Source organism: Tenrec ecaudatus, chromosome 11, assembly GCF_050624435.1.
Source record: "Tenrec ecaudatus isolate mTenEca1 chromosome 11, mTenEca1.hap1, whole genome shotgun sequence".
Taxonomy (NCBI): Eukaryota; Metazoa; Chordata; class Mammalia; order Afrosoricida; family Tenrecidae; genus Tenrec; species Tenrec ecaudatus.
In genome coordinates, this window is record NC_134540.1 from 4,191,202 (window position 1) to 4,440,252 (window position 249,051).

General features: G+C 52.0%; 4 protein-coding genes, 3 non-coding genes and 1 pseudogene across 8 annotated transcripts; 6 read left to right on the forward strand and 2 right to left on the reverse strand.

Annotated features, from left to right (window-relative positions):
• Positions 1 to 33,844: 33,844 nt before the first annotated feature.
• RPL21 (ribosomal protein L21) lies at positions 33,845 to 37,784 on the forward strand. Of its 2 annotated transcripts, none has more exons than XM_075562791.1 (6): positions 33,845 to 33,919; positions 36,132 to 36,210; positions 36,512 to 36,573; positions 36,882 to 36,994; positions 37,353 to 37,503; positions 37,670 to 37,784. In XM_075562791.1, exons 2-6 carry the CDS (start codon positions 36,144 to 36,146, stop codon positions 37,757 to 37,759), a joined length of 483 nt encoding a protein of 160 aa, XP_075418906.1. In that variant the 5' UTR covers positions 33,845 to 33,919; positions 36,132 to 36,143; the 3' UTR covers positions 37,760 to 37,784. The 2 variants fall into 2 exon arrangements, with proteins under 2 accessions (XP_075418906.1, XP_075418907.1); XM_075562792.1 differs by lacking the exon at positions 33,845 to 33,919 and adding an exon at positions 33,944 to 34,012.
• On the forward strand, positions 36,713 to 36,784 carry LOC142461982 (small nucleolar RNA SNORD102). Its single transcript, XR_012787137.1, has one exon. It is a non-coding gene; the product is annotated as a small nucleolar RNA SNORD102 (small nucleolar RNA).
• LOC142462054 (small nucleolar RNA SNORA27) lies at positions 37,033 to 37,159 on the forward strand. The gene has a single exon (XR_012787199.1). It is a non-coding gene; the product is annotated as a small nucleolar RNA SNORA27 (small nucleolar RNA).
• Positions 37,785 to 49,252: 11,468 nt separating the features above from the next.
• LOC142461668 (huntingtin-interacting protein K pseudogene) lies at positions 49,253 to 49,602 on the forward strand (annotated as a pseudogene).
• A 5,619-nt stretch (positions 49,603 to 55,221) lies between these two features.
• Positions 55,222 to 58,512, forward strand: RASL11A (RAS like family 11 member A). The gene is made up of 4 exons (XM_075563579.1): positions 55,222 to 55,433; positions 55,626 to 55,682; positions 56,851 to 56,930; positions 57,852 to 58,512. The coding sequence occupies exons 1-4, from the start codon at positions 55,310 to 55,312 to the stop codon at positions 58,323 to 58,325; spliced, it is 735 nt and encodes a 244-aa protein (XP_075419694.1). The 5' UTR covers positions 55,222 to 55,309; the 3' UTR covers positions 58,326 to 58,512.
• A 2,384-nt stretch (positions 58,513 to 60,896) lies between these two features.
• On the forward strand, positions 60,897 to 197,301 carry GTF3A (general transcription factor IIIA). Its single transcript, XM_075563557.1, has 10 exons — positions 60,897 to 60,999; positions 184,404 to 184,753; positions 188,537 to 188,637; positions 190,734 to 190,830; positions 191,432 to 191,520; positions 193,593 to 193,666; positions 195,139 to 195,219; positions 195,748 to 195,977; positions 196,762 to 196,821; positions 197,055 to 197,301. The coding sequence occupies exons 1-10, from the start codon at positions 60,897 to 60,899 to the stop codon at positions 197,220 to 197,222; spliced, it is 1,353 nt and encodes a 450-aa protein (XP_075419672.1). The 3' UTR covers positions 197,223 to 197,301.
• Positions 196,872 to 204,169, reverse strand: MTIF3 (mitochondrial translational initiation factor 3). The gene is made up of 4 exons (XM_075562793.1): positions 203,930 to 204,169; positions 201,089 to 201,552; positions 198,539 to 198,696; positions 196,872 to 197,505 (listed from the first exon to the last, which is right to left on the reverse strand). Coding segments are annotated over exons 1-4 (795 nt in total). The 5' UTR covers positions 203,932 to 204,169; the 3' UTR covers positions 196,872 to 197,334.
• A 20,043-nt stretch (positions 204,170 to 224,212) lies between these two features.
• Positions 224,213 to 224,319, reverse strand: LOC142461886 (U6 spliceosomal RNA). Its single transcript, XR_012787056.1, has one exon. It is a non-coding gene; the product is annotated as a U6 spliceosomal RNA (small nuclear RNA).
• Between the last annotated feature and the right edge of the window lie 24,732 nt (positions 224,320 to 249,051).

Sequence of the window (249,051 nt, forward strand, 5' to 3'; positions counted from 1 at the left end):
GAGCCCTAATTACTGGGACGGAGAAAGACAGTCAACTCAATGGAAATGAAAGTGACAAAGAAGAAATGATCCTTCTTTGAGCTAAGTTAAAGAGGGGGGAGGGCCTGCCTCTCTGCAGCCCGTTGGCCTTGAATTTAGAATATGTTTATAAATAAAGTGTCTAAATATATTTGTTCTAGACAGCAGGAAGTGGCAAAAAAGGAAAAGATCCCAGCCCAGCAGCAAGCAATGATGCAGTTAAGTCCAGCAAGTTGGGGGTGGGGGGGGTGGTGGAAGGACGTCCTGTGAGAAAAGTGTTAGGAGGGGTATTTCCTTTTTTCTATTTTTACAAAGGTGACACATTTGCACCCTGTCCTTCATGGCCAAGGAGCGCTGGTAGCTGCTAACCTCTAGGTCAGCAGTTCAAACCCACAAGCCGCTCTCAGGGAGAAAGATGAGGCTGTCTGCTCTAGCAAAGGTTTCTCAAAACAACAACAAAAAAACCTCATTGCCATGTAGTCGGTTGTGACTTATATCGACCTATCTATACGACAGGATAGAACTGCTCCTGGGAGTTTCCAAGACTAGACAAAGTCCCTTTATCTCCCTGGAGGCAGGTGGTGGTTTCCAACCTTGGTCCTTGGGGTTTGTAGCCCAGCACCCTGGAAACGCACTGAAGCAGTCCTACCCAATGGCAGTGGTCCTGAGGGTCTTCATTTCCTCCTGTTTGAGAATGGAGTGCAAGTGAGCAGAACAGCTCCGTTCTATGAGGAAGCTGGTGATGCTCTTCGGGTTGGTGAGCTGCAGGATAGGGGGTGCTTTCCTCAGGGGTTCCCCATTGCAGTGGGACACTCCCAACCCCAGCCTGAATTGAGACTCGGCTCTAAAATCCTGACGTCACAGGTTCTACGTCTTCAAAAAGCAAATAAAGCATTCAAACAACATTTAGGTGGAAAATACATATATTTGTGCCACAAATGTGGTTTCCATAGTGATCTCCACACTACGCTTGTGTGTGTGTGTGGGGGGGGGGGGATTACGTTCCCCCTAGAATCGAGTCAAGTTCCGCAGTAACGGGCCTGCCTCTCCAGAGGCCTGCTTGCAGGGAAGCCAGGACCTCCCTCTGTCCTGCCACCCGGTGCCTGGGACACCAGCTCTTGTCCCCATGCCCACCTGAATCCTCTGGGAACTGGGCCCCGCCCCATGGCCATACAAGAACTTCTGCATCTTAGACCCCAAGGTCTCCTCTGAGCAGCACCATGCCACTGGCCCCTGATGTCTTCCCCATCTTGATAAAGAACCAAAGGTCAGCCTGCCTTGCCCACTTTTTGAGGGGGGAGGAAGGGGGCTTGCTCAGGGCAACCTAGGTCTGTTGGTGTAGAATTGCAGACACCGGGTTTTAATGGCTCAGCCTTCAAAGTAGATGACTGAGCCTTTCTTCTAAGGTACCTGCAAACCCCTGCCTCAAGCCCATTCGGGCTCAGAAGGTCTACAGAGCCGAGTACAGCTTCCCCCACCCCGCCCCCCAGGGCTTCCAAGAGCATCCTCTTTGTCAGGGGCAGACAGTTCCTCTTTCTCTCAAGGAGCAGCTGGTAGGTGCCAGCCAGCCACCTTTGGGTTAGCCCCTGGTCGCTCACTTAACTAGCTGCTGCACCACGGGAGCTCCTGAAGATATCTCTAACAATTGAAAAATAATAATAACCCTCTGCCATCGAGTCAATTCAGATGCACAGGGATCCTGTAGGACAGGTATGGTAATTACATAATCTGCTGTCAATTTGAGAGCATTAAGAGTGAAGGGGTGGAGTTCAGCCTGTCAATCAGGTTGCAGCTTGATGACTTCATCTGGAGGCGCTAACTGAGGAGATAAAATAGCTCACTGGAAGCAGGGCACAGGATGACTCCTTGGGAGACATAGCAGCTGACAAGACACATGGAGCTTTTCTAGAGTCCTGGAGCTGGAGGAGCCACATGGAGACCCCTGCCAGTGCTGAGATACTTCTACCACCACTGGATCCATAAGCCTTCCCACCCACTGGCCTGTGATCTTCCTGCATTTGGCATTATTGCATGTGTTTCATGAGTCTGAAGAGGAATTTATAGATTGGTATTGGACATACCAGCTAATACCGGACTTACAGACTTGATCTGGACTGGGCTAGGATGTTTTCTCAATATTCAATTGCTCTTGTACACAAAGCTCTTTCTTATATGTCTCCCTAGATTTGTTTCTCTAGTCTACCCAGACTGACACAACAGGGTGAAACGACGTCTATGGATTTCTGAGGCTGTAACACTTTACAGGAGCAGAGAACGTCATCCCTTTCCCAAGTAACAGCTGATGGTTTCAAACTGCTGACCTTAAGGTTAGTTGTGCAATGCATAACTCACTATGCCACCAAAAACAGCCCAAACTCACGGCCACAGAGTCATTGCTAATGCATAGAATCCTACAGGACAAGGTAGAGCTGCCCTGTGAGTTTCCAAGACTGTAACTCCTGAAGGGAGTAGAAAGCTCTGTCTTTCTCCCTTGGAGTGGCTGGTGGTTTCAAACTGCTGACCTCCCAGTAAGCCCAATGTGTAACCATGACACCACCAGGGCTCCCTAATTCTGAATCACAGCAACCTCATACAGGGTTTCTGAGACTGTACAGCTTTATATGAGCCGACAGCTTCATTTTTCTCCCCAGGACCACCTGATGGGTTTGAACCACCAACTTTGAGGTCAGCAGTCCAACAGCCCAGCCCACGGCACCACTGGGGTGCCTCTAAACTCAAACTAAACACTGCCATTGAGTCGATGCTGACTCATAGTGACCATATAAGGACAGTGTAGAACTGCCCCCTTTGAGTTTCTGACACTGTAACCGTGGGAGTAGAAAGCCCTATCTTTCTCCTTCGGAGCCCCTGGTGGTCTTGAACTGCTGACCTTGAGGATCACATCCTGACACAACCACTACACCACCGGGGCTCCTCACAGGGGGTCTCTAGGTAAGTTCAAGGCAGCAGCCAAGCCCGAGAACAGTGTCCACCATCCTGGAAGCTCCAGAGAGTGGGGTGAGCCATCTTTGCCAGCCACCAGCACACTTCATCGTCCGTGGACCCTAAACTGTGACAAGTGACAAGAAGGAGGCTTCCTGGGTCCGACTTCCCACACCTGTGGATTGGAGGACCAGCCCCAATGTAGCCCACTCCTGTTGAGTAGACTCAGACCCATACATAGCAACCCTGCAGGGCAGGGCCGAGCCAGTCCAGCAGGCCAGCAAGGCTGTCCATAGTCCAGGAGCAGATGGCCTCATCTTTCTCCCACCTTTGGTGACAGCCGAGTGCTTTGGCATGGTGCCACTGGGGATGCTGTCTCAGCACGGGTCTCGTAAAGTGGATGCCAGGTGGACTGGTAGATGGGGTGGCATCTGTTTAAAGCAGCAGCGGCTCTGTGGGAGAAAGGAGAGGCTTGTCTTTCTCCAGCTGTGGCATGCACGGGCAGTTCTACCCTATCCTGTAGGGTCTCTGTGGCCCTTACATCATTTCATGCCAACTTAAAGATGCATGAGTGTAGGGCTGGAATCTAGCCTGTCAGACAGGCTACAGCCCGATGGTGCCTTCTGGTGGACATAGCCTTCTCATAAGGAGGATCCTGGGATAGCTCTCTCTCTCCCTCCTTCACCTTTCTGCTGGCAAACCATTCAAAGACCTCTCAGGGACCTGCCAGAGCCCCAGAGGTACATCCATCGCCATTGGATCCACACGACTTGCACCCACCAGCCTGTGATCTCCCTGCCTTCTACATCATTGTTTGTGGCTGCGTGAGTCTGGAGAGGGACTTGTGGACCAGTATTGGACTTAGAGACTTGATCTGGACTGGGCTGGGCGTTTTCCTGATATATAGAGCTTTTTTATCTAAAGCTCTCTCTTAGACCTATATGAGTGTCATTGGATTTGCCTGTCTAGTCAACCCCGCCTAACACAGTCCCCGTGAGTCAGCATCAGTTCTATGGCTGTGGGTCTAGTGGCTGAGTGGCTCGGTGGTGGAGGATGAGATGTGGCTGGAATTCCGCACTTTGTACTCAAAGCCTGGTGCAGGGGTGGGGCTGGGGAGCTGGGGTGAGTGTGTGTCAGGGTGGAGGTAGTGGTGAAGTGGCATCAGGTCCAATCCAATTCATAATAACTCCACGTAGCAGACTAGAACTGCTCCGTAGGATTTCCTGAGAAATCTGTCCCCATCCAGGGGGTTTTCAATGGCTAAATTTTCTTTCCCCCCCAGAAGTAGAAGACCCATGCCTTCCACTGTCACCTGTCTCAGTCTGGAAGCCCCATGGCAGCCTGGTCACTGGGTGACCAATACAAATTTGGAATTCCAGCAGCACAATGGCAGGGGGCAGTGGACTCACACAGGATGGCGTGGCAGGTGGGAGCCACAGGGGCTCAAGCATGACTGCGGTGAGGGTGGCACAGACCGGGCAGGTCCTCCTGCTGTGCGTGGGATGGCTGTGAGTCGGGACCGACTTGGCAGCACTGAGCCGTGGCAGCCACCTTCCAGGGAGCAGGTCACCTGGTGTTTCTCCCAAGGAGCCACTGGGCGACTTCACACCACCAACCTTTCGTTAAGCAGCCAGGTGCATAATCATCTGCCTGTGCTGCCAATCACTGCCATCGAGTGGATGGCAGCTCCTAGCCACCCTGTGATTTCCCACCCTGTGATTTCTGAGTCTGTCGATGTATTTTTTAGAAGCAGGCAGCCTCAACTTTTGTCCCACAGAGCAGCTAGTGGATTTGAACTACCAACCTTGTGGTTATCCACCGATGCCTAGCCCACAGATCCATGGTCTTACCTGTACATGAAGCATCCTTGATGCCTCATAACAACCCTAGGAGATAGGCATCATCATCATGCCTGGGTTAGAGATGACATGCCCGAACCAGCATTCTCAAGGTTGCACGGTTGGGTAGTATGCGATGGGATTGGACTCAAACCTGGCTCCAGAGGCTGTACTTGTACCCCTTCACTTGGGAAAGACCTTTGTTTGAACTCCAACAGGGTGTGTGGCTGTTACATCATCTCCTGTCAACTTGCGAAAGGGTGGAGTCCAGCCTGTCAATCAGGCTATAGCTAGTGAGGTGTCTGTGTGGGCATGGCCTTCTGAAGATTCTGGGAACTCCTCGCTTCTTCCCTGGAGGCAGGACACACAGACTTTCTCTGCTTGACTCCCTGAGAGACATGCCTGTTGACAAGCCACATGAAGCTACGCTGATAGAGCCAGAGCCCTGGAGCTGGAGGAGTCATGTGGAGACACACGCCAGTGCTGAGATGCTTCCACCACCACTGGATCCACAAGACTTTTCGACCCACTGGCCTGTGATCTTCCTACATTCAGCATCATTGCATGTGTTCTGTGAGTTTAAAGAGGAATTTACAGACTGGAATTGGACATGTGGGCTAAATATCGACTTATGGACTTGATCTGAACTGGGATGGGATGTTTTCTTAATATATAATTGCTCTTTTATGTAAAACCCTCTTACACACGAGTGTCTCCCTGGATTTGTTTCTCTAGTCTACTGGAACTAACACAGGGTGCATTGAAGGAACCCGGGGTGCAGTGGTGAAGGTAAAGGCTGCTCACCAGAAGGTGGTTGGTTTGAACCCATTCAAAGGCTTCAGGGGATGAAGACCTTACAATCCATCTCCCATCAAGACCGCGCACCGGAAGCAAAGCGCTGTGGTTGGTATTTTTGAAACAAATAAATACATATGTATATCTATAAATGATATACACATGATATACATACATGCATACATACATAGTGTATATCATTTGAATTTTTGTTATATTTATCCGTGCTATCAACTTTGAAAAATTAATCCACCTGCACCGTGTTGAGTTTGTACTGTACAGAAACTACCTGTCATACTGTATTTGCTCGCTCTCTCATCACGCTAATGGATTGATCGCGCCCCCTAGAGGACAGGGTGGAACTGCCCCTGTGGGTTTCCGACACTGTAACTCTTTATGGGAGTAGAAAGCCCTGTCTTTCTCCAGAGGAGCAGCTGGAGGTTTGGGACTGCAGACCTTGTGGATAGCAGCCCAGCGTGCAGCCACTAGCTACCAGCGTGCCTTCCATATTGGTCTAGAAATGTGTAACTTAATTTTTCCCCATGTGCACAGGGGTAACATGATGTATTAAACAAATAAGATCTTCTCAACATGGACTTGATGACAGAAACTAATAAAGTATTCTCTAAATAACAACGACAACAAAAGGCTTTCACAGTCAAGAGCTAGTTGAGCAGTTTTCCAGATTGTTGTTGTTGCGATTGTTAGGTGCCATCGAGTTCTGACCCTCAGCGACCCCGTGCACAGCAGAGCACGACACTGCCCAGCCCTGCGCCGTCCTAGCCAGCACTGCCCATTTGAGCCCGTGGCTGCAGCCACCGTGTCAGCCCATCACCCCGAAGGTCTTCCTCTTCTCTGCTGCCCTTCCACTTGACCAAGCAGGGGGAGCCTATTACCGGAGATCCAGTTTTCCTATGGGAAGTTGTTCGTATCCTAAACCAGCTGGCTTGGCATTGTCCCCGCTTATAGTGACTGCCCCCCACCCCCCTGAGTGACAGAGCGGGACTGTGCTCTGTGACACTCCGGGGGTTCGAGTTTGTGTTTAGTCTCTGTCCCTTCCTCCCCCCACTGCAGGAGCCCTGGTGCCATAGGGGTGACCAGTTGGGCTGCTACCCACAAGGTCAGCAGTTTGAACTCAGCAGCCGTTCCCAGGGAGAAAGCTGAGGCCATCTGTCCTCACCAAGTGTGGCACAGCCTTAGAACCCCGTGGGAACAGTTCTAACCTGTCCTGTCGATAAGGGTCCCAGTGAGTCGAGATCAGCGTAACGGCAGTGAGTTTGGCTTGAGGAGGTTCCCCCCACTCTGGGGTGGAAAGATGGCCTGGCTGCTCCCGTGAAGATTTACAGAAACATATGAGATGGAGCGAACCCACGCCGAGGGGTTAGGTCTGGTTGTTTGCTTTGGTTTCCCAGTGCAGAAACCATCAAAGGAGGGTTTCTTTCGGTGTGAAAGCCTTTCCTGACATTGTTTTTGTTTTGACTCTGTACACCAGTGATCTCACACAGGACCTGTCCCCTGGCTCCCCGTGCTCGGAGATGCTCTGCAGGTGCTGGTCTTTCATCAGCGGGCATCGTCTTCCGTTGTGCGTGTCTGTCCATTGCAGTTTGTTTATCCCTTCTCCACAGGTGGACGGGTGAGGCGAGGAAAATAAGGAGCGGGAGAGAAACAAACAAGCAGCAAAAAGAGAAACAAAAATGTTAAGGAAGCAGATGACAACAAGCAAACAGCAACGGGGGAGGGGAGAACCTTAATCACTAAAAGAAAATAAAGACGCGGGGAGAAAACGGCAGAGGGGACAGAAAATGGAAAGCCCACCATCATCCAAACGGGAGGTTGGGAAGGAAGTAAAGAGAACAGTAAAGCAGTGGGGAAGGAGGGAGGGAGGGAGGGAGGGAGGGAGGGAGGGAGGGAGGGGGGGAAATGAGCAGCAGATATCAAGGGCTCAAGTAGAAGGCAAATGTTTTGAGAATGATGATGGCAACGAATGTACATACGTTCTTGACACAATGGATGGATGTATAGATTGTGATAAGAATTATATGAGCCCCCAATAAAATGAATAAATAGAAAATTTTAAAAAAAAGAAACAACTGAAAGGGAAGAAAGAAAGAGATGGAAGGGAGAGCAGAACAGAAGGAAAGGGGGAAAACAGAGAAAGAGGGGGTGGGGGTGGGATAGCAAGGGACAGGCAGACCGAGCAGAGACAGAGGCAGCACATAGGACGGGGGTGGGCCGGTACTCAGCGGAGCCCTGCAGTGCAGGTCTTTCACCAACAGGCTGGAGGCAGAGTGCGGGCCCCTTCTTCTCAGGCACTCTGGGTGGACTTGAACCACCAACCTTCCAGTTCACTGTTGAGCTGGCTCACTGTTCTCATGGGCGGTTGGAACCCCACAACCGCTCCCAGGGAGAAACAGGAGGCAGCCTGCCTCTCTAAGGACAGGCAGCCTGCGAAGCCGGTTCCACTCTGTCCCACAGCGTCGCCCTGCGTCAGAATCTATCCAGCGACCGTGGGCTTGGGGGGACCCAGGTAAGAAGGAGCCTCCGGGATGCAGTGGAGGAAGCCCCGGGCTGCTAACCCAAAGGTCATCGGTTCAATCTCACCAGCTAGCTACTCTTTGAAAGAATGGCAGGCTTTCTGCTCCCATAGAGACTTACAGCCTGGGAAACCCCCAGGGGCAGTATGACGCTGTCCTTCAGAGAGTCTAGAGCTGGACGCCACTGGACAGCTGTGGGTTTGGGGTTTGGGTTTTTCAGTCTGACACACGCAGGTGCCCTGGTGGTGCGGTGGGCCCGGCCCTCCTCTGCTTACCACGATACCGCGTGCCGGCACTCATCTTGGATGGGAACAAAACACCTGGTGACCGCTTCTCCCAAAGACGACAGCCTGGGACAGCAGGGGGCATGGGGGTGGGGGTGGGGGCAGGCAGTTCTGCTGTGTCACACGGGGTGCTGTGACACAGAACCAAGTCCCTGGCCCCCAGCAGCAGCAACACAAGCCAGCGCTTTCGACAAACAGGAAAGAGCGTATGTCTTAGCTGAGGAAGGCGGTCAGTGGGCAGTCCCACAGCACTGGATGGGACACAAGGTCCCTCAGGGCCCACTGCCTTTCCTCCTGCTACACCCCGTCCCCTGTCCCAGCTCCTGAGCAAGCTCCCAGGGTCCTGGAAAGGTGTCCTGACCCCAGAGGAAAGACGGAGAGAAGAAAACACTGGCCCTACCACATTACCCTTTAAGAATTGGGAAGGGAGACTCTGGATAGGGCAAGATATGACAAAATAACAATGTGTAAATTACCAAGGGCACATGAGGGAGGGGGGAGTGGGGAGGGAGGGGGAAAAAAAGAGGACCTGATGCAAAGGGCTTAAGTGGAGAGCAAATGCTTTGAGAATGATTGGGGCAGGGAATGTGCGGATGTGCTTTATACAATTAATGTATGTATATGTATGGATTGTGATAAGAGTTGTATGAGCCCCTAATAAAATGTAAAAAAAGAAAAGGAAAAAAAAAGAAAATGATTAGGCCAAAGAATGTACAGATGTGCTTTATACAATTGATGTATGTATATGTATGGATTGTGATAAGAGTTGTTTGAGCCCCTAATAAAATGTTTTTTAAAAAAGAAGAATAGTTAGTAGTGGTGTTTTGCTGCCTGACATTGACCTGCTTCAGGGCGGCCCCAAGTTCAGGGAGAAAAATGCTGCCTGTCGCAGCCATCCGTGCAGCCCCATAGCCTTTTCACTGGTGGACTTTCAGAAGCGGGCCACCAGGACTTTCTTCCTGGTCTCACTATGTACAAGGAGTTCTCAGAAATTGCATTCCACTATCATCTCATTGGCCATTGCTTGGTCTTTGCGGTCACATCGCCACAAAAGTGGTTGGGGAGGGGGGTGGCGTGCACAGTCTTACTTCTGAGTGGCCATGTACATGCCCAACGAATCCATTCTCACCTTCCATCTGGGAGACCGGGGTTTGAGTCCCGGACCGTGCGTCATCCCCAGGGCAGGCTTGTGGGTTTGCTAAGATGACGTATGAGAGTCCAGCAGGGCATCCAGATGACAATGGACGAGGAAGAAAGGCCTGGCCATTGGCTTCTGATAATCAGTCAAGGAGAGCCCTGGGGACGCTCCCCCGATGGGGGTGGCGCCGGACTGGGCAGGGCTTTATTTCTCTGTGCCGGGGTGTCTGACGTGATGTGATAGCAGCTCCCCGTGACCACCGCAGAACAGACAAGGGAAGGGTGACCTCGGCTGGGTGAAGAACAGGGCCCTGTCCCGCCGAGGTGAGCGAGAACCGTCTCGGGGAGAGGACAGAAAGGACCTGGGTCAGCTGTAACTCCGAGCAGATGTGAGCCCCACTGCAAGAGGCACTGGTATCCGTCCCTGGCGGTCGGGCCGCAGTGCGCATGCGGTGGCCCGTTCCTGGCATTTTGTGCTTCAAGCCTCTGCATCGTCGACATTGTTAAGGGGGTCCTGTCCCAGCCTCCTGGAGCTGCTGGGCCGTGTGGCTTTCCGTCCTGAGCCATCGAGAAGCAGGTGACGTTCCTGGAGAGGCCTGTACAGAAAAGCTGGCCACCACAGTGAGTAATGAGGACCCCCAGGGGGCTGTTGGGGGAGAGGAGGGGAATGAGTCAGCCTGGGAAGAAAGGACCGACCAGGGGGCGCATGAAAATCATGACACCCTGCCATAGAAAGCACTGGGCACAGGAGGAGAAGGGCCAGGAGGCTGGCCAGCTGCTGTCTCCTCCCCACCCTCCGCGGGAACTGGACATAAAACAAAAGTGAAACCTGCTGCCACTGAGTTAACGCTGGCTCTGAGTTAACATCCCTACAGGACAGAGTGGGACTTGCCTGTGGGCTTCCAAGACTGCCCATCTTTAAGGGGGGCCCAGAACATCCTCTTCGGAGCAGCTGGTGGGTTCGAACTGTCGGCCTGGCAGTTAGCCTCCCGGCGTGTGACCCACGGGCACTGCCAGGGCTCCCTCTCAGGACCGAGGAGAAGGACAAGGACACGGGATGGTGGAGTGTGAGGATACGTGTGCTGGGAGGACAGATGCTCAGGGGCTGTTTGTGGAGGTCATCCGTCTGGGAGACCCATGGGGACAGTTGGACCTGAGCTTGGAGATATTGGAATGCAGAATCCCTGAAGGAAGAAGCTGGGGGGTCGAAGGAACAGAGGGAGGGGGGACGATTCAAGCACCTATGGGTTCCTGTCTGGGCTTCAGGTCCCTCCTGGGAGGGAGAAGGATGTTTGGGAACCTGGGAAAGAGGTGTGGGGAAACCCCTATGGAGATACAGTTCCACACTGCAACCCCTGGGGCTCCATCTGCCACTTGGTTCAAAGGCAACTGGGTTTGTTGTTGTTTGTATGTTCATAAAAATGATACAATGATGCAGATTGTATCTAACAGATAGCTATTGTTGTTAGTTACCATCGTCTGGAGGGCGGGGGTGCCCAGGAGAGCTGCACCATGGGGTTTCCAGATCTTTTTCGGAAACAGATCACCGGGGCCTCTCGACTGGCAGTTGAACCCACCAAGAGGCATTCACTTCCCATATTTAAAGCATCTTTCTTATTAAATACTGCAGTGCCCTCTAGCCAAGGTGACCCAGGAAGATCCATTCTTCTTGCTGCAAACACCGAGCAAAACTCCATCCTCACTGCCATAAAGTCGACTACACCTCAAAGTGACTCAGTGGGACAGAGAAGACCTGCCCCTGTGGGTTTCCGAGACTATAACTCTATAGGAGTAGAAAGCCTCCTCTCCTCAAAACGCTCAGCAATGCAGGATACAAATTGACAAAACCCAAAAGCAAACTTGTTGCCATCAGGTTGATTCTGGCTCCTAGCGCCCCCGTGTGTTATATAGGAGAACTGCTCCGGAGGGTTTTCTTGGCCTTGGTGGTGTCTGGATTACAGGTCAGGCTGCTTACCACAAGGTGAGCAGTTCGAACCCACCAGGCCCTGTGGAGGAGAAAGTTGAGGTTTCTGCTCCTGTCAAGAGTTAGCGCTTTGGAACTCCACCAGCACAGAGAGTGTCACTCTGTCCTGTGGGGTGGATAGGCAGTGAGTTTGAGGTTTTGATTTTGAGGCTTTATAGAAAAGCATCTAGGTGGTTCTGTGGGGTTACCTGATGGGCTGCTAACCTTAAGGTTGATGATTCGAGGCCACCAGGCACTTTAAGGACAAGAGACGAGGCTGTCTGCTGTAAAGATCAACAGCCTCAGAAACCCTATCGAGTGGTGTTATAATTGACTCCACAGCAGTGGGTTTGTTGGCATGCTGATGCCATAAGCAATGGTCCAACTGGCTATCATTATTTCCTGCTCAAGAATAGAAGTGTCCGTTACAACCCACAGCTGAACCCCGACCCCAACACCACGAGAAAGGATTGGGGGGAACTGGGTACACAGCGGGGTCTTGAAATGATGGCCAGGTGCCGTTCCTGGACAAGACATTTCAGAAGTCAGTGGGAGATGGGAGCAGGCGGGATGGAACCAGTGAGCACCACACAGCACAAAGCAGGCCCCACGCTGGACTCGGCAGCTGCTTGTCCACACATAGAGTCAGCAGGTTGGAAGATGTCACTGATGATGAGCCACGGATGATGGTGGGTCCTTAAGGTGCTCAGCAGCCCTCACTTACCCAGCTGAAGTGCTGTGAGCCCCTCCCCAGCAAAGGAAGTGTAACTCCGGGGAGATCCTGGGGCTGAGGACTGGGGGCTCTGGGCAAAGTGGAGCAAACCCTGGGGGGCAGTCAGGCTCTCCTGAGTAGGCCGAAGGTAAGGTGCCTGCCCCGCAGTGGAATCCCTATGCTGGCTATTCTGTGTGCCTAGGAGGTACAAGTCGTTTGCCATTGGCTGCTAGCCTCAAGATTTGCAGTTCAAGCCCAACCAACAGCCCCCGGTGATCAGCCTCTGTAAAGATTTAAACAAATAGCCAAAAAACAACAACAAAAACCCAAACAAACTGCTGTCTAGTGGATTCTGACTCACAGTGACCTCATGAGACAGAGCAGAACTACCCCAGGGTCCCAAGGCTGTCACATTTATGGGAGCAGACTGCCATGTCTTCCTCCCTCAGAGCGGTATGTGGGTTTGAACCATGACCTTTCCGGTGGCAACCCAATCCTTAACCCACTGAGACAGCCCTGTTCTACTCTGCAACATCTATAGGCCCTGCCAGTCAGAGCTGACTTGACAGTAACTGCCTTAGTCTGGGTTTTCTAGGGAAGCAACACCAGGGTATCTATCTATCTATCTATCTATCTATCTATCTATCTATCTATCTATCTATCTATCATCTCTGCATCTAAGAAGATGGCTCACATAGTTGAAGAAGCAGACAAGTTCCAGATTCACGGAACAGATGTAAGTCTGGAGACCACTCCTCACTCGAGTACCTTCAGGGGCTGATGAACCCAAGATCTTCAGGAAGACAGCAGGCTTCCGACTGGAGAAGCCACAGACTCCAAGGATGGCAGGTCAGATGGCAGGCTGCTGAAGACTCCCAGAACCAGCTGGCAAGGCAGCAGGCTGCTGGTTCAAGTCCAAAGCCCTGCAGGATGAAAAGCCGCGTGCAAGATCCACACCCAGCAAAGAGCAAACAAGTTTTCCCACAGCATCCCCGTATGTTGGAAGCGGGCCACTCTCAAGATCTTACCATGGGAGGTTATGAGGTGCTAACTGCCAAACCACTGAGAACCCTACCAGGTTGACACAAAATCTTAACCATCATAGCAGTTAACAAACCCCTCTTGGCCCATGCTCTGAAAAGAAGCCTGTCTGTGGGAGGTCACCCCACTCACTTAGTTGGTTCTTCTTCACCTGTTCTGTGGGGTGAGGCATGAGGGTGGGGTGTCAGAGAGGTCTTCTGGTCAATCCTCGATCCTGACTCCAAGCGACCTAGAGGAAGGAATACAGTAGAACTGCTCTTCTGGTCTCCAAGACTAAGTCTTCCCAGGGATGGACAGCCTCATCTTTCATCCACAGAGTGGCTTGGGGGTTTGAACATCCACCTCTGGTTAGCAGTCCGACGCTGATCCACTGTACCACCAGGGCTCCTTGTTCTTGAAGGAGACTCGTGCAAGTTGTGGGTAAGGCTCAATGTCGTCATTCACAGCACACCAAGCAAAGATCTCCGGACATCTGAAATACATTGCTTCTGCGAAAGACCAGTTTGAACAGAGAGGACGTGTAATTTTCAAGAGTGGGAGACAAGTAAAGTAAGAAAGAGAACACGGGGTGTTGGCTATGTAGCAGACCTAGAAGACTGTCAGCGCGAATGTGGAATAAGAATCCTTTTAAGGGGAAAATGGATGGCATCACACACATTGACTGGTTAAGAGCCAGATTTCACTCGAAGGCATTTCAATAACTGCATGCAAATACAGAGAGAGAGGTTGGAAAAGGAAAGGGTAATTTAAAACATTACGGAAAATAAATGACGTGTAAAAATGCAGTGGTCAAGTAAACTAAACATGGAACCCTGGTGGTGTAGTGGTTACAGGCTGGGCTGCTAACCACTGGGTGGGCAGTTCCGATCCACAGGGTCTCTACTCCTGTAAAGAGTTAGTTAGTACTGGAAACCCAGAGCGACAGTTCTACCCTGTCCTGCAGGGTCCCTGTGAGTCAGAATGGGCTGGGCTCGATGGCAGTGAGTTTGGGAACCTGGACATGGTTTTATATGTGTTACAATGTATCTCTTTGGAACCCCGGAAGCCCAGTAGTTACAAACGTTGGGCTGCTGAAGGGCAAGGCCATCGGTTCAAACTCACCAGGAGCCCCTCAGGAGAGAGAAGGAGCTTTCTGTTCCTGTAACCGTCTTAACTTTCCAGGTTAGCAGGCTTCTCCAGTGAGCGCTCCGTGTCTTAACCAAGCACTTGTTCCTTACCCAGAGCTCAGAGAAGTTGTCTCCTATTCTACAGGTTTAAACCTTATCTTTTACATTTGGGGAGTTTAAGCCTTCTGGGATTAAGTGTCATAAACCCTCTCTCCAGGGCCCACATGGAAGAGAAACGTAAGCACACACAAAACCACAGATCTGCTGCCACTGAAGGGTAGGACAGACCTGCTCCACAGGGCTTCCGAGACCGAAGGTCTTTACCAAGGCAGACGGTCTCCTTGTGTTAGACAGGGTTCTCTAGAGAAACACAACCAGGACACTTATGATTCTGTAGATAGCTAGATAGCTAGATAGATAGAGATAGAGATATATACAACATATAACAGCTAGTATAACAGCTAATGTATAGCTGTAAAAATTAATTAGTCCACACAGCAGTTCAGAGGGCTCAGTTCAACTCACTTCCATGGAACAGGTAATATACTAGAAGTCCTTCAACTCATGAGGGCCGCTGGATCCAAGGTCAAGGAAGCAGACAACTGAGTCTTCTCAGTTAAGTAGATAATGCAGGCAGTCCGGCCACAGGCAGCAAACAGCAGGGCAGGTCACCAACAGTCAGCAAGACAACAAGGTCCGACAGTTCCAAGCTCGAGCAATGTATACATCAGCAGCGTGGTGAAGCAGGTCTTGAAGGAACCTCAAGTTCTAGTGACACGATACACAGGTCGGGTGTCTCACGGGTAGTGTAGCTCACAAGTTAAGGCAGAAAACTAGCAGCTTCACACTGGTCCGATCACTGGAGAGCAAGAGAGAAGAGGCGGGGCTCACCGAGCCATTTATCTCTTTGCCCTCCAATCAAACTGCAACCTAATGAATCCCACATGTTCTTATTGGTTAGGTTGGCACAATAAACCTACCTGTCACAGATGAGCCTGATGGAGCTACGCTGGTGGAGCCAGAGGTCTAGAGCCAGAGGAGTCATGAGGAGACCCGTGTCAGTGCGGAGATGCTTCCACTGCCACTGGATCCACAAGACTTTCTACCCACCGCGCTGTGATCTTGCTGCATTCGGCATCATTACATGTGTTTCATGAGTCTTAAGAGGAATTTATGGACTGGTATTAGACATATGAGCTAATACCTGACTTATGGACTGGGCTAGGATGTTTTTTTCAGTATTCAATTGCTCTTTTATATAAAACTCTTTCTTACACGTGTGAGTGTCTCTGGATTTCTCTAGTCAACTCAGACTAACACAACCTCTTATGAAATAAAAAGGTAAAGATGTGAAGCTACTGTTTCCTGCCATATCCTGCATCTCGGTCCACAGCTGAAGGCCACGCTTCCATCTCGCTACCCCTCCATGAAGAATGCTAGGCTTTTCTATTTGCACTATCTCAAGGCTTGTTTGGGTGTCCACGACAGGCCCACGTCTTGTCCCCTTGCAGTGCTCTTTGAGTTTAGGGAACAAAAAGATGTCTGGGCTGGAGGGTAGACGGAGTCAGGCTTCCCAAGGAAATTCTCCAAGGACGGCCCTGGCTGCCTGGGATGAATGAGCAGGTCTGCTGTCATGATGGGGGGAGGGGGGGGAGGAACGTCCTCAGCACAGCGTTCCTGGTCTTTTTCTCACCAACCCAGTTTTCAGATTTCCTAAAACTTCCTTGTCATGAGCCTCCGTGATTGTCTTGTGTTCGTTGAGAAAACCTATCCAGACAGCCCCTTGGAAGCACACAAAACCGCCAGCACCCTCAGAGCCCACCTCTTGGCCTCTGTGCAGATCCCCTGGGAGATCAGTGTTTTCCTTGAACCCCGGCCCCTGTTTCCCTTTGAACGGACTCCAAGGGAAGACAGGGCTCTGCTCCCGCCCAGAGTTACAGTCTGAGCCTATCAAAATTGACCCGATGATGGTGAGTTTTGAGTCTTGAGGAGCCCTGGTGGCATAGGAGGCTACATATTGAGCTGCTAACTGCAAGGTGAGTGGTTTGAATCCACCAGTCACTCCGTGGGGGAAAATTGAGGCTGTCTGCCTCCGTTAAGCTTTAAAATCTCAGAAACCCAGAGGGGCAGTTCTACTGGGTCACTATGAGGCTGAGCTGACTGGGTGGCAGTGAGCTGGCACTGAGAGAATGAGACTAAGGCAAGCGAGGGAGCCTGTCTGCAGTCATGCATGGATCAGCGACATATGCTGAGGCAGATTTTGTTTGGAACAAACCCACGCATACACGGCCTGGAACGCAAGTAGCAATGTTTTTTTACTTACCTTCCTGTTCTCTCTCTCTCTCTCTCTCTCTCTCTCTCTCTCTCTCTCTCTCTCTCTCTCTCTCTCTCTCTCTCTCTTTCTCTCTCTCTCTCTCTCTCTCTCTCTCTCCAAGGCTTCCAACTACTGTAAACAAGGAGTGGCGGAAACTCGGGGTAACAGTTCTACCCTGTCCGGTAGGGTCCTGTGAGTCAGCGTGGACTCAACCGCCATGAGTTTTGAGTTCTGAGATTTCTTACAGTGTTGCAAAGCAAAGACATCACTTTGAGGACGAATGTACCCTTAACCGAATTCATAGTATTTTCAATCACTTCATGAGCATGCACACTCTAGACCATGGATAAGGAAGTCAGCCAAAGGATCGATGGACGGCCAGAAGAACAAACAAATCTGTCGTGGAGAAGCAGAGCGAGAATGCTCCACAGAAGGGAGAATGGCAATACTCCGTCTCATGGCCTCTGGACGTGTCGTCAGGAGGGACCCGTCCCTGGAGAAGGACATTATGGTTGCTAAAGTAGAGGGGCGGCAGAGGACAGGAAGACTGTCAAACACGGGGTCAGATCTGGCAGGGGTTGTACGATGCTACAGACCGTGTTTCCTTCTGTTGTTGTGGGTTGCTAGGAGCGGGGGCCAACTGGACGGCGGCTAGCAACCACATCGATAATTCCATGTTTAGTCTTTTGAGAAACTGCCAAGCAATTTCACATAATTGTGGTTCGCCTTGTCATCAGCAGTGCTGGAGGCCCCCCGCCCTGCCCTCTGCATTAGAGCTTACATTCTAAACACTCCAGCTGTGGAGGCCAGTGACCGTCCACAACTCCATTGGCAGAATCTCTGGGTGAATCAAGCCCCATGGAATTCTTCCTGAGCTTCCGTACGGGGCTCAGTTCAATGGGCTGAGTAGGCACAAGGCACGCCCTATCCGTCTCATTCTGACTGCCTTGTAAGCCCTTCTGTTTCACAAGGTCTGTGTCCCAAACACAGTGCCCTTTCTGCTTGAGAGTCCCACGTGTCACTGTGATGTCTTGATGTGCCCTTGATCGTGAATGGGTGACAGCTCCCTTTGTGCCATGCTCTGTGTTTCTGGTTCCCCAATCCTGAACCCTGGGGCACTATTCTGACCTCGTGCTAACGGCCTTCTTCCTCCGGATGACGTGACTGTGTCTCCCCCCCCCCCACACCCCACACACACACCTCCTTTGGATATATTTTTTAATCATTTTATTGGGGACTCATACAACTCTTAATCACAATCCATACATACATCAATTGTATAAAGCACATTTGTACATTCGTTACTCTCATTATTCTCAAAACATTTGCTTTCCACGTAAGCCCCTGGCATCAGCTCCTCATTTTCCCCCCTCCCTCCCTGCTCCACCCTCCTTCATGAACCCTTGATAATTTATAAATTGTTATTTTGTCATATCTTACACTGTCCGACGTCTCCCTTCACCCACTTTTCTGTTGTCCGTCTCCAGGGAGGAGGTTATATGTAGATCTTTGTAATCAGTTCCCCCTCTCTACCCCACCCTCTTTCAGGACTGAATAAAGTCCTCCTTCAATTATATTTGGGATTGGGGAGCTTTTGTCCCCAAACACCAACCACCGTCATCCTCTGTCCTCTTAGTTGTTTAAGGCCACGGTGACCCGATGCCACAGGGAGTCGGAATTCAGGCTGCGGTTCAGACGCAACGCCTTCTAGCTTCTGAAACCCAGAACTGCAGCGTCCATTCTGACGCCGAGCAACTCTGTGGGGCAGTCGAACGGCCCCTCCGGGCATCTGAGGCTGCACGCCTTTATGGGATCGCACAGCCTCATCTTCCTCCGGGGGAGCAGCTGGTGAGTTTAAGCTGCTGACCTTCCGATGAGCAGGAGCTGGCCAGCGCTCAACCCTCTGCACCACCAGCACTCCATCCATCTCATTCCTCAGTCTTTCTCTCCACGCTGTGTCAGCTCTCTTCACAACTCCCACGTTCAGGGTGTGAGTCCGGGTTGACTAGAGAAACAAATCCAGAGATACTCATATGTGTGTAACAGAGAACTTTATCTCAAAGAGCAATTGTATATTTTGAAAACATCCCAGCCCAGTCCAGATCAAGTCCATAAGTCCAATATTAGCCCATATGTCCAACACCAGTCTGTGAATTCTTTTTTAGACAAACAAAACATGCAATGATGCCGAATGCAGGAAGATCACAGGCCAGTGGGTGGAAAGTCTTGTGGATCCAGTGACAGTGGAAGCATCTCAGTGCTGGCAGGGGTCTCCACGTTCTTCCCCAGCTCCAGGGCTCTGGCTCCATCAGGGTAGCCCCATGTGTCTTGTCAACAGGAATGTGTAGCAGAGAGTGTAAGTCTGGCCGACAGTGAGCTATTTGTCTCAGCACCTCCAGATGAGGCCATCAAGCTGTAACCTGGTTGACAGGCTAAACCCTACCCCTCCACTCTGAATAGTCTCAAGTTGACCTCAGATTATGTACCTACCACATTTAAGATTCACCCCAGCTCTGGTGTGACCCAATCAACATGGAAAAGAAAACCCCTGTCCGAAAACAGAGTCTGATTGACAGGCATAAAAAACTCAAACCTTCTGCCCTCTAATCGATTCCAATTCAGTGACCCCCACAAGACTGCCAAGATTCCAAGACTTCACAACTTCATGGAGTAGCCAGCCTCACCTTTCTTCCTGGGAAGTGCGACATAGCTTTATCCTCATTGTCATCGAGTCGATGCCAATTCACAGCGACTGACCCTGTGGAGCAGGGTAGACCGGTCCCTGTGAATGCCCGAGACCGTGACTCTGGCAGTAAAAAGCTCCCTCGGAGTGGCTGGTGGTTAGTTAGCAGCCTGATGTATGAGCTCCCCGCCACCAGGCTCCACGCTCCTCCTGACCTCATGCCGGCACTGAGTCATTGCCGACTCATGGCCGTAGAGTGAGCGGGACTGTCTCACATGCTGGTTGTGATCACTGGACTCTTCTTTCTCTTTTGTCAGTCTAGCTAGGTGTTTGTTAGTCTTATTGGTCCTGACTTTTTGGCTTCGTTGATTTTTGCCTTTATTGTTTTGCACCTTTCTATTTCAATGATTTCTGCTCTAATCTTTTTTTTGGATCATTTTATCGGGCGCTCTTACAACTCTTGTTACAATCCATACACCAATTGCATCAGACATATTTGTACATACATTGCCATCGTTCTTTTCTAGACATTTACTTGCTGCTGAGCCCTGGGGATCAGTTCTCCCCCCGCCCCGATAGACTAGAGATTGTTATTATTTTCATACCTCATGCTGACCACTGTCTCCCTCCCCTCTGGTTTCTGTTGTTCTTCCCCCCTGGAGGGGTGTGTGTGGTTAGGTGCCATTCATGGTGATCAATTCCCCCTTCTTCCCCTTGTCTTCCCTCCCTTCCCCCTACCCTTTTGCTCTCCCTATTCCCATTCCTGTTGCTTGGTTCTTGTGTCATGAGCTTTATCTCTTGCTTATACCTACGTACATGCTCCCGTCCAGTCCAGAGTGGGGAGCAGCACTGGGGTCACGACAGTGGGGGGTGAGGAGGCCTCTAGGGATCCGAGGTATATTGGTGCTCCACTACACCCTGATTGACTCATCCCCTCCCTGATACCTCTCTGTTGGGGGATGTTCCATTGCCCACAGATGGGCTTTGGGTCTCTGCTCCAACCCACCCCCCATTCTCACCAATGCAATTTCTCCTCTAATCTTTATTATTTCCTTGCTTCTGCTTGCTTTAGGTTTTTGTTTGCTCATCTTTTTTCTAGTTCTTTAAGATCTTGAGTGAGGCTCCTGATTGGAAGCCTTTGTTCCTTTCTAAGATAAGAACTGACACTGCACGTTTCCCTAGAGGCATTGCCTTCACTGGATTCCATAAATTTGCCATTGGCATTTTAATTTTCATTCATCTCAAAGATTTGCCAGTTCTTACTGTAGCTCCCCTTTGACTCACTAGTAACTTACAGTGAGTTAATTTCTACCTAGTCACAATTTTCCAAACCATTCCTTATGCCGCGCAATCTATTGTGCTATGGAGCCTGCTTTGCATGAGTTCAGTCCGCTCCACGGAGAATGCACCAGGTCTCTTGAGAAGAAGATTAATCTGGGTGTTTTGCTTGTTGGTTTGTTATAAATCATTTTACTGGGGGCTCTTACAGCTCCTGTAACAATCCATACATCAATTGTAACAAGCACATTTGTACATATGTTGCATCATCATTTTCAAAACATTTTCTTTCTATTTGAGTCCTTGGTATCAGCTCCTCTTTTCCCCCCTCCCTTCCCCATCCTCCCACCCTTGTAAACCCTTGAAAAAAAATTTTTCATATCTTAGACTGTCCACTGTCTCCCTTCACTGACATTTCTGTTGTTCCTGTGTGTGTGTGTGTGTGTGTGTGTATGTTATACGTCGATCCTTGTGATTGGTTCCCCCTTTCTGCCCCTTCTCTCCCCAACTACCTCCTACCCTATGGTATCGCTACTCCCATTACTGTTCCTGAGGGGTTTATCTGTCATAGATTCTGTGTATCACAAGCCCTTATCTGTACCATGTACATGCTCTTGTCTAGCCGGGTTTCTAAGGTAGAACTGGGGTCATGATAGTGTGTGTGTGGTGGGGGGGGGTGCATTAAAGACCTAGAATAGTGGTTCTCAACCTTCCTACTGCCACAACCCTTTAATACAGTTCTTCATGTTGTGGTGACCCCTCAACCATAAAATTATTTTCATTGCTACTTCATCACTGTAATTTTTCCACTGTTATGAATCAGGCAACCCTGGGAAAGGGTCATTTGAACCCCAAAGGGGTCGCAACCCACAGATTGAGAACCATTGACCTAGAGGAACATTGTGTTTTATCAGTGCTATACTGCACCCTGGCAGATTTGTCCCTTCCTTGTGACCCTTCTGTGAGGGGATGTCCAATTGTCTACAGATGGACTTTGGATCTCTACTCCAACACCTCCCATTTGCATCAATATGATTCTTTTGGGTCTTCTGATGTCTGATACTTGGTCCTGTCGACATCTCATGATCACACGGGTTGGTGTGCTTCTCCCATGTGGTCTTTGTTGCTTCCCTGCTAGATGGCTGTTTGTTTAACTTCAAGCTTTTAAGACCCCCAGATGCTATATCTTGGAATAGCCAGGCACCATCGGTTTCTTCACCACATTTGCTCATGTCTTCAGCAATCCTGTCAGGAAGGTAAGCATCACAGAACCCAGGTTATTAGAACAAAGTGATCTTGCATTGAGGGAAGGCTTGAGTAGAGGCCCAATATCTGTCTGCTACCTTAATACTTAACATATAAATGTATGTACATAGACCTATATCCTTATTGTTATATATATATTTACATATACACATACCTATATGTATACCTCTATAAATGTCTTTTGCCACCTAGTTTTTTCCTCTGTTTCCTTTTACTTTCCTCCTGTCCTACTATCATGCTCGACTTCATTTGGCTTTCAGTAATTCCTCTCGGATACATTGCCCTTGATCAAATCCCACCAGGCATTCTACACCCTCCTGGCCATTGCTTTTAGATCTCTTGTTGTTCCCTTGACCCTGGGTTTGTTGGCTCCCCCCTCCCTTTCCCCCACCGCCTCCTCTCCCTTGTCCTCCCGAAACCATCGGTCCTGTTGTTTTCTCCTCAGGATTGTAAACAATCCTGCCTATCTAACATAGATAGAAATGGGGGGAAAAAGCCTATAAATAGTTCCAGGTCTGTCTGCTGACCCTTATGAATGCTTTCTGATCGAGTCTGATGAGGTGCCAAGTCCTTCCCCAACCCCTCAATTAGAAGCCTGTTTGGGGGATTCTTTGGGGACTTCAATGCTTTGGTCTCCTTGCTGCTCTGCTGTCTTGTGTTTCACCGTGTGTGTGTGTGTGTGTGTGTGTGTGTGTGTGTGTGTGTGTGTGTGTCGGGGGAGGTTCAGACGGGGCACAATTCCCACACTGTGTCTCCAGTGCTGTCCCCCATAGCACTGTGGGTCGGTGAGGGGATGGTGTGTCTCATGGTGGGGACAGTCTATGGTTCTCTCTGTGCACTGGCTGCTCCGAGCTGTCATCCTTGAGGCGAGGAAGCAGTCCACTCTCTTTCCTCTAAGTTTGCTGCCATGTGGTCTCAGCAGACCCACCACTCTCCCTGGGCTATATATTCTCATCTGCTTTTTGTTTTTTACTGAGGTGGGGGCGGGGCAGGGCATAGCTATCCATTAAGTCTACATGATTGGTGGTGTTGTATGATTCTTCTGTGTCCTTGCTAAACTTTTGTCTGAGGAGTTCTCTTCATTACTGTGGGTAAGTATGCAAATTCCCAACGATGGTGGTTGAGTTGTTTTTTTTTTCTTTTTCCTTTCAGCTAACTTCCACAGAAATAAGTTGGGTCGCATCATTCTTCTGTTCCAAACCTGCCTTCCTACCTCAGTGAGTGTAAAAACCAAAGTACCTTTACCACCCAGGGGCACAAAAAAGTAGGCCCCATTACCGCTGAACTCATTCCATGCTCTCTCTCACTCATCTCTCCCCGAAGGTCTTATGCATCAGCGTCATCCCACCGTACACCCTGGTCCTTTTGCTTGAAGGGTCCTTCCCTGTGTTTCTCCCTTATCTCAAGGTCTTCCCCATGATCTCGTCTTTGGGCACTATCCTCCTCCCCCTTCCTCCTTTCCTACGCCCTACCACCAGCCCAATAACACTTGCATTGTCTGCCACAAGGCCTATGCTGGGAATTCATTACCAGTCGTCTCCCAGTGGGATGGAAGCCTTGGGAGCAGAAGGGTTGTTGTCTGTCTTATTCTCCTGTGTCATCAGTGCCAGTGTCTGCCACACGGGAATGACTCACTGCCATCAAGTCAACTTTCGGCTCATCGCGATCCTGTGGGTCAGGGTAGAACTGCCCCTGTGGGTTTCCAAAACTGCACTTCTCTATGGGAGTAGCAAGCCTCATCTTTCTTGTGCGGAGTGGCTGGTGATTTTGGACCTTGAGGTAGCAGCCCAACTCAGAACGACTATGCCACCAGGGCCGTTTGTTCCATAGGAGGCACTGCACAGATTCTCGATCCTTGACTAGGGGAATGCCCTGAGCACTGCTTGAGGAAACCGGTCGACTCACTGGAGTGCAGACTAAGCCACACTCACTGTCTACAGTGGTCCTACCCACTCATTTTCCTGTCACTATGCTGCTGTGGTTAGGTGCCAGCATCCAGTCAGCTCTGAGCCACAGTGTCCCTATGAAAGACAGAATGAAGCCCTGCCCAGTCCTACACCATCCTCCCCATTGTTTCTACATTTGAGCCCATTGTTTCAGCCACTGTGTCAATCCACCTCTACTTTACCAAGCATGCGGTCCTTCTCCAGGGACTGGTCTTTCCTGACAACATGTCCAGAGTATGTGAGGTGAAGTCTCACCCTCCTTGCCTCTCAGGAGCCTAAGAGGTGATGGGAAATACCATGGCTGTCATTATAAGGCTCTGCACCGAGGGTCTGTCTCTCAAATTACATCCTTGCTATTAAGACTGTTCTTTACGGTGAGATGATCCAACTGGGCCACCTTGTTCCTCCTCCGAGCGCCGCCTTTCCCCTTTCTCTTTCCAAATACTTTCTCTGACTTTGCTGTTTGTTAAGCATTTGCTTCAAGGAGCCTCCATAGCATCATGGGTTATGAACTGGGTTCCTTACTGCAGGGTCAGCACTTGGTAGGCACTAGCTGCTCGGCAAGAGAAAGACGGGGCTTTCTACTCCTGTAAGGATTTGCAGTCTGGGAAACTCACAGGGGCAGTTCTCGGTCCTGTACAGATGCTTGGACTCAGTGGCAGTGGGTTGCAGGCTTTCGGTCTTTGCAATTAACGGTGGCTCTTCTTATCTTAAAAAGGCTACAGGACTTGTTCTCGCTGAACAGGGACCGGTGGCGGCATCTGGATTGGGGATTGCATTCTTTCTGTAGACCTGGTTATAATAGTGCCATTTGCATCAGGCATGTCTTTTCGTCCGTGAGCCTGGTAGGCACTTCGACTTACTCGGGTCTCTTGGTCTCTTGTAGTGGCGTGTTTTGAGTTCTTTTGTGTGCAGGTCTTTCGATCTATGGTTACGTTTATTTCTACATGCTTCATCTTTTGGGTGGTAATTGTACATGTCCTTTCCCCACCACCCGATATTGCTTTTCAGAGTTCTCTTTGTAAGTGTAGACAATGTGGATGTTTTTGTGTGTTGATCGTGTGCCTTGTCACTTAGTGGTCCTTCTGTTACTTTCAGTTTTCTTGTTGAGCGTCTAGGATTTTCAAGCCCAGGATCGAATCCTCTGCAGACAGAGGCAGTTTTACTTCTTCAGCTCTTACTAGGATACCTTTTACTCCCTTTTCTTTCCTTATTGCTCTGGCTAGGGCTTCTAATAAATATTGATGAGGAGTGGTGAGGAAGGTGACAGATCCTTGTCTAGTTCCCATTCACAAGGGGAATACTTTCAGTCCCCTCCATTGAGAATGTGTGTTGGCCATTATAAAAAACGGGGGTTGGGTTTTGTCCAATGCCTTTCCTGCATCAGTAGATATGCTTGTGGGTTCATTTCCATAGTTTATTTATGTAATGAAACACATTTATTCTATTTATAATGTTGCACCGCCAACCTTGCATACCTGTCATGAATGTCACTTGGTCATGATGTTTTGTTTTAATGCTATTTGGTGCAAATGGCTACGATTTTCTTAAGGATTTTGGTGTCAATATTCATGAAGGATATCGATCTATAATTTTCATCCTTTGTGTAAGAATTTGATTGTGTAGAATCAGGACTAACTGTTTGAATGTCTGGTAGAATTTGCTGGTTAAAACCATCTAGGCCAGGACTTTTGTTCTCGTTAAGAGTTTTTAAGTGATGTTTGATATTTGCTTTTGTTATGGGTCTGTCCAGGATTCAGGTTGTGTTAGCCTCGGTAAGTAGTGTGTTGTTAGGTTTTCATATTTGTTGGAGTTCAGTTCTTTGTGGTATGCTGGTATTGCCCTTTTCATTTCAGTCGGATGTGTTGGGACATCAGTCATTTTAATTTTTAACTACATCGTTTGCAATTTCTCCTGGCTTTCCTTTGTTAAATTTGCCATTGGCTTGTTAATTTTGTTAATCTTTTCAGAGAATTGGCTTCTTGTTTTATTGATACTGTTTACTATCTTTTTCTGTTTAAATCTTTTCTTTCTTCTGCTGACTAGGCGTCCTTTCCTGTCTCTTAGCTAACTGTTTGAAATGTTGGGCTGTGGTGTTAATTTTGGTTCTTTATGTTTTGGATGTGTTTATGCTATGAATTGTTCTCTTGGCACTGCTTTTGCTGTGCCCCAAAGAACTTGGTGTGTTGTTTCCATTCTCATTTGATTCTAGGATTTAAAATTTTTTTCACTTTTTAACTCCTCTTATTGCCCACTAGTTTTAAAGCAAGGTCTTATTCTATTTTCATGTGTTTAATTCTGCACACACCCCCACCCCAATCTTCCTACTGCTTTCTAATTTAGTACCGTGGTGATCTGAGAAGTTGCCTTGCAGTTTTGAAGGTTTCAAAATATATAGATGTGTACTTTGTGGCCTAATGTATGCTCGATTCTAGGTCATGTTCTGTGCGTCCTGGGGACGCTGAATGGGGAGTTCTGTATACCTCTAAGAGATTTATTTGGTTGACTGCGTTGTTTAGTTCTTCTGTATCTTTGGTGAGTTTCTTTCTAGTTGTTTTGCCCCCACAGGGCTTTCAGGGCTATAATCTTTATGGGAACAGACCTCCCCATCTTTCTCCTAAAGAGCGGATGGTGGATTAGAACTGCCAATCCCCTAGCCAGGGCTCCACTCTCCTGCAAAGAAGGTAAGGATTTTATGTCAATGGTTTTCAATTATTCATAGTATTTCTGTTCCTTGTTACTTTAGCTATCTGCCATTAGGGTGACATTTTCTGGGTGGCAAGAATTCTCATGATATACTTTAGACACTGGAAACTCCAAATCAATTCTCATTTGATACTGTTCTGCTATCAGTCTAAGAAGAGAGAAGACAAATCATCTATGAGAGGCAAGAGACGCCCTGGAGCCAACTGCAGCCTCCGGACTGGACCACACCTCCTGTCGCAGTGAAAGCTGCCCTCCGGCCATGAAGTTGCTAGTAGCTTCAGAAAAGCAAAATGGAACAAAAACATAGCCTTCCTTCAAATCCCTTCACGGGAGGAAACACAGAAATAGAAATATGGAGACGTGAGTCTAGATACTGATCAAGACTTGTGGGTTTTGCTTGCTTTGACTTGAGCTGCAGAATCAACAGACTTCACTCTAGCCAGGCAGGTTCACTGGCGGGTCTTCTTTCAGAAACTTACTGGGTGGCTTTCTTTCTTGGTGTTTGCCCTGCTCTCCATCCCTGGGCCTTTCCAGAAGCTGTGCCTTCTGCCTCAAACCCCTGGCTCTTTGTCCTCCATTCAAAGGGCTCCTCTTTCATCAGGCTAAGGCTCCGGTGGGAGGCTTCCTCTTTGGCTTCTTTCTCCTTCTCCCCTTTCTCTGATCAAGGTGGATCCTCCAAACGCTCCTCCTGTCCCTGCACTGTTCCCTCCAAAATGTAATGATGGCCAGATCGAGGCACAAGTCTTGTTTATGGTGATTCTGGAGCAGGGAGAGGGTACGGCTGGTCTCTGATTTGGAAACAAGTGACAACTGCCTTCCGGAGAAGAGTACACACCTAGGACAAAAATGTAAATACCATGGTGATGACAGAGTGGTTTCTTAAATCTACTTCTCTGTAACTTAGCTTTCGCAAACAAAGTTATTTTCTCACAGTGCAGGAAGCTTAAAGTCTAAATTCAGGACACAGGCTCTCTGGGCCGAGAGAGAAGGTCCTTGTCTGTCTTCAGTTTCTGCTTCTTGCTTCCTTAGCGAGTTTCATGTGCAGGGCATTTCGCTGCTCCATCTCAGCTAGCTTTTCTGTATCTAATTCCTCATTTTACGCCAGTCATTCAAAAAGGATTGCTACCAGGGCTCCTGGTCATTCATACGTGGGTAACTCCCGAGCACAACGTGTGTCAACATGTCTCTGTGATCCATGGGTGCCTGCAGACAAGTTCTCTCAGCCATACATTTCTCTTCATTGCCTTCAAACAAAACAAAACAAATTCAGGGCCATGGAGTTGATTCTGACTCATAGTGATCCTGTAGGATAAGGCAGAACTGTTCCCGTGGGTTTACAAGACTGTAATTCTTTGTGGGAGTAGAAAGCCTCATCTTCCTCTCAAGGAGCAGCTGGGGGGTTCGAAATGCTAACCTTACCGTTAGCAACGCAACACATAACCATTATGCCACCAGCGCTCCTTTTAATCTCTTTGCCTTTAAAAAAAAATTTAAGGTCCACTGAAAACACTGGATTCCAAGTGGATCTGCTGGTCCAGTTCCATTGAAGGCAGAGACAGAAGCCCAGGTAATGGTGACAGTGTTTTAGGATTTCAAAGCGGTCATCTCAATAGATTTTTCTCAGAGGGCTCAGAATCATCACAGGGCTTATTAGGAAGAAGTGCCCCCCAGTGCTGATTTAAAAAAAATTATTATTCATGATTTAATTGTAAGCTTTTACCGATGTCATAACTTTCCATAATTCAAATAGATCAAGCGTAATTGTACAATTGCTACTACAATCAGTTTCAAAACATGTTCTTTCTTTTTGAACTCTTTGATATCAGCTCCCCTTTATCCCCTCCCTTCCTTCCCAGGGACCTCTGTTGTTATTGTTATATATTATTATTATTGTTCTATTATTGCATATACACACACACAAACACAGGAGTATCTCAAAGAAATTGGAATTGTTTTTTCAAAGCTAAATATCTTTTTTTTTTTTTTACAAAACAACTTTAGCATCTTCAAAGTACTCTCCATTCCACTTAATACATTTGTCAAATCTGTGATTCCATTCTTGGAAACATTTTTCAAATTCATCTGTTTGGATGGTTGACAGCACCTCCCTCAGTTTTTTCTTCACCTCTTCTACTTTGTCAAATCGCTGTCCTTTCATGTCCCTCTCCATTCGTGGAAACAAAAAGAAGTTGCACAGAGTGAGGTCAGGTGAGTAAGGTTCATGGGTCAGAGAGACATGCTGGTTTTGGCCAAAAATTGGCGCACTGAGATGCTGCATGAGCGGGTGCACTGTCCTGGTGGCAAAATCAGTCCCCCATCTGCCACAAAATGGCCTTTTGTTTTGTTGCACACTGTTACACAATCTTTTCACAACCTCCAAATAGAAAGCTTAACAGTCAGACCTGTTCATCCAAATGACCTGTTAACTTGGAATGAACTCCAGATGCATTATGCCACTCACATCAGAAAAACAAATGAGCATTGTCTCGATCTTTGATTTCACTTAACAAGCTCTTTTTTGGGTGAGGTGACGAATGGCTTCTCCCACTGCCTTGATTGATGTTTGCTTTTGGGGTCAGAAGAATTGCACCATGTCTTGCCACCAGTAATGACCTTGGAAAAAAAAGGTCTGGGTTTCTTTGGAGCTGTTCTTACAAAGCATGGCATGTTTCCACTCGACACTCTTGTTCCGGGTCGGTCAGAACCTGAGGCACAAGCTTCGCAGCGACCCTCTCATTCTCAAATCTTCCGTTAGAATTCGCTGAACCGAGCTAGTCCAGACAGCTTTCCCATCTCTTCACTGGTTTGTCGTTGTCAGTCTTTGAGCACAAGTGCATGAACTTTGTTGACATTTTTGTCTGTTCAGGAAGTTGACGGATGTCCAGAATGAGGTTTGTCATCAATTGATATTTCACCTTTTTTGAAAGAAGAAAACCACCCCTACACTTGAGTTTTTCCCATAGTGCTGTCCTTGTGAGCTGTGTTCAACATCCTAGCAGTTTCTGTGGCATTTTTCCTTAGCAGAAAATAAAATTTCACGGCCACATGCTGTTCTCTTAAATCGAGCATCATGAAAAATGAGGTTCGAGTGAAACGGCTTTCATGAAAAACTTCACTGTGACCACAGAGAACCCTCTCAGGCTGCGCCACCGGGCACACTCACTCAGAGGACATTGCTGGATGCTCACCTAGTGGGGAAAATGCATACTACCAAAGCCCCACCCAGTGGAGCTTTCCATTTGGGGAGAGGGGTACCCCCTTGTATATATATTTTACCAGTATCTTGACCCCATCAAATATATCCATTCACCTCAATTCTGTTATTCGCTGCCCTCGTGTGGGGTTATACAGCCATCGTTGCTATCAGTTCTCCCCACCCACCCCCCATTTTTCTGTATCCACAGGAAATCATTTCTCCCTTTGCTGTTCCGGAGGGGTCATTTATCCTGGCATTCCTGCATCAAATGATCTTAACTATACACATGAACATATGCATATGTTCTAACAGTATTAATGTGATGAAACATACATTTTAATAGTAAGGGGAGGAAATAGTAAAGAACCAGAGGATAGTTATGTATTTCATCAGCGCTATACTACACCCTGAATTCCTCACAAACACCCCATGCAGACCCTCTGTGAGGACCTGTCCAATCATCTTGCTGGTGGGTTTGGGGTCTCCACTTTGTCCATGCTCTTTCACATCAATCTGATTGCTTGCTTTTGAACCTATTCCCATCGACACCTCCTGATCACACAGGCTGATGTGCTTCTTCCATGTGGGCTTTGTTGCTTCTCTGCTCAATGGCCGCTTTTTTTGACAATGAGCCTTTAAGATCCCAGACAGTATATTTTATTAATTTATTATTAATCATTTTATTAGGAGCCTTACAGATAGTACAACAATCCATAATTCAGTTAGATCCAGCATAATTTTACAATTGCTACAACCATCAGTTTCAACACAATTTCTTTCTTCTTGAACTCTTTGTATCAGCTCCCCTTTCTCCCCTCCCTCTCCCACCTTACCCTGCAGGAACACTTATTGTTAGATTATATATTATTAATATTATTTTGCCATATCTTTTACCATCCAATGTATCCATTCGCCTGCAAATCTGTTATTCAGTCCCCTAGAGTGGGGTTATACAGCCATCATTGCTATCAGCTCCCCCTTCCCCCGTTCCTCTCTCTCTCTTCCCGTACCCTCAGGGAATCATTACTCCGGTTACTGTTTCTGAAGGGTTTTCTTGGCTTTCGCGTGTCAAACACTCTTAGTTAAACAAATGAACATACACAGGTCTAAGGTGATTAGGTAGGTAAAACAAAGACCTTAATAGTAAGGAGAGGAAATATTAAGGAGCTAGAGGATAGTTATGTGTTTCATCGGTGCTATGCCCCACCCTAGATTCATCATCCCTTCCATGTGGTCCTTTTGTGAGGGACTGTACACTTATCCTACAGGTGGGTTTTGGGTCTCCACTTTGTCCATGCTCCTTCACATCAATTTGATTGCTTGTTTTGAACTTCTGATACCTATCCACATCGACCCCTCAGGGTCACCCAGGCTGGTGTCCTTCTTCCACGTGGGCTTTGTGGCTTCCCTGCTAGATGGCCACTTAACTTCAAGCCTTTCATCTTTAAGCCAGATGCTACATCTTTAAATAGCTGGGCACCATCGGCTTTCTTCACCACATTTACTTATGCACCCGTTTGTCTTCAGCGATCATGTCAGAACAGTGAGTATCATACAGTGCCACATTATTAGAATAAACTGTTCTTGTTCTTAAGTGTGGTTTTAGTAGAGACTCAAAGTCCACCGGCTTTTAGGAAGAAGTTTGAAGAAACTGAAAGCTGCATTTCCACCACTACACTGTTCCTGCTCATTCCGTGAGGACAGCAAGGGTGGTCCCATAAGAATTCTGTTGGGAAACCTCACCTCGCTGATGATAAAGTCTTAATGTCTTGCCCCTGCAGACTTCTTTTTGTTCCCCAAACTCAAGGGCCATTGAAAAAGAACACGACTTGAATTTCTTGTGGGTGCCCAAACGGCCATTTTGACTTGGTGTAACGTACAAAGCATAGAATTCTTCAGGGAAGAAACTTCAAGCTTTTGTGAGGCAAACACAAAGCAACAGCAACATTTTGAAGGTGGAAAGTAGATAGATAGAGACACATATGGCACATTTTGTTGGCTTGCATGTTGCTATCAAGTTGGAAGCTATGTCACCAGTTTTAAACATAACAGCAAGATCATCCAGGGTGGGCAGGTTCCAGTGGACCTTCCAGACTAAGACAGGCAAGGAAGCAAAGGTTTGGCAACCTGCTCCTGAAAACTAACCCGTGAAAGTCCTATGGATCACAATAGGACATTCTTAGCTCATTGACTTTGGAGGGGCATGGGGGCGTCCATCCCAGGGGGTGACATCGTGTCTGGTCAAGTTGAGAGGGGCAGCAAAGGTAAGGGAGCCACCTCAGTTAGATGGACTGGCATGCCGGCAGTAATAATACCTGCTAAGGATCAAGAAGAGGTTGGATATGGCAGGACCAGGCAGCATTTACTTCTGTTGTGGATGGAGTTGCCTTGGGCATCAATGGACTCAACTGGCAACTGACGATGACACATTAACAAAAGCAACAGCTCACTGCTATCCCACCCATTCCAAGTCATAGTAACCCTATAGGACAGGGTATAACTGCCTCTGTGGCTTAAAGACCGATCTCTATGGGAGTTGACAACCTTACCTGTCACCTGAGGAGTGACTGGTGGCTTCAAACTCCTGACTTTGTGATTAGTAGGCCAACATGTAACCCACTCTGCCACCATGGTTCCTGGATAATTATGTCTTTTTTTAAGTCTCATCATGATGCCTTTGAACTTGATCTTGTTTTACTGTATAAATTTCCAAATTAATCTTGATTCACAAGGTGGTGCTGTTAGGTAAGCTGTAGGCTGCTAAGAGCAAGGGTGGTAGTAAATTTAATCACTGCGAGTCAGATTCCACTGGATGGCAGTGTTTGTTGTTCTTTTTAACCGACATTTCTAAATGTTTGATGGTGCAGTTTCTATGCCCACCACTGTTCCCAAGTGAGTTTCTCTAGGGCATACGTTTGGACGTGGAATGCGGGGCCTTAAAGCAGCGCTTCTCCACCTTCCTCATGCAGCGACCCTTTCATACAGTTCCACGGGTTGTGGTGGCCCCCAACCATAACATTACTTTTGTTGCTACTTCATAGTTGTAAGTTTGCTGCTGTTATGAATCATCATGTAAAATATCTGATATGCAGGATGTATTTTCATTGTTATAAGTTGAACATCATTAAAGCCTAGTGATGAATCGCAAAAGCAAGATGTAATTATATATTATGAAATATTTACTTCTAATTACAAATAAATGAAATTTTGTCTTGAAGCATGGTGTAGCATGGGTACTCCACTGTGGGCGTTTATCTGCATGTGGGCGGACCTCCCTGGAGAACATAGAGCCTGTCTTGGTTCCTAAGACCATCAGAAATATGTTTTCCGATGGTCTTAGGCGACCCCTGTGAAAGGGTCCTTTGACACCCCTTTCCAAAGGGTCGCAACCCACTGGTTGAGAACCGCTGTCTTAAAGGATCCCTGGGGTGTAGTAGTGGCTCCGAGTTGGGCTGCAAGCTGCAAGGTCTGCAGTTCGAAACCACCAGTCTCTCCTCAGGGGACAGAGGGAGCTTTTCCGCACAGAGTGAGTCTGGGAAACCCAGAGGGGCAGTTCCACCCTGTCCTATAGGGTCGCGGTGAGTTAGTATTATGCAATGGCAGTGAGTTTGGAGTTTTGGTTTGCTAGGGCATAACATTTGAAACTTTCAATTATACCAGATTTTTCCAGATTGCTCGCAGCAATTTACGCACCTAAACTACGTGTGGACCCTCCGAGAAACAGAAAACTCTTGCGAAGACAAACGGGGTGATACCCTCGCCTCACTACGGCTGAAAGTTAGCACACACGTTCCCGTGAACCAAAGAGCCCGCGCCCGCGGACGCGCACGCACGCCAACTTCCGGTTTCGGCTCTGACGCCGCGCCTGACGGCATGACGCTCGGCGTAGCGTCCTGATGCTGCCTTGGAAGGCCCCCTCTCCGGGCTGCCTGGAAATATCCGAGGGTCAGCAGTTGTAGTTTGGTCAGCTCTCTCGCAACAGAGGGCACTGGCTTCACAGACCCGGGCCCTTGCTCTCGGGAGCGACTCCTCCCCGGGGCTAAGCCGCGGCTTTCGGCCGCTGGTTCCTTCAGGCGGCGCCGCGGACAGCCCGCAGGTCCTTGAAAGTCGTGCGCAGCGGCCCGCCCCCTTCTTTTCGGCCGGAACCGCCATCTTGCAGGTAGGGCGTGCGCGTGGCTCCCGGCGCCTGGGGTTTTGCAGGCGCGAGCCCGGGCCCAGGAACCCCGAAAGCGAAGCAGCACGACCCCGAAGGGCAGTCGGTCTCACCTGGGGTCTGCGGGCGGGCGGAGCCGGGGACGGAGGGCCGGGCTGCGGTGCTGCAGGCCCCGCCGGGGGACAGGTCGCTGCGATGGGACGAGACCGAGCGTCGTCTGGGAGGCCGCCGGCCCCACCTTCCCACTGCCTCAGCCCCGGGCCTGGTGTCTCGGGCGGTCGCCGGGGCCTTCCTTGCGGCGGGAGGGCTTGTGGCCATTGTGGGACGCGAGCGTGACGGGGTGGCGGGAACGGCGCTGGGGACCCCGTTTCGGTGGCATCCTGGGCCCGCACCGCGCCCTCCAACCTCCCTGAGCACGTCCTGACTTCCGAACGCTTTCCCACGTAGAGCCCGGATCGTAAGCACCTCCGTGTGCGCCCAGAGGAGGTGTTGTCTGATTCTAGGACTTGCACGTGTTTGGTATTTTGGGGTGTCCTGGATAGGAGGGGCAGGGAAAAAGGCACCTGACTCAGCCTTCATTTTTTCATGTGTGGGTTAACCTCTAGCTTCAGAAGCCTTAGGCAGCATCGGAATGGAATCTGGTATTGGCTCCCAGTAAGATCGGTATCCTCTAGTCTTATCTATGGAAGGCTTTGTCTCCCGGGCTACGGACCTGTCAGGAGAGGTCAGTGAGGGGCAGTGACAATGAAGAAGGCCCCAAGGAGATGGATCCACACGGTGGCTGCAGCCATGGCCTCAAACCTAAGAAGGATGGTGCAGACCAGGCAATGTTTCATTCGGTTGTGTGTAACGTTGCCGTGAGTCGAACAGACACGGTGCAGCCTGACAGAGCCTGCCCTAAGGCAGTGCCCGCGAAAATGGTCTTGTGAGAAGGGGTTTCTTACCTGAGGAAACGGGTTTGTTGGGGGGAAGGCCGGGCGAGGCCTCTGGAGACAGAAATAACTTGCAGTCTATTGTGGCCTGGACCTGCAGGGCATCTCCATTTATAAGCAAGTCCATAAATACAGGGGACCTTGACAGCGAGGTGCTTGGGATTTAGAGGTAGACGGCTGCCTCACACTTGGCCCTGGAAAGGGTCCTGTGGCATGTAGACGCGAGAGTCGTTCAACGTGAAACCCAAACACAGCTGCCACCAATTTAGTTCGTAGTGATTGTAAAGGACAGGTAGAACTGCCTCTGGATTTCCCAGACTTTTAACTCCTTATGAGAGTAGAAAGCCTGTCTTCTTTTTTGGAGTTAAAGGAGCGTTTGGAGACCAGCTTTTATTTTTAATGCCTGAGGCACTGCTGCCACATTTAACTAAGCCTTGTGGTTGGAGCTGCTGCTGGAGGTGCTTCTGCCCTTGAAGGAACAGAGATCAGAAGCACTCCTCAGGGCGGCTGGATGGGCCTTTGGGGAAAGTTGATAGAGAATGCCTATAGATAAGGGTGCCTTAGGACTCCTGGCAGACCCAGGTGGGGTTGAGGCTGCTCCTTCCCCTGCTCTGCTACCCTGTGCGTTTCCTAGTGAGCAGGTTACGTGAGAGGAAGGTGAGGCTTCCTCTCCCGGCAAGAGTTCCAATCTCAAATCTATAGGGAATCCTACCCTGTCCTATAGGGTGTCAGAATTGACGCAGTGGCACTGGGTGTGGGTTTTGTGTGACGCGGATGGAGGTGGTGGTGGTGATTAAGTAACTGGAAATGTGAACCACGTTCGCATTTTGTGACAGGTCTTATGTGTGAAAGAGAGGCCAGGTAGGAAAGCGTGGTGGCCACCCTAGGGTTGGATTGATACGTGGTGTACAATTTGGGGGCTGGCTCTTGGGGCACTCTAACTTGTACTCCAGTGCCATTGGCAACCAGAGGGAGCTGTGCCTGTCGAGAGGGTGGGGTCTTGTTGGGTTCATAAGGCCTAAGGAGAGGCTAGTGGCTTGGCTTGTGGTTTCCAGTTTAGGGTTTGGGGCCTGTGCCCTGGTCTGGTGCCTGCCTGCCTCCTTCCTGGGTGGGGGAATCTGAGGGAGCGAGTCTGGGTTATAGGACAGTCTGGTGGGTTTATCTTTGAAAGGAAATAGGCTTGGTCTCCAGCTTTTTATAAGTGCGCCCTAACTGCTTAGTCCGCTAACAAGGGCCACAGGCCCTTCTCGATGTTCACATAACACTTTTATACTTTGTGTTCTCAGTGACCTGCCAAAATGACGAACACCAAGGGAAAGAGGAGGGGCACCCGCTACATGTTCTCCAGGCCCTTCAGGAAGCATGGTGAGTCGACCATCCCCAGTGGGAAGCCAGCGGGCGGGCTCCCGCAGAGTATTCCTTAAGTGGCTTTCCGTGACCGGGCCCACCCACCCAGCTTACTGTATCATGGATAAAAATTAGGCCTTTTATATAGCAGTTTCTTAGCTAAATAACTACTTAGTGGCCCAGAATGAAGCTTTGGTTTCTTGTGATCCAGTAGCTTTTGCTTTTAGGAGACTAGAGTGTACCTGTTTGTGTGCGTGCGCTGGTGGCGAATGAATCTTAGGCCGCATGCTATCTTGATGTTGGTCATGCTGTCTTGCAGGCGTCGTTCCCCTGGCCACGTACATGCGAATCTACAAGAAAGGTGACATTGTGGACATCAAGGTAAGCATCAAGGTTGGCCCGAAACAGTGGGGTTTGGTCTTAATCAGAAGGCATGCTGCCAGGTTTAATGATTGACCGGGATGGAGATGGCTGTTGATAAGCTTTCTTCTGTCCGAATTTCTACGCAGCCAGGCACTTGAGCTTGATGATGATGATCTGTTTGATTGCTTTGAAGCAATGTGAAAAATCCATTTCACCGGCTCTGAGAGCTCCAAGCTGCCACGTGAAAACCCAGTCTGGGCAGTTTAGCTGTGAGGTGGGGTTAAAAGGCAGGAGGTGCTGCGGGTCTAACGGTCTTTTTCTCCCAGGGCATGGGCACTGTTCAGAAGGGGATGCCACACAAATGCTACCACGGCAAAACCGGACGCGTCTACAACGTGACCCAGCACGCTGTCGGCATTATTGTGAACAAGCAAGTCAAGTATGTGATGTCATACTTCTCGGGGGAACTCAGGCACACACCCCCTTTTCACTTTGCCAATTGGACTTATGTCTTTATTGGTCATTCAAGTGGGGCAAAAGAAATATCCTTTTTAAACTCAGGCAAACTGGGTGTTTGTCTTGGATCCTGTCAGAGGAAACAGGTTGTGGTGGGCTTTCTGGGTAGCGTAGCCTCGTGTTGTGGTTTTGAGCCTGTCAGACAGTTTTGAGACTGGGCCCGCTGGTTGTGTTTCAGTGGCTTGTGTCTTTAAGACTTCTTTCTTAATGAGAGTGCCCAGCAATCTCCTCGGGATTGGGGTTCTGTCTCTGTCGGGCTCTCATCAGTTTGTTCTTTCCAGGGGCAAGATCCTCGCCAAGAGAATCAACGTGCGCATTGAGCACATTAAGCACTCGAAGAGCCGGGACAGCTTCCTGAAGCGCGTGAAGGAGAACGACCAGAAGAAGAAGGAGGCCAAGGAGAAGGGCACCTGGGTGCAGCTGAAGCGCCAGGTGAGGGCTGGACAGGAGGGAGGGGGGGTGGTGGTGGCTCTGAAAGTTTCCTCTCTGGACAGAAGGTAACGCCGTAGAGTTGAGTGCAGTGGGCTGTGAGCGGTTTGCAGTTCTGTTACTAGAACTTCATGTAATTACTTGGTCCCCTGTGCTTTTATTTTAACAGCCTGCCCCTCCACGAGAGGCCCACTTTGTGCGGACCAATGGGAAGGAGCCCGAGCTGCTGGAGCCCATCCCCTATGAGTTCATGGCCTAGTCTGAAATAAAGCTGCCCTGGAAAAGCCTTGTGAGCTCCTGGTTTTCATTGCGTGGGGCACCCAGCTTCTGCCTGGATGGGCTTGTTCTTGAAAGCATGCCAGGCTTCCTCGGTCACATGGCGTGGGGTGCCTTTCAACAAGGCGTGGACTCCCCTTGTTCCTGAGACCAGGTTCTTAGCCAAAATTGTTTTGTGGGAAAATGGAGGGTGCCCCTGAGACTCCTTCCTGGCCTGACCAGGTGTGCACATGACCTTGACTGCCATAGCCAGTGTTCCTAGAGGCAGACTGTTCTTAATGGGTATCAGATTAACAAGGGGGCATGGTGTGGACCACAAAGCCCGGGGTGAGTACTACTCTGGGGTGGGTGCCGTCAGGTCCATTCCAACCTGCGACCTCATGAAGCAGCAGAGCTTTCCCATAGCGCTAGCTTGGCTGGAGTATGCAAGCCGGTCACCAGGGTGTTCTGCCCCAGTGCCCCTGAGGGTTTGAACCACCAGCCGTCCGTGATGAAGTCCACAGTTGGGTCTCGCTGTGATCCGTCCAGTGTGGATTTAACCTAGAGGTGACAAGGAGGGGTGCCCCCATTTTGTGGCCAGGAGAAAGTGTGTCACATCCACCACGGCCCTGGCTTAGGCCTTGAAGCCCTTCTCCCAGCCTCTACGTGCATTCACCCACAATGCCCAGCTCTGCTGTCGGTTGGGTGTTCGAACCTGCCAGTCACTGCAGAAGAACAGGCAGTCTGCTGTGTGAAAACGTGCAGCCTCAAACCCAAACGGCAGCTGTAGGTCTCTGTCAGCATGGTCTCAGGCAGCGGTTCTTGGCTTCAGCTGTCTTAATACTTGTTTACGCCCCAGTCTTGAAGATTCAGCACAGAATATACTCGATGCATGGTTTTCTGTTAACAGGGTGGGCTCCCTCAACTCCATGGGCACCAAATGATTTCTTGTTCCTAGCTGGTAACTGCTGTGGTTTCTGGCGGGGTGGTGGTGTCAGGGAGGAAGCTGGAGCGCTCGGGCAGTTCTGTGCTGTCCTACAGGTTTGCTGTGAGTCGGCATCGATTCAGTGGCAGTGAGTGGATAGTAGAATTAAAATTCACAGTAGCCAACGAATGAAAGTGGCCCAAGTGTCCGTCGACGAGTGCTAGGGAAATCGTGCTGCTCAGCACGCAGCAGAAGGGTATAGACCGGGAGCACTGCGTTGTGAACATACAGAGACACGGAGGCTGCAGTGCTTATGAAACAATTCTGCCTAGGTAGAAGTAGACTACAAAGATGCTCGTTGGTGGGGGTGAAGAAAGAGCAGGCTAGTTACTTTTGGTGATGGGGAAAATGGTGCCAAATGTGGATAAGGTGAGTGAACACGAGAGTGTAAGCGAGCATCCGAGTCCGGGTGGGTGGGTGCAGGAAAATGGCCCACAGATAAGTACCAGCCAGCCTCATTTGAGTCACTTCCAATTCGTAGCAACCCTAGAGGACAGTGAACCTCTGGGTTTCCAAGACTAACTTCCAGGGGCCGAACACACCCGTTCTCCATGGAGCAGCTAGTGGTCTTCTTAAGCCACCTAACAACACGGCCACCGTACAGGATGGGGTAGAACTGCTTGTTGGTAAAGACTGCAAAGCTCTCTTCCTTGGATCCTGGGTGGTTTTGAACTGCTGACGAGTGTACAGACATGGAAACCCTGTGTATGGGGCACTTCCGTGGTTACAGGGGAGGAGGCTAGGTGGTGACCTGCATTCTGAATGATGGGGTTGGGTTTCCAGCCAGCGCATCCCTTAGCACCACATCTGTCCTGGAGAAGGCCTGTGTGTCGCGATGGTGCCTCGCGGTTCAGCATAGCTCCCGGACTACGGCTGGGCAGGAAGACTTGAAGACCAGCAACATTCTGTATGGTTTCTGAGGGTAGACAGATGCTCTTAGTCCATGTGGCTCTGGGACGTTGAGGAGTGCTGGAAAAGGAGACCTCAGACCTGTCGGGGATTCGTGCCTACATCCTCCAGCTTCCCCGCGGTGGTTTTGTGCCGTTGAGTGGGATCTGAACCAGTCTGGCCATTCTCAGGTCTCAGGAATGTTCTTGCAATGCTGAGTTCCACATGGATTCTCATGTCTGGCCGTGATTAATCGCGAGAGCCTCGGATTTCAGTGCTCACTTTCTCTGAGGGTCCAGCTCTGTGCATGTTTGTAAGGGAACACTGTGCTGGGGTGCACTCAGTTGCGATCTCTTACCTGGGGGAGATTAAAAGTTGATTGGGACTACCTTCACGTGCAGATCACCTGTTCCTCAGTCCCTTTTCAGACTGGCTAGTGGAAGGAAATTCTACTTGAGCTAGCTGTAGGACCCTGTGTGGCTGGCACAGGACCAGGCAGTGTTTCCTTCTGTTGGGCGTAGGGGCACTGAGTTGGACAATGGCGAGGGGTTGGCCCTGCCGTGAGAGCAGCCTGATGCCCGTCCCTGGGAATGCTGGCTTCTAGGCAGGCGTCTTGTGGATTCCAACAGAAGCCAAACCCACTGCTGTAGAGTTGATTTGGATTCCCAGCTGCTGGAGCGAACTGGTTCCCAAGGCTAGCAGCAGTAGGCGGCCTCATCTCTGCTGTGGAGCAGCTGTTGGTTCAGGTGGCAGCCAGGTGCTTTAGCCACCGTGCCACCAGGACCCCTTGGTTTTGTACACGTGCTCCCCGGTACCAAGGTCTGGATGAAAGAGCATGCTCTTGAAAGCTTCTTTGGGATCCTGTGGCAAAAGAAAGGTTTATGGTGCTTCCATAATCCCACCAGCATAGTGCATCTTTGTGCTTGGATGGAAGAGAAGGCTCAGCTACAACAGTTGCTAAAACTTGGTGATGCAGATTGCTAAAATAGAAGCAGAGCAATTTAATTCATGTGGAGCGAGGATGATCCGCCCCGCAGCCTTCCCGGCTCCACACGGTGGTAGGAGTGAGGCAGCCCTGGAGCTGGCAGTGCAGAGTTGAGAAGCCCCCCGGCCGACTGGTGGAACCAGAGACCACAGACCCTAGCCCACTCTAAAGACCTGGAACTCTACTCGCCCCCTTGGCTCAGCTTTCAGCCAAACAATTGCCAGGGAACATCAGTGCTGCTGGTTACATTTTGGACCATTTAACACCTCAAGGTCAAGGGCTCAAACCCACCAGCCTCCCCTCGGGAGGAAGCAGAGGGTGGTTGCTTCTGTAGAAATAGACAGCGTGGAGGAACCATAGAGAGCAGTTCGCTCTCGTCTGGAGTCACGTTGGGGTCCAGTCCACGGCTGCAGGTACTTTGGTTTGTTCAGGTGAACAGTGCCATCCGAGTGTAGGCACAGATGGGATAATCGGCCATCTGAGATCAAAAGGGCAGCATTTGCCCCAGGACAAAGCCGAGGAGGCAGGACCCAAACCTAACCCACTGCCACCAAGTCCGTGTCGAAGCAGCAGTGCCAGAGGGCTGTAAACCCACGCGGGAGCAGACCGCCTCAACTCCCAAGAAGCGACTGGGGGGCTTGCCTGGACTTCCTGACTCTCATCCCAGCGGCTAACCCAGCAGGGGGGCACTTGGGCTGGATGGTAGGAAGAGGGTTGGGGAGTGTGGAGAGGAGGGACAGATGGCAGGCTGTTTTACGCAGCACCTGGGGGGAGTGACACAGACATCTAAGCCTGTTCCTGAGCCAGATAGGAAATCCATGGAAAGTGTTTGATTTAGGAACATAATTTCCCTGCCCTGCAGGAGGCAGCTCAGCATGAGTGGAGCTGCAGGTGGCGTCGTCGCCTCTCAAAAGAGGAGGAGACTGAGTGAACTCGGGAGAGGAAGTCAACAGTTTGGGGAGACCTCCCAGCAGACACATTCTGTCCTCTGTCCACCCGTGATTGAGACAGGATGAGTCTGAGGCCACTTGATGGCAGAGGGTTTGGTGTGGGTTTTTTTCACTCCTCCTCAGTGGAGCGCTGGTGGCTCAGTGGTTAAGGCTCAGCTGTGACCCCCAAAGTCTGCTGTTGGAACCCACGGGTGCTCCGGGAGAAAGGAGGCAGTCTAATGCTGTAAGATGGACAGCTTGGGAGACCCCACAGGGCAGTTCCACTTGGTCCTGTGGGGATTGACTGGGCTGGTTGGCCTTCCTCAAAGACAGTTCAACTCACCACAGCCCCCAGCTAGACTCTGCCTGACACACATTGCTGTCCTTAATCTGGCCGTCCACCTCCTGGGTCACACACCTCATGCTTCTCATTTCTGACCTACTTAGACAGCGTGCCCTGTACTTCCTACTTCCAGGGATTGAGCTCATGCTGTGTCTCAGGACAGGGTAGAGCTGCCCCTGGGGGTTTCCAAGACAGTCTCCCTCAGAGAGTGACCACTTGTAACCTCCACCCCACCAGGGCGCCTTGCTTTAATAGATAGTAATCACAGGCAGGACAAATTAAGAATCAAGACAATGTTTAAGACATTGTGGGGGTAGAAATGGGGAACAGACTACAATGATCAATGTATAAACCCCTCACCCCACCCTGCCCTGCGAGGCAAACCACAGAAACATGGACAAAAGGAGACAGTGGACGGTGTAAGATATGAAAATAATAGTTTATATTATAATAATAGTTTATATTATAGTCTGTGAGGGTGGGGGAGGGAGGGAGGGAAAAGGAGCTAAACCAAGGGCCCTAGCAGAACGTTTTGAAAATGATCATGGCAACATAGGTACCAATTGTGTTTGATACAACTGATGTGCGGATTGTGATGAGAGCTGTAACAATAAAATGACTTGTTAGCAATAATAAAAGACGTTGTGGGCAGGCCGGGGCTGTCCAAGAAGATGGCTCTGAAACAGCGCTGAACAGGTAAGGATGACTTCAAGGCTGTGGCAGAAACATAGACGACAACCATTGTCCATCCACAGAAACGAAGGGCTCTGGTGAGCTAGCGGGATGGATGTATTGGAGGACATGGGGGAGGAGGACCTTGTGTCTGGTGCACTGATAGCTTTCCTGAGTTGGTTGAGAGCCGGATTCTGTAAGCACCAGGAGGGAGAGGACCAAGAGGGCTGAGCCAGGAGAAGGCCTGCCCTGTGTGTGTCCATGCCTAGGGCCATGCCCAGGCTGCCGTGGGCAGTAAACGCAACAGTGACCTAGAAATGGTGGCTGACTTTGCCCGCCGCCTGGGGAGGTCTGCAGACAGGCAGGGTGCTTGATGTGGACTTGTCCTCCCAGTCCTCAGCACCTGCCTGCCGCCCAGACGGATCCGAGGTTAGCCGCGCCTCCTGTGCAGGTCCAGCACTTCGCCCAGAGCCTGGCGGGGAGCAGACTTGAGTCACTTTGTCTGAGCTGAGAAGACGGTGCTTCAAAGCCAGCATCTTGCTTTCCAGTCAGGACCCGGGATCCAGCTCAGTGGTGGCTGGGGGAGCATCGGCAAACTGTGGGAGGACGCTGAGCTCCCTAGTGCGGCCGCGACAAGTGGACATGTGTTTCCTTCCACTTCTGGAGGTGACAGCATTTTGATTCAAACCCAGCAGCCACTCCTCAGGAGCAAGGGGAGGATTCAGAGCCTTGGAAACCCAAGGGGGCAGTTGTGCTGTGTCCGTGAGGGTCTGTTAGCTTGAGGTTTCTAGAGAAATGAAACCGGTGACACGCACATACGTGTAAGAAAAAACGTGAGCGCAAGAAAGAGTTGTATGTCAGGAAGGCAGCCGAGGTCTGTCCCGCTCAAGGCCATAGGTCTCGTGCTAGCCAGGGCCCCTCTTTAGACTCACCCAGCAGCCAGAGGATCCAAGGGCCATAGGAACACGGCAGGCAGTCACAACCCCAGGGTTAACAGGCCACATGGGCCACCAACTCCAGAGCCAGGCAAGCAGGAAGGTAGAGGCCCAAGAGAAGTTCTCAATGCCTCTCTTATAAGAAGGCCACACCCCCAGGGGGCATCACCCGGAACCTCCACACAGGCACAGGGCTATCAAAACACTAGGGCTGCCGATATCCGTGACTTTCAGCACTTTAAAGAGGTCTTGTGCATCCGATTTATTTTGCATGGGTGGGCATAATTTAAGTCAACCACCAGGAGACCCTTTGGCAAAGTTTGACATGAGGGCTGGATCTCCAGCTGATTCAGTCCGTGAAGGGTTAATCCATTACTAAGTCTGATGGCGTTTGCGAATCACCTGGTGCTGCCCTTCCCACTCATTCTGCACACCCACTGCCGAGCATCTCTGTGACTCTGCCCACTCAGTGGCATTATCTTTCCACACCTCTTCAGCTCTCCTGCTCCCCTGGCCGTGCCATCATTTTACATAACTCCGGACACAAAGGCGAAATGAAACAGCAGAGCACACACGGCAGCAATCGAGGCTGACTATTTATAGCCCCTGGAGTTCGGCAGCTGCTTTATCTGCATTAACAATGCCGCGACGTATCAACCCAAGGATCCTTTCCCAGGAGCATGGAGTACCAGCTCTTTTGAACAAAAGTGTCGTGTAAATGCAGGACGGAGCATGAGTGTCACTGGGCGGAGGACAGTCTGAAGCACCGTTTCATTGGGTAGACTTATCTCCCCCTCCCCCAAACGGGATCTTTCTCCCCACAGGAACTGTGAGGCAGGTAATCCGATAAGCACACGTGTCAACAGGGATGGGGCGCCCTTCTGCTTCAAAAGGCCTGCACTTTGTCCTCTGGAAAGTGGAGGGTGCTTGTGGCAGACTCCAAGGGCGGCTCCCACTCATGCCCTCGTCTACACTTGATCAGGGATGAGGCCTGGATGCTCTGGTGGCAGTGGGCATGCCAGCCCTCTTCGCTACAAACTTGGGCCATCTCTTCCTCACTCAGCCGCGACCCTGTGCACAACCGAAGGAAACCCGGCACCATGCTGCCCCGTCTTCACAATTGTTACCGCACCTGAGCCCAGGGATGCAGCAGCCGCTGTGTCCGTCCGTCTGTCCATCACATTGAGGGCCTTCCTCCTTGTCACTGGTCTCCCCCGACAATATGCCCAAAGTACATAAGACGAAGTCTTGACTTCCTTGCCCCTGAGGAACGTTTTCTTCTTCCTAGGCAGGTCTGTTTGCGTCGTATGCGTGTGAAGGTTGGATACCGAGTAAAGGCGACCATTGAAGAATTGATGCATTTGAATTGTGGGGCTGCACAAGAGTGTGGAAAGCACCACGGACAGCTGAAAGGACAGACAGACCTTGCCCAGTGTTCACCAGAAAGCATTCTCAACATCATCTTATTTCGTAACAAAAAGAGGCAAGGATCCCCTCCTTCCTGCTTGGGCGAAGACGGCGTGATGGTCACTTGCAGAAACTGCCGACAGACTGAGAAGTCACCCAGACTCCCACCGCGGAGCTGTTGAACCCTGCCCGGGCCCACGCAGATCCACAGCAGACGCCACGGTAGACAGTGGATAGCGATGGCCTCTTGGGGGCTCCCCTTGTCACAGAAGGAGATGCCCTGTTCCAAGACGATCCAGCTAAATCAATGGTTCTCAACCTTCCTCATGGTGCAACCTTTTAATACAGTTCCTCATGTGGCGGTGGCCCCCCAACCATAAAATGATGTTCATTGCTACTTCATCACTGTCATTTTGCTACTGTGATGAATCAGGCGACCCCTGTGAAAGGGTCATTGGACCCCCAGGTTGAGAACCGCTGAGCTAAATGGGTAGAGGTTGCGTGGTGAACAGCCGAACATCAGTCCAACTTAAATCTGACAACTCATTTGAGGACGTTTCCCGGGACACTTCCTGACGAAAGTCGTTGGCTCTCAAAGCCACCCTGTTGGGAAATTGGGCACGCACATGCTGTTGCGCCTTTCCATCCCACACCACGAGCAGAACGTCAGCCAACAAAATCACAGGGGGCCTCCAATGTGCCAGGAGCCCCGTGTTACCTGAGTCCCTCTCCTCAGGCAGAAAGATGGGCGACAGAGACTCTGCCATCGAGCCGTGTCGGTTGAGATCAGCACTGTTCTCGGTGCCTGAGAGAGGAAGTGGGAGCCAGGGCTGGGTGGTGGCAGCGTGCTCAGAGAGCTTACACAGAGAGCAGTCGCCGCCTTACCCCTAGTGCACTTCTGGGTTTGTCAGCGCTACTCGATCGAGAAGGGTAGAGGAGGGAAGAACCCGAGAAGCGGGAAGTGGCAATGACAGCACTTGGCGATGGGTTGATGTGGACGCGAGAGTCAGGGTTGACACAGGCTGAAAGTTCTGGATGGAGGCACAGGCCTGTGTACTGGGCCCTTGCTCAAAGAGCATTTGTCCTCGGCGCCTCACCCCGATCGGTTCAACAGTTTCACGAGTGATTCCATTTCCAGACCCTGCTCCCTGTCGATCCTTCCGTGAGAAATACCATGCACTAACGATGAGTCAGAGTGGGAGTCCTGGTGACACTGTGGGTTAAGCACCGGGCTGCTAATTGAAAGGCAGTTGGAACCCATCAGCGGGGAAGATGAGCAGTCTGCGTCCAGAAAGGGTTCCAGCCTCAGAAGCCACTTCGGGGCGGTTCCCCTCCACTGGAGCAGGATGGCCGGCAGTGGCAGTGGGTTTGTAAGAGCCAAGGGTTGTCCTGGGAGCTGGCAATACCATGGTGAGTCAAACGTTCTTAAATGACAGTGTCCCCAAGCTTTCCTGTAGCTGATTTATCCTCGTGGTCTAAGTCTGGAAGCTGCCGAACCCTGTCCACTTTGGGTGGCCCTGCGGTGTTTGCAATACCAGTGACGTAGCTGCCAGCATCACGGCACCACACAAGCCTCCGCAGCACGACACACTGACAACCGGCGCTCATGAAAGGAGCAGTCAAACATCAAACGATGCACTGCTTTGGGCCAGTCAGCGGCACAAGATCTCTCTACGTGCTGAGAAGCAAGGATGCTCCATGAGGACTACGGTGCACCTGACCCAAGTCCTGGCATTTCCAATGGGCCACGTGCATGTGAACGTTGGTCACAGAGTCAGGAAGACAGGAGAAGAATGGATGCCCTTGAAGGATGGGGCTCTGAAGAATATTGGAAGCACCACGGGCTGCCAGAAGTACAGACAAATCTGTCTTGAAAGAAGGACAGCCGGCATGCTCCTTAGAAGCGAGTGTGGTGAGACTGCCTGCCTCACGTGCTTTGGAGAGTCACCTCCTGGAAAGGGGCCCCCGGCTCAGGCAGGCAGAGGGAGGGGCAGCGAGAAGAGGAAGAGCCTCAGGAGAGAGACCGACGCCGGGGCGCAGCGTTGGGCTCCACTATACGAACAGTTGCGAAGACGGCGCAGGACTGGGCCGGGCGCGTGCTGTTCTGTTGTGCACAGGATCGCTGTGGGTCAGAACTGACCCAATAGCAACCCCACGACTACAGCACACAGTCACGAAAACCCAACTTCTAGTTAAATGAACCCAAAGCCTCACTCACATCAAGGCCCACCTGAGTCAATTCCTTTAACCCAATCCACAATGTCCAGCTCCCAACAAGGATCACACGGATCAGCATATAAGCCCCTCCCAGAGGGCCGAACGACAGAAAAGTGGGTGAATGGCGACAGGGGACGAGGTAAGATATGGAGATAATAATCTATAACTTGTCAAGGGCTCAAGGAGAAAGCAAATGCTTTGAAAACGATGAATGCAGCATTGGTACAATGTGCTTGACACAATGGATGAATGTATGGCTTGTGATAAGAGATGTAAGAGCCCCCAATAAAAGTAATTAATAAAAAAAAAGTAGTTAATAAAAAACAAACAACAAAAACCGTCTCAACAGCACCTGTTGAGAACAATGTAAATGACGGTGTGTTTATAACTTCATATCCCAATTATTCACTGCTAGTATTGAGGAAGACTGTTGACTTTTGTATATTTACCTTGTATCCTATGACTTTGCTATAATTGCTTATTAGTTCCACAAAGTTTTCAGTCGATTCTCGGATTTTCTACGCTGGCAATCGTGTCATCTGTAAACAAAGAGTTTTATTTTCCCCAAATCTGTCTCTTTTATTTCCTTTTCTTGACATATTACATTAACTCTCAGCTGGATGTTGCGTCCGAGCAGTGATGGTTGGGGGTGGGAGGAGCCGTCCCTTGTTGGCGGGAAAGCATCTCCTCTAGGTTCTCACGGTTAAACACGACGCCAGCGTTAGCACTGTTACGGATGTGCTTTATTGGCTCTGGGAGGCTCCCCTCTATTCCTAGTTTGCTTCGCGTTCCCATCACGAGTGTGCTCAGTTTTACCAGGCATATGCATTTTCCTCCTTGGCCCATTGATGCAATTCCTTGAGTTGATTTTTCAGTTTGCTTTTTTTTTTTAATGCCTGGATTAAATCCTGCTTGTTCAGGGTGTTTAATGCTTGTTCTACATTGTTAGATGTGATGTGCAGCGTTTTAGGACTTTGCATCCATGCTCATGGGAGATAGTGTCTGTGATTGTGCGCTTCCCCACCCCTCTGTCAGTGCATCACACTGGGAGGCTTCCACGTGGCTGTGATGCTGGAAGGGGGCCACTGGTATTTCAAATACGATCAGGGTCACCCCTGCCCGGCAGGTTTCAGTGGAGCTTACAGACGGAAATCTACTTCTGGAAACATGAACTAGTGGGAACCGAATGAGTATTAAGGGAACACCGTCAACAGTGTGCCTCCGATTGGAAGGCACTCAATATGAGCGAGGAGGAAGAACACCTACCTCCTCAAAGCACAGTGGACTTCTACACATGGAGTACTACTTCTAGCTCCTTTTCTAAACTGCATAAATCAGACTGAGGAGAAGCTGCTGTGAACATCCATTCATAATCGGGATATGGAACGTCCAGAACATGAATCTAGGGAAAGTGGAAATCGTCAAGAATGAAATGGAACACGAAAGGTGATTTGGGCGTCGGAAAACGGAAATGCACCAGTATTGCCCATTTTGAAGCAGACAGCAGATCATCTATCATACTGAGGAAGACAACTCGAAGAGGAGTGGAGTCGGACTTACTGTCAAAAGGAAAACTTCAGGATCTACTCAGAAGGGCGACGCTGTCAGTAATAGAAGTATATCCACATGCTGACAAGGAATAGCTGTAAATAATACAGCTATTATTTAAATCTGCACCAACACAAATCCCAAAGATGAAGAGACTGGAGATGTGTACCAATGTCTGCCGTCTGAAATGAACCCAATATGGAATCAAGATGCAGTGATGGTTACTGGCGACAGGGATTCTAAACATGGAAACAAGGAAGAAGAATCAGTCGTCCTAAGTGTGGCTTGGGCAAAAGAAACACCACTGAAGCTCACAAGGGATAGAATTTTGCAAAAGCAATGGCTTATTCCTTGCAGTGAACTTTTTTCAACAACACAAATGGTGACTGTGCACGTGGACCGTAATCAGATGTAATACAGAGGAATCAAATTGGCTCTGTCTGAGAAGTGACATCAGTCAGAACAAGGCCAGGGTCTGACTGTGGAACAGATCATCAATGGATCCTAGGCAAACTCAAGTTGAAGCTGAGAAAATTGTAACAAGTTCATGACTGCTATGATATGACTTTGGGGCATGCTGGGATCGATATGGCAACTGAGGGGGATGTGGACCTGGAGGTGGCTGGAGACAGACCAGTGGGCCACCTCGGAAGCATGACAGTGGTGCAGGGGACCTGAGGCCAGCTACCGACTATGCGGAGGAAAAGGAGATCCAGAGTTCCAACCTGGGACAGCCATGTCCGTGACTGGAGACAGACGCTCCAGGGAACAGAAAGCCAAACCGGATCGGGAGAAGGAATTGGCAAAATTCCCCACCCAGAAGGAAGATCTGGAGCTGAGAGTGGTCTCTAGAGATGAGATCTGCAGTGCAGCCACGGGCGGAGCTTGTGGGGCACATGGGCAATGCGGTGGAGGCTCCTGTTGCACTGACCCACTGATTTGTGGACAGCACTGGACTAATGTATTGCAGTAAAGACGCTTTCGTTGTATTAAAAACACGCGCGCGTGTGTGTGTGTGTGTGTGTGTGTGTGTGTGTGTGTGTGTATGGCTTTGAGCCCATCCGACCTGGATGTAGAAAGCATCTCAAGAGCACAGTTGACACAGTGAACAGCAGTGGATGAGTTGCGGGAGGACATCAAGAACACCGTGCACGAGGTGCTTGAGACAGTGGATGCTTGGATTGTTATAAGCGCCCCAGTAAAATGATCTTTTAATAACCACAATAATAAAAAAGAACGTCACATGTGAAGAAAATAAAAGGTCATTAAAGAAGACCGTCTGTGCCTCCTGCAGCACCCCCCTCTTTGTTCCTTGTTTTTCAGTTTGGGAAGCTTCTATTGGCCTGGCCCCATTCTTCCCTCAGCCTTGTCCAGTCTGCACTGAGCCATCTAGGAAGCTCTGATTGGTTTCCTGCACCCCCCCCCACTCCACCCCACCCCCTCTTAGAGTTCTAATCTCTCTGCTTACATTACCCAGAGCTATTTGTAGAGTGCCCAGTTTTTTCTTTTTTTTCCTGAAAAAAACTGCAAGCCCTGGGACCTTTACAAGTGTTTCTTTCCCCAGCTCCTCCCCCCTCCCTCCCTCCTCCCTCCCTCAGCCTTTTAACCCTCTCACTCCCTGCTCTGTGAGTTTCTGAGATGATAACCTTTTTGCTGGGAGTAGAAAGCCCTGTCTTTCTCCTATGGAGCAGCTGGTGGTTTTGAACTGCTGACCTTGTGATGAGCAGCCCAGCTATTAGCCACTGCGCCACCAGACCCACATGAACCACAGCTATTTTAAATTCCTAGTCTGATGAGTCCAAATCTCAGTCACGTCTGAACTGGGGTCTGATGCTCTATCTTTGCAGACCGGGCTTTTAACATGTCGGTAATTTTTGTTGTTGTTGAAAGATAGACTTAAGTGGGCCAATGATGTGAGGTTTTATGTATCTGTCTGGGAGTGGTTTTACTGATTGTTGGGTATTGTAGGTGTTAGAGACTAATGCTTCCTCCATCCCCTCTGCTGTCTGTGGGTTTCTCTTGAGGGCCGGCAGTTCCCTCCAGCCTAACTCCCCCGTCATGATACAGGAGTCCAACAGGCGGATGTTAGCTGTGGGTGGAAGGGAAGCATTCTGTACTGCTATCATTAGATCAGATCCTCTTAGCGTTACAGCCTCGTGAGTCCGATGGAAGCTCACTGAGAGTCAGAACCCACTCCATGGCAGGGATGCTGGGCTGGTGATCGGGTCTCAGTCACACCGAGTTGTGCTGCTGGCCTGAGACCGTCACCAGTACTGGCGCTTCCCATGTACCTGCCTGCCTGCCTTCTTCTCTCCCTTCCTTCCATCTTTCCTCCCTTTTTATTTCTTCCCTCTCTCCCTCCCACCCTCCTTTTCCTTCCCTTCCTGTCTCTTTCCCCCTTTAGGTGAGACAGGGGCTTGAGCTGGGTGCTTCCCTTCCCCTACACTGGTCTGCTTCTGGTAAAACAGTTGTTTTGGTCAAGAATGAGGGTTCAGAAGAATTCTGGGAATATTCATAAGGGTTCTTCACCCCCTTTGATCTCTGGAATAATTAAAACACCATTTTCACCAATCTTCGCAGTGAGAACCTGGCGGGACAACTCGTGAGCGCATGGGGCGAGTTGCCTCTGCTAGTACTTAGTCACTCTGTCCACAGTTCCCAGCTGGGACTGCTGCCCCTGGTCAGTTGGAGTCAGTCCTCTCTCTCTGCCTCTGCTAGTACTTAGATTGCTGCCCCTGGTCAGTTGGAGTCAGTCCTCTCTCTCTGCCTGCAGGTCCAGTGCCCATGCAGTTGTTGTGCCCTGTGTGTGAGGCCGGCTTATCTGGGGAAACAAATCCAGTGACGCTTGTATAGGGATAAGAAAGAGCTTTACATTAAGAAGGCAGTATATACGAAGCGAGTGCCCAAGCCCAGTCCAACTCAGGTCTTACGTCCGATGCTAGTCCCTAAGCCCCTGTCCAGACTCTTGCAGCCACATGCAATGACACTGGAAGGTCACAGTCTGGTGGGTGCAGTCATGTGGATCTGAGGTGGTTGCAAACGTGGCAGGGCTCTCAGTGGCGGTGAGTTTGGTGTTCAGGTTTGAGTCACCCAGTGGTTGGGGGATCCATAGTTTGGGAAGCCCCTCTGGAGGACACCGTTAGCCACACTTTAGGACCCCATTACCCAAGGTTCAAACGCAGACAAAGTCTCATGGATGGGGTTGCAAGTTAGCACAGAGGTCATGGGGGGGGGGCGTAGCATCTGCGGGGACACGAGGGGCATCTGAGGTCCTGATAATGACCTTGGTGATGATCTGGGTGTCTGAGTACATGTGTGTCCATGGGGAAAATTCCTTGAACTCCATACTTAGGATTTTTACACTTCTCTTTAGGTAGTTCATTCTTTGATTTTTAAAAAGAATTTATATTAGGATATGAAATCCTTGCGAGGTACGATTGCATTTGGATTATTTAAGGATCACTGCAGCAGGGAGTGGGAGATGCCAGGAGACACTGGCAGAGGGATCCAGGTCAGGAGGGATGGGGAGCAGGAGAAACCAAGAGACACAGGAAGCAGAGATGTTAGAACTTGTCATTGATGTGGACGTAAAAGGGGCGACGGAAGGCGGCACAGGGCACCGGCTAGGGCAAGTGGGTGGATGGAGGCATAGGAGACTCGAACCCTGTACCCCTCTCTGGATCCTAGTTCTTCCCAATGTGTCTATGTGTGGCAGTTATATAATCTGTCAACTTGAGGAAGGGGGAGTCTGGCCTGTCAATCAAGTCGCAGTTTGACGACCTCCTTTGGAGACCCAACGGAGATAAATAGCTCACTCGCTCCCTGCACGACATTCCTGTTGACAAGCCACATGGAGCTATGCTGATGGAGCCAGAGCCCTGGAGCTGGAGGAGACCCACACCAGCGCTGAGCTGTTTCCACCGCCACTGGATCCACAAGACTTTCCACCCACTGGCCTGTGACCTTCCTGCACTCGGCGTCCTTGCATGTGTTGTGTGAGTCTGAAGAGGAATTACAGACTGGTACTGTTAGATTTCTCATGTGGGAAATGCCTCAATTCTTGGCTTCGCATGAGAAAGACCACGTGGAAGCCTGGTTTGTGATCTAAGTGGGTGTTTATAATGGATAGAAGTTTCAGGTGTTACCGTTAACTGAACATAGGCATGCTCAGGGCACTGCACACTCACGTGGTGGCCTGAGGCCCAGCCATGCAGAACCTCGGAGGAGCGGGTGGGAAAAAGGGGGTGGATGGTCTCCTGGTTCAGGCTTTTTAGGACCTTCCACTGCGAGGCATGGTCCATGGTGCTGGTTGACCCCATTGGCTGAATTAAGCCCACCTAGCCTAGATTGGGGCCCACCCAGGTATACCGCCCACCTAGGTGTACCGCCCCCATGGCTGGGGGCCTGAATTGGCACATACCTTTTAACCTTTATTGGCTTCCTTTATTGGCTTCTCGTAGCGGCCCTAGACATGGGAAGGAATAACCCCTATCCGGCTACCAAACAGTACTGGCCATGTGGGCTAATATCAGACTTATGGACTTGATCTGGACCGGGCTAGGATGTTTTCTTAATGTACAATTACTCTTTATATAAAGCTGTTTCCTATACACACATGAATATCTATGAATTTGTTTCTCTGGTCTACCCAGACTGACACACGGTGGTAGTTATGTAAGCCTCATCCATGTCCATCCCTTTCTTTGACCCCTGCTCGGCCTGCTCAGTGAAGGACCTATGACTCAGCCACTGTCCCTTCCCCACTGAGAGCCAGCTGCCGGACCATGATGAGATCACAGGGAGCCACGGCACCCCAGACCAGCCAGTGCCTGGTGGGTCTGCCAGGTCACGGCACATGCCTGGAAGAGCCCAGCCAAGGTCAGCCGGGCCTGGCCTAGGTTCAGGTCCCGTCCTACTGCCCTAAGGACTTGGGAGCAACTGTAAGTGATCGTGGTCAGGCAGAAATAGCTCACTGATACAACTCAGAAAGAGACCAAGAACGGGTCAGAGAGCGGGGTAAGGGTGGAGCTGTCCTATAGGCAGTTGGACCGGTGAGGTTGGAACACAGGTGGCCAGAACACGAAGACCTTCTGATGTACAAGGATGAAATCTAAGGACCAAGTCATCGCTCTCTGCTGGGTCCACCTCCCGTGCTGTCCTTCCTAAACTCCACCGCGCTCTGAGAGGTGAATAGATGGACACCTAATGAAGCCAGCGCATAGATCAGTGTGGAGGGTGGAGAGTGAATCCGGAGCCAGCACCCAGCGGAGGGAATGCTCCTGGAAGATGCATTACTGAGTCAATTCAGCCTTGTGAAGGGCTGTTTTGTTCTGATGCTGAGCTGAATGCAGCTGCCGGGGGGTGGGAGGGTATGGGGGGGATGGGGGGCATCACACACTGATCAAGGTTCCTGGGACTGCAGACGGTGAATTCACTCTGCCTACTATGAACTCAGTCTCTCTCTCACCTGACGTCATTCCTCACTCACTCACTGACATCTTCCAACCCCCAGTGTCCCTAGAGGACAGGGGAGAGCTGCCCCTGGGGGTTTCCGAGACTGACGCCTCTGAGGAACAGAAAGCCTCATTTTTCTCCCTCCGAGCTGCTAGCAGTCTCGAACTGCTGACCTTCAGGTGAGCAGCCTAATGGGAAACCCCCAAGCCCCTCCTGTCCTCCACTGATCTCTGAAAATGGGAACATCCCACCACTGACACTGTTGAACAGGAAAACACCCACCTGCTTCTCCTTGCAACGGCAGCCATGAATGCCCAACTCATTGGGCTTTGCCCTCTGGCGGGCATCTTCTGAAGGAGCCCTGGTGTCGCAGCAGGTTAAGCACCAGACTGGTAACAAAGTGCTCGGGAGTACAAACTCAGGAGAAAGATGCCCGCCTTGGAAACCCGATGGGACAGTTCTACCCTGCCCTATAGGGTCCCTACCAGCCAGAATCCATGACAGTGACTCAGGTTATTTGGTTTGGGGTCAAACCCTGGTGGCCCAGCGGGTTTGCTTTGGGCTGCTAACCGGCAGTTCAGATCCACAGCCCAGGAGCAGGGTGTATGCTCGCAGCAGAGTGGGATCCCCCAGGAGCAGATCCGCTCTGCCCTAGAGGGTCGCTGGAGTCAGAAGCCGCTCACAGTGACTTTATAGGACAGTGGGTTTGGTTTGGGCCCTCTGCTGGTGTCTGATCTCCTCCGACCAGGGGCTCCTAGGTTTGCCGCTGCGGAGTGAGGGGCCAGCCGGTCTGGACACTGCGGCCATTCGGGCACAGCCTGGACTTCAGGCGCCCTCCCTCTGAGGTGACTGCAAGCCCAGGGTCCAGGGGAGCGACGGGACCCCTCCCTCCAGTCCGCGGGTCCCGAGAGCGCTCGGCCCATCAGCCGCTCTGCGTCGCAGCCCGGTGGCCGACTGGCAGGGACCTTCAGGGGGTCTCCCCGCGGCTCTGGTGTCCGCTGGCTCCCGGAGAGGGCGTGGCGCGGGCGGAGTCTCACGCGCGGCGCTCCAACCCTTTAAAAGCGCTGGCCCCGCGCTCTGCTCCCGCCCCGCGGTCTGCACCGTCCCGGCGCGCTGCTCCCCAGCCGGACCTCGGGGATCAGGCTGCCCGGCCGCTCTCCTGCCTGGGCGCTGTGCCCGCCGGCCCGCCCCATGCGGCTGCCCAGCATGTCGGGCCACTTTCTGCTGGCGCCCATCCCGGAGGCCGCCGTGGACGGCCCCCCGCCCAAGGACATCAAGCTGGCCGTGCTGGGCTCCGGCCGCGTGGGCAAGAGCGGTGAGTGAGCTGGCCGCGGGACCCTGACCTGGAGGAGCCCCCGCCCCCATGCGCCCCGCCCCCGCCTCCCCTCGGAGCCTCGCCCCCTACCCAAGTCGGGCCGGGTGCGCCTGCGCGGGGCAGAGGCTCGGAGGAGACCCCTCCCGCGCCCTCCAGTCCCAGGTCCCCGCTGATAGTGCCTTTCCTTGGCAGCAATGATCGTGCGCTTCCTGACCAAGCGGTTCATCGGCGACTATGAGGCCAACACAGGTGAGAGCCGTCATCCTGCCTGCTCATGTGGCGAGCAGGGTGGGGTGTGTGTGTGTCCACCCCTTACTGATATACTGCCATCGACTCGATTCGACTCATAGTGACCCCGTGGGACAGAGCAGAGTTCCTGCAAGGGGTCTGCCAGGCGGTCATTCTTTACCGAAGTGGACCGTTTCGTCCTTCCCCGCTGGAGCAACTGGTCCAGGGGTCTGGCCACAGTTAACAGCCTAACTCGTAACCCTCCCCCTGATTAGGTTAAAATGCACCCTCCGCCACCAGGGTCCCAACCCCCCAGAGTCCCGCAGGGCTGCTCCCTAGGGTTTCTGGGATTATGCTGGTTATGGAAGGCGGCCCCGGCTTTCTCCCACGCAGCAGCTGGTGGGCTCCAAAGGCGGACCTTGTAGTGAGCGGCCCAAAACTTAAACCCACTGTGACACAAGGCTTCCTTCTCCTCCATCAGATTAAAGTTCCCACAGGCCCCCAAATCACTGCTGTTGGGTAAATTCTGACACAGAGCAACCCTATAGAACAGGGCAGAATGGCCCCTGTGGGTTTCCAAGACTGTCATTCTAAGGGGGTAGAAAGCCTCATCTTTTCATCTTTCTCCCTCGTGGTTTCGAACCGCAAACCTGCGGTTAACAAGCAGCCCAACACTTAACCACTAGGCTACCAGGACTACTCAACCCACCCACTGCCACGGGATTGATTCAAACTTCCGCCAAACCCTGTAGGAGATAGAACTGCCCACTATGGTTTCTGAGACTGTAAATTAGTAGTTCTCAACCTTCCTAATGCTGCGACCCTTTCATACAGTTCCTCCTGTGGTGACCGCCCCCAACCATAAAATTATTTTCGTTGCTACTTTATAACGGTCATTTGCTACTGTTAAGAATCAGGGACCCCTGTGAAAGGGTCGTTTAACCTCCAAAGGGGTCGGGACCCAGAGTTGAGAACCGCTGCTAAAGGCCTATGGAAGCACAGTCTCATCTTTCTCCCTGGGGAGCCAAGTGGCTGGTGAACTTGAACTACTGACCTTTAGGTTGGCAGCCAGGACACCACCAGGAACCACCACCACCTTTGCCCCTTTGGGCCCCCCCCCTCCCGTCCCATGATGAGATGAGAGTGGGGGGATTTAAAAGCAAACTTCCAACTACCTTGCCTTCTCCAGGCAAGCTGTATTCCCGGCTCGTTTCCGTGGAGGGAGACCAGCTGTCCCTGCAGATCCAGGACACCCCAGGGTGCATCCAGGTAAGGACTTCTGAGAGCAAACAGCTGACCTCAGCCAGACAGTCCAGAGGAGGAAGGCATCACGGGATGCCCCCACGGACCTCATGCATGAGCGAGATGTCTAAGCATGGGATGCATTCCTGTGCAGGAGTAGGGCTGGGGACAAGGGGGGGGGAGCAGGGGTTGAGGTATTGAAGACCCTTCAAGGAGGACGGTTAGAAACAGCGGCTTCCTGTCAGCTACCTTGGCAGGACAGTGAGGGGACGCTTCCCTCTGTAATCCTAGAGGTGGCGGAACTGCTCTGTCTGAGCCTCATTATAAAAGGGGATGGCGTGAAGGGGTCTGGAGGAAGGGTGCTTCCCAAGCAAACACAGCGGAAGTTCTTGGTGACTGGTGGGGGGCCCCCCACCCTCCATCCTTCCTAGCAAGTGGCACATCGTCAGGAATGTGGCTCGATTAACAAGTTACTGATTGCTGTCCCTTGTAGGGAGGAAAGGTCGAGGGGGTGGGAGGACAGAAAGAAGGAATTTGTTCTCAAGAAGTGTGGGCTAAAAATACCACGATGGCTTTGGGAATCGATATTTATCTTGGCTTCCTTTCCAAGCTGTGTTTATCATGAGTGCTTCCCTAAAACCCAGCCCTTCTGCCTTGGAAGGCCGCCTGGAATCCAGGCTGCAGCCAGCCCCGCTCGCTGCCCATGGCCTGCCAAGAGAGGGGTTTAAAAATAAGGCTTCGGTTAGGACCCCTCAAGCCATGCCTGTGAATGGTCGTGCTCTAGATCAAAGGCTCCTTTCTGACTGGCTGGGTGGAATCCATTCACATACAAGTGCCCTCTCTTTCTCTCTTTCTGCAAGTTTTCTCCCAGGGCGACTTTGAGGTTTTTTAGTGGGCGCTCTCCCACTGCAATGGGCTTCCTTGATCCCCAACTCCTGATCTTCTCAGGTGCACGACAATCTGGCCCAGCTGGCCGACTCCCTGTCCCGCTGTGTGCAGTGGGCTGAAGGCTTCCTACTCGTCTACTCCATCACCGACTACAGCAGCTACCAGGCCATCCGGCCCCTCTTCCAGCACATCCGGAAGGCCCGGCCGGACTCCAGGGCCCCCGTTGTCATCGTGGGCAACAAGGGCGACCTGCTGCATGCCCGGCAGGTACAGACGGACGAGGGCCTCCAGCTGGCCAACGAGCTGGGCAGCCCGTTCCTGGAAATCTCCACCAGCGAGAACTCCGACGACGTGGGCCAGGTGTTTCAGCACCTCTGCAAAGAGGTGAGCAGGCTGCACAGCCTGTCCAGCGACCGGAGGCGCCCCTCCGTCATCCCACGGCCCCGGTCCCCCAACATGCAGGACCTCAAAAGACGCTTCAAGCAGGCGCTGTCGTCCAAGGTCAAGGCCCCCTCTGCCTCGGGCCTGGGTTGAGCTGTCCACGGCACTGCCGCTGCGCAGCTGCCGAGATGGACCTCTCTGCGAACCGTGTACTCAAGAGTTTATTTTTCTACTGAGATGACGGGGTTGCACATATGTCTTTCCGGGACGTGGTTTAGAACTCAGTGGAGTTTAGTTTCCTGTTTGTTTGTGTTTTAATAAAATAAGCTTTTCTCTTCTTGCTTTCTTTTCTGGGACAGCTAGCCACTGTCCTATTAAAGGCAAAACGGCCGCGCTGCCCCTTCCCTTCTAACTGCCTTTTTATAGAGCCCACGCTTGCATGGGGCCTGCACCGGCTGGGGTTGGCCCTGGGTCTGAACTGTGACGATGGACTGTGGGAGGGAGCGGTTAAGGCACTGGGACTGGTCGTGTGGGGGCCGGAGCCGGGGGCTGAGACAATGTGGGGAGGGGAGGAGTGGTGTGTCGGACGGAAGGATTCCTTTAATCAGGGCCGTTGCTGACCTAAAACGGGCACCGTGACATCCTCCAGGGCAGTGGGGTGCGTTGGGCGTTGTGAGGAAGAGAAGCTGGAAATCCTGAGTAACATGACTTTACCGGTGCTCACTGGTTTAATGTTACCTTCTTTGCCCACGGAGGAGCCCTGGTGGCGTAGTGGTTACACGTTGGGCTGCTAACCATAAGATCAGCAGTTCAAAACCACCAGCTGCTCCTTGGGGAAAAGATGGGGCTGTCTACTCCCGTAAAGGATTATCGTCTTAGAAACCCACCGGGGCAGTTCTGCCTTTCCTAGAGGGTCACTTGCTCTGAGTCTGAACTGGCTCAACGGCAGTGGGCTTTGGGGAGGCCTGGTGGTCTAGTGGGTTATGAGTTGGGCTCATAACCACAAGGTCAGCAGTTCAAACCCACCAGCTGCTCTGAGGGAGAAAGATGAGGCTGTCTGCCCCAGTAAGGATTTATAGCCTCAGAAACCCACAAGGGCAGTTCTACTATGTCCTATAGGGTCCCTATGATATGGAATTGACTCAGTGGCAGGGGGCGGACCCACATTGAAACCAAAATCCTTTCCCAAGGAGTGGACCCCTCATCCCTGCCTGACCACCACCCCCCAATCCAGGGGTTGCCTCAAGATTATCTCTGTCTCCATTGTCAGCAATCCCTTTCTCTCTCCACTCTTCCTGAAGGGCCTCCCCACATCCTTATGACTCTGACCCAGACTTGGACACCCCTACCTTGGTCTATTGGCCTCTGGAATGCCAGCCCTCTAGATCCATTTTTGAGGTTAAGTGTTGGGCCACTGTCGAACTGCAAGGTCAGAAGTTCGATCTCACCAGCTGCACTGCAGGAGGAAGACGAGGCTGTCTGCCCCCTTCAAGCGTTATAGCCTTGGACACCCCAGGGAGCAGGTCTACTCTGTCCATAAGGGGAGCTAGGAGTCAGATTGGGCTCCCTGGCAGTGGGCTTTGCTTGTGTTTTAAAAAGTCTGCTTTCAAGGAGCCCTGGTGGTACAACAACTAAGTGCTGGGCCGCTAACTGGAAAGCCGGGTCTTGAACTCGCAGCGGCTCCCAGGGGGCGAGCCCTGGAGGTCTGCTCCTGTGAAGGAAGGTGGCCAGGGGTTTCGGTGGGGCAGCCCTACCAGAAAGTTCACGGGGAAATGAGATGGAAGAGCATGAAATCTTCCACAAGCTTTTTGAAGCCCCTTGTGTAATATACACATGTATGCATGTGTGTGTATATAGTGTATACATGTATGTATATGTGTACATATAAAATTGCCAAGGTTCAGCTGGTGAGACTGAACTGCTGACCCTGTGGTTAGTAGCCCAATGCTCAACCTACTACATCATATAGTATATTTATATGTATAAACACATATATGTACTATATACATGTATATAATATGTGTGTATACATTTATACACACAGGGACTTCAGAAACTTTGTGGAAAAAATTCATGATCTTTTCAGCTCATTTTCCATGAACGCTTGAAGCCCCCTCCTGTGTGTATGTACGTGCTTCGATGGATGTGTTCTGACTCAGCCACTCTGTAGGGCAGCGGTTCTCAACCTTCCTCACGCCGCGACCCTTGAATACAGTTCCTCATGTGGTGGTGATCCCCCAACCATAACAACATTATTTTCATTGCTACGTCCTCACTGTCATTTTGCTACTGTTGTGATTCGGGCGACCCCTGTGAAAGGGTTGTTTGACCCCAAAAGGGGTCGCAACCCAAGTGTTGAGAACTGCTGCTCTATAGGGTTTCTGAGACTGTCCATCTTTATGAGAGCCAAAAGCTGCCTCTTTCTCCTGCATTCAACTGAAGAGATCAAGCTGCTGACCTCGCAGCTGGCAGTCCAAATGTTTACCTGACGGCACCAGTAGGACTTTGTTTTACATGCATGTATATATGTATTTATATATACACACACAACACCTAACAACATATAGACACACACACACACACACAGGGGCTTCACAACGTTCGTGGAAATTTCCCAGTAATTTCCCATTTCCATGAGCCTTGGAAGGCCCCACACACAAGCTCTCAGGTCCTGCATGGTAGGGAGCCAGCCTCAGGTGCAGTAAGGGGAGGTCCAGGTGCACCATGGGAGCTGAGGCGCTATCCGAGATGTCCCAGGCCGCTGGACACCGGCCCCACGTGACCCCACAGGAAGGCCAGGGTTTGCTGACCGGACAGCCTGTGGAAGGTGGGTTGGGTCCGGCTGCTCCTGGGGGAACGAAGTGACGGTTTGCTGCCAGGAAGAGAGTCCCCAACCCAACCCCACTGCTGTCAAGTCGATTCCAACTCAGAGTGACCCGAAAGCAGGCTTCTGAGCCTGTCAGCCTTGACGGGCGCATAGACCCTCGTCTCCCTCTTTGGAAGCGACGGGTGGGTTTGAACTGCAGACCTCGTGGTTAGCAGCCCAGTGCATAGCTCACAGCATCACCAGGGCTCCTCCCTGAAGAAACCGCCTGGGGCAGCTCCACTCCGCCCACCCTGGCAGTCTCTATGTGGTGGAATCAACGCTGTGGGCGCGCTGGTTTGTGCTCATGGGCATCAAGAAGCCCTGCTGGACGCTCTCACCTGATAACTGAGAAGTTGGTGGTTGCACTTCTGAAGAGGAAAGGCCTGGCCACTTTCCCTGAGAAGATGGCAGCATAGGACACCCTCTGGGTGGGGCAGTTCCTTCTCTCCGTTGGGGTCACGTGAGTCAGAGCTGAGGTGACAGCAGTGGCGGAGATCCAAGCCAATCTCCCTTCTGCTCTTTCCAAAACAGGGAAGGCAGAGCAACAGGGAAGGCAGAGCAACAGGGAAGGCAGAGCAACAGGGAAGGCAGAGCAACAGGGAAGGCAGAGCAACAGGGAAGGCAGAGCAACAGGGAAGGCAGAGCACCGGAGATGTGTGTGCCATTGTTCTGCTAGGGGGACACAGCACTGAAAACTTGGATAGGTCTGGAGGGGGCAGTGTCTGCCTCTTTTCACCTCGCAGTCCTATCTTAGCTCTCAGGTGTGGTCCAGAGAGTGAGCATCTACCTCCACCCTCACCCGCTTGTTTCTCTTCATTGCCTGCCTAGCCCCTGCCACCATCAGAGGGTTTGTCTTGGAAATGCAAGCAGCAAGGCACACTCACACTCCTGGTTGGTGCAGTGATTAATTCTCCTCCCAGAACGCTGCAGGGGTTGATTTAATTACCAGGGCTATTAGTGGGGCTCTGGAGAAATGGAGGCCAAAGTCCAGTATGTCCTACAAACATGCTGTACTCCACATGCATCCAGGGATCGCAAATTTGGATCACGGAAAAGTTAATCAGCATAATAAAAGGACATCCCATTTGTTCTGCAAGAGTTCAAAAGTTTATTGCTATCTCTTTGTGGAACTGGGTTAAAACGAGTGGATGTGGAAGCAGTCGGTGTGAAAAACCAAGCCAATAGGACGCTGGTTTTCAGTCATGGGTTAGGGGCTCACATGGCTTTGTTCTTTGCACGTGTTCTTATTTCAACTTCTCATGGTGCCAAGCTGCTGCTTAGGCTGGGTTCTCGAGAGAAGCAAAACCAGGGATGCTTACTTACATAGGTTTATGTCCAGAGAGGTTTACGTTGAGCGAAGGTTCACACAGCTGTAGAGGTGGGCAAGTTTCAAGTCTGTGGGTCAGATGTCAAGGTGGAGCTTTCTGACTGACGTTGCTGCAGCAGGACCTGCTAATCGCAGACTTGGCAGGTCAGACAGTAAGTACACTTGTGGCTACAGAGGCTCATGGATTCAAAATCAGATGTCAGGTGGCAAGCTGCAGACATCTCCCAAGATCAGCAGGCAAGCAGCAGGCTGCTGGCTCCAAGTCCGAAGAATGTGAAGCCAGAGATGAAAGTCAGGTGTGAGATCCAGACCCAGCAGAAAGTAAGCAAACTTTTCCTAGTGTTCAACTATATTGGAAGTGAGCCACAGCCTCACGGAGATATTACTACAGCTGAGCTACCAAATCACTCAGAATCCTGCCTAGCCAAGTTGACACAGGATCTTAACCATCACTGCTACCAATCCGATTTTAAAAGGCACAGATCTGAGGGGAAGTAAAAAAGTATTCCTACTTGTTTTTTCCCCCAGTTTATAAATGCACAGGTTTATTCCAGACAAAGTGTATTTACAAACATATTTCTGGGATCAGTGGCTTGTGGCAGTTAAGTTCTCTCATCAATCCTCTTGTCTTCGTCTCATAAAGGCTGGTCATGGGGGTCCACCCAGAGGTATCTTGGAGGAAAGGCCTGGCGACAGACTTCCACAAGCCAGCCATTAAACACCTTTTGGAGGTAGGGTGGTGTTTGACCCAATGGTCTGGGACCCTGTGGGTCGCCACAAGTCAGCATCGACCACGACCATTGGTTGTGAGTGTGGCATGAGGGGGTAGGGAGTGAGTTGACCTGGCCTCCGGCACCCCCTGGCCAAACTGATCCTTCCCAAGGCTCTCCTTGAATCTGCCGGAACATTGCTGAGCACTTCCAGGGAAGCTGTGGCCTGGACTGGAGGAGGGGCCCATCGTTTTCTAAGGTGCTGAGCCTGTGGACACCTCCTCTGGGCCCTCTCTCCTCAGAGCGTTCTCCTCTCTGCCCTGGCCCACCCCGGGGGGCAGCCCCTACAGTGCCTTGGTGATTCATGGTAGCAGGCAGAAGGAGTGGGTGCCAACAGTCCCCGAGGCTGAGGGGAAGCCAGACCAGACATAGGAAACTTGGGGAGCTCTTGCTCCTCCCTGCCGCTGTCTGTCTGTACAGGAAGGCTCATGAAGCTGCCTGTGTGTGGGTATGGTGTGACTCTGTGTGCATGTATGTATGTATAAACTGCAGTGTGTCTGCAGGTGTGGTGTGCACGCAGTGTGTGTATGTGTGTATGCCATGTGTGCAGTGTATTCAGTATGTGTGCAGTGCATGTGGTTTGCAGTGTGTGCGTGCATGTGTGTGCACATGTATGAAATGCGGTGTGTCTGCAGGTGTGGTACACAGTGTGTGTGGTGTGACCGTGTGTGTGTGTGGTTTCTGGGTGTGATGTGATGTGTGTGCATGCTTCGTTCACAGTGTTACCAGGGCTCAGCACCAGCAGGAAGTCCTTCGACCACTGGGTCACTGCACTGGTTGTCCCCAAGCTCACTCAGTCCAGGCACACAGGACCCTCTCTTTACCGCCAGGCCACAGAATACCAGAGGAAGCCAACACATCCTCTCTGATTCTTCCTGGGGGCTCAAATGGCAGGAGGATTTGTAAGCATCCTGTGAATGATCTAGTGACAATCGTTCATCCTGTTTTTTTCCAAGCAGCCAGTCAAACCACGCCTCCTCAGTGACAAGCCAACCAGACACCCACTTGCATGGACAGATTCCTGGGTGGGTGGGGGCGGGGCGGGGCGAGCAGCGCCTTCCAGCTTGTCAGAGCACCTTGCCCTCCCCACTGCTGTTTCCAGCCTCTTGGCAGACTTTTCCCGGAAGGCATCATGTGCCCCCTCCCCCGCCTCATCCTCCTGTCTCATCCCCTCCATGTCTGCAGGCTGACTCATGCCTGTTGGAGCCAGAGGGCAGACAAAACCAGCTCCCTCTGTCCTCTTAAAAAATATGAAAAGCAAAAACCCTTTCTGTTATGAATTGTGTGGACGACTTTCCACTCAACAACTCAGACACAGCTGCATGTCATTAATTGACCCCCCACTCAATGATGGACAGCCCCCATCTCAATGATGGACCACCCGCCTACCCTGCCGCCTGCCTGCGTGTTCTCCCTGCAGTCGCCTGTCTTGTCTGTGCCTTCCGAACTTAGTCCTTGGGTCCCCTGGACCATTTGATCCTCCAGGTTGGTTGTTCTGATGTAGGGTGAGTTCAGATGCAATCCTGAAGGGGTGACCAAAGGCCTTGGTCTCGGGGGTCTGGTCAGTGTCGATCTGACCAGTAAACCTGCTCTCTTGCCCGGTTTTCAGTTTCCTGGGGGTCTTCTTGAATCTCCATTGGGCTTTTTATCTATGCCGCGAGGCAGGCAGCCCATTCTTCCCTGCTGTGACCCCGGGCTCCTGCCAGGGAGAGTTTACCTCCTTCTCATTCCTGGGGCAGGGCCTTGTTTCGTTCAGCCATGTCCTCTACCGGGGGCTCCTTCTGCCCATCAGAATCTTAGCCAGTCTGCAAATGCCACCGCCGCTGAGCAGCCTCCTGGGATCTCCTCCCACAGCCCTGAGCACATGCCATCCATTGCAGGCCTTCAGTCAGGATTGACTGGATGAGGGAATGAACGACAACCAGAATAAAGTACCCTTTATGTCCAGTGTCACAGAATATGTTGATTGCCCCTTTATTGCCCACAAGGCTCCTGGGGGCACTCACGGTTAGGTGTTCAACTGCTACCCAAAGGCTGTCAGTTCTAACCCACCCAGGGGCTCTGCGGGAGAAAGACCAGGCAGTCTGCTTTGGCCAATATGGCGGCCTGGAAAATACTCTGGGCTCGTCCCACATGGTCGCACTGGTCTCTGCGAGCCAGCATGGTTTCTAAGGCAGCCACAGGCAGAGCATGGTGGCAGTTTGGACTTGGAGTGACAGAGCACCGGGCACCAGAGGCCTTGGAGAGCCTCTGGTCAGAGGGAGGTGGGCAGGTGTCGGTGGTCAGAGGCTGAGCTGAACTGGGCATCTTTGGGGGGACAGAGCTGTGCCCTGTGGGGCCCTCTGTTTTGCCTCACCTGCACTCTGAAGCCTTGGGGGTGAGCTTGATGAGCTGAGTGTGTGTGGGAGGGAGAATGTATGAGTGTGTGTGAGTAGGTATGTGTGTGTGTGGGTGAGTGGGGTAACAGGATGTGACTGGCTGTAGGTGTGTGTCTGGCTGAGTGTGAGTAGGTGTGTGTGACTGTATATGTGTGAGTGCGTGTGTGAATGAGAATGTGTGAGTGTGTGTGAGTAGGTGTGTATGTCTGTGGGTGAGTGGGTGTAACTGGGTGTGACTGGCTGTAGGTGTATGTCTGCCTGTGTGTGTGTGCATGCGCGTGTGCAGCATTCTCAAGTCCGAGCTGTGTAGCAGCCCTTCAGCTGGACGCACGGGGGGTGAGGGAGGCGGCTTGCACACGCTCGCTCTTCCAGGTGTGTGCAGAGAGCCAAGGAGAGCAGGGCAGAGCGTGGGAGCCAGCCCCTGCCCGCCTGGCTCCATGTCACTGGCTGCGATGCCACCCCGTCTTGCTCTGTGGCCACCACCCCTGTTTGTTCTACCGGTTTTCCGTCAGGTCGTGGTGACAATCCAGAGACCACTTGCTCTCCATCCAACCCTCCATCTGCCCGGCCATTCATGCCCCGCATCGCCATGCCCTCCGGCAGGGCAGCACCTTGTAGTCTACCTGCGCCTGGAGCGTCCCACCACCACGTCCCCTTTCCCCAGCTCACAGCTCCCAAGGTCAGCACTGGTACCCCACCCTCACTTTACAGGAGAAGGAGGGGGGCTGGTGATTGGAGTGGGGGTTGTATGCACAGAAGGTCAAGGTCTTGCCCAAGACTCCTGTGTTGGTCTGGGTTGACTAGAGAAACAAATCCATGGACACACAGATGTGTATAAGAAATAGCTTTATATAAAGAACAATTGTATATTGAGAAAACATCCCAGCCCAGTCCAGATCAAGTCCATAAGTCTGATATTGGCCCGTATGTCTGACACCAGTCTATAAAGTCCTCTTCAGACTCACGAAACACATGCAATGACGCCGAGTGCAGGAAGATCACAGGCCTGTGGGTGGAAAGTCTTGTGGATCCAGTGATGGTGGAAGCATCTCAGGGCTGGCGTGGGTCTCCACGTGGCTCCTCCAGCTCCAGGGCTCTGGCTGCCATCAGCCTAACTCCATGTGGCTTGTCAGCAGGAATGTTTTGCAAGGAGTTGAAGCAGAGAGATTGTGTCTGGCCTTCAGTGAGCTATGGATCTCCATTGTGCTTCTAAATGAGGCCATCAAGCTGTGACCTGATTGATGGGCTAAACTCAACCCCTTCACTCTTAATAGTCTCAAGTTGACACCAGATGATGTAACTGCCACAGCTCCCTTCTGGTAAGGGTGCAGATGCAGAATGAGACCAGGCACTCTGCTTCAGGGTCCATGTTCACCCACCAGGCTGCATGTTCAGGGTCCATGTTCACCCACCAGGCCCCTTGTCAGCAGAGAAGGTCCTTCTGCCCACCAAAAGAGGACAGAGCACCCCCAGGTGCAGGACGGGGGGTTGAGAGCTCAGCTCGAGGCCTTAAGCAGTCCTCTCCTCTGCAGGGGCTGAGAGCGCTGTCTTCCTGAGCCGCCCCCAGGCCCTGCTGAAGAGGACAAGATTCAGGCTGGGGTCCTAGGTGTTTGGAACAGGGGACACACCCTTCTGCTCAACCAGGGACTTGTGGCAAAGGCACGATGGCCAGTCCTTCTCCCATGGTTCTGGGCACAGGGCTCACTGTGGGGGTGTGGTAGGGGGATCTGAAGAAGACCTGGGGCCTGGGAGGAGGCTGGCATGGAGAGGCCTCCGGTACCGATATACAAATGGCCCCCTGCGGGCTCTCCAGTCCCTGCACCCAACCAGGGGCCTGCCCTATCCGTGTATTACGGCTGCCGCAAGCAGTCCCTGCCTTCCTTCAGGGGTTCCCTGACTAAGCCTGTGTGCAGTCAGGGGTGACAAAAGTCACGTATCTCGCTCTCCATCCTTCTCTTCCTCTGTCTCTCTCCCTCTCTCGCCTCTTTCTCCCTCTCCCTCTCTCTCCTCCCCTTCTCTCTCTCTCTCTCCCCCCCTCTCCCCCCTTTTCTTTCTCCCTCTCTTCCCTTGCCCACCCTCTTAGTTTTGATCATTGCCTTTTATTATTAGAAGGAGCCTTTGTGGTGCTGGGGACTAAGCTGATAAACACCAGGTCAGTGGTTCAAACCCACTAGCTGTTCCGTGGGAGAAAGAGGAGGTTGTCTGGGACAACCTTGGGGTCCCTTCTGCTCAGTCACGAAGGGGTCGCCAGCAGTCAGAATTCCCTCGGCGGCACGGAGCTGCTGTTGCTTTGACATTGTGTCCTGTCTTTCGTTGATACGTGTGGCATCAACCCCATCAAACATTGTTACCATTGTTGCACGACTACATCAACTTTTGAAGGGATTTTGAATATAGGAGCACACGTTCATTTACCTACATAGTCATACATGCTTCAGCCGTTGATTCTTTCCTGTCAATTCACATTTCCATCCCGCAGCATTTTCATTCTGCATGCAGATTTCCTCTAACATGTCGTGTATGCTGGCAATCCTTTCCACCAGCTTTTGTATGTCAGAAAAGCCATGCTTTTACCTTGTTTTTGAAACACACACACACACACACACACACACACACATGGGGTTTGCTTTTGAGGCACTGGAGGTGGGGTTTTATGAGAAGCATCTTTCCCAATCTAATCTCTCTCTGTCTCTGGGGGTTGGAAGCACTGTGTATAAGCTCACAGATACATTTTGATACACACATCCCTAAAGCACTCATACGTCCTGGGCTATTAATTTGCTCAAGCAATGTAATCACATCTGGAATGGCAGCTGCCATTGGAGTCACCACCTGGTTAAGTTTACGATAATCCACTGTTATTCTCCCAGTCTGCACCTATGGCCCCTGGGGAGTTCCTTACCAGACTTTAACTGAAGACCAAAAAAGATGTGCTTGGTTTGTGGATGGCTCTGCACGATATGCAGGTGCCACTCGTAAGTGGACAGCGGCAGCACTACAGCCCCTTTCTGGGATCTCCCTAAAGGACACTGGTGAAGGGAAATCTTCCCAATGGGCAGAACTTCAAGCAGTGCACCTGGCCGTTCAGTTTGCATATAAGGAAAAATGGCCAGATGTGAGACTGTATACTGATTCATGGGCTGTGGCTTGGCTGGATTGTCAGGGAATTGGAAAGACCATGATTAGAAAATTGGTGACAAGGAGGTGTGAGGAAGGGGTATGTGGATAGACCTCTCTGAGTGGGCCAATAAAGTAAAAGTAATTGTATCTCATGTGAATGCTCACCAAAGGAGTACCTCTGAAGAGGAGGACTTTAATAATCAAGTGGATAAGATGACACGCGCTGTGGAGACTGGTCCTAGTTCCTCTGCTACTCCTGTTATCGCCCAATGGGCACATGAACAAAATGGACATGGTGGCAGGGATGGAGGTTATGCATGGGCACAGCAACATAGACTTCCACTCACCAAGGCTGACTTGGCCACTGCCACTGCTGAGTGCCATTGTGATAGATAGATATATAATACAAGAAATGAACAGTTACATTATAAAGCAGTTCAAATGGCTCAGTGCAACTCACTCCCGTGAGAGAGTTGTGAGACACTAGCAGTCCTTTCAGTCTTGAGAGCTGCCAGTTCCTTCTCTGTAGAGAGAGCTGGGCTACATATACACAGGCTGCAAACAGCAAGGCAGGTCACCAACTGTCACCAACTAGATGTACATTCCAATCCTGTGGGCTTAAAGGGACCTCAACTTACAGCGACACAGTCCACAGGCTAGGCATCCCACAGGTGGTGTGCCCTTTAAATTGAGGCACAGACCAAGCAAGGCAGCTGCACGCTCATCCGATGATTAAAGAGCAAGAGACAAGAAAGGTGAGGCTCACCGAGCCATTTATCTCTCCACCCTTCAATGAATCCCACTTGTGTTTATCGGCTAGGCTAGTACAATAAACTATCGCAATCCTTAAAAGAAGTGGACGGTGTTGGCCAATCGTCAGGTTGGGTGTGAACTGCATTCTTGGAAGGGCCTGGATGATGAGGATCTCCTCCGGAAGCCGGAGGGGTGTTTCTGTCGGGAGATCGTTGAGGGTCGTCTGTATAGTCCCTTCCTGTGCTTTCACACTGAAGTGCATTCTAAGAATGATTAGACGCACCCACCACCAGCTGGCAGTGAGTGGGAGCCATTGTAACTTGGTGATGGCAATGGCATAGGTGGGTCGGGCTCTTCGCTAAGCATTCTCAGATATTATATCCTTTGTCCCCCAATAGCCAGGGGGCAGTGCCATTTTAAAAATGAGGACATCGAGGCTTAGAAAAGTGAGGGTGGAGGGATTTGCCTAAGGTCCTGTAGTTAGTAAAGTGCTGATCATTCAAGTCAAAATCATTTCTTCCTCTCTGCCCTCCCTCTCTCTGCTTCTCTCTCTCTTCTCATTTCCCCCAACAAATATTTATTGCTGTGTCTATGGAGACCGTGACGGGCCGAGTGGCTCCTTGTGGGGTGCGGTTCCTTGTAAGGCTGTGGGGAATGGGGAGTTCATCACGATGCATACAAGAAGGGAGAAAATGTTCTGCAACCGAAGGGGTTGCGGATTGCACAACTCTCCCTGAGGTGGTTGAGCTATTGAACTGTGTGATGTGTGAACTATCTGCCAATAACATGGTTTAAAAAACATGTACACAACTTCAGATTTCATCTCTTTGTATCTAACAAATCACTTGAGTTTAACCAAGAAAAAAATTGCTTCTTGCATCTTGGCTGCTAACTGAAAGGCCAACAATTCAAACCCACCAACCATTCGACGGGAGAAAGCTATGGCTGTCTGTGCCCACAAGGACGACAATCTTAGAAACCCCAGGGGGGTGCTGTGCTTTGTCCTGTGGAGCTGCTGTGATCTGAATCAACTTCATGGCAGTGGGTTTCAGCTTTCCTGCCCTGGCTGATGAAGACTTTCAGGTTATCGAGTGTCTTAGGCTGTATTCACGGGAGACAGGAGACGGGTATAGTTACATGTGTATCCACACCGAGATGCACAACAAGAGAGTGGCTCACCATGTTGTAGAAGCAGGAAAGACCAAGTCAGACATGTTCCAAGTTTGTGGGCCAGGTGTTAGTCTGGAGCAGCGGTTCTCAACCTGTGGGTTGCAACCCCTTTGGGGGTTGAACAACCCTTTCACAGGAGTCACCCAATTCATAACGGTAGCAAAATTACAGTAATGAAGTAGCAACAAAAATAAATTTATGGTTGGGGGGTCACCACCCCATGAGGAACTGTATTAAAGGATCGCAGCATGAGGGAGGTTGAGAACCACTGGTCTGGAGGCTTCTCCTGATTCTCATGGCTGACGTGGGTGATGATTGGCAGGAAGATGATAGGCAGTTAGCTGCAGAGGCAAATGAATCCAAGGTTGGCAGGCAAGATAGCAGGCTGGTGATGACTCCCAGAATTGGCAGGCAATATGGCAGGCTCCAGTCCAAAGACTCAGTTGCAGCATCCATACCTAGCAAAAAGCAAGCAAGATTTTCTACTGCATCCACTTATATTGGAAGCAAGTCACGTCCCTAAGGAAACTTTCACTTGATTACATCAGGGCTGTGACCTGAGTAAGGTTGTTGTTATGTTTCCCCCCCCCCCCACCCAATCTTCTTACAATTTACTAATTGTCATTACATTGTATTAGGTCAGGTCAAGGGAGAATTGGGGGATTACGAGGCATTAACTGCCAAACCCTTGAGGATCTTGGCTCAGCCAAGTTGACATAAAACTCGACTATAACTTTATTGCTTGACTGCTAACTGGAAGGGTGGAAGGGTAGAGTTCACCCAGAGACAACTCAGGAAAAGTGTACAGAAATGGACTCCTGAAGAGTCAGCCATTGGACACTACAGAGCACAGGTCACCATGTGTCCTACCTGACTCTGACAACACTTGTTGCTGTGTGTCCTCAAGTGGATCATAAGTCATAGCAACCCCATGTGATAAAGTACAATAACCCCATTGGGCTTTCTAGACTGTGATCTTTGTAGGAGCAGGTATCCAGGTCTTTATCCTGAGAATATCCTGGGTAGATTTGAACAGTGAACTCTTTGGTTAGCACCTGAGAGCTTAATTGTATGACCAGAGCTTGCAACACCAGGGTGAGCTTAAAAGAAAAGCCCCATTACTAAGGTACTTTTCCTCGTTCATACATGCATGTGTTAGTTCCAAACAAAAGCGTATAAACACATCTCTGCAACCTTTGGATGGCTGCAGACAGATTGCCTCAGCAATACGTTTGTCCTAGTCTCTTTAATACACTTCCCTCCATAAAAACAAAAACCTAAGCAAAACAGTGGCTTCCAAGGGGATCTGCTCGGTCCGTTCAATTCAAGGTCAGGAAGTCAGCTTAGAAGGTTGTGGTGATGTTTGTTCTTTATTCCTGATAGATTTTCTTGCAGGACACAGGATCACTGAGTTAGTTAGTTTATTGTGCCCACCTGGCTGATAAACTCATGCGGGGTTAATTGGCGAGCAGAGAGATAAATGACTCGGTGAGCCTCACCTTTCTAGTTCTCGGGTCTCTTGCTTTGTGATGGTCGGACCAGGGTGCAGCTGCATTAGTCAGTTCCCTGCTTCAGCTGGCAAGGTTCACTTCCTGCAAGACATCCCTGAGGAGAAGCCGCATGGATCTACCCCGATGCAGCCCTGGGTGCTGGAGCAGTCGTGTGAAGACCCCTGCCAGCGCTGAGATGCTTACACGCTCACTGACTCAGCTTTCCTCCTGTAGTCAGCGTCATTGCGTGTGTTTTGTGAGGTGGAGGAGAACTTTGTGGATTGGTGTTGGACATATGAGTTAATGGGTTAATGTTGAGCTTGTGGGCTTGGGCAGCACTGGGTTGGGATGTTTTCTTGATGTGCACTTCTCCTTTATATTAAACTCTCTCTTATACACGAGTTTCTGTGGATTTGTTTCTCTACAGTACCCAGACGAACACAATCACCATGGACCTTATTAGGAAGAAATTTTAAGAAAATGGAAAAGTGCACTAGTGAGAAAAAAGGCCAAAAGAGTTGAACTGGGATGTCTGTTTTTCTCCTCCTGACAATGCACCTGATCATTCTCTGATGGTAGTGAGGGTTGTCGGAGGGTACTTTCTTTGAGAAACCTGACTCCGTTCGCCCCACACTGTGGATCTTGCCTCTTCAGACTTCATTTTGCTGCCCCCTCCGCAGACATTGAGAAGAAGCAATAGAACTTCGAGCGCCCAAACTGCCATTTTGATGTGATGGAAATCAACGAGGATAACATTAGTTGAGGAAGGGTTGGTGTTTTTGTCCGGTGCTGTTGACTCCATTCTGACTCATCGTGAGCCACCGCACAACAGAAGGAAACACTGCCCAGGCCTGTGCCTTCCCCACGATGGTCCTCATGTCGGAACCCCTGGTTGCAGCTGCTGTGTCCACCCTTCCTGTTGAAGGCCTTCCTTGTTTCTCTGCCCTCGACTTCACCCAGCATGACGTCCTTCTCCAGGGACTCGTGTCTCCTTACAACATGTCTAAAGTCTGAGAGAACAAGTCTCACCGTCTTCACTTCTAATCCTTCTGAGAAATGCACGGACTTAGATGGAGAATGTGGAGTCCCCTTCAAATAACTTACTGTGAACAGGACGGCCTGACATGTAAAGCATGATGCTCCCAGGGCAGAATTTGAAAGCCAGCCATGGAAAATGTTTGGATCGCCAAGGTCTGCTTCGGAACCAGTTTGGGGGATGGCCCAGAAGCAGACAGGTGTGCATGGAGTCACCACAGGTCAGGGCTGACCCAACAACAGCTCACAACAACAACCACACAACTCCTAATGACTGGCTCCCCTCTCCCAACCAAACACGCGAGGACTCTTTTATCAGTGAATTTCGTCTTTTCAAGTAGTTCCTAAGACGTAATGCACTTTCCCCAAAGGGGCTGTACTTCTGAACTATGTTTTTGAAACTATTCTTTAGACATTGATTTCAATTGGGGGGGGGGGGGGTAGTGGGAGTCCTGTTTTGTATGATTTTCCTTTAAAACACTAAAAACCCAACTAGACACACTGCCATGAAGTTGATTCTAACTCATAGTGATTCTGTGGACAGAGTAGAACTGCCTCTGTGGGTTTTCAAGACTGACTCTTTACTGGAGTGACATTCTCAACGTTCCGCCCTCGGAGCAGTTGGTAATTTGGAACTGTTGACCTTGCAGTTGGCAGCCAAAGGCATAGCCCACGATGCCACCAGGATTCCCACTACAGTACTATCCAGGAGTGTGTACTGGATATGTACGACTTCTTATGATTTAAAAACAAAGAAACAAACAACCCTTAGAATAAGAAAACAACAGTGAACAAGAAAGGTATGTGAAAAATCATCACAACACCTTCAGTTCCGAAAACGCTTGGGGGTGGTTCACAGGGTTTTCATTTATGAGATGAATTTGCCAAGTCTTCAGTAAGAGGTCTGGACGTACCGTGCATGGCCCTTAGAATATGGTTAGTAGCCCTGATGGGGTTGTGGGTGAGCACTCAGCTGCTAACCAAAAGTTGGCGGTTCAAACCCAAGCAAGGTGCTTCCTGGAAGAAAGATCTGGAGATATATTTCTTTGAAGATTAAATTGAAAAAACAAACAAACAAAAAATAGCTCCCTGCTACCAAGTGGACAGAAACCAACTCATCGAAACCCTATAACACAGGACAGAACACGGCCCCTGTGAGTTTCCCAGACTGTCACGCTTTGTAGGACTAGAAAGCCCCTTCTTTCTCCCGAGTCGCGGCTAGTGGTTTAGAACTGCTGACCCTGCGGTTAGCACAGCTTATGGAACCTATGGGGTCACTTCTAGTCTGCCCTACAGGGTTGCCATGAGTCAGAATTAACTTGAGGACCCTAACCACAGCGATACAATATGCTCATCTATAAGCACGCACGACATCTAGTGAGAGAACAAGGAGAACCCCTCGGCTCACACTCACCGGTGGGGAAGAAGTGGGAAAGGCCAAGTTCTCTTGCTCAAATAATCAGCTGTATTGCTTGACCTTGGTTTCAAATTTCGGAGGCCAGGATTTCTTGGTTTCTGTATTGGACAACAGGAGCGTCAAAAGAGCCCCCAACATAAACCTTCTACTGGTGTTAGTCGCCATCAAGCTGATTTGAACTCAGCAAGCTCCCATGGCAGAAAATGACCACACAGGGTTTTCTAAGCTGGGGTCCTTATGGTAGCAGACCCCCAGGTCTGTCTCCCCTTTAATTAGTTAGAACCACCAAGCTCTTGGTTAGTGGCCGGGTGCTCAACTGTTGGGCCATCAAGCTTTGACAACTCTTCATTTCCGAGGGGAAGAAAGTTAGCAGCAGGGTTTTGATTTGGGGGAATTTATTCTTGGTTGGCTTTCCTCCAGAAGGGAACATTGAATGACTCTGTTCTACTTGAGACATATAATTTCCTTTTTGATTTGGCTATTTCGTGTCACCAAGAAAGAATGTCAATGATGTCGGTAATGACTAGAAAAAATGGTACCCCAAACGGGTAAGAACAAATACACAAAATGTATCACAGACAGAGTGGGAAAGAAAAATGGATTGTAACTGGTGCAGTGACGGGGAGTGGAGACAAAAAACAAGGTGAAGGGTAAAACCAACAGTCATGCTCCTAAGGCTTTCAGGTACAGTGACAGGAAGCAGGAGTTCAGAGGGCAGGTGTGTGCATGCGCACCTGCCACTCCTGCGTGCGTGCGTGCGTGCGTGCGTGGGCCTGCGTGCTTACGTTTGCGTCATCTCCTGCACCCTCCACTTCCCACCGTATTAGATGTAGAGTTAGGTTTGGGGTGAGGTTAAATCTTGGTTAGGGTCCGAGCTAAGGTCGGTTTAGGTTTATTTTTAGGATAAAGGATAAAGATAGAGTTGGGGCTCAGGGTAAGAGTTAGGTTCCGGGTTAAGTTATGGGTTTTGCTTTCTGTGGGCCCGTAATGGCTATTGTGTGTCAATTTCAGTCACCTGGCAGACTCTACAGGTGAGACTATGCATCAGAGCTAACGGGATGGCCTTGGCATGTAATCCACCTCTGATTCTGTGATCTGACATGGGCAGCCAATCAGTTGGCAGAAGCGTTTTCTTGGGGGTGTGGCCTACATCCATGATATAAAAGGATATCCTGGCAGCCCCTCCTTCACCCCTCCCTACTCCATCCCTCCCCAGTCCCATTCTGCATTTGTTCCTTGCCCTTCGACCCTCCAGCCCTTGGAGCATGAGAAGCCTCCAGCCCCGTGGATTTAGGGCCTGCCTGCCTCCACACCACGAGCTGCTACTTCCTTGACTTGTATTTCCTTATGTGCTGAAGTATGTGCGTCACTGGTTTTGCTCTGCTCGAGGAAGGGTCCCAGCTTAAGGTAGGGAGAGACCCATTCATGCGGGATTGGGGTCATGAACTCTGGCCAGACAAACCTGGGTGGAAATCCCAGCTCTTCCACAAGCTCAACAACTCTCAGTGCCTCAGTTCCTATGGTTTGCTGAGAAGTCGGGGAGACAGCACATAGTCGGGGCTCAATAAATTTGCTCCACTATTGCAGTTGTCGAGGTTTTTGCTCGAATGATTCCTCTCATCTCTATATTGATTTTATTTATAGCTCTGATATTCCATGCAGACAAGAGTTTTTATAAACCGGCCCACATTTTCATGGCAGGCTTTAGTCTTATATAACTCAAAACCCAAACCAGACCCACTGCTGTTGAGTCCATTCTGACTGCTAGTGACCTGAAAGGTCAGAGTAGACCTGTTCCATAGGTTTCCAGGGCTGCCTCATCATTCTCCCGAGGAGTGGCTGGTGGGTTTGAACAGCCAGTCTTTCAGTTAGCAGCCTAACTCTTACCCCACTGCCCCACCAGAGCTCCTCATATGGGACAGGACCTTGATGGAATCCCTGCCAATGTGGCACCGGAGCAGTCTGTCTGGGATAAGCTTGGTCAAGGGGGTGGCCATTATTATTTTGGGCTATTTTGCCTCGCCTCGTCTTGCCCCGACATGTTTCTGGCACCAGCATGACACAGAGCAGTGAGGCGAGGCACACGCGTGGGAGACAGGAGCTCAGGCAGGTTGGAGAGAAGCAGGAAGGTAGGCCACGTACGTTGCTGAGTTCAGGAAGCCAGTACTTAAGGTGGAGGAGAGAAATGGTGCGGGTGTGTGGCCTGGAGTGGGACATCGTCAGGTAGAGGAGTCAGGAACCAGAGCACAGAGAGTGTTCTACAACCAGTTACAAATGCTGGAGACAAGATGATCCCTGAAGTGTGTACCCCAGAGAGCTCTCCAGTCTCTGGAGCAATCTAAGTTGTGGGCAGCAGGGAGGACCATCCCAGAGGGGCAGCTGCCTGTACTCAAACCTTTCTAGAAGTCCCACTCAGAACTCCATTTATGCCTCATAAGTTCTGTGGCTGTAGGGTTTCTTCCCACTCACAGCGACCTTGGCCAGGATGCTCCCAGAAACGAGATGGCAAGACCTTGTCTCCCCTGACTTGGACATGGCATCAGGGGGGACTTGTCTCTGGAGAATGATTGCATGCTTAGCAAAGCTCAGGGTTTTCCCCAAAGAGGAAACCCGGTGAGACGGCGCCGCCCGGTGCACACACAGCAATCGTGAGGACGGCGCAGGGCCGGGCGGCGTTTCGTCCGTTACTCACAAGGTCTCTGTAAGGCAGAGCAGACTTGACACCTCACAACACCAATAGCAACTGTCCCGCTGGCACTATAGCTGCGAGCTTCAGGAGAAGTGGAACATGCAGTCTTTCTTCAGATGTGCTGCCCCCAGAGGCAGTGGGGGTTCAGTGGTAGAACTCTCCTCCTTGATATGGAAGGCCAGGGTTCGACTCCCACCCACTCCCCCGTCTGTCAGGGGAGGCTTCTGTGTTGTTAGGATGTTGCACGGCTTCAGCAGAGCTTCCAGACTAAGGTGGAAGAGGTAGAAAGGTCCAGGGATCCCTTCTGAGCACGAGTCCATGAAAATCTGATGGGTTCCTCCAGTCTAATCTGCAACAGATCCTGGGGTGACTCGGAGTCAGCAGTGTTTGGTTCTGTTGTTCATACGACCACCACGAGACAGGGGCCCACTGGACAGCAGTGAATGGCCACCCGTGATCTTGAGGTTCAGTGACTGAGAAGAGATTAGAGGAAGGGGTATCAGTTGGTACCACTATTCTGGAGTGTTTAAGAGGTGGACACCCAATGGCAGCCTCCAAAATAGTAGGTCTCCCACTGGCTAGAGACCTTCCAAAAAGGAATTCCCAACCAGTGATAAGGCATGTCTTTCCTGCTCATCTGGACAGGGGGTTGAGGGGGAAGACTCTTCCACATCCCAGCCCTTCCCAGGAAGGCCCACTTGTTACCCGGCAACATCACATGATGGAGAGAGAGGCCGGCTGACGAGCAGGAAGTGATGTGGTGATATGAGCAGGTAAGAAGCCTGCAGTCTCTGGTTCCCACTGGGACACGCTTGCTTGGTGAGAGCAGGCTGGTGTTTTCCCCTGGCAGGAAGAGGAACTCACTGCCATCGAGGCAATTCCAACTCACAGCGACCCGATCAGACAGAACACAACTTCCCTGTGGGGTGTCTGCGGCTGTACAGCTTTACAGGGACACAGCGCCTCAGCTTTCTCTCTCAGAGTGGCAGGTGGGTTCGAACAGCTGACATTGCGGTTAACAGCCTAACACGTAACCACGACGCCACCACGGCTCCTTGTGAAACCCTTATACATATGCTTTCATATAAGGCTCAAGATCCCCGGGGCACAGTGGCTATTTGGCTGCCAGTGGAAAGGCAGCTGGTTCGAATCCTCTAGCCACTCACTCCATGTTTTCAATGGTAACACACTCCAGGCAACGTGCTTCTGGAGATAACAACCTTGGAAGCCCACACAGGCATCCCTACCTGGTCACGGATTGCCATGACTCAGAATCCATTATCCAGCAATGCATCTTTGGTAATAATATAAAATTAGGCAACAGGGACACTATCAGAGCACTCTTACAAAACCCTTTCTGGTTGATTCCAGAAACTATGCGACCTCAAACACCAAAGCCACTACTACTGCCTCTATTCCAAGTCACAGCAACCCACTCGGACAGCAGGACGCCCTGTAGGTTTCTGAGGCTGCACCTCTTTCTCCTACTTGCAAACCACATACCAAGCAGAATTGGTAAGGAGAACAATTTGTATTTATTTGCTTCTGGAGAAGGACACCATGCTTTTTAAAGTCAGAGAAAATGAGGAAGGCCCTCAAGGAGATGGCTGGATGCAGTGTCTGCAGCCATGGGCTCGAACGTCACAGTCGTGGGGAGAGTTCAGGGGGGGGGGGGGCGGCATGTCCTTCTGTTGTCCCCGGGCTTGCCGTGAGATCATCGCCTCCAACAGCAAATGCCGAAAAACTTTCCTTGTGCTCTTGACTTAGGTAACTCTTGGAAATCCTCCAAGGCCCAACTCTTTGCCTCATTGGCCAATGGGAAAATAATTTTAATTCCACCACTTTAATACCTAAGTTTATTACAAATAAGAACTTATTTGGTGAGTTAAAAACAAACAAACAAACAAAAATGCAGGCTCTGAAAATACCTAGTTATATAAGATGGAGTTTTCTAACTCATTTCGCAAGGTCGGAGGTTCACACCCACCAGCTGCTCTGGGGGAGAAAGAAGAGCCTGTCTGCTTCCGGAAACACCTGCCGTCTCTGAAGCCCCTATGTCACAATGAATGGGAACTGACTTGGTGGCACTGTTTTCTCTTTGTTCGTTAAATTTCCATTGCTGAATGCAACCCACCAGCAAAACACAGCACTGAAAAGAATTTTAAAATTTTACATTGAAGTATAGCTCTTATTCAGAAAAGGTCAAGTATGCTAGTATATGATAGACTCCACAAACTGTCATATGTTCAATACACTCATGTAACCAGCACCCATATAAGAATGAGAACACTGCCAATCCACCTAGCACAAGAAGCCTGCACAGCATAGCCCCTGGGAATAGAGCTGGTGGGGGGGGGGGGAGTCCTTAATGCACTTGTGGCAGTGACATCATCTCCTGTCAACTTGAGTGAAGGGGTGGAGTCCAGCCTGCCAATCAGGTTAGAGCCAATGATGTCTCTGTGTGGGTATGGCCTTCTCCTGAGGATACTGGGAATGCCTGTCTTCCTCCCCGGAGATGGGAGACATGCACTCTCTCTGCTTTACATTCCTGATGACAAGCCAGATGGAGCTACGCTGATGGAGCCAGAGCCCTGGAGCTGGAGGAGCCACACGGAGACCCGTGTCAGCACAGAGATTCTTCCACTGCCACTGGATCCACAAGACATTCACCCACTGGCCTGTGGTCTTCCTGCATTTGGCATCATTGCATGTGCTATGTGAGTCTGAAGAGGAATTTACAGACTGGGATAGGACATGTGGGTGAATATTGGACTTATGGCGTTGATGTGGACTGGGCTGGCATGCTTTCTTCATATACAATTACTCTTTGATATAATGCTCTTTCTTACACACACTTGAGAGTCTTTGGATTTGTCGCTCTAGTCAGCCCCATCTATCTTTGTATCTACAGCAGAGACTGTCCCAGGCATATTAAGGAGGGTTACTTGGTGTGCTGCCAGTTCTTATATGTGTTTACATATAAAACATTCGATAAGTGTTCTTACAAACAATATATAAATGAGGTATGAAATATCTTAGGAAATTATTTCCCTGTCCCCCACCCCCCAAGAAATGACTTACTGCTTGTAGCACTTATACTCTATATTGGGGCCTTCTTCCTAAGACTTTTCACATATCATATTGACAAACTGGGGGATATCAGGAGAGAGCGATCAGCCAATGGAAAGAATCCAGGTATTACATGAAATGAAAAATGACAAAAGGAATGGGAAATGGTGAGCTTGGAACGAGTAGGCTGGATGGAGGTGAGCGGGGACGTGGCGTGGCGATGGCCATGCGTGAGTGTTTTCAGGTTCTTAGGGAGCGACCCTGGAAAGGAGCCTTGGTTCCTGTGTCTCGCCCCAGAACACAGAACAGGATTAACGGTGGGACCTCGAGGTCCCGCCCCATGGAACGAAGAGCTTTCAGTGTGAAGACTCACGATGGACGGGATGTTCCCACAGAGCAAGTCCTTGCTGTGTTCGAGCAGATGGACGCCCATCTGGGAGAGGATCACATTGGGTAAACATTCTGTTCATGCCCTTTAAAAGTCTTTCTATTAAAAGTCATTGATTAACCGATTTAGATAGCGCAGGCTAATCGCCCAAGACTTCCCAGAGAAGAGTGATTTACATTGTGAGCAACGCGCGCCCAGGCAGGAGTGCAGCATCATGGAGCGAGGAGGGGTGAGATGCCCGTGCAGGGCTCACAGGTGTGTCTAGGACTAAGAGAGCCAGTAGGGTCAGTGCTGCTCCGAGAAAGACTCGCCCTTCAGAAAGAGGGGAGTGTGTGAGGATGAATTTATCTATTCACTTAGGACTTTCAATTCTATATAGACCTTTTTGGGGGATCCATATTTAATGAACAATCAACGTAAATGAACGTCAGCTGCACATGTTATGGTGAATGAGTCTCAAACACATACTATTGCAGTGGTTCTCAACCTGTGGGCCGAGACCCCTTTGGAGGTCGAACGACCCTTTCACAGGGGTCACCTAAGACCATCGGAAAACACATATTTCTGTTGGTCTTAGGAACCACGACACAGCTCCTCTATCTCTCTCCAGGCGGGTCCGCCCACATACAGATACGCCCATATATAAGCACCTGGCATGGACTGTTACCCATGCTACACCATGCTTCAAGAAAAATGTTCACTTATTTGTAATTAGAAATAAGTATTTCACAGCATATAATTACATATTGTTTTTGTCATCACTAGGCTTTATGTTAATTTGTAACCATGAAAATACATCCTGCCTATCAGAGATTTACATGACGATTCCTAACAGTAGCAAAATGACAGTGATGAAGCAGCAACGAAAATCATGTTATGGTTGGGGGGTCACAACATGAGGAAGGCTGAGAGCCCCTGTACGATTGGATCAAAACAGTAAGTCATGTAAGTAAGCGGGTGTGTGTGTGTGTGTGTGTGTGTGTGTGTGTGTGTGTGTGTGTTATATGATGTCAGTAATGCAGAGTGGGAAAGAGGGACAACACTACACAGCACATTGTGTATTAATGCACACAAGGAAAACAACGGAAAGATTGCCGCACAATTTGGTGTGGGCATATCTCTTGGGGTGGAGGAAAGGTTACGGTCGAGGAAGAGCACACAGGACACCTGAACTATTGGGAATGGTCGAGTTAGTGGATACAGAGGTGTGCATTTCATCACTCCTCAGTCTGCACGGGACAGTCCAAACGCACTGCCACTGAGCCATCTGACCCAGCACGGCCCTCTGGGGGCTGGATCCACACAGAGTCTCCCTGCAGGGCATGTCTTTTTAAAAATGAATTTTATTAAGTTATACTTAACACATCATATAGCATTGTCTTCCTTTCTATGCCTGTTGGTGCTGACTGAAGATGGGCTTTTTCACTAGCGGATCACACCAGCTCGCACCAGGGTAGAGACAAACACACCCACCCATCGCCAGAGCAGCCTATGGCTGTTGTGTTGTGGACCGTGCAGTTGACTGCGACTCAGAGAAACCCTACAGGACACCGGAGAACTGCTCCGGGGGGTTTCCTAGGCTGCAGCCAAAACAACAGACAAAGAGGAAGTCCCTCCGTGAGCCGGATTGGCACTGTGGGTGCAGGCATGGGCTTCAATGGAGCCACAGTTATGCGGATGGCGCAGCGCCAGGCGGGAGCCAACTAGATGGCACCGACAAGAGCAGCTCCCACCACAATGGGAGCAGGTCCTTCGGAAAGGCTCCGGGTAAGTTCAAGGGCACCTTCAGGGCTTCTTAGAGCCAGGCTGCAGACCGTCGGAGTTATAGACCCTCCCAAAGCCACCAGGAAGGAAGCTACCTAAGAGGCCGTGGTGCGTTGATGGCGAGCAGACATAGGTACAGTAACAGATGTGCCGCGGTAGCTGAACACTCTCTGCCAGCTTATCAAGGCAAATGCTATACGCTGCAGCCCTCTGAGCCTTCTCCACGAGACCCAAGACGAGGCGCAGCAAACCTCATTTTTCAGCCATAAAGTCAAAAAAATAGCTTGTTCCTCACCAATCTTACCGGAGGAACTCGGGAAGGATGTTTTCTGGTAAGAAGAAAATTGAGCCCTTTAGGAATAATTGGGAAGCAAAAAGCAACAGTGTCCACAGAAACTGGTAAAATACAGGAAAATCTAAGTCAGAATTATCTGTGGGGGAAAAAAACCCAAACCCCGATGAGCTGGTATTACATAATACCCAGGAGTAGCCAGGCTGTGGTGTTTTAGCAAGAAAGGATTTTGAGAAAATTATCTTTGCTCTAGGAAAAGTAGTACATTAATTTTGGACTCTGTTACATCCACACGATCAAGATGTTTCAGGTTAACACTAAATTATAAGAAATGGAATGTAGGATGTTCAAAGAAGATACATTAAATTTACATATTTATAATCCCCAAAATGTTTATCGAATGTGTGAGAGTAAGTAACAAATAAAAGGCAATGTATCACACAAAATGCATTTTAATATCTAAAAAAGAAAATGTGCCAGCCGAATAGGAGATGAGAAGAGAGAGGGATTTTAAAGGGATATGATAAGTAAGCCAACCCCCAAACCAAACGCTCTGCCATCAAGTCAGTTCTGACTCGTGTGGTAGAAGAAATAAGTGTAACTACATGAGTAATCGCTGTCAATGTAGAGACTTAAACAATGTAGGCTCATGGGGTCAAAACTCACTCAGTGCCATCGAGCCGGTGCTGACTCCCAGCGACCCTCCAGGACAGAGCAGAACTGCCCCTGTGGGTTTCTGAGGCTGTAGTAAGCATCATCCTTGCCCCTTGGAGTGGCTTGAGGTTTTGAACTGCTGACCTTGAGGTTAGCAGCCCCACTTGTAGCCACTACACCGCCAGAGCTTCTATCTCACAGAGCAGCTCCATCAGTGGGTATGGTGTGGTTCACAAAGTTCACGTGCTGCACCCAGTGAGGTGAGGAACATTTGGAGGAGGGGGTTGTCTTCAAAATTTCTGAGGAGTCAACAAATCAGAGAAGCAATTCGTCAACAGGGCTCACAGCCGAAACAGGCCACCGTGTCATTTACTCTGAGACCAGAAGAACTAAAGGTCAATCTACCACAACCACTACCACCACTCAGAACCGAGCACAATTGATGGGCCACAATAAAGTGGGAGAAACTTACAGACCAGAACCAAAGTCTTAAAAGGTCCAGACGTAACGGTCCAGTTGAGACCAGAGGATTCATTGGGATTATCGCCCTTACCAAACCAAACCAAACCCACTCCCACGGAGTCCATTCTGAGACACCAGAATCCTGGTGGCATCATGGGTTACACGTCGGGCTGCTAACTTCAAGGTCGGCAGTTCAAACCCATTGGCTGATCCTCAGGAGAAAGGTCAGACTGTCTGCTCCTGTGAAGATTTACAGCCTTGGAAAGTCACAGGGGGCACTTCCACTCCGTCCTATAGGGTCACTGTGGGACTACAACCTTTGGATATGCTTTAAGTACTGTGGTAGTTATATAATCATTTGTCAATTTGAGGCTTCAGATGGAAGGGGTGGAGTCTAGCCTGTCAATCAGGTGATAGCCAATGAGGAGGGGCAGGAAAATGAGCATCGAAACAAAACAACCAGACACATTAGAAGGTTGCCACTCTGTGAAAAGTACAATTAGTAACACTGAACCATCTGCTGGAAATTGAGTGCCCAACGGGAACCGGTTTTGCCATGTGAGCTTTCGGCAACCACGCAGTAAAATATTCCTAAAAGAAACGATTGGTAAGCGGAACTCGTGGACTGGGTTGCAAAACTAACCATAAAGCTAGCTCTTTCCTGTTTTCAAAACAGCAACAGTGGACAAGTCACAGGGAGCCACGCTGATGGCAGCCAGAGTCCTGGAGATGCTTCCGCCACCATTGGATCCACAGGACTGTCCACCCCACGGCCTGTGATCTTCCTGCGTCCGGCATCATTGCAAGTGCTATTGGCTTTATGGGCTACAATCGGACTCGATCTCGGCTGGGCTGTTTTCTTAATATGCAATTAAGCTCTCTCTTATACATAAAACGAAAACACCAGCAACAGCAAACTGCAAGGTAGGAAGAGGAAAGAAAGGATGTACAAGCAAAAACCTCTCGGGGAAAACCAGTGTTCCCGACTTCACAGGGAGGAGACCCGCGATGCAAGGGAGGCGAGAGGTAAACGGAGGTCACGACCGGAACCTCGGAAGTCCAGGGGCGTCACTTCTGCCACAGTCTGCTGGGCACAGCAGCTGGACACCCGCGGGCAGTCTCAACGCAGGAGGAAATGCATGTCCTCGGTGCCGCTGTCGTCAGCTGCTGCTGCCCTGGTCATCCATAGGGTTTTCGCCAATGGGGTTCATTTCCAGAAGTTGATCACCAGACCCTGCTTCCTGCTGCTCCGAGTCTGGAAGTTCTGCTGAAACCTGTTCATAGACTAGCAACAGGCGAGCAACCCTCCACTGACCGATGAGTCTTGGTCATGCGAGGCTGAGAGTCAAACCCAGGCCTCCTGTGTGACAGGCACGGATTGTTGTTGTTGTTTGTTGTTAGGTGCCATCGAGTCGGGTCTGACCATAGCGACCGTGTGCTAACAGAGGGAAACACCGCCCGGTCCTGCGCCAGCCTCACAATTGTTCCCATGCTTGAGCCCATGGGCGCAGCCACGGTGTCAGCCCACCTTGTTCAGGGCCTTCCTTTTTTTCCGCTGTTGGTCCACTTAACCAAACCTGACGCCCTTCTCCAAAGACTGGTCTCTCCTGACAACATGTCCAAAGTCCGTGAGACATAGCCTCGAAGTGGTCAAGTTCTGAGAGAGCAGATGGACCAGAGAGGTTGATGTGGCCAGTCTGGGAAAACATAGTTTCTTCAGCAGTGGTCAGAGATGAGGGGGAGACCAAGAGCAGAGCAGCTCACGGGAGTCCCCATATGCAGAGGGAGGGACCACAGAGCCAAGCTGAAGGATGTTGAGGGCGTGAAGACTGTGGGCGGGGGGCTTGGGGACCGGGAGCCTGGATGAGAGGGAAGGTGGACACGTGTGTACCTGCCTTGGTGAGAGAAGAACGCTTGCTCAGTAAGAACCGAAAGACCTCTGTTTGAATCGGCGATGGGCAGTGGGGCATGGCCAGTGGACAGGAGGCACACGTGGGTGGGTGGCTGGGGAGAGAAGGGAATGAGGGAAGACAGTTGGTGCTGGATGGCAGGGAGAAGACAATTAAGAACTTACCGAGGAGCTGGCGTGTCTCAGTGCCTCCTCAAGATCATTGTCCTGAGGACATGGCGGTGGGATGAACAAAGTGAACCTCACCTTGAAGCCCTTAGAGGACAAGGATGCTGTGTCTGGTCCACACGTGGTCATGCTTGGTCCCTTTTGGAAAGGTTCACTGCTGTGTTTAAACTGCTCTGTCGGAGCAGACAGCAGTGAGCATGTTTGGGTGGCAAGGTTGACCATTTGATTAACACAGCTCTTACAGACGAGGGGCAATGGCAATGGTGAGGTTGAGTGACCTGGCCAAGTGAAGCCAGGACCAGAACTCTACGCCCAAGCAGGCAGCTCTCGACTTGGCAAAGACTTGCTCTGAAAGACAAAGGCTTGCTCTGCCCCAACCCCCAGCTTCCACATTGGGCCTGGGTTGCTGTTGTCATGGTGACATGACGACTCACTTGGTGATTTCATTTTAAAAGTCTTTCGGCTGATGACTCTCAGTGAGGCTATTGAATTCAGACCTCCTCCAAAGCTCCGGACCTGCCAAAACAGGCACTTCGTAGGCATGCTGTAGGATCATCTCTTAGTCACCTCCAAGTCCATCAGTTCAAAGCTAACCTAGGATTGTGCCCTCACTAACCCCTGCTCCTCGGCCTACAGCACACTCACCAGGCACCCTCCCCTCCAAGCTCTACTGCACCCTCCTTACTAGTGGGTAAAAGCATAAACTACTCCCCACCTGCCTCGTGCTAATCACCACTGTATACGAGGTCAGCCAGTCCAAAAGCACTGCTGCAGACAAACCTGCAGGAACCGTTGTGGAACAAATTGATCAAAACGTGAAGCTAGTGTTTCTCCACAGAACCCCCACCCCCCACCCCACCTCCATCTAGGGCTGCACACTTCTGAAAGAGGAGTTTCCCTCTCTCCAGCACCTGCCTCTTCCACGTACACCAGGCCAATTTGGGCATATTTGAGGGATTCAAGTCATGTTCCTGATCAATGTCCTTTGCGTTTGAGGAACAGAAAGAAACCCCAAGGATCAACATCAGGCTGTAGGGTCGCTGGGGTGAGGTTTCCCAATGAAATGAGCAGATCACGTCGTCGTGATGGTGGGAAAAAATCCCCCAGCACAACTTCCCTGGTCCTTTTCTCTGCAGTGCAGTTTCCCATTTCCTTAAAACTTCCTCCTAATCTGCCCCTGCCATCATCTGGTGTCCCTGGAGGAAATCTACGGAGAGTCGCGGTCATGTTGTTGTTGGATGTCAACCCCAAACGACCCTGTGCACAGCGGGACAAAGCACGACCCGGTCCCACGCCGTCCTCACAGCTGTCCCTCTGCCTGAGCCCATTGATGCAGCCAGAGTGTCAGCCCATCTTGTCGAGAACCTTCCTCTTTGTCCACTTTACCAAGCATGATGTCCTTTTCCAGGGACTGCTCTCCGGACATGTCCAAAGTATGGAGACGAAGTCTCGCCATCCTTGCCTCCAAGGAGCCCTCTGGCCACACTTGTTCCAACAGAGATGTGTTTGTCCCTTAGCAGTCCATGGCTGTGGTCGTTACCTCATCTGGTGTCCGTTTGGGACTTGAGAGGATTAAGAGTGAAGGGGTGGAGTCTAGTCTCTCAATTGGATCATAGCCAATGAGGCCTCTGTGTGGGCGTGGCCTTCTTGTGAGGATTATGGAAACTCCTATATTTCCTCCTTGGAGGCGGGAGACTCTCTCTCTCAGCTCACTCCCTGTGAGACATTTCTGAGGAGAAGCCACATGGAGCTACCCTGAGACAGTCAGAGTTTCAGAACTGAAGGAATCAAGTGGAGATCCCTGCCAGTGCTGAGATGCTTACAATGCTACCGGGTCCACAAGACTTCCTACCCACTGGACTGCGATCTTCCTGCATTCGATGTCATTGTATGTGTTTCGTGAGTCTGAAGAGGAATTTATGGACTAGTATTGGACATATGGGCTAATATCAGACTGATGGACTTGATATGGGCTGGGCTGTTTTCTCAATATTCAATTGCTCTTGTATATAAACCTGTCTCTCATACACACATGAGTGTCTATGACTGTATTTCTCTAGTCTACCGAGACTAGTACAACAGGACTTTCGATCTTCTTCTCCAGCACCACCACTCAAGTGCATCGATTCTTCTCTAGTCTGCCTTGCTCAGCGTGCAGCTTGCACATGCACATGACGCAATGAAGAATACCATGGCTGGGCTCAGGGGCACCTTAGTCCTCAAAGTAACATCCTTGCTTTTCAATACTCAAAAGAGGTCTTGTTGACCCACTTCAATGCTTCTTTTGAGACTTGGACTGTTTCCTTCAGAACATTGTGGATCTGAGCAAGATAAAATCCTTAACAGCGTCAACCTTTCCTCCACTGATCATGATGTGATCTATGGATCCAGTTGAGGGTAAAGTACCGCCCCCTTAATCTGGTCACAGTGTTGACATAATTGAGGGGAGCTTTCATTGGGGGTGTGCCCTACGCTTAGTACAGATGGGTAGTGTACAGAAAGTAGCTCACTTCTACTGCTGGAACTGGATCCTGCACCTGGTTCGTTGACCTCCAGTTAGATCACCTGCAGAACCCAGGAGCCATCAGCGAGTGGTCTGCCGACCTTGGATTCATTCAGCCAACCTGAAGTTCACTCAGCTCTGCATCCGCCAGCCTCTGGGCTTCCTGCTTCATCCTCCTGCTTCCTGTTCATCAGCTCCTGCAACTACAGGAGAAGCCCCCCCGCTGACACCTGACCCACAGACTTGAACCACATTGGATTCACCCACTTCTACAACTGTGAGTCAAACATCAAAGATGTCCTGATAGACATCTCTTCCTATACCATTACATGAGAGAATGGCTGGGTTTCACACCTGTAAAGAGTGACCGTCTCGGAAACTCACAGGGGGGCAGGTCTACCCTGTCCTATGGAGTCGCTGTGAGTCGGCAGTGACTTGATGGCAGTGAGTGCAGCTTGGTTGGAATCACTGTTTATACCCCCTCCCTGCGTGTTCTGTTGCTTCTCCCCTGGCTTCCACCTGCGACTGTTTCTTTGTTGCTCATTACTGCTGAGCCGGCTCTCACGTGTGTTGGTGTCATGTATGAGCACAACTTCCTGGTCCTGGTCACAGGTGTAGGTACTTTTGAGTCCACACTGGTGGCCATGACACCAGTCCATCTCCTTGACCAGTCCATCCCTTATCCTCCCTGAGCATCTAGTTCACAAAACACAGTGTCCTCTTCCATCGATTGGTCTTTCCGTCGATGTGCATCTAGCGAGTGAGCCATGGTACCCACCCCCTCTGCTGAGCAACATTCCGTTGTGTTCTTTCTAAGACTGGTTTGTTTGTTCTTGGGGCTGTTCCCCGGCAGACTCATTATTCTTTGCAGCCGAGACATGTTCAAAACCCAGCCTTTGGCTCGTAGCCCGATGCCTTTCAGCTCTCTCCTGGGTTCTGCCTCACCTTGCTGTCAAGACGATCAAATCTTCACCTGCTCTGTTGGGTCCCCGTCATTCTGTGATCAGCTCACCGGGTCACTGCAGCACCTGTGAGCTTTGCCCTGGGAGATGAACGAGTTGCTGGAGAATGATGGAGTCAAAAGCAACCCAGGTAACATTCTCAGGTCGGAACTGACACGCAGAAGGAAGACCTCCAAGCCCGTCTTCCACGGATATTTGGTGTTTTCACCAGAGAGGGGAGGTATCTTTGCTCTGCTTGAGGGGAAGAGGCTATGGAGACACATCTGAATCTCACAGGAGGATTTCCCACTCAGGTCTCTATGCATCGGGGTCCACTCAATGACAGTGGGCGTGGAGTTGGACATGTGGGCCGGAGGGACCCATCCCTGGAGAAAGCCATCATGCTTGGTAAATCAGAGGGGCAGGGAAAAAGAGGAAGCCCCCCCACCCACCCACCCAGGAGATGGATGGACCCCGTGGCTTTACCAATGGGCTCAGGCACAGGAACGGTTATGAGGACGGCACAGGACCGGGCAGTAGGGCACAGGACTGGGTAGTGGGGTTGCTATCGGCTGGAACCAATTCGCTGGCACCTGACAACAACAATCAGTGGGGTTCTCAAGTGATGCGCTGGTGAACACGTGTAGCTGCTAATTGGAGACTCCAATCCTCCCACGGCCTCCTCAGAAGCCATCTGCTTCTGGAATGTCAGCTGTGGGAATCCTGACCAAGCCCAGTTCTACTCTGGACACACAGGTCACCCAGAGTCAGTGGTGAGATGGCATCGTGTGAGTAGTGAATGACCTTGACTGCTTTGGACTCTGAGGCACCTGCAGATTCTAAGATCCTCCCAGAAGATCCAGCATCACGCAGAAGATCTTTATACTTTGGACTGAGGGGCAGGGAGAAAGGCTGATGGTGCCCTGGTTAAGCAGGTGGCTGCTAACTGGAAAGCCAGCCACCTCCACCCACTAGCCACTCTGAGGGAGGGACAGCCTGGTGACCTGCTCCAGGGACAATGGCGTCGGGAGACCCCGTGGGGTCGTCTTGCTCTGTCTCGTGGGGGCCCGAGGGGGTGAAATTGACTCCGTGGCATCTGGCATCCAAGGCAGAGGGAACAACCAAATCGAAAAAGCAAACCCACTGTCATCGAGTCAATGCCGACTCAGAGCGAGCCTAGAGGACAGGGTAGAACCGCCCCTGTGCGTTTCCAAGACGGGAACTCTTCACGGGAGTGGAAAGGCTCCTCTCTCTCCTGAGGAGTGGCTCATGATTTCGAACTGCTGACCTTGAGGTTGGCAGCCCAATGCATAACCATGGCACCTCCAGGGCTCCTAGAGGCTACACTCTGCCCACAGGTCCCTCTGCCCACAGGTCCTCTCAGACAATGGGGAACAGGCACTGTCCTATGGGGTGAATTCTGAGCCACCCCGCACCCCTCCCCACACCCCCACCATCTGCCATGGGCAGCGGATGTGGGTTTAGGAGCCTGTTATTCAGAAGAGGAGCCAGAGGCAGGAGCTAGAAGCATCTGCGGCCCCAAAGCTCCAACAGCAGGAGACAATAAAACAAAATCAAAACTGGGTCACGGCTGATGGTCTAAGGCTTCGTGTCAGGGTCCTGGGAAGAAAAATAAACCGCCTGGCCTGGATGCAGCGGGATCATCTGTCGTCAGTGTCCTGGAGGCTAATTTTAAGTCTGAAACTGGAGCATCGCCAAGTTTTCAATTTCCGCAGAGCAGGGGGAAAAGCTGACAGCAGCTGGCTTCCAGTTGAACCTCTGGCCGATGGTCCCACCTGCTGGAGCCCAGATTCCTCCGCGGAGAAGCCACCTGTTCAGCAGCCGCCTGAAACTGGGCCACCGTGTTGGGAAAGGAGCAGCAGGGGAGGGGGCTTGTAGCATCACCGAGGCCCAGACACCTTGCTTCATGTCTCAGCTCTCCGGAGCCGCTATTTCAGAAACACCAGTAGGAGGTGACTTTCACAAACAGAAGATTATTTCCTCACAGTTTAGGAGGCTGGAAGTCCAAATTCAGGGCACTGGCTGTGGGGAAGGCTTTCTCTGTGTGTTGGCTCGGGGGAAAGGCTTTGTCGCTCTGTGGCTCTGGGGACAGGTCCTGGTCTCTGCATCTTTTCTTCCTCAGAGAGCTCCAGGCGGCGTGGTATCTCTTCCCTGACCCAGCTCACACTCCCTTCTTCTCCCCCCTGTTGAATCTGTTCTTTTAAATGTCAAAAGGAGCTATGCTTGGGGGCGAACATGGCACGGTGGGAGACCAGACGCCCTGGTTAAGCACATCCCACTTGGTAAAGCAGAGTGGCGGTGAAAAAAGAAGGAGGTCTTCCAGGAGATGGATTGACACAGTGGCGGCAGCAATGGGCTCAGCAGGGGAACAATGGTGAGGATGCCCAGCAGGGGGGAGTGTTTCGTCCTTCTGTGCCCTCTGGCACCATGGCACCTAATAGCAACAAAAACAAAGGAGCCCAGGTGGTGTAGTGGTTACACGTTGAGCTGCTAATTACAAGGTCGGCCATTTGAAACCACCAGCCGATTCTCCGGAGAAAGGTGGGGCTTTCTACTCCCACGAAGAGTGAGAGGCTGGGAAACACACAGGGGCAGTTCTACCTGTCCTATGGGGCTCCGCGAGTTGGAATTCATTTGATGGCAGTGAGTTTGGTTTGGTTGGTTTATATGTCAAAAGTATAGACCCTCAAATTGACCTACTGCCCTCTTTAAAAAAAAAAATGATCAGTGATCTGCTGGCAACTAAACATGTTTGTGCTAGATACAGGCCACCATCCAGCATAAAGTGTAGGCATCTGCTTTCGCAGTCCCCTGAGTTGTTCCAGCACTGTCCACTGGGGGCGGTATCACACACTTTGTGAAAATGTTCTAGCAGTGGTTCTCAACCTGTGGGTCGCGACCCCTTTGGGGGTCAAAAGGCCCGTTCACAGAGATAGCCCAATTCATAACAGAAGCGAAACAGGAAGTAGCATTTTATGGTGGGGGGGGTCACCACCACAGGAGGAACAGTATGAAAGGATCGCAGCATTAAGAAGGTTGAGAACCGCTTCTCTACAGAGATGGCCTTCACTGAACAATTGCATATTGGTGGTTGAAAGGGAACCCAAACATCTGGTCTACCTTCACCCCCAAGTCTGATAAAGCATTACAGTGGAAGCTAACCCGTGTGAGACAAACCTTGCTAGGCGGACCTTGCTTTTCCAGGTCTCTCAAGTTGTATACCCTTGACCTGTGCATTTTTCTCCTCCAGTGGAAAACATTTTCAGTTTCCTCCTCTGGCAGCTTTCCGCCGTCTGCCAGGTATAGTCAGTATTCTTGTCCACGGAAGCAGCCATCAAGAAATCAAGCAACACCCCTCCAGCCTGGCCTCGCCTCGCCTGCCCCGCCCTGCCCCGACATGCTCTTCCCCACCCAGACACACCCAACCCCAACACGCTTACCGGGACACACCCCTCCCCGCCCTGCCCAGACATGCCTCACTTGGACTTGCCACGCCCTGACCAGACACCACCCACCCAGACTCGCCCTGTCCAGAAGTGCTCTGCCCCGCCCAGATACACCCACTGGGACATGCCCCGCCCGGACACGCCCCACCCCAACATGTCCAGCTGCAACAGCCAAGCTCTCAGAGGATCGTGAGCACAGCAGTGAACTGGATGGCGACCCGGCAAGGCTTGAGGATTGTCACTCCAACCTCTTCTGGGAGATGGAGCCGTGAGTTAGTGCCCTGCTCTTTTTCCCTCTCCCACTCCCAGACGTCTCCAAACTCTGCCATCCCAAATGTGCACATGACCCTGTAAGCCATCAGTTACCACCTGCAGCTGTGCTGTTCCCCCAACCCCGTTACCTTGCCAACCTAGTAACAGTGTAACTGCTGACTGGAGATCCCCAGCAGAGCTCTTGCCATCTCTTGGCTGTGGACTCAAGCTAAGTCAGTTTCCGAGGACATCCTCAGTGGATGGCAGCAGAGGGACAAACTGCCCGCCCTCGCTTCCCCTTCCAACCCCAACCATCAGAAATACAGCCCGTGTGACCCCGAATGGCAACAAAAGAATGATATACAAATGGTTTATCGTTTTTCTGTACTAATTCTCAAGACAATCAATAAAATACCAATTACCCGCCCCCCTCCCAAAAAAAGTCAAGCGACGGGCATCGTGCTTGCTCAAGTAGACGGTGGATGGAAAGAGAAAGCCTGGTGATGAAGTGGTTACAAGTGGCTTCGGATGCGAGGTCGGCACTTCAAAACTACCTTCTCCGGAGAAAAGCAGGTCTTTCTACTCCTGTAAGGAATCACAGTCTTGGAAACCCACAGGAGCGGTTCTATCTTGTCTCGCAGGGTCACTCTCAGTTGACATGGAATCTACAGCGATGAACTTGGGTTTTTTTGGTTTATGGAGGAGAGGGATGGACACAGTGGTTGACAACAGTCGCGAGGCTGGAGCTAGACTGGTCAGTGTTTGGTTTTGTTCCCATGAATGGGACCCAACTTGATGGTGCTTAACAAGGACAACACGGGGGGGGGGGCTGCATCTGATGCCCGAGCGCCCACCCTCATACATAGCCACCACCCATAGGCCAGTGGAGGCTGTCGCCATCATACTGAGCAGACTATGGCTGAGCTTCTAGACCAGCGGTTCTCAACCTTCCTCACGCCGCGACCCTTTAATACAGCTCCTCATGTGGTGGGGACCCCCAACCATAAGATTATTTTCGTTGCTACTTCATCACTGTCATTTTGCTATTGTGATGAATCATCATGTAAATACATGATAAGCAGTATGTATTTTCATTGTTAAAAATTGCACATCACTAAAGCGTAGTGATTAATCACAAAAATATGTGGTTATATGTTGTGAAATATTTACTTCTAATGACAAATAAATGAAATTTTGTCTTGAAGCATGGTGTAGCATGGGTAACAGTCTTAATATAACAACAGTAAACTACATTGCTACATTTTATGATATATGCCTAAAAAGCCATCGTCAGTGTGAAGGTTGAGATAATTTCTTTCTCACCAGCTCAGCCTATCTGCATGTGGGCAGACCTGCCTGGAGATGGATAGAGGAGCAGTGTCTCGGTTCCTAAGACCATCGGAAATATGTGTTTTCCGATGCTCTTAGGTGACCCCTGTGAAAGAATCATTTGACCCCCAAAAGGGTCATGACCCACAATGGTTGAGAACCATTGTTCTAGACTTTGCAAAAGTCAGCCATGAAAGCCCTATGGGTCGCAACGACCCTACCAATGAAAGATTATGGGGGTGACACACCCCGGGGCAGCGCCTCACTGCATTCTGTGTGGGGTCACCAGGATCAGAGGCTGGCCGACTGCAGGACGGAGCCCAGCACTGTCCCTGAGCATCCCAGTGCCCTGGTTGACTTCGCGGTGCTGGGCTATGGCTCCATCCTGTCACGGCTTCTTGTGGCTAGAGGTCAGTCTGTCCCCTGGAGAGAAGAGACAATCCCAGGACCCTGAACAGGAAGCAAGAACAGGAGGACAGCTGTGGTCACACAGCAGAGAGGAGGCCCAGCTCTCAGGGCTACAGTCCCTGGGGTACAGACCGAGGGATCTAAATGTGCCCAAAGGACTCCCAGAGGCAGGGGCTCCAGAAGACCTCTGGCTCATGAAGTCAGGACAGCAGCCAAGCCATGAGGTGTGCCCACCGAAGTGACCACAAGAGGAAGCAAAACAGCTCCGTGTCATGAGCCAGAGACCTCTGGCCCGAGTCACTGCATGCGCCTCGCCGTCTCTACAGCTGCTTCCCCAGGCTCCCTCAGGGCAAGCCTTCCCTCGTCCCTTTTTCTACCCCTGTCCAGTTGGCTCTGATGGGTGATGACTTTATGTGTGGCAGGAGGACACACTGCCCGGTGCTGCGCCAACATCTCGGCGGCTGGCATGTTGGGGTCCACCATTGTGTCCACAGGGTTGAGCCGCACCCTGGAGAGTTTCGCTCGCCCCCTTTCCTTGTCCCTCCACTTAACCCAGCAGTTCTCAACCTGTGGGTCGTGACCCCTTTGGGAGTTGAATGACCCTTTCACAGGGGTCGCCCAATTCATAACTGTAGCAAAATTATGAAGTAGCAACGAAAATAATTTTATGGTTGGGGGGGTCACCACAACATGAGGAACTGTATTAAAGGGTTGCGGCATTAGGAAGGTTGGGAACCACTGACTTAACCCAAACCCAAGCCGAGCCATGGAGTCTGTCCTAACTCAGAGTGACCCTGCAGGACTGAGTGGAGTGGTCTCCAATGCAGTCAGTCTTTGCTGAAGCAGCCTCATCTTTCTCCTGCGGAGCAGCTGCTGGGCTCAAACTGTGAGCGCTGAGCACTTCACCATCCCCCTACTGGAGTCCTTTGCTCTGCTTTATGGGGGCTCTTCGAATGGCGGGGCTGAACCGCCCTGCTTCCTACCCCTTCTTTAGTTGAGAATAGTCTCTGTTCTCCCTCTTCAACCGGCCGGCCAAATGCTTTCTTGTGGTTTTCCACTTAAGGGACTGCTCTCCGATCCCCTTATTCATTCAGGCAGCATTTATTGAGCATCTGCAGCATGCTGAGGAGCCCTGGTGGCATCATGGTGGTGCTCTGTGCTGCTAATCGCAAGGTCGGCAGTTCGAAACTACCAGCTGCTCCTCAGGAGAAACTGCTTTCTCCTCCCTTAAAGAGTGACAGCCTGGGAAACCCACAGGGACAGACTGGCCTGTAGGGCTGCTCTGAGCCGGCATCAACTCGATGGCTGGAAATGTTTGATTTGCTTTGGGAGCACGTAGGCATGAGACAGTCCTCCATAGTTCTGTCTCAGGCTCTCTGCAGCCCTGGTTCCCAAGTCCTGAGACTGGACTTCTAGCGCCCGCCCCCTTCTGTTCTGCCCTCCTGTGGGCACACTAGCCTGCTGTCCAGAAGGAGGTGTCCTCTTCCTGGACTTCCCCCTGCTGCCCACCCTGGAGACTTTCTAGGGCTCTCTGTGTTCTCTCCCTGGGCCCTGTGGGTCCAGGAAGGCAATCGCACCTCTCTGCTGCCAGGTGAGATGACTGCAGAGGAGTGAGGCCCCGGGCCACCTGTGAAGTCAAGGGCTTTGTGTGGGCCGGGGATTGCCCAGCTCAGAGCAGCCACCCCAACAGGGAGCATTGGGGTGGCTGCTGTGAATCCAGCCTGATGCCCCTCACAGCCACCCACCTCCCTTCACCGCACTGCCCCCGCAGCTCAGCCCTCCAGGCTGAGTCACAGTTAATTCCCAGACTTGCGTGCAAGAATGAATGTGGTTGAAGCCCTTGATCCCTAGCGGTTCCTGATCAGACAAAGGGCCCTGGTCATCGCAGGGGACTTTCTGCAGCTCCATGGATCCCGCCCGCGCCCGTTTCAAGCTCCCCACACAGGTGGGTCGTAGTCACGAGGTGTCCCCCTGTCCCTTCCCTTAGCATCATCTGGAGCTGGTGGGATGAGATGCAATGGACGACACAAGAGTCACCAGGCATCCAAGTGACCGTGGCCGTGCACAACTCGGGGTGACAGGATGTACTGCCCTGAGGGGTTCCAGGCTGTGGTCCCAAGCCTATCTTTGCAGCTGGCTGGGGGGCTCGGAGGTTTGGGTTACAGGCCGAGGCCTCAGCCACGGTGCCTCCAGGGCTTCCCCCTGCAAATTTCAACGCTATCCATCAGAGCCCTGGTGGCGGGGCCAGCGGTTCGAAACCAACAGCTGGGTTCCACGGGAGAAAGATGAGACTTTCTACTCCCAGAGAGAGTTACAATCTCAGAAGCCCACTGGGGTAGTTCTGCCCTGTCCTGTAGGGTGGCTGTGAGTCAGCACCGACTTGAGAGAGTGAGTGCTTCCTGACTTTCCCTCCCCCTGCTTCACCGTCTGCCCTCCCCACTGGCCGGCTTTCCTCTTAGGAAGGTAAAAAGCCAGACGTGACCTTAGCTTCGGTCTCACAGTTGGAAGGTGATATTCTTGTATTCTTCAACACAAAGGCTCTTCCTAATCATACTGAAAATGTACATATATTTTTTCATTCCAACAACATCAAGGAAGTGATTAGAGTTAGGGCATCGTCTATCCTGATAAACTCACGGCCGGCCACCCTGTCGATCCTGACTCACGGCGACCCTATAGGACAGAGTTGAGCTGCCCCCGTGGGCTCCCCAGGCTGTAACTCTTTATGGGAGTTGAAGGCCTCATCTTTCTTTATGGGAGTTGAAAGCCTCATCTTTCTTCTATGAAGCAGCTAACGGTTTTGAACTGCTGGCCTTGGGGTAACCCATAGAGCCCTTTTAACACGACAAAGAAAACTGCTCCCAAACACAGTATTGGGACCTCTATATGGGGCAACACAGTTTAGTCCATGACACTATATAATTGTCATGTGTTTCTGGAGCCACCGCAGGGCAAGGCGCACGCCGGGGCTTTGTGTCCCTAACCTCGACGATGATGCGTGGTCCACTGGAGAGTCTGTTCTGCGTACGCACGCACGGCTCAGGATCGACTTCACAAAGCTCGTGGAGACATTCCATTCTCTTTTGATTCCATTTTCCCACCCACTTCCTTTGAAGCACCCACGTATTTGGGGGTTGGTGGGGGCATAATTTGATCGCTATCGCTGTCTTCCTGTTAGTTATCCATGCTCCCCTGATTGAGTTCACAGTGACCTTTGACCACAGCCCACATGTAAGTGGACAGATGTGTCCCTTGCTGCAAGGACAGAGGGTTGTTTAATGGGACGGTGTAGCCCAAGTCTCTAACTCCCATTGAGTGACCTTTCCCTGCAGGGACCTGGTGAGAAGATGATGGGGGGGGGAGTAAGATAGGATTTACCTATGAGTTACTGTGAACAGGATTCATGGACTTGGCCACCTGCTGGGTACAAAGAAAATGAGCCCTCTGAGAAGCAGTGGGGAGAGGGGAGAATCTCACTACCAGCAAGAGCCAGGAGTGGAGGGCATCCTCTGAACCTCGAGACCTGTGCGCAGTGAACCTCCTGGACCCAGGGGCTAGCTGGGTCATCTGATTAGCACAGGCAGAGGCAGGAGTCAGAGCATGAGGCAGGGCCGTGAACTTCCCAGCCCACAGAGCAAGTACAGCTGCGTGCTTGGGGTGGTAGCTGGCTTGTGGAGCAGACTGCCTCTGGACACTGAATTAGAGAAGGTGGGCTTGCTGATCTATGGGAATGAAGCTGAGTGCCTTCAGGCTGAGGCGTACTGGAGTGGTGTGCCCCTGGCTACTCAGGGGGTGGGGGCGCTTGCCAATCCTTGGGGGAGTTGAATGCCGTCAGGGGGAGACTTCCAGCAGAGTGTATTTGGGGACATTAATTAGCAGCCCTGATAGAACTATACCACATGACCTTACTGGACAACTCTATTCCGAGTCTTTTTCACCTGTGTTCTTCCTTAAGAAACCTTTTAATCAGGAATATGGCCTGTGAGTTCGGCCAGCCATTACAATAGATTCTAGATTAAAAAGCCAGAGACTAGCGTTTGAGACGGAACATATCGTTTGCCCAGAAAGAGGTCCCAAGGCCCTCCTGACTCAGAGACCTCCTATGATGGAGGTTGGCCTGAAACATACTCCCCAAACTCTGTCTAGCAACACCCCTCATATCGTGATTCACCAGACGAGAAGAAGGAAAAAACATGGAGAAACCTAACTGCCTGAATAGGGATGCGACTTCTTTTTCTTTTCCTCTTGTATCTGTTTCTTAAGGAAATAAATCATTAAAAAAATACAAAAGGAAAAAAAAAAAACCCATTACAACTTCCCAGAAAAGGGCTTCTGTCTCAGAACTAGTCCACTCCATGTAGGAACCCTGCTGAGCTGCAGGTGGAGCTCTGGGTGGCCAGAGGGGGCGGGGCACAGGCTCAAGCGTCAGAAAGGTGCTCTTCCAGCCTCTTGAGATCATGTGTCCTGCTTTGCATTTGCTGGAACCTCCCTTGTAATTCAGAGTTTGCATTCCGTCCGAATCCCGTTCCTGCCATGTGAGAGACAGCTGGCAGAGCATGGGACCAAGGACAGTGTTCTTGTTTTGATTTTACCAACAGTCCATTGTTTTCCCTGAAGGTTTACCTAAGAGCTCAGATTCCCATTCAACAATGTCTCCACAGATGGCTCCGTGCCGTGCCGTCTGTTTGTTGCTGTCAGGTGCCATCAAGCTGGCTTCGACACAGTGACTGTCTAAACAGCAGAGCGAAACACTGCCTGGTCCTGCGACGTGCTCCATCCTCACAGCTGTTCCTATTGTTGCAGCCACTGTGTCTGTCCATCTCCTTAAGGACCTTCCTCTTATTTGCCACCCCTCTGCGTTCCCAAACACAAAGTCCTTCTTCAGGGACAGGCCTTCTCCTGACCACATGTCCAAAGGACGTGACACAAAGTCTCGCCATCCTTGCTTCTAAGGAGCATCCTGACTACTTCTTCCGAGACTGATGGTGTGTGTGTGTGCCCCGTAAGCCTTCCAGTCCGCTGAGAACACAGATTGTACAGAACCCAATGTGGCCCCAGGATTGGAGGAAGGCTCATGAACAACCTTTGATATGCAGAGGACACAACCCTGCCCACGGAACGGACAGAAGATGTGAAGCGGTTCCCGGCGGCCATGGAAGACCACAGTGCTTGGTGTGGACTTGAACGCAACATGAAGGAAGAGAGCAAACCCAGAACTGGACCCGGGAACAACATCACGAACAAACAAGATCTTGACGTTGTCAAGGATTTCTTTCGACTAGGGTCCCTGGTCAATGCTCATAGAGCAGCAAGCCCGAAACGACGTGTTGCCTCTGGCGAATCTGCTTTAAACGAGCCTTTTACAGGATCAGAGAGCCAAGATGTCACCCTTTGGAGGACTGGGGTGCCGCCTGACCCAAGCCGTGGTATCTTCCATGGCCTCATCCACACGGGGAGGACAGTGGACAGGAAAGACTGAGGAAGACTTGGGGCGTTTGAAGTGTGGTGTCGGCAAGGGACGTTGACCACGTCATGGACGGCAGGAAGGAATGACTCCATCTTGCTGGAAATGCATTCAGAACACTCTTTAGCAAGACTATGTCTCCTCTACTGGGGGCGCATTATCAAGAGGGAGCCCTCTCTGGAGAAGGGCGTCATTCCTAGCAAAATGGAGGGTCAGCACACCAGAGGAAGACCCTCAGGGAGAGGTGCCCACGCTTGCGAGGGACTCCAACAGCGGGCTCAAGCGTGGCGAGGAGGTGCAGACGGCGCAGGCGTGGGCAGCTGTTGATTCTGCCAGACGGGGTTGGAATCAGGTCAACGGCAGTGAGCTCGCACTAGCCCAGACTTTAGAAGCCCTGGTGGTGCAATGGTTAAACAGTTGCTGCTAACCAGAAAGCTGGTGGTTAAACACCCCCCGCTTCCCCATCACCACAGGAGAAAGCCTGGGGCTCTGCTCCTCTAAATATTATGGCCCAGAAACCCGATGGGGAGGGCAGTCCCCCTTCTTCCTACAGAGTCACCAGGAATCAGAAGTAGTTACTGACACACAACAGCAGCAGTTTAGACCTAACTTCCAGGACACACAATGCAATAGCTGCAGTATCAAGTCAATGACACTACAAGGATGCGATTAGCCATCTGGGATGTTCTACAAGACAAACTGCCTGGTCTCGCAAGAAGAGATCAATATGGTCACAGAGAGCAGACTGGTTACAGGAGCACGCCAAGGAGGCAGCCGGGGTTAGAGAGCCCTTCTGTATCTTGATTGGGGTATAGGCTACATCAATGCACACACCTGTTAAAACTTAAAAGGCACACTTCAGTGAGGAAATTTTATGATAGTTCTATTACGCCTCAAGACAGTTGATAGGTAAAAAGAAATCAGTGTCATAGTGAACACTGTTTTTTAAATATATTTTTAAAGCTTGGTGAGCCTTCATAAACAAAAGCAACGAGTGAAACTTACTTAGATCCTGTCTTGGAAAACTAAATAAATAAACAGAACAACCCAGAAAGGCCTCTTGGGGATGATGAGGAGATTTAAGCAGGGCAGGATTCTAGATCATATGAAGCAGTTGCTACAGATTTTCCTGAGGATGTGAAGGACAATGTACTTGGCAGAAGATGAAATATCTCGGAGGAAAGAATCCTGTTGTTTGTAGATTAATTTGTATTAGCAAAAGATATTTTAAAAGATACACAGGTTGGCGACCCAAGAATGTGATTTGCTACCTAGGTAGGTATGAACCTATGTGCAGAGATAAGCATATGTGTGTGTGTACATGTGTAAGTATAAGTGCATCTATTGGCATATGTGTATATTTGGTTGTGTGTTATGCACATATGTCCATGTGTGTGTGAAAGCACACAGAAGGCACAGTTACAGGTGCTTCTTAGGCATAATCACACACTTTATGGGCATGGCTTACTGGATTTGAAGGCTTACAACCATAACCTCCTGGGATAACTTTCTTAATTAGAATAATGTGGTTGATGAAGGTATGCTCTACATCCCGGTTTGGTTAAGCAGCACCTGGGGATTACAGTTTTTTTGAGTGGTCCACTAAGATATGACTGTTGGTCCCTACTCACTCAGAGCCAAACAAAGAAGAAAACCAAAGGCTCAAAGAAGAAGCAAATCTACAGTGCTAATAGTCCACGTGAACCGGGGCCTCGTCCATTCTGAGACCAGAACCAGATGGGGTCCCACGACTGCTCTGGACCATTCTGATCGAAGGCTACACTAGACGGACCCTGAGAGAGTGGGAGGAGGAAACGGAACACAGCTCAAATCCACAGATGTTCTTTCATTAGGTGCGTGGAGTCCATTCTAACTCGCAGCGGCCACATGTGACAGTAGCACTGTCCCACGAGCTACTCGGGGCTGCGTTCTTTGCAGAAGCAGATCGCTAGGTCATGTTGCAGCAAAGACACCGGGTGGGTTTGAACCATGCACCCTCGGGCCAGCAGCTGAGTGCTTGACCGCTTCACCACCAAAGCTCCTTCACATACCGATCCAAACACACCACCGTGGCATCAATCCCGACTCGAGATGAGCCCGGGCCGTGGAGTGTATCTTCTCCATGTGGGGACTAGGACGGCCATCCTCATCCTTCTCCCACAGGGCAGCAGCTGGTGAGCTGGGACGGCCGACTCTGTGGCGAGGAGCCCGACATCTAAGCCCACTACGCCACCAGGGCCCCGACATACCGAGCCCGAAACACAAAACAAATAGAGCAAAAGGACCACAACTACTGAATCTAGGTAGAGGAAATAACAGAGGTTTGTCATCATGGGCTCTTCTACCATTCTGTGTTTTTGAACGTCTTAATACCAAGAGTAGAAACAAATCTCAGATGTAGGAACCGGTGTGAGGCTGGCTCGGGACCAGGCAGTGTCTCGTTCTGTTGTGCATGAGGTCATTAAGGGTTGGTACCAGCTCGACGGCACCCACTGCCACCGCCACCACCACCAAACCGTGGGTGCCCTGGTAGGAGTGGTGGTTTCTATGGTTCATGGTCACTCGCCGGACAGGCTGGCCTTGTGGGGGCAGCGTCTTTTCTCCTCCCCTCGCTGTGTTTCTGAAGGAGGCCAGAGGTGTCCTTTCCGACCCAGAGGCTTGGGATCCTCCCTCCCTTTACTCCGATCACATGGTGGGGAAATACGGGAGAACAAGGATTTTACTAACTAAGAGTTTCAATACGACTAAAAGAACAGATTAGCTCCTTCCTGGAAGTTCTTCAGCAGTTAGGCAGGAGGGAAGCATCAGTTAAGAAGCTTTTAGGACCCATTTGAAATTGAATGGAGATCCTCAATGGGCACTTGAAGATATGGGCTATCCTTAAAGGTCCATAAAATGGATGCTGCTTCCCGGATTCGGAACAGGGGAGGCCAGGACTTGGTTCCACCCCCACCCCCTTGTGATGCCTGGTGTGTTGCTGTGGTGCTGGAAGCATGGTCCCGTGGTGAACAGGCTCCCGCTGAGTTTCTGAACGAAGAACAGAGCAGGAAGAAGTCACCTCCAATCTGATGGACAGCAGCAGAACACTGTGACACAGGCCCAGAAGATGGACCTCAAAACGTGCCTGGGGAAGAGTCGCCTCCCCAAATTAGGGCCAATCTTCATGGCACGGATGGAACAGAGCCTCAGGGTCTTCATTGGATGATGGTGCTCGGCTCAAAAGGAGAAAATGCAAACATTCACTGAGAGCCCAAATGAAGGCCGAACATGATGGTGGGACAAGAGGAAAGTAGAAAGAAATAGAGGTAAGAGCCAGGAGTCAAAGGGCATGTCTAAATAGAGGTCTAAATACAGCATGTACAAATATGTAAAAATATTTATATACAACGAGAGGGGAATAGATCTATGTACTTATATCTATATGTTAAGAATTAAGGTTGCAGATGGACATTGGGCCTCGACTCAAGTACTCCCTCAATGCAAGAATACTTTGTTCTATTAAACTGGCATTCCATGATGCTCACCTTCCTGACATCATAGCTGAAGACAAAGTGGGAGCATAAGCAAATGTGGTGAAGAAAGCTGATGGTGCCTGGCTATCAAAAGATATAGCATCTGGGGTCTTAAAGACTTGGATATAAACAAGCATCCATCAAGCTTAGAAAAGCAACAAAGCCCACATGGAAATAGCACACCAGCCTGTATGATCATGAGGTGATGGTGGGATCAGGTATCAGGCATCTAAGACCCAGAACAAAATCATACCCAATGTGAGTGGGGGTGGGTAGGAGAGGATGTAGAGAGGAGAACCAAAGCCCATCTGTAGACAATTGGACATTCTCTCACAGAGGGTCACAGGGAAGAGATGAGCCAGTCAGGGTGCAGTATGTCACCGATGAAACACAACTTTCCTCTAGTTTTTTAATGTTTCCTCCCCCCACAATCATGACCTCAATTTTACCTTACAAATCGGATTAGATCAGAGCATGCACACTGCTACAGTTAAGAGCCTGTAACACAGGGCATCCAGGATAGATAAACCCCTCAGGGCTAATGGTGACAATAGAGATACCAGGAGGATTAGGGGAAGTTGGGGGGAGAAAGGGGGAATTGGTCACAAGGATCAAGATATAACTCCCTCCCAGGGGGTTGAACAACAGAAAAGTGGGTGAATGGTGACAGAGAACGATTTAAGATATGAAAATAATTATCTATAATTTATCAAGAGTTCATGAGGGAGGGAGGGGGAAATGAGGAGCTGATATCAAGGGCTCAAGTAGAAAATGCTTTGAAAATGATGATGGCGGCATATGTGCAAATGTGCTTGACACACTGGATGACTGTATGGATTGTGATAATGACGTAAGAGCCCCCAATAAAGTATTTAATAATAATTTTAAAAATCAGAAAGTGGAATGATCAGCTTATGAATCTGGGAAATCGGAAGTTGTCAGGAATGAAATGGCACAGCTAGATATAGATTTCCTAGGCATTAGTGGACTGAAATGGATTGATATTGGCCATTTTGAAGCAGGCCCTCCTGTGGTTTACTACTGCCAGGAAGGACGCATTCAAGAGGAACAACATTACAGTCGTCATCTAAAGCACACTGTAAGGTCGATCTTAGAATGCATTGCTGCATGTCATAGGATGATATCTATATGCTTATAAGGAGCCCTGGTGGCTATAGTAGCTGCGATCTGGCCTGCTAACCCCAAGATTAGCAGTTTGAAACCACCAGCCGCTCCTCGGGAGAAAGATGAGGCTTTCTACTCCCATAAAGAGTCACAGTCTCAGAAATCCACAGGGGCTGTTCCACTCTGGCCTGTCGGGTGGCTGTGAGTCATATCGACTCCAGGGCAGTGAGTTTGTTTTTTATTTTTTAATAAGGAAGCTCAGTTCATACAACCATTATTCACACTTACTGCCAACCACTAAAGCCAATAAAAAATAAATTGAAGAGTTCTACCAACTTCTTCAGTCTGAACTTGATCAAACAAGCAATCAAGATGTTTTGATAATTACTCAGGGACAAGAGAGCAACAAGGGATCTAAAATCAATGGCAAGGAGGGTAGAGAATGCGGGGAGGGGTGTGTTTGGGGAGAGTAGGTCAATTGTAATGTAACCAAGTGGAATTACTGAGAGCAGGATGAAGGGTGAATGTGATAGTGGGGCAGGAGGAAAGCCAAAGGAAATAGAGGAAAGAACTAGGAGGCAAACTCTGTATAGAGAGGTATACATATAAGCATGTACATATGTAAGTATATTAATATATAAGGATCAGGGTACATAGCCTACGTACATATATTTATATATTAAAGTATTAAGGTAGCAGATGAACTTTGGGTCTCTACTTAAGCCTTCCCTCAACACAAGAACACTTTGTTCTAATAACCTGGCACTCTGTGGATGCTCACCTTCCTGATATGATCGCTGAAGCAAAATGGGTGCATAAGCAAATGTGGTGAAGAAAGCTGTGGACCACGGCTATCAAAGGATATAGTGTCTGGGGTCTTAAAGGCTTGAAGTTAAACAATAGCCATCAAGCAGGGAGGTAACAAAGCCCACATGGAAGAAGCACACCAGCCTGTGTGATCATGAGGTGTCGACGGGATCGGGTACCAGAAGATAGAAAATAAACAATTATATCGATGTGAAGAAGGGGGGTCGAAGTGGAGACCCAAAGCCCATCTGTAGACAATTGGACATCCCATCACAGAAGGGTCACACAGAAGGGACGATTCAGCCAAGGTGCAGTCTAGCACTGACAAAACACACAACATTCCTCTGGTTCTTCAATGCCTCCTGTGCCCCACTATCATTACCCCAGTTCTACCTCACAAATCCACCTAGAATGGAGGCTGCACATTGGTACAGATAAGAGCTTTTAACACACAGAATCCAGGACAGATAAACACCTCAGAAACAATAGGAGTATCGATACGGGGGTGGGGGGTGGAGAAAGGGGGAACTGATAGCAATGATGGATGGATAACTAACTGCTCCCCTACCCTGTGCCCCAAGGAGGACAAACAACAGAAACATGGGTGAAGGCATACAGCAGACAGTGTAAGATATAAAATAATAATAATATATAAATTATCAAGGGTTCATGAGGGTGGGAAGTGAGGGAAGGAGGGAAAAAAGAGGAGTTGATACTAAGGGCTGAAGTAGAAAGATAATGTTTTGAAAATGATGATGGCAATATATGTACAAGTTTGTGTGATATAATTGATTATTCATGAATTGTTATAATATCTGTAAGAGCCCCCAACAAAATGATTTAAATTAAAAGAAAAAAAAAACAGTGACTGGTGGTTGGAATGATTTGGAACTGACTCAATGCCACCTAACCACGACAGCAGTTTACCCAACAGTCACGGTGGGTTTGGTCTGATGCTCTGTCTTGACACCCAGCCCCCTGCTGCTTTAATCTGCACTTAACAGATGACACTGCCTGTTCTTTGTGGGTCAAACCCATGGCCAAGCCTCTGGGTGCCCCAAAGGCTCCTTCACTGTGCTGTCCCATAATGGTATGACGTGTTAGTCTGGGCTGACTAGAGAAACAGAAATCAGAGACACTCGTGTGTGTGTAAGAGAGGGCTCTATATAAAGAGTAATTGTACATTAAGAAAACGTCCCAGCGCACATCAAGTCCATGAGTCTGATATTATCCCATATGTCAATACTAGTCCATAAATTCCTCTTCAGACTCACACAGCCATGCAATGACACTGAATACAGGAAGATCACAGGCCAGTGGGTGGAAAGTCTTGTGGATCCAGTGGTGGTGGGAGCATCTCAGTGCTGGCGTGGGTCTCCACGTGGCTCCTTCAGCTCCAGGGCTCTGGCTCCATCAGTGTAGCTCCATGTGGCTTGTCAGCAGGAAGGCAAAGCAGAGAGTGTGTGTGTATCTGGCCTCCAGTGAGCTATTAATCTCCGTAGCTCCTCCAAGTGAGGTCATCAAGCGGTGACCTGATGGACAGGCTAGACTCCACCCTTTCGCAAGTTGACAGGAGATGGTGTCACAGCCACGGATGACAGATGAGTAACCGCTTTCTTCCCGCATCTCCTGGCGTCCAGTGTGCTGGGCAAGGCACAGAGGTGCTCCTGGTGGAGCTGGGTCACATTTCCCGGAGTCGGGAGACTGGAACTGCACTGTCTCCTGAATATGAGGGGCCCCTGGTGGCATCCCAGGTTACACACTGAGCGGCTAGCCCCAAGGTCAGCAGGTCGGACCCCCAGGAGGATGGGGCGTCCTGTTCCAGTAAAGATGTACAGCTTCAGACACCAGCGGGAGTCATTCTGCTCGGTCCAATAGGGTCTCTCTGTGTCACAATGGGCTCAAGGGCAGTGAGTTTGTATTGTTTGTTTTTGCCTCCTGATTACCCCCACCCACCCCTCAGCCATGGTCCTGTCCCTCCTGTGACTTTGTCCATGTCCCCAAGCACAGGCCGCTTGCCATCTGCTTATCTATTCAAGTCATTGAAAAAAGATTTACAATCAGGGAAGTTGCCCCCTCCCCGCAAAAAAACAAAACAAGGCAAAGCAGGGTATTTGATAATTAGATCAGAGATGCTTTCCTGCAGGTTTGCTCCCAGGAAGGAGAGAGGAGCCGGCTCCATTTCCCAGAAGTAGCGCCGACTCACTCATAAACCGGCAGGCAGGCTGACCCACTCATGGGGTTCAGGAATGGCATTTAGGGGAAGGAGTCCATTAGGATCGAAACTAGAGCATCCTAGTTTAGTCTAAAGAGTACCGAGTACCGTGGATGTATTTGGAGGCAGACGCTCGTTTCCATGGCAACCTGAGTGCTTTCCCACCATTCCCCAGCCCAGGTGAACCCATGGTACCTCCGTGAGCAGGGTGCTCACCAGCCTCAGCTCCCTGTGCCAGGCGTCTTCCTAGGAAAGAACCTTGAACTTGAGACTTCAGACGGACTGCACGGAGGGTCAATGACGAGCCTGGCCAAATGCACCAGTCAGCAAAAGGACAAATACTGCAAGCTCCCTCCTCTGTAAAATCAGCCAGTGTGTAGAGAGTGACGCTGATTCCCAGTGACGGGCCCAGGAGGAGTCTCTGCTGGCGCAGGGGGGACCCGCTGAGTGTCTCCAGGGGAGAGCGGCGGTCGTCTGCGTCCATGAAGACTGGCAGCCTGGGGAACCCGCTGGGGCAGTTCTGCCCTGTCCTCTGCTGTCCTCTGCTTGATGGCGATGCTTAAAGAGGGAGCGGGGAAAGGGGAAGCATTGCATGAGGGGAAGGAGCGTCTGTTAAGAGAGCGGAATAATTTGGAGAAGGATGATGACGGATGGAGCCACTATCGCTGGATTAAAAATTACTGAACTGGCAGATGTTTGTGACAGATCGATATCTCGGTAACACACACACGCGCACACACACTCACCATCCAGCCTGGGCAGTAACACCTGGTCGGCCTTGGGAACCCTACAGGGCAGTCTTGAACGACTGAGCTTGTGGCTAGCAGACTACCGCTCTAAAGAGACAGAAAGCACAGGGGTGGTCACTTTAATGTTGCTGCTTAGGGGCCTTTGGGTTGTCCCACGCAGCCCCCCACTGTCAGTGGCCACGCAGCTCGCAGACGGTGCTGCAGAAACGTGCTTGCACACACCTGTCCATCAGGGCTTCCCAGGCTTCCTTGACCCACGGGGGCTGGGCTCTCCCTGATGCTCTTCAATCCCTGGACTGAAACCGGCCCCTCTCCCTGCCATCAGGTCAGTGCCAGCTCACGGCGACCCTAAAGGAGAGGGTAGACTGCCCTGTGGGTTTCCGAGACTGTGACCCCTCGTGAGAGGAGAAATCATGGGCTTTCTCTCGAGGGGTGGCTGCTGACCCTGCAGATTGCACCCCAACACGTGACCTCTGAGCCACCAAGGCAGCCCCAAAGCAAGAATACTGCCTTTAAGTAACTGTGCTCCTTGAAGAGAGAAAGTCACTTCTGTGGGGACCACGTGGGCAACAAGGACTTAACACAGAGACGAGGAGGTCGGGGCCAGGGAAACTAGACAGCTGGAAACAGAACCACCAGAAAGGAAATCGCGGGAACGCCCCCACAGTGTGAGAAGGTCGCCGATGCGCAAAGGAACTTGGGTGGAAGTCTCGCCGCAGGGGAAACCCCAGCTGCTGGGGAAGGCTTCCCAATAGAAGATCCTCCTGCAAAGCTCAAGCGTTGAAAGTAAGAAACCCACGGGAACCAGCAATCTCACGGCTAGGAATATATCCTGGAGACCCGCGAGCCCTGGGTCAACACCTGCCCACCTGCACACCTGTTCTCATGCCCTGGGTGTCGAAAGTACCAGGGGTCACCACCGGTATGGATGGATGAGGTGTCATGGAGCGGGTCCCAGGACTGACCATTGCTCGGCCCTGCACCACACTCATGGTTGTTACCTTCCAGCCTATGGCTGCAGCCACGGCGTTCATCAGTCCTGGGGAGCGTCTTCCTCTCCTTTACTAAGCACGGTGTCTTCTCCATGGACTCGTCTCCCCTGACATGTGGTGGCAGAGTGGTGACGTGTTGGCTTGCTCACCACAAGATCAGCCATTCAAAACCACCAGGAGAGAGAAAGAGAGAGAAAGAGAGAGACTCCCTACTTCTGTAAAGAGTCGGTCTCCGCATGGGGCAGTTCTACTCTGCTATGTCACGTCACTACACCGCAGACAGTTCTGAAAAGGGATCCCATTCAAAGGTGCTGGATGGGTGGGTGGAGTGAATCTCAAAATCACAAAAGGGACCAAGCTTACCGGTGGGTTGGAGACTTGTGGCATGCTCAGGACTATGGCCCTTTGTCACTATGGCCCTTTCAACCCAGGACTGGGCCAGGGAGGCACACCATCCTTAAAAGGATCCACCACGAGAGGTGACATGCCTGGCGGTTTCCGAGGAGAAGCCGCATGGACCAACCCCAATGTAACCAGACCTCTGGAGCCAAAGAAGCCACGTGGAGATGCCAGTGCTGAGATGCTGACACTGCCACTGGATCCAGAAGACTTCCAACCCACTGGCCTGTGCTCCTTGTCTGAGGAGGACCTTATGGACTGGTATCAGACTTATGGACTTAATCTAGACCGGGCTGGGATTTTTCTCAATATTCAATTGTTCTTGTATATAAACTGCTTTCTTATACACATATGCGTGTTGATGAATTTGTTTCTCTAGTCTACCCGGACTAACACAAACCCTGAGACCAGAAGAACTAGATGGTGCCCTGTTACCACCACCAACTGCTCCGAAAGGGTCCTGACTAGAAAGGGAGGGAAAATGTGGAACAAGATCCTAAGGCCTACAGAGACCAGGCTGACTGGTCAGATGGAATCCCTGAGCCCACGGTCCTTGGTCGGCCTTCGTGGGTGGAACAGAACTCACTCCCGTGGCTCAATTTTATAGACAGGTCTCTAAGAGGGGTGACCAGAGGAGTGAGGTGTGTGCACCTTAGAGTCAGCATCCATTTGCCATCACGAGGGAGCGTTGTGTAAGGATAAAGTTGGGCGGGTTGGGAGGGGAGGAGGAGAGTAGGCAGGAAGCACTGGGGGGAGGTGGGGCCGTGATGCTGCAAATGAATGAGAGGAAGCAACCTGAGCTCGGATTGCCAAGTGCAAGACGCACAATCTGCTCTGTGAGCCTCACCCAAGGCATCATACAGCTTTTCAAAACAACGCTGGCGATTCTGGGAAACAAAGCCGAGTCACAGTGTGGTGTCACTCCCTCGAGGTTGTATCCAGGGACACTACTTAGGCAGTAGGGTAACCCCTCAGTCTCCGAAGGGGGTTGGTTCCAGAACCAACCCACTCCAATCCCTGTACCCAAATCTGCAGACGCTTAAGCCTCTTCTCCAAAGCAGAGAGATGGTGGTGTTTAGCCTATGCACACACTCCCAGATACTTTGAATCATCTCTAGATTACTGACAATACCGATTCAATGGACATAGCACTTGACACTCCTCTTGGCCTCGGAGGGACGGCGTTGACCATGTCATTGCTCCTCCTCCACCACATAATGTTTTCCACCTTCCGTTGGTTGAATCCACAGAGCAGAACCTGCGGATACAGAAGGCCAACTACCATCATCTCTGAGGGGACCGAGAAAGGAAATGAATCATGAAGACAATTAGAAGAGATGCAAATTTACCACTGCTCAAAGCTGCTGAATTGGGGTGCCCAACTATCAGAAAGAACCACACCGGGGGTCTACAGGCCTGTCTTAAAACAAGCGGCCATCTAAGTGAGGTGACAGCCAAGTCCACACAGAGGGAACACACCAGCCTGTGTGATCCAAGGATTGAAAAGAAGTTCACGATCAGAGGAGGGAAATGTGTTAGAGCTTAAATTCAGAGCACTCAGTTTGCAGAGGGCTATAGATGACAAGGAAAGACCAAAGTCCACTTGCAGAGACACCCACATCCCCCACCCCGCACGAGACCTGGTGATGTGGTGGCCACGCACTGGGCTGCAATACGCATGGCTGGCAGTTCAAAACCACCCGCAGCCCCGCGGGAGAAACCCTGGGCTTTGTACTCCTGTGAACAGGTACAGTCTCAGAAACGCACAGGGGTTTGCTGTGAGCCAGCATTGACGCGATGGCCATGAGTTCCTCTAATGAAAACACCAAAAAAACTGTAACCAACATTGCATGACTGTCATGATTAAGTTGTATAGAAATTGTTTCATGAAAACCCAATCGGCTGTGTACCCCTTCACTGAAAACGCCGTGAAGTTTTATTAAAAAGAAAACAAACGACGTTTGCCTTGCTTTTGAGAAGACAACGTAAAGGAGTTGGCGTTGAAAGGGGTGAGTGGGGGCGGGATTCTTTCTATAGAAAAGGCTATTTTACAAGAAAAAATAAACTTGTACAATGGTTCACATCCTTGTATTGGGAGGAAGGGGCGGTAAGCAAGATGTCGGTCTGCAAGAGATCAAATGATGTTGCATTAGGTCCATCTCCTGCACAAGACCCTTTTGAAGTGTTGAAAAGCAAGGATGTTCCTTTAAGGACAAAGTATGCCTGACCCAAGTCCTGGCATTCCCAGTTGGCTCCTATGCACGTGGAAGTTGGGCGCTGAATACGGCCGGCCAGAGAGGGAGGGATGCATCTGAACTGCGCTGCTGGTGAAGAACAATGACATGCCAGGGACTGCCTGTCTTGGAAGAAGTACAGCCAGAATGCTCGTGAGAGGCAGGATGGGAGACTCCATCTCACCCTCCTTGGGCATGAGAGACCAGTCCCTGGAGAAGGACACCTTGCTGGGTCGAGTGGCGGGGCAGGAAGAAGACCATGAAAAGGACGGACATGGCACGGCAACGCGGGCTCCAACCTAAGAGCCCCGGGAGGCTGGCACAGGACCGATGGCATTTGTTATATGCAGGTGTCTCCGAGTCAGAGCCGACTCGATGGCACCCAACAACAACAACACACCTGCAAGGCAAGCGGTGTGCGTGCGCCAAGGCTACAGGGCAGTGTCTCCCAGGGGGGCTTCTCTCCTTCCACCTTGGCCCCCGGCCCCCTCAGGACGACCGTCGCCGGGTGACTGGTGGACTCAGATCTGGAAACTTGCTGCGAGCAAAGGACCCCGGGTGCCCAGGGCTGAGGCAGAAGCCCTGAGGCCTTTCTTCAGAGCTCCCTTGGGGGGTGTGGAACTGCTTGGACTACAAGCCTCGAATGCCGCTGTTTGTGCCTCCCGCGGGCTCTGGGCAACATGGGAGACACTGAGCATAGATGGGTACAGATTGGGTTGAGGGAGGAGACGACATCCTAAGAACTAACGAGATCTGTCCCTCTCTTTGTCTCCCTGCCCACCCTGGCCTCGGCCTCAGCATAGGAGGGTGTGGTGAAGATGACAAGGGTCCCACCCTGCTAAGCTCAACTAGGTCCCAGTGGGCAGCTGTGGGAGTCAGTACCGGCCCTCTGGTGGCACTGAGACCTTGGACTTTTTCTAGGGCCAGCTCAGTGGGCCCTACAGGCTTGGGGACCAGCACCAGTGTCATCCTGTTTTCAGCTCCCCCCCTGTCCCCCACCCCAAAGTAGGCCAGAGCAGAAGGGTAGAAGTTAGGAACCCGTGGGGAAGACCGGGGGCAGCGGCCCTGCCAAGGAGGAGCCAGCACACATGGGACGAGGACTTGGTGGAGCGGGGTGCTCCACATCGTAGGGAGGAGGCAGAGAAATGCCCAGCGTTGCTGGTTTGGGGAACTTATTCCATTTTTTAAAAACCTTCCTTCTCTAATTCCTAAAAGTAGCCAGTGAAAACTTTATAGACACAGCCTGGTTGCTAGGGTCCTGCCGCTCTCTGGAGGAGGATGTCCAGAGATGTCCTGTTTGGAAAAGCAGAGGGTGAAGGAGCGCAATGGAGGCCCTTGATGGGACAGGCTGGCACAAAGCCACAGCGATGGGCTTGATCGTGCTGCTGGTGACGAGGAGGGCGTAGGACTAGGCACGACTTCCTTCTGTTGTGCTGGATGGGAGCCAACTCCACAGCAGCTTTCTATCATCCATCTGTGGGCAGTCTGTCCTCTATGGACAGACATACTAACTGCCATCCACACACTCATCCATGCACACATCCATCCATCCATCTGCACACCCATCTATCCATCCACACAGCCATCCATTCATCCACACACTCATCCATGCACACATCCATCCATCCACACACCCATCCATCCATCCACACAGCCATCCATCTGTCCACACACCCATCCATCCGTCCACACACCCATCCATCCATCCACGCACCATCCATTCAGCCACCCACCCATTTACACATCATCTTTCTATTTTCTGTCTATCATCTATCTACATATTATCCACCCACCCACCCATTCAAGCATCATCCATCCATCATCTATTGTCTATCCTCTATCTGCGTAGTATCCACCCACCCATCCATTCATCATCAATCCACCCACCCATCCATTCATCATCAATCCACCCACCCATCCATTCATCATCAATCCACCCACCATCTATGAGGCCACTTCAAGCAGTTGGTGGAAAACGGAATGAAAAGATAATGGAATTTTCCTACAAGTTGTTTGAAGCGTCTCTCTGTCCTATAGGGCTACTCTGAGTCCGAATGGCTCTCTGGCAGTAGATGGTAGGTGGGAGATCACTTAGCTCTGTGTGTAATTATCATCTGTCTGTCATCTCTATCCATGCATCATCTCTATCTATCTATACCGCCATTATGTGTCTACCTCTCTATCATGTATATTCATCCATCCATCCACCCACCTACCCATCCCCATTCCTTTTCATTGCCACAGCTGAGGGAAATGCAGGTCGCACACGGTGGCCTCTAACTTGTAAACCACCTTCTGTGGCAGATGCTCCTGGTCACGCTCACCGTCTTGCTGAGGAATGGCGGCTGGGCAGCTGGGTTGCAGGAGAGCCATGAGCTCAAGGCCTGGCACTGCCTGGCCTTGGCTGCAACACTCAGCCCTGAGAGAAAGCGAGGTACTGAGAGCAGTCTTGGCTGCTCAGGAGCCAAACCACCCCTGCCAGGAGGGACACATCCTGCGGTGGGAAGCATGAGATAGCTGAAGAGACCCCCAGCTGGCTGAAGGAATGAGCTTTGCTCTGCCCACGCCAGCACCACCCCTTGCTCTGGAGTGTGCCTTCTGGCAGGGCCTTGGCCAGAGGGAGCACTCAGCAGTCAGGAAGAGTGGGCAGGAAGGCTGGCACCAGGCTCCCCTATGTGGGAGCAGGGCCTCGGATGAGTGATTTGAGTAATAAGTCAAGGCTTCAGGTATTACAAGCAGAAGCTTGGAGGCAGATGCTCTACAGAGTTCTCCAGAGGCCAACATCCAATTTAAGAGATGATGCCAAATGGAATAAATCCAAAGTAATTGGGTTGCTGAGCATTAACAAAGGGAAATCATAACATATCTTTGTTAAAGCCAATAAAATAAAATTAGATGGGGGATAAATACAAGCTGACTTACTGGCTGGGGACGAATAACGAGTTTTCCAGAGAAGGTGCTGGCCTCTGTGCATTAGGCGCAACACACATTTATGAGCTTCAAAAGAAGGCCTGGGAGCATCGGTCTCCTGACCCAAGATTTGCACTTCACACCCACCAGCAGCTCCTCGGCTGTCGGCTGTCAGAAGAGGGGGGAGGGGACGGGGGGGAGGGAAAAAGGGAGGGCAAGGAGGACATTTAGGTGATGGTCAGATGGATGGATAAGTGGATGGATGGATGCATGCATGCATGGATAAATGAATGCATAGGTAGATAATAGCCAGCTAACTAGATAAGGCTGTCTACTCCCAGAGAGATTAACAGTCTCCTAAACTTTATCTAGAACCCTGTGAGTGGAATTGACTAGATGGTGGTAGCTTGGGTTTGGCTTTGGGTTCAGGTTTGGAGGTTGCCAGTGCTGTCCAGCCAGTAGCCTGCTGTGTGCTAATCTCCACCAGACACCACTTGGTAGGCTGACATTCCATTTCAGCCTCTAAAAACAAATCGGTGAGTGGGGTTGACAATGGGTGCACACTAGGCCTCTCCTGGGAAGATGTGGGTGACTTTGGGAAGGCTGTGCCCCAGCAAGGTCTCGAGTGCTCTCTCTGGGAGCGGGGCTGATGCAGGAGAGTGGGAGTCCCAGTGACTTATGTTTGACAACAGTCAGTGAGAAACCACTCCTCCGCCCGCTGAAAGCCATCAAGGACTCTGCTGAAGGACCTGCATCCTGGGCTGATGGCGGATTTAGAATCGTGAGTTTTTCAAGTTAACAGTCACGCAGTCTCATCTCAGCTGAGGTTTAGAGACCAAATGTGCTCAGAGAAGAACCCGGAAGGGTGGTTCAGAGGGAGTTCCTGCTGTCTCACAGAGGCTGTGTGGGGCTGGCTGAACTAGAGAAACAAATCTAGAGACGCTCATGTATGTGCGTAAGAGAGCACTTTATGTCAAAGAGCAAGTGCACATTAAGAAAACATCCCAGCCCAGTCCAGACCAAGTCCAAAGTCTGATATTAGCCCCTATATCCAACACCAATATAGAAATTCCTCTTCAGACTCATGTAACACATACAATGATGTCAAAGGCAGGAAGGTCACAGGCCGGTGGCTGGAAAGTCTTGTGGATCCAGTGGTGGTGGAAGCATCTCCACGTGGCTCCTCCAGTTCCTGTGTGTGTCTCCTCAGTGGCAGTCAGGTGAAACAGAGAGAGAGAGTGCCACCATCCTCCTCCAGGGAGGAAGACAGGAAGTTCTCAAAATCCTCATGAGAAGGCCACGCCCACAAGGATGCATCACCAGGCTGTGACTTGATTGACAGGCTGGACTCCACCCCTTCACTCTTAATATCCCCCCAGTGGACACAAGATTATGTAACCACCACACATGCGAACACCAAGCTCAGGACCTGAAGCAACTCACCCAACGCAGCAGAGCCAACAGCTAGCAGAGCGGTGACAAACATGACTGACCACCTGCTAGCGGGTCTCTCGAAAACGTGGAGGCTTCCGAGATAGACCACTGGGGAAATGATTCCAGGGAACAATGGCGAGTTTCTTCCGATACCCCAGCTACTGGGATCATTTGCTCAGCACCCAGACTAAATCAAGACGGCAGCAGGGTACAACTCTGACACACACCCTTCCTGATTTAAAACCAGGCAGTGTTCCCTGGTTCTGCTCACATGACTGTCCATTGGTTCGGCGAAGGATGTTGAACATAGGGTGCATGGTCAGAAGCACAAACAGTCCAAGGGAAACCACTTGGCTGTACTTAGAAGAAGCCCGGTCAGGGCACTCCTTAGAAAGGAGGACGGGGAGATGATGCCTCACGTACTGTGGACGTGTCGTCCGGAGAGACCAGCCTCTGGAGAAGGACATCCTGCTGGGGAAAGGGGAGGGGCGGCGACAAAGAGGAAGCCCCTCCAGGAGATGGATGGACACAATGGCTGCGTCAATGGGCGCAGACAGCACAGCCCTCGTGAGGACGGTGGAGTTGAGACCTGATTGAGGGCACCTACCATCAACCCCATGACCGGTCTGTGCCTGGGAAGACCGTAGCCAGCTCTGGAGTTTGAGGTTTTTCCTCTCTTTTGTGTTCTTCTTCTCAGGTGAAACAATACAGATATTGACCACGATGCCCAGGGCTCTCAGAGTCCCCATTGGGCACAAGAGACACATCAATAAATGTAAGTTCATGTCAATCAGCACCAGACATGTGCTTAAGTCCAGTAGCTCCCATGTATATATGATGTCCTGTCTAACAGATAAAGAGCACTGGTTAAGTAAGCACAGTGCGCTGGTGGTGCACAGATTAAGCGCCCAGCTGGTCCTGGGAGAGTCAGCAGTGCCACTCCCTCGATGCTCCTTAGGCGGAAGCTGTGGTCGGTCGTCTGCCTCTGCAGAGATGACAGCTGCAGAAACCCTGGGGGGAAGGGGGGCAGTTCTCGCCTGTCCTATCAGGTATTGACTCGGTAGCCATGGGCTTGGTTTGGATTAGGGTTTTTATAAAACATCCTGGGGACACCAGGGTTAAGCATGCGCCTACTCACCAGAAGGTCAGTGGGGGAGACCCATCTGGCTGTTCTGTGGAAGCAGCCTTGCTGACCCGCCCCCTGTCGTAGCTGTCGCTGCTGTCGGGTCAGCTCCAGCGCACAGCGACCCGGTGTTCTTTCCCAGTGGCCGGCTTCCCCTGACGCCAAGTCCGAAGCACATGAGGTCACGGACCCCCATCCTCACTTGTCAGGAAACTGCGGCCCTTCCTCCAAGACAGACTTAGCCGTCCTTCTGACGGTTCCCAGTACTTCCAAAATTCTTTGCCAATACCACCATTCAAACGTGCCGATTCTTCCCTGGGCTTCCTCATTATGCATGGTCCATCCTTCCTGGGTGGATCGGGGCAGTGAAAGTACTGCAGCTTGGGCCAGGCAGACCTTAGTTCTCAAAATTACATCATGTTCCTTTAATCCCTTGAAAAGTTCTGGACAGCAGGTTTGCCCAATGCCATTTGGCTTCTAGACGGCTACTTCCATGAGCATTGATTACCAATGCTAGTCCATTGAAACCCTTGACGGCTTTGATCTCTTCTCTGTGTCTCACGATGCTGTCTGCTGGTCCAGTTGTGGGCAATTTGGTTTTCTGTATCTTGCGATGAAATACACACTGAAGGCTGTGATCTTGAATGTTCCCCAGGAAGCACTTCAAGTCCTCCCTTTCCGCAAGCGAGGTTTGTCATCCGCACATCACGGGTCGTTCGTTAGCCTCCCCCTCCCGCCAATGCCAATTCCTGCACAGCACCCAGCTCCTATAATGATTTGCGCAGCACACAGACTGGATAAGTATGGTGAGAAGACACAGGCTGACCCACACTGTGTGAGTCCGAGTGGACCAGAGAAACAAATCCATAGAAACTCATATGTGTATAAGAGAGAGTTTTATATAAAGGGTAATTGTGTATTAAGAAAACATCCCAACCCAGGCCAGTCCAAGTCCATAAATCTGATATTGGCCCATAAGTCTGATATTGGCCCATATGTCCGATACCAATCTATAAAGTCCTCTTCAGACTCACGAAACACATGCAATGATGCCAAATGCAGGAAGATCACAGGCCAGTGGGTGGGAAGTCTTGTGGATCCAGTGGTATTGTAAGCATCTCAGCGCTGGCATGGGTCTTCACGTGGCTTCTCCAGTTCCCAGGGCACAGGGTCTATCAGCTTAGCCCCATGTGTCTTGTTAGTAGAGTCTCCCGTTGAGTGAGCCCAGAGAGAGAGAGGGGGAGAGAGAGAGAGAAACAGAGAGAGACAGAGAGAGAAAGTCTCCTGCCTCCAAGGAGGAAGACCAGAGTTCCCAGAATCCTCAGGAGAAGGCCATGCCCACACAGAGGACTCATTGGCTGTGATCTAATTGACAGACTAGACTCCACCCTTCTCAAATTGACACCATTCATAACCCTCTCAAATTGATGCCAGATGATGTAACTACCATGCCCACGTTTCCTGGTTTTAAACCACGCAGTACCCCCTTGTCCTGTTTACACCACTGCCTCTGGATTCACGTGCAGGTTCTGCAGGAGCAGAATGGCGCGTTCCAGAATACCCACTCTTCTCAGGGCTGCCCATCGTTTGTATGATCCCACAGTCACATGCTGTGCCAGGCGGGGTTGACCAGAGGAACAAAGCCAGCGAGGCTCCTCTATGCATAAGAAAGAACTTTGTATCAAGAAGACATCTTATATCAGGACGGCATCCCAGGCCAGGGCAACTCAAGTCCTAAGACCGATGCTAGCCGGAGCCCATGTGGACTGATGATGTTCTTGATGACCTCCACAGGTCTTCAGTCTTTACTGTTCAGTGTATCAAATCTGTTCTAGAGGCGGTCCCTAAACTCACGTGGTCATACTCAAGGTTGTTTCTTCGGCACCAACCTACACTTATATTTGAGCAATTGATGGTCTGCTCCGCAGTGGGTCCCTGGCCTTCTTTAGGCTGATGGTATCAGGCTCCTTGCTGTCCACAGATGTAGACCATTTGATTCCTGCGCATTCCATTCGGTGAAGACTGCCTGTATGGGCATCCTTTATGTTGGTAAAAAAAATGTATTTGCTATGAGGAAGTCATTGGTCTCGTAAGATTCAATCAGGCAATTCCCAGCTTTGTTTCTCTCAAACAGTCCTGATTTTCCAACAGATGGTCTGACCTCTCTGTTTCCAATGTTCACATTCCAATCACTGGTAATCGCATGTCTGATCCATTCCAGAGAGAAGATGTTGGTAGAATTCTTCCATTTCTTCATCAATAGTGTCAGTAGTCGGTGGGTAAACTTGAATAATAGTTGTATTGGTCGGCCATCCGTATACGCATACAGAGATTATCCCATCACAGACAGCAGTGCATTTCAAGATGGACCCTGAAATATTCTTTTTGATGGTAAATACAAAGTCATTCATCTTGAACTTTCAGGGGACCCGCCATTCCTTCCCTGCTGAACAGCAAGGCAGAAGGTAATGTGGGATGGAGAGAAGGAAGAATTTGTGGTCTTTGAGGGGGAAAAAAGGGCAGAACTCAGCCTTTGTTAATATTTGTGGAGGAAATATTGGAGAAGTACCGTCCTCTTGGGGAAAGAGCAAAACATTGTTGGGGTTCCTTGGTAACAGGGTTGGCCTCCTGCCCTGCTTTTCTGAAACCGCAGTGCCACCTGGTGGCTGCATGTCCACACTACAGCCATCGTGCAGTTACCCAGACAGCCTTCTGTTAAAGAACTGGCAGGTGAACCACATCCAACTTGCTCTTTTCATCGCAAACCATGGTCCCCTTTAGCTTGTTAGGCGCCATATGTTGTTAGTGGCCCTGTGTACAACTGAGCGATACACTGCCTGGCCCTCCTGCCCCGTCCTCACAATTGTTCTTAGGTTTGCGCCCACTCTTACAGCCCCTGTGTCCACCCATCTCCTTCACTGCCCCTCCATGTTACCAAGCACAATGTCCTTGTTCAGGCACCGGTCTCTCCTGATGATACGTCCAAAGTAAATGCGATGGGGCTGCGATCCGCATGACTGGCAGTTTGAAACCACCAGCAGCTCCTTGGGAGACAGACTGGGCTTTCGACTCAGAAGCCCACAGCGGTTCGCTGTGAGTCAGTAGTGCGTCTGGGCTGGGTACAGTGAGTTGCAATCCACACCAATGGCTGCAGTCTGATCTTCATCAGCAAGTGCTTCAAGTCCTCCTCGCTTTCAGCCAGCAAGCTCGTGTCATCCGCATACCGCAGGTTGTCCGTGAGCTGTCCTCTAATCCTGAAGCCACGTGCTCCTTCCTCATAGCATAGTCCTTCCCCCAGAGAGTTTGCTCAGCAGATTGAGTAGGAATGGTGATAGGATACAACCCAGATGCACACACACGCCCTGACTTTAAATCATGCATCTTCTCTTATGCTGTTGGAGCGACAGCCTTTTAGCCTGTGTGCAGGCCCTGCAGGAGCACAGTTAGATGTTCTGGAATCTTCTCAGTCTCTGCAATGAGACCTGGAATGTGTTATGACCCTCACAGCCGGCAGCCTCTGCACAGTCAACAAAAGGCAGGGTAACCTATCCTCAACCCTGCCCTCCTGAGATGGTGACCTGGAGCAGGGCCTCTTCCAGGAGGAGGAAGACCTTGTTTGGACAGCCCATCCCAGCAGCAGACAGAAAGGCATGCCCGGAACTCCACCCCCACCATGGGGGTGGGAGGCACTGAAGTGTCGTCTCTATGGAGACATCACATTCCAGGTGTGTCCGCTGCACACTCAGCCCTCGTGCCCCCACCCAGGGCACACTGCCCAAGTGCTCACTCTCTAACACCCTGGCCTCAAGGTCTGGGCACGGCTGGCCTCCTTTATGGGGTCCACGTGCAACCCCTCAGAAACACCCAAAACAATCAAGCCAGTCCCCCCGACCCTTTGGGCTATAAAAGCATTGTCCCCTTATCACAGCCATAGTCAGTTGCTGTGGAGTGAATTTAAGATTTACAGATGCCATCAGGGCAATAGTTTGGAGGCTCCATCCACATCATGGCCCCAGAAAGTCTAAAATCTTTGAGAATTTTATATTCTGTTCCACAAATGTCCCCCTTTTGATCAGGATGCTTCTATAGAATCTTTGACCAAAATGTTTTGTCTGGGTGGGCGGGCACCATCCAGTCCTGGTCCCGTGGCAAAGAAGGCTGTCCCTGGAGACACTTAGCCAAAGCACGCAGGTGTTTTGCTAGAAGGAATTTGATTGCTGGCTTCTCTCTAAAGAGAGTATTAACTTCATTGTTCTGCTTATCAAGCAAGTCGCCCTGGACCAGTCAGCCTGGGTTCCCACTCTGCAGGAAGCAGCCCTGTCTGTGTATGTCAGCTGTTCCCATCCCTTCTCTCTAACGCAAAGGTCGAATGCAAAGGAGTGGTGTGTGTGTGTGTGTGTGTGTTCCTACCCACGTGCTTTGTTCGGGGAGGGGGAAGAGAAGGACGCTTTGATGTGGACACTTTTTAGGACTCACCCTCCCTTTTGGAGAAGCTGCTAATGGCCAGGTCAGCAGTTCGAACCCACTGGCCACTCTGTGGGAGAAAGATGAGGCTGTCTGCTCCTACCAAGATGGGCAACCTTGGAAACCCTATGGCAGTTCGGCCCTGCGCTATAGGGTTACTATGAGTCAGAGTGGATTCGACGGCAGGCCGGGGGTGGGTTACCAAGAAGGGCAGGGAGGCAGGTCAGGGGGTTCATTCATGGCGAATGTTCTTCCACGAGCTCGGGCTTGTAGTACCCTTTGGTGCCAGTAGATGTCAGCATTGCACAAGATTCTGTATCATCAAACTTTGGGCGGGGCGGGCGGGGCTACGTCGTACCCGGTACTGATGGCTCACCTTGCTCCACGTCTCACCATCCGCAGTCGTTCTTTGGCGGTGCACATTGAGCGGATTGACCGGCGTCTGCGTGGCCGTTCCTGCGCAGATGGGCGCTCGGGATGTCTCCATCTCCATACAATTGTGATTAAAGCACCCCCCTCTTCCCACCCCCTCACTTCGCAGCTTCTCCTCACCAGCCCTGGTCTCCCCAAGGTTTCTCCGCCGCCCCAGCAGACGGAACCGCACGCTTGCACAGGGTTGGGTCTTAAAGTTCTTTGCTCCTCTCAGCAAGGAGCCTGTGTCGTGACGACCCCCTCCCGGGGGTCCCTGGAATGCTGATCCATCCTGCTTACGCAATGTTCACGGGACAGCTTCAAGGACAGCCCGGCGCCCCGCCATCGCCGGTCGATTCCGACTCAGCGAACCTGTGGGGCAGATCAGAACTGCTCCTGGGGGTCCTGAGTATGGGACGCTTCGCTGGGGTAGAGAGCCTCATCGCTCTTCCAATGGGCGGCTGCTGGTTTCAAACTGCGGACCTTGTGGTTGGCAGCCTAATGCATAGCCCTTGACATCCCCTAGGCCCCCCAACAGCAGCGAGGGAGGGACAGGCTCTCCATCACACCGTGCAACCAGGAGGACAGACGGGAGGGTTGGCTTAGCTTTCTACCCCACCCCCCACCCGAAACACACAGACGTGAGAGCATCACCCTGGGAGGGTCGCCTGGCCAGGTGCCCAAAGCACAAGGGCCCAATTCCCCTGCGGAAAGAGCTCATTGCACCCGCCACTGAAATCTCTCCTTTGACCATTTCTTAGGCCAGGGTTAGGGTTGGGGGCTAGGGGTTAGGGTGGGGTTATGGTTGGGGGTGGGGGCTAGGGTTAGGATTAGGGTTAAGGTTAGGTGTTAGGGTTAGGTCCTAACCGTTAGGATTAGGGGTTAGGATTGGAGGTTAGGGTTATGGTTATGGTTACGGTGGGGGTTAGGGTTAGGGTTATGGTTAGGGTTAGGGTTAGGGTGGGGGTTAGGGGTTATGGTTAGGGTGGGGGTTAGGGGTTAGGGGTTAGGGTTAGGGTTGGGGTTAGGGTTAAGGTTAGGTGTTAGGGTTAGGATTAGGGGTTAGGGGTTAGGGTGGGGTTATGGTTGGGGGTGAGGGTTAGGGTTAGGATTAGGGTTAAGGTTAGGTGTTGGGGTTAGGTCCTAACCGTTAGGATTAGGGGTTAGGGTTGGAGGTCGGGGGTTGGGGGTTCGGGTCAGGCTGCTTAACCCAAAGGCGTGTGGTTGGAGCTCCCTAGTTATCCTCACAAGAGAAGAGACGAGGCTGTCTGCCCGGATGAAGACGCACAGCCCAGGAACTGGTTAGGCAGTTCTACTCTGTGCTGCAGGAGCCCTGGTCATGCAGGGGGTCTGTGTTGGGCTGCTAGCAGCAAGGCCAGCAGTTCAAAACCGCCAGCCACATTGCTGGAGAAAGACGAGGCTTTCTGCTCCCATAAAGAGCAACAGTGCCGGACACGCCCACAGGGGCAGTTCTTTCTCATCCTGCAGGGTCGCCGTGAGTCAGCATTGACTCGATGGCAGTGTATTTGAGGAGGTTCTATGTTTTCATGGACTCTGTCCCCCACGCAGGGTCACCGCGCCAGGATGGAACCCATGTCAGTCAATGGGCCTCATGCCCAGCGACCCTGTGGGACTGGAGAGAGGTGCCCTCTGTGGGTTTCTGAGCCGTCGATCTTTACAGGAGCAGAAAGCCTCCTCTTTCTCCACGTCTTGAACTGCTGACCCTGTGGTCAGTCGCCCAGTGCTTAGCCCTCAGAGTTGGATTCCGGGCTGGCCATGAGGGTTAGTGTTCAGGCCCAGGCAGCTCCTTCCAGACGAGGCACATGGCGCCAGGAACCGTGAGGAGCCCTGTCCAGGAGGCTGCTCAGAAGGAAGACGCTCTAAGTCTCCATCGGGCCCCTTCTTTAGTGATGACACACTGGTGACACGTCCCTCCGGGGACCCGAGGAGCGGTGACTCAAACCCACCCAGCGACCCTGTGGGAGGAAAGACTCGCCAGTCTGCTTCCATGAAGGCGGCTGTCCCGGGACACAGGGGGGCAGCAGATGCTCCTTAGAAGGGAGGCCGGCGAGGCTTCGTCTCAGGCATGGCAGACGTGTTGTCTGGCGAGAACGGTCCTTGGAGAACGAATGACACCATGCTTGATGACGCAGAGGGTCCGGGAAAGAGGAAGACGCTCAGCAGGATGGGCTGGCACGATGGCTGCTGTAACTGCTCAAACCTAACAATTGCGAACAAACACGTTGCAGGTGGAGAGGTGTTCACAGGCCTTTGTGGCACTGGGAGCGTCACATCGTGGGTGTTTCTGGCCTCGTGACTGTTTTCAAAGTTGGTTGCTGCGACCACAGGCGACCTAATCTCCCCAGCCCCTCAGCGCCATCTGCCGGAACAAGGAATAAAGCCAGGGTGACTACACTGGTCCTGTGCCGGGGAGCTCCGGGGTGCTGTCTGGGAAAGGTTGGGCTGATGACCACAAGGTCGGAGGTTCAAATCTACCAGCCGGACCTTTAGATCCACCACCCAAACTCACCGCTATCCAGTCGGTGCCGACCCACAGAGACCCTGAGTGCAGGGCAGAGCTGCCTGTGTGGGCTTCCGAGGCTGTAACTCTTTATGGGAGTAGGAAGCCCCCTCGTTCTCCCAAAGGGCCGCTGCTGGTTTCCTGCGGTTAGCACCCAAGGCTGAACCGACTGTCACCAGGGCTCTGTACCCAGCTAGCACCTTTGAAATGGTGGCCACAGGTAGGATAGACGGGTGAGGATACGGACATCGTCTGCCGAAGGGTGAGAGTTTGTTTATCCAACAACCGCTCACTCAGCAAGCGTCCATCAAGGGCCTGGTCAATGCCAGCCATCCTTGTCGCCGAAACACCAGCTGCCTTGCTGGACTTGGGCTCCTTGTGAAGCGCCCCGTGCCCCAGGCTGCCTCCCCTGTGAGGATGTAGGTCAGCACACCTCCCGGCGGGCTGCCTGCCACGTAGGAGTAAACGGGGCCGGGAGGGCCAGCGCTCGGCAGTCCTCGGTAACTTCGTTTCGTTCATTCTTTGGGCCAAATCGAAGGGCATCATTATGTCAGCGTCCACGGACCCCTGACCCTCCAAGTCATTCATCACACGACACCCTCGGCGCCATGGCCCCTCACCTCTGCTTACTGCTGTGTGAAAAGCCAGGCCTCCGCACCTCACCCCGCACCTTGACGACATTTACTTTGTCTGGGCAAACACGAGGTACCAACGAGGCAAATCAGAAGCAGCGCCTACGTCCATCACTGCAGGTGCATGGTGACTAGGCTCAGTGAGGGCCTGGGTGTCATGTGCACCCATGCAGAAGATCCGTGGAGACACGGAGACCCTCCACAGGTGGATGGAGGGTCTCCGGGGCTGCAAAGATCGGCTAAGATGTGGTGACAGTTGTGAAGGGCTGCAGGCCTGGCAGTGTGTCCGTCTTGCTGTTTGGGGGTTGCTATGAGTTGCAACCTACTCGGTGGTACCCGGTAGCTCCAGGGCCTTGGAGGGCATCAGGATGGTCAGGGTTGACACAGTGCAGGGACATGGGGGGTTAGGCACCAGGAGGCCTGGCTGTAGCCTGCCGGCCATCGCCCACTTAGGTCTGCTGTGGACCAGACCTCCCCAGCTTGGACCACACGTGCAAGGAGGGGTTAGATGCTGCTCGGTGGTCTTGCAGGCCTGCCTCCTCACTCCCTCCTTCCCAGGACACTCCTTGAGCACCAGCTGTGTGTCCAGTGCTGGTCAAGGCATGGGGAGAGGCCAGACCCGAGGGAAATAACGGTGCCCCAGGGGCTCCTCTGGTCTCTTCTGGTGGAAGCAGATGTTCTGGATGTTTCCAAAGGATGCAGATGTTTTGTGAACTCAGGCTAGGGTATGCTCTTCATCCAAACTTCCCCAGTTATTGAGTTGAGACAGATTCATAGTGTGGGTTTCTGAGACTGTAACTGTTGATGGGAATAGAAAGCCCAGTCTGTCTCCTGAGGAGCTGCTGGTGGTTTCGAACTGCCAACCATGAGAATCACAGCCTGATGCATAATCACTCCACCACCACCACCACCACCACTAGGGGTCCCTGCTCTGAGGCATTTCCTTTGTTTCACCAGTGATTTCAAGGAAAACGGGGACCTGGCAGACTGTCATACAGTTGGCGGCTCATTCCCACCCGCTCACTGCTCTGAGGGACAGGTGTGACCACCTGCTCCCATAGAGATTCTGTCTGCTCAGAAACTCCAGGCAGCACTTCTGCCCTGTCCTGCAGGCGCCCCTAGGGTGGGATCCACACCACGGTGGGTTGGCTTTGGTCTTCCAGAAAGGAGAATGGCTAACCCCAGCTGAAAGGGAATCGACTTGCTCCCCGGCAGGGTCCAGGGGCCCATGAATCACCCAGAGGATCTTTGTCGGTGCAGATCCGTGGAACACAGACGGCCACGGTTGCCAGGAGGGTGTTAGCAGCACCCAGCGACGACATCAGCCTGGGTTATCTTGTCATCAGCTGTCTGGTGACTGGAGGACGCTTTCATACATTGGCCTGAGAGAGTCTTCGTCTGACACCACAACCTCCCCCAACGCCTGGAGCTTAGAGCGTGACAAGAGCCAACTCTGGTTCCCACCGGACAGTCCTCAATGGAGGGGTCGCTGTACTGTCTGCGGCCCTGCAGGCTTAGTTGCCATGGTGATTCAGTACTGGGAAGTGAAGGATGGTGGGTAATAACTTGGGAGTCACCCTTTCCTGGGGCGCTGGGGTGGGGGGGGGGTGTCTCAGACTCTTGGTCCCCCTCTCCCTGAGCCCTTGTCAGGTACCATCTCTCTGTCCAACACATCTTTCACCAGGGCCTCCTGGCTTGGGTCCCCTTCCTCATGAGAGCCTCCCATGCAGGGAAGGGGGAGGTTACCCCACCACTTCCCTGTCACCCAGGATATTATGGGGGTGGCTGGGGGCAGTCAAATCAATGCCAATTCACATGACCCCTGTGATGGAGTAGAACTGCCCAGGGAGTCTTCTAGGCTGTCATCTTTCTGGGAAGAGGAGCCCTGGCGGCACCAGGGGTTAAGTGATGACCCCAAGGTTGGTGGTTCAAACCCACCAGTCATTCTGAAGAAGAAAGATGAGGCTGTCCACTCCTGTAAAGATTTACCGTCTGTAAAACCCCATGGAATAGTTCCGATCTATCCCATGGGATCACCGAGGCAGAATCACGGTGGGGTTAGGCTTTTCAATGTCTAAATTGTCTGGTAAATCACCAGGACTTTTTCACGGAGCCACTGAGTAGGCTCAATCCACAGTTCTCTCCCTTGTCAGCTGTGCACACAAACCACGGAACCACCAGAGCTACCTGACACTCAAGGCAGCTCTCTGTGGCTGTTTATACAAGTGTCAGCACCCCTGCCTGTCTCCTCCAGGAAAGGACAGCCCCCTGGAGGGCCGGGGCACTTACTCATTGCTGTTCCACCAGAGTCTGGGGACAGCAGGCACTTGTCTGAGGTCCTTACTGTTCCTGCACGCGGAACCAGGAACGTGGATACTTGTGCAGATGATCCGTCAAAGGAGGGATCCCCTGGGCAGTCTGTGGGGGAGAGGGTGGCTCACACAGAGGAAGCCGAGAGGAAACGCGGTCACAGTTGGGATCTGAGCGCAGCCTGATCTGGAACTTGCACAGTCCCCCAATGCTGTCCCGTTCTGGGCACGGGTCAGTCCTTTGTGCTACATGGGCCATCCCTTGTCTGAGACCACCTGCCAGGCATTCCCAGTGATACAGGCCCCTCTGCAGGGAAGCACTCTCAAACAGATGCGGTAACTGCAGTAGCCAACACGCACCGCACCTGGGGACAGGTGCACTTAAGGGGAGAGAAGAGCAGGTGAGGAATAAGCAGGCGACTCCAGCGCGGCTCAGCATCTGTTGGATGGATCTTGTTGGGGCATCACGTCGGCTCCGATTGCGATCCTGGGACGGCAGGATGGAGAGACATGGCCCAGGCCTGCGCCATCTTCACGACCGTTGGCATGTTCAAGTTTATCCTTGTGGACTGAATGAGTCCGGGTGGACGAGATAAACAAATCCAGAGACACACTCATATGTGTGCAAGAGAGAAGTTTATATCACAGAGAAATTGTACATTAAGAAAACATCCCAGCCCAGTCCATAGCAAGTCCTTAAATCTGACATTAGCCCATATGTCCGATACTAAACTATAAATCCCTCTTTAGACTCGTGCAGCCATGCAATGATGCTGAATGCAGGAAGATCACAGGTCGGTGGGTGGGCAGTCTTGTGGTGATAGTAGCATCTCAGCGTGGTTGTGGGTCTCCATGTGGCTCCTCCAGCTCCAGGACTCTGGTTCCATCAGCATGGCTCCATGCGGCTTGTCAACAGGAAAAGGAAGCAGAGGGAAAGTGTCTCCCGCCTCCAGGGAGGAAGACAGGAATTCCTGGAATCCTCAGGAGAAGGCCACGCCCACCCAGAGGCCTCATTGGCTGTGACCTGATTGACAGGCTATACTCTGCCCCTTTGCAAGTTGACAGTAGACAACGTCACTGTCACATGACACTGCCTTTTGAGCGCATTCCAGCCTCCCCTACCGGGACCACACCGAACACTCGTCTTCATTACACCCCATTGTCACCGTGTCCGTCTTCCTACATCTGTCTGAGTCTGGAAGCCCCACTGAGAGCTGCCCCTGCTGGGTGACCTTGCTTGCAGTTGAGACACTAGTGGCATGAGTTCCAGCATCACAGGGACATGCTGAATATGACCAACGGCCAGACGGGTGGTGTTGAATGGATGCCTTTTGCTTACAAGGATTAGGATACAATTAGATGCCGCTGGGTGACTGGTTTCTGGGTTCCGAGCGTTGTGCCCCGCCTCTGCCTGCTGGTCTCAGGCCCTCCACACGACCCTGGGTTTCCTAGGGAAGAAGTCAACACACGTCCAGTAAGGACACACCATGTCGGAGTCTGGGGAAGAGTAAAACCAGAGGAGCCCACAGGCCCGCGGGTCAGGCACCGGGCTGGAGCTAGCCAGTCCCAACCCCTGCAGGTCACACGCCAAGGACTGGAGACCAGAGGATGGAGAGTTGGATCAGGAGCGAGGAGGGGGAGGCTGAGCGGGAGCTGAGCTTTGCTAGAACATCCACGTATCTATTGGATGCAGGCCACACCCCCAAGGAAGCTCCTCTCTCAACTGATTGGCTGCCCCTATCGGATCTCATCGTGGGGGTGATTACAATGTATTACATTATGGAAGAGCAAGCTGTCCAGTGGCTGCCAAACTCCCAAGATCCCCAGCCTAGCCAGGTCGACTCCTACCATCAAACACCACCCTTCTGAACTCAGCACCTGGACGCACCTCCTTCTCCTGCACCTCGGCTCACAATGCAGATCCTTGCGAAGTCACACGTACAGCAAACCGAAGGCCTGAGACGGCACCAGATCCATTTACGTCATGCATTTTACAAGTAGTGGGATAAAGGGGGGCGGGGAGAAAGCAGATATAGTTGCTACCTCCAAGGGAGCTTCAAAGGGTTCGTGGAAAAACAGAACGAAAAGATAATGAAATTTCTATTATGCAACTCCGAAGGCCCCTCCTAACAGGACCTGGGGCCACCAGGAGTCGGAAGCGGACTTGGCGAGTTGAGCTGGCCGGACGTCACCCGACGACAACACAACAGGGGGCCTGCTGGCACAGTGGCCGAGCGCTCGGCTGTCCCCAAAGATCAGCAGGTGGAGCCCATCCGCTTCCCGGGGAGAGAAAGATGCAGCAGTTGGCTCACATAAAGAGGGTGGCCTGGGTAACCCCATGGGGCAGTTTCTGCCCTGCCACAGGGGTAGGGGTTGGGGGGCACAATGACTCAGAATGTCTCAACCACAGAGAACAATGGTATCGAAATAACCTAGACCGCTCAGTCATCTGAAATCCGCAAGGCCGTGTGTGGGATCCACCTTGCCCTTCTCACTAGCAAGAGTCCACTTCCATCGAGATGGTGGCCAAGGAAACCCCCTATGGGGCCGTTCTACTCAGCCACCTGGGGGCACCAGGAACCACAGTCGTCTCAGCCACCCCAGGCCAGAGGTTCAAACCCCGCAGCTGCTCTGTGGGAGAAAGAGGAGGCTATCTGCTCCCATAAAGATCCACACCTCAGAAGCCCAATACAGGGTCTCCACGGCTCCAAATCGGCTTGATGGCAGCGGTGCAACCTGGGGCACTGTGAGGCAGAGTGGCCTCAACTGCACAAATGAAATCGTTCAGTTGTCTCAGACCCACAAAGGCCGGCTGCGGAATCTTTCTTGTTTGCACTAAAAAGAATGCACTTCCCAAACAAACAACAAAGCCACCTCCAAACCCTCTGGGGTGGTTCTTCCCGGTCATCCAGGGTCCGCGTGCGTCAGACTCCACGCAGTGCGGTTTTGTTTGTTTGCTCACTTTCGTAAACAACTTCTTTGCCCCAGCAGACAGGATGATGGATGGCGGTGAACCTGGGGTCAAGGCGATGAGGGCTTACAATCCTGGCCCGGCCACGGCCACCCCTCTGCCTCCATGCGTCAGCCCCGGGGTCACCTGGGTGCCGCCTTACTACCCAGGGTGCTGAGTCAAGGCCGTATTTGTCCCAGTTAGCATCCGTTTGCTGTGCAAACCACACTGGGGCCTGCCGTCCCCATGGCAGCTGCCGCCTGCCGTCCCCACCAGGGCCCTGTTTGCTCTACACGTCCTCAGCAAACAGACGCCTTGGACAAGCTGTTGGGACCCCTCCCGGCCAGGGCTGGGCCAGCCGGCACATGGTGGCCTAGCCAGCCTGTCCTGACAGGCAGCGACATTGGACAAACTGCTCTTTGAGAAATTATTTCTCATGGAGAAATGGGGCATGTGTGCCCAAATGTATGGAAATACTTGTGCTCGGTGAGGCTGGAAGATGAGATGCCAGCTCTGTGCTCTGGCCCCACTGCCTTTTCTGGGCCTCAGCTTCTTCACCTGGGAACGGTGGGGATAACGATCCTGTTGGCTCAGGAGCCCTGGTGGTGGGGAGTTCAATCTCCATCAATTGCTAGCTAAAAGGCCAGGCCGGGGGTGGGGCGAGGGTGGGGGTGGGTGGAGTTGAAATCCACCCTCTGCTCCTCAGGAGAAAGATGTGGCAGTCTGCTTCTCGGAGACCTGATGGGCCGGTTCTACTTTGTCTCTGGCCTTTCAAGACCACTAGGTGTCAGAATCCTCCTGATGAACAGGTCCATCAATCCCAAGAGGAACGTTAAGTATATTCGTAAATAGGAGGTGTCTAGAACAGCTCCCGGTACATGAGCTGATAGTGTTGGCAGCAGGGGGTCAGCCAGAATGCTCCTGAGAAGTGAGGGTGGACACCTGGTGTCATGTACTTTGGACTCATTTTCAGGAGGGCAGCCCCTGGAGAAGGACATCCTGCTGGTACAGTAGAGGGTCCGTGAAGAGAGGAAGGTTCTCAACAGAAGGGGCTGTCAGGGGCGGCCACAGTGAGCTCCACCCCAGGAACCGACGTGAGGCGGCGGCCACAGGCAGGGGCAGCGTTTCATTCTGCTGCCCACAGGGCCCCCATGAGCCAGAGCTGACCCAACGGCACCTAACGATGATGACAGTCCACTTGGCAGAAGACCCTGGTGGTGGTGGTCCAATAGGATGAGGGTCATTGGTGCCACTGAATACCACGCGTTAAAAAACAGTGCCCAACAGACAGGCACGCACGCCTCTGTATATCGCAGGGATGTCCATGGTAGCCAAGAGATGGAAAGAACAAAAAATTCCAAGTCCAGAGGCACGGGAACCAACTCTGGGGCGTCCATCCCGTGGAGTATCGCACATCAGCAGAAATCCACCAGAGGACACGGACGCCAGTTGAGAACCCGGTTAGCAGAGTTAGCCATGCGTCAAAGACAAGTCATCAAAGACCGCACGTTTAGCTAGGAACAGGAAAAGTGGTTTCCAGGCTACGGGACAGAACTTTGAAGACGAAGAGGAGGCTGGGGACCTGGGGGAGAGATCAGGGAGACAGGAAATGATGGAGGGATGGCAGGGGGGAAAAGAATTGCATTTATGGGGTGTTTAATGGGATGCTATTACTGATTTGATTTGATACAATGATACTTTGTATTGGTGTACTTTTTTACAATGATAAAACACATGAGAAAAATATATCTCCATCTATCCATCCACTCACCCACCCACCCCCAGCCCAGGCACCCACGGGTCTCCCTGCTCCACAGAGACTCGAGGTGGAATCTTTGGGTGGCCTGCCCCGGCCGGGCGAGTGTCTTTGTACAGAGCCTTCTTCTGACATGCTAGGTGGAGCTCTCTGGGGATTTGCCAATGTTTTCTCGTGCCTGATGTGATTCCCCTGAGGTGTTAGACAATCCCTTAGGGCTCAGGCTGGGTCTCAGCAGACCTGGCCTTTGATTGCCCAATAGCACCTTTTAAGATCACCCAGATTTAAATCATTCACACCAAAAAAAAAAAAAGGAACACATTCAATGATGTAGTGGTTACGAATTAGACTGCTAGCTGACTCACCAGCCCCTGCATGGGAGAAAGACCTGAGAATCTCATTCCAAAACTGACAGTACTGAGGACTGTACAGCTCTTGAAAATGATGGAACTATTGAATTGTAATAGGAGCCCTGGTGGTGTAGGGGTGACTTGCTGGGCTGTGATTCCTATGGTCGGCAGTTTGAAACCACCAGCAGCTCCGAGGGAAACAGACTGGGCTTTCTACTCCCGTCAACAGTTATAGTCAGATAAATCCACGGGGGGCACCGTGAGTCACACCGACTCCATGGTAAGGGACCCACCGGGGCACCGTGAGTCACAGTGACTCGATGGCAGTGAGTTTGGTTTGGGTTATTGAATTGTATGAGTAATAGGTCAATAAATTAATGTGAATTGCATGTCAGCAAAACAGTTTAAAAAGGAATTTCAGTCTCGGGAGCCCACGGGGGCAGTCCCACCCTGACCTATAGGGTCTCCGAGTCGACATCTGTCGCTGGGCCGTGAGTGAGTCAGTAATGGAAGAAGCACAATGATGGCAGCCCCTGGGAGGCAGTCTTCCCGGCCACGAGGGCGCAGGCTGACACGCTGCGCACAGCGCACTCCACGCTCACTGAGCCAGTCCGGCCATCTGTGCCCTTGGTCTCAGAGGGACGATGGTGTACCCGGTAGACGGGGCAAGCACAGGCAGGCGTATGCTTACTTAGGAATCTGAGGTCGACAGGAGTAGAAAACCGTAACACCGATTTGGTGTTGAACACGTGAGGGCGTCCGCCCCGAGCTCTAAGCTCACCTGGCTGACAGGGCGAATGGGGAATTTTTAGGTGCTGTGGAAGAAGGACGGGGCAGTACAGCCCTGGAAGATCATAGGGGCGGTTCCACCCTGTCCTGTGGGGTCTTCCTGCATTGGAAGGAACTGATTGGCAGCGGGTTTGGGTTTGTTTTATTTATTTTTTTAATTAAAAGATCATTTTATTGGAGGCTCTTAGAGCTCTTAGAACATTCCGTGCATCCATTGTATCAAGCACATGCTTACATATATTGCTATCATTATTTTCTAAACATTTGCTTTCTATTGAGCCCTTGGTCGCAGCTCCTCTTCCACCCTCCCTACCCTCACCTCCCCTTGATAAATTATAAATTATTATTACTTTCATATCTCCTCCCCCCACAGTTTCTGTTGTTCGTCCCCCTGGGGGTGGGCTGGGCTGGGCTGAGGGTGTTCGGTGTCGATCATTGCAATTAGGTTTTGGGGGGAGGGTACGGTTTGTAGGAAGCTTTTTTGCTGGGGGGTTGCAGAATCTTGGGCGTGGTGAGAAAGTGGGAAACTGTGCCCTAGGGATTATCAGGTAAACACAGGGCGGCCTGTGCTTACCTTGCTTCCTGGGTACTGCGAGGCGTGCGGGGGTGGGGGGGGTGGGAGGGGTAGGGGAGGGCGTGGAGGGGGAAGCTAGGCTTGGCAACCGGGCCCGGAGAGGGCGGGGGCTTAGAGACGTCCCCGGGGACGCCTCTCTGGAGGGAAGCCCTGCAGCCCCGCCAGACAGACTGGTGCCTGCCAGCGTCGTTCCTGGCAAAGGTGAAGAAGCTTCCCACCTGCCCTGCCCGGTTCCGTAGGCAAACAAATGCCAAGCCCTCCGGGCGACCGAGTCCTCCCGGCCCCGCCCCGGCCCCGCCCCCGGACGGACGCGGCCTCTCGGGATTGGACGGCCCCCGTGTGGGCGGGACGAGTCCGGAGGGCCGCGGTCGGTCCCTGGCAGCGTTGCCAGGCTCATAAAGCGCCCAGCAAACCCACTGCCACCCCCCCGTTTCATTCGCGGCGACCCTGTGGGGCCGTGATCATGATGGAAGCATCTTTCAGCCTTGATTTTGGGCTCAGCAGCCGGGCGCCGAAACGCTGCGCCATCAGGACTGCTCTATGCGTGTTCAAGGACAAACAGCCCCACCCACCCTTTCAGGCCGCTCAGGCTCAGAAACCCACCGGGCTGTCGGTTTTGCTCAGCTTTCCTCTGTCCCTGTGATGCGAAGCAGGAGTCGCTGTGGACCCCAAAGTACTTCTCCAGGGCTCCCGTAGTCTGAAATCCCACCAGGTGCTTAAAAACCAGGGTGGGCAGTTTGAAACCAACAGCTGCTCCGCAGGAGACAGATGAGGCTTTCTCTTCCCGGAGTTACCGCCTGGGGAATCAGCAGGGGCGGTTCTGTGGTTGTCAGGTGCCATAGAGTCCACGCCGACCTACAGCGAGCCCATGCACAACAGAAGGAAGGAAACACTGCCCGGTGGCTAGGTCCTCACAACTGTTCCTGGGCCCGAGCCCCTTGATGTAGCCACTGGGTCAATCCATCTGGTCCAGGGCGTTGCTCTGTTTCACTGCCCCTCCACTTTATCAAACGTGATGTCCCTCCTCCAGGGTCTGGTTTCTCCTGACAACATGTCCAAAGTATGTCCTTGCCTCTAAGGAGCACTTGGCTGTACTTCTCCCAAGTAAGGCCATTCTAGTCTGGCCTGTAGGGTCTCTATGAGTCAGAATCGACTTGATGGCAGTGAGTTTGGTGTTTGAAAGTACCAAACAGAGGGCTGGTGCCAGAACACATCAACTCCTAAACACTGGCCCTAATGCTGCATTGAAATAGAAATCCTTACATCTTACTTGGACCCAAACACCTGGACTGAAACCACTCTGCAACAACACCGTCTTTATAGAATCACAAGAAGGAATGCAGCAATATTTTTTTTCTGAGTGAAATTGTTGATGACTGGAGGTGGTGCAATGTGGTATTTTTGGACTTAGAACTTCAAGGTTTGCAGTTTGAAACCACCAGCTGCTCCATAGGAGAAAGATGAGGCTCTGTACTCCTGTAAAGAATGACAATCTCTCAAACCCACAAGGGAAGTTCTACACTGTCCTATGAGGTTGATATGAGTCAGAATTGACTTGATGGCAGTGAGTCTGGTTTGGGGTTTTGTTCGAAGCCCTTATAGTACTTTTGGGTGAACATCGGGCTGCTAACCACAAAGTCAGCAGTTCAAACCCACCAACTGCTCCTTGGTAGAAATATGAGGCAGTCTGCTCTCATAAAGATTTGTAGTCACAGCTCCAAGGCTGTGGGTTCAGTGGGTGTTCCCCTGGTCTCAGGTGACACTCGGGTATATGATTTGGCCCAATGACTAAGTGATTGCTCAACTCTTTATATGTCTCCAGGTTCACCTTCATCCAGTCCAGTCCAACTCTATTTTCTAAATTAGTTTCCCCTAATTGGCCTGCTTTTCTCACATAGCAAGCTTAGGCCATAAAGCTTTCATTGTACATATATGTGCTTAGGTAGAGAGGAGACTAAAAAGGAAATCTGTATGTTAGACACAGGTGACAAACACCCCACATTTGCTGAGGGGAAAAATCAGAACGTGTCATGTAGCAGTCTTGTCTCCCAGAGCCTCGGTGGGTTATATGATGGATTGATAACTGCACGGTCAGCAGTTTGACACCACCAGGAGAGACGAGCCTTTCCGCTTCCGTAAAGATTCACAGCCTCAGGAATCCACACCGCCTTTTTACCAGAGTCTCTCTGAGTCAGAATCTCTGGCAGGCAGCCAGAATGTTCCCGTCAAGACTTTGCAGACTTTGCCCACGAAAGGGGCATCATGCTGGGGAAAGCAAAGGGTCAGCGACAAAGAGGAAGACGCTTAAGAGGATGGAGGGACTCGGTGGCTGCAACAGCAAGCTGACATGTAGCATTTATGGGTCTGGGGAAGGACAGAGCGGTGTTTCCTTCTGTTGTGTGGATGTCGGAATCGACTAATCAGCACCTGGCAATAAACATAACAACAACAACAGGGGAGCCCCCCTGTGATCCCCCCCACCAAAAAAACCCCCAAAGTTCATTTCCTTCCAACTCATAACAACCCTAACCTAGCCCTAACCCTAACCTTACCCCTAACACGCAACATGATGTCTCAAGGGTGGTCAGCTGCCAACCAAGAGGTGGGAGGTTCAAGTCTTTCTAGAGGTGCATCAGAACCAAGGTCTGGCCATCTATTTTCCCACCACCAACCACTGACAGTCCTAGGGAGCCCAGTTCTAGGCTGACCCCCTGAGTCAGGGTTCAATTCGATAGCAATGTGGAATGAGAGATAGGTGAGTGCCAAGCACAAAGCAAAGCAAAACGTTAAACATTAAAAACAAAGGGTTGTGCTGGTGAGAAAAAGAGTCCTGCGGCCAATGGAGACCTGAGTTATTTGTGGACATTTTGTGTCTTACAAAAAAAAAAAAGGTTGCCAGAAATAAAATGCAGTCCTACGTGGAAAAGGGCTCTCCCTGTCGAGCACCAACTAGCCTGGTGGGGCGGGGCCCTGGGTGTGGTAGCTGAGGCAGCTTTCTAAGATAGAGCCCGGTGGGAAAAGCCTGCTGTGCGCCACGTCCCCAGCACCCACCTCGCCACCAGCCTCCAGCTCACAGCCCTGCCACCCCCTCGCCACTAGGGGGCTCCACCCTCGTGTTCCCACCTTGGGGTCCCTTCCCTCCCCTTCACCCATAGAGTCTCCCAGCTCCCCTCCCCATGAAGGGGATTCCTTTTTCTAGTTTAGGATCCAAAACCCAATGGCTCAGGCAGCTCATCTGCTGAGCAGAAGGTGGGCCATCCCAGCCCATCCAGAAGTGGCTCAGAAGAAAGGTCTGGTGATCTTGCCCCCCAAACCAGCCATTGAGAACTCCCCAGAGTACAGGGTCTAGTCCTACACTCCTGTCTAGTTAGACTCAGCATGTAGGCTTCCCAGGGCCAACACCGGCAAAAGTAGGCCACCGGCCCACTGTGTCGAGCCTGTCTTCATTTCTGCTCCGTGAGGGAAAGTGTGCGGTGTGTCTGATCAAGGCTGCGTGGAGCATCCCACGAAGATCCCACTGTGGAGGGATTCTGAGAGTCAGAATCAAGTCCGGGACTGAAGGTTTGACGTTCGGTCTGGGGCTGTGACACATTTGGCTACATATCCCAAAGCCTTCTCTTGCCTGAAACGGCGTTTTCTCAATAAACCGCAGTCCTTGGTGCTCGCAGAGGGCAGCTCCTCCAGTTCCTTTCCAGTTAACCATCTTGGCGTCCTGTTTCGGAAAAAATAATCCCCGTCTCTCTTGAGCTCCTAAATATATTTCCCCTCTGTTTTTCTTCCCCCTATCCCCTAACAACCCTGAACAACAGGGCACAATGGGCCCCGTGGGTTTCTGAGGCTATGACTCTGTATGGGAGCAGAAAGCCAGGTCTTTCCCACACCTGCAGAGCAGCTGCTGGTTTTGAACCATTGACCTTGGCAGTGCCGCCCAGCTCGGAACCCACAGCACCACCAGGGCTCAGAATCGACTCGCTGGCCTGAGCTCGGTGTTTGGGCTTCTTCCAGAAGTGGTACTGGTTTGTCTTCCACATGGAGACCCGTGATCCCTCAGGAACTGGTTTGGGATTGAGGCTCAGCTTCATTCTCTGTCCTTCACTCGGATGTCCAACTGGCCGTCACCGGTGACTGCGAGGACCATGCGTGCTCGGTCCTTTGGCTATGTTCCTCATGCAGCCCCCGTCGGGGGGGTGTAGATGGGTCCCCAGATGCTCCACTCAGTTCCTGTGGCTGCTTCCCTGTCCTCGTGCCAGCCCTTCGTGCCAGACCTCCATTGGCTCTCGGCTCCCAGTCAGTCTGTTTAGAAAATGTGCCTGCTTGAAACATGCCTGCCCCACCTCCCTCACCCCAACCCCCCCACCTCAGGTGCCTGCTCTCTGACACTGTCTTTGAAATCCTGCCCAAAGCCTCTTTCTCTGAGAAGATTCCACAGGTTGCAGCAGAAGGAGGGAACCTGTCACTGGAACTGCTCACTGGAGGTCACCCACCTCCCTCATGGTCCCCGTTGCTGTCCTGGGCGAGAGCCCCGGCTCTGGTGCCATTGCGGTTGCACATTGGGCTGAGATCCACAAGGGCAGCAGTTCCAAACCACCAGCCTCTCCTCAGGAGAAAGGCGAGGATTTCTATCCCCGTAAAGGGGGACAGTCTCAGAAACCCACAGGGGCAGTTCTACCCTGTCCTCCAGGGCCGCTGTGAGGCGGAACTGACTTTCCTGCACCTCCGACCACCATGACAGCGACAACGTCCCGAAGGAGCTCACCCAGCCTTCTGTCTTCTGTCTGCCTTCTGTCTGCCATGGGTTCACAGCAGAGCCTGTGAGCGCCCCCCACCCCACCCCACCCCACCCCACCCCACCGCAGCCCGGCAGGAAGGAGCTTGGGGACAGGGAATGTGCACCCCTTTCAGGAAAGCAGTCAGCCAGAGAGAGACCAGGGAAGGGAGCTGGAGGTGAGAGATCTTGTCCCCAGCCATGTAGGCCCAGGGCCTGGGAGCAGTCCTCTTGTCCAGCCCGAGGCTCTGCTGGTCACCAAGATAGGCTGTGGAGCAGGGGCCTTGCCTCCAGCTACGAAACTGAGTGGAGCTCAGTGGGGCGACCAGGTCCTGTGGCCCCCATCTGCACCCCGTCCCCACGGGGCACAGATGCTGGATGGGTGGGCCCTCGGGGGCATCCTTGGACCCTCCACCACTCCCAGGGAAAGCAGTACACTCTGACGCCTGCCCTGGGGAGTATTCTCACTCAGAGAGGACTTCCAGTGCCCCCCACCCCACCCCACCCCACCCACCTCCTGTCAAATCCCCCAGCCCACAGCTGAGGGGAAGCAGAGGTTATGAGCCGGAAGCCCCTGCCCACCCACAGGGCCCCTCTTAAAAGAGCCAGGGTCCCCAGGCTGGCGGTGGGGGGTGGGGGGAGGAAGGAAGAGGGTGGGGGGACAGGAGACAAAAGCGGAGGCCATAAACCGGCAGCCAGCCTGTCATTCCAGCCAGCCCTTTGTCTGGTGCTGGTTCACACAAGCCCTGCTCCCCGGCACAGGGGGGACCATAAACCTGGGGGAAAATGAGTGTTTACAACACACAGCAGAGTTCGGATCAATGGTGTCCTGGGTCCTCTGAGAAGGGACTTCCTGTCAACACTGGGCTCCCGACATCACAGAGGGAGACCCAGATGGAGTGGGGGGGGGGGTACCCCTTCCCACAGGCAGGCAAGCAGGGATCAGCCCACATTCCAGCCTGTGGCAGAGACCCTGGTGGAGTGTTGGAGTTCCATCTCTCCACTCCTCCACAGATGTCCCCAGAGAGGCCGGAGGGTTAGACAAAGCAGGAAAGGAGAGGGGGGTGGGGACACTAGGGGCATTGCCTCTGAGACCCCACAGGTGGCGGTGCCTGGGAAGGTGAGGGGGGATGCCACCTGAGCAGAGGCATTGCTAAGGGGAGCTGCCTGAAGGCCGTGGGGTGCAGGTGGGGCACACACGCGGGGGGCGTCAGAGCTGGCTCCCTTCAGATGCGCTGTGTGTGCGCCGGCGTGCGCTCCTGGGGACAGCCCAACATCACCCACTCAACAAACCCACAAACCTACCAGTGAGGCAGGCAGCCAGGGCAGACACGGCCGTGCCCTCAAAATGGGGGCAAGGCCCTTGCTCCCACAGAACCCCCGTCTCAGAGCCCACAGGGGCTGCCTCACCCCAACTCCAAGGCAGTGGGTTTGGGGTTTGGTGCTGTTTTACCCTACAAGCTGGGAGCCCTGGTGGCATCGTGGGCGACGAGATGGGCTAGAAACCCGGACAGAGTATACAACGGTGGTTCTCCACCTGTGGGTCGCGACCCCTTTGGGGGTTGAACAACCCTTTCACAGGGGTCGCCTGATCCATCACAGTAGCAAAGTGACAGTGATGCAGTAGCAACGAAAATAATTTCATGGTTTGGCGGGGGGGGGGGTAATTACCACATGAGGAAGTGTTTAAAAGGGTCGCGGCACGAGGACGGTGGAGAACCACTGGTCTGTAGGCTCAGAAACCCTCGGGGGCCACTGCACCCCAAGACGGTAGGCGGCCGTGAGTCACGGTCCGCTCGAGGGCAGCTGGTTTTGTTTTCTTGGTTTGTCCTAAAGGTGAGAGGAGTTGGGGACGGTCATCAGACTGGTTTCCAGACAGGCAGACACATCTCCGGTGCTGTCAGGTGCCAGAGCACATTTTGACGCGTGGGGACCCTGTCGCCGCCAACAGAAGAACACAGCCCGGCCTGCACCCACGGACCTCAGGGACCTCGGGGTTCGAACCTGGGGTCATAGCCGCTGGCCTAGCCATCTCCATGTGGTTCTTCCTCGTTCCCAGCCAGCCTCTACTGCCCTTGCGGGCCGGGGTCTAGACGCACCAGACAGAGCCCATCAAAGCCCGTGTATCCAGCATCATATAGGCCAGGGCTCAGCACAGTGTGGAGACGGAAGAGTCCATCCTGTCCCTCGGGGCAATTTAAACATTATGATTATTATTATTTAAAAACAACACCTATATTTTTTACCAAGTCTGTGAAACCACCATTGTCCGGAGAGTCTCCTTTAACAATGTTCCCTTTGACTTCAGAGCCACCTGGAAGGACCGGAAGAGCCTCCTCTGGCCTGGCCCTGGACTAGATGATTGTTGACAAGTGAGCAATGCTTCCGGAGAACATTTTATCGTAAATGGACATGTTAACTGTTCATATACCCCCACCCCCATCCCGCAAGGGACCCCAGGAGGTCTGGAAGCTCAGAAACCAAAGTGCCCGACTTCCAGTCGGCTCCGGCTCCCAAGGGCCCCGTGGGACGGAGCAGTCTACAGGAGCCCGCAGCCTCATCGCTCCCCCTGGGTGAGGGTGGTGGTGGTGGCTGGTGGCTCTGGTTGGCAGTCTAATGTGTGATCTGCTCGTCTGCCGCCAGGGCTTCTAAGAGATGGTGCAGGTCAGAGAAATCAGGAGAGGAGGGTGGGCTGGATGGAGTGCAGAGGAGGGAGGGTGGGCTCCCAGAGACAGGCAGCTGGACACTGCTTCAGGGTACAGACTGGACTGGGGGTTGGGGTGGGGGGATGAATGACTGGCAGCCAGAGCTGGCCAGGGGAGCCTGTGCTCAGGGCCACATTGCTGGCTTGAGACCAGGTTTGCCACTTGCCCTTTATGGGTGTTCTCTGTGTCTCAGCGTTCTTACTCATCAAATGGTGCCCCAGGACTCGGCCCTGCCCAGACTGGCCCAGTGCATTCTCGCCCAAGTCCAGGGTGCAGGAGGAGAGCTGGGGGCACGTAAGACCGAGGGTGATGGAGGGGCCGCTAGTGCTGGGCTGATGGGGAGGAATCGGGGGAGTGAGTGCTGTTTCCAGCATATAAACACATCGCTGGCATGTCTTCCAGAACCTATTTTGTTCCTCACCTTTGTCCGACTTTGCCGCCTGCTCTGATATCTGCATCACACGCCCAGCAGGTGACCAAAGATGGCTATCCTGCTCTTCCAAGATCTGCTGTCTCCACCTTGAAAGATGGGAGATGGAATTTCCACTCCTCTCCCTGCCCCTCTTCATCCCAGCCAAGCACACTTGGGAGGAGCCTCCCAGTTGCGTGAGCCTGGGTGGGCCCTATGCTGGACTTCTGGACCAGCCCTTTGCTGCCCCAGGGGGACACCTGCCTTTGAGTCTTCAAGATCAAGAGCAGGTGTGGCTCTTGTTGTGCATTCCAAAACATTCCTTTTTATAAAAAAACAAACAAACAAAAATCCCTTTTTTTTATCATCAACTGGGTGAAGGTTTATGGAGCAGATCATCGGGATTCAGACACAGGCTGCTTGCTGTCTCTCCTGGGCGTCCCTGTGCCCGACTCCCTCCCTGGGTGTGTCCTCTTCCTCTGCCTCCTCCTCTCTGAGCTTTCCCTGGCCTTGGGTAAACCTGCCTTTTAAACATCAGTCAATGGCCCATCATTCTAACTTGGGCTTGAGTTCATTTCAAGGCCTGAAGGGAGACTAGGGGCCTTCTTAGAGGTCTCCCACTCTCTCTCTTACCAGTAAGCTTGGTTCATCATTTGTGTTTTTGTTCCACATTTTAAACAGAATGGGGAAAAAATGATCCCCTACCCCACCCTGCCTTGACTCAGTGCCCATCCCCCACCATCTTCAACACTGGTGAGTCAGTCTCACCCGCCCTCAAACTCTCCCCTCCAGCCCCTCCCCCTGCTTGCACCCAACCCAGGGGACTTGGAAACACCATGACTTGGAAACATTCCTGGCTGTTTCATCATCCATCCATGGCTCCATTGCCACATGGTCTTGCAAACGCCCCAGGCTCAGAGACCACCGCCTCCTAATGACCTCTGCTCAAGGGCGTACACCCACCCACAGCCTCCCTCACGGCCTCCATTTGGTTCCTCAGATCAATGGTGGTTGTGTCTTTCTTTGTCTCCTATTTTACTTTTACAGTTGGGTTATTTGAAGTGGGATCCAAACTTTCTCCTTTCCTTGAGTTTGCGGCAGGCTTGATTTTGCCGGTGGCATGCCTGTGATGTCTTTAATATGTCCTCTCACTTGTTGTTCCAGATTTTTGAGGGGGCTTTCGACCCCTGCAGAGAGTGAGGCGCAGAAACCCACAGGGGGCAGTTCTGCCCTGTCCTATAGGGTGGCTGTGAGTAAGCATCGGCTCGATGGAAGTGAGTTTTGAGTGAGTGTGCGTGCCCAGGCCAGACTGTGTGCTAGGTGGGTGTGTGAATTTGCACTAGCCACTATACAATGTCCTCCTCTGTGTGCTGTGACTAGCCATTCAAGGAAAAAAAAATAATCAAACCCCAAACTCACCGCCATCAAATCCATTCCTACACATCGCGACCCTCTAGGACAGGGTCCACTGCCCCTGGGCCTGTCTGGAGAGATAAACCTTTATGGGAACAGAGAGCCGCATCTTTCTCCTTTGGAGTGGCCAGTGAGTTTGAACTACTGACTTTGGGGTTAGGTTAATATGTAACCCACTACACACACACACACACACACACACACACACCCTTACCCAAACACTTATTGCCACAGAGCTGATCCCAACTCATAATGACTGAGTGGACAGGACAGGGTAGGACTGTCCTGGTGAGTTTCTGAGGGCGTGAATCTTTACTGGAGTAGGAAGTCTCGTCTTTCTTCCTCAGAGTGGCTTGAGGTTTCAAACTGCTGGCCTTGTGGTCCGCTCTGCCACCAGGGATCCTGAGTCATGATGAACACTGTCTAAAGTCATATTTCTTCAGCGTGGAAAAATGGTGATATCTGTTGTGTATGATATGAAAATAAAAATCATGTATGAATTATCAAGGGCTCATGAGGGTGGGATGGTGGGAGAGTGGGGGAGAGAGGGGGGGAAAGAGGAGCTGATACCAAGGGCTTTAATAGAAAGAAAATATTTTGGAAATGGTGATGCCAACCTATGTACAAATGTGCTTGACACAATGGATGTACGGATTGTTATAAGAGCTGTAAGAGCCCCCAATAAAGTGTTTTATTAAAAAATAAATCAATAATAGAAAGAAAATGGTGATATGCTGTCTTAAACATTATTTCTCCCACTGAAAAACATGTCCCCTCACAGCCATTCTACTCATGACTGGTTTTCAAAATTCAGCAAGGATTTGGTGTTCCAGCACCCATCGTCCTATGTTCCCCAGTGAGCACCTGTTTATGGAGGGAGCACAAAGCTTTCCCTCGTGCTCGCAGGGGCTGGTGGATTCAAACTGCTGACCTCAAGGCTAGCAGCCCAGTGTGTCATCACTGTCATCACACAGACACCAGGGCTCTGCTCAGGGCCACTGAGTCCATTCCCACTCCTGGAGACCCTATAGGACAAGGTAGAGCTGCCCCAGTGTAACAGAAAATGTAACTCTCTGCGGAGCAGAGGTTTCTAACTGGATTTCAAACCTCCTGGGAATGAATTTACCAAGAGGGGGTGTCACTGCTTCTGAGCTCTTTCAGGGGAGAAACGATGTATTCATCTTTGTTTTGTTTCCTCAAGACACATTCTGGCTTTTTCAGTAAGTGGTGAGTTTGCTTGCTTTTTCCCCCATCAGCTCGTTTCAAGTCCCAGGTTCTTCCTAGACAGCGGCATCCAGAAAACCAGAAACACATAGCCACAAAGGCTTATATTACAACAGAGCCCAGGTCCCAAATCAAAAGGCAACCTCTGCATCTTGAGTAATTAGAAAAAGAAGAGCAAACGAGGCCTAAGGCTACCCAAACCAAACCAAACTCACTGCCATCGAGTCAGTGCTGACTCACAGCGACCCGCCTGTGGGTCGAACCCCCGTGAACTTCCGTAAATGTTTGTTTCTGGGAGTAGAAAGCCCAATCTTTCCCCCTCGGGGATGCTGATGGATTCGAACTGCCAACCAGGCAGATGACAGTCCAACTCGTATCAGAAGGAAAGAAGTTCTAAAGATCAGAGCAGAAGGAACAGGAAACACAATAGTTTCAAGGAAACTAGAGGTTGGTTTTTCGAAAAGACAAGTGAAATCAACAAACCTTTGGGAGACGAAGGGAGACAAGGAGAGAGAAGGTGTGGGCACCTAAAGTTAGCAATGAAAGGAGAGACATTACTGCTGAGCCCACAGAAGTAAAGAGGAGAGTCTGGTGCTGCAGCCCGGGCAGTGTTTCCTTCCGCTGTGTGTGGTCACTATGGGTCAGAACTGACTCGATGGCACCCAACCATAACCACTATGAAGAGTTGTCACCCAACAAGTTAGATAACTTCGAGGAAATGTGGGTGGGGTGGAGACTGCTCTACCTATTGTCCCTGGGTAAGCTTTGCACTGAACCATAAGGTCTCAGGTTCAAACCCACCAGGCACTCCACCAGAGAGAGATGAGGTGATATGCTCCCATGAAGACTGATAGCTGGGCTCCATGGCAGAGGGTTGGGTTTGGTGTTCTCTCTCCTTTATCTTATTTTAAAACAATCTCTCTCTTACCTCCTTTGCTTTGTTGGCAAGTTTTTTTTTAATGTGGCTTATTCTTCCTCTTCTAAATGTTTAAAAGAGCACAGGTGGCGCTGGGGATTCAGCACTGGCTGCTAACCACAAGGTCTGCAGTTCAAGTCCACCTGCCACTCTGTGCGAGAAAGATGAGGCTGTCTGCTCGGACAAAGATGGGAAATGATCTCACACAAGTCTGAACTAACTTGTTAGTAGTGGGTTATTAGGTTTAACACCTAGTAAGACTTCTTGCCCTCAAGGTTTACCGGGTTATTCTTGATTGTGTAGAAACCTGGTTTTAAATATTTTAAGAAGATGTTAATTAACCCCATTGAAATATAAGGAGCCCCAGTGGCATTGTGGGTTATACATTGGGCTATACACTACAAGGTGGGCAGTTCAAAGCCCCCAGCCACTCTGCAGCAGGAAGGTGAGGCTGTCTGCCCCGGTGAAGATTCACAGCCCCAGTGACCCGATGGAGGACTTCTCCCCTGTCCTGTGGGGTCACGGTGAGTTGGAATGGTTTAGAGTTGGATGGTATCCTCCTGACCCAAACACATTGTTTTTAAAAAGGTAAAAAAATCATACCAAAACCAAAGGAACATCTGTATGGACTGTGTTTTGTGTGGTTCAGGAGGTATCATGGCTGTTTGGTGAAGTGAAGGCATGATCGTGCATTTCTGTCTCATCACGATGCTGGGGCGTGAGTTGCTGTTGAATTCTTCCCTTCAGAGATGCGCCAGGACACGGTCACAGACAAGGTGACCTCGTGACTTAGACTGGTGGGACACATTGTCTGGAGAGGGCAGCCCCTGGAGAAGGGCACCGTAAAGCGGGTAGGGTGGGGTCTGAGGAAAAGAAGAAGGCCGTCCAGGAGACAGAGGGGCCCAGCGGCTGCAGCAACGGGCGCAAAGCAAACATCGGTTGTGAGAGTGGTGGTGTGTGGGTCTGTGGTGTGTGGGGCCGCTATGGGTGAGCACCTGATACCACCACCCACCTCCCACCCCACCCCCTGTGATCCTGGTAAGCGAAGTGTGAGAGGAGAAAAGAGACTGCCCAGAGATGGATCATCACGGCAGTTGGGCACTTCCGGGGGCTCATTGGATCATGCTCTTGGATTTTATGTGCATTTAAAAATTTCCCCAACAAAATACCAAGGCAGGAAGAGGGGGTCTGGGTTGGGGGTGCTGGGCACAGGAGCAGCACGGGACCATCCTCGCTGGTGCCCGTCGGAGGGGCAGTGTGGCATAAGGAGGTAGTGGACCGAAGGGGACACAGAGGCCTTTGCTAAGCAGCCTCCACATGAACTATTGACTGCTTGCTCAGTGTGACTGTGGGGCTGCTCACCATGAGATCGGCAGTTCGAGACCACCAGCCGCTCCTTCCTGGGGAGAAAGAGGAGGCTTTCTGCTCCTGTAAAGATTGACAGCTTTAGAAACCCAATATGCTGCAGCATTTCCCAGAGTGAGTGACACCGATCACTGCGGGGCAGGGCTGGGGTGACTCGGGGCGGGGGGAGGGACGTGTACAAAAGCAGAGACCTACACTGTGTCCTGGACTGGAATTCAAACATTTCTCATTGTGATGGGGACACTGACTATCTTTAACTTTTCTTTTCTGAAAAGGGGGTGGCAGCCAAATAAGTTTGGGAGGCTAGGCACAGACTCATCCCAGTGGCAGTGGTAGAAACAGAGAGACAAAACGAAAGGGCCGGGCGCGCGGTCATGCCCATTCTGACGCAGGGCAACCCCAGGTGTGTCCAAGTAGCACTCTGGGCTCCCTTGGGTTCTCGTGGCTGATACTTCAAATGAGATCACCAGGCTTTCTTTCTGAGACAAGGGCGAGTGGACTGAGTGCTTAGCAACAGGCACCACCACCTGGGGGCTCCTTTTGAGTTGCCGTAAACAAGCATGGCCCTCTATGAAGAGTCTTTTACTTTGAAGCAATTGTGTAAGGGGGGTTCCCCAGAGAAGCAAAGCCAGTGACCTTCTGTGTGTGTGTGTGTGTGTGTGTGTGTGCGTGTGCGCGCGCGCGCGTGTGTGTCTATTGAAAGATATTTGTGTCCAGAAATGGCTCACGTGCTTGTAGAAGTGGGTATGTCCAGTCCGGTGCCAGTCCAGGGCCAGGTCTGAGCTGGAGGTTTCTCCTGACCCCTGTAGCTGCTGGCAATGATGAACAGGGTCCGCTGTCTGCTGATGGCTCCTGGGATTGGCAGCCAATAATCCCAGGAGATGGACAAGCCAGGGAAGCGTCCAGATCCAGCGATCGGCGTGAGCTAGTGACACACTGTTGGTCTCTACAAAGTCGAAGCCGGGTCACACCGGGAAAGAAGCCTGCCTCAGTTGTACCACCCAGGTGGTGAGCAGATTCAGGAGGTGGCGCTCCATCCTGTTCTCCCCACAGCTGCTTGGCTGCTTCACTGAAGACCTCACCGTGGAGTTGACCGCACCATGCTACATCACTTCCTGTGAGACTCCTGGCCCAGCCAAGTTGACATAAAACCTGACTGGCACCGCAGTATGGTTTTTTGGTGTGCTTGTCTTGCTTTTAAACTAAGGAACATGATTAAACACCAAAACTACACTCACGGCCATTGAGTCGATTCTGCTTCACAGCGACCCCTTAGGACAGGGTAGAACTGCCCTTGTGAGTTTCTGAGACAGATGGCACAGTTCAGATAACAGCCCCTCAATCGCCCTTTCTGAGGCTGCCTTGTTCCATTTTAAGAGCCAGTGCTCTGCCCTGTGGTCGGAGGCTCCCCCTGGTTGTGAGCTTGGGGTCTTGCCTGCACTTTCTCTGCTCCTTAGAAGTTAGCTCTTCCCTGGTCATGGGGTGGGAGTGGGATAGGATAAGGAGACAAAGGTAGATGGGGCTGCGGGAGGAGGGAAATATCTACCTTTCACTATAAGCCTTTTGACGCCTTTTATATTGGGCACTGCACACACACGTACACAGTGAACGAGACCCGTACACAGTGAATGAGACCAGACAGAAATATTTGGCGATAGGTCTGCCTTATTGGCTGAAGGTAAAGAAAGATATGAACTCAACCCATGCCATTCCGACTCAGAGACTCGCAGTGATATAAAGATTTCTGAGACTGACTGCTTGTCTGTCTGCTGTAGAATAGCTGGGGGGTCTGAACCCCTGACCTTTGGATTACAGTCCAACTGCGCTTCAGAAATTTCATGGGAAAGTGGAATGAAAAGATAATGGGGTTTTCCCACGAACTTTTTGCCAAAACCTAGACATCTGGCTTCTGAATTTGACTGCAGGGCATGGTGTGTATGTGGAGAGGCTCCTGGATAGGAGTAACAAATACTAAAGCTACTAAAGTGTGTGTTGGCAACATTGTTCACAGCAGCCATGTGCTGGAAACTATACCAATGGCCACTGGCAGGGAGCGGAATGGAAAGACATGCTGTACAATACAGATGCACTGGATAATTATGATGCCTGGTGGCCCTATAGGACAGGGTAGGCCTGCCCCATACGGCATCCAAGGCTGTAAATATTCATGGACACAGGCTGCCACATGTTTCTCCCTAACAGGGGCTGGAAGGTTTAGGTTTGAACCATCAACCATTCAGTTAGCAGCCACAAACTTCACCACTGTGGCACCAGGGCTCCTTTGGAAGCCAATAGAGCAGTGAAATAGATGGGCTGGAGCTTAGGAGTCCTTGGGTGGCATAAGTGGCTGACACACCCAGTGATGACTGAGGCATTCAAGTGCCTATGGAGGTGCCTCAGAAGAAAGGTCTGGTGAGCTATTTAAAAAAAAAATTCAGCCAGAAGGCAGGGAGCATTAGAACGGATGGTGATGATGTGTATACAACTCTTTTAAAATGCTATTTAACTATGGAAGTGTGTGATATGTGGGTATTAAGGAAATTACTAAAAAAGAGAAAGAAACCAAACTTGGCCTATGGTTACCATGGGTGAAGGAGGAAGAGTTTTTGCTTAGGGGGTCATTGAATGTATGTTAATGGTGGTGGGATAATTTGGAAAAGGATAGCAATAATGTTTTCACACACGGGGAGTACAATCAGCGGCACTGAATTACACATGGAGAAGCTGTTGACTGTTTCGTTGTGTAAATCTTTGCCACCATTTAAAATTACACGAACGAGCGTGAGCACAAAGAAGATGTTCTAAACTCGTGGTGATGATTGTACAGGAACTATTGAACTGCGCATCCCTTGGCAGCACCATGGGGCGCAGTTCTGCTCTGACACACCGGGGGCGCTGCGACCCGAGTCAACTCCAGAGCAAGGGTCCCCTGGCTGGATGAGCACTGCCAAGGTCAGTGAGAGACACAGGTCTCCAACATGACCCTTGGTAGCTCCTCTGCTTAAGGACGAACACCGACGGAGCCTTGCTGGTGCCCTGGGTTAAGCGTTGCACTCCTCAGGAGAAAGCGGAGGCAGCCGGCTTCCATAGAAGTGTGCAGCCTGGGAGAGCCCCAGGGGCGGTTCTACTGGGCCCTATAGGCTTGCTGTGAGCAGGAACCAGCTATGTGGCAGTGGACCCGGTCTTTGGTTTCCAGTAGGGATAGTAATGATAATAACAATAATAGTCATGGTGTATTAAACTCTACAATCAGATGCAAAGGATCGATGAGCATAGAAGACAGATCAGTGGAGACCTTGGTGGGGAGAGAGAGCCGAGTGGGAAGACTCTGTTCACTGGCCTCTGTGGTGAATGGGTGGCAGGAATGTGAGGCAAACGGGTTAATGAACTGTACACCCTCATACATACTTTTCTAGATCATAGTCTAAATTATTTTTTAAAATATTTTGTTTTATGGGCAACATAATTTACTGTGCTGTCTTTAAAGTAAAAAAACCAGACTCACCATTTGATTCTGATCCATAGTGACCTATCTAGGACAGGTAGAACTGGCCCTGTGGGTTTCAGAATGGTACTTCTTTATGGGAGTAGAAAGCCTCATCTTTCTCCTGCAGGGTGCCTGGTGGTTTTGAACTGCAGGTCTTGCCTCTGGCAGCCCAATGCATAACCACTACTACACCTGTATTGTTTACATACCAAAACCCACTGAATCCATCCCGACTCACAGTGACCCTCCAGGACAGGGTAGAACTTCCCCTGTGGGTTTCTGAGACAGTAACTTTTATGGGAGTAGAAAGCCCATCTTTCTCCTGAGAAGCATCTGGAGGTTTTGAACTGCTGACCTTGCAGCTAGCAGTCTATCATGTAACCACTACGCCATGGGGGCTCCTCAATATTGCCTTTGAGAGAAGATGTGTCAGGTGTCCAACAGTCACTGCGCAACCTCACAAAGCTGCTGGCCCGTGCCGTCCATCCTTATGTAGAGAAACTAGAAATCTACCAGGGAAGTCAAGCCTCACCATGTGTTTGCAGCAAGGGTTTTGGATAAATGGTCACTTAGGATTTACACACCGTGCGTCCCCCAAACCCAAACCTACTGCCATTGAGTCGATTCCAATTCACAGACACCCTATCTAGGGCTTCTAAAGCTATACATGTTTATGGGAGCCTCGTCTTTCTCCAGAGGAACAGCTTGTGGGTTTGAACCACTGACCTTGTGGTTAGCAGCCCAGCACACAGCCCACAGCACCGCCAGGAGTTAAATGAGTATTTGTAAAGGAAAATATAAAATGGAGTACCTCACGGGGGGAGATGGATGGTTCTTAAAACTTTCAAAGGTATATTACACTTTCTGCAGACTTAGAATAAAACTGCTCTCTTACACTCAGGGGGCGTCCTGGTGGCATGGCATCAATGAGACGGGCTGTTCAGAACCACCAGCAGAGTCAGCAGTTCAGAACCACCAGCCGGTCCACAGGGGAAAGACAGGGCTTTCTACTCCCATACGGAGTCACAGGCTGAGAAATGGACAGGGGCAGCTCGCCCTCGCCCTGTGCGGTCTCTGTGAGTCGGAATGGACCCAAAGGCTGTGAGTTTGGTCTGGTTACTGGTGTGTGTGTGTGTGTGTGTGTGTGTGTGTGTGTGTGTGTGAACGATGAGGGGAAATGACATGATTATTATAGCAAATACTGCACAGCCTCATTTTTGTGAATAAGTAACAGAAAGACAAATACATGGTCCAGCCTCGCTGTGTGAAGTCAGTCCCAGGACAAATACTGCCCTTCCTCGCTTGTGTGGCATAGAGTCGAATATAGAAAGACAAGGTTACTAGTCTCTACCAGAGAGGCAGAGTGTATGCTAATTCCGGGGTACTCATCAGGAGACAGGGAGGGAGGGAGGGAGGGATGCGGACGGAACCACAGCAAGGGCATCGAACTGGAGCATCAGCAGATGCTGGGGAAGTGGTGCATGCTACTTCCTGTTCATTTCCACAACATCTGTTTTTTTCAATCAAAGAAATTTCAAAGGCCCCGAAAGACTTTTGTTTGTGTCAGCGAAACCGACCCATATTCACCGTACAAGAAAAGCAAGTTGGAAGCATTCTAAGTTGGCCCTTCACTTAATAACAAACAGTCACGGATCCTTCAAACGTTCACCCGGGTCTCGCATGATGACAAAGGCCCGCATGTGCCCGTGGGAGCCGGGCGTCACATTCCACCCTGGCACACCTCTTTGACGCCTTGTTTCCTGTTTTGTAAATGTCTTCCGGCCCGAGGCTCAGCTCACACCGTCTCCAGCAGGTAAAACCCAAACTGAACTCACAGCCGTGGGCCGGGTTACATCTCCTAGCGACACTATCGGCCAGAGAAGCGCTTCCCCCGTGGGTTTCAGAGACTGTAACTGTTTATGGGAGCAGCCAGCCTCCTCTGTCTCCTTTGGAAAGGCTGGTGGGTTTGAACTGCTGGCCTGGGGGGTTAGCATAAGCCCAATGTGTAACCAGCGGAACCACCAGGCTCCTGGTGGGAAGAGAGAGAGTTGACACAGGGAGAAGCGGGGCCGTTGCAGACTGTTAGGTGTCACCCAGTCGGTTCCGACTCACAGCGACTGTGTACAGTGGAACGAAACGCCTGTGCCAACCCTGCGACGACGGTGTTCTCACGTTTCCGTGCACCGCCGCAGCCTGCGTGTCAATCCAGGGCGCCTTCCGCTCTCTCACTGACCCTGGACGTCACAACCGAGCAGGATGCCCTTCTCCAGGGACTGGTCTCTCCTGACTACATGCCCAAGGCTCACCATCCTTCCCCTTAAAAATACCTGGAAGAAGGGGCGCCCCACTTTGAGAGCCACCAACAGCCGATTCTCATTCTTCTCCCCTCACTTTGCAGGAGCTGGACATTAGTTGGCTTTCTGTGCAATTCTTTGGAGGATTGATTCTTTTTAGAAAGTTTGCCAAACAGTCAACTGGATGCATGATGAAGGAAAAGGGCATCTTGGGAAGCCTTGGGGGGCAGGCTGGAGGTGGGGGTATCTTGTCTGTTTTCCCCTATACAGAGCTCCTCACAGTGGTTAAAGGGCTCAGCTGCGAACCAAAGGTGGGTGGTTCGAACCCATCAGTGTCTCCACACAAGGAAGAAGAGGCTGCCTGCTCCCGTCGAGATTCACAGTCACGGAAACCCAGACGGGGCAGTTCTACAATGGGCTTGGTCGGGGGTTTGGTGTAAGCAGGTCTGAGCAAGACTCACCCCACCTGCCTGAAGCCACCCAAGGTAGGCAGGGAATGCCTGCCCGAAGTCACTGTGCAAAAGCAGTGTCTCTCTCTGCCTCCTGCTAACGCGATTAGTCTTGCTTGACCCTTGCTCTTTCTGTCACTGCCTGCTGGCCAGCTCTCAGCTCTGTGGTAATGTGATTAGCCGGCCCACCCGGCAGCCCCCCACCACCCCACACACACAAAGACACCCCTCTTTCCTGGAGTGCAGCCTTTCCCAACACACACAAGGGTGGTAGGTGGGGGTCGTTAAAGCTCAGATCCAAAGAGAAAGGGATATTTACAACACCCTCTCCCACCTCCGCCCCCATAAAAGTGGATTCAGGGAGCACATTCAGGAAAGAAACCGACACTGTGCAGAAGAGCCAGTCCGGATGCCGAGAAGCAGGCGGTTGTCCTGCATGTGTCCTGGCTTGTGCTGAAGCCTGGCACACACCTCCTCTGGCCTCCAAAGGTGCCTGAAGTCAAATCTAGGCAGTGAGGGAGAGGTTTTCCTGATCTCCCAGGATGCTCAGAGGCTTGCCTTCCTCCTTCAAGGGACAGATGATACGCTACCAGCCCCTTCTCGTCCCACACACAGCGCTCTGCTTCCCTTGCGGCTCCGTGCAAGCCCGGCCCCCAAACGTTCATGGGAAGGTGGACTTGACAGATGATGGACCTTCTCCATGAACTCTTGGAAGTCCCCGCATACACAGACGGGCCCAAACCCGATACTGTTGGATTAATTCCCCATAGTGACCCGAGTTTCCCAATGAGTCCATCTTTATGGGAGCAGACTGCCATGCTCCCCCCTCCCAGGAGCCTCATTTTCCAGCGGCTCCCAGGGCTGCTTCTTCATGGCGTGCGCTTACGGCAGACTCTCAAGTGCAGCCCTGCCCTGACCCACTATCTCGCTGGGACCAAGGGCGCCCGGGACACAAGTGGTCAAGCCTGGGCTCCGATGGCAACCAGGTTACAGGCAGCAGATGGACGGCCTGAAAGCCGGGCTCTGAAGGAGGAACAAACTCTCCTTCCTTCCCGGCCTGCTGGGGACACTCAGGGGTGTGGGGGGATGGCAGGTACCACCCCAATAACAGCCAGTGGTGACTTGTTCAGGGATCCCCTGAACTCAGAGTCAGACTTAGCCTCTCTGAGGAGATCAACCCAGCAACAAGATGCAGTAGAACCCATGTCTGCTGGGTGAAGTCCATCCACCCCCCAAAAGACACATGTTGCGTGAGACCAAGATTATAAAAAGGCATTCACACTCAAAGGAAGCATCTTTGGTGGCTGCCAGGTGGTTGCCATGGGGAACCCAGTCAAACCCACTGCCATCGGGTCAATTCCTGACCCATAGAGACCCCATCGGGCAGGCTAGCACTGCCCCTGTGTGCTTCTGACCAAGGCTGTCGCTCCTTATGCGAGTGGGAAGCCTTGGCTTTCTCCTGACAGGGGAAAGGAGGGTTTAAAAAAAGTTGGGGTAGGGGGAGAACGATGAAGAACACAACGCAATAGTTAAATAAATCACCGGAAACGCAAAGGTCAGAAATAACTCAAAGCTCATCGCTTCCTTGTTTTGGCGACCTTTTGCTACGAGGTGTTTTTCTTGATGCTGTTCCGCCGTCTCTCCGCGAGTGTGCAGCGGACACACAGGTGCGCACAGGAACGCACACTTGTTTTCAGCTCCGCGTTCCCCAACATCGTGCTCGTAGCTTGACATGGTAGGAATCGGCAGACGGTGCCACTCGGGGCTGAGTGTCTGGCTTCCTGGAGGTTGAGACTGAGGAGGGCGGTGGGGAGAGTGTCAGCCACGCGTAGAAACGGGAGAGTGTGTCCTGCGTTCAGCTGCTGAGTCATGCACAGCTTGCTGAGAGGCCATCAGTCAGCTACGGCCCACAGCGACCCCGGACACGGCCCGATCCTGCGCCATCCTCACCCTTGTCCCCAGGCCTGAGACGATGGTGGCAGCCACGGGGTCCATCCATTTCAATGAGGACCTTCCTTTATTTTGCTGCCCCTCTGCTTGACCAGGCACGATGTCCTTGTCCAGGGACTGGGGGCTTGTGCGTTGCTGTGAGGCTGGGTTTCCAAAGCCATCAGGGTCGCTGGGCGTGAACAGGTGTCAGCAGAGCTTCCAGACTAAGAACAGACAAGGAAGACGGCGGTGGCTCCCCACTGCAGAGGGAAGAGCCTCTACGAAGCCTCTGCACAGCGTGGAAGCGCTGTCAGCCGCCCACAGCCTAAAGTCGGACGGAGGATGGGCACCTCAGGCCCAGGGGCACTCGAGTGCTGACTGTGCAGACTTCTCAGAGGGGACTCAACCGGGTGAGGCGAGTCGGATGATATGCGTAGCGTAGACATGGAAAATACATACTGCCCGCTCTTGAAAAGATGGTCTCATTGTAGCCAGAGGTCACGCAGACCATAATCAGTGACTGATGTTCTGACATCATCTCTCTTATTTCCCTTAGCTCTCACTCCTAACCCCCCGGCCAACAAGCCATTCGGACTCATGGCGACCCTACAGAGCACCGGGGAACGACCCCATGGGGGTTCACAGAAGCAGACAACCTCGCCTTCATCTTTCCGAGTCCCCTGCTCTGTTACCGACCTGGCGCTCAACCCATGATGCCACCAAGGTTCCTTTCTTAAGTTTACAATCAGCACCCAGCGTTTTTGTTGGAAATAGACCTGCTCGTCCGTTGCCACCCTACGTTGGCGGAGGATCTCACAGGCAACGAAAATCAATGGAGAGTATTCGGTGCGAACCCTGGGGTGCCTGGGATTTACAACAAAGAACACTGCACATTACTAAGGAGCCCTGGTGGCCAGGTCAGATAAGCACTGCACTGCTATCCGCAGGGTCGGTGTTTCAAACCCACCAGCTGCTCTCTGGGGGAAAGATGAGGCTGTCTGCTCTGGTCAAGGTTTATAGCCTCAGGAAGCCTCGGTAGGCTTGCTAAGAGTCTGAATTGACTCAGTAGCAGTTGATCTGGGTTTATATCTTATTATTAACTGTAAGGTATATCTCATATCTTCCACACCAACAAGGTTTATAACAGATATATGTTCATGTTGGGTTTATAAGTGCATTGTGTCTTACAGGCCATACTCACACGCACACACACTCTTCCCTCTGGACGCTGGTTGCTAATATTAGCTAGCCTGCTATCTTGGGCACATGCGGCTCTGTTCTGCGGAGAAAGTGGCTTGCCAAAGTTTTTTGACAGCAGCCCCTTTGACAGGCCCGGGCCTATCAAATTAGTCTTTCCCTCAGTTTGTTATAATGGTATAGAAACAGACTAAAAAAAAAAAATCACTGTTCTCAAGTTGATTCAAACTCACAGCAACTCCCAGACACCCAAGCCAAACCCACTGCCATGGCATCGATGCTGCCTCATAGCGACCCTACAGGGCACAGTAGAATTGCCCAGTTCGTAACCACTCCACGACCCTGCAGGGCAAAGTAAATCCATCCCGTAGCATTTTCAAGGCTGGAAACCTTTATGGGGCAGAAAGCCTCATCTTTCTCCTAAGGAGTGGTGGGTGGTTTCAAACCGCTGACTTTGTGGTTAGCAGCCCACTGGGCAAGGGCTACACTATCTTCTTTTGGCAGAATCAATGGACACTTTGGACTGAGCGATGAATGATCCGCCTGTGAACCTCACTGCATCCGTGTGTTCATGTCCAGTTAGAGGAAAAACGGAGGCAGGTGCTAAATATGAGGAGCTTCAAAAAGTCTCATGGGAAAAATAGAATTATAAGTTAATTGGATGTTTCCATGGCTTTTTGAAGCCCCTCATCCATCACTACACACTGTCCAGGGCCAATCAAACAACCCACCAAGGAACAAAGAACCAAGCCACGCCCTCTGTCCCCAATAATCTGCAAGCAAGAGAAGCGGCAGGTGGTCCTCCTTCAAGCTGCAGGGAGCCCAGGTGTCCCGCAGTCACCACCACCCGGCCCTTTGAGGAGGAGGCAAACACAAAGCCTCTGTGGTTCTAGTCCTCTGCTAATCTGGTGGTGCCGTGGTGGAGCGTTCGGCCACGAACCGCAAGGCCAGCAATTGGAGACATCCAGCTACTCAGAGGGAGAAAGAGGAGGTTTCTACTCCCATAAACAGGGGCAGTTCTACCCCGTGCTGTGAGGCTGCTCTGCGGTCACTCAAGTCCATGGCAGCCAGAGCTAATTTTCGTTGGTGATAATGAATTTAACGAACTCCTGTAACTCACTTCATCAGTTACAAATAAAGTCAAAACCAAACTCCCTGCCACCGAGTCGATGCCGACTCATAGCGACCCTACAGGACAGGGCCGAACTGCCCCTGTGGGTTTCCTGGGCTCTAATTCTTTTTGGAAGTGGAAAGGCCCGTCTTTCTCCCATGGAGCAGCTGGTGGTTTTGAACTGCTGGCGTTGCAGTTAGCAGCCAAGCACACAACCACTACACCACCAGGGCATTCAGACCTGTTGCCCTTGAGTCAATTTAGCTTCATCGCAATCCTATACAAAAGAGTGGAACTGCACCCATAAGGTGTCCAAAGCTGTCATGGAGCGACACAAGGGGCTCAAAATAAATCATGAGGACGGCAGAGAAGTGGCAATGCTTCGTTCTGTTTCACACGGAGTTACTGCACATTCCAGTCAACTCAATGGCACCTGTGGCAGTTACATCATCTCCTGTCAACTTGAGCGAAGGGGTGGAGTCTGGCCTGTAGATCAGGTCATAGCCAATGAGGCTTCTGTGTGGGCGTGGCCTTCTCCTGAGGATTCTGGGAACTCCTCTCTTCCTCCCTGGAGGCAGGACACACACTCTGCTTCACATTCCTGCTGACGAGCCAGATAGAGACACACTGATGGAGCCAGAGCCCTGGAGCTGGAGGAGCCACGTGGAGACCCACGCCGGTGCTGATGTGATGCTTCCACCACCACTGGATCCACAAGACTTTTCACCCACTGGCCTGTGATCTTTCTTCCTGCATTCGGTGTCATTGTATATGCTGTGTGAGTCTGAAGAGGAATTTATAGACTGGTACTGGACATATGGTATTGGACATGTCTGACTTACAGACTTGATCTGGACAGGGCTCGGGTGTTTTCTCAATGCTGGGGTGGGTCTCCATGTGGCTCCTCCAGCTCCAGGGCCTCCACTCCATCAGCATAGCTCCATCAGACTTGTCGTCAGTCATGTCTCACAGGGAATGTCTGTATCTGGCGTCCAGTGAGCTATTTATCTCCGTGATGCCTCCAAATGAGGTCATCAAGCTGCGACCTGATTGACAGGCTTGAATCCACCCCTTTGAAAGCAGACACCAGATGATGTAACTCCCACAGGTGCCAGGCTGCAGGAATGAGCACTTGCCTGGTCCCGGCTGCACCGCCTTTACAAACAGGGGTGGGATTCAGCCCGTCTGCACGGGTTCGGCAGAACCGATACCTAATTTTTGGCTGAGTTGGGCCAACCAGTTGTTGAAATGGCACTTGCAATGGTGATTCTCTCTAAGGTGGGGGACTGGGCAGCTGCCCAATGTGGGGGGGTCACAATTTACACTTCTGACTGTGTGAACGTTCATCTGCGCACCCACGTATTCCAAGCACCCACTGTAATGTTCGCGCACGGGCCTCGGGTATAAAAAGAGAGACACAACGATGCTTGTAATGTCTGTCCATCTCATATTACCCCTTATACTTTTGATGACGCGCTACATTTGAAACCCCTGCCTTGGTGACGTCTGCAAACAAACACAGAACGTACAGAGAAAAAGTGCCACACAGCCAGAGGGGAACGCTGGCATTCGTTCCACTCTGTGTAACACCCCCCCATTCCCATGAGATATTAGGGGTGCACTGTGCACTTCCGGCAAGTGTTCAAAGAATTAAAACTATGGTCAGGACCACTGCCGTGAGCTCCGCAGACGCGGAGAGGGTTTTCCAAGTTTGAACATAGTATTCCAGAAAGAGGAGTCACCTCACTGTTGCTTCCAGCTGGAACAGGACAGCCCGGGGCTGACTGGCCGACCTCTAAAGTCTCGGGACCCAAACCTGCCCGTGAAGAGACGGTGAAGGACAAGGCACACGGCCGGCGAGGATGCCCATGAAGGAGCCAGGGGACACGGCCTCCAGAAACAATGCTCCTGGTTTTGTATTACTGGATGATTCCCGTTTCTCCTTTACAGCACTTTCCTCCAACGTCATCTCGTTTGGCATACCTCTTCCGTCAACCTGATATCCCAGTATTAACTGTAGGCAATAATCCACCACCTTTCGGGACATCGCTCCCGATACGTACAACGCTCAGCAGGGCAGCAAGCCAGTGGTTAAGTTATTGGAGTCCCACTGCCACTCACGGCCCCGGTGTGCTTGGGTCCGTGTGACGGCCACCGCTCAAGCCCACTCGGTGGAGGAAGCCCCCCTCTTCCCTGGCAGCCGGCCTTCTCCACCATGATGCGCTTTTCTAAGGGTGGGACTTTCCTGGTGATGTGTCCACCGGAGGCACGAGAAGGGACGTCTCCTCCTCCTGGCTGTCTGAGGAATGCGCTACCCGTCTCTGCTCCACGGTGGCCTCCCTTGCTGGTGCGTCCTGACCGTCCACAGTGCCTCCGACGTTCCCCACCGACACCTCGATTCTGCTCCGCTCTTCCTTCTTTGCTATCCGGCTTCCACGGGCACGGGGGGTGACCAAATTGGCACTGGCTTGGGCCAAGACACACCTTAGTCTTCCAAGAGGTGCCGTAACTTTTTAACAGAGCCCCCTCCTCGTGTGCCCACGTGCTGTGGGACCTGGGTCTGTGACACCCACAAACAGAAGGCTGGGTGGCATCGCTTTTCACAGTGCGTTGCCCGTTTGGGCTTTGGTCTTGCCTCTGTGACGGGTGGCCATGCAGGGCCTCGAGTGGGGTCCCTGGGGTGAGCTGTCTCTGGTTTGGCAATCCTGGTCTACTTCACTCAGGGCTGTAAAACATTTCCTCTCCCGTGTTTACTCATCCGGACAGGGAGCGGGGCTGAACGTTGGCACCGGGACAGAGTCAGCACCCGGAACTGTTGTGGAGCTGCGCCCCTGAGACTTGGTGTGGGGGCAAAGGGTCACTCTGTTTGAGAACAGCAGTAAAACATTAATGACGGTGAGAGACCCCGCCCTCCAGCTCCCTAAGTTACCGGGCGATGCTGTTTGCTCTCTAACGTGATCTGTATTTGCTAAGGGTAATTTGAAGTTGGCACTGCCAACAGCCTCTGCGATTTCCTCCTGCCCCTCAGGGTGGGCGGTGTCAAGGGCAACCTTACCAGCCATCCCAGGCAGCCAGAAGCAGCCTGTCCTATCCCGGGACCCACTTGGAGTCCAGTTCTATCTTCACCATGGTGAATACAAAAATATGGCCATAAAATGCTTGCCCCTTCCTTCAGCCCTGTCAGCATGCGGAGTCAGCGACATGGTTAGCATTGTGCCATCACCACTACCCATTCCTGTCACCACTGGCAGGCACGCAGGGCCCTCCAAGCAATGGCTCGCCCGTTGCCCTCTGCTGCTGGCCATCCACAGACTTGCCGTCTACAGAGGACTCCCCCAGGCATCTGTGCAGGTGGGACCTTACAGGGACACGACTTGTCTTCAGATGCCTGGCTAATTTCACTCAGCATCACGTGTACAGGCTCCTCTGGGTTGTGGCATGGGCCGGGGCCCGCCGGGTGTCCATCCAACAGTGGGCACTGGGGTGGCTTCCATCTCTCAACCTCATGCTGCAACCAGCCCCAGCCTGCACATGTCTCCTTGTGTTCCTGCTCCCAGCTCTTCCCAAGACCCACTTTCCGTGGAGTCACTGGTGGGACCGAATCAAAGCCATGCTCACTGCCACCGAATCAATTCTGACTCACCCCGTGACCCTGCAGGGCCAAGAAGATGTGACCCCTTGATCCCTGCAGCCGCTCACTGCAAGGTCAGCAGTGTGAAGCCACCAGCCGCCCTGTGTAAGAAAGTCGAGGCTTGAGGCTCCTACAAAGACTGGCAGTCTTGGAATCCCACAGGGGCAATTCTACTGTGTGCCTGAGGGTTTCTATGAGTCGGCACGGACTTGGTGGTGGTGAGTTGGGTCTGCTGGCTTTGTTTGGCATTTGGAAGGCACTGGGAGCTGGACAGATATCCCTGGAACCCAATGGCCCCTAGATGGACTGCAGGGCAGGAATGCCCAGCAGTGTGGGCTGGTGCTGGGAGCAGGACTGTCCGGGGTAGCATTCAGCATCAAGAATCCTGATTCTATTGTGATCTCTGGCCCCGAGGGGGACCTTCTGGGTGAGCTTGGGCCCTGTTCCTGAGTCTGCGCCTGGAAGATGACACTGCTGCTGGCCCACTGTCTGTCTTGAGCAGGAAAGTAGCCCGTTTTGTGCATCATTGTCTTCTCAGAGCTGAGCCCAGTGCCTGACAGGCAGGAGGCCCTTGGGAAGCTCTGTTGACTGACCACAGGTTGACACAGCCCTCCTGCTCGCTGCCGTTGTGACCCCCCAGTCTCCACAGGAGGGGGTAGGAGTGGATGCTGCGTGGCTCATGGAAACCCATCCCATGGCTTCCACGCAGGATGAGGCCCACAGAAGCAGGTGCTTGAGCCCTCGGAGGATCAGCATGCCTTGCGGGAACGTCAGGCAGCCTAGGGGCCCTCATGAGCCAAGTGCTTAGCAGATACTTGCCAGTCTATGGGGCAAAGGGCAAGTTGGCTCAAGGGGCAGGGAGGAGGAGGAAACACAACCACAGTTGCCGTAAGGCCTCAGGGGAAATGTCTTGTTCCGGAAATCAGACTAACTCCTGTCTCAACTGCCTTCCGGCATGTGACCGAATATTCCCCGGACTGGGTCTGGGGGCTGCTACACTGCTCTTGGGTTGATTCTGACTCATAGCAACCCTTGATGAGGGAGGAGACCCACCCCCCCGGGGTTTCCCAGATCTGTGTAGAAGCAGACAGTCTCATCTTTCTCCTGGGGAGAGGCTGACAGTCTCGAACTGCTGACCTTGGGGTTAGCAGCCCAGGATGTAACCCACCTCACTCCCAGGATTTCTTCTCTGCTCATGGGGTGCAGGATCAATGGACCAGCCCCACCCAGTTCATAGGCTTGGAGGTACAGGAACTAACTCGCTTCTGGTCTGGTTTAGTTGTTGGGGGGGGGGTGGTCTTTGGGGAGGTCCCGGGTACAGCAGGAAACATGAAGACGGCCAGGTCCTGCGTCATCTGGCAGTGGTGGTGGCGTTTGGGCCCGATGTTGCAGCCACTGGGTCAATTCATCTCGTTGGGGATCATCCTCTTATTTTGAGGACCCTCCATCAAGTATGATGCCCTTCTCCAGGGCACTGGTTTCTCCTGACAACACATCGAGAATGCCAGACTTCCTCCCCAAACCAAACCCTCCCGGCCACGGCATCAATCCTGACTCACAGTGACCCTAAAGGACAAAGCAGAACTTCCCTGTGGTTTCTGAAGCTGATACTCTTCACAGCAGTAGAAAGCCTCATCTTTCTCCAGCGGAGCGGCTGGCGGTTTCGAACTGCCAACTCTGTGTCCAGCAGCCCGATGTGTATCTGCCATACCACAGATCTCTTAGACTTCCGACAGCCTCCGACATGCCAGGCTTCCCCTCCCGAGACAGCAGGCGTGGCTGCCCGGCCTGGGAAAACAATTTGACTAATTGCTTATTATTCTCCAACCAAACAATCGAGTCCAATAATCAATCCCTTCAGCATCCTGATCACCTAATTCGGCTGTTGACTTTAATCAAATCACAAAATAATGATCGAATGTGGATTTGATTACATGCCCATAAAGATAACCAGGGGGCCCGACATCAGTGACTGTCAGTCTAAGGATTTTCAGACAATGGGTATCATGACAGCGTGCCAATTACATTTTTATCAGGCAGTTAAGTTAATTACCTGTGGTAAACGTGTTAGTGGAACAAGTACGGGTTGCTGTAAACATTTGCTGACCACTTTAAAACGCTGCCCCGGCCATATGGGAGGTGCATGCAGGTTCAATAGCACGGGGCTGTATTGACTGACACCTGTGAATGCCATATACAATCCGATGCACGCAGGTGGGAAGCGCTGTACCCGGCTGCTACCACCAGATGGCACTGGACAGCGCCTTTGCAATGGTATCGTAGCAAAGGTGCCTGCCTGGTTGGTGAAGCTGGGACAGTTCCACTCAGTGTGACCTTGTGTCTGACAGAACTGAACGCTGTCCAGCCTTGGTCCATCATGCTGGCCATTGTTGGTGCATCTGGGCCCATTGATACATCGACTGTGTTCAATCCTCTCTCTCTTTGGGGTAGAGGGGGGTTCCTCGTTTTCGATGACCAGCTTTACCAGTTGGGAGGGTTTTCGCTTTTCTCATGACTGAGCCAACAGCTGATGTCATGCTGAAAGGAGAAAAGATTGGCGTGGTCCAGGATTCCGGCTTGCTCGGGTCCACAGCCAAAAGACGCGCTGCCTTGGGTAGATCTACTGCAGAGATGTCCTTTTAAAGTGGCGAAGAGCTAGGATGTTACCTTGAGGACCAAGGCGAGCCTATCCCACGCCGGGGCATTCTCCGTGGCATGTGAAGGTTGGACGCTGCCTAGAGAAGACGGGAGAAGAAGCGGTGCGTGGGAATGCCGGTGCTGGGCAAGACTACTGAAGGGACCAGGGGCTGCGAGGAGAACAAACAGGCCAGTCTCCGGAGAAGCACAGCCGTGATGCTCCTTAGAAGCAAAGACAGCAAAATGCTGTCCCAACGTGCTTTGGACATGCTCGCAGACGGGACTTGCCCCTGAAAGAGGACACCATGCTTGGGAACGTCGCGGGGCGGAGGAAAAGACGAAGACTCTCCATCGTGAGGACGACCCGGGACCGGGCGGCGTGTTGTTCTAGTGGAGCCAGGGTCCATATGAGCCGGAACCCCCTGGACAGCAAGCACCTCACCACTAGCCTCCCAACCAACCATGCCCTTCCTAAGGAGTCCTGGTGGTGGGCATTGGGCGGCCAGGCCCTTTGGTTCGCTTGGGGTTTATGTCCTTTCCGAGCCACAGGTGGTCCTGATGCCATGCCAGGATAAGCGAGAAGGAGGCTCACCACCCTCAGTTCAGAGGGGCATCCTTGTGGTATTTCTTTCTTTCTTTTTAATAAATCGTTATATTGGGGGCTCTTATCACAATCCATACATTAACTACATCAAGCACATTTGTACATTTGTTGCTATCATTCTTTTCAAAACATTTTCTTTCTACTTGAGCCTTTGGTATCAGCTCCTTTTTTTACCCTACTCCCCCACCTTCCCGACCCCTTGATATATTATAAATTATTATTTTCATATCTTATACTGTCTGCTGTCTCTCTTCACCCATGTTTCTGTCGTTCTGGGAGGTGGGGTTATACATTGATCAATGTGATCAGCTCCCCTTTTCTCCCCCTCCTCCCCCCACCTTCCCCCTACCCTCATGGTATCGCTACTCCCATTATGGTTCCAGAGGGGTTTATCTGCCCCAGCTTCCGTGTGATGAGAGCTCTTATCTGTGCCAGTGTACAGTCTAGCCGGATTTATACGACAGACATGGGGTCATGATAGCTGGGGGTTATTTCCTCTAAGACTGATGTGGCAGTCCTCTGACAGGCTGTGATGCATTCGGTTCCTCCTTCTTCACAGCACACACCTCAATAGCGCCCCCTCTTCTCCAGTCTTCCTCTTGCCTCGTAAGCCCCTCCGGGAGCCCAACAGGGCTGACCAGTGAGTGGCGCTGCGACACCTGGACAAGCTCTCCAAGTCCTGCCTGCAGCCCCTTCCTTGGTGGAGTGCTGCCCCTCCTTACAGCCCTCCCCCACAAGCACCTGGCCAGCGCCCGCACTCTGGCTCCCTTCAGCCAAGGTCACGACTTCCCGGACCTCAGCAGTGAGTGGCAGGGGGAATCCCACATGCATCACCACCCACCCCACCTCCTCAACCTCCCCTTCCCTGCTCGCTGCCAGATGTCTAGTCCCCCACATTTGGGAGATTCCAGACCCCAGGTTCCCAAACGCATGTGACTTCCCACTCTCTTTTCAGGGGAAAAAAATTTACTCGGCACTCCCTGGTCATTAAAACATTGTGTGCTATTTATTGCCCATCCTCCCCGGGGTGGGGTGGGGGTGGGGAGGTAGGTGCTTGCCTTTGCAGGTGCCCTGAATCGTTCCAGCACCGCCCCCAGGGGGCGGCATCGCCCACTGGGAGATGTCGCTCTAGGCTGAGGTTGGCAAACTTGAGCCTGAAGAGCCAATCTTGTCCCTCGCCACGATTTAGAGATGACTCGAGAGCCTTAAACAGACTTTCTCAAGCAGGTGAAGTCGCAGGGACCCAAATAATATCCTTTAAGGGAAACGGGTCGCTTTGTTTTCATTTTCCATTTTACTCCGGAGCCACGTGTACGTGTCCCAGAGGGATGTCTGCATCTCTCGAGCTGCAGGTTGTGAGCCCTGGGGTCAGCAATGGCAGATTGGGAAGAGAGGCCTGACAAGCTACTTTGGATAACCCGCCCATCAAACCCCTGAGGACCACAACTGCCCAGTCCCCAGCCAATCGTGGGGATCACGTGGGACTGGGGAGGAAGGGGTTGCTATCGGTTGAGACAAACTGACCCCATAGCAACTAACAAGGATGCAACAAAACTGCATGCTGTTGTTGTGCCCATGCCTGTGTGTGGGTGACTTCCCTGACACCCCAAACCTGCACGATTCAAAAGTTGCTTTGAGTCAGCAATATGCCAGCCTCCGCCTCCTTCCCTCGCCACCCTTCCCAGCGAGTGCCAGCTGGCCCCGTCTTTTCCATGGAGAGCCGGTGGGTTCATCTCATCCTCTCCAAAGCCTTTCCTGTTTCGCACACCCAGTGAGCACATCCTGGGGCAAGGCCAAAGAGGAGACGTGGTCCAAAGGCCACGATCGGGACAAGCTCAGTAACTTGGCCCTGTTTGACAAAGCCAAGGAGGACGGGCACCGACCATAAGTAAGTCCCCAAGGCTAAGCTGACCACCCCAGCTGTTGCCTCCGAGAAACCGAAGACTCGAGGTGCCAGGGAAGCCCTCCAGGAGCTGTTTACTAAAGCACCTACTAAGCTGGTTTCAAAACACAGAGCCCATGTAATGTGTACCCGGAACGCCATGCTGGGTGGGGAGGTGCCCAGCTGCTGGCAAAGGTGGGCGAGCAGGCTCAGCCAACTGCACATTGCGAACAACGCACTTGCATGACGTAAAATAAGGAAAGCGCGTTCCTTCTCTGTGGCGATCCTCAGACTCAGCGACCCCCGTGCAAAGGAAGACAACGCTGCTGGGTCCTGTGCCATCCCTGGCTGCAGCCCCTGGGCCAAACCATCTCCTTGAGGGCCTCCCTCTCTTCCATGGACCCTCGACAGTGAGGCTCAGCAAGCAGAAAGCTGGCGGCAACTTGATTCAGCAGCCTCTCGGAGCCAAGGGGACACTTCCATACGTCCTTCTCTGGGGACTGGTCTTTGTTGATATCATGTCCACGGTACGTGAGATGAAATCTTGCCCTCCTCATTCCTAAGGAGCACGTCGGCTGTATTCCTCCAGAAACAGATCTGCTTGTTCTTGGGGCGGTCCGTGGCACCCTCCAATGCCCTCTGCCCATGATGCTTGCTCATGAGGGGACCATGACATGCTGCCTCCTGCCAGGGTTACATGCTGAGCAAGAAAACTCTCTTGAAGCGGCTCCATGTATTCCTACCGGTCTTCTTTGGCTCTGACTATTAGACACCCTGAAGCCGTGCCCCCCTGTGACAGGGGATTAGACGGCCCATGACCAGGTCGTGTTTCCTTCTGTTGTTGGGAGGAGGAGGGGTCGCAGTGTGTGGGAACCAACCCAAAGGCACCTGAGGCAGACGAGCAAAAGACACTCCATTTTTGTGAGCTGCTAAATGACTTGTCTGTTTCTCCCTCCCTTCTCAGAAAATTGACTCCCAGTCAACCTGCCCGTTCTCCCTCCCCTTATGGGAAAGTCTGTTGGTGATTAAGTTTAGAATAGACTGTCATGTTCCCAGTCTCGGGACACGACCCCGAGTTTTGACTGCTCTTCAATATATCATGTGTTTTAATATTGCTCTTTTTGATGTTGTCATCTGCATGGCGTGGTTAATCTTCAGGAAACCTCGGTATCACCAACTTCGGTATTGTTTCTTTTCTGGTACAGAAGGCGCCTTGCAGTGCGTGCTAGCTCTTCTGGAAGTTCCCGGAATGTGATCATCAATGCTGGACCCTGGAAGGCTCACTGACTCTCAAATCCAGTAGCCCTGATTGTGCATTCTGCTTCTGTCCATGCTGGCTTAGGTCCTGGACAAATGATAAGCGAGGTGGGGTTTGGGGCCTTTAAAGGTGGACTGGAATGTCCACTCGGGACTGCAATCAAAGGATCCCTTTCAGATTCTCGCAGTCTGGTTATAACCGAATAAAGACTCTCCTAAATTATCGAGACATTGCAGCAGCTGCCATTTATCCAGACCCGCAGCACACCAAGCGGCAAGACCAGCGTTGATGCGTGTTAGTGTCCCCTTGGTCTCCCGGAAGCTGCTGAATCCAGTTGCCACCAGCTTTCTGCTTCCCAGAGCCCCAAGCCTGGCGGCCACAAGCTCATCCCATGGTCGTTTGTTTCAAGGAAACCTCTCTACTACCATTTGGGGTTTCCGAGGCAGCAGAAGTAGACACCCCTGTTCAATCCGCCATCGTGGGTAACAAGTCCAGCCCGCGCCACTGGCCTGTCGTATCCCCTTCAACCCTCACCGTCGCCCCAGGTCCTCATTCTCCCCATCTCCCAGATGCTGAAATGGAGGGACAGAAAGTCCAGCCGTCCGCCCCAGGCCATCCAGACAGGTGGAGATGCAATTCCACCGCAGCAGTCTGTCTCTGGAATTCCAGCCTATCTTTGCCCCAGGAGATAAGACATGCTAGCAAAGAGAAGATTGCAGGTCTGTTTGAGATGTCATTATACCCCGGGGCACATGGCAGGATCACATGCTCACACACAGAGACACGCATTCTCCCTGTGGACAACCCCCACGCCTGCCCACCCCACCCTCCCTCTTCCCAGTGGAAGAAGCCTGGAGTGTGCCCCAATGGAGAGGGTCCAGCACACTGTCTCTAGATTGGCAGCATCTTGGGCAGTGAAGGGAGAGAGAGGAAGCATGTACTGAACAGAGACCCGCCAGTCTCTTCCTTCCCACAACTTCTGGGATCCGAACAGCCAGGAGGGACGCGCTCACCAGGTGCTCCGTGAAGAAAGGCCTCGCCCGCCGTGTGCTCTCATACATGTGACAGTCTGGCAATCCCTGGAGGGACGTTCTCCTCTGTCACAAGCTCCACAGCCCCCCACAACAGCCAGAGTGTGCACGTCTCAGCTCCCTGGAGACTGTGGTCTCCCCAGTGGGCCAGCATACTCTCGGGCTCCCACAGCCCAGCCTTCCGTTTGGAGGGTCCATGCTCATAAATACAAAGGAGCCCTGGTGGTGCCGTCGGACCCGAGTCCGACTGCTGGTTCACAGATCGTTGTTGAGTGGTTTCTGGGTCACAGCCCCACCCCCACCCCCGGCCCCCTTGAGCACCAGCTAGTCCTGTGCCATCCTCACGATCGTTCCTTCGCTTGAGCTCCACGTGGCAGCCACGCCGTCAGCCCATCTCCCAGAGGGCCTTCCTCGTTTCCACTGCCCCTCCTCTTCACCAAGCATGATGTCCTTCTCCAGGACTGGTCTCTCCTGACAGAGCACGTGAGACAGAGTCTCGCCATCTTTGCCCTTGGCTGTACTTCCCCTGAGGCAGATGTTTGTCTTCTTGCCAGCCCATGGTGCCTCCAATAACCTTCACCAACCACATAGTTCAAGTGCATTGCTGCGTCCTCAGCCTTGGTAATCCAGTGTTTGACTTTCATCCATAGGACGCCGTGACTTGAGTCAGGCATGTCTCGGTCTCCACAGTGACATCTGTGCTTTGCAACACTTTAAAGAGGTCTTTCTTGTGCAGCAGATGCGCCCAATGCAATGTGACCTCTGCTCTCCTGACTGCGGCTTCCGTGAGCATTCACGGTGGCTCTGAGCAAGATGAGATCCTTGGCGACGTCCACCTTTTCTCTGCGTATCGTGCTGTGACCCGGTGGTCCAGGCATGCGGATTTTGATTTCCTTTACACTGAGTGGCAATCCGCACCGCAGGAGGCAAATTCTTCCTGTCATCACCTGGTGCTTTCAAGTCTCTTTACGCTCAGCAAGCAAGGGGGTGTCACCTGCATATTACAGATCGCTAATAAGCCTTCCTCCGACCTTGATACCGATTCTGCATCATAGAACCCACTCTGCTGATAATTTGGGCATCAAACAGACTGAGTAGTTACGATGAGAGGATGCCTCCCTGATGCACACCTTTCTGATTTTAAACCATGCAGCGTCGCCTTGTTCTGTTCGAAGGGCTGTCTCTCGGTCCATGTGCAGGTTCTGCATGAGCACAGTGAAGCATCCTGGAATTCCCATTCTTCTCAAGACCCCTATCCATAGCTTGTTAGGATCCACACAGTGGAATGCCTTGACACAGTTAAGGAACACAGGAAACATCTGGTAGTCTCTGCTTTCAGCCAAGATCCATCTGACAGCAGCAACGATGTCCCTTACTCCACTTCCCCTTCTGAATCAGCCCTGAACCTCTGGCAGGTCCCTGAACACACTACAAAGAAGGAACCGCTTGTCCACTTCAGAGGGTTTGGCCACTGAAAACCCATGGACAGCACTGAAAGCCCAATGAACGGAAGCAGAGCCGTGTCCGAGCTATGAGAGGTCCCTCGGGTCAGAAGGCACTAGCTGCCTACCCACAGTGGCGCCAACTAGGATGAGACGGATGGCATAAAGCCTTCGTGGCTCCCATGTGCCGACGAGGCACAACTCCAAATGAGAAGAGACGGCTGCAAACACCATTAAACTGGGAACTCGGAATGTACAAAGTATCGATCTAGCACAGTTGGAAGTCATTGTCAATGAAATGGAACACATAAAGATCGATATGCTAGGGGCTAGTGAGCTGAAACTGGCCCTTTTGAGTCAGAAACGCCTGTGGTTTATGGTTTCCCAGGGGTGACACAATCAAGAGGTGTTGCATTCACCACCAAAGGGGCCATTTCAAGCTCTAGCACAAACAATGCCAATCCAAGGAGGAGCGGTTTGAAAACACCAACGGATCTGCAGGAGCTTCAGTCTCAGAAACTCACAGGGCAGTTCAGCTCTGTCCTACTGGGTCTCTATGAGCGTGAGTCACACCGTCTCCACGGTGAGCGGACCCACGGGGGTTGCCATGAGTCAGTGGCAGTGTGAGATTGATGGCCGTGACTTTGGTCTTAGAGAGTTTTTGCTCTTAAATATGATGAGGCAGCCAGGGATTCCCCAGGGGCTGAGGAAATGCTCTAAAGTGCAGAGGCTACGACCGAAAAAGGAGAAAGGAGCGTGAAGGAAGTAGAGGCGGACAAACCCCGAACTGCTATGAACCGGAAGTAGAGGCGGACAAACCCCCGAACTGCTATGAACCGTCTTCTCCGATAAGGGAGGCCATCACATGCGTGGACAGAGGAGCCTGATGCTGAGTTCACACCTCACAGCCGGGGAGTGAAGCAAGAGCAAAGCCACGCGGAGCTAGTAGCAGTTCACTCCCACCACAATGGCTACAGGAGCCCTGGTGGCATAGTGGTTCTTCATTGGCTGCTAGCTGCAAGGTCAGCAGTTCGAAACCACCAGCTGCTCCACAGGAGGAGAGCGCACTTTCCTACGGTCTCGGAAACCCACAGCGGCAGCTCTACCCTGCCCTGTGGGGTCATTATGAGTCGGCATCCACTGGACGGCAGGGAGTTAGGATGGCTAAGACTTAGCGATAAAGAAGATGGACTTAGGCAGGGATTTGGAAACTGGGAGTTCTGATCACTGTCCGTGGGAATAATCCACAGCATAGCCGTGGTCCAACACACCGTGGCACTTTCTCAGAACACGAAAGGACAACGAGTATACACCCCAAAACCAAGCTCACTGCCATCAATCTCACACTGCCACTGACTCATGGTGCCCCCCCAGTGGGTCCGCTCACCGTGGAGTCGGTGTGACTCATGGCGCCCCCATGGGTTTCCGAGACCATAACTGTTGACAGGAGTAGAAAGCTCAATGTTTCTCCCTTGTAGCTGCTGGTGGTTTGGAACTGCTGACCGTGAAGGTCTTAGCCCAACATGTAACCACCATTCCACCAGGGCTCCTACAATGAACATATATCTAAGCAATTCTGTCCCTCGGTTTTGGGGGCGTCACAATGTGTGTGCATGGGGTAATCCCACTATGACTATCTCAGTTGTTCTTTGTAAGCGTTCTCTTGTAGGCGAGCGAGGGTTTACCGTGTAGACCATCGGTGTCCCATCACCCCTTTACATGCATCTTGTCCCGCTCCACTCATCGGACCCAGGCTAGCCCATGACTTGCTTCTTCCTTTTTAAAAGCCAATCGTTGCAAACACGAGGGCAGAAATGTTTAGGAACACAATTGCAGGAGGTCTGGGGACCCAGGAAGGAGCCCAGGAGGTGGTGGGCTGTTGACTGAGGGGTCGGCAGTTTGAAACCACCAGCTGCTCTGAGGGAGAAACACGGGGCTTTTACTCCCGGAAGAAGTTTCCGTCCCGGAAACCCACAGGGCAGGTCCACAGGGACACTGTCCTGAGCGATGGGGTATTGTCGTAGGAGTCAGAACAGACTCACCGGCGGTGAGTTCGGTTTGATCGCCGGTGACACGGTGGGTAAGCACCAGCTGTCAGCAAACAGAAAGGCAGCAAGTGGCTCCAAGGGAGAAAGAGGAGGCTGGCCTTCCCAGAAGGACCGGCCACCTCCGAAGCCTTTGGGAGTTGCTCTACTCTGTCCTGGAGGGTCAGGCTAGCTCCCGTGGCAGTGAGACTGGCCTAGGGGACTCATCTTCCGGTCCCACCTCAGTCAATAGTCCAAGGAAAATACTCTTCCCCTAAATCTAAAATGATTTTTAAAATGGGTGCTTCTGGAAGGGAGATTCTGGGTTGGGGGGGGGCGGTATTTTAGGTCAGGAGCCTGACAAATGACTGGGCTTCTGCTTCTCAAGAAGCCAACCCTGAAGGAGGGGAGGGCGCCTGGCCTGCTGCCTCTTGGCTAAGGGTGGGGACAGGTTCTACCAGGACCCCAGGTTGGGGGAGCGCCAGCATGTGGGGCCCAGAGTAGAGCACCCACGGGGGCGTGGTGGCGAGCCGTGGAGTTGGTCCTGACTCTTAGTGACCCCAGCGACCACCCAACAGTGCTTGGCTGCGCGCCATCCCCGTGGTTTCTCTTGTGTCCGCCATCGTCACAGCCACTATCCGTCCATCTCTACTTGGGCCTTCCTCTCTTTCCCTCTTCTTTCCCAAGCCTGATGTCCTTCTCTGGGGACTGGGCTCTCCTGATGACACGTCCAAAGCACGTGAGACACAGTCTCGCCCTGCCCACGTCTAAGCAGCCCTCCAGCCATTCTCTGTCCAAGTCAGATGTGTTGGTTCTTCCATCCGCCTGCGGTGCCATCCATGTTCCCTGCCGACACCACACGTCGAAGGCCTCCTTGCTTCCTGGACTTCCTCATTGCTGGCAGAAATCTGAGGGGATCTGGGTGTAACCTGTAAATTCCATCCTTGTTCGAAACGCCCAGATTATCATCTGCCGACAGACCCTCCCGGGCTTGTCTGTCAAATCAATGGGCGTTGGGCTGTGCGGGAGTGGCCGCGGGTGGGTGCCGGACCGGTGGCTGGAGGGCACAGGGATTTAGCCTTTCTGGACCGATTGGCCCTTTCGTGCCCCTGGGGAATCAAAATGCCTGAGTGTGTGCCCTGAAGCATGAAATGTGGGGAGGAATCCTTGTGGGGGTGGGACCGTTCCTGAACCGCCCGCAATCCCTCCTGCTGACATCCATTCCCTCCAGGGACACCCCAAACCAAACCCACTGCTGCATGGCCCCTAGAGGACACAGAGGAATTGTTTCGTAAGGTTGTTGAGGCCGTAAGACCTTTATGGAAGGCAGATGGCCTCTTGCCTCCTCCAAGGAGGGGCTGGTGGGTTCACAGCACCGACCCTGTGGGTGGCAGCCCCACACTGAATCCTCAGCCCCACCAAGGTTTCTTGGAACCAAAACCACTGCCACAGGGGTGCTTCTGGCTCACAGCAACCCCACAGGACCGAGAACTGTTTCTGGGGGTGTTCAGAGCCTGTCGGTCTTTACGGGAGCAAACAGCCTCAGCTTGCTCCCTTGGGGCGGCTGGTGTGTGGGAACTGCTGACCTCACGGCAAGCAGCCTGGTGCTTAGCCTGATATGCCACCAAGGACACCCCCGCCCTTCCCTCCCAGACCCACGGCTGTTGAGTCCATTCTGATGCCTATGGATCCAAGACTAAACCTTTCTGGGAGCAGAGAGCCTCATCTTCCTCCCCGCCGGGTGCTGATGGCTGTGACTCACCCGACCTGTCCCACTGAGCCACCAGGGACCCCGGCATGGCCTCCCAAGCCAAACTCAAGCCCACTACCACCCAGTCAATGACCGCTCATAGCCATCCCACAGGACGAGGTGGCCCTGCTCCCGGTCACCCTTCACAGGAATAGAGACCCTCGTCTTCCCCCCTCGGAGCAGCTGATGGGTTTGAACTGCTGAGCTTGTACATCACAACCTAAAGAGTAACCTCGGTGCCACGTGGCTCCCTCCATTGACTCCAGGGGGACCTTCACGTGAGGAGAGGGCTGTCGGCGTGCTGTGTCCAGGGAAGCTGTGAACAGAATGAAGCCTGGCCCGGTGCTCTGTCATCCTCCCAGCTAGTCCTGTGCCTGAGCCCATGGATGCAGCCCCTGTGTCCGTCCGTCCATCAAGAGTCTTCCTCCTCTTCGCTGCCCCTCCACTTTGCCAAGCAGCTCACACAGAGATTCTCAATAACTACTTGAAAGGATGAATACTCATCCACTCCATTCCAGATCCCTCCACCATGGCTAAGCTTTCCCTGAACAACCTGTGACGTGCAGATGACAGCCCTGCTCGCCAACAGCCAGGAGGACTCGAAGCACTTGATGAAGATCAAAGACTGCATCTTTCAAGACGGACGACAGCTCAGTGTGAGAAGACCAAACCACTCACCCGGGTCCGATGGGTGCCATCGTGATAAAGGGCAAAGACTGAAGTTGTCAAGATTTCGTCTTGCTTGGATCCACAGTCGATGCTCATGGAAACAGCAGTCGGGAGATCAAAAGACCTGTCACGTTAGGCGAATCCACTGCACAAGATCTCGGTAACGGTTGAAGAACAAGGGTGTTACTTTGAGGACTGAGGGTGCCTGACCCAAGCCAGGGTGCTGTCAATGGTGTCCCATCCGTTGCCTCCTAAGTGGGGGCACGGGAGAGTTGGCTGCCGTCAAACAAGGAAGTCTGGAGAAACAGAATCGGTGTCTTCGACCGACGGTGTCGGGGAAGAAGACAGAAATGACTGCTGACGCCCAGAAGAACGCATGAGTCTGTCTGGGAGGAGGTGCGGGGACATGCTCCTCAGAGGACAGGCAGCGAGACTTCGTCTCCTGAACTTTGGACATGTTGTCAGGAGATGCAAGTCCCTGAGGACACCAGGCTAAAAGGAGTCAGACCCTCAACAGGTGGACTGACACAGTGGCTGCAACAGTAAGCTCACGGGAACAGGATGGGACGGCACAGGACCAGGCGGTGTTCCGTTCCTCGGTGCTTGGGGTCACTGTGGGTTGGAACAGACTCATGGTCCCCGGACGTCAGCAGCAGCCATGGTCCCTGTTCTAAGGATCTGTGGTGGTAGAACCGAGTGGGCACTGGGACGGTCACTTCAAGGTCAGTGGCTCCAGCCTGCTCTTGTTCCCGTAAAGGTGTGCAGAGCGGAGAGCCCATGGAGCTGCTCTGCTCTGACCTACAAGGTCAGTAGGAGTCAGAATCGACTTGACGGCCATGAGCTCTGAGGCCCTCTCCTAGGTGCCGGGGAGAATAACTGAAGAATGTTCTGGCACTGGGTCCTGTCCCATCAGCAGAGGGATGAACCGCCCCGCTCTCAGTGGAGTGTGTTAGTGGAGGGACATTGTGAACGGTGGCGTCGGGGCATCCCGACTGCTGGAAGGCGCTCTGGGAACCTCCTGACGGGTGAGCAAGCGTGTGCTGGCAGGGCAGGGAGGAGAGAGCGACACGAGTCATGAGAACGGGGCGTGGGCAGTGCCGAGGGGAGGTGAGAGGCAGCATGTCTGAGTGACAGGCCTCGTGTGGCCATGATGAGAAATGGGGCCGGGAGAATCACCAGGTCCCTTGCGCCTGGCAGGAGGATGGCGGGAGATGGAGGGGACCTCATTCTAGGGCCACGGTCACCACTGGGACCACAGCCATGAGGAAGGACACTTCAGCAACAGTGACGAAGGGCCGGGAGGGGGCCCACAGGGGCAGTTGCTGGGTACCCTGAGTGGACTCCGACTCCTGTCGCAACCTCGGATGCCAGAGCAGAGCTGCTTTTATGGGGTTGTCTTGGGGGTCATCTTTCTGGGGCACCCCTCCAGGTGCTTTTCCCACGGAGCGACAGCCACCGAGTGGGTCTGGACGGCCAACCTCTCAGCCAGCAGCGGATGCAGGGCACCAAGCAAAGAGGCCAGGCGTGGCCGCGGCAGGTGGGGCCGACCCTGGTGGCAGTGGAAGGAGCAGAGCCTGGGTGGAGCTCACCTGGGAGGTAAATCCCGAGCCCTTGGGGGGTCATGGGGGGACTGGACCAGTGGTGGCATTCAAATCCTGACCGTTTCAGTATGGAAAAGCGGTATCCCGGGAGACGGTTGACTGTTTCATGCAGAAGCTACTTAGACAAGAACAATGACAGGGGCACACCAGACAGGATGGCATTCCAAGGAAGAGTTGCACAGGTGAACACTAAAAAGAGGGGGGTGGGTGTCAGTGCGCGATCTCCGCACCTTAGCGAAACCCCGATGGCAAGTGCTAGTGGAACAACTGGTTCACCCAGCTCAACAGAACATGCGGTAGAGGACTGCTGAGCCGGTGCCATCCGACTGAATCCCACTGCTGGGCCAAACGCCACGAAGGGGCCTGCCCACCCCTGCCCGGGGCTCAGCGGGAAAAGCTGGCCAAACGCGAATCGGTGCCAAATGCAAGGTGTCCGATGCCAGGCTCAGGCACATGACCCTGTGGCAGCCGGATGGCCTTCAGCTCCTCCCGCCTAAAGGGGATCAGTCCAGAGGGACTGCAAGTGATAAGGCACTGGACTCACGGGCCACTTCCCCGGCCGGCGAGGGCAGCCGCAAGGGTAGCCATGTCACCGAGCCCGGGAGAGTGGACAACCCCACAGGCGCATGGGGATTCTAGGACCACAAAGATCAGCTGCGGAGAGGCCAAGGACTACAGGAGGGGGAGGACAGAGGCACAGGTGAGCTCAGCGGCTCCGCACCTGGGTGGCTAGCCCAACAACGCCACCTAGAGGCTTCCTGAGGGACCGAGAAGCCCAGTTGTGGGTGGCATTGAGTCTGTTCTAACCCATAGCAACCCAACCACAGTGGAATGCAACGTGGCTGGATCCTGACCATCCTCACTGTGGTTCCTGGGCTGGAGCCCAGTGCTGCAGCCGCCGAGCCAGTCCATCTGACGAGGGCCTTCCTCATCATCTCTGCCCTCCACTTACCGAGCACGATGTCCTTCTCCAGAAACTGGTCTCTCCGACAACACGTTCAAAAGGACGTGAGGCCAAGCCTCGCCATCTTGTCTCTGAGGATCACTGACCGCATTTCTTCCACGACACATCTGTCCCGTTAGCAGTCTGTGGTCCCTGCAATGGCTCCTGCAGCACCACAATCCACATGGATCGATTCTTCTTGAGCCTTCCTCATTTTACTTCACGTGCGCCCGAGGCAATGGAAGAGACCACGGCTTGGGCCAGGCACATTTCAGTCCTCAAAACAACACCCTCGTTCCTCAACACTCCACAAAGGTCTTAGGCAGCAGATTTATAGCGTTGTTCCATCTCTGACTGCTGCTTCCACGAGCAGTGATGGTGGATTCAAGCCAGAAAAAATCCCGGACAACTTCAACCTTTCCTCCCTGCATCGTGATGTCACCTCGTGGTCCAGTTGGGAGGATTTTGAGCTTCTTCACATTGAGTCATAATCCATCCATCCTGAAGGCTGCAATCCTTGATCTTCATCAGCAAGGGGATAGAATGTTTTTGCTCTTTTCAATTGTGACTTTATGTGTGTGTGTACACACTCAAACGCAAAGCTCATTGAGTCAATTCCAACTCACAGGGACCCTGTAGGACAGGGTAGAACTGCCTCTGTGAGTTTCCAAGACTAACTTTCTACAGGTGTAGGACTCCTGTGATCTTTCTCCCATGAAGTGGCTGGTGGTTCCAAACTGCTGACCTTGTGGTTAGCAGCCCCATGCTAACCACCAGGGCTCATGCTTGGTGTAGCATAGAGGAGCCGTGCTGGCACAGTGGGTTCTACGTTGGACGACTAACTGCAAAGAAACTCGTTCAAACCCTCCAGTCACTCCATGGAGAAACACAAAGCTGTCTGCTCCCATCGGGATTGATAGGGTCACCTCAAGCCATAATCAACTAGATGGCAGTGTGTTTGGTTTGGGTTTGGTAAAGTAGAGGGTCAGACAGAGAGATCCTCAAAAGAAAGGTGAAGCAGAGAGAGAGAGAGAGAGAGAGACAAGATGGCGAGGCTTGGCCTCACGTCCTTTTGAACGTGTTGTTGGAGAGGCCAGTTTCCTGCATCTCTATTCACCTTTCAGCATCGTTGGTCTGCAGCGACATGAGTCCAGAGGAGGGCTCTGGCCAGCTTCGGACTTCTGGACTTGGGTTGGTCTGGGCCGGGCTGCCTTCTCGATGTGAGATAACGCTCTTTCTTATGCATAGGTGAGAGTCCCTTGCTTTGTTTCTCTAGAAACAAAGTTTCTACTATGGGTTCGAGTCAAGTTCTACTCTTGACTCGATGGCAGTGAGTTTGTCTTGTGTGCGTGTATGTGTGTGTGTGTTATAAAGACATTTTATGAGCATTGTTAACTCCATTGGTAAAGGCTAGGAAAGTTGGGTCAAGGAATTTTTCAAAGAGAGCCAGGCCTGTCCTACAAGAATTGAGCTGGGAAACTGGCAGTTACACAATTTCATGTCCACTTGATAAAAGAATGAGGGGGTGGAATCTGTCCTGTCAATCAGATCACAGCCTGATTAATCCCTCTTTGTGGGAGTGGCCTTTTCATGAGGATTCTGGGAATTTCTCTCTCTTGATTCTGCCATCAGAAGAGGTGGGCCTCTCTCTCTCTCTCTCTCTCTCTCTCTCTCTCTCTCTCTCTCTGTTTCACCTTTCTTTTGAGGAACCATATGGAGACCTGCACCTGCGGTGAGATGCTTCCACTGTCACTGGATCCACAAGACTTTCCACCCACTGGTCTGTGATCTTCCTGCATTCGGTGTCATTGCATATGTTGCGTTAGTCTGAAGAAGAATCATGTGATTGGTATTGGACATATGGGCTAATATTGAACTTTTGGACTTGATCTAGACTGGACTTGGATGTTTCCTTAATATAATTGCTTTTTAATATAAAGCTATTACACACGCATGTCTCTGGATTTGTTTCTCTAATTATCCCAGACTAACACATTGGGAGTGTGGCTTTTTTATAAGGGAGACACTGGGAATTTCTCCCTCTTTCTCTGCCCCTTCCTTCGCCTTTCTGCTTGCTGGGGTTCTGTGCCTGACTCCAGGGGCAGAACCTTATGGGCCACCTGGCCCTGAGAGCCATCAGCACCCTGACATGTTTCTACTGACCTTGGTTCCATGTGACTCTGCACCCACCGGCCTGTGATGTTCCTGCATCTCTATTCACCTTTAGGCATCGTTGGTCTGCAGCGACATGAGTCCAGAGGAGGGCTCTGGCCAGTTTTGGACTTCTGGACTTGGGTTGGTCTGGGCCGGGCTGCCTTCTCGATGTGAATAACGCTCTTTCTTATGCATAGGTGAGAGTCCCTAGCTTTGTTTCTCTAGACAAACTCGACCTAACACACCACGTATGTGGCTCTGCCTTTGATGCCCGAGGTGCGATTTGGGCATGAGGTCCTGCTTCCCTTCTGACTCTCAGCTACAGCAGTCCAAGCTGACCAGCTTGGCTATTCTGGACCAATCTGAGAGGTGCTAGCACGGGAGAGTAAAACTGGGATAGGAGGGACCACACGTTGGCTAGCTCCCACATTGGCGAGTCTTCTGGCACTTATCACCTGCAATACTTGGCCCTCCCACTGTGCCTGATTTCTGCCTAGATGAAACCTGATGGAGTGCCTGGATCCAGAGTCCACTCCGCTCACGCCTTCTCCTGCCTGACCTCCCTTTGTGCCAGTGCTCTTCTTGGTGGGAGTTCAGGGCAGCGAGGTCTAAAGTCACATCGGGGAATGAAAGAAGTTGGGTCTCTGTATTAGTTATGCTGCTTAACGAATTACCCCAGACCTGGTGGTGTAACTTCCTCCTGGGCTGCTGGAGGGAGGGTCTTGGTGACTTGCCCTCAGTGCCCAGCCTCATGGACGGTCCAATGGCAGCGCCCTTCATCCAAGCGTACAAGTTAAGAGGGTGTCATGAGCTGAATTGCGTCCCCTTGTCCACTCAATGTTTGTCAACTTGGCTTGGTCACGATTCTCTGTGGGTTAGCAGTTATGTAATGGTGCAATATGGCAGTCATACAATGATCCCCCTGAGGGGGTCTGATGTAACAAACCCCTAAGAGGGTTAAGGGTGGGGGGCAACCCCCTTCATTCACCCCATTGTCACAGTCATCTCTGCCAGTGAGCCCGTTCTGGCTCATGGTGACCCTATAGGACAGAGTCGAGTTGCCCCTGTGAGTTTCCCAGGCTGTAATCTTTACGAGAACAGAACGTCTCATCTTTCTCCCTCCAAGGAGATGATGGGTTAGAACTGCCGACTTCATTATGAACAATGTACCTTCTCAAAGTCGCGTCCATCGTAATGACGTGGACTGAGTATAACCTGTGGGAATAAAGCCGTTGGGGCCTCCATTTGCTGATGGGACACGGCTCAAAATGAGAAGAAACAGCTGCCAACACCCATCGATTGGAACTTGGAATGTACGCAGTGTGAATCTAGGAACGTTGGAGATCATGAAAAATGACATGGAACTGCGCACTGGTGGGCTGAAATGGACTGATATTGGCCATATTGAGTCAGAAAGTCACGCTGGGAAAGACATAATCAAGAAGGATGGTGTCACATTCATCATCCAAAAAGGATGGTGTCGCATTCATCATCTTGAAATACAAATCTGTCTGCGGTAATATCTACCCACAAACAAGGGAACTCAGTTGATACAACTATTATTCAAGCTTCTGCATCCACCACTAAAGCTTGTGATGAAGACATCAAAGAATTCTACCAGCGTCTTCGGTCTGAACTTGATCGAACCTGCCATCAAGAAGCATTGACAGTTATTGGTGGTTGGGATGTGAAAGTTGGAAACAAGAAGGAAGGCCCAGTAGCTGGATAACATGACCTTGGTGATTAAAGAGGAAGCTGGAGATCACAGGATAGAATTTCCCAAGACCAACGACTTGTCCATCGCAAAGGCCTTTCTTCAGCAGTATACACGTGGCTTCTCTGGTTGGACAACACAGAAATTAAATTGACCACATCTGGAGGGAGAGACGATGGAGCAGCTCAATATCAGGGTTAAAACCAGGCCTTGTTTTCCAGCGCTTACAAGAGGTCTTATGCAGCAAACTTATCCAATGCATTGGGCCATTCGATTGTAGATTCAAGCAAGATTACATCCTTGACCACTACGATCTCTCCATTATCGTGTTACTGATTGGTCTAATTGTGAGGTTTTCCTTTAAAGTGCCAAAAAGCAAGGATGTTACTTTTGAGGTCGAAGGTGCCTGCCCAAAGCCGTGGTGTTGTCAGTTGCATCCTATGCATGTGAAAGATACTGAATAGGGAAGACCAAAGAAATTCAACACATTTGAATGATGGTGTTGGTAAAGAACTGTGAAAGTACCATGGACTGCCAAAAGAACATATCTGTCTTGGAAGAAGTACAGCCAGAGTGCTCCTTTGAGGCAATGGACATTGCCAGTATACTTTTGACATTGTGCTAGTCTGGGTTGACTAGAGAAACAAATCCAGAGGGACTCAAATATGTGTATAAGAAAGAAGTTTATATACTAGAGCAATATTGAGGATATTGAGAAAACATCTCAGTCCAGATCAAGTTCATAAATCCAATATTGATCCCTATGTTCAGTACCAATCTATAAAGCCCTCTTCAGACTCACGAAAAACATGCGATGACGCCGAATGCAGGAAGATGACAGGCCAGTAGGTGCAAAGTCTTATCTCAGTGCTGGCAGGGGTCTCTACTTGACGCCTCCTATTTGCAGGACATGGGGTCTATCAGCGTAGTCCCGTGTGTCTTGTCAGCTGCTTTGTCTCCCAGGATGTGCGCGGAGAGGCTGTCTTGCGCCTCCAAGGAAGAAATACAGGAGTTCCTAGAATTCTCAGAAGGCCATGGCCACCACACGGAGGCCTCACTGGTTATATCTTGATTGACAGGCCAGACTCCACCCTTCACTCATCATCCTCTCAAATTGGCACCAGATGATGTAACTACCGCATACATGCTATGAGGAGAGACAGTCCCTGGAGAAGGGCATCATGCTTGGTAGAGTGGAGGGGTGGCAAAACAGAGGAAGGCCCTCCACGAGATGGTCTGACCCAACAGCGGCCACCGTGGACTCAAGTAGAAGAACCATCGTGAGGTTGGCGCAGGGCCCAACAGGGTTTATTCTGCTGTGCACGGGGTCACTGTGAGTCTGAGGGGACTGGGCAGCAATGGCTGCATTCGCCCACTTTCCAAGGCACTCTTTCTGACAGCGAGCCTACTTGCATCCCTGTGGGCCCTGGCATTTTAAAAAGACCTCCACAGTATTAAATGTGCAGACGAATTAAGGAACCACTCACCTGGGCTCTCAGGAGGAAGATGAGGCCGTCTGCTCCTGGGAAGGTGTACCCTGACGGAAACTCTCAGCATCAATTCTGCGCTGTCCTACGCGGTCCCTGTGAGTTGGAATTAACTGATGGTAAGCGGTTTAGGCTTTGGGTTTGGTCCTGGGGTTCAGTGTACGTTTGACTGTTAACCTAAAGGACAGTAATTCAAACTCGTCTGTCTGTGCCACAGAAGAAAAGCCTGCCAATCTGCTTCCTTAGAGGATTTCTAAATAAAATACTAATAAAATAAAAACGGCTGCCCTGAAGTCAATTCCGACTTGTGGCCATCCTATGTGTAGCAGAAGAGAACTGCTCCACAGGCATTCCTTGGCTGTCATCTTTACGGGAGACCTCCAGGCCTTTTGTATATGGCACAATTGGGTGGGTTTGAACTGCCCCCCTTTAGCAGAGTAGATGAGTGCAGTCCATGTCCTCCACCCCTGGGACCATCCTTAAAGACTGCAGAACTCACTGCTGTGGATTCCCACTCAGAGAGGCCCTGTGGAGTTGAAGAGAGTTGTCCTGCAGGTTTCCAAGGCTGTGCATCTGTACCCGGGCAGATGGCCAGGCGTCTTCTTACATACATCCAAGAGTTCTAGTGGCATAGTGGTTACACATTGGGCTGCTAACCACAAGGTCTGCAGTTCAATACCACCAACTGCTCTTTGGGAGAAAGATGGCTTTAGTCTCTGAAACCCACAGGGACAGTTCTACTCTGTCCTGTGGGGTCACTGTGAGTTGGTAACAACTGGGTGGCAGTGAATTTGGGGGGTTTTGTTTTTTAAGATGCGATCAGCAAGCCAGTAAGCAGGGACAGGAGAAGAGAGATGACAAGCCACATGGAGATCGTGAAAGACCCCAATGGATTCTCTACTCCGGTAAAAAAAATTAGTCTCTGAAACCCACAGCTCTAACCTGTCCTATGGGGCCGCTGTGAGCCGGCATTTGCTAGAGGTCCATGCGTTTGGTTGGGAGTTTGGTATCTTGCGTGGAGGGGCAGAGTCAGAACTACCAAAAGGCCCTCGGGTTTGGTTTGGGTTTGGGCAAGGGGCTGCGGAAGGTGTAGAGAGCATGCAAGGAAATGAATTCCTCACATGGTGGGCCATGGTGAAGCGATCAGCTGCTGATGAGTAAGTCAGCAGTTGAACTCACAGGAGAAAGCCCGGTGTGGAGGGGGCGGGAGACAGTCCTGATCTGTGAAGTGTGAGGTCGCTATGAGCTCTGTTCCTGAGCACCTCCCAGAGAAAGCCGAACCCACTGCCGACTCACGGTGACACCCCAGGGCAGCGTAGAACTGTCCCTGGGGGGTTCTGAGACTAACTCTATGGGAACAGCCAGCCTCCTCTGTCTCCCAGGGAGCAGCTTGTAGGAGCGAACTGCTGGCCTTGAGGTTCGGAGCAGGTCTTAACCACTAGGTCACCAGTACTCCTAGTAACCACAAAAGCGGGCAGAGAACGGGTTACTTTGACTGCAAGGCTGGATCGTGCAGAGGGTGGCAATAGGAAACACGCCCCACACGGGGCCAGGTCCCCGGATCTTTGGAGAGAAACCCCAAGGCGCCCTGACCTTTTCCTCTGAACCCTGGACACCAGGTAGCTGGCTTCCCTTGCAGCCACAAGTCCCACAGCAAGAGGCGGGGCGGCGGGGCAGGGCGGGGCGACGGGGCGGGGCCTCCTGAGCTTCCACGGCGCGCCGCGCCGGCGGGGCGGGGCCTCCTTGGGCATGCGCAGCGCGAGGAGCCGGCGGAGTGGGCCCTCTTCGGGCATGCGCAGCGCGAGGAGCCGGCGGGGCGGGGCCTGCCCGGAGCGCCCCGCCCACCACGCGTGGACCCGGAAGTGCGGCCAGCTGGCCGCGGCCTCCCGCGCGCGTCGCTCCGCCGCACGTGGCTGCGCGCCTGGCCGGGCGCCGAGACGGGGCCGCGCTGGAGCCGCCGGCGTCCGTGGCCGAGGCCGTGTCGTCCCTGACCATCGCCGACGCGTTCACGGCGGCCGGCGACCTCGCGGAGCCCGCCCCGCCGCCCCGCGCGGGCCCCCGGCGGTTCATCTGCTCCTTCCCGGACTGCAGCGCCGCCTACAACAAAGCCTGGAAGCTCGACGCGCACCTGTGCACGCACACCGGCGAGGTAAGGCCGCGGGGCGGAGCTCTGCAGGGCACCCCCGGGGGCGGGGGCGGCGGCAAGGAGGGTGCTGCTGGGGGTGTCCACCCTCGAGTGCTTGACAGAGCTGCCTCCTAGGGTTTCCAAGGGCAGGTCCGTGTTAGGTCACCAGACCGTTCTTCCTAGACACTCGGGTGCACTTGAACCGCCAGCCGGTTGGTAGCAGCCACCACGGATGTCTTTTCCTAGGCCGCTCAGTTATGGCCTCTGGACCAGGGAAGCCGGACTGAGGGCATGGCCCGTGGCCTGGGGGGTGCTGAGTTCTAGGACCACCACACCCTGACATGGGTTTGGGATTTAATCAACAGTGGGCTCCCTATCTTTTATCATCCCCCCCCCCCCCAATCTCCTGTAGTCTGTCAATATGTGCAGGTGGAAGTGCCACCACTACCAGGCACTTGGAGTGCCATCCATCCGGGAAGCAGAACTGGCTGGCGGAGTGTTTTGGCTTTCCCTATAGCTCAGAGGAAGAAGCACAGGGGATGTCTTAGGGTGTATGGGTTACTGGTGGTCTAGTGGGTTATGCGATCAAGGTCAGCAGTTCGAATGAATCCAGATGGGTTGCCTGATAATGAGTTTGATTTTTAAGGATACGCTCAGAAAGGAGCCCTGGTGGGCTACATACACACGGAGCTACTAATCACAAGGTCTGTAGTTCAAACCCGCCAGTTGCTCCTTGGAAGAAAAATGAGGCTGTCTGCTCCTATCTTGCCTCATAAGCATGTGAGAGTTGAACACTGAATAAGGAAGGCCGAAGAAGAATCGATGGTTTGTCTTACAGTGCCGGCAAAGCGTGCTGGCAGGACCGTGAACTGCCGAAAGAACACCGTCTCAGAAGAAGTACAACTCGCATGCTCCTTGCAGGCAAGGATGATGAGACTTCTGTTGGGCATGTTATCAGGAGAGATAACATGCTCTGTCTCTGCAGAAGGACAGACAGCTTGCTTGGTGAAGTAGAGGAGCGGTGGCAAAGAGGAAGGCCCTCGAATAGATGGACGGACACAGTGGCTGCAACCACAGGCTCACACTGAACGATGGTGAGGGGGGTGCAGGATGGGGTGGTGGAGGTCAGTTGGAACTGACCAGACGACACCTGAGGACAACTCCCACAAAGATTGCCACCCTTGGGAGGCCCAGCGGGGCAGCTTTGCTCTGTATGACAGGGCTGCTGCCAGCCGGAACCAACTCCAGGGCAGGGTCGCAGTTTGTTTGAATAGAGGTTCAGACAAAAAAACCACCACATCACTGTGGATGTGGGGCAGTGCAGAATGGAGACCCAGAGCCTATCTGTAGGCAACTGGATACCCCCCTTACAGGGTATCAGGGAGGAGATGAGCCAGTCAGGGAGCAGTATAACATTGATGAAATATACAACTTTCTTCTAGTTCTTTAATGCATCCTCCCTCCACTATCATGACCCCAATTCCACCTTACAAATCTGGCTAGACCAGAGCATGTACACTGGTACAGATAGGAGCTGGAAACACAGGGAATCCTGGACAGATAAACCACTCAGGACCAATAATGAGAGTAGCGATACCAGGAGGGGAAGGGGAAGGTGGAGGGAGAAAGGGGGAACTGATCACAATGATCTACATATAACCCCCTCCCCGGGGGACAAACAACAGAAAAATGGGTGAAGGGAGACATGTCTGTGTAAGACATGGAAAAATAATAGTATATAAATTATCAAGGGTTTGGGAGGGAGGGAGGGAAAGAGGGGGGAAAATGAGAAGCTGATACCAAGGGCTCAAGTAGAAAGAAAATGTTTTGAGAATGATGATGGCAACAAATGTGCTTGACACGATGGATGTGTTGGAGTGTGATAAGCATTATACGAGCCCCCAAGAAAATGATGGGGGGGGGGGCGGAGAATACAGGTTCAGAAAGGAACTTTGGTGGTGTGGGGAGTGAAGAGTCAAACTGCTAACCCAAAAGTCGGCGGTTTTAACCCCTAGCCACTCTGCAGGAGAAAGAGAAGATTGTTTCTGTAAAAATCCACAGCCTCAAATTCTAAGGAGCCGTTCCACCCTTTCCTCCATGCCGTGGGTGGGGACCCGTCTTTTCTGCCAGGGCCATTGGGATATTCATAACAGCAAACATTTAACTAAGTCTCCCCTAGTGTGAGGGCCGGAACTACTCTCTGGTGAGGCGTGTGATATGAGCTGGAGTTGATGACCCCGTAGGCCTTGGATGGCCCCCTGGGCAGGACATCCCCACCCCTGCTCTACAGCAGTGCTTCCTAAAGGGGAAGATGCCGCCCCCCTGGGGACGCTGGGATGGCTCAAGGGGGCTGCAAAAGCAGATAGATAGCTATACTTTATCTCAGGTCGGGGTCTAGGGTACGAATGCTTTTTGCTTCCAGGAGTGCACAACATTTTGGTTTTTCTCCCTGAAAAGGAGGCAGTAGTCCAAATGAGTTTGGGAAGCTGTGCTCTCTGGAGTCACTATGAGTCAGAACCGACTCAACAGCCGTGGGTGTAGGTTGAAAAAGGTGGGTCCCAGTGGTTGGGGTCTTCTGTCCATGGCCGGGGACCTGTGTGCTGTCAGATGTGACCCCATCTTTTTCAAACGATAGTTTGTGTTTGGGGTGAGTGTTCACAGCACCTCGTAGATTCCTGCTCAGCGGTGTCTACACAGGCCCTCAGTTACCTGGTCGCTTCTCAGTGCCTCGTGAACTCTGCATTCTGCTGCTTCCCTTTCCACCCGTGTAGTCTCCCTGCCCCAGCCTCCTCATTTCTCTTCTAGTCATGGTGGACCATTTGATCTCTTAGGTGATATTTTTAAAGGTGCGATGCTCTTACTTTGTGAGCCCAGCTAGCTAAACAGTGACTGCAGGAGCTAATGCCGGTTCAGGGTTGGGAGAGGACCTGAGGACCCTCATCTGGGGGAGTCTGGAGGACTGTCTCTGGGTCCATGTAGAGGTTCTGCGTGAGCACAAGGAAGTGTTCTGGAATCTCTGTTCCTCTCAAGGCTATCCATCGTTCCTTGTGATCCACACAGTAGGCTATGTTGGCCATGTCAATAAAACGCAAGCAAACACCCTTCTGGTGGGCAGAGTAGCACTGCCCCTTGGGGTTTCCATAGCTGGAATCTGTATGGGAACAGAGCACCAGGTCTTTCTCCCACAGGGCAGCTGCTGGGCTGGAACCCGTGACCTGTTCATTAACAGGCAGGTGCTTGTGGCAGTTGCACAACTTCATGTCAACTTGATAAATAAGAATGAAGGGATGGAGTCTAGCTGGTCAATCATTCACAGCCTGATCCCTCCTTGTGGGCGTGGCCTTCTCATGAGGATTCTGGAAACTCTCTGCTTCACCTTCCTGATGACAAACCACATGGAGCCACGCTGATGGAGCCAGAGCCCTGGAGATGCTTCCACCACCTCCAGATCCACAAGATTTTCCACCCACAGGCCTGTGATCTTCATGCATTCGGCGTCATTGCATGTGTTGCGGGAGTCTGAAGAGGAATTTATGGGTTGGTATGGGACATAGGAGCCAACATTGGACTGATGGACTCGATCAGGACTGGGCTGGGATGTTTTCTCAATATTCAATGACTCTTTGATTTCAGACTCTCTCTTACACACATGTGAGTGTCTATGGATTTGTCTTCTCTAGTCTACCCGGACTCACAGTACTTAACCACCGCACCACCAGGGGTCCTTGCGTCCTTTGAAGACGGGCTGGGGGGGGGGGTTGCTGGCTGTGAGGGCAGGTCCCCAAGGTGTTCCCCTTCTCCCTGCAGAGGCCGTTTGCCTGCGAGTACGTGGGCTGTGGAAAAGCCTTCATCAGGGAGTGCCACCTGAGCCGCCACAGCCTGACGCACACCAGAGAGAGGCCGTTCCCGTGAGTGCCCCCGGGCAGGGGGTGGGGGTGGCGGGGATAGAGGAGCCCTGGTGCTGCGGTGGGTCACACGCTGGGCTGCCGAGGGCAAGATCAGCAGCTTGACTCACCTCCCTGCTGCTCTGAGGGAGAAAGATGAGGCTGTCTGCTCCCAGGTAGACTGACGACCGGGGAAATCCACACACACGGGCAGCCCTCCTAGGGCCGAATAGTTTGAAGGAGCCTTATTTTGGGTCTGATTTTAAGATGACCTCGGGGCAGTAATAGTTCCGAGTTCGCCCAGCCTCGGTGGCTTCAGGAAATCTGGAGTCCGTGAGAATAAGAAATCCTGTTCCACGTGTTTCTCCTTGTGGCCGGCGATTCCCACAAAGACTCTTCCGTGAAGACGGTCACCCGCTCCCCCGGCCTCCTGGTGGGGGAAGGGTGGGGGGGGGTAGTTGTTCATGGGGGTGGTCGGCCTCACCTTCCACTTCCAAAGTTACTTTCCATGGAGGGGTGGGTGTGAACTTCACAGAGGGTTTCCTACGTGCAGCTCTGCGCCTCAGGAAACAGCTGTCAGCAATTCCTGCAGATGCCAGTGTTGAGTGCCGCCGTTTTGTTCCGTGCGAGGTTCCCTAGGGACGCGGGCCGGGTGCAGTGAGTCCTGTCTTGCCAAGGTCCACGCAGACCGAGTTAGGCGAGCGTCTGACACGGGACGGTCTCCACCATCACTGCCGCTGTGGCGAGCCCGCACCCGGGCCGGGCCCTGTGTCGGTGCTGATCGGTGCTGTCCAGTCGCCCCGACTGGCTCCTGGTGACACCATGCAACAACACAGAGCCTCCTCCTCAGGCTTCCAGGGCTGGGGCGCACCAGGGGGCCTCGCTGGCCAGGTTTCCCGCTAGCTGCCGGATGCGTAACCAGTTGTTTACCAGCATAGTTGGGGTGGATCAGCGGGGTGCCTGCAGAGCCCTGGATGCAGTCTGGGGTGCAGAGGCTGCACTCCGTGGTCGTCCTTGGGCTTGTGGCGACTGCACTAGACAATCGCCCCTGCTCATCGCTGGACGAGCCCGGCCCAGGGCACCCCATTGCCTGGGAGAGACCCGGGAGGGGTGGAGTGGCCTATGTTAGAACAGTGAGATCAGACAGGTCTGCGCCCACCAGTGGCGTCTCGGGGTTGGGCGGGCCTGGCCATTGCTCCCCTAAAGGGCAGAGCCCAGCAGATGCGTTGAGGTGGTTCTGTGCAGTGGAGTCAGGATGTGCTCCGTGGCAGCAGGTCTGGGTTTTTCACAGGGCAGTTCCAGTCCTTGGTGACCCCGTGGGACCTGACAGAACCCCCACTTTCCCTGTGGGGTTTCCCGAGCTGTGATCCTCATGGAAGCACACCACCAGGTCTTTCTCCTGTGGACCCTTTGGCGGGTTCCAGCCACTGACCTCTCAGGGAGCAGCTGGGTGCTTAAGTCAGTGTGCCACCAGGGATGCTTACGTGCTGCTGCCAATGTGGTGGCACCGGGTTGGGGTTCACCTGGGAAATCCATCTCCTGACATGACGGCCTCGTCAAAGTTGAGAGGCATACATGCTATAGCTTAATCCATAGGTCCCCAAATTTATTTAGCCTGCCGCCCACTTTTCAGGAGAAGAGAGGAAAGATTTGTTTCCCCTCCCTCCCCCCACCATGAAAAACTTGTACCCTAACCCACAAGAATGGGAGCAGAACCCCTCATGCCTTTGAATCCGTGCCGAAGAGCTGCCCTGTGAGTGTCCGAGGCAGGGCCTGCCCGCCGGTGTCGTGGCGGCAGTTTGGCGCTGCTTTAGTTCAAGTGTCCTGTGTCCTTAGCCTTAGGTTTAACCTTGGCCCCACTCCCCGCCTTCTACCTCCCTCACCGACACAGACCTCACTGGGGCCTGGCCTGCCCTGGGACAGCGCCCTTCACGCTATCTTTATAGGAAGCCTCTGAGCAGGCTCACAGCCCCGAGTGACAGCACCTTCGTGTGCCGTGCTCTTGCTGGATGCAGCGCTCAGATGGGGACCGCCTGTGGCATGGAGGCAGTGACTTAGGGATAGTTTGCTAGCTCTGGTAAAGCTGGAGCTTGGATCTTGGTTGTTAAACTTCCATACAGCTGTGAGGCCCGGGGCTGCGATCAGAAATTCACCACCAAGTCAAACTTGAAGAGGCACGTGGAGCGCAAACATGAGAACCTGCAGAGGCAGTACGCGGTGAGTCTGCGCCTGCCGGTGGCGAAGCCTTTCACCTCAATGAGGAGGCTGCCCAAAGCTCATGGGACAGTGGGATTTAAAGGATAATGGGCTCTCTCTGTGAGCTTTTCAGAGCCCCCACATATTTCTGAAATACCCACTAACCCCATCTTGCCTGTCACATGTCGGAATTCCTGTAGTCTGATGCCCTTACCCTCTACAGGTGGTTTTGTTTTGAGAGGGGACATCTCTGTGCTAAGTGTTAGTGGGGCGTCTATGTCCCTGGGTGGCACCTGAGATGTGCTTTGGGAGAAAGGCCTGGCAGTCTACGGCCAATTAATCGGCCGCTGGGAACCCTGAGGCTGGTGGTTCTACTCTGACGCTGCTCACGGGGTCCCAGTGGGTGCAGTGGCAGGGGGCTTTGCTGATGGATGGGTCTGAGCCACCTGAAACGTTCCTGCATCTTCAAATGTCACGACTTCACGAAGCATCTTGACCCAGAGTCACATTTTAAGGGTCACCATCTGGGTCAGCGCAGTGGGCACAGACCCTCCCGCTCACCTGCTCTCACGGACCCCTAATGCATTGCTCCCCACGAGACTCACACCCCTTTACGCCGCAGTGTGAATTTGAAGGCTGTGAGAAGACCTTTAAGAAGCACCAGCAGCTGAAAGCCCATCAGTGCCAGCACACCGGCGAACCACTGTTCCGGTAGGTGTTTCCCAGGCCTGGCACTCCTTTCCTGCAGGCCCTGGGGCTGCGGGAGCTGGAGGGTGCGGCGTGTGTGCAGTGCCTGTGCCAGCACCTGTGTGCTCTGTGCACCGTGTACGCGTGTCTATGTGTGTCTCTGAGACAAGTGGGTGAGGCCAGGTCGTCTAGCGAAACAGATCCAGTGGCATTCATCGACGTGTAAGAACGAGCTTCCTATCAAGAAGTAATTGTAGATCAAGAAGGCATCCCAGCCCAACTTAAGTCTGTAAGTCTATGCTAGCCCATAAGTCCCTCTTCTGACTCACGTAGCTGCAGGCCGGTGATGCAGGAAGGAGAAACAGGAAGCAGCAGGATCACAGGTCAGTGGATGCAGAGTTGGGTGGCTCCAAGGTCAATGGGAATTCGCCAGTTCTCAGGTTCAGGTGGCCAGTAGGGTCCCAGCGTGCAGAACGGTGGAGGGTCAGAGAGAAAGGGTGTCTGTTCAGTTTGATCTATGACATCAAGGGGGTGTTCTCAGGCTGCCACTTGATTGACAGGTTTGGCTCCACCCCTAGCCAGGATGCCAAGTTGACCTAATCCCTAACTACCACAAGTGTTTCCACACACTTCAAAACAGTTCCATAGAGCCAAGACTCAACAGGCGGGGAAGGCTGGGGGTGGCCGAGTCTTCCAGTGGAAGACTCGCTGTTGTACAAAGTGTTACCACGAAGAGGCTGCTCTTCTGTGGATGCCCTCCAGCTGCAGCTGGAGAGAGCTTCGGTGGGAGCGAGAGGGTGACGACAGACTGGTCGATGTGCAGGAGGAACGGACTCATCTCAGCCAGATCCCTGTGCCGGGCTGTGTCTGAGGATCCCTGCTGATGGTGGCCTGTGTGCAGAGTGGCTGCCGGAGCGCTCCTCCTGGGTCCCCAGGGGTGTCTGTGGGTCGGAGTTGCTGCTTCTCGGCGTGCCTGCCCCTGCTTGCCAGCTGCTCCTCCCTCCTGTGCTGTCGCTGGCTGGAGCCCAGAGGTGCCCTGTGCACCTATGCATGGCTAGGGTCCATCCCAGTCGCACTGTTAGAAAACAAGATACAGGTGACTCAGAACAGCCATCCGTGCTCCTGCAGGGATGGCAGTGTTTAACTGGGTCACTAACTGCCAGCAGGTCGGTTCCGACTCACAGTGACCCTGTAGGACAGCAGAGCTGCCCTGTGGGCTTCAGAGAGTGTACATCTCTGTGAGAGCATACAGCCTCATAAGCCAGAGAGGGGGGTAAAGATAAAGTACACCCACCCCCACTTATCAACATGGCTAGGGCTCACAGACCAGGGCCTTACGTGAAAAAGGGGTATGCAAAAATGGAGGACGGCCACATCATTGCACACCTGCCCCAGATTATCACTGTGTAATCACCAAGCCACACCATTATCCTTCCAGCCGCCAGTGTGCGTCATGACACTGCTGCCAGGTTTCATCCTGTGCACCTGCCAGTGCACATTGTTACGTTACTGTCACCATGTGTCATCACAAGACACCGAGCCCTCGTCTGGTCCAGGTGACGCATAACTAGGACCACCTCAGTCAGCATCATGCTGGCCGGGCACCGGGGCATTCGCTACTGCCGGACACTCGCCATGGGTGCACCAGTCTGAAATGCAGGGTAGCCAGCCGGCTGGTAGGCTGAGGAGTGGGAGACATGATGTGAATTTCTCCTCAAACAGCTTCGTCAAGAAGCGAGCGGGTCAGCCCGACCTCTGCCTGTGCGAGGTCTAGACTTTCAATCTTAACTTCCACTTGACTGCTGTAGTTGGGAGGGGCCGCTGGTGGCACGGTAGGTTAAGCAGCGGCTAACTGAAGGGTTGGCAGTTCGGACCCCGCGCCGGCAGCTCCCTGGGAGAAAGATGAAGCTGTCAACTCCTGTAGAGATTTGGATGCGGCTCTCAGAACCGTCGGGGCAGCTGGCTCAGAAGCGGCTTGATGGCAGTAGGGTTGAGACTTAGGGTGGGTGCTGGGGCAAGGGGGCGGCACAGTAATGTTCACCCCATTGAGTTCATGCTGAAACGGCTGGGCTAACCCTTGTGTGTTCATTACCCAGGTGTAACCATGAAGGATGCGGGAAGCACTTTGCATCACCCAGCAGGCTGAAGAGACACGAGAAGGTCCACGGGGGTGTGTGCAGATGACCCCCCACCCCCACCCCGACACCCACGCTGAGTAAATTAGAGAATGCTAGTTTAATCCTGGGATGGCACTGCTTCCCGTTCTGTGTCTCGACCATACTGAGAAACTCCAAATGAGACGGGGTGGGGTGGGCTAAAATTAACCCCAGAGGGGCTCTTTTCTCAGAGCTTGGAGTCCCGGCCAAGTTGTTTTTAGGTGGGCTGTGAATTGATTTGAACTAGTTCACTCAGCCGACGTGGGGAAACCACAACAGCCGTGAATTTGCCCTAGAATGCTAGCCAGAGTGGGGAAACGCTGACTCGAAGCTGTGGAATGGGAGCTGCACGGATGGTGTAGGGACCCCTCTTCCAAGAGCGGATGTCAGACGTCTTCAGGACCACGGAGAGCAGCACACGTGGGAGTCCATCTCTGCAGCTGGCGCCGTGGCTTCCAGCTCTGGGTCAAGAGATTGAGTTGCCGTGCCAAGCGCACACGACTTGTTTTCTTATAGCATGATCAAAGTGTCTAGCAGGGAATCCGCCTGGGAGGTTTCCCATTCCAGTGTCCTTTCAGGACCGGATCCGGTCTTGCTGTTCAGCTGTGGTTGAACTGGGAAGAGCGAGGGCGGGGCCCTGGTTGTCCTCGGGCACCAAGTTGGTTCCAACTCAAACCAAGCCCACATACAGCAGGAAGGAACACTGCCCGGCCCTGTGCCGTCCACCAGGCCCATCCATCTCCCGGAGGGTCTTCCTCTTTTTCAGTGACCCTTTCCCTTGCCGAGCATGGTGTCTTTCTCTGGGAGCTGTCCTTCGTGATAGAGAGGCACTGACTGTCGTGTCTGCTCTTCATCCCCCTGGTCCTGTGCCATCGCTAGGTGTAGAGATCTGTGTTTAAAATTGCCTGGTTACATTTTAAAAGAGGGGGCTTCAAAAAAGTCCCCGGAAAATCCCATTTATCTTTGAATTCTATCTTCCCATGAAAATAGGTGGAGAGCAGACAGGGATGGGGACAGGCCCACCCACAGGGCACCCAAGTCACTGAGACCTCAGTAGGGGACACACCTCAGCGGCCCGCTGAGGGGCAGTCCTGAGGGTGCTGTGCAGCTCATTGTTGCTCGAATGGGGCAAACCTTGGCTTTCGGTCCCGCTCTGGAGGCTGAAAAGGGGTCCCTGGTGGCGCAGTGGTTAGGCACTCAACTGTTAACCAAAGTTGACTGTTCAGACCTACCAGCAGCCGCCAGGGAGAAAGACGTGGGATTCTGCCTGAAAGGTGTAGTCTCAGCCCCGCGGCTTGCTGTGAGTTTGCATGGACTCCTCGGTAGCAGGGTACCTGCGGCCTTTCGGGAGGCTGACCGAATAGACCAGAGCTTTAGCAAAGTTCAGAGACACAGTGACATCGCGCCACTCCCACCCTGAGTGTCCACAATGGACGCTCCACTGATGTGTTAACATCTCCGGGCTCTGTTGTTGCTGTTCCAATAGGCTACCTGTGTCAAAAGGGATGTTCCTTTGTGGCAAAGACGTGGACGGAGCGCCTGAGACACGTGCGCGACAGCCATCCAGGTAAGACGGCCAGCGCCTGCCCCACAGCAGTTCATTGGTGGTACCTTGCTAAGCCTGGGGAGCATCACAGCTTTTGTGAGAAAAGGGAACTAGAAGGTTGGTCGGTCCTTCTCCTCCTCCACCCCCGCCCCCGCATGCCCTAACCACCTGAAGACTAATTTGTGTCTCTGAAGTGGACATGTTGGAAAGCATGCATCTGGCTGTGCTTACTTTCAAGTACGTGGTGTTCCGTCAGGTGCTGGGCACTGAGCCCCCGGCCCCAAGCAAGGGTGCCGATCCATCTGAGAGAGGGGTCAGCTACTGAGCTACTGGACGGGCAGGGTAGGAAGGGGCTGCAGGTCTCCTGGGAGGAGATGGGAGCTGTGAGTGTTGTGCGGAACAGCGTGGAAACTGCCCTTGTCAAGTGAGCAGAGACGGAGCCAGTGGAGTGCGTGTGCCGGGGAGGGCTTCCCTGTGTCTATCCCATGCTCGGTGGTCTGTCCTGGGTGGGCTCAGTGTGTGTGTGTGTATGTGTGTGTTTGCCACCAGAGGAAATCAGGTGTGAGATATGCCAGAGGACATTCAAACGCAAAGACCACCTCAAGCAGCACACGAAGACTCACGCCCCGGAAACACTCGTGTGCCGGTGCCCGCGGGAAGGCTGTGGGCGCACCTACACCACCGTGTTCAACCTCCAGAGCCATATCCTCTCCTTCCACGAGGAGCAGCGCCCGTTTCTGTGCACGCACGCCGGCTGCGGCAGAACATTTGCCATGAAGGTGGGTGCCCCTCGCCCCGTGCCACCTCGGGGGGCTTGGTCTAAAACTGGGGGCCTGGATTCCAACGCCACAGCCAAACTGCCCCCACGGTTTCCCACAGCTTTGTCCTTTACAGGAATAAAGACCCGACCCTATCAGTCTGCTGATCCCAGCCCCAGACTGACTATCACAGCGTGGCCCTGGGTCAGTGATGGTGAACTGTGGGTTGGGCCCAGCCAGTGTGTTAACAAGCTTCCCAGGTGACGCATTGGTTGGTGACGGCGGTGCTGTGCAGAGCAGGGCTCTGTGTCTCCACCCCCAGGATTGGGCCGGGGAGAAGCCAATGAGATGGGCATCTGGTGTGGCTCTCAGCTTGGAGGCGTGGGGGTGGTTTCACTCTCTGGTGGGTCCTCTTGCTATGAGTGTGGAAGACTTGGCGGGGGCGGTCAGGCTGGCTCAGTATGAGCCCAGGCATCTGGGAGTCCAGGGACAGCTGACGGGGCTAGCACTCCTGTCAAGGACAGCAAGCTTCTGCTTGGACTGCCCTGGGGGCTGAGGAAGTTCAGCGAGGTATGGCTCAACCTTCTCGAGCTTAGAGTGGTGTGTTCAGAGCTGGTATTTCCTGTGAAAGAAACCAGCCACCAGGGTGATCGACATTCCTAGTCTTTGTCTTTGGGAGCCTACAGGGACAGGGATTTCCACCTCAGTAGCACATACAGGGCTCGCTGGCCATTGTTTAAGGGCCTCGTGAGGCGTTTGCATGATCGTGCACCACACTTAGCGTCCTCCTTTCCCCTCAACGCAGCAAAGCCTCAGCAGGCACGCGGTCGTCCACGATCCCGACAGGAAGAAAATGACGGCCAAAGTAAGTGGAAGCCGCTCGGCAAACTGTTTATTCTTACCTCCCCACCCCCACCCCCGCGACCTCCAAACAGCCAGCTGCGGTCTGCACACGTCCAGTCCCACGGTCACCATGTGCACCTCAGACGGGCCCGCTGGACTGTGCTTTCGGATCGAGGAGTTGTCAGGCATGCACGTGCTGTCACTCTGGCTCAGGGGACCCTAACTGAGCCGTCTGCGGTTCCCTTGCTCCCTCAGGTAAGACACTCTGGGAAACGGAGCTTGGCCTCTCGCCTCAGCGGCTACATCCCTCCCAAAAAGAAACAGCAAGGGGGCTCGTCCGTGTCCAGCAATGAGGAGTCGGGGCTGCGGAGCCAGGTGGAAGGACAGGTGATCTCGACGGTGGCGATCCTGGCCCTCGGCTGAAGGTCTCCTGGCCTGAGGAGAGGACAGACCGGGGATTTCCCAGAAGCAACCTGTCTTTATTAAAGTCACTGGTGCAGAACACCTGGCTGGCTGTCCTCGCCCTGTTCCTTGTTCAGGATGTCCCTCGCTGGGCGCCCTGGCTCTCCTGGTGCGCCGCCTTCTCCTTTGGGGTCAGGGGGCGAAGCACACACATGGTGGCCTTGCCTCCTCGCACGGCCTGGGGCTTGGAGGAGAAGGTGGCCTCCCCGGGCATGGTCTGGAGGATGTGGTTAAAGATGGCCTCCTGGAAAGGACAGAGGTCCGCATCATTACTCACTCGCTCACGGCAACACTAACACATTCTTAACAGCATCCTGGAATTGCCATCAAAGCGAATGGCCCAGCAGCTCACACTTAACCTGGTTGATTAAATTTACACACTTACCAAGCAGTTACACAAACAGAGAATGCACTGAAGCCCGGATGGCCTCAGACCCTCCCTCCCTCCCTCTCTCTCTCTCCAGCTGAGAGGGGCTCGGTTTTGCCCCAGACTTTCCTCCTTACAAAGCAGAGAGAAGGCAGCGGGGCACCATGGCCTAGGGTTCTTCCTTTCCCAAAGACTGGAGTCAGCACAATGCAGCAGTTCTCAACCTCCTTGGGTGAGGATCACTTGCTGTTGGGTGTTGCCCGCTGGAGTTCTCCTAAGACAGATGTGCTGCTCCTCACAGCCGTGCTGCCTCCAGGATGCTTCATCAGCCTTCCTTCACAGGCATCGGTTCCTGTCTCCTTGCCCAGCCTTCACACGAGACGACTGGAAACAACCTCGGCTCCGTCCTCCTTGCTCGTACACGCTATGAGGAGATCTTGTGAGGTGCGTGCACCCCGGCCAAGAGCACCGGATTTCCTGGTGGCTGCTTCCATGAGCCCTGGTTGTGGGTCCATGTGAAGAGAAACCCTGGACAACTTCAGCCTCCTCTCCATTTGTCATGACGTTAGACGTCAATGGGTCCAGGTGTGAGGACTGACAGAGAGTTGGGACCCTGCCTTTAGAAACCCAGGCCTAGTTGGAGGATGTGTGAGGAAACAACTGCTTCAAGTTATGGTATTTTTGTTCAACAAAGGTGTCCGAGTTAGCAGCAATGCTGCCGGACACCGTCCTACGTCCTACAGCAGAGGCAGCAGCGAGTTGGGGTTCTGAGAGACAAACGCTCACATCACCCTTGGCAGCACCAGTACCAGGCACTGTTCTTGACTGCACTTGTCCACAGCTTCCCTCCAGCTGTGTGTGGAGAACAGAGACGGACAGGCCAACCGTTACTTACATCTGCACTACTTACCGATCTGTCAGCTGGCTCATCTGCTTGCTTCCCTTTCTTGACAGTGATTTGAACTTGATACTTTTTCTCAATCCACTGCTGAATCTGCTTACTCTTTGTGTCCAAATCATGTTGCCCAATATTTGAAGAAAAAGTTAATTCCTTGGTCAGAGTCGGTCCTGGGTTAGAACAGTGAGACGTGCTGCTAGGATGATGCACACCCATCTGGGTGTGGCCCCTGCACCCCACCACAGAAACCCAGACCCACTGCTATCGATTCTGACGCAGAATGACCTCACAGGACAGAAGAGGGGCAGCCGGTGGGCCTGAACTGCCAACCTTATGGCTGGCCACTGAGCGCTTAGTCATCATGCCCGCCACCAGGACTCTTCTTTTTTTCCCTATGGGGATGAGGGTTGGCAGGGAGGAGACTAGAGCGAGGTCCTTAGACCTCTCAAGATTATGAGTTAGGGGATGGGGAAGGAGGGGGAGGGGCAGATGAATTTTAAATCCACAAGAGCTAAGGGACACACCATAGGCAAGTTCACCACCCTATCCATTGGAGACTCAGTTTTGAAGTCTCAGAAGCAAGTTAGAAAGCGCGATGCTCTGGTATGAATGTGGACACTTCACCCTTGGCTACACCAGGACTCTTTACAAAACACATGAAACTCAACAGCTGAGCCCATGCCCACGAAATTGATTCCGATGCCGAGTGGCCTGCAAGACAGTACCCAACTGCTCCCTAGGGCGTCCAAGGCTGTCATGTTCACGTCTTTATGGACATAGACGGCCCCATCTTTCTCACGTGGTGCAGTGGTGGGTTTGAACCGCTGACCTTTCCGTTTGTAGTTGAGGGCTTTACTAGTGTGCCACCAAGACTCTATCTTAACACGTACCCTTCATGAGACTGAGGTGGCAACCAGGGGCTGACTGTCTCCTCGCCCGATATTTGGGTCACAGACCAGCAAGCGCTTTAAACAAGGGAGAGAGACACCAAGGTCATATGTTCTACCTGGCCAGGACTTAAGAACCTGAAAAGCTTTCAGTTCCTGAAGGGTCAGGAGAGCACCTCAATGGGCACCTGGCTGCGCCGTCTGTAGACGCTGTCAGGAAACGGCGTTGCAACAAAGGATAGGTCGCTCAAAGGGGTTGGGGTAACAGCCTTCGCAAGAACTGCGAGCTCTCAGCCCATACAAAAATCTCCCTGCTGTGGCCTAAATTTTAAAAATCCTATTTTAAACAAACCACAAAGGAGTGTGTTTGTGGCTTCAGTGTAGGGAAAGTATTTCATTAAGAGATTGATAATCCCCCCAAATCTAATGAAAGGCACTAACAGGAGTCCCAGTAGCACTCTGGTTATGTGCTCAGCTGCTAACCAGAGGTCGGTGGTTCACACCCCACAGGCTCCATAAGGTTACAGACTACTGGACCGCACACTTCAGTCTCCACAACCCTGAAGCCTAAAGAACTAGATGGTGCCCGAATACTCCTGTGACCAGCTGCTCTGAAAAGCATCGCCTGAGGAGGTCTTGGATAGAAGGGGGGGGGGGCGGGGAACAATGAAACAAAACACAAAGGCATAGACAAACCAGGCTTACTGCTTCCCTAGGGATGGGCAGAACCCACAAGACTCCAGCCCTTCATCCCTCTAGAGCCAAACCCACCCCTGTGTTAAGAATAAGATCCAAAGGGCAGCCTTTAGCGAGGGATCAAGGCTGAAGGAAGGAGAGACGGACACAGGAAGCACTGGAAGTGGGCTGAGTGAGGGTGCACTGAGAGGACTGAAATGGATACGATGGGACAAAGTGTGTCTCAATTGTTGAAGGTGAAACTGACGTTCTGCTCCGAATATCTTCACCTACATCTTCATTAGAATATTTAAAAAGCTAACAGCCAACGGGGGCAATTCTGCACTGTCCTATTGGATCGCTAGGGTCGTAATCCACATGGAAGCGGTGGGACTAGGTAATAAGAACAGGAAGTGAAAACATCCAACTCAAGGCTTTTTACAGCATATAGAGCAGGTTGTGCTAAAAATCAGGAAGAAAGTTTGTCGTCTAAATGGAAAAGACCACGAGTAGGCAACTCACAGGACAGGAAACAAATGGTAAAAGGAAATCGTGGCGATGGAGATGTGTTTTCTCACCCAGCGCTGTGGCACAATTAGATGCAGCACGTGAGAGTGAGGGTGGAGGAAGGAAAGCCACCGTCCGGGGAGCAGGAGGCAACCAAACCCAGCAGTTCCACATCTAGATTCTGCAGGTCCTACACAGACACTGGACGAGTGCAAGAGAGGCAACGGGAATACCGTCAGACCCACAGTCACGGAAACATCGAGTCAATGTCCCTATGCTTCAGTTCCCCATTGGCACTGGGGGTTAGGCACTGGACAACTAACCAGGAAGTCAGCAGTTCAAAGCCACAGGCTGCCCGAGAAAGAAAGATGAGGCTATCTGCTCTCATAAAGATACACAGCCTCAAGAGTCCTTTCTCAACAGGGTTTTGGCGAATCTGGTTTATTTGGTGTGTTCTTCCCCAAGGCCCCAGGGAAACGTGGCCAGCACCTACCCGCCTTGGGCTGAGCCTTGTTCCTCTCTCGGAGCCGCAGTCGCTCCTCATGGATCTGCTGGCCGGTCATGAGCTGGTACTCGGGCGGCTCGGTGCTGGCGTTCCTCTTCACCAGCAGCAGCCCCCGCTGGTCCATGAGCCTGATCACGTCGGCTCGGTGCATGTGCCCCAAGTCGTTGCCCGCCTCGTCGAGGACTCGGATGATCCGATCGCTGATTTTCCTCCCCGTGTTCGAGAAGGCTGGTTCTGGCTTGTTCTTCTGTTTGGCCTCCTCGGCGTCTTGGGCTGTGCTGAAGGCTCGGGCCTGAGGGTGCAAGGGTGACCTCCAGGCTGGTGGGGACAGAGGTGGCTGTGTGGCTGCTGTTGGGAGCCCAGGATGTGCCCCCAAACACTGAGCAATGATGCAGCTGTTCTGCCTCTTCATGGTGTGGAGGGCCAACTGCTTCAGAACCTGAGCGGCCATCCTGAGGAAGCAGGGAGAAGAGCTCATTGCCCCTCAAGCTTTCACTCCCAAGGCCAGGCCCCGTGGTGCCCGGCCGCAGGGCTTGTTACCTGTGAGCGTTAAGGAGCACTGGGCCTGGCCTGTAGTCCCCCACTCTCCTCGAGCTCCCACATACACTCCACCAATCATGAGGAGGAAATGGGCACCTGCCCCTAAGGGACTGTCCTCAAGGTTATCAGGCAGGTGGGCAATTGCCAGATGCCCAAAGAGCTCTGCCTGGATTTTCCTCCCCCAAGCTATCACACTTGACCACTGGTGGTCCCTGGGTTAAGGCTGCGAGCCACGCCCATGTGTGTCTTTACATCGAATTTGTATTTCAGTCAGATCAGGTGCATCTGGTTCTTAGTCTTAATCTAGTGCAAGAATGGAGCCCTGGTTACATAGTGGTTATGCCTTCAGCTGCAATCCAGTCAGCAGTTCAAGACCACCAGCCAAACCAAGGGAGAAAGAATAGGCTTTCTACTAGAGTCTTACAGTCTCAAAAAAAATGAGAGTTACAGTCTCAGAAGTGGACAAGAGGCAGTTGTACCCTGCCTTGTACGGTTGCTAACAAGGAGTCTGAGGAGCCTGGTGGCAGGCACAGTGGGTTAAAGTGTCAGGCTGCTGACCACAATAAGCTCAGCAGTTCAAACCCACCGGCTGCTCCCCAGAAAATGAGTCTGTGTGCTCCTGTAAAGATGCACACCCCGAACCCTAAGTGGCAGCGCAGCCCTGCCCTCTAGGTTCCCTGTGCCTTGGTGCCAGTGGGCACTGGGCTAAGAGGTTTGGAAATTCCTTTCAGTGATTCAGAAGTAGCACAGGCAGCAAGTGAAGTTGATCTCCATGAAGAAATTGTTGCAAGTCCACGCTGACTCAACTAGTTCACAGTGGGGCAAATTTACCTAGCCTTAAAAGGGCAAGTGCATGCCGTGCTTAAGTTGGACCTATGTCTGTAACCTGAGCACTGCAGTGTATTATCTGTGGACCTGGTAGTGCCGGCTCCAAGAGCAAATATCATTGGATGCGTTTATTTATGACGCTGCAGTGTATAAAATCTACCCTGACTCATAGACACCCATTCACAAGTTTTTAATGAGGTGAACTGTATCCATCTGAGGGCATCAAATGAGAAGGGGTGGGGAGCTGTTCTTGATGGCAGCAGACAGACCCACAGGAAGATCAAATCCAGGCCACCAGGAAGGAGACTCATGGCAAGGCACAGAGCACTAACTTATAAACCATGACAACCATGCACAGGGTGACAGGGCTTACTGCCCACACCTGACTAAATGCTGACACATGGAATGTGGCCACCAATGTTGCGGTTCTAGGTGGCATTCTGATTCACACTGTTGACTCTCAGCAAATCTGTTCAAGCTCCATAATCAATCCAGGATCCAGTCTCTCACCTTCTCCATTGTTATGACCCCGCTCCCTAAACTCTTCTCCCCCGATACAGAATCGCCTCTGGTCTCCCACTCCCACCTGCTAGGTAGAATCAGGACAAAGTTGTCCCTCTCCATACCTGAAGGGCCCCTACAGAAGGTTGGGAAGGAATCAGGTGAGCATAAAATACCTATAAGGACCCTTTAATTGGGCATGCTCCAATTCCGTGCCTCCCCCACACCCTGCCAGGGGGGCTTGATTCAGCCAGTGGGGTCAACCCAATAGCTTCCACCACACCTAGCTAGCCAGAGGTTTAAATACCTTCGTGGCAGGACCACCTTCTTCAGCTTTCTGCCCACCCCCAGGCTCAGCCCTGCGGTGGTCTCTCTGGCCCTAGGTCACCACGTGTGGGTGAGCAGTACCACCAGGCTGCCTGTTCCGTGGTGAGCCCCAGCGTGGCTTCACAGTTTGGCACTTCCCAGAAATAGCATGTGCTCTTTTGAGACTGTAAAACTTGAACTTCTTCCGTCCTTTATAAAAACCCGCTTGGATCACAAACCAGGCTACAGCATGAATTCTTTCTAGTGGGAAGCCAAGAACAGAGGTATGTCCACCAGAGAAATCTAACACACCCAGGCCTCCTTGCACTGTGTTACCCACAGCACATTGGAACCCTAAGTCACATCAAGGTCTTCCTCTCCTCACATGCCAACTCCACCCCGCCCCCGAAATGGCTCTGGCTCAGTCGCGCCCAGCCTCACGGGCCTCCTCGCCCCTTTCCTAGGTGTGCAGTCTTCTTCCCTCACACACCTGCCTGGCTCATTGTCTCAGGTGTGGAATGCAACGTTACCCACGCGGGGTGGCCTGCCCAACTCGGCTCTTCCCCCCTACCGAAACGGCCACCCCATCACCCAGCCTGTTTAAAAGCCGCCGCTGCGTGTCATCCCTGGCTGACCGTGTGCATTTACGCTCACATTCCCTCCTCACTAGCACGGACGTCTCACGACAAGACGGAGATGCCACTGGGTGCTGCGACCACTGCGGGAGGCAGGCGCCGACCTTCCGGTAAGGCAGCCCAAATCACGTGGCCAACGGCGGCCACGCCCACCCCGCTGCAGGCGGCGCGTCGAAGGGCGTGCGTGCGTGCGTGTGCGTGCGCGTACTAGGCCAGGAATGGCGAGGAGGCGCTGCCACCGCACCAACGACGGGTTTAGGTCGAGTAGTTCCGGGAAGGCTGAGCAGCGGCCTAAGTGCGAAAATAGGGTCACCGCGCGGCCGGATCACCGACCCCTAGCGAGGCCTCCCCGCGCTGCGTCCGGAGGGTCGGGCGGCACTCACCTTCCAGGGACACGGCTGAGCAGTGCCCTCCGCCGCCCGCTCGCCCCTCAAGACCACGTCCTCCCGTCGCTGGTCCCCCCCAATTCCCACCCCTCGCCTTAGGTCACCTGTGTCGGGGGAGGTGCTTGGTAAGGTCTAGCAGGAGCCAGCGCACTGGCTTTCCCCTTCGCTCTCCGTAGTGGGCGGGGCTCCGCCCTGGACTCCTTAAAGGCAAGCGCCCGCCCCTGGTGAGATAAATACCTCCGACACAAAGTGTGGAAGAAGGGAGGGCAGGTACCTTGAGTTTGAGAAGCGGGTTGCCGCTCACCTGGTCCCCAGTCTCCTCCCGCCCTCCCCCCCGAAATGAGTTGAAGGGCAGTTAACTGTGCTGTGATATTCTGCAGCGTTCACACCGGTAGGTCTCTTCCATTAGGGCTTACAGAGAGAGTTTATGGACGTCTTTTGCCTTACCACAATTACTGTGATCCTTGCCCCAGTTACAAGGCGCCCTCCTGGCGCATTGGTTAAGTTCTCAGCTGCTAACGGAAAGGTGGGGGGTTCAGACCCAAACCCACCAGCCAGTTTGTGAGCGAGATGTGGCAGTCAGTTCCGGTAAAGATTTACAGCCTTATAAACTGTGGAGCAGTTTTTTCTGCCCTTTAGGGGCACCTTGCTTTGAAATCCACTGCTCAGCAAATAACAGGTAAGGATTTAGGGATGAGACTCATTTGCTTAACCCAGTATCACTGATATATAGTATACAGTGGAATTCAGAACTCAAGAAACTCACTGTTAGCAAGTCGATTCTGCGTCATAGTGACCTGGAGGACCAGTAGACTGCCCCAGTGCCTTTCCAAGGCTGTAAATCTTTACCAGAGCAAAAAATCCTTCTGAGGAGTGACTGGTGGTTTGGAACGGATGACCCTGCAGATAACAGCTAGTTGCTTAACCCACTGTGCCACCAGGCTTCAGGAAGTTCATGGGGGAAATATCATTACTTTTTAACTCTAGATTTCCATGAACTTTTTGAAGCCTCAAATTCTATAGGTGATTAGAAATATACATCAACACTAGATTTTTCTTCCCATTTGATATTTTGGGGCCCCTTATCAAAGATCAGTTGTGTGTATGCTGATTTCATTTCTGGGTTTTCAGTTCTTTTCCATTGGTCTGAGTATCTGTTTTGACCACTGTGGCTGTTTAGTAGGTCCTAAAGTCAGGTAAAGCAAGTCTCTGAATTTGTCCTCCTTGAGGAGTTCTCTGCTAATTCTGAGCTTCTTCCTTCTCCATTTGAAGTTGTTCGTTTTCTAATTCTTCTGGAGAAAAATGTTGGTGTTTGTATCGGGATAGCGTTAAGCAGATTAGTGCCTCGGACAGGACTGACATCTTTGCTACGGTAAGTGTTGTGATTCATGAGCATAGGACAGTCTTCCATTTGTGGAGGTCCCTCGTGGTTTCTTGTAATAGTGTTCTGTAGTGTTCTTCTAGGAGTCCTTTGATTGTTTTGGTTAACATGAGATTTTTCTCCAGGGTACTACAAAAGCTGTACATTTAAATTTTTTAAAATTCATACTAATCTGAATATTGTGCTTATTTTTTAAGTTATATCAATGTCCCAAAGCCTCCAAGGGCTCGAATATTTAGCCTATTTCAAGAAATAGCTGTTAGTGGTTTACAGATTCCACACCCCCTTCCTCTATTTGGTCACAAGCTCTTGTAAGGCTGTTGCTGGGCACCATCTACCTGTTTTCAGCTATCAACTCCGTGTGTTACAGAACTCCATATTGGGAGGACTGCGGGTGGGGGTGGGGCGGTGAGCTTAGTGGAAACAGACCGCCAGATCTTTATCTTGTAGAGCCACTGGATGGATTGGAACCCCCACGCTTTCAGCTAGTAGCTGAGTGCTTAATTGTTTACATCATCAGGGCTCCTTTTAACAGTACCACCCACACCCTCGGAAAGCCCAAACCTACTGCCATGAGTCAACTCCAACCCTTAGGGACCCTTTATACGGTTTCTGAGTCTCTGAATCTTCACAGGAGCAGACCGCCTCCCATGGAGCATTTGGTGGGTTTGAACCGCTGGCATTGCAGGCTGCAGCCTTATGCCTAGCCCAGAGTGTTCTCAGGGTTCAGGCAGTTTGTTAAAACAGAAAACCATTGAACCTACTATATGTGAGACTAAAAACAGCCTGTAGCAGGATAGTCAGTTCCAACTCAGTGATGATACAATTGACAAAGCAGAACTGTTCATGGAGTTGTCTTGGCTGCAGTTGTTACAGAAGCAGGTTGCCAAGCCTTTCTTATGCAGTACCGCTGGGTGGGTTTGAATCTTCGGCCATTCGGTCGCTGAGTACAAACTGCACCAGGGACCCTGTGTAGTGCCCGCTAAATCTGGCGGGGAACAGTTGCCTCAAATGGCAGTCCCTTTTCATGACAGTTCCAGTGTAATAGCAGAATCCACGCTCCCTTAGTGGAGACACTCATGGCAAGAGAAAGGGCATGCAAGGGTTTGCGTGTCAGGTTAACTCATCACCACCCGAAGGCACAGCCCGAGACTGAGATCTGTCATCATAAAATAATAACAATGGTCACTTTCTTCGAGGGCCTCTCCTTTTTACCTTTAGGCCTGAAGTATTCCATAGTCCAAGCATCCACATAGCCTAAAAATAAAAAATCTAAGCAAGATTGAGGTCTCATTCAATGCCTTATGGTTTGGGGAGTCTTCTCCTGTAACCCAAATCCATCATGTTACTACTACATAGGTGTTTCCCCACTAGAGTGGAAGAACATCTGTGCCCTTGGCAAGTGCCGCCTCCTCAGACCTGACTCGGCCACCCTCACGGTCATCTTTGTCCATTGTGGTAGCCTGTGTCAGTCCGTCTTGAGGATCTGCAGGCCCCCAACTTTACCAAGCATGATGCGGCCCTTCTCCAAGGAGTAGTCTCTCCTGATACCATGACCACAGTGTACGAGACAAAATCTCCCCATTCTCATTTCTAAGGAGCATTCTGGCTGTCCTTCCAACAGTTTTGTTGTTGTTCTTTCGGCAGGCTGTGGTATAATCAATATTCTTTGCCTGCACCATAAGTCAAACACACCAGCTCTTCTTTGGTTTCCTTTGTGGGCTAGCTGTCACATCCTTAGGAAGCGATTGGAAATGCCAGGATACCCACTCAATAGCGTGACTTGCACCTTAGTCCTCAAGGTGCCATCTTTGCTTTGTAACACTTCAAAGAGGTCTTTTGCAGGTTTGCCCAGTGCAGAATGTTGATTTTTTGACTGCTGCTTCTGGATCCCAGTAAAATGAAATCCTTGTCAACTTTCAGTCAACCCCTAACACATGTGTTAGAACCGTTCATGGGCTCTCATGCTATTATTAGAACCAGAAGAAATTTATTTATTACTTTAAGACATTGAACTACAGATTAAGCATACTTCATGTAAAACAAAACAACAACAAAAAACCCAGTAACATTTGATTAAAACTCAATGGTGGCTGGGAATGAACAAAACGAATTTGTCTCCAATGAGTGACATTGTCATGATTCTTTTTTTTAGCCTTAATGCCTGCGAAATAAAAGAGTATTTGTATATGGAAGTTCCATTTATCTTGTGTGAATGAAGCAGAAAATGGGTTCAGAAGTCTCCTTTGGCAAAACAAGGGAGCCATGTGTCCCGTTTCAAAGGTATTGAATGGGCGGCGCCACAGTCATCGGTCATCTTTGAAACACTTTCCATGAAAAAAAAATCGCTTCCCTGAGCATCGTTTCATGCAGAAAAACACGAAGAGCGGAGGGCACGAAACCTGCCAGGACATCGTGGATTCGGAGGAAACCGAATGGAAACCGGACGTAATTCATCCGGCCTTCAGGCTTGAAATACAAACTCCGTCATGGGCTAAGCCTCCTGCCAGAGGGTGCGGGCCACCGAGGCGGGGCCGGCCCAGGCGGGCGGGACTCCGAGCAGCGTGGCCCGGCGGCGGAAGGCCCTCACTGGGGCGGGAACGCGGCGCACTGTGCGGAGGCGTCGTCTTGCCGCCGCCGCCTCAGAACCATGCTGGCGTTCCCTCAGCGCGGCGCTCCCCTTCGCCTCAGAATGTCCCCTCAGCGCGGCGCTCGCTTCCCCTCAGAATGTCCCCTCAGCGCGGCGCTCGCTTCCCCTCAGAATGTCCCCTCAGCGCGGCGCTCGCTTCCCCTCAGAATGGCGCTCGCTTCCCCTCAGAATGGCGCTCGCTTCCCCTCAGAATGGCGCTCGCTTCCCCTCAGAATGTCGCTCGCTTCCCCTCAGAATGTCGCTCGCTTCCCCTCAGAATGTCGCTCGCTTCCCCTCAGCGCGGCGCTCGCCTTCCCGCTCCGAGCGTCGCCGCCCAGGTTTCGAAGAAGGCTGCTTTGTGGCCGGCGACCTTACACAAGCGGCGGCGAAAGCTCTGCTTTTCTTTTTCCCTCCTCTTTGCATTCACCCCCTTTCTTTGCAACAGTCCATCTCCCAATTTTACAGTCAGTTGAGCAGCAATAGACGGCCGGGCCCACAAAGAGCGGCCGCGCGCCGGCGGAGGGGACGGGCGCGCCGCCGCGCCACCTGCCGCCCGGCCCAGGTGCTGACCCCGCGGGCCGGAGAAAGGCGAGGTGAGGGGGGCGGCGGGGAGCCTCTCCGCTCCGCCGCAGTTTGTTTGCTCTTTGTCAGCCATGCTCTATTGAGAGGGCCCGCCCGCCCGCCCGAGCCCTTAGACGCCGGTTTCTTCCTTTCGAAAAGAAAGACGCGCAGGTGGAGGACTGCATAAAGCGCCCATGAGTTTCAAATCGGGGCGCTTCAAAATAGGCTCCCTGCCTGGCCACACCAAGCATAATTTGGGAGGAATGTCAAAAAACAAACACCGCTTGCTACAAAAACCCATGCTAGAAACGGGAGCCGTCCATCAGGGAGGCAGCGCGCAGACGCCTCTACTTCTAGAAACGTCTCCGTGCGTTTTCCTATCTAGACTATGCTAGAATCCCCCCACCCCCCGCAGTCATTCAAAACTATCCAAAATAACAGCAAGCTGCCTCAAAACACCCACAGGTGTACTTCCCTGAATTAGAGGATGCTGGGAAGCAGGACTTGGGTGGCCACTGACTGTGTGGACGCAAAAATAAAGCCACAGACAGACACCTGTCTCCGCACCAGACGCTTTTAAGGTGAAGGGATCTGCGGAACACTACTGAGCCCCCAAGAACAATAATGAAACCGACAAGCACTTCATGACATGGACGTATTTGGAAGACACTGCTGTGCAAAGTTAGTCGATCCTAGATGGACAGGGACTGTATGTGGTGACCATGCTTACAAACGGGGAAAACGGAGACGTGGTTTCCACACCAAAAGAGTCAGACTATGGTCACAGAGAAGCCAAGGCACGGTGAGGAGGGAGAGGGAAATAGCAATAACAACATTTTTAAAGGGACACCGGTAGTCACAAACAGCATAGGTAGATTCATGGGTAAACAGATAACAGTGCACATGGATAATAGCAAAGTTAGATAGTAGCATGAAAACTCAAAACCAGACTCGGTGCCATCGAGTCAACCCCAATAGGGCAGGATAAATCTGCCCCTTTGGTCTCCCGGACCTTAAATCCTTACAGGCACAGACCGTTTCCTCTGTCTCCCTGAGAGGCCGGCGGACTTGAGTCGCTGATCTTGACGTTTGCAGATCAACGTGTGGCTCACTATGCCACCAAGCTCCTAGATAGCAGCAAGAACAAAAAGAAGCTGGCTGCTCTCCTGGGGTAAAGGAACTGAATGAACGAGTAAGCAAGTACAGCATTCATGGCTTCTCTGCAAGGACCAAACTGCCTGGGAATTTGCCTTTCAGAAGAGCCTTGTCAACTCTGCCCATGCCATTGGGAACCCGTGACTGTAGAGGACCTGTGTTGAGTGTTGCACATCTAATGGACTCCTTGTGTCTCATATAACAGCATTTGTGTGATAAATAAGGTTAATTTGGTTTTTTTTAAGAGTTGTATCCTTTCTTTTAGGTGCCTTGGTGGTGCTGTCATATAAGCATTGGACTGCTAACAGCAAGCTCAGCAGTTCAAACTCACCAACAGCTGCATGGGAGAAAGATGAAGCTCCAGGAATTATACAGCTTTGGAAACCCTACACAGTATCTGTTCGTCAAAATTCATTCAACGCCTATGAGTTTGGTTAGGTTGGTATTTATTTTTTTAAGGCTCCCTGGTGGCACAACGGTTAAGCATTTGGTTGCTAACTGAAAGGTTGGTGGTTCAGACCTACTCGGCAGCTTTAGAAGTTCCACATTAAACCAAACCAAACCCACTGTCTTCAAGTCAATTCTGACTCATAGTGACCATATTTAGAGTTTCGTAGGATATTCATCTTCAAGGGAGCAGATAATCTTCCTCCTATAGGATAGCTTATGGGATTGAATACAGTGTTCATGGTAGACATTTGTTACCACTGAATCTAAACTGCTGTACAGTTGTAAGAATATTTTTGGTTTAAAGTTTCAGGGCTTTCTGAAAGCAATTTTAGCATTTTTTTTCAACCTCCAGAAAATCTAGTGGCTGTGGGAATTTGAAATTCTGTTCTGCATTTTCCCCTTTTTGAGTAGGATTCTTCTGCAGGCTCTGTTAAAAATGTTCAGTAATGGTAGTCAGGCACTATCTAATTCTGGTCTCATAATAAAGGAGGCAATCGTTCATGGAGACAATCTCACATTTCATTTCTTTCTTCTGTTCCTGACTCTCCTTCTTCCTCTATCACTCCAGGAAAATATCAGTTTGTCATTATTTAGATGGCCATTCGAGTTGTAATACTGAGTGATTCTGTGGGGGAAATATTGAACGATACAGGAAGCATGAAAAGAAGATGGAAAGAATATACAGTCACTACACCAAAAAGAACCAGTCAGCATTCCACCATTTCAAGAGGTAGCCTATGAGCCCAAACCAGTAGTCCTCCAGGAAGAAGTCCAAGCTACACTGAAAGCATTAGCCAAAATCAAGGCTCCAGGAATTGATGGAATACCAATTGAAATGTTTCAGCAAATTGATGAAGCACTGGAAGAACTCTATGCTGGGAAATTTGGAAGAGCACTACTTGGCCAACTGACTGGAAGAGAGAATATTTGTATCCACTTCAAAGAAAGGTATCCAAACAATGCTAAAATTATAGACAATATCATTAATAACACATGTAAGTAAAAATTTGAAGATCATCCAACAGTTGTAACAGTACATTGACAAGGAGTTGCCAGAGGTTCAACTGGATTCAGAAGAGGACTATAGGTCATTGAATTGTACACTTCAAGTGTGCTGATTTTATGGTATGTAGACTATAGTTGAATATTTAGAAAGCTGAAAAAGGAGCCATTGTTTTAATAATAAAGTAAGAAACACTCCTAGAAAAACCTTATTCTATACAGCGAAACCTATGAGAGCCAGACTTGCTGGGAAAGCCTGATTTTTTGGGCCTCTTGTTTCCCTTGATTGGGTGCAGTCTCATCGCCGTCCCATCACTTAAAGTTTAAGTGGGAAATATTCAGTGTGCCTTCTCAGACAGGGCTTCCACCCCCAAACACAGCTTCTGGCTTTCACTCGTGTGTTAGTCTGGGTGAACTAGAGAAACAAATCTACAGAAACTCATGTGTATAAGAGAGAGTTTTATATAAAGGGTAAATGTGCATTAAGAAAGTATCCCACCCCAATCCAGTCCAAGCCCAGAAGCTGACATTAGTCCCTATGTCCAACACCGATCTACAAAGTCCTCCTCAAACTCCCAAAACACAGGCAATGACGCCGAATGCAGGACAATCACAGGCCAGTGGGCAGAAAGTCTTTGAATCCAGTGGCGGTGTAAGCATCTCAGCGCTGGCAGGGGTCTCCACTTGGCTTCTCCAGCACCCAGGTCTGCATCAGGGTAGATCCATGTGGCATCTCCTCGGGGATGTCTCGCAGGAAGTGAACCTTGCCCGCTGAGGCAGAGAACTAGCTAAGGCAGCCAACAACTGGTCCGACCATCAGAGAGCAAGAGACCAGAAAGGCAAGGCTAACCGAGTCATTTATCTCTCTGCCCTTTAATTAAACTGCCCTTATTAATCCCACATGTGTTTACTGGCCAGGTTGGCACAATAAACTTAACTATCACAACTAGTTTGACTAATATGATCTTTATCATAACACCCGTGCATACTTCCTATCGCATGGATTTGATCTGAAGGAACTGTCAAATATGATCATGAGTGATAGTGCATGTTGTTTTGGGTGCCATTGAGTTGGCTCCACCCCATAACGACCTTCTGCACAACATAATGAAACACTGCACGGTCCTGCACCATTCTCACAACCATTCCTGTGTCTGAGTCCATTGGTGCAGCCACTGTGTCAATCCATCCCGTTGAGGGCCTTCCTCTTTCTTGCCTCCCCTCCACTTTACCAAACATGATGTCCTTCTACAACCTTGGAAACCCCTTCAAACAATAACAAAGCATGACATTGTTATGCAAAATAATTATTAAGAAAAACCAAGTCAGTCGGTGGGGGGGCTGTGGATGTTGTAAATAGTTAATGAGCTCATCTGCTTACCAAAAGGTGGGAGATTTGAGTCAACCCAGAGGTGTCTCAGAAGAAAGACCTGGTGATTGACTTCCAGAAACCCAACTCTCTCTCCATCCCCACCCCCATCAAAAAGAGCACAGTTTGTGTTCCTTTCAAGGTATACGGTGCCAAGTAGGAATAGAGTGTTTGCTCTCAGGGAGTCCATGTCCTATAGAACATAGAGCATGTCCATGCTCCAGTGCCGTGCTCTCACTTTTCGCTACCACTGAGTCGGTGCCGACTCATGGGGACCCTGTAAGACAGGCTAGAATTGCTCCTGCGGGTTGCTGAGACTATATGCTGGAATAGAAAGCCCTGTTTTTCTCCCAAGGAGCGGCTGGGGGTTTCGAACTGCTGACCTTGCAGTTAAGCAGCCCAACACATAACCACTACATCACCAGGGCTCTTCTTCTACACCAGGTGTAGAAGAATTTTCATGGTGTTTAAATTTTTAAAAATCATTTTATTGGGGGCTTATAGAACACTTCTCACAATCCATCCATCCATTGTGTCCAGCACATTTGCATATTTGTTGCCCTCATCATTCTCTCATCATTCTCAAAACATTTGTTTTCTACTTGAGCCCTTGGTATCAGCTCCTCAATTTTCCCCTCCCTCCCCGATGTTTACATTTTAAATACATCATTCAAGAGTCATTTTGGTTGTTGTGGATGCACTATTATATAAAGTTGAAGTAAAAACAACTCTGTTTTGGAGTAGGTACTCTCCATTTCAGTGGTTGGTTAGAAACGCAGTCTGTTGTATATGAGTTTATCTTATAAACCAATCTGAAGAAAAAAAAAACAATCTGTACAAACAACACCAGTCTGAAAACCAAACCCGATTCATAGCGACCCTGTAGGAGGGCAGAGCCGAGCTGCCATTTTCTTGCCGTTCTAAACTCCAATTATCTAAACTACTCCCATGACAGAGGACCAGACACTGCGGTTGCAAATCCCTCTTGGGCAAAAACTTGAGGCTGCTCAGATGCTGGATCGGGAAATGAGAGAACAGAACCACAGACGTCCAAGCCCACTGCCACGGAGTCGACTCCCACTTGCCGTGAGATCATGCAGCAGATTTAGCCAGAATTTCACAAGAGCCCGAACCAAGTCTTCATCTGAGGGGTTTGCACTGCTGTGTCACTAAACAGGGCACCGAACGTGTTTTTGCTGGGCTTCTGAGGAAAAGAACAACATGGCCAGTGAATTTTGTCCCAGAGACAAACAGTCTGTGGGTTTCCTGAGGGGGACAGCACACACAGCCACGAGAAAGCAGCTCTGAGCAAGAGAGCGTGCCCCCAGAGAGAGACTGGGCATCAGAAAAGACGTCTCAGCCAGAGCCCAAACTGCTAGAAAACAAACAAACAAAAGCCATTTTCCAGCCCCAGACCGAAGTGAATGCCAAACCAAACATCAGTCCCTTTGGCCTGGATTTTATTCTGACTCTTGGCAACCGGACGTGTGTCGGAGTAGAACAGCTGCATAGCATTCAGTGCAGCTTTCAAGCACTGATTTTGGGGGGGCCTGGGGGTGGGGAGATTGATTGCCTGGCCTTTCTTCCAAAGTACCCCAGCTGGACTTGCGCCTCCCCTGTTTCCGTTAGCAGGCAAGCACATAACCATCTGCCTCATGCAGGGCTTCTGAGCGAGTAACCCCAAAAGCAAATCCACTCGCAGAACAGAACAAATGGCACCCTAGGGGTTCTGCAACTGCACATCTTTCTGGGAGCAAACAGACACATCCGAGGAGCAGCTGGTGGGTTTGAACCATTGATTTTGTGGCCGACAGCCCAGTACTGAGCCCACTGTACCATTTGGGAGAGTGGCTCTTGGTGCCTGAGGTGTTTCTGGCGATGTCTCAAGCTGGGGGCTTCCAAGTTCTCAGCTTTGGTGCCTCACAATGGGGGCTGGCTAGCTTCAGTGGAGCTTCCAGAGTAGGGTAGATGAGGAAGAAAGGCCTGGTGATCTGTTTCTGACAATTAGCCAAGGAAAACCCTTTGGATCACAATAGAATATCGTCTAACCCAATACTAAAGATGAACCCTTAAGGGCAGAAAACCCAAACCAGATTCTGCCATTGAGCCCGTCCGGCATTCAACATACAGCAGCTGCAGCCATGGGCATGATCATACGAGCCGTCATGAGGATGGGCAGGAACACGCGACGTCTCCTTCAGTTACATGTGGAGTAGGACCAGCGCCTGCCTCCTGCTAGATCCCATTCTCTCCAGAAGTTCCCAGCTAGCATAAGGCTGTTGGAGACGGTGGGTTTCTGCACTGGAGTGTGCATTTACTCCTTTCTGCCCTGGTCTTTTGTTGGGAGCTGGGCCGAGGGAGGCAGTGTGTGCAGAGGCATGTGGGAGGTAGAGGAGGACAGAGAGGGAGCTTAGCGATTCGACTGAGGCTCATTGAAAGTATTGATGCTGCTGTGGAGTTCCCCACCCGGGCCTTGGCTGTGCTTTCAGAGGGCCTACTTTCACACTTAGGTTCTCATCACAGAGCTGCCTCTTCGACTGGTGACTCTCCAGCTTGTTTAAAAAAGAAAGTAGTAACTATTAGCCACACACCCAGAAGCAGGGATCAAAATGCATTCAGACCCAAAGCTTCCTCGTGAGCATTTGATTCCCACTACATTATGGGGAATTTGGATGGTCTTCTGTCCAAAGCAAGATCCTCTTCGAAAAAAGAGCAAAAGAAGGCCTTTGTGCCTTTGAAATCCATCTACATCTTTGGTCTATGAATTGTGATGTTCTTATCCATCTTCCTTCTCGGGTGATTTTTGTCCGTCTTCTTTCACAGGTAGCTAGGTTGCTCCGGAAGGAGAGAAGAGGTAGATAAAAAGGCTAGATAGGAAACACAGTCTTTCTTTGTCCCACTTCTAAACTCTTTGCTCCTCTCACACTCCTGGTTTGGTGGTCTGTTTGCCCTGCCAGACGTCGGGAGATGTCATACCAAATTCTCAGGGCATGCCCAGCTGCTTTCTGACTGCAGCTGATGGAACTGAGTGAAACCCGCAGAAGAGGCATCCAGCTGAGCCCTGCCCAGCCCTCAGAGCCGAGAACCAATGGAAGAGAGATGGTTTTCAGCCTCTTAAACTGTGACTTGTTAGGTAGCAACAGATAATGGCGACATGGGCCATTAGGCTGGGGTTGAGGAAATGAGAATGTTACTCTTTTGGAAATCAAAAAGCCAATGCTTAGCAAAATCTACCCAAAAAAGCATGCGTAGTATAGTCAAAGCAGAAATCGTACTCCTCAAATATTACTCTAAACATGTATTTAACAAGCCAAAAGTCATATTATGAAAGTATCAATTACAAGCTATTTTTAAAAGTTATTTTTGTTGGTAATATGCACAACCAAATATACAGCATCTATTCTCAATTTCTACGTGAAAAGTTGGATGACGTAGTGATGTACTTCACATTGTGTCACTGTTCCCACCATCTGGATCCATAGTTCGTCACCATTAATGTAGGCTCCCACCCCCTTAAAATTATGTTGATAATTTAAGACCAACTGCATAATTCTTTACAGTGTTGAAGTTCTGTTCCAGGCTTTCCCCCTTCTGGTCAGGATCCATCTGTAGAGTCTTTTATCCAAATGTCCAGCTCGCCTGGTCTCAGAGCAAAGGGAGCAGTTGTCCGTAGACGCAATCAGCCACACACTCCAGATCTGCTTCCTACTCCTGATTCTCTTGCTCCATTATTGTGGCTTTAACAGCTGCTGCAAACTTTCAAGGCCCAGCAGCTAGGCAATGAACTGGACGGTAGATCAGATACACTAAACACACCATTAGGCTGATTAATAAGGATGTTTCATAAAACCATGACCCTAACCTCAAGCTAAATAGCCAAATCCCTTAGATGTTTGATGGTTTGAGGCATATCCAGCCTCAGCAACTAACTCTTTTCTTTGGTCATTGTAAAATTTCTATCGTTCAACTTCTGCCACTTCAAGTTTTTACATGTTTACAATTTATTGGCAGCAATTACAGTGATCGACTGTGCAGCCCTACCCTTCATCAGTGATTTTCCCATCGCCTTAAACACTTCGCCTACCTTTTGATGTACAACTTGAGCCCGTGGCTATGTGCGTTTGTGTGTGTGTGAAGCTCCACATTGTCTAATGCCTAATCATACCCATAGTGAGTCGTGGTGTGGTAGTTACGTAATCTGGTATCAGTTTGGGACTTGAGAGGATTAAGAGTGAAGAGGTGGAGTCTAGTCTGTCAATTGGATCATAGCCAATGAAGACTCTGTGTGGGCATGCCCTTCTCCTGAGAATTCTGGGAATTCCTGGATTTCCTCCTTGGAGACAGGAGAGACTCTCTCGGCTCACTTCCTGTGAGACATCCTGGAGGAGATGCAGCCCTGGGAACTGGAGAAGCCACATGGAGACTCCTGCCAGTGCTGAGATGCTTCTACTGCCACTGACTTCCCACCCACTGGCCTGTGATCTTCCTGAATTTGGCGTCATTGCATATGTTTCATGATTCTGAAGAGGATTTTATAGATTGGTATCGGACATATGGGCTAGTATTGGACTTATGGACTTGATCTGGACCTGGATGGAATATTTTCTCATTGTTCAATTGCTCTTGTATATAAACCTCTTCCTTATATACATGTGTCCATGAATTTGTTTCTCTAGTCAACCCAGGAACACAAATGGGAAGCAATATCAATGAAAAAAGAGAGCACTGGTGGCGTAGTGGCTATGCATTAGGCTGCTAACTACAAGGTCAGCAGTTCGAAACCACTAGGTTCTCCTCGGGAGAGATTTGGAGCTTTCTACTCTCTGAAAGAGTTATCAACAGGGGCATTTCTACACTGCCCTATAGGGTCACTATGAGTTGGCATCAACTCAGTAGCAATGAGGGTTTTTTTTTTTTAGATCAATGAGAAGCACTTAGAGCCCCCCTGCCTAGCCCCTTAGGTTTTTACACTTGTCTCCTTGCGTCTATTTCATTCTTTATTTGTAGTGTCTCACTATTCTAGGTTGCATTTTGTCCACAAAAATAAGTGTTGTAAATGCTATACCTTGGGTTTGCCTTGCCTTTGGTGTTGGTGAAGAAGACTGGCTGTGCCAGGGCCACCAGAAGAAGAAATAAACTCTCTTCGGGGAACTATAACCAGGATGTTCCTTAGCAGCAAGGATGGTGAAACTTTGCCTCTTGTTCGGAGGACAGGTCATCAGGAGGCACCAGCCCCTGAAGAAGGACATCATGCCTGCTGAAAAGGGTCGAATTGTAGTACCAGCTGACTCAGGGTCAGAACCACGGCACTGAAGCTTTTACAGAGGGATCTGTACACACTGCTAGGGATCGAGGAGAAGGTGACAGATAAGAAGGACAGGCTGCTGGCCCTCTCTTGAAGCTTGACCTGGAGGCCTACCAGTGGGAGGCTGAGACCCCTGGAGTGAGAAGTTGAGGAGGCCGAGCAAGGGTTCAAACACCTACAAGAAGACGGTTCCCGGCAGCTGGGGGAACAGAAGACGCTGACCCAGGAGGAGATCCCGGGGGTGTGAGCAGAGGTGGAGAGGAGAGACAGGGACACCGAGGGCAGTGGGACTCTCAAACGAAAGCTAGAATGGAAGTGCAAGGAGGCGGATGTGTCCAAAGATATCCACCTGGCATCTGCACGTTCCCACGATGGCAATTCTACCACATAATGATGGCATCGTGCCAGCATGGGTGGCAAGGAGCAGATGGAGAGCAAACACATCTTTGGGATCAGAGAGCAATTCAAGTTGGGAGAACGAAGTGGGCACATGAGCACCACAGGAGAGCTTGCAAACCTCAAACGTTCCTTCTGCTGCACAACTCACTGAGTGTGGCCCATGGAGGTTGGGCCCAGGGGTGGCAGGTGGGGGGTCACCTTGCACCAGTTCTATAAACAGAAGCTGTCAAAAACTCAAAAAACACAAACCCACTGTCATCAAGTGAACTCCAACTCAATAGCAACGCTATAGGTCAGGGTAGACCTGCCCCTGTGTGTGTCTGAGACCGTACCTTTTTATGGGAGCTGACCGCCTCATCTTTCTCCCAAAGAAGCACTGGGTTTCCAACTGCGGACATCCCCAGGGCTCCTAAGTCTGTCCTACAGGCGTCTAAGAGTGAGAATCGTTCCATGGCGACGCCTTTGTTTGATGATGCAGTGGTGAAGCGCTCAGCTGCGTATGAAATGTGGGGCTGCTTGAGCCCACCAGGCACCCTGTGGGAGAACGATGAGGCCGTCTGCTTCTGTAAAGGGGACAGCCCTGGACACCTTCCAAGGCAGTCCCACCCTGTCCTCCACGGTCACAATGACTCAGGGTGCGACTCGCCAGCAGTGCGTTTGGGTTGGGCATACTCTGCACTGCCCTCCTGCACTATCGGGGGCCTGGCGATGTGGGCCAGGTGTTCTGCTGGGACCTTGGGCTGGCAGGTCTTCATTCTTCTGTTGCCCCAGCCCGCAAGCCGCTACCCTCCCAAGACTCTGCGTTCATGATCAGCAGGGAAATGCCAAGTGACATGTGCGTGGCAGCAACAGGAATGAGAATGGAGAGTAAGCCTGTGATGGTCAATCCCAACAAAGGAATTCCAGGCACGGACAAAGTATGCCCAGTTTTGGATCGTGGTGCAAATACATTGCGAAAACCTAAAATGTACTGGAGTTCGTGGGTGGTGTAAACAGTTACTCCTGGTGTCAGAGTAGAACTCCATCCCAAAGGGCTTCCGAAGGCTGTGGCCTTTGGAAGGAGGCCTGATGAACCTGTGAGATAAGCGCTGACTGCTAATCACCAGGTCTGTGGTTCAAAGCCACGAACGGCTCCGACGGAAAGCAGAGGTGGCCTCCTGTAGGGAAGATGTATGGTCTCTGAGACCATAGGCAGCAGCTCTAGTGTGTCCTGTAGGGTCCCATGAGTCAGAATCAACTGGACAGCAATGGACTCGTTAGTTAGTTAGTTATTTTTCCATCTACATCCTCTGACATTAGTAGGGTGGTGGACATCCTAGAATAGTGTGGCTGCAGACCTGCTTCCACCATATGATTGATGATCATAGCGAGACCCAGTGGCTGGGGACCCGGCTTCTCTGCTCTCACCGCCGAAGCCAGCTGCCCTCACGGGAGACTGTGGCAGCCCTCCCTCCCTGGTCTCCCCCGGGAGAGCCGCACCCCGGAGTGTTAGTGGCCAATGCAATGGTCAGCAGTCTGACACACCAGCAAGTGCAGGATGCTCGCTCGCTCCAGCCCGGAGACTAGAATTTACTGCAAGAGTGATTGTCTTTAAGGGCCATGCGGTCTGTCCTAATTCATAGTGACCCTCTATTCGCAACAGAAGGAAACCCGGCCTGGTCCTGCACCATCCTCACGGTGGTCCCTGTGCCTGAGCCCATTGCGGCAGCCATGCTGTCCCTCCATCTGGTTGAGGGCCTTCCTCTCTTTGACTCAGCTAGGTCACTGGGTCACCCAAAGCGAACAGGTTTCAGAAGAGCTGCCGCGCTGGGAACAGACGATGGAGAAGCAGTCGGCTGTCCGCTTCAGAGCAAGGACCCGCTGAAATCCTCATGCACAGCTTCGAAACGTCGGCAGATAGGACAGAGACAGAGAGAGATGCTGTGAACTTGTGTTTTTCCCCCTAATCAAGACACCTCTTTCTGACTCAGGCACCTCCCCAGGGCCTTCCTCTTCAAATATTCACAGGGGTCAGGTTCCTTCTATGCAAATCATCCTGAGCATTTATGCTGCTGCTCATTAACATAATATCTCCCAGGCCATCCCCCTGGCCCCTCTCCTCAGGAACACAGCATGGGAACGGAAAGCTCCAGGAGGAAGGAAGAAGAAAGCCCTTTGTCAGGGCACATGATTGCCCCGCCTCTCTCCTCCTCGGGCCTGGGTGCCCTTGAGCCCCTTCCAACTCAGAGGGGCCTCACAGGACAGAGCAGAGTTGCCCCACACAGCTCCCCAGGCTGGCGTCTTTCCTGGGGAAGACTGCCGGGCCTTTCCTCCTAGGGAGTTACTGGGGTGGGCTCAAACTCAGCCTTGCAGGTAGCAGCCGAGCGCTTGACTGCTGCGCCACCAGGCTCCTCCCCAACTCCTGTACATGCTCTGCCTCATGGTGAGCAATAGCCACTTCCAGAATGCCTCCTCCACGCACGAAGAACAAGAGAGAGCTGAAATGAACTCCTGGGTTTGGAACCCCAGAATCCTGGGGAGCCCTGGACTCTACCCACAGACACATGCTATACATGGGCCAGCTCCCCAGCAGGAGGCTCCAATACCAGGCAAAGGGGAGGCAAGCCTTGTGGGAGACAAGTCTCAGCAGAGGTCAGTTCTCTTTCCAGATGGATGATGTAGTCCCCTTAGAGGGCATTTACTCCCCTCCCCTGGAGGTGTCAGGTGCATCCTCTGTGGGGAGAGCTTGCATTTCTCAGGCACAAAAGGGGAATACCTCTCTGTCTTTCTCTAGTGCCTCTTACCTCCCTCGATAGGCCACCTTTTCCATTTATCACCTCCGTTTGGCTATTCTTCTGACTTCTGTATGTGGCCCGACTGTCCCCATCCTCTGTGCCAGCACACAAGCCCAGCATGGTAGACACGGCATAGCACTCCATCCGCATGCCCAGAACCCAATCTGTCTCCAGTGTGCACTGGGAAGGAAGACGGGGCAGTCCGCTCCCATAAAGATTATTGTTAGTCGTTATCGAGTCGGTTCTGGCCCGTAGCAACCCTGTATACACAGCAAAGTGAGATACTGTAGCATCCTCACAGTGGTGGTTCATGGGGGGACCCTTTATGACAGCCTCTGGGTCAATCCATCTTCTATCTTGCTGGGTCCTCCTCTTCTATCTTGCTCCTCTACTTGACCAAGCACGATGCCTTCCTCCAGGGACTGGTCTCTCCTGACACGTCCCAAGTAGGTGAGACGAAGTCCTGCCATCCTTGCCTCTGAGGAGCATTCTGATTGTACTTCTTACAAGACAACCATGGGAATCCTAGGGAGCATTGCGACTGTGTTCTGTAGGGTCGCTGTGAGTCAGAATGGACTTGACGGAGTGGGTTTGCTTTGGTTTGGTCACATTGAGAGGGGCGGGTGTTCTGGCTCAGAAAGACCTTTGCTTCTTAAGGGAGACAAGGAAAGCCAGAGGAACCAGAGTCATAATCCCTTCCCAGCTATGCGTGCTCTGCACACACACAGGCACACGCAAGTGTACGCGTGTGTGCATCAAAGAAAGAGCAAACCGAATCACCATCATGTTAAAAAGACACTGTCTCTCGGTGGTCGGAATCATCATTGTTTTCATTTCTTTTCGAAATATGGATAATTACTTCTGTAATTAAAAAACAATGAATATTTAAAACATTTTCCTCTATGGAAAATGCCCTAGAAACTGGTTAGTTCTTAAGTAGTCGCTAGACAACTGCAGAGGAATTGATTAACTGCTAAGAGCAAGGCCTTGGAGAAATAGTAAATGAGAGCCCGACCTGGAGACCTGACCTGGGCCAGGGAGGGAGGTGACAGGAAGGAGGGCGGCTATGTGCTTGATATTGGGGGCCATTGGGTTTCCTCACTGCCACCCTTAGAGGGAGGCTCCCTGTGGACGCAGCAGTTAACTACAGGGTGGGCAGCTAGAAACCCCCAGCCGCTCTGTGAAGGAAGTTGTCTGTTTCCTCCCAATCTGCTTCCATACAGATTACACTATGATTTTGGGGGAGGGGGAAGGAGGGAAGATTATATTCCCTCTCTTTAAGATGCCTGCAGCGGGCTGTTTGTCCTAAAGTAACGTGCGCTTGGGAAAGTAAGATTCTTACAATCATTCATTGCATTTGTGTGGTTTATCTTGAAGACCACACACCGATTCAGTAATCACTCCACGTACGATCCAGTGACACGGATCACCTTCTTCCACCCGTGTGGCATTCTCACCTTCCCTGATGGAACCGTTCCTCTGCCATTAACAAACCCACGGTTCCTGAGTTGCCTGCCTGCCTGTTGAGTTGCTGCTGTAAACGTCATCCCACAGAGGTCGGTCTTAACAGAGAGCAGTGCTCAAGGCAGACTTTTTAAAAATTTTAACTTTTTATTGGGACTTAGATGAAGGTTTCTAGAGCAGATCACAATAATTCGTGCACATTTTGTTTCAGCTCATCCACTGCAGTCACCCTCGGAGCTTTGTCTTTGGGGCAATACTGCCCTGTTGATCTTAAAGGATTGAATATTTTAATACAGAATTGAGTTCTGTTCCAGACCTGAAAAGTGACCAAGGGTCATAATCTTGGGGGTCCCATCAGTCTCTAGCCAACCAGTCATCCTGGTCTCTTTGACAGTTTTCAGTTCTGTTCTATAGTTTTCTACCACTCTATCCCATTTCAGAGCAATTGGTAATGGGAGCCAGGCACCATCTAGTTCTTCTAGTTCTTCTGGTCTCAGGGGTGTGGAGACTGATATCAGTGTGGTCCGTTGGTCTACTGAGCTCATTGCTCCCGTATATTTTTCTATTTTCACTACTCTTCCTTCCTCTGGGCCGGGAGAGACCAATAGTTGAATCTTAGATGGCTGCTTATGTGCTTTTAAGACCCGAGTCACTGCTCCCCAAAGTAGGATGTGGAGCATTGTCTTTATGAATCTTACATTCTTACCATTGATTTTAGTGTCTCCCGAGACTAGGTCCTGATCCCTTAGGCCCAGCAACTCATTCCTCCAGGTGTCCAGGGAGACATTTATTACAAGAGAAGCTAAACTATCATTTGGCTTTAAGAAGACTTCGGGGAATATTTACTTAAGGTTTAACGAGTTTTCTCAAGGCAGTAATTTCAGGGGTTCATCAAACCTTCATGGCTCCGTGGGAATTTGACATTGTGCTTTGCACGTTTCTCCTTTTTGAGTAGGAATCTGCTATGGGCTCTTTGGTCAATAACAGTAGCCAACACCATCAAGTTCTGGTCTTGTGGCAAAAGAGGCCATTTATGGAGGCAATGAGCCAAACATTCCATTTCCTCCCTTATTCTTGAATCACCCTCTTTTGTCGATCCAGGAGAATAAATATAAACAGTTATACCTTCAAAGGCCTCTTGGGAGCTTCTAAGACCTCATGCACTTCACCATGAACCCAGAGGTAAAACAAAAGCACTGAACATATTCTTAGATCAGTTAACTGGGGTGTCCCTAAACCCAAGGTTGGACTCAAATCCCATGAGATGTTTAGTTGTACCTAAGCAGCCTCAACAGCATTATTTTGACATTGTTATAAATATATTTATCTTACAATTTTTGTCAACTCACTCTTTTACAGGTGTACATCTTATTGACAGACACCACATGAATCAGTTATTCAACCTGACCTTTATTTATTTATTTTTTTAAAATATGGAACGCTTCACGAATTTGCGTGTCATCCTTGCGCAGGGGCCATACTAATCTTCTCTGTATCGTTCCAATTTTAGTATATGTGCTGCCGAAGCGAGCACCAACCTGACCTTTAAATAATGAGATCCCCTCCCATCACGATAAACCCAAACTCACTCCTCCATAAGCAACAGCCTCCCCTTCCCCACCCTTTCACCCTCTGGGTAACTAGTCACTGCTAAACTTTGGTCTCTATACATTTTCCTGTTCTTGTCTTTTGATGTGAGTAGACCGTACAATATCCCTCCTTTTGTAAACGACTCATTCCACTCAGCATGATGTCTTCAAGCGCTACCCCAATTGTCACTCGATGAACAAAAGTGTTTCGTTGTCATGAGGCGCAGTGTTTGCTTGATTGTTTAGGCTGTTTGTGCTTTGGGTCTGACAGCCTTGATGCTGCGTTCGCTTCTGAGCATTTATTTCGTGGCTCTAGCTGTCCCCGTTGGGTCTTTAATGCATTGTGAATTTGCTCGTGTGTGTGGTCTGCGGCCTGGATTCTGTTGCGTTTTTCTGCATGGGAAAATCTAATTTTCATTGGTTGACGAGAATCTGTTTTAGCCATGGAGTGGGCACAGCACCCTTGCCAAAAATCCGCTAACTGGGTCACGTGTGTTTGTGGGCTGCTTTCTGGCTCTTAATTCTGTTCCATGGGTCTGCGTGTCTATGGTTATGCCAACACCAGGCTGTTTCGGTTCCTGGAGCGCTAGGTTGTTAGGTGCCATCAAGTCCGTCTGACTCCCAGAGCCCCTTTACGGAACAGAAGGAAGCACGGCCCAGCCGGCACCATCGTCACCGCGTGGTTCATGTTGCAGCCCCCACTGCAGTCTACGTCCGTCCACTCCCTCGAGGTCTTCCTCATTTTCTCTGCCTCTCTGCTTTACCAACAGGATGTCCTTCTCAGTGGATTGGCTCCTCCTACTTTATTCTTCTCTTTCAACGTTGCTTTACCTATGTGGGGCATCGTGCCATCCATATGGTGGTTCTGTAGGGTGGGTGTTGCCCTTCTAACTGCAAGGTTGAAGATTCAAACCCACCAGCTGCTCTGTGGGAGAATGATGAAGTTGTCTCTTCCCTTAAATTATCGTCTTGGAAACCCTGTGTTGGGTTGCTATGAATCAGTGGTGGCAATTTGTTTGTTGGTTCTACTGTAATGAAGGCTGTTGGAATTTTGATTGGATTGCATTTTCTCTAGGCTGGCTTTGGGTGATATTGGCATCGTGGCCCTATGAAGTCTTCCAACCATAGAACCTCTTTCTATTTATTTAAGTCGTCTTTAACCTCGCTCAGCCGTGCGTCATACCTTTCACAGCCCCAGTTAAATCTACTCCTGTGAAGTTCATTCTCTTAGACCACTGGCTCTCAAACCTCCTAATGCTGCGACCCTTGAATACGGTTCTGCATGTGGTAGTGACCCCCCAACCATAAAGTTATTTTCATTGCGACTTCATAACTGTTATTTTGCTACTGTTATGAATTAGAGGACCCCTGTGAAAGGGTAGTTTGACCCCCAAAGGAGTCATGAACCACAGGTTGAGAGCCACTGTCTTAGATGCTGCTGTAAATTAACTTATTTTTTCTAATTTCCTTTTCAAATTTCTCACTGCTGGTGTATCAAAAATCCAGCTAAATTTGGCTTGTTGACCTTGTACCCCGAGACTGTGGTCAATTCCTCTACGAGCTCTGAGAGTTTTCTTGTAGAATCTTTGGGATTTTCTATAAATTGGATCATGCCATCTATTAATAGATTATTTTAATTCTTTTTCCAATTTGAATACCTTTTATTCATTTTTCTTGTCTTACTGATCTGGCTAGGACTCCTAATACAGCAAGTAGTGTGAGCGGGCACCCTTGTTTCTGTTTCCAATCGGAAAGTTCTCAATAGTTCTCCATTCAGTAAAAAAAAAAAAAAAAAGAAATGTTGGGTTTTCACTGACGCCCTTAGCTATATAGAGACTTTCCCTTTTATTCCAATCTTCTCAAGGTTTTTATTGAAAAAAGGGTGTTGGATTCTATCAAATGCTTTGTCTGCATCCATCAAGATGACCCTACGGTTCTTGTCTTTGGTTCTCTTGGTAGATTACATTCTATGGCAGGTTCCGTTGATGGACTTCCTCATGCTGAAGCATCCCTACATTTCTGGAATCGATCCCACTCGGCCGTGATGTGCTGTTGAATCTTGTTGGATAGTCTTTTGTTGAAGATTTTTGCATCTATATTTGTAAGCTATATTGATCTATAGTTTTCTTGTGGTGTTTTTGTCCAGTTTGGTTTATCAAGGTTATCTTTGCTTTGTAGAATACATCAAGGAACATTACTTCCCCCTCAATTTTTGGGAAGGTTTAGACAGTGTGGGTGTCAATGAGTCTCTAAATGTTTGGTGGAAAGCCTCCATAAAGACACCTGGTCTAGGCTTTCCTTTTCGTTGGGAGTTTTTGGTCATTGCTCTGTTTGGGGGAGCTAGTATGGATCTGTTGAGAACCTCTAGGTCCTCCCCAGTCAGTGTGTGTAGGTTGTGTGCTTCTAACATTGATGATTCCCGAGGAAACCTGGCGGTCTCCTGGTTGAACTGAGTAGCTGCCAGGCCCCCACTCCCCCCGCCAAAAGTGGGGAATTCAAATCCACTAGCCACACAACGAGAGAAAGGGGTGACAGTCTGCTTCTACAGATATTTGCAGCCTTGGAATTATTGTGCGTTCCTCTGTATCCTATCGGATTGCTGTGGGTCGATACCAGCTCAACAGCAGGGTTGGTTTGGGGTTTATTGGATTCCATGTCGAGTTATTCTTGGCTATTCACATTACTTTTGTAAATTGATTTAATAGGTAATCCCTTTATTCATTTCCCTAATAAAGAGAATGCTTTTCTTATGGAGTACTATGGGCTCTTCCCATGGTTAAACTATTAACTCCTTCTCCTGCTTAATTTGAATATTCTCTTAGTTTTCCACTTGTCTTTCAGTGGTGATTTTTGACATGTGTTACATTTTTCTTTTTTTACATTTTATTAGGGACTCATACAACTCTTATCACAATCCATACATATACATACATCAATTGTATAAAGCACATCCATACATTCCCTGCCCCAATCATTCTCAAGGCATTTGCTCTCCACTTAAGCCCCTTGCATCAGGTCCTCTTTTTTTTCCCCCCCTCCCTCCCCATTCCCCCCTCCCTCCCCATTCCCCCCTCCCTCATGTGCCCTTGGTAATTTATACATCGTTATTTTGTCATATCTTGCCCTACCGGAGTCTCCCTTCCCCCGCTTCTCTGCTGTCCCTCTCCCAGGGAAGAGGTCACATGTGGATCCTTGTAATCAGTTCCCCCTTTCCAACCCACTCACCCTCCACTCTCCCAGCATCGTCCCTCACACCCTTGGTCCTGAAGGTATCATCCACCCTGGATTCCCTGTACCTCCAGCCCTCATATGTACCAGTGTACAGCCTCTGCCCTATCCAGCCCTGCAAGGTAGAATTCGGATCATGGTAGTTGGGGGGAGGAAGCATCCAGGATCTGGGGGAAAGCTGTGTTCTTCATCGGTACTACCTCACACCCTAATTAACCCATACATTTTCCTTAAAATTAACACCTTTATGCCTAAATGGTCCTCCATCTAAGACCAGATATTTTAATTTGCTCACATTTCTACTTTTTTATTTATGTTTAACTACAGGATAATTTCATGGAAGCATTTTAATCTACGTTATGATATAGATATTTAAACTCCCTTTTTTTCTTTAAGAAAAAATTCATGGAACAAGGCTTCTTTACACCCACTGCACCCATGTGCCCTGTTAAGCCCATCCTGTCCTCCTTCTCCCCCCAGATCTCCCCTCCGAGGCCTGCGCTAGGCTCCCAGATGCTCTACTTCCTGGATGAAGATGGGGTGCAGGAACCACGGAGGTGGTGGGGAGGAGATGGAGACGAGGGCATGTGTTAGAGGAGGCATTTAGTGACAATGACACAGGGGGAAGGGTTGGGTTGCTCACTGCAAGGTTAGTAGTTCAAGCCCAGCAGACGCTCGTTGGGAGAAAGAAGAGGCTGTCTGCTCCCGTCAAGATTTACAGCCTCTCGCAAGGACGGCACAGGACCAGGCAGTGTTGTCACCAAGCATCACAGCAGACCCCAGGGCGCCTGACAACAACAGCAACCGCAGGCTCTGACTGCGGAGGCTTTTCTCTGCTGTAGACGGCAACTCAGCTTCCTTCCTGGCTGTTAGCCATTTCTCCTGTTACCTTGCAGACAGGACAATGGCTGGGGAGAGTCACTCCATAGTGCAATGATGCGGTCGTTTAAAAAGCAGTATAAACACACACACAAACACGCGCCAAGAAAGAATTACATCCTCAGAAATCCTACGTAGGATCAGCAATTGAATCGGAATTTACCCCATCGAAGTGGATTTTTTTCTGTTGTGCTTATTATGATTTAAAAACAAAAGCAAACCAAATCCACCTGCCAGTACCATGGAAGAGAAGCCTGGAATTCTGCTTCTGCCACGATTCCAGCCAAGAAACCCCACTGGGCGGTGCTCTCTGTAACACATGGGTTGGGGACAATTTGATGATGATTTTGATTTGGTTTGATTTTGTGGGAAGGTGTACTTCCTGATGCACCCCAGGCCCTCGGCTGAGCTATCAGAAGCCGGCCGAATTCGGTGGACAGTTGGAGTGGGAATATTTCCGGCTGGAGGAGCAGCTGCGGACACCTCCCTTGGAGACGAGGCAAATCTGCCCTCCTGGAGAGGGGCGCGGGGGTGGGGCTGATCCAGTTCCTGTCTGAGGGCTATGTCAGCGCTGCTTCCATTTTCTCTGTTTTAGATAAGGCAGGAGCAAAATTCACTGTAATAGGGGAGAAAAAAAACACCCCACCAGCAATAGCCCACCTCGGGGCCAGTGGTTTCAGTAATTAGCTCAATGTGCTAATGAGAGTCTTCAGGGAGAGCAACGTTAATTAATGGGTGGATGTCACTCTAATAAATGTATAGGCAATTTTCTAAATGCAGATGGCAGAGAGAACATCCCAATGGCGCTACCCAGAGCCACTCGATCCGGTAAGTGTCTGAGGAAAGTAGTTAATTTGTAAAATGCCTCATGATCCTGATTAGGAGGGAAGTAATGCTTACGTTAGGCTTTCAATGTATTATTCATCTCCCACTGCCTGGGCGTCCAAACAACCTTCCTCGACCTCCCCGCTCCCCAGACCTCTTCTCTTCCCTGTTGTCCCCAAAGGGGGGCGGGGATCAGAGGATACCCCCCCAACCCCCGCCAGCCCCCGTGCTTTCTCCCTGGGTTTCCAATCCCAGTCCCACAAAGCAACAGAACTCCGTGGAGGCAAGACCACTGGGGCTGTTCTGGAGAAAAGAGAAACTTCTAGAAAATGCTCCCGTTCCAGTCTCCAAAGTCACTGTTTATTGAAGACAGAATGTGGGAGCATCCGTCAGCCATCAGGAGAGATGAGGGTCAGAGGCAATGTAGCAACAGGGGGGCACCCGGAAAACGCCATACAGACGGAGTAAAACAAGGCAGATGCCAAAGGATGACCCCCACTCACTCGAAACAGAACCCAAGTTAATCTGGGAGGGTGGCCGCCAGGCAGGGGGGCGGGGGTCCTTGCCTAGGGGGCAGTCTCTGTGTTGTTAGAGGAGAGGGGTGATGGCGCCCAGCCCAAGGGGTGACACCACCATCACTGAGCAGTATGCGAACACGGCTCGGCTGACACACGCTTGTTTCGTGTGTTTGTGGCCCAGTGAGCAGAAAAAGTTAACAGAATAAAGATGATTAAACACAGTGTTCTAGCAACTGGCTGGATGCATTGAAAACCCCGCGAAAACTTGGAATGAAGAGAGGTAACTTCCCCACTTCTTTACCTCCCTTTCTCGGCTGGCCGGATGCCTCTTCCGACCCCCCTCCTACCTCATCAGGCAAACTGGGGAGCCCAGTTACAATCCCGGCGCTGATCTGAGACAATCCCAACGAAAAGAATTCCAGGCTCTCAGAATTGGTTGTCCCCTTGAGGACGGATCAAGCGCTTTCTTTTTGCGCTCAGCCCGGAAAGCAACGCCAGTGGCCCAAACCCATCAGCCTCTGAGGAGCCGGACTCTGGACTCCGGTGTGGGAAGGGAGCACTCTACCGCTGACGCTGACGGAACCGCCCGGCCCCCGTGTTGTTGTGAGGTGCCTTTCCGAGGGCTGCTGCTTGTAGCGACCCCATGCGGAACGGAACGAAACCTGCTGCAGCCTGCTCACGGCTGCCATGTCGAGCCTGTCGATGCAGCCACCGCGCCAGCCTGCCTCACTGGGGGCCTGCCCCTTGACACTGCCCTTCTGCACGACCGAGCGCGGTCCCTCCTGACAACATGTCCAAAGTTCATGGGACAAAACATGTGCGACCAGGTCTTGCCATCCTCACTGCAAGGAGCTTCCTGCTGTACTTCTTCCAAGACAGATTTGCGTCTTCTGTCAGTACAAAGTGCCTGCAGTATTCTCTGCCAGCTCGATAATTCGAACACGTGGATTCTTTGGTCTTCCTTAGTCAATGTCCAACTTTCACATGCATGTGGGGGGCTTGCTGGGGCCAGGTGCACCTTAGTGCTCACCTGACATCCCTGCGCCTCAACACGCCAAAGAGGTCTTGGGCAGCAGAATTGCCCGATGCAATGTGTCATTTGATTTCTTTCTTTTTAAAAAAAATCATCTTATTTGGGGCGCTTGCAGCAATTATAACATTCCACACATCAATTGTATCAAGCATGGTTGTCCATATGTTGCCATCATCATTTCCAAAACATTTTCTACTCGAGCCCTTGGTGTCAGCTCCTCTTTTTTCCCTCCCTCCACTACCCTCCTACCCTCGTGAATCCTTGATCAATTATATCTTGCTATTATTGTTTCCCATCTTACACTGTCCATCGTCTCCCCCCACATTTCTGTTCTTTGTCCTCATTTGATCGACGGTGGAGCCGAGGGATCACAGCCGGCCAGATAGGGAGGACAGCAGAAGGAGACTGGCCCTTGGACACCCCTCAGACCTGGAACTGAACCCACCACCAGGAATCCCCACCAGGGATCGCCTTTCAGCCACACCACCGCCAGGCCTATGAGTGGACACTACCCACCCACAAGGGACGTGCCCCTCAGAACCAGGCAAGCTCGGGAGGCAGACAGGGCAGGAGAGGAGGACGGTGGAGACCGGACCCCAGAGAGGAAGGGCAGGCTGCTGTTCCTCTGCGGGGAGAGCCGCTCAGGACAGGGAGGGAGGGGTGTCCACTGTTGAGGGCGCTGTCAGCTGTCTCCAAAGCAGCACAAAACGTTTAGGAGAAGAAAGAGAAGGCGGAGACATTTAATGACAGGAGAAAGCAACTCATTGCAGCAGTCTCGGTACGTCACCAGGGGTCTCCAGGACGCAGGATCTTCTCCATGGCGCCCAGGAATCTCCACCTCCAGCAGCTGTCCCAGAGCAGGGCTGTCTCAGATGCTGCTCAGAGAGCTGGCTCAGTTGGCCGGTCCCACCCAAGGGCGGAGAGGGTGGCTGCTTCCTGGGCCATGTTCAGGGCTGGGTTCACAAGTCCAGAAAGTCCAAACACACCTGGATCCTGTGTGACCTCATTGTGTGCCCAGCCCTGACATAATCTACTCCCTCGCTCCTCGGACACTGAAGCGGCAAGCTTCCTTCTGTCAGGTACGGGTGCCAAGGACAGAGTGACGGGGGTGGGGGACGGGCAGGGGAGACCCAGTTCCTGAGAGCCTGGAGCACACAGTTCAGTGACGGAGAACAATTTGAACAATCATATCCACCCCGAACCACATGGGCCACACCCCCTTTCCCGAGTGTAGACGATACAGCCTGTGATCTTTGTTACGGTGGGTCTGAAGAACTTGGAATCGATCTGACCAGATGTTCAGTTCTGAGATACATGCTGGCGGCAGTGTGACCCGAGGCAGCGCCCTAAGCTTCTCTGTGTCCTTAGCTGTTAAGCTGGGAGCAGCATCGGCTCTCAGGGCTGCTGTGGGCGTCCCATCAAGCGTGGCACAGTTGGTAACTGGCTCGCAGTGCTGTTGGCGTTAGCAGCTGTCTGGTCGGCTCTGGTCCGTGGTACCCCTGAGCGTAGCAGAATGAAAAGTTGCCAGACCCTGCACCACCTTCATGGTCATCAACCGCCATGCCAATCCATCTCATGTGCTCCCAGACATCCCCGAGGGGTGGGGAGTCTGTGGGTCTGGTGACAGAGTCCAAGAGCTAAGACTGGTTAGTCCACGGAGCTCTGGGCCCTGAGCCCAGGGCCGATCCCAAGGCTTCCCCTCAAGCTCTGCTTTGCATGTCTGATGGCCGCAAGTTGGAGCGGCAGGGGGGACCGGAAAGTGCATTTGGTGCCAAGAGGGGGCAGGAGCTCAAATGGGGGAAATCCCAGGATCTTCTCATTCCCTGTCCCCCAAACTTATTAATACTGCCTCCTCTATTCAACGCACAAAAATCCAAACCCAGTGCCTTTGAGTTGGTTCCGACTTAACACAGCCTATCGAGACCAAGTAGATCTGCCCCCATGGGGTTCCCAAGGCTGTCAATCTCTCAGAAACAGGTTGCCACGGAGGCAGTGGTTGGAGCCTCCGTCACCAGTCCTGAAGCCAGCACGGGTTGCTGCCTTTCCCTACTGCCTGCCTGTAGGCCAAGCAGGCACCGTGGAGGGAGCAGCCCCAGACCCAGTCTCTGCTGTCCTGTCCTCTATGCAATGGTCCTGGTTGAGAATACACACAACAGAGCACAGCCGATTGAACTGTCTGCATCGTACGGCAGGGGTGCAGTCACGCTCGCCCGTGCCTGTTCAGGTCGACATCAGGGTCAATGGTGGAATTCTCCCGGTTGGGTAGCCATTCCTGCCCTCCTTCTCCGAGCTGCTCCTCCCCGGCTAACTCAAACTCGCTGCCCTTGAAGGGTCCCTTTTCATCTCTCCAGCTGCTGTCCCCAACGTCATCTCATATAAACTCCCGGCCATCGAGTCAATTCCAACTCATCGTAACGCCATAGGACAGGGTAGAACTGACCGTGTGACTTTCTGAGACTAGTTCTTTATGGGAATAGAAAACATCATCTTTCTCCCTCAGAGCAGTTGGTGGTTTTGAACTGCCGACCTGGCGGTGAGCAGCCCAATGGTAACCACTATGCGCCAGGCTCCTGGGTCATCTTATATAGATTGATCTTAAGAGTGTGTCACCTGAGATACCCGTTTCTTTAATAGCTAAGTTAGACTTCTGTTTGGTTTTAAGAAGACCTCAGGGAGTATTGTTGGCTTCAGGTGGAAAGTTTATCTTGGGGCAGTAAATCACTGCAAGGTACATCCAAGACTCCGGAGAGTTTGGATTCCATGAGAGCTCCAACTTCTATCCCGCGTTTCCCCCCTCTCTGATCAAGATTCTTCTGTACATTCTTTGATCAAAACGTCAGTCCTGGTAGGCCCCGCACCACCCACTTCCGGTCCCAGGGCAAAGGAGGTTGTTGTCCTTGGTTAGAGGCGATTAACCACCCACTCCACTTCCTCCTCCTGTCCCTGACTTGTTGCAGGGAGGTAGAGACCAATTGTGGGCCTGTCCCTGCTGTCTCCAGACCAGCTACGTGGAGGGAAACACCCAGATGTTTCTTTGTCTGAATGTTCACTGAGAGCATAAGAAGTGAGGATGCAGTTCCTGGCTCTGTGTACTGGGAGTTCAAGTTCATAGTTTAGGTTTTAAAACTGCAATTTGAGTCCATTACAGGCAGATTATACGACTGATACACATGCATTAGCCTATTTCCTCCCCGTAAAGAGCAGTAAAAGCCAGGGTGATTTTTGTAGAATGAGGTTACCTTGGCTCAGAAAGGACTCTGGAAGCCCTGGGCCAGGCTGTCGGATCAGAAAAAGAGAGGGCCGGGCCGGGCCAGGCGTGCATGCGTTTATCTCCACTGGCACCGGGGCCCCAGACCCAGGAACCAAGCCCACTGCCCTCGAGTCTCTTCCGATTCATAGTGACCCTCCAGGCCAGAGTGGCACAGCTCCCAAGGGTTGCCAAGGCTGCCCATCGTTATAGGAGCAGACAGTCTTGTCTTTCCCAAGTGGAGCGGCCTGTGGGTTTGAACCTCTGACCTTGAGGTTAGCCGCCCAGTGCTTAATCCACTGAGTTCTCTAAGGAGGCTCAGGGTTTTGTGCTGCTGGGGAAGCCTAGGTGCCAGGCCTTTACAGCATGGCAAGGAAGTGACAGAGCTGGCATTCTGTCCGCTCACCAGCAGGGGCAGGCGGCCCACCAGGGCCTGACTGAGAGCAACATGCCCACACCCAGCCGGCCTTCACACAGCACAGAGACTCTCAGGTGCCCCGAGCCTGGGTTGGGCATCTGGCGTGGCTATTGGTCACAAGTTATCGCCACCTTTCTTGTGTCATTCCTCGTTGGGAAGACGCACCACAGAACATACACTCCGTGCCGACCTTCTCCACACGGACAGTTCAGTAACATCGAGGGACTGACTGCTCCCCGGGGTTTTCAAGACCAGGACCTCCAGAAAGCAGATCGCCTGGCCTGCCTGCAAGGTGTCTCTGGGCAGGTTTGAACATCCGACCTTTCTATTCCTTGCCCCACACTTAAACACATTGGGCTGCTAACCAAGGTCAGCAGTTCAAAGCCACCAGGCCGCTCTGCAAGGGAAAGTTGAGGCTGTGTGCTCCTGTAAAGATTGACAGCCTTGGAAATCCACAGGAGCAGTTCTACCCTGCCCTGTAGGGTCTCTGTGAGTCAGAATTGACTTGATGGCAGTGAGTTTTGTTTTTGGTGTGTGTGTTTTGCTGGCATCAACGGCTAAATGCTCCATGAGGAGCGGGAAGGTTGGATGGTCAAACCCATCCAGAGCAATCTCAGAAGAGCGCCTTGAGAATCTGCTTCCCAAAGAACCGAGCCTCGATAGCCTTAGGAAGCACAGTCTGACTCTGCACACAGGGAGCTGCCAGGAGTTGAAGCCAACCTGTGAGTAATAGGAAACAACCGCGCTTAACCATGTGCACCACCAGGGACCTCTCAGCATCTGGAAGCCTTAAAAAGTGAGGAAGCAAAACTTCCAGCTTGTTCCCTGACCTTTCCGCTTAGGTCCACTCAGCTTCCTCATCTGGAAGCAGAAGTCAGGAAGTGACCACCCGCCCCCCTCGTGGGGAGAGGCGTGGTGAATAATTATGGTAATTCTCCTGAGTGTGCTGAACTTTGGGAGGCTGGGGTTTATTATGACTGTGACCGCCGTGTGAATGGTGGAGATAATTAACTCACCATATTATTTTGCCCAGAAACCTTCATCCAGAAAAACCATCATTTGCAATTTTACAAATTGCCGGGGCCCACCCAGGTCAGCGTAGAGCAGGAAGAGGAGGTTTCTAGGATGAAGTTTCTGGATTCAGAGTCTGAGCTTTCCAGAGGCACAGGGGGGTAGAGACGAACCTGGCTCCTTGAGGGTCTTTGGGTGAGTAGAGACCATAACAGCACAGAGTAGAGACAGCGAGAGGGACCCCCCCTCCTCGAAAGAGCTCCTCCCCTAGTGTGGAATTCTCTTCTTCCAGGCGGGGACCCAGGTTCCATTCTCAATCCGTGTCCCTTAGGCACGGCCACCACTGGGGACTTGTGTGTTGCTAGGAGGAGAACAGGTCCCAACAGGGCTCAGGACAGACCCGGAAGAAAGGCCTGGTGATCTACTTCCAAAAACCGGCCAGTGCATCCCAAGGATCTCATCCCACAGCGCCTGGGGCTGGGCATGTGCTGGAGCCAACTCAATGGCCGGAACAAACACAGACTGTCAGGAGCCAAGTGGGGTCCACATTCCCAGGAAGCCCCCAACCCTCTCGTCCTTCCAGGTCGGTGGTCCACCTGGATTTGCCTCTTCCCTATCCTTTCAGTTAGAAAACCCATAGCCTGATCTTTGGAAGAGCACGTATTGATTAAACACCAGCTCTGCTTTAGGGTCTGTGGGAGACGCAAAAGGAAATTGAGCCCTGAAGAGCTAAGCAGTACCTGGAAGGCACCGCTGACTGCTCTGAAAGATTCCTCATATCCAAAGGTCCCCGTTAGCCTGGGAGGAGCATGCGGAACAAACCCCAAATCATAGAAACGAGGGAACACCTGCTCAGAGACGGCGGCACTCCTGGCCCCGGAGGTGCACTGACGTGCAGCGCAGGCACAGGCAGGTTTCTAAGGAGAACAGGGACACAAAGCAGTTCCCACATGAGGAAAACCAGTCAGTCCTTCAAGATCAAAAGGACAGCATTTCCCTAAAGTCTACGTTCAGAGGGAAGGAGGAAGGGAAACAGAAACACAAGTAGGAAGTAGGATGTGATGTGACAATATGGGATGACACCCTGTGACATGACACAAAATACCGTGTGTACTCCAGCATAAGCCGACCCGGCTATCTGCCGAGGCACCTAATGTTACCACAAACACTGCATAAAAACACGTGCCGAAACGGTCGGCTTACACTCGAGTATATATGGGTATGTCTGAGTTGTCCAGTGGAAAACCTTCGCCCAAGGCACAATCTGTTTCCTTAAAAAGGAAATGAGACCTGCCCTGATTTCCTTACAGAAGGGACGCAGAGGACATTTGAAGCCAGAGACGGGGAAGCAGCGAGCTGCGAGAGAAGTAGGGGATTGCAGTGCCTGTGGGAATTCCAGACTCATTGTCTTCCCACTAGGAGGCCTGGTAGCGTAGTGGTTAGGGCTTAGGCTGCAGTCCGCGCAGTCGGCAGTTCAAAACCAACAGCAGCTCTGAAGGAGAAAGACTGGGCTTTCTACTCCCGTCAGCAATTACAACCTCAGAAACCCACGGGGAGCAGAGGGGTAAGAGTCACGCCGACTCCATGATGGTGAGGGGACCATGGGGGCCGCTGTGAGTTGTGGCGGCAAGTTTTGGGTTTGGGGTGCCTTTGCATGAAGTTCTGCTCTGCCCACAGGCAGGTCACTGTGTGCCCGACCGACTGGCTGGCAGTGGGTTTGGTGGGGGCAGAGAGACTTTGTGAAGCCAGTGCAGAGCAGACACCCTGCCTTCACCGTCCCGTGCACACCGGAACCTGAAGGCAACATGACCCTGGGGGTGGGGGTGGGGGGGTGGCTGCGGACTGTCTTGAAACCCAACCCAACCCAGCCCAATCCATGGCCACCCTGTCCATCCCAACCCCCAGCGACCCCACAGCACGGCATGGAAGTGTCCACTGCCCACTCCTTCTCCCGTGCGGCGGCTGGGTTTCAGCCCAGCGCCTGACCCACCTCACCACCAGGGCTCCCTGCTATCTCGGGCAGCCCGGCGGATTCCCGGAGTTACCCAGCTCTCATAAACCCACATCATGTCTCAGAGCAGTGGTTCTCAACCTGTGGGTCACGACCCCTTTGGGGGTCCAATGACCTTTTCTTTAAAATTTAATAAATCTTTTTATTGGGGCTCATACAACTCTTATCACAATCCATACATACATCAATTGAGTAAAGCACCCTTATACATTCATGGCCCTCATCATTCTCAAAATTCGCCTTCTACTTGGGTTCCTGGAATCAGCTCATTTTCCTTTTTTCCCCTTCCCCTCCCTCCCCTCTCCCCCTCCCCGCTGAACCCTTAGTAGTTTATAAATTGTTATTTTATTTTATCTTACACTGCCCAGCGTCTCCCCTCACCCACCTTCCCATTGCCTATCCCCCAGAGAGGAGGTTACACATAGATCCCCAAGATCGGTTCTCCCTTTCTACACCCCTTTCCCTCCCGGGTCCAACGACCTTTTCATAGGGGTTGCCTAAGACTCTCAGAAAACACATATTTCCGATGATCTTAGGAACCGAGACACTGCTCCACCATCTCTAGGCAGGTCCGCCCACATGCAGATATACCCACCTACGAGTACCCTGCGTGAAGACTGTTACCCAGGGCACACCATGCTTTCAAGACAACATTTCGTTTGTCATTAGAAATGAATATTTCACCATATGGAATGACATTGTTTTGTGATTCATCACTATGCTTTCATGATGTTTTCTAACAATGAAAATGCATCCTGCCTAACAGATATTTACATGATGATTCGTAGCAGTAGCAACATGACAGGGATGAAGTAGCAACACAAATCATGCTATGGTTGGGGTCCCCACCACATGAGGAACTGTATGAAAGGGTCACGGCATGAGGAAGGCTGAGGACCACTGTCTCAGGGAGTGGGACGCGTGGCTTCCTGGCTGGTGGCGGAGCAGTCTGCAGTCCCGGAGCTTTAAGACAGTGACCCAGCACCAGCAGCAGCAGCAGCGACCGTCCGCTTAGGGTGGCCCGGCAGGACCCAGAGAGCGAGGCCGGGGGAGGAGGGAGGCTGAGCTTCGGTTGGACCTCTCATGGAGTGGGGCAATGCGTCGGAACCAAGTGGACAGCACCCCACAACCAGCACCGCAGCCGTCGCAGTAAAACCTCTTTCCCAGCGGTTCCCATCCCCGACATCTTCACACGTACCGTGGGCAGCTGTCACGCATGATCGTCGGCATGTCGTGCCCATCACCCTGACCAGGCCCGTCTTCCCCTCAGCCTGAACAGAATGTAGGTCCCCCTGACCCGTGAGTGACCCCTTTCTCCCACTGCCGCTAACTAACGTTGACCCCTGCCTGTCCACCCGCCTTGTCATGTTGTCAGGAGGTGCCTGCGAGTCGATTCTGAGCCTTCGTGACCCCGTGCACAACAGAGTGAAACACTGTCCGCTCCTGCGCCAGCCTCGCATTGTTCCCCCGTCACAGCCACGGTGTCCGTCCATCTCCTGGAAGGCCTGCCTCTGTTTTTGCTGCCCCTCCGCTTTACCAAGCATGGAATCCTTCTCGACACATGTCCAAAGGATGTGAGGCTAGGCCGGGCCCGGCTTGGACATTTCGGGTAAGTGGGACTTGGCAGGGATTGTCCCTTGGTCCCTTGGTGACCGGCCTCCAAGGGGGATTTGAAAAGTGAGTGGGCTGTGGGGCCTTGCCCAGTACCTCAGACTCTTTCAGCACGCTCTGCGTCCTTACGCGGGGCTGACCGGCCACAGGCATCCTCGCATCTGCATGCCTGCACGCTGCTGACCGGTCACGATGAACTCGTGTTTGCGCCCCATTCGTTTACGCCGTTTGTAAGACTGGGAGCCATCGAGGTCTTTCCTAGGAGCTGACTTTGAGGGTGAGTTTGGTCTTAGGAAGCCGGTCAGTGTAACATAGCTTGTATAGACACTGGGAAATGTGTGTGTGTGTGTGTGTGTGTGTGTGTGTGTGTGTGTGTGTGTGTGTGTGTGTGTGTGTGAGACTTGAGAAAAAATAAAGCTCGGGGGAAAATTCCACGATTTTTAAATTCCATTTCTTTCCATGAATTGTTGAAGCCCCAGGGGTTTAGTCAGGCCACAGCCGGCCTCCTGACTTCATGTCCACTTGGCATTGTGGTTGGGTGCCGGGCTCATGGAGGGGGGGGCGGTCCATGACGGAGACCCAATGCGCTGCAGGGTTTTCTAAGCCGTGGGCTCCCCGGGAGCAGAGCAGGGGGGGGTTGAACCTCCAGCCACGGTGATGGTCCCCCGGTGCACCGCAGGGCCCCTGTGAGTTCTTTCTGGCAGTGTAGCATTCCAAGGACCCCATTCTGTGAATCCAGGCACCCAACAGAGAGATTCCTCACTCCTCTGGGGTGGGCAGAAGGGGGCGCTCCTCCAAGCCAAGGGGTGTCCGTCCCAACGTCTAAACCCAGAGGGGCCTCCCCCGAGGAGGGGCCAGTGAGGCCCACGCACCCCAACACCGTCCAGTTGGGACCTTCCGTCTCCTAAGGGTCTTTCTGTGGAGCTTTATTTTTTCATCTATAGGATCCATTGTCCCGGTTGGAGCGCCTATAAATTAAAACAATGCGTGCCGGCATGGTGCCCCCATTGTGGTCTGTTTACTCCGCGCTCTCGGTGGGACGGAAAGGCTGGGTACTGTATCCTAATGGCCCAATTAGTCCTAATGTTGCCTAGTGTTGACTGTTCCGTTCCCACCATATTGTGTACGGAACTAATTGTGGTGAAAGCAAGTGAGTGGGTAGGAAACAAACAGGCTACTAGAAAATAATTACTTAGAGTGTTCCCCTTAGTCCCTGTACAGCCCATTTCATTATCGTCAACAGCCTGGGAGCCGCGCCGAATAGTGGTGTTTGTCATTTTTCATAGAAACTTGATAATGACGTTAATTTATCTTAATGGCCCGCTCTATTGTTATAAATAGTAAAATTAGCTTAAATTGTCTTGCTTTGGCTGGTTTTGGATGGCTCGCCGAGGGTCCTGAGGCAGCCGATGAGTAGATAATTTGGTGTGCTTGACAGATTTCCAATGATTTCTGATGTGGGGCTTAAGTAATGCTAGGGCTATTACTGCTCATTTTCCTCTAAATTCATTACTGCCCTTTTCCCTTTTATCTGTTTTAATGTCTGGGCCATTTTTCTATATTTCAAGTGGAACCACAGAGCCCGTCCCTATTCCGCCAGCTATTAACATTCTGCAAACAGAGACCATCCTACAGGAAAAACAAGTCGGTCGGAAGCGGCAGGCCTGTGGCCTCTGCCTGGGAGAGAGAGTGGCAGAAAAACCGGGAGCGTGGGCGGCTTCCCAGTACCTGGGCCCGGGCCTCACTACGTCAACTGGAATTTGAAAGAAATGTAAATATTTTCCATGTTCTGGTAAAGGTGAAACACCCCCATGGCTGAGTTCTCCAGCGCTGCCCCCATCGGAAGTGAGACAAGTGGGGGGCTTTGACAAACCGAAATATATTTTCTCACAGTTTGGGAGGCTCTAGGGCATTAGCTCCTGGGGCGGCTTTCTCCCTTGTTTGTTCCCAGCATCTGTAGACCTGGGGCTCCTTGACGGCCTCCATACAGCTGGTCATTTCTCCTGTCCCTGCTTGCTGGCTTGCTTATCCCATCTGTCACAAAAATGAAAACCTCACTGCCGTTCAGTTGATGCCGACTCACAGTGACCCTGTAGGACCAGCTAGAACGGACCTATGGGTGTCCAAGACGGTAACTCTTTAGAGAAGTAGAAACCCCTGTTTTCCTCCCTTGAAGGGGCTGGTGGTTTCGAACTGCGGACCTTAGGGTTCACAGCCCAACAAGTAACCACCACACCACTAGGACACCTGTCTTTTACAAGAGGATGCCCAAAGATGTATGGAAATACAGAATTAGAGGACAGTGGAATTTTCCCACCAGCTTTCTGAAGCCCCCTCGTCTGGTTCACCCCCAGCTGCTGCTCCGGGGAAAATTGAAGTTCTCTGCTCCCATGAAGACGTGCCGCCTCAGAAACCCTCCCGCAAGTCGCAATTGACACGCGGCTCTGGGGTGGTTTTTCCTTTTTTATTTTGCAGCTCTCGATAGACCAGGTTTCTGTGGCTTTATCAATCTGTGTGGGAGCAGACAGCCTCATCTTTCTCCCAAAGGACAGCGGCTGGTGGGGTCAAACCACCAAACTGGCAGTGAGCCACCCGGTGCCTGACCCGCAGTGCCACCAGGGCTCCTTGGGATGAACCTAGGCAGGGATAAACGCGCTCCTCCCTTGTCACACCATTCCCACTTGAGCTTCCTGCGGCAGTTCACCCAAGTGATTGCGGTTTAACATCCCGGTGCATCTCATGGCGGCCAGCAGAGACGTTTGTTGGGCTAGTGTGTGGAACAGGTGTGAGGGCTACTGATCCCACAGAAACTCTTAGAAGCAGGGCAGTTTTCACTAATTTTACTGTTCGCAGCAATGCAGCGGGACATTAAGATACATTAATGGCATGATCAAGTCTCTACAAAAAATGACAACACCTAGAAGTAGTCTTCCTGGGTCCCAAATCTTTGTCTTGATGCCCCCATAACTGGGAGAGACCACACCAGTCTTCTCGTGTTTTCCCTAAGCTGTCTCCTTGCTGCAGAGCCCAGGTGGCATCGTGGGTGATGCTTTGGCTGCTAACAACAAGGTCAGTAGTTCTAACCCACCAGCAGCTCCTAGGGAGAAAGCTGACGTTTTCCACTCCCATAAAGGGTTACGATCTCGGAAACCCACAGGACAGTCTACCCTCTCTTATAAGAAGGGTCGCTGGGAGTCAGGGTTGAGATTGGGTCTCTTTGGGTTTGTTTTTTGGCCTCCTTTCCACGTTGCCTGCTGTGGTGCCATGGCTACCAGGTCATCAAGAGCCTGGTTTTGTCAGTGCCCATTGTCCCGCGCTGCCCAGCTCCAGAAGAGGAACATCGACAGACCTTTCTTCCAAAGTGCCTCTAAAACCACTGCCAAACCCAAACCCACTGCCGTAGAGTCACTGCCGACTCACAGCGACCCAATAGGCCAGGGTAGAGCTGTCCCTGGGGGTTTCTGAGACCGGAACTCTGTGAGGGTGTAGAAAGTCTGTCTTCCCCTCCAGGCGCAGCTGTGGACCCAACCACACCACGGGCTGTGTGGTGGATAGCTCAATTAGGAAGCCACCACTCCGCCAGAGCTCCTGGATTCTGACCCATAGGAAGCCAACAGAGGGTCTCCAGAGCGTCTCGGTCTTGGCGGGAACAGGTAGCTGGGAAACGACCCTGGGATCAGCCATCAAACCCCAAGGTCCCCCAGGAACGCCTGACCTACACAAGTTGGAAGTCACAAATCACAACTTAAAAGAACTTCCCCTTTTCCATGAGCAAGACAGAGAGAGAGATCTTTCCTTTTCTCCCCAGATTAAAGGCAAATGGATTTTCAGAGATGCCTCTTCCAGCACGTTGTGGAGTGGGGCTGTGAGTCGGAATCGCCGCGGTGGCAGGGGGTCTGTTTTGTGAGTCCTGGGCGCACAACCTGGGGGAGGGCTCAAGGACACGGTGCTAGTTACGGGATGTGGCAGAAGAGCCATGCAGAACATAGTGCTCCTGAAACAGAATGTGTGTCTGCCTTCCCTGTTCGTGGCAAGAGAGCTGGTTTAGGGGAATTAGATGCCTGCTGAATCCCGCTGTCCATTTGGTTGGCGGCACCCAAGTCCATTAGAGCAGGTTATGTGTCTGCAGAGGAGGACGCGGCCTGCCGGCGCTGCATAATGGATCATGGGAGATAAATGGAATTAGGCAATTGAATAATTACAGCGGTGCCCGCCCGAGCCTCTCTAAGTACAGTGCGGCTGCTAGTCCCATTAGAAACCTCCATTTCGACGGTTAGGAAGCCATCTGGTAAAGCCTGTGCCAGGAGGGAGCGGGAGTGGCTGAACGGGGGCGCAGTGAGCAGAACTTAGGAGCTCCAGCCGCGTAGCGGGTTCTGCAGTGGGCTGTGAACCTCGAGGTCAGAAGTTCAAAACCACTAGCCTCGAAGAGGGTGGAAAGGAGGCTGTCTGCTCACACAAAGAGCGACAGTCTCAGGAACCCACAGGGACAGTTCTCTGCCTGCTGCAGTCGCTGTGAGTGGGAACTGACCAGGAGAACTTGGGAAGGAACGAAGATCTTTAAAATCAAGGCTATGACCACAGTAGGAAGGGAAAAGCTGTCTGGCCCCAGTCTCTCCTCTTCTTCACTGGGTAAGCTTGGGGGAGGAGCCCTGGCGGTGATTGGGTTAAGCTCTCAACTGCTAGTTGAGAGGTCAGTGGTTTGAGCCCACCAGCTGCTCCGAGGGGGAAAGATGAGGCTGGGAGTCGTATGGGGTGGCTCCGAGTCGGGGTCAACCTGGAGGCAGTGGGCTTGGTTTGGGGTTTATATCACCCAGAGAGGATGTGTTGCCAAAATATTGAAAGACTCACTAAAACCTGAAAGAAAACACTGTCCAGATCCTCATACCAAGAGTGTGGAGAAGACGGCCGACCTCAGTGTCTATGGTCTGTCTCTCTCCATCCCAGCTGCTGGGGAATGGGGGTGAGGGTGGGGCTGGGGAGACACTGCCATGAATAGCAGAAGACTTAACCACTCCCTGGTGGCCAAGCTGATGCCCACTCAGCGGCCCTACAGGACAGGGTGGAATTGTCCCTGCGGGTTTCTGAGATGGTCACTCTATAGGAGCAGAAAGCCTCATCTTTCTCCCTCAGAGCGGCTAATGGCTTCGATCTGCTGACCTTGTGTTTAGCAGCTAAATATAGAACCCACTGAGCCACCAGAGCTCCTTATATGCAATGAAGAACTTTTAACAAGGGTCCCAAGACGGTAGGCTCTCTAGGATATTTCTCTAGAACATAATTAGGGATCAAAATAGTGCTGCCTGAGCCACTGATAAGGAGCCCTGGTGGCCTAGTGGACATCTTGGGCTGCTAACTGCAAGGCCAGCGGTTCAAAGCCACCTGGTGCTCCTTGTGAGAAAGACCAGGCTTTCTATTCCCGTAAAGAGTTACGGTCTCACAAACTCACGGGAGCAGTCCTCCCCAGTCCTAGAGGGTCACCATGCGTTTGAGCCCTGATGACACCGAGCTGATCACCCCTCTTCCCAAGCCATGCCCAGACACCTCTCTGTACTGCTGGGGCACCGGCTGCTTTGCCTTCTGTTTCTGTTCCCCAGTTTGCATATCGTTCTCCACAGCCAGCCAGAGGCACAGGAGAATTGGCCTTTGGATTTGCTCTGTGTCGAAATCAACTCCAAGGCAGGGGCTTGGCCTTCTTGTGTCCTGTGGACTCGAGGGCAGCAAGACTGAGATTCCCACAGTGGCCAGAACAGAAGCGAGGTCAGAACAGGTATGCTTCATCGGTCCCTCTCACGAGAATGAGCACGTACTTCCATATGGGGAAAAGAGATGGGGTACTTCCATATGGGGACAAGAGACTTCTAGAAGGAAAGAGACCTGTCAGGTAGGCCTGGGACTGCCAACTGCATGGTTGGTGGTTCAAAGCCCCCGGCCGCTCCCCGGGAGAAAGGCGAGGCTGTCCACTCCTGTAAAGAAAGATGTGCAGCCTCAGAAACCCAGGATAGGGTGGCTACATGTTGGGCTTCACTCAAGGGAGGGGCAGTAGGTCAGAAGAAGGGGCCAACCAGTCATTGACAATGGGCAGCCAGGATGCCCCATAGAAGTCAGGATGGCGAGACATCGCTCTCTCATTTTGACCACCTGCTCAGGAGCGATCAGAGCTGCTGGGAAGGGGCATCTTGTGTGGTACTGTGGAGGGTCAGCGAAACTGGGCAAACCCTCTAGGAGAGGGCTGGACTCGCCACACATACCAAGGGTCACGAAGACGGCAGGGCCCAGGCAACACGCCTTTCCTTGTGCAAAACGACCCACTGACCACAGGGGTGGAGCTGACTGGATGGCAACCAGCAAGAGTCGCACCACCACAGACTGAGTCGCCTGGACTTTGGACCTGCAGGCCACTGCCTTCTGATGGACTTGGGGTCTGGCATTCAATGCTCAGGGCTCTGAGCTGCTGGTGTGGACTTGGCTGAGTGGGGTCCCTTGATTTCCTTGGGTGGGCTCCTGCCTGGGGGGTCCAACAAGTCTGCAAATCAAAGTAACATTTCCACTCCAGGGTCACAAAACTCCAGAGAAGGAAGTCCTTTACAGATTCTTATAACCGAAGCATACCCATTGGGTCCAGCCGATTCCCACCCACAGAGACCCTTAGGGAGACGGCAGACCTGCCCTGCCCCCTGCGGGTTCCAGGATGCCATGTTTGATGACGTACATTGTCACAACTCTCTCCAGCTGAGTTTCGGTTGGGCTCAGACGGATGACCCTGTGGTTAGTCGCTGACTGCTCTAACCACTGCGTCTGCTCCAGCTTATCACGAGGAAAGCAAGTGCGTCTGCAGGGCTCCTTGCCACATGATCCTGACATCCAGCTCGGATCACTACTGATTGATCCAGCACACAGCGCCACGTTGGCCTTTGGAGTTTCTGCTGAAACTGCTCACAAATAACTCTTGGAGAGAACACAAGGCCGAAGGAAAACCTCCTTCACAAACGACGCTAGAGGATCGTGACTTAGAGGCCTGCTGCTTTAGTGGGCTGTGACTGAACTGCTAAGCACAGGGCCAGCGGGTCAAACCCACCGGCTGCTCGGAGGGAGAAAGACAGGCTGTCTGCTCCCACAAAGAGTTCCAGTCTCAGAAGCCCACAGGGGCAGTTCGACTGTGAGTCAGACTCGATTGATGCCCATAAGCAAGCAATTGTCTGACTTCCACAGGTGCCCTGGTGGCACAGCGGTTAAGCATTCAGCCGGTCATTGAGTGGTCAGTGTTTCAAACCCACCGACTGCTGTGAGGCAGTAAGGCAGGCAGTCTGCGTCCTTGAAGAGTCCAGCCTGGGAAACCCGGGGGGCCCTTCTAGGGACTGGCTCACAGGCAATTGATAGACTTGAAGGTGACTGTGAGGAGATCCATTTCTTCCAGGTGCAATGTGGGAAGGCCTTCCCAGGACAAAGGCCTGGGGGAGTCAGCACAGCCTCCGTCCCTCAGAGCTCCACGCTGCGCTCACCCGGCCTTGCTGCTTGTGCTCGCCGCCGGTCACGGCAGTGCACACTGCCAACCCAGGGGCCGAGAGAGAGAGAGAGAGAGAGAGAGAGAGAGAGAGAGAGAGAGAGAGAGAGAGAGAGAGACAGAGACAGAGAATCTGCCTGGATTACAGCAGCCATAGCTGCCGCCACCTCCTGCCCGGCCTCCACTGATGGCTGTGGGGTGGACTCTGGATAGAACTGGGCCCGTGGGTCCTCAGTGGCTTCAGGAGACAGTCAGACCTTTCTTCCAAGGTGCCTAGAACGCGCAAGCCTTTTGGTGAACAGCGGAACATGCTAACCATTTGTGCACACACCCCCCTCCAGGGTTCCCTCAATTGCACCGGGTAGACCAGAGCCTGTGCCCAAGGCTGCGGGGAATGCAGACCAGCAGCATGGAGGAGAGCAGAGGACTGACTCTGCTGTAAGGGAGCACCCACCAAGAGTCTAGAGGCACCCCTGACTCTCACAGCCCCTGTGAAAGAGCCCAGGAGCCTCATGATCAGACAGGCTAAGCAACTTGCCCAAAGGACACGCAGGTCGTCTGAGGCAGAGCAAGCATTTAAATGGAGGCCGCTATAGCCGGTATGTCCCATGGAGAGAGGACATATCGGGGCTTCCCTCCTCCATTTCCTCTTACGCAGGACCGCTTCCCTCGGGTCAACCCTCCACAGTGTTCTGGTTGCTCAGCCCCGCCACATGACAGGGAGAGACCCTGCTGGTCCTTTGAGTCACTTACCTCCCCGCTGCCCAGCATATGGTGAGCCATTTGTGAGACAGGGTGTCCCATTCTAAGACACCCGCCCTCCACCCCCTGCCCGGAGCACCCAGGGAAGGTTCGCCTCATAGGGAAGCTGTCCCATTGGAGACCCGCATTACAATGAGGTGTCCTGTTTGTCCCATTAACTATTCACAGCCGTTCACCAAAAATGCAGTTCATTTCCTGTAATTGCAGGCCCAGACGACGGAAGAGCCGGCGAGAGCGTCTAACCACAGGCACATCCTTATGAGGAGCTGGACCCCAATGGCAGGGAGCATCTTTTGGAAGGGGCACAATTACCGGAAACCCCGGAGCACCACTTCCCTTGGGGGTCTCCCCGAACTGGGCACACCACACCCACGGGCCCAGGTGCATCCGCTCCAGATGGAGGCAGCGACACGAGCAAGGTGGGGGGCGGGTGCACAGCACTGGGATACCGTATCCCTCGTGTGTGCAGGGAGGTTCTGTCCTGGGCCCCCCTCATCCCCACTGCACCAAGAATAGGGTGGCCAATGCTGGAGGCCACCACGCTGGCTTCACAACTCGTGTGACCACCAGAGGGCGCGAGGACATGCCATCCCTCCTGTCTATGCACCCAGGAGTCACGGTCAGGTGCCTGACTCCAGCCTGCTGGCAGGTCAAAGAGAAAATAGGACAGTTGTCCTGCCCTTCAGACTACTCATGACCGGCCAGCTTTGGGTCAGGTGGTCACCTGCTGGTCAGGATTCCATGAGAGAGGGGGCTCATACCTCCAGGAGGGTCAACAACCAACCGTCCTAGTGACCGTACAGGACAGAGTAGAACTGCCCCGTGGGTTTGCGAACCTGTCAGTCTCGGTGGGTGTAAGAAGGCTCATCTGTCTCCTGTCTCATCCACTCACTGCTGCCAAGTCCGTTCCGACTCACAGCGCCCCTCCAGGACAGAGTAGAACTGCCCTGTGGGCTTCCGAGTCTGGACATCTCTATGGGAGTAAAGAGGAAGTAGCGAGGCTAGTGGTTTCAAACTGCTGACCTTGCAGATTGCAGCAGCCTCATGTGTGAACACTGGGACACACACACACACACACACACACACACACACACACACTCTGCCATCGAGTCAGTGCTGACTCACTGCGCCCGCCTGTGTGTGTTTCCGAGACTGTAACTGTTGTTGACCGGTGTCGATCGAGTGCCCAGTCTTTCTCCAGTGGAGCTGCTGGTGGATTCAAACTGTTGACCGTGCAGGTCGCACCCCAATGTGTAACCACTATGTCACCGGGCTCGATGCTATGGTGAACATTAAAAACAAACAAAAAGTCCTTACTGAGATGGTTCAGACTCACAGCGGCCCTAGAAGGTAGACCTGCCCCTGTGGGTTTCTGAGGCTGTAAGTCTTTACAGGACCAGACAGCCTGGTCTCCCTCCCCCAGAGCAGACTGCTGACCCGGCAGTCAGCAGCCAACCCCTGTGCGGATGTCCGCTCGCGTGTGTCACTTCCATTAGGTCTCTAGGTGGATCCCTGCCAGTGGGCCAGGGGAATCACTGGGTCGTAAGGCAGGACGAGGTCCTCGGGTAGCAGTTCGAGTCCACCAGCTGCTCTGAGGAGGAAGAGGAGGCTTCCTGCTCATGGACAGATTGGC

Bases quoted from the DNA above. Each gene is read 5' to 3' on its own strand.
- RPL21 (XM_075562791.1), top strand. From the start codon at position 36,144: ATGACGAACACCAAGGGAAAGAGGAGGGGCACCCGCTACATGTTCTCC. The intron at 36,211-36,511 runs GTGAGTCGACCA...GCTGTCTTGCAG, and splicing joins CAGGCCCTTCAGGAAGCATG to GCGTCGTTCCCCTGGCCACG. The intron at 36,574-36,881 runs GTAAGCATCAAG...TTTTTCTCCCAG, and splicing joins GTGACATTGTGGACATCAAG to GGCATGGGCACTGTTCAGAA.
- RASL11A (XM_075563579.1), top strand. From the start codon at position 55,310: ATGCGGCTGCCCAGCATGTCGGGCCACTTTCTGCTGGCGCCCATCCCG. The intron at 55,434-55,625 runs GTGAGTGAGCTG...TTTCCTTGGCAG, and splicing joins CGGCCGCGTGGGCAAGAGCG to CAATGATCGTGCGCTTCCTG. The intron at 56,931-57,851 runs GTAAGGACTTCT...TGATCTTCTCAG, and splicing joins ACACCCCAGGGTGCATCCAG to GTGCACGACAATCTGGCCCA.
- GTF3A (XM_075563557.1), top strand. From the start codon at position 60,897: ATGGGAGCTGAGGCGCTATCCGAGATGTCCCAGGCCGCTGGACACCGG. The intron at 61,000-184,403 runs GTGGGTTGGGTC...GGGCATGCGCAG, and splicing joins GACCGGACAGCCTGTGGAAG to CGCGAGGAGCCGGCGGGGCG. The intron at 190,831-191,431 runs GTGAGTCTGCGC...TTTACGCCGCAG, and splicing joins ACCTGCAGAGGCAGTACGCG to TGTGAATTTGAAGGCTGTGA.
- MTIF3 (XM_075562793.1), bottom strand. The intron at 198,697-201,088 runs GTAGGTGCTGGC...GTTCTAACCCAG, and splicing joins CAAGGCTCAGCCCAAGGCGG to GACCGACTCTGACCAAGGAA. The intron at 197,506-198,538 runs GTAAGTAGTGCA...TGTCCTTTCCAG, and splicing joins ATGAGCCAGCTGACAGATCG to GAGGCCATCTTTAACCACAT.